This window comes from Tachysurus vachellii, chromosome 20, assembly GCF_030014155.1.
Source record: "Tachysurus vachellii isolate PV-2020 chromosome 20, HZAU_Pvac_v1, whole genome shotgun sequence".
Classification (NCBI taxonomy): domain Eukaryota; kingdom Metazoa; phylum Chordata; class Actinopteri; order Siluriformes; family Bagridae; genus Tachysurus; species Tachysurus vachellii.
Genome location: NC_083479.1, coordinates 14,683,343 through 14,958,477, shown reverse-complemented (window position 1 = coordinate 14,958,477; position 275,135 = coordinate 14,683,343). Strand labels below are relative to the sequence as shown.

The window sequence follows — 275,135 nt, the reverse complement described above, 5'->3', positions numbered from 1 at the left end:
ACTAGTAAATGTGAAAAGTGTCTCTAGTACCTTGTTATAGGGTATTTTGTGTAAATAGGAGTTCTTTGTGTTCATTCAGATGACACTGCGAAGACATGCTAAAAGTGTCTTCCTATGCCATTACTATTCCAGGCAGTTGATTTTGTTTGTTTGATCTCTAACCTGCTCAACATGGCATACACACGTCTATGAAGTGTGGGTTTTATAAATATGGATTTCCAACATTTCATGCCTCTGTAAACTGAGTGTGCAGTTAAAAAGCCAAGAGTTAATTGATACTGCATGCAAACCTGAAACCTGAAAGGACATGGAGAAAGCAGCAATTATAGGTCAGTGTTTAATGGGTAACGATCGCTGCTAACAACCCCAAAGAATTGTCCCTGGTCAAAGACAAATGTTTGCTTGAATACACAGCTTAATACTTTAAATCAATCAGATTACAGAATACAGGCTTGTGACCATTAGATCAATAGCCAATGATTAGCTTATGAACCTTCTTGTCTGGTGGCCACAATGAATGAAAACGTAACTGTCTGGATAAATTATCAGCTGTTCCAGGTACCTGTTAATTAGTGATTCGTCCACTCCTTTGTAATAATGTATACTGCACTATTACCAAAACTTGGACCTGGACTTGAAAGGGCTTTTCTAGGCTTTTCTTTGTGTGTTTACATTAAGCATTATGAATAAAATGTCAGAATGCTATTAAAAGCCTTAATTATTATTTTAAAATAAACAATGTTCCCTGATCCTAGACTTTATCAGGCTGGATACATAAACAAGAAATCCTATTGATCCTATTTCCTCTAAAAGTTGTAGATGTGCTCTGTCCACCACACCCTGTTAAATACTATTGATAGGCAGAGAGATGCAACACTACATGGAAAATCCCAACGTCCTTGACGAAGTGAAAGCAGACACTGCTGAAAGCTTTGCATCTGGAAAGCAAAAAAGAGGAGTAGAAAACAGGAAGCTGCTGCTCACAGGAATTTTAAACCACTGCCAGCATTGGATCTAGCTTCTCGGGCGTCTTGCTTTTATTGTCTGCAATTAGGTTTTCTCCAGAATTTTTATTTTCATTAAATTATTTTCATTTTATTATAAACATGATTGTGTAAGTTACACCCAATGATTAATATTTGAGCTGAAAGCCCACATGCACATAACTACTCACATATGGAGGCTGGAAACCAGAAGACAGTGCTGGTTAATACAAATGCTTTGTTGATCTGTTGAATTTAATGTTTGGCAGCTGAGCAAGGATTCCACTTTGTCACCTCTTACTGGGAAGTAGGAAGGATGTTAGCGCCCTGCTTGTTTTCCTTCTTTGTAATGGGAGGAGTGAAGAGTAGATTTGAGATGAGGGGTATCATGCGTGCTCTGTTTAGAAACAGGGACAGTAAAACCTGCAGGCTACATTTGCTTGTGTGGTCTATTTAAAACCTAAACACTAAATGACATTGCAGAAGCTGAAATATTTCTCCTTACTGTAACTATTAAAGTTGGCCTGTCCCCCTAATCACTTTGAAAAACACACACACACACACACACACACACACACACACACACACACACACACAGAAAGAGAGATTGCCACTTTCAGCTTTCACAGTTAAACATGATGGAAAACACACACGTCTTGGAAGCTGCTGGAGGTTGTCACTGTGGTGTTTTCTTTTTTTCCCTTTATCTCAGCTGGTTTGTTGTTGGGAAGTATCCTTTCTCTTAATGATTGTGAAAACACTTTATAGCTATGTGTCTTCCAAGCAGCCAGGCATCCAGCTGCCGCTCTGCTACACACATTATTTACCATGTGTACAACTTTGCCATGTGTAAAATTTTGTGTACAAAAATGCTTGGAATTAGACAACCTCAGGAGAAACAAATATACTCAAGGAAATAATGCCTTACTGTCTGTTTCTTTGTGAGCAGTTTAATGTAAGTCAATACAAGTTTAATATTGTCATGAATTCTGTATCTGTGCTTCAATTTTCATTAATGTAGAAGCATCAGGTCTATGTAGACAGAAAAGACACAGTCGAATACATTTTGGGAGGGTTTTGTCGTCTTCACTTAATCTGACAGGCTTTGAAAGAGCTCTAGTGAAGCATGCAAAGGAAGGAGACAATTGTCCCCTCTGGAGGTAAAAGCAGATGGCTCTGGATGTGAAGGCATGTTTTGGTGGCCCACCTGCTTTAAACCACTATTTAATAACTTTCCCTTTCCTGACATTTCTTAACAGATTTTGGCTTGAACAAAGATCCTGTTTATACTATTTCAGTGCTACTACTGGATAGTGTTTTCGAATGTAACTTAATTTCTTGATAAAATCAGGCAAGAGTGAATGTCAGGTTAAAAAAAAAACATAATAAAGTTACATTAATATTTGTAGGAAGAAAGATGTTCAGAGTTGGTTTACGTACCTTCAGGTCTCCTCATTCGGATCATTAAAATGACCAACAATGTAGATTAGATCATCTCTCTGTGTTTGCAAAAATATCTGGATTAAAATAACTAGACTTACAAATGAAATATTTGGTGCACAACAAGAAGGTAGCATTAAATCTGATTTTGGATCGCAATGGAACCAAGATTCATGTATGACCCAAGTTAATGCTAACAAAATAATAAGGTGCTCTTCACTATAAAATTACAGGAGAACCAAGAATGATATGAATCCCAGAATGTTCTAGGTGTGGTTAAAACTGTTTTGACAGCTGGGGTTACTTAACAATCTTGTTTCACAATACTCTCTAAAATATATATAATAAAATAAATAATAAAGACTGCTTAAAAAAATCTAAATATCTGAGTACAATTTTCTGCATTTATTTCTGGTCATTTCACCCAACAAAAGATAATGAAGGCAGGTATTACACTCATTCTGGCTATATATAGGAAGGACAATCAGTGGTTGGAAATAGGATTGAAGATAGTACACCAGAATCTTTCCCTTTTTTTTTTACAAACACGGCTCAGCTGTCCTTCCATCCTGTGCTTGTTAGAGAGATCTGCTGTGTATGGCCTCCTGTTGAAAGATACCCTGGGGACAAAAAGGGCTCCAAATTGGGTTTGGCAAAATGAAGGTTTGCTCTGAAATGAAGGCGATGATAGCAAAATTCTGGGTCACTGTCAGAAATTACAAATTAAGGCAAGGGCTTGAGTCATGCTTTATGGATTATGCTCCACTGCTCAAGTTTGGAAGTTTGATGCTGAGCCAAGCCTCACATGTATGAACACTAGAATTTTCCAGCAAGCTTTTTACAAGCTTTTTAATCTAGAATCTACAGAAGCTATTCATTTTATTAGGTTATTACCATATGTTTTCAAGTACCATCGCAGCAAGTAGATGTTATGTGCATGTTATGCTATCGTCATCACTTTTTTTTACCAGCTTTCTCTGCGACTAAACATTCACTGTATGATTATTTCCAACCCAATTAGCTTTACTATGAAGTGTGTGTTTTAAACAAAAGAATATACAAAGGAAGCCCTATTCAAATAGCAATGCAAGTTGTTTGGGGCCTTTGATATCTGTGATAATAGGATATGACAAGGCTAAATAGAAATCGTTGATAATTATTGCTCTATAAACATCTACGTTGAATGCATATCCAAAATGACTTAGTTTTTTAGTAATGTGATGCCTTTAATACTATTCATTACAATCAAACTGAATTTACAAAAAGTTGTTCAAACATTTTTGATTTCTCTTAGTGTACTCTTTTTAATAAATAATACCAAACCCAATTAGCAGAGATGGGAGACGAGTCATATGACTTGACTCGAGTCAGACTTATGTCGCAAATTTAAGACTTGAGAATTTGAGACTTGAGACCAAATAAAAAAGACTCGACTTGACTTTGACTTGACATTCATGACTTGAGACTTACTTGTGACTTGCACATGTGTGACTTAGTCCCATCTCTGCCAATTAGAAAGCCATGAATCAAATGATTTTAGCACATTTTCATCAAGATTACCTTATGCAACTATCATTACGTTTTCTGGTCCTAAGTCATGGTAAGCAAAACAGATATGCTTAATGAGAAAAAGCAGAAAAGCAACTATGCTGTGGCCAGTTGGGATAATACCTACTAACAGTGATTAGAGGCAATGTTTCAGTTCTCTGTGTCACGTTAAGAAGTGCCAATCACAGAGTCAGTCCAGTTTAAGTCTAGTTGTTCAGTTGGGACTGAGGACTGAAAAGCACAACTGTTAGTATATGAAAGTTTGCATTAATGCAGGATATTCTTAGTAATCCTGTACAGGGATAAATAATTCCATCTTTAGCTAATCTACCAGGAAAAAGTAAGCTCCAATGTGTGCCCTAGACAAAGATAAGGCTGCCTGGAAACCTAATGAAGTAGACTAAAAAGTGGTAGTTAATGTAATATTATAATAATAAACAATACGACTGTTAATGAAAGATACAACCCAGCTGTTTTTGACAGACACGGCACCAACCAACACATTAGAAAACATCACTAAGCATATTCCAAAGGTTTCAATATAAACACAGATTTGTCTGTAAAAGATAAAGATTTTTCCTTAATATGTTTTGTGTCTTACTAAAAACAACACAGTTCGATTTTACCTTCTGCCAGTAATATCAGAAAAATAATAACAGAAAAATATCCAAGTAATAACATTTGCTATCATTAACACTAAAATCATCCATTAGCACTGTTCTCTGTAGCACACGCTGGACTAGAATCACATATACACATTAAACAGACACAGCAAAGGCCAGAATTAATTACATAATGCGATCTGAGAGGATGGACATATAAAAGCATAGTTGAATCAGCACTTGAAAGAGAAATTAACAAAGCTGGCATGTGCAGCTGTGCGTCTGAATCCCAATGGGACTTCTGCTTTTAGCTCATCTGCTTAGCAGGATGAAGAAAAACATTTGGCATGCACATTCTCTATCCATTCTTTTAGAATTTTATTGCTGTGCTTTATTTTCCCCTCTTCATTAAGCAGACCAACACAATTAATCAATGCACAAAAGCATTCATTCGTTTATTTGTTTGTTTATTTTATTTTTAATTTTATGCATATTTCAAACTAATGTTTTTTTATGTTTTATGTGACCAACAGGGATTATTTAGGATTAGTGGAAATTAACAACAAAACCACAACCTACTATGGTTTTCATCCATAATCATCAATCACTACTTATTTATTCTTCAGATTTGTCTGTTTCAATTTCAATTTGTTTACATTTATAAATAATTTTCTACTAAATTAAAAGTTTAATTCAATTTAATAACAATATATAATTTATGATTAAATACATATGCATATTCCCAGCAGGCTAGCAGTAATGTATTAGCAGAGGTACACCTGGGTACTGCAGTGTTAGATGCTAAGCTAGGTTCTTAAAGTGAATTAAATAAATACCATAAATATCATTATTTATTATAGTAATAATACTGGTCAAGAGTGTCAGTTAATCAAACATCAGAGTGAAGAAAAGGTGTGATCTTTATACTTAGTGATGTTTGATGTAAATATTATCTAAAGCTCTTGACCTGTATCTGAATGATTTTTGCATTTGGCTGCTCTCACATGACTGGCTAATGATATAATGCATAACTGTGAAGAAGAAGAAGAAGAAGAAGAAGGACGTGGACAGTGATTGGAGCTAACTTTACAACTTTAAATAAGGAGGCATTCATAGTCAGCCTTGTTGTAATTTTGGCATAACACCTAATTATAATTTTCTCTGCTCTCATAAATTGGAGCGATTTTGGTCTGAAGTTGATGTCATGTGATCCTACCAGATGTATTACTTTCCAGAACTGGTTCTAACACAATTTCAACAGAAATTAAATTGATTTGCATCAGATGATTCGTCTCATCAGACTTGTAGAGTTACTGTATGTAAGTTGTCAAGAAGGTCTTACGGCTGATTCATGTAGCGTTAGAAACACCACCCAAAATATGTTTGGTACTGTACTGAGATTGCTCTAACTAATATGAAATGCGGCTGAATACATAGTGACTTCTATGCACGTGGCTGTGTCTTTAATTTCTTTTGTTTTAGTTTTGTTGAGCGTTCAGCCTTGGTTACAGACTGGGGTTCTTCCACTCTGACCTCACTTCTCATGCTGTGCTGTGAGCACAAACAAAACAACTTGTTCCTTCTCTCCATCCTGCTATTAATGTGCTCTTAAGAGTCGCCGGCATTTCTGCTACCTCTTTCTGCATCTGGAAAAGAGTACATAGTATATCCGGTGCTGTGGTATGCCACAACCGGATGTGTCTATCACAGCATAGAAAATGAGCAAAATATTTCCTCACACCATAAACAATCATTCCTTAATGTGTTTCTATACTGGTTTTCCAGAAAGCATTCTGAGCTAGATTGAGAGCCTTTATTGGTGGTTATACCATGTTGTGTTCTGGTTGCGAACATTTTGGGTGTAATTGATTTTCTTCAATAGTAGTAAAAGTGTGTTAGAGGTCCAGGCTCTCTGAATTTAGGTTGTGTGAAGCAAGGACAAACATTCTGGTCTATGACAGCCAAATAGATTCAATAAGGCTGCCAGCAGCATGCGCACACACACACACACACACACAAAACACACACACACACAGGATGAGCCACTCTGGCTGTCCTCCTCACAGCCATACTGAAGTGTCCGTGACTACATGGAGCTATTTAATAACCTTGCGTGCTATGAAAACTGTGTCCTGCCCATCCATAATGTACCCTGGCAAAGAACACAAATTCCATTCACTTCGCACTGTCACAGAAACTCAATTAAGTGCAGCCATTTTTAAGACTCCCCTACCTGTGTGCGTAAACTAAAGATACTCCTCAGATATTCTTGCAAAAAATATTTAAGATATACAGCATTCAGATGGTCATGTTTTGGCTGGTGAAACTTAAAGCCAGCAATAATTTATTTTCAATGAGCTCAACTAATACAAGTAGAGACTTGCATATATATTCACCCCATACACTTTTCAACATATTGAGTAGAACTTAAATGTCTTTAATTGCCATTCTTAATATTTGATATTTACAATACGTCTAAAATTTGCAGGTGTAAAATATTTTAATATTTTAATATAATGATAATAAAACAAAAAATCATTTGTCATAAGACATTTGTCAACTGCATATGTTTTCACCCCCAGAAGCCAATGTTCTGAAGAATCGCCTTTGGCTGCAGTTACAGCTGCAAGTGTTCAGTGTTCGTGCACACCTGGATCCTGATCTTTTTTGCCTGTTGTTCTTGGAAAAATTGCTCATGCTCTGTCAGGTTAGATGAAGACTGATAGCAAAAAGTAATTTTCAAAACATACCTCACATTGTCAATAATAAGGATTGAGGATCTGGGCCAGTATTCATATAGATTCGAAGAAAAATCAAGGATGGAAAATCTTTTAACTTAGAGATGAGGCGGGGCTAAACCTGTTATGACATATTCTATTGAAGAATGTAATTAGTCGTCTAATTAAAAGATAGGAGCGTTTTTAAAATATGGTCTTTTATAAACCTTCGCTTTGTCTCTATGTTAAGACATTGTGGCTATATCGTGTAGGATTACGCTCCTGACCGATCATTTTAGAGATGCGCTAACATCAGTATGTTATAAATGTAACAAATGTAATGTAAATGTAAAAGTAAACATCTCCATGTCATAGCTCCAAATTATATCATTTCTACCGCTATGGCATTTCGGCACTGTGTTGGAGATGTTATCTCTAATATGATTGGTCACACAAATAATCCCTACACAATCTTATCTGTAGCATTTTAATAACTCACAATCATTATTAAGTATCGTATGCAATACATTTCCTCTCCCTCTTCCATCTTTTCCTCTGTTAAAGAAACTCTTAAACCTCTTAAAATTGCTCGTCACAACTCCTAATACTTTTTGACCTTATGAGCTCTTTTAAGGGTGAATACTTCTGTATTGCATTGTGCAGCAAAAATAGCTCAGTATGTCATATTTTAAGGAAATGGTTCATTTTCATATTAAAGGAACAATTGCATCATATGTTTCATATGCAGCCCAAGACTTTTTCCATTCCTTCGGGTTAGCTTTTTTATTCTGCTTCTTCTTTTTTAGAACGTTACATTGCTCAGTCAAGACATGTCCTGTCTCGCAACAGTTCACAGAACTTTTCCATTAGAGGATGAACCATGTCACTTTGCTTTTGATCTCAACCCAAATCAGGTGAATGGTGGTATCCTTTTCTGATCCTTTGCCTTAAGAGAACAAGCAGGAGAACCATGTAATTACTTTTGATGTTAAGCTCATTTTCATCTCAGAAGCCCTCACGGATAACTATGCACGAATACCCAATGCTGACATCTGCAGTAAAGCAGAACATACTCCCAGTGTGCCTGCTTTTGTTTTTCTGTCCTGTGAGGAGGACAGATAACTGGTGAGCTTTAATTAAAGGAAAAACATGCTTGTAATGAAAATGCTGGGCAAATAAAAAAAACCTCAAGGAGTAACAGAACATGCTGAAGTATACAGCATCTTGGTAAGTGCTTGGTCGCACAATGGATAAAAGTCTTTATGTAATAAATTTTATTTTGCTGGATATCTTAAGAATTATTGAAACTATACTAAATAGCATTAAAAACCCTGTCTCATAAATGTGTTTATTTTGCCATGAGAGAATTAAATCTTAATTCCATCAAAGCAATTTTATATCCATAATGGCACAGAAACGCTTTTGTTGTTGTTTTGTTTTTGAAATAAGAGTGAAAAGCTACAGAATAAAAGAAGAAAAATCTGGAAACCAACTGTTACTTGTTTCCCCATCAGCTACTTTTTCACTGGGAGACAGATGTGATAACCTGTCTTGTTAAAACGTGTAAACCTGTCTGAACTTTGGCCGAACTGTCATGTGGTGTTGACCTCCATCTACACAGATATCCCATAATGCATCTTTAAGGATATGTGATAACAAAGAAAGATGGCTGTCATTAGGATGACAACTTAAAGCTTTGGTTATTTTAGATCCCTGCTTAAAATTATCTAAAATGTTTTATATAATGGAAGAAAACCATTGTGCAACAATTATAGTTGTATTTCTGAGCAACTGCACAATAGTCTGTACAATAATTGCTTGAATAGTAATTATACTTATCTTGCTCATGTATTCAAATTCTACATTTATATTACTACAAATGAATAAATACATAGACATGAGATGTTGCCAAATATACACAGAATTAGGTAGACTTTGTACAATCAAATAAATAAATAAAATGATTAAGTAAGCAAGCCAAAGTAAAGCGGCAGTTAACACGTTTTAATAAGGACGTTATTATTGAATTTATTACACAATAACAGTTCTAATATTATACTCCTTTAACCAATTAGGGAAATTTAGCAACCATTCATTGGCATTATATGTATGTGGTTATTTAAGAAATAAAGAAAACAAGACAGGGAGTGCTGTTATAAACAGTACCACAGCAATTTGCCAACAATTACAATTAATGCTTAATAAAGAACAATATGTCATATTTTTTTATCCATTTATACTCATAGTTTCTTTTGTGGAATGTGCATGTAACAGGTTAACACCTACACTTAGCACCTACAAAGAGTTATTTCCTGACATACTTCCGCACTTCTCTGTGCTGTTACAGAATATGGATCAATACCTTCTGACCAAAATTCAGAAAGTTTTTATCTTGATAAAAATATGAATACTTGTGCAACCCTAACTGGCCGTACAAACACAGATTAATCTTTTCATGTATTAATTTTTAATGTAACAGGATATTGTAATACAGATTATTGTGACAAAAATGAAAATGCAATCTGGAACTTTCAGGAAGTTGCCTAATGCACATTTTTCTGAAAAGCACAATTCTTGCTCAGTATGACAGTCTGCTATCTGATCACCAAATTTAGAGCAGTTGCTAGTGCTCTATTTCGCATCTCCCCCTGGGTCTGCAAAGCAGGTTACGTCTGAGGACGAACCTGGGGACTTCACCGCACTTTCATAAATCACAAACAGGACACTCATTTCTCAGGTAATCCTCAATCATATCAGATAATATCATATTTTTATTGCAACATTCCCATAAAATCACATTATTATCACAAGAGTAAAACTTTAATTACAGAATAGTAATAAAGTAGGATTTAACTTTATATAAACAACTAGCCTGTAGCTGGTAGGACTGTCAATTATGTCATGTAAAATTGTCATGTGGATCCTTACAAACTTGTAATTGTGTTTAGAGATCATTTCAGCTCTGCTATCTCTCTCTAATATTGAATTTCATTGTTGCAATAACGCTTAACGTTAATAATAATTCCACTGATCAGACTGTAGTAGGTTTCTATGGTCTGTGTTTTTGTCAGTACAGTCTCAGACACACATCTTTTAAACAAGGCTCGCTATAGACATTTCTATGTACTAAGATGCAATTATGTTTCCTCTGATGTGTGCAATGCAGGATTAAATAGCATTTTAATTAAATATATGTGAATTTAGGAAGAGTAGAGAAAGTATGCATTCTGGATCAACGCAAGTAAGTTGCCGTAGTCAGGTTTTGGGATGGTTTGTGCGAATAAAGATGACAGATATGGTCCAATTTAAGGTCTTTTCTTATAACCTATTTTAAAGTATATGCCTGTGCTGGTTAGTGTAATGAATCCACATCTCTGAGAAACCTCACAGTCTATCCTGTTTCGTGTTATATGAGTTCTTTTTTCTTCGAATCCGTGCCTACAACAAAGAGGCAGTATGCTAGTGGATGTCATGTAACCTTTGGCCATGTAATTACTTTAGCAGCTGGTTTGTTTCTTTGAGGTTTTTTCTACTATGAAATTTGTGGAACCTGATTCCTATAGCTATGTCCTGTCTATTGTTCTAAATAATGTGTGTGTTTGAACCATCAGTGGCCTTGTGTATTGATTTGCTCACACTGACCTACATTTCAGCAAAAACTCTTAGTCATGACCTTCAGAAACCATGTTTTGTACAGCGGTTAATTTCATGGTAATTGCATGGTCCATGTGCTTGAAGCAGGTTCTGCAGCTTTGACTGTTTATGTTAACTTGTTTTGTCATAACAGTGTTGTAGGTCTGAAGTGATGTGTAACACCATCCATTAGACATCAAATGGGGTTTTATGAGAAGACAAAAAAGGTCTCTAATAAGTGAGTGCGTACTTTTGGTACATCACAGGCTTGTGTAATTACAGAGTGTACACTTGGGACCAGTGTAACACTGTAGGTGTTAATTTTAACAATAGTGTCTTTGCTGTGTGGGCTGCTAATGGAGGCAGCTCAGTGGCTTGGCAGACAGAATTGTTAGACACACAGCAGTTTTATTCCAGGCATTGGTAGTGTTTGAGTGATAAGAAAACCTGATAAAACATCAATTTCATGCAGTTTGGTGGTGATCCAGCTGAGCGTGTTGGAAATACTGAAACATGGCTTTGTCATTTAGAGATGATGATTCATTACAGAAGGTAAATAAGCCCAGTGTTGGATTGTTAATGATTCTTGAAATTCCTCTTTCAGGGAAATCACAAATATGAAACTAAATGCTGGCTGTGGAAATTAAACCCAGATATTGCTTGGTGAAATTTCCCATGAGTTCAGCTGCTCCAGTTTCTGAGTTAGGAGCTGAAAACTAAACCACATGTTACACATTAATCATGTGCTTTATCATATATTAAAAATAAAAGCTCTTATCTCCTATCTTATGAAGGTTTTCATCATTTTTATGTTTTGTATGTAAAGCACACCAGGACATTGAACTTAACTGTAAAAAATGCTGTATAATATACATATATAATATAATATAATATAAATAATAATATAATATAATTTTATCTGCAGGATAAAAGAAACAGGCAGATTGAATTAAAGAATTAAATCTTAAATTCTGACTAAACTGAGATACTTTCAATAGATGATGACTGGCTCACTTGGCATGCAGCTAACGTTTTAGCAGCACAGAGTTTTTATAAATTCTCTGGAATTATATAATTCAGTTCAAGGTTTCAAGGTTTTTATGTAGAACAGAGATTTCACAAAGTGTTCTAAGGAGACTGTAAACTGTAAGAAGTCTAAAAAACCCACTCCTGTCTCTATAAATGTTTTGTATTTAAGTCACAGTAAAGACACTCATATAGCCACAAAAAAGCTATAGCTATTTTCTTTGTACTGACAGGGACAGTATAATTTGGTATTGAAGGTTATGTTAATCTCTTTTTATATCTTCACATCATTTCTTTAATATTTTTAGCACAAAGCAACTTTGCAATAAATAACCTTTAGTCATTTAGCAACCTTCAGTTCTCAATAAGAGCTTTCTGTGACCTTGGTTCCTCTTATCAGTAAGTAATTGTCTCATGTGGTTCACATTAAAAAAAAAAAAAAAAAGTCAATTCATTCATTATGCCACAAGGACATTAAAAGTCTTAGATGGCATTTTCCTTGGGACGAGGACTCATTGTGCTATTTTTGCTTCAGCATTTCAAAGACAATAATGAGGTCCACTCTATCACACACATACACACTGACAGGAGTAGATCATTGCATACTACACAACAAAGTGGTTAGTGAAATACATATTTTGCTACTAAGGAATATAATTTGAAATCTATTTTAACATGGCTATGTAGAACCTTTAAGGACTACAGATTTCATTATGTTAAAAGTATACACTGCTTAATTGCAAATATGGTCCAATAGGGCTTAGGCTCTGATTCAGTAGAAGGGCTAAATTAACTTTGGACTAGTGGCAATAATCTCTTAATTAATGAACCATTGATTTTAAATTTCTGTATTTGGTTCATTTTATTTTTATTATTGACTTTTAAACAAGGATGTCAGTTCGCTATTCTATGAAAGTCTGTGAAAACCCTCTCATCTTACTTAATGTCTCTAGCTTTAATCTGATAATAAATAATGTACATAAATAGATTTAATTGGATGAGAAACAATAGAGGATCTGTGACAGGAATGGCAATGATTCGCGTTTATAAATCTATAGTCTCTGAACTACGGCTCTTTTTTTTTTATACATTTGTCAGCTTTGCTACTTTGCTGGGTCTGTGTACAGACTATAATCCACAGGTTGACAAACCCTGAGCTAATGTTTTCTGTCTGGGTATGTCTTATATAGATATATGTCTTATATACATATCTTATAATATGTCTTAAAAGGATGGTGCTTTAATTCAGGATGAGGGTGTGGGTGTGTGTTTGTCTGTTGTGTAAGTGTTGGTGTAAATCTGTATTTCCACAGTGAGAGCTTTTGGTCCTTCCTTAATCTGTCACAGTTGGAGCGTACATTTAGAAAGTGATGCTCATATCTAGGCTGGGTTCACCAAGACTGAGTCATATTATGTGTGTACATGCAGACTAGATGTCACATTCCTTCTCCACCCAGAAATCCTGTAATCTCCTTTTTAGGCAGTGTTACTACTCCTTTGCCTATGTCTGGGGGTTTAATGTGTGTTTTGGGGGCTTTTTGTGTGGCACAAGGCTATGTGTAGGTGGGGCAGAGGGATAGAGGGCTGCCTCCAGCTCAAAGAGGGGTCTTTGTGCATGAATGTCCAGGGAGCACATTCCCCTCTCTCTAAACCAAACCCCCTCTGCCTATGACATCACTGCCCAGAGCCAGCGAAGGCAAGAAATCAGAGAGGCAGAGAGAAGAGCTGCATTGTAGAGAAGAGGGGGGAAATCAGGAGGAAACAGCACATGGAGCGTGAGTGAGGTGTGCCTCTGGTTCACATACACACTCAGGAGGAGGAGGAAAAGAGGGAAATAGAAGGAGTAGCCAGGAAAAGGCTTGTTTTGTGCTAGGCAGAGTTCTCAAAGACCAACAGAACTTTATATGAAGAACTTTATTTCAGACATGAATGCCCTGAAGTGTACGGATGTGAAACAGAAAATTTGCTCTCGAAGCTAGGAGTTTACCATTTGTCTGGAGGGAAAGTGACATTTAGTTTTAATTCCCAGTACGTTGATTGGAAACTTTAGCTAGTGAGCAACCGAAGACTAAAAGAGGAGTTTCATTATTAAAAGGTAAACTTGAGACATCAATATATCCATCTTTGAAATGTTTAGCTCATTGTGTTCATGCCAAAATGCTAAAATCTAGGCAGGGTTTATGAAATTATTGAAATTATTCTGGTTATTCTGTTGGTAGTCGCATCTCATGTTTTAGTTATTCAAAACAAGCTGTTGTTTGTAATTATCTTGGTGAGATGAGGTTTCGGTAATAAGAATAAGGAGTCGAATTTTCCTGTCAGCAACACTGTGTGATGCTCCTTGATTGTTTTCTGTGCTTTCTGTCAGCAACTCAAACCCTCAAAGCACTTGCCAAAGGCTTCTAGCATTACTAACATGCTTTCAGCAAGTATTGTTTGAGCAAGCCATTCTAACCCACTGGTTTCATAGAATCACTATGGGCTCATCAGCATCAAGGGAGGTTTAACTATGTTAATAATGTGTAATCTGCTAATCATTTCCAGATGCGTCAATGCTAATATGTCGTAAATATTAGGAGTGAAATCCATCTAAGCAGCTTCTTGTTTACTTTGCACACACATACACACACAGAAACACATGCTTTTATTAGATGAGCGAGGGCTGCGTATACTTTATTGCTTGTATTAGGCAGCAAGAGGCTCGAGAACAGCTGAACTATGTAGGGAATGTTAGAGGTGGCCCAACAGGCGTCCACATCCCCCCACTGAGAGTGAGACTTAATACAGCCTAAGCTGCCAAGAAGCTTGACCAGAACATGACGCATAAAGAAAGTGAAATAGAGAAAGGAAGCATGCAGGGGTCACAAAACTTGACAAGGCGATCACAAAGTAATAAAGTAGAGACAGGTTTGGACAGGAAACGCATGACCTACGAGCTGCCACAGACCAGTTTCCATCGATCAGACCCTTATGCTGAAATTAAAATGTCATTTACATTTGAAACTTGCAGCATGCCTTTGTTGTAATTGTTGACATATTGATAAAAGGGCCATGATATGATAGTGATGTAATTGCATCACATTGTTGTGATCTCAGTCATGTAATATTCACAAATCTTTTCAGTCTTACTAGGAATGAATCCTAATATGAATACATTACGTAGAATGACCAGATAATGTGTTCTAAAACTTTTTGAAAGCTTGTCAGAGCATCTCGTTGAGACTAGAGGTGTATATCAGGACTGGGATTCTGCAGGATGCAGCAAAAACCATAATATGAGCAGAACGTTTTACTTCAGTTAGGCAATTTTCCATTTACAGCATCCTTAGTAACTTCCTGGTCAGGGCTACAATGGTTTAAATTAGGCTACAAATTTGTTTATATTTTGGAAAAGACAACAAACTATTCCATTGTGTTTATTGAGAATATTAAGCAGATGTAGGTACAGATTAGAACAATAACAATCCCATAATGCAACAGAATAAATAATAATTCACACTGAAAATGTGTGATGGTCCTTCGAAAAATGCTGTTGCTAAGATGCATGAAAGCCCATTTTATGTCTTAACATAAGGATTTAGTTTCCACATTTGTTCTAGATTTGTATTGCAAGTGTGTTGAATTTTTATGGGTTGAGTTCTGTAAAATGACCAACTTTGAGGCAGTAGATTAATCTTTCAATGACTTGGAGGGGTTCATGTCACAGAACATTTCAATATTGACTCAGTGGTAAAGCAGAAAAGCGTATAGAGGAGATCGTCTTGTGGTACTGAACACACCCTGAGGCTCAGATGAGTGCTAGAGAACAGGGAGATTCATTGAAAACAGTATGACATGAAGACACAATAAATGTGCATGCCACATGACCCATGTCAGTGTGGTAAACAGTGCCTTGGAGACAATGAGACAACGTTTCATTAATATTAGTGTTTCTGTTAAACTGAACAACAGATTGTCTTGTGCAGATGTGTTTTAGGGTTATAAAAGCACAAAAAAATTTATGGGGGGAAGTGCAGAACTGGGAATAAAATTGGAATGAGCTCACTTATCTGGAAGTATGAGAGTTTCTTAATCCACTTGATCTCCAAGTATCTAAATTGCTATCCAAAAAATAATATAATGCATCATGTTTGCTGAAAGATATGCTTCATCATTTTTAAGAGAACTTTAAGAGACAAACATAAAGTTTTATACACTTATATTGGCCTGATTCTGCTCTGTGTGAACTTCCCTTTTTGTTTCCAGTGACACATAGTCAATAAAACACTTAAAGGCTATATGGGCTTGCTGTGAGTTGACGCTTGCTGTGGGTTGACACATACCATATAGTCCTTCTTTCACACTGCTTGTTATCTGTATGAGGTGTGTTAAACAGCACCTGTTTTGTTTACAGACCAGAGGCTGTTAACAAACACCAACAGTTAACTAATAGGGAACGATTGAAACTGGTCAGGCATGCACACCTACATGTAAAACTTAATTGCTGAGCAATTGAATTTCTGTTATTAGCTGAACCTCTTGACATTGTGCACTCATGTATGGAAAGGCAGAAATGTTCTACATTGTAAATGTCATTATAAAATTTTACATCTGTCATTCCCAATGCCAAAAATATTAGCATCTTACTTCACTATAAGCATAGGTACTTAGGAGAAATGATCGAATCAATACTATTCAATGCAAAGTGAATGTCAGCTTTTGTTCAAGTTGCTCGATACATAGCAAAATAAGCCTCAACTCAGATACCGAGTCATAAACTATTTGTGATGCTCTTTTAAAACCAGGCCTTAAAATTATATAACTTTGTTTATGTTACTTGTTGACAAACACATCCTCTTTTCTTATCTACCTCCTAGATTTTCTAATAAATCTAGGCTTTGTGGTATTATATACTGTTTAATGGAAACATTTATAATAATGACATCATAGACCGTGTAACATATCTGGTTAAAAGACAGTCATTTGAAATTGTCTTGAGTCAACTCTGTGGCATTTTCCCCTGAGGCCTGCTGAGCTTTAGGATCCTTGTGACACCCATTTATATCTCACACCTCAGAGACTCCACTTCACTTAGCTCCTCAGACAGTGTCGACCCCCTAGTAGATTATCCCCTATTAGTCCCCTGTAAAGTCTCAGCTGACTTAAAATCAATGCCTCCTCTTCAGTGAATTATTCACCATTTGGCCATTAAACAGTACCATCTGGAGCAGAAAGGGAAATGAAACAGACAGAATATTTTTGAAAGGTTCCCATTAACATCAGCTCACTTTATTGAAGATAATTCAGTTATGGACATTTCTATCTGGTAACAATGCTGACCATACAATGTTGAGTATCTGGTTAGCACCTGATTGCATACTTCACATTCACAACTGATGTATACTTCACTCTCTGTGGTATCCTATGATTCAGTTGTCATTACTGTGGATTCCAAAAGGTTTCTTCTTCAATTATTTATAACTTGGTTCAGATTGCCTGGGTCAGAGTTCAACAAACCCATTCAAACCCATTATCCTTTACATCTTATCATGTTGTATTCCTCTATTATGCATGATTATCCAATGCAATGCTTCCGTTCAGCTCTGTGCTCTGTGCTATGCGTAGCAATATACATGCACATATATATATATATATATATATATATATATATATATATATATATATATATATATATATATATATATATATATGATATACCTACGTATAAAAGAATATGCAGCCATGCAGCCAAAAGCATATGAAGCCAAAACAACTTCAACTCATTCTATGTTTCTATTTGTTTTCAGTTATCCTGCCAGCTTTCAGAGGATGACACTGAACTAAAGATTAGAAAGACCTCAGAGAAGAGCCTGAAGAGTGTCAGTTTCTTAGACCCTATCAGTGTTATTACTGGAGACAATATTGACATGGAGGTTGAGGTACAAAGCAAAAGTCAACTTAACCATGCAACAAATGGTCAGAATGGTGTGAAGCACAAAGGAGTGCTGGATGAAGGAGAAGTTGCCCAGGAAATACGTTATCTTGACGAGGTGCTTGAGGCCAACTGCTGTGACACTGGAGCTGAGATGACTTCAAATGGAACTTATTCCCCTGCGCTTCAAGCAATATATGTTGATGGAAATGGACCATCTGTTCACGTTTCTGATGTGCCGTCCTCAATAAGTCATGGGGTAGTTGTAGAAGGAAAACAACAGACCACCTATGTTGAAGAAAATCTGAACAGTTCCAAACCAAATGGTCATCCAGGAATAATCGGTGATGACTACAACAGGTCACCTGTTAATGAGGCAATCAAGAAAGAGGCCCGATTTGAGCTTCGTCCTTTCTATGAAGAGAAAAAGCCATCTAAGCTTTTTGATACACCAACAGAGAAAGAAATAAGAGTGAAAAAGGTCAGGCCTTCAGAGGAGATTGCAGAGCTGGAGAAAGAACGCTTGGAGCTCATTCGTGATCAAGCAGTCAAGAAAAATCCAGGAATTGCATCAAAGTGGTGGAACCCACCACAGGAAAAGACACTGGAGGAGGAGCTGGAACCAGAAAAATTAGAGTCACTAAGAAGATATGAAGAGAGGAAGCAGAAGAAACCTGAAGCAAACCGAGTACCACAACCATCTGCTAAACAAACTGTCTCTTTTTTCCAGCCTGAAATGGGAAATAAGGAGGACATTGTGGTTCAAGGAATTGATTTTTCTGCAGCCCGCCAACAGTTCCTTCAGATGGAGCACAGTAAGCATCAACAACAACAGCCAGCCACAAGAAGAAGTGTGTCTCCCCAGATATACTCTGCCAAACCATTCACCAGGACCTCTGATATTGATAGGTCAACCATTACAGTCACTAGCCATGGTAGAGTCACCGTGGAGGATGGCACTGAAATGAATCAGGTCAAAATTGAAAGGGTGTTTTGTAGTTCTGGAGATTCTCCCACACAAAGCAGGGACAGTATGTCTGACACTGAAGTGAAAAATGATGACTTTACCTGTGCCCGAGCAGTGATGACCATCCTCAAGGATGACGAATCTGAATTGCACCAGCGATCCATTAACACTTCCTGTCATCCAGAGGAGATAGACTCTGGATTGGATGACCTATCTCTTAGATCTCAGGATACCACTATGCTCGAGACTTTGTCCAATGACTTCAGCATGGATAACATAAGTGACAGTGGTGCCTCCAACGAGGTCATGAGCACATTCCTGGAGAACTCTCTCGGTGACTACTCTTTCCCCTCTACTCCACTGGCCACAATACCTATAAATGAGCACCTGGATGGCAGCATCAATTCACCATGTTTCTATCAAACAGACAGCTTGACAGAGGAAGAACTTGAATACCATGCAGGTATCTTGGTCCAAAATGCAATCCAGCAAGCTATCGCACATCAGACCAACAAATGGGAATCACTTCAGGCTGAACAGCAGTCCTCCCCAATCCCTGAGCGACAAAAAGAAACTTCAGAGAAAGAAACCCCTGAAGAGAAATCTCCTTACATGCCACCTGATCCAGAGCCAACCTCTGTGGAAGAGAAGGAAAGCGTAGCTCCTACAATTACTGTACAGGTGCCTACAGCTCAAGCAAGTTCAGTTATAACAGTGAATGCTTACAGGCCCCCAAGTCCTTCTCCTCCGCCTAGTGAGAAGTCAGAGTTCAGCTATTTCAGTAAGTATTCAGAGGCAGCAGAGCTTCGAAGCACAGCATCTGTCACTGCTGCACAAGGCACAGAAGTCACCTCAGGTCCTTTCAAACTACGCTCACGCAAGCAGAGGACTCTATCCATGATTGAGGAAGAGATCCGTGCTGCACAGGAACGGGAGATAGAGCTTCGTCGAGAACGACAAGCTCAGATCATGCGTCCCAGCATAAATCCCATTCACAAGCAAAAGACCAACAGCCTTCCAGCTAAATTAGTCCTTGGTGGGAAGACAGCTCCGGGTAAGCCTACTACATTCTGTTCACAGTGAATAATATTAGGGTAGTAGTTCTGCTTCTTCTGCAGTTTATGTTCACTCTGTGTACTCTGGCCTAATTCTCGTGCTAACCTATTTTATATAGCCATGTAAGGTAGATCTGCTAAAGTTATTAAATTAATTTTCATAGTACTGAGACACATGGTAAACATCTGTAAAATACCATATGAAATGACACAAGATAACCATAATAAAATGGCCTTGAGGGGAATATTAAAAGTCAGTGGTGTGGTTTGGCCCGATACCATTACCTTTAGATGAATAGCCACAAGGGACACAGGGACATGTAGAGTTTTTATAACAGGAATAAATGATCGTACCACTATGTGCACTACTTTAGGAATCCACAGAAGGTTCCACAATGTTCCAAAACATTGACCTAATTGGCACCATGGCCCAACATTTGACAGTCAATATCTACCACATCTGAGTTATATTTCTGGACTTGTTTGTAATGGGTTGAGTTTAGGAAAGTTGTACATATTTCCCATAGATCAGCAAGAATTGGAAACTACTTTAGTTGTCTGTGTTTAAAAATATTGTAGATGCTGCATATATCATTCTGGCACAAATCTGGCATAAATGACTGATTTGATTTTTTTTTTAACTTTCAGTCTTTTATTTATTTCTCAGCAAGCTTTAAAAAAGTTTCTACATTTACATTTTAAAATGTAGATGTTTTTAAATGTATTTTTTAAAGTAGGTTAATGACCAACAAGGAGAGAAGTAATAAACGAGTTTGTTTTTAAATCGCAATCAATTACTACCACCTAGTGGTGACAAAACTAATTGCACAATAGTATTGTGAATTCCTTCTTCAGTGTTATTTACTATGGCAATGGCTCAAGGTCATTATGGGTCAGGCTGACACAAAGCAGGTCTCTGTTCATCAGACCAGTATTACAGCAACTTCAGTCATATTCCTGGTCATATTACTATCTGTTATAGACAAAACAATACTTTTTAGTATTACGCTTAAATGTCAAACTACACAATGACGACTTTCTGGTTAAAGTTATATTCATAAGGATAATTAAAGACCGCTGTAGAGTGTTTGGAATATTTTGTCATTATGACATAGATCATTTTGTCAGTTACATTTTAGCATTATTTAGTAATATTTTACTTATATATTAAGAGTGCAGTCACTGTGATTATTTCGTTTTATAAACAGGGATATTTCAGCTATCTTTTCAAAGATAGGGATAGGGATAGATATATAGTATTTTAAATTTTAAGTTAATCTTTTTAAAATTAATTTAAAACTTTAATTGTATATATTAGCTTGTTTATTTTTATTCTTATTTTTTTTTCTTCTTCTTCTTCTTATTATTATTATTATTATTATTATTATTATATATTTATTTCTTTTTCTCTCCCTTCTGTTTCCCTACTTCTGTAAAGCTGCTTTGAGACAATGGGAAATTGTTAAAATCGCAATACAAATAAATAGAATTGAATTGAATTAAAGATATCCTACTGGACTAGAGATGTATATTGCAAAATATCTCAAAAAATTATCTCTTAAATTATAAGATAGAATAGTAATATGCGGTATGTACTAATATATCTTTAATATATCTATATCTGTTAAGATTTTGCTGACAAAAATGACAAAACCTGGTGTTTACTTCAACAAAGTTCTTCCATAAAAGTCCCTTCAACTGAAATGAGGAATGACAGTCAGTATGGAGCTACAAGCAAACATTCAAAATTCTCTCTCCCTGCACACTATGTCTTTCTGTGTAGCTTTCTCATTTTCTCTCCTCGGTGTTATCTGATGCTGAAATGAAACATATTGTCAATTGGAAAATATTTTTCAAAGGAAAGATGCCAGTATAGTAAGGATTCATGTGTTAGTGTGGGACGAATTCACTAGCAGGAATATAAGCAATGGTTATGTTAAGAGCTGTGATTTTGTCATCTTGTTTTCTCTCAAAATGTGCTAACTAATTATTTTCTCTATCCATCAGTAAAACAAAAAGTGCTCTCAGTCTTGAAATAAACTAATTTAGCTGAAAAAACCTAACTCAGTGGTAAACATGATACTAACCGTTGGATCCATTTGCTCCATTAGCATTACTGACCTACTCATTAACTTCTTTCACTTAACATCACCATGCTTTTTACCTTCATTTACATGCTTTTCTACTTCCATTGGCTCAGGTAAAATTGAAAAGATCCGTGTTGCCCCGCCAGTATCTCCAGCTTCTTCAGACGGGGCTCTCCCATCCCCACTTTCTGATCTCGGGAGCGATGACTCAGGTGGAAGCCAGCGGCCTAAAAACTTCATGCAGACCCTAATGGAAGATTTTGAGACACACAAAGTCAGGCGTCGGGAGAAGGCTGAGGACAACAGTGTGAGTTTCATAATAAATAGAAAAAAGTAGTTTTTTGCAATATAGCGGTTTAGTATTCTCTACAGCAAGTAATTCTTAAGTCTAGTGCTGGGCACCGAAAACACCTTATACACCTCATGAAGGGCTTGTCGATTAGAATTGCTGGATCATTGGTGTGCAGTAGGAAAAATGAAAACTCTATACAGTATAATAATCAGCAGGTCCCAGAACTAAACATGAACGAGCTGTAGGATAACAAAATATATTTAAATGTCTTTATCTCACAAGGCTATTCCTTTAAGTTATATTACCTCAGCTCATGCTGTAATAGCAATTTATTTGAAACAGGAAGTTTCACGTGTTTGATTAGCTCATGAGGGGTACTGTTGTGGAACTGGTGCTTTAAGCTTTAAATTAAATGCTCATAATGATTCTAGCCAGATTACCTCACATGAGAGTGGTGAAAGTCTGTGGCTCTGAAGGGCAATTCCCCTTTTACGTTGCAAGCAGACTGAAGGTTTTTTAGACAGGGAAATGCAAGGGACTTTCCAACTTAACACCAAAAATAAAGGAACTAAAACAGGCTTAGGCAGATGTCCTTTTTCTTATTCAATTTCAAAATTTGGTTCTGAAAAGATTGAGGTAAATTTTTACCTCAGATCAACCATGTTATTGCCATCCTGTTTTAATCTGAATTCATTATTAGATCCCCATTTGTGAAACGTCTACCAAGATTCCCCTGAACTACATTTGCTATATTCCCAATGTACTAAAATGCATTGCAACTTTTTATTCTTATTACTTATGGATCAGACGTTTGGTTCAATTATTGGAAATTATTTTTTTTTTATCTATGTGTCAGCTACTACAATTGCAGTATTCATATCTACACAAATACAAATTTTTTTATGTGTATTGATGAGAAAATGTATCTAATATAATAAATACGTTTGGAAAATGAAGAGCATTGTCCTTCATGGAAACTTTGCTTTTCTAAAGCTGCTCTCATGCAAGTCTTTTTCACTGACTAACACTTCCTCTTTCCTTCTTGTCAGTATGTGCGTCTATTGCTCTCTAAAGATGTTACATCTGAGGTACTGGTACTTTGCTTGCCTGGAAACTTGATGTGTCCATTTCATCATGTTATTGCATGTCTTTGTTTTTCTTTGGCATTTTGGCTATTCTGTTGTGTAAAACGCTTTGACATACGTGTTACCAATTCAAAAAATGAGTCATTTTGTCTGCAGTATCATTTGTGATATATAGTACTGTACATAAGTATTCACCATATATTTGATAGTTTTACAACCTGGAACTAAAATAGACTTGATTTGGATTTTACCATTTGATTTTAACAATATGTACAACATTTGAAGGTCCAATTCATTCATTCATTCATCTTCTACCGCTTATCCGAACTACCTCGGGTCACGGGGAACCTGTGCCTATCTCAGGCGTCATTGGGCATCAAGGCAGGATACACCCTGGACGGAGTGCCAACCCATCACAGGGCACACACACATTCTCATTCACTCACACAATCACACACTACGGACAATTTTCCAGAGATGCCAATCAACCTACCATGCATGTCTTTGGACCGGGGAGGAAACCGGAGTACCCGGAGGAAACCCCCGAGGCACGGGGAGAACATGCAAACTCCACTCACACAAGGCGGAGGCGGGAATCGAACCCCCAACCCTGGAGGTGTGAGGCGAACGTGCTAACCACTAAGCCACCGTGCCCCCTCTAAAAGTCCAATTATTGTGACAAAATTAATTAAACAGACTTTAAACAGATTGTCCCAAATTGTTCCACCAACCCCCCCCAAAACCCTGCCCGCAGAATTCGGCTACAACAATTTATTTATTTTATTTATTTATTACAGGGACAATGCATATTAATAAACATTTCTGTCAATATGCCAGAGTTAGCCAGATGGCTATTTTTCACCTGTAGTCCCTAGACAGATGGTAATAGTCACCTTAAAAAAAGATATAAGTAGATAAAAGTACATATTGAAATAACAATAAAGAAACTACAATACATTTAATGAAAGTACTAAGTATTAAACTCTGATGTACATTAGAAACACAACACACCAGCAATCAAACAAACATCAGACAAATTCATGAACACATACACACACGATAAACAAGAAACCATCAGGGGACAATAAGATCAGGTGTTGACAGCTAAGCTAATGTTGACAGCTCTAGTTAATAACGAACCAATAGCTGCAAGTCTTCAGGGATGTTTCTATAAACTACTCCAATGTAATTTTGGCAGTATTCTTAGGCTCATTGTCCTGTTGGGAGGTGGATCTTCACTCCACTGTCAAGTCACTTGCAGACTGGAACAAGATTCTTTTTTTATATTGGCTTATATTTGGCTTAATGCAAGTTCTCTGGTCCTTGCTGATGAAAAGCATTCCCAGAACATGATTCTAACAGAATAGTGTTCTTAGGTTGATGAGCAGTCTGAGCTTTCCAACAAACGCAGCATTCTGTGGCAAAGCCATATATTTATCTTTTGGTCTAATTAGACATTTTTCTGAGACTTGGCCTTCATGATATTTGTTGAAGTATGGTTTTTAACAAACTCTGGGGAACTATTCCAGGAACAGGTGTATTTATATTGAGACCATGTGATAATTTTATTTTACACAGGTAAATATGTGACTTCTGATGGCTACTGGTTGCATCAGAACTAATTTATTATGTTTGTCCAGGCAATCATTACCGTTATACTGTTTTGACCCTGCTTCGATATTTCATTTAATTTATTTTATTTTTTTAAATTCACACCATTCACTTCCAGGTTGTTACACTATCAATGGTTGAAAAGTTATGTAAAGCACTTTACTGTTGTGCACACCTTTTTTTTAAACGTTATGCAAAGTGTTTGCACCTTGATGTCCACCTTGCTGACACAAAGGAAAACATTATTGTCTGTTGCCTGTTCTGCCTAAATCTCCTTTCCATTAATCCCCCTTCAACATCCTCACTCCCCTCATATTCTTTGCACTCAATAATGAACAAAGATTGTCCAGTCTCATGTATCAATTTACCATTCTTCAGTATGTAACATTTCAGCAAATGCTAGAAAGGTTCAACAGGGCAGAGAACCCTGTGATTTGCGTTTTTGTTTTCGCAGTGTTAGATTTATTGCATAAGATTTATTTGTAGACAGTATAGTTTGGACTGGACATTCCAGTTCATTGGAAAATTGAAAATATACAATGACCCTTGTGATTGCAAGACCTGGTGAAAGATTGAGGCAGCCCACCTGGGGATCTGATGCAGTGTGTCTGTATGTCCTTCTGTATTGTTTGTAATCAGCCTGTACAGCTTGTGTTTACACATAATCAATTCTGTATTGTGTGCTGTGGAGTGTATTGTGTGATATGGAGTGTATTCACAGCTCCCCAACTATTATGGAAAATATTTAGCCTAAATATTAAAAAAAGAATAATCTCTGGTGTGAGGCTCCTGTTACTACCCTGAAGTTGATTATTTTCCAAAAACAGTGATATCCTCACTAAACCACTAAACAATTAAAATATTTAATGTATTAATGACCAACATGTCATGTGGAGCATCCCCAAAACAAGTTAGCTCCTCTTATAGTTTGGTACCAAATCACCATTCCCTCATTAGCTGTTCTTAAGTTAATAAGACAAAAACATGATTCATGAGAAAAAGAGAAAGCATAAAGATTTAGGTCCTGAAGACTCTACAGTGGTGGAAGACTTACTGTTATAAAGTGCTGATATTGGAGACTCCTTCCATAAATGAGTCCTTATAGAAAGCTACACCATATGACTGATTATTATAAAAGGCTTTAACGACATGTTTTTTTATTTTATTTATTATTAAACTTAGATGTGACCATATAAGTCCCTGTCACTGTTTAACACATTAAACCTGTGATTTACAACCAGAACTGTTATAGAGAACCTCATCAATATACTTTGGAAAATTCATCAACACCTTGTGACCAAGGACTTTTAAATTCAAAAGCACTGTGGTATAAAATAGATTAATGTATTGCAAAGTCATACATGTTTTAAGTTTATTTTCTCTCAGCCTTATGCACTAAGACAATCTGGCTCTGTGTGTCGTGGGGCAGGTTTTAGAGGCTACACGTGTCACCCGCAGGAAAAGTAACATGGCTCTTCGATGGGAGGCGGGAATCTATGCCAACCAGGAAGATGCTGAGGAGGAAGATGAAGAAGAGTAAATCCAGATCACTATTATGAACAACAGGAAGAGTGGAAGGAAATCAAAAGTATGTTGGAGAAAACCACAAGTATTTATGCTGAGAATATGTATATTGCAGGAACAAGTAATCATTGGATCTCCAAAACGATGACTACAAAAATTTATCCAGTGATGTGGTGGGATCTGTGGAAAGGTTTTCACTAAAAACTCAATATGAAGACAGTTTGGTATCCAAAAATATACTATTGTGCTTTCTGTCTCTCTTTTGTTTCAAGCTTTTTTTTTTCAGTTGATGTGTGCAGTACTTTGGGACATGTGCAAAGAAAATGCTTATTTGGATTTCTGGATTGTTTTCCATTTTGTATAGTTGAGCATATACAATGGCTTTGAATTGACCATGGCAAGAGATCCATGTGTGGGTTTTCAAAGTGGTTTAAGAAAGATTACGTATGAAGATTTGTGAGATGGTGATGGACCATACATTTAAAATAGAACATTTTGTATACAAATGGGAGCACTTGATTGAGATGAAACAAAAATGCTGTTTGTTGTGGTAAATGATAATTAGGATTGTTTTGGGTATTTCAGGTAGAGTGGGTTAGGCGAGTTCCAGTCCTTTTTAAGCCTCGGAAGATTTGATTTGGGACAGTCACAAATGCAGTTTATGTTATTTATATTACAGAATAGTAGCACATCATATATACTGTATAGCGCAATAGGTCAAATTTGATGTACAAATAATAAGTTCCACTGAAAAGGAAACAGTGCAGTGGGATTTTTTTTAGAGACAGAAAATGAAAGTAGGGCACAGAATGGTTTGGCTTGAAGACTTGAATAAGAACTTGTAGTAAAACAAGAGTATTATTGTCCAGGTTTATAAATGCACAATAGTATTCAGTGTCAATTGGTAAGATGACATTAATATTGAGAAATAATAAGGCTGCTTTTCTAGTAACCAGGCCAAACAGGAAACATATAAAGGAATAAGATTCAGGCTGCCACTATACCACCTAGACCACATAAAGATGTGATCTACTTATACTGATTCAGTTTTCATGTGGCTGGGCACAACAAACTTATACTATGTATGTTATCTTATGTGATAGAATGTACGTAAGATATATGGAATTAATTGAGCTGGAGTTGCCAGATTGAGATGAATAAGCCATCACCATCACAGTTTAAAACACTTCCCAACCACCTGCAGGATATTTTTTTCAAAAGTAGGACGATATTGAAAGAAATCCCAAAATCTGGCAACACAGAGTGTGTACAGTGTGCTACATAAGAGTTATGTAGGATTTTAGTTTGTTTAAATGAACAGGACATGTCAGGGCATGATATGGAAATAGCAATACAGGTGATTAGAAGTATTATCAATGAAAAATTAATTCCTTATACCAAAACACTTTAACCAATCCCTCTCTCTGGAGTTTTATAGTAAGTGAACACTTTTAGTGAGTTATATGAACTGTTTGTCTTTTATACTGTGTATTTGCCTTGGTTTAGCAGATTTGAATAGAAATGTGTAAATGCAATGCAGTGAAAATGTTATACAAATGCTTTGTAAATAATTTTATACATATAAAATTGGAAAGTGGGGGATGACTTTTCTTAACTGAAAAAGCACCAGCAATTTGAAGCAAAATTAGAAAAGCAACGTCGGACTCGACCGTCCAGTTTGACGGTGGACAAGGACACGTCATCAGTAATGAAGAATTTATTGCAGAGAACAAATCAGCAACATCTTTCGACAAATGTTCATGGGGATGCACTTCTTGATGTTTTGAGGTCTCCACCCACAAGTAATAAAGCTATGGATTTGATTCCTGAAAGGACCTATGTTACAAGAACACTAATTCACTTTCACAAAAGCTTTTTCCATTTTATATACTTATAGTAAATTACATGAAAATAGAGTATATAATACACACCTGTACTGATACAACAAATATGAGATGGTTTAATGGTGGGATCGACTGTGAGTGCAAAAAAACAGCTTTTTCTTTAAGTCTGCATCCTGTGATGTGAAGAGGAATGATGAAACAAGACAAAATTCTGTATGGAAGTTTGTTTTGCTGAACTCATCTGATAGATCCAGAGTCTTCAATCTTATCCACGGTGTAGCTGACATTTCATTCCAACCAAGTAGGGGTGAATCACACCTGATTTCACTTGTTTAATCAGCTCACTTGGAGTGCCTCCAAATTAGCTGTAATGAAAGGCTGCAGCCACACAGATAACATCCAAGATCCTTGTTATAGATTGTTCCAGTATGGATATTGCATCATGATAGTGAATTTTTGGACAGTGTTCTATAGAAGTCTGGCTGGATCTGACAGTAAGCAATGAATTAGGAATATTATATCTATTGAAATACACATTTCTTATTCAGATACTCCATTGTGCTATATGACCTGACTAGTAGGCAGGTTTTCTGAATAATACAATAGGGAAATATTTTTTATTTGTGCAGTGAACTATTTACAGTGTATCTATGAATGGGAAATAGTTTTATGGAAGCTGGCATTTTATTACCATGTATGTGCATTTCTGCCAGGTATAGCCTTTTGTGTGTGTTTGTGTGAGTGTGCTTTTGAGCATGGGTGTGTGTCTGCTAAGCAGTTTTAAAATTACCAGAAATATATGCAAAAGTCTTCAAGACTACCTGACCATTCTGAGAAGCAAAGTGTATGCTAATTGATTGCCATATATACATACGAGCAGTTTTGAATAAATTAAATAATATTCATAAAGAAGTGCTTTTCAAGCCTTCCGATGGTTTGGTTGTGTTGAAGCTTGGATTTTCCAAAGATGCGATTTCTTACAACGTCTAGAAACAAAGCAGCCTTTGCTTTTATTATGACCTGAGGCTATGTTATGTAAAAAGTGTAGTGTAATAGAAAATAGAGCAGCAGAGGAAACCTTTAAAGGGCAGACAAGCTAAATAATACATCAACTGAATAGCAATGAATTTGGAGTGCATTTGACTTTTTTCAGTGCATGATATTTATATTGGTTTGGAGGTTCTGATCGGTCAGTGGATCTAAAACATTCAGAACTGCAAGAAATTTTTGTTCGTTAAAATTGTTATATGTCCCCCTTAGTTCACAGGTACATAGTTCAGAGAGTACCTTTTTAGATTTAAAATGATTCTTAGAAATGTTATTTTTAAGAAAACATTCATAAAATGTTGCTTCTTTTGCGAATATACTCTTCAAAATTGGAAGCCACTTATTTTTGCAAGTAGCTTTTCACTTTTTTTTTTTTTTTTTTTTTTATGTACTTGTGAAGTGGCAAACTGCTTTTTTTAAGTTCTGTTAATTTGTTAACCACTTGTTGTATGTTAATATATTCTGCTTATGTTGTTTTATAGTAATTGTATGGCTTACACTTAAACGCATATATAATTATTTTCTCATTAAAAACAAAATGCATAAACATGTTTTCGTTCTCATTGTAAACTCAAACAAATCTTTTAATCTGTATTTACCTCTTGTGTTTTTATGTTGGAAGAGAAATGAGGTCATAGTGTTTCTGAAATCATCAGACTGAAAATAGTGTTATAGCATAATTAAAGGAAAGAACATTGCCTTTGTCATATCATTGGAAACTGGCAGGGTTTGGATGCACTTTTCCTTATTCACTACAAATCCATACGAATTTATTCTGATTTGTAAATTTTGAACCTAACCAAACATTTCTAACCTGATGGTAGTCACTTCCAAGATTATAAAGCCCCATGCATAGGACACGAGGGGTAACTGTATGTGATGAATATTGTTTGAAGAAAATGAGATTTACATGTTGCATCCTTTACATATATTTTAAAAGAACAGTATTTTGGTACCCCAGTATAGTGTCAGTGACTGAAGCTGTAAAAACAGCCTAACACCTTAAGAGACATTACATTGAGTTTTCCTTTCATTTTGTCATCACTCCTTTTATAGTTAAGCCAGTTAGAGCATGAGCCATTAAAGCAAATTTTGCATGGTTTCACATTTTATTACTGTTACTTTCATCATATAACAGTATGATTTATTTGTCTGGTCCATATTTTAGAAAGTCCCTAGTTGTTTTTTATAGTTAATATCAAGAAAGGTACTGATAAGAAAAGCCTCCCAGAAGGGTTGGAAGTTATATTAAAAGTAAAGGACTAAATATGTAGTCCGAGATTTAATGTTGTAACAAATATATTCAGAGGTTTAAAGCAGTAACAAAACCTGTTAAAGATTTATGCTGTTTATGTTGCATTGTATCAATGCTTTGCACTTCAGAAAAAAAATTAGGACAGGCCAGTTCTGAAAAGAAATCCCATGACCCTTCAAAGCAATCACATTTCTCCAAATAGATATAATAGGTGTTTTGTTATTTTTTTATAAGGCCAGTTCACATTCTCTCATTCTGCTCTCAAAGACTGCAGTGCATAAAGGTACATTTTTACAAGGTGGATCATGTGTCTAATAATAGGTAGATAAAATGGTAGACTTTCAAGATAGTTGTCTGAACAAGATTTGTGTAAAAAGTGATCCTGTCTTTGACTTCCTATCTGCCAATTTGGAAACTTTTCCTAAAACCTTCAACTTGACAGTGTGAGATGACAGACAAACTTGAGTGAAGCAGTAGTTGGCTTCCCAAATAAAACACTTAGGAGTCAGAGTTTAACTCTATATGTAGTCAAATAACCCAATATTATGAACTAATATTGACCATATGAATTTTTAGGTACATTTACACAGAAACAACTGCATCTGGACAAAAAAAAGTGAGAAATCTCCAAGCCTTTAGTTGCCAACCTTTTGTTATGGCAAACGTTGCTACCAGTCAGTCTTATTTAACAGGAGAAACTTTTTAAACTCTCTCAAATACACTATAATGGCCATTGGTTTGTAGACACAGAACCATTTGCTTGTTGAAAATCCAATTCCAGACCTTTCCTTTTAATACAACTCACTCCACTGTTCTGGGAAGTCATGCACTGATGTTGGGTAAGAAGTCCTAAGGTACCATCAGTGTTCCACTTCATCCCAAAGCTGTTCAACAGGGATGAGGTCATGACTCTAGCAAAACCACATCTACATAAACCTCACTTTGTGCACATGTCTTGGTCCCTTAGTTCAAGTGAAGTGAAAATAAAACAAAGGAATCGTATACAATTGTATGCTTCCAAATTTGGGGAAACTGTTCAAAACCTCAGTATTGGTTAAAAACTGTTTGGGGAAGGTTCACTTATGAGTTTGATGGTCAGACTACCATATGGTGTATGTTGTAATGATCAGGTTTTGCTTTCAGTTTTATGAAGCAAAGTGTTGCATGCACTGTTTAGTGGTGTTCTATACCATAATGAAATATTTGTTGAAGTACCACAGACCTTAAGATTGCAATTCAGTTAAACAACAGCTAAAGGAGTTGTGCTGATTTACGTCTTGGAAAGAGATCCGAGTTGATGAGCATGAAACTGAAGTCTGAGCAGAGTGCACAGATGAGATGAGAGATTAGACTAAAGGACTAAAGTACTGCTGCATCTCTCTCATTTGATAAAAGCACACCTAGGACTTATTAATAATACATATTTATACAAGTAAACTCTTCCTATAACTTTATACTTAGTGACCAAATCAACCAGTTATTTTAGTTTGCGCAACTTCCCCATGGATGAATGACGCAGTCTGCTTTCCCCATCCCACAAGCTGGGCTACACTTAAAACACGGAAATGTCATTGCACTAGATTCATTCATCAGTGAACACAGACCAGCTGCTTTAGTGTTATTTGGACGTGGTGAGTGTGAAATGCCGGTGGGAGTGACGAAATTGGCGAAGTGCAAATAAAGACGGGAGACACTCAGTATCTTTCATCGTCTCGTTTCTTAACCTGACTGACATGGCGTTCCTGCGTAGCCGCTTGGAGCCTGTGGTGTTTTGCGCACAGGTCGCCAGCTCGTTTTTCGACACCGGCCTCCAGATGATTGTAAAGCAACGTTACGAGAACAACACACACACTGCAGCCGGAGGACACAACGAACAGAAGTCCATCGCATACTTTTACATGATCTTTAACATCTTAACCAAGGTGGTGGCCATCATCCCGGCGTTCCTGCTGGCGCGAATCGGAGACAAGGGCTACAGGAAGGTTCCTGTAGTAGTGCCTCTGATCGGTTACTTCATTTCACGCGGGCTGCTCTTGTTTGTCATAGCTTTTGACTGGACAATAGAAGTGATGTACGCGAGTCCCATAGTGAACGGTCTCTGCGGCGGCTTCTCGTCCTACTGGCCCGGTGTGATCGCGCTGGTGTCCCTGAGCACGAGTGAGGAGGACCGGTCTCTGCGCATCATGTGCATAGAGCTCACGTACGGTCTAGCAGGCTTCCTGGGGAGTCTCGCATCAGGTCACCTGTTCCAGCTCTATGCGCTGGAACACAGACAAGGAGTTGTGCTTGCGTGCGCAAGCGTGGTGCTGTACTTTATGTGCCTCGGGTATGCGGCGTGTATCTTTCAAGTCAACACCCGCAGGCCGCCTGTGGAATTAGATGAGAGGCGAGAGAGTGACAGGGTCGGGATCCTGAGCTCCATTAAGTCCAACGTCGCGCTCTTGTTCGGCGCCGGGATCTTGTACGACATGGCGGTAGCGGGTGGTGTAGAGATCCTGAACGTGTACGTGCTAGTGGAGCCGTTGAGCTGGACTGCGACGCAAGTTGGCTACGGAAACGCCGCCGGCTCGGTCATTTTTATCACTAGTTTCATCGGCGTGAAGCTGTTCACACGGTGCTCTCTGAGTGACACAACCATGATCCTGATAGGCATGTTCTCCTTCCTCACAGGGATCTACTTCATGACCTTCGTTACAACCACCGCCACGTATTACATAGGTAAATGATAGTCAAGTCACTCACAAGACATCCATGGCTTTCCATTTACGCAATGTCAGAGAAGGAGTCTAGACCACAGGGTTCTAATCCTGTCCCTGCACATTAGTGCTTTCCCTGCGCCCCTAAATACACCTGATCCAACTTAGCAGCTGATTAACAGCCCTGAGCTGAAATGGTCTGGAATGGGATCACATACACCAGACTATTGTGTGTATTCACCACTCTTTTATTTTAACCATATAGCTACAGATATAGCTATTTATTCTAAAAACAATGAGACAAAAATCAATTTAATGAAATGTTTTTTAGCCTACATTTCTTTATTTGGCAAATGCCTGTATCCAAATCACTCATCTATTAGTGGTGAACACTAATAGATGAGTGATTTGGATACAGGCATTTGCCAAATAAAGAAATGTAGGCTAAATAAAATCGATAAAATTTTGTGCTATCAAATAACTCTATTCTTTCATTAACTGAAGAAGTTAAATATTCAAGTAGGAATCATTCCATTATCAAAACATGATAGTCTGTGGCTTATCATTAATCCAGTTCAACAGGATATTGCTCTTTGCAGAAAAAGTAAGTATAGTGTACAAGCTTTTTTTTCTCTTGGTGATAGATTGAGGTTCTGTGTAAAATCATTAGAATTTACAAAAGGACTACATTTGTTTTAAACAAAATGCTTAACTGAATGCAATTGGTAAATGCATTGTTATAAAATTATTGAAAGTATTTTTTGAGTGTTACTTTATAGAATACAAGCATATATTCGTTAAGAATAGATGGAGATGGAAGTTTAGACTAACTGACCAAAACCAATGGCTCAATTATTCTAGATTAAACTGGGACAGCCTGAAATAAGTGCTACTAATCATTAACAGAAAGACCAGCTACAAAGCAGTCTGCAAAACTTTTAACAGCACGGATTTTTAATTTTGCAAGGAAGACCTACTAAGACCAAACTAAGGACACGTAGATTGGTTTGGACAAGGATTAGAGCTAAGCACTTCACCAACAGGCTTGAGTAGCTGTACAAGAAGAAAAAATAAAAGCTAATGTTCCTATAAATATATTCCTGCATTTTAAGGTGAGGGAAAAATAAGTGTAGAGGTCATAAAAAAATTAATCTCTTGTATATTTCCAAATGAGGAACTGACATGGGGAAGCCAGGAGTCAGTGAAGTGTGTGTGTGTGTGTGACGTGAATAAGTTTGATGCATAAAGCAAACTGCATGAGTAACACTTTCATCTAAGGCCAAACATATCCACAAAGGGCTGGTGTGGGTGCATGTTTTCATTCCAACCAAGCAGAAGCCACACCTGATTCCACCTGTTTCATCAGTTGTTCTTGGCTTTTAGTAGACTCTGGTGTGGCTTCTGCTTGGTTGGAATGAAGACATGCACCCACACCGGTCTTTTGTGGATAAGATTGGACATGGCTGCTCTAAGGAGTCAAATTGGATCAATAACATGTTTAACACGGTGTGTTCCCAAAGCACTGAATGCAGCAGAGTAATAATAAAAAAAAATTTTCTTTGTTACAGCTCGTGCTCTCACTTTGTTTGCACTCATCCCTATGCCCATCATTCGCTCGCTGCTGTCCAAGCAGATCCGAGGATCATCGTATGGTACGTTCTATTCCACCTTTAATCTGTTGGCTTTCATATGTGACACACTGAGTCAACGGCAGTGCAGTTCAGGGCCCTGTTCGGTATAGAAAAACAGATGCCAAGAGCTTTGAGGTTCATTTGATAAGGCTGAGGGGAAAAGAAGAACTGAAAGTGCACACCAGTGCATTCGAGGGAGGGGACCCTTTGCTCGAATGCAGAGATGTTTGGTATTTCAGTGAAATGGAGCTTGCAGTGGTTTGTTTTTATCTCTGTTTGACAGTGGTTTGTTTGTTTCCTGTGAAGCCCAAAATAAATAGACATTGGCACGTGGTAAAAGGTTCTGGAAATTCATTTTTTATAAAGTAGAGGAAAGATCAGCTATAAGTATCCAATATCCTTCCACCCCTCACTTAATCTCATCATGGGTGCTGCAGTAAGAATCCTGTTAAATGACCGTACACTGACACACTCTGTTAAATGACCTAGCCTATTTAGATTCATTCAGAATAACAGAATATTGACCACCAGAGGACATGCAACACATTAGCCTAACAGCATGAATGAATCACTACTTCCTGTTTATTGTGTTTATTTGATATTACTGGGAGTCAAACTGACATAGTACTAGACAGGTAGAAGTTTTCTTCTCAATACAACTTGTGAATGGATACACAAAGGCATTATCCTAAAAGTGACTAACATTTAATGAAAGGGAGAAAATCCTGAACAAAATGTATATTAAATTATCATTAAAACGTCATCTGCTCCTATTTAATGCTGTTGGAAGTGTGCTAGCGAGAGCAGTGTCATCCTGGAACAGGTTTGGGCCTCTTAGAAGGGAGATTGTAATGCTACAGCATACTAGTGTTAATTTCGTCAGACGAGACGAGACGAAATATGTTCGTCAACAACCTTTTTTTTCATGACTAAGACGAGACGATGACAAGACTGCACCACTGTCCAAAAACACTGACTAAGACTAAATTAACATGCATTATTGTTGACGAAAAAAGACGAGACGAAAATGTTTTGTATAAAATAAAAACTAAGATAAAATCTCTCTTCATTTTCGTCTACAATTGTCTGCTTTTTCATCAGCTGTTACGCCTTTAAAATATTCACAACGAGTTCGCGGCTTCGCTGTTGCTCAAGTTACAGGTCCGCGAAGGGGATCCCGCTTATTATATTGCTACCTACCAAATAAATCGATAATTTGACACAAAATGAAGATTTAAAAAGGAGTTTATTGATTTAAAAACAATTGTATTGTTTCCGCTAAAGAAAATAGTGCGCTCCGTCTCTACGGTTAGAATCCTGTGTGTCCATGGCAACGCTCTGTTTTTCATGGAAACGGTGTGTTATAGTTCGCAGCGGTCTGTTATCAAGAAATAAAATAGTGTGTGTGTGTGTGTGTGTGTGTAGAAAGAATTCGTCCGCACGCCGCATAAATAATTAAAATAAATAAAAAATCCTGAGCACAAGTCCACCCCTGGTCTAGTCAGGCTTTTTGTGTTAAATTATATTTCCTGTCGCTGCACAGGCTCTTTTATTGTACATGACCGCTTATGTCCCGATGACCGGTCTTTGCATTACGATTAAAAGCAGTATCAATAAAGTAAAAAATGTGATGTGCGGTCAAGTTCGAGTGTATGCACTGTTTAAACTCCCCCAACCTGAAACCCCTTCCCACACCCCTGTCACAATCACATCATAATCAAAATGAATACTTAGGCTTAAAAGCAAATGTATATGTAAGGGAATCAAGTTTAACAATTACATGTAATATTGCTCCAAATATCATCAATAATGGTGTGTGCAATACATATATATATACACCTACAGTTTTGATCTTAGGCTTTTCATTAAGTTATTTATTTCCACTATAACACTTGTGTTCCTGATATTATTGCATTTAATGAGGCCTCGTTGTATTTATTCTTACAATAGATTCCAGATGTGGTCAAGCTACAATTTTTTGACTAAAACTAGACTAAAATTAAAAGACTTTTAGTCGACTAAAACTAGACTAAGATACCTTGAGTTTTCTTTTGACTAAAATGGCGGGACTTTTAGTCGACTAAAACTAAGACTAACAAAAAAGATATGTGAATGACTAAATATGACTAAAACTAACAAGGACATTTGGCACAAGACTAAGACTAAGACTAAATTAAAAATAGGTGACGAAATTAACACTACAGCATACATACATTCTGTCCAGTTCAGTGCTTCAACAGTTTGAGAAAGAACTACAAATGGCTTTGATGTCCATAAAAATTTGTCCAAGTAGTGCATGTCCATATAAATGTACAGTACATAATGTATAGTCTGGATGTCTAGATTTACTCATTGCTACAACTGAAATCAAAAGCTCATGAGTATGATTCACAAGGTCTTTGGAAATTGGAAGTAAGCAAGGGAAGTAAACTCACTGTTTCTAAAGTCTTAACTAGTCGAATCAACAGCAAGGATATTTCAAAACTAGGGTTCAAGTGCAGGGCAAAAGTTGTTCATGCACCAACACAGTGTTTATTCGGTGAATTCAGTAATTCAGGACAACCTGACTTGTATAAATCTTGATGATGACTTTATATTTCATTGTTTAACTTTTTTTATATATATATATCGTAGACACAGGATATAAAACTTTATAATTACAATTTGTTTCTTGATTTAGGCCCCAGATCTATCGCAACCCTGATGCAGAAAAATGCACGAACAAAATTCTGGTATTTATAAAAATAGAGGATAGTAGAAAATATCACACATGAAAATGCATTAAAGAAATTCAATGTGGACATTGAACATTTTTTTTTCCATTCACTTTGGAGAAGAGCATGTACTAAATCAGTGGTTCTCATGAGTTTATACTACAGACAATTCTTATAGTTATTCGTCTCATTTACTGGTTCCATGAGATGAACTCCAAACCTCAAAAACATTTAACTATGAATGAATAACCTCAACTTGGACCAGTGGAAAAGTTTAGGAATAAATAAGCTGTGACCACTGTGATTCTCCTTGACCACTGGATGGCACTGTTGTATTTTTTGTTGTATTACACTTTGTCCTTTCTATTACCCACAGGAAGGACTTTTACAGGGCTTCAGCTGTCCTTCCAATTGGCTGGTTTAGCTACATCACCTATCTTCACCAAGGTCTACCAATCCACACTACAAACCCTACCAGGATTTGTCTTCACCCTATCGAGTATCATCACGCTCCTCGCCATGATTCCCATCAGGTAAACTGAATCAACTGTTTCATGACACAATTCCATAAATATTTTTATTATTTTTTGACATAATTCCATAGATAGTTTAAATGGTCTTTCTGCACTAAAACTTCACATTTAACACATTTTTGTTCTGCAGCATTGTCGGCTGTCGTACTGCAAGACAGGAAGGCTATGAGAGACTTTAAGGGAATTTAAACTTCGTACAGGGCAAGTCCAGGGTTCAAATTACGGTATGTGCAGTTTCACCGGTGCTACCATGTTGCTCTGGGTTCTCAGGTTTACTCAAGCCGTTTAAAGACATACTAGTAGATGGAATCACTAGGATAAATTGCCCCTTGGTGTGAGCGTGCATATATGGTGCCCTATGATGGAATGGTATCATATCCTATGTATATTCGCACCTCTGAATCCATCCAACCAGGCAGAATGAAGCAGTTATTGAAGATGCATAACTAAATGATTAATAAATGAATGAACCTTTAGGCATGATACATTTCCAAACAACAGTGTTTTAATTACCAAAAATTGTTTACTGGAATTTTGTCATTATTTCACTTCACTGGTACTTTTTGGTGTGTATGTTTCTTTTATATGTTTTTGCATTTCTTAGTTGTGTGTTAGTGTTATTTTATTTGAGACTACTTTTGTATGAAAAGGCATAATAATGATCATGCCTTTGATTAGTGTGTTTTTTGTTTTTTTTTTATTGGCCATTTGCACCTTCTAGTCACTATTTTTGTATTCTGGACAAAAGACAACTCTGTAGTCCAAAAGGAGTTTGATGGTTGTTTTGTTCTTTGATAAAGTGCCTTCATTTGTTTTTTAGCATATAGCTTACATTGTGTCATTTATATTGAAAATGTTCATGCTTCAAAAAAAGTGAAACTGTTGGTTGAATGTACAGGATATACACCAAGTGTGCAACATTTCCCAATAAAAACTGAATACATAAACTGTCCAAAAAGCATTAACACAATCCTTTTTAATTGGTTCAATATTTAAAATATGTTCGGTAAAGTTATAGTTTCAAAACATCAATGTCATTTTCCTGCAATTGAAACAGTGACATTTACATTAAGTTTACAGTAAACAATTCACACAAAGAAAAAATTAGGGGAGAACTGAGGGCTACAAACCTTTTTGGTCTATAAATTATATTAATATTACAAAATATTCACCGCCATATTGAACTTCTCAGCCTCGCACAGACTTGCTGACTATCTGAAACAGAAGCCAGCTTTACAAAGCAGTTTCATTTAGACATTACAAAAAAGGCAGACTGACAAATGCTATTTACAAACACACCTCACTGCCGTCAGACTCGAACGAGAAAAGGATTCATACAATTTAAAAAAAAAACAACAATTGTTGCTAATGAAACCTGATGAACTTATTTGCCCATGTGTCCATCCAGAATGATAAAAGATCCATTCAATTGGTTCATTTACATAGACCTAAAGTATTAATCCCCCTAAAAAATTAACTTTCACAAAGTCACACAGGACTCAGTGTAGTGTAGCTGCCTTAATTATCACACAAATGCTTTGCAGAACCATTAGAGATTAAGAGAAAGCAGAAGTATTTGGTTGAGTGGAAACTGACTTTTATATTGCACCACAAAAAAACATGCACACACCAGGATGTGTCTCAGTTATTTTCACATAATGATTTCAATTCCACTGATCAAACCTTTTTGAGCATAAAGTAAAATTCCACCTTGAACAGCTTGAATATTAATCTTTTGAATAAATTTATGATCCTTGGTGGCAATTAAAATGTATTTGACATTCATTCTAATACCGCCGTCATCACAAACATAAGCCATGATTCAGCACAAGGCTTTGAGTCTAACATATTCAGTGTGTTTCAGGATGGAGTTTTCCTTTCAGAGCCCTTCATATAGCAAAGTAGTAAACAACAAGTTTATCACCCAGCAGATGGCGCCAAAGCTGCACGTTTCCATCTATCATACATTTCCCTTTTATTCATGCTTAACCTAGAAATCTGGAATATCATAAAACATTTTCAAATGTAAATGTTTGTAAATGACGTCTTACAAAAGCATGTTGACAAATGAAACAAAAAAGGTGGCATGGCTTTAAAGCACTTTCCAATGAGATGAGTGCAATTTCTTAAGACAAATTCTTAAGATTATTGTTATGATCTCAATTGCAGATTTGAATAGAATTAGTTTTCCCTTAAAAATACACACAATGGAACATGGATCTATAAGAACCTACAACAGCAAAGCCTTATTGTGGTCTGGACAACAGCAGGCCTGTTAACAGCCGAGAGTGAGAGCGAGAGCAAGAGAGAGAAAGAGAGAGAGACAGAGACAGAGAGACAGAGAGAGAGAAACACACACAGAGAGAGAGAGAGAGAGAGAGAGAGAGAAACAGACTCAGAGACAGACAGGCAGACAGGCAGACAGACAGACAGACAGTCAGTCAGACAGACCAGAGAACATGCAGCGTTCAGTGGTGTGTTGTAGCAGATGGACAAAATGACTTGTACACGGTCACCCAGAATATTGAGACTGCTGTTATAACTGTAGTGTGTATAAACTTTCTAAATCGAGCATAATTCAAACTTTAACTAATAAATCTATGTGTACATGGGGATGGTGAATGTTTTCCACAGGCTGACACTGAGAGCATACTGTTCTCTACCATTACAAACGGTGGGATTAAATGAAGTAAAGGTATCGTTTTTCAGTAACACTTTACTTGTGTTTGTAAGGCTACATGAAGAATGTATATAAATCCACTATGGCAACTGATATAAAGCAATATAAAGATTTATAAAGGCTTAAACCAATATGCATTTGCTGGCACAAGACAATGTTGTCCATTTTGATGTCCAATTGACATAAGGTTATCTTATGACAAAGGCTTTAATAAATATTGCTTTGTCCATTTGTCCAATTGGCACAAGTTTGTGTTATGACTTGCATTAGAACGGCGTGACGGATGACTTAGTACTTCGTTCCTGTGTACATGTGTTTGCCCAGGAAGTTTCATAACAGCTTTAAGTCGTTAGCCATAAAAAACTCTCTTATTGAAATGTCCCCACTGAAATAAGTTTGGTCTATGACGTGTTAGAACAGTTACAATGACAGATGTAAAGGTGTCACATAACCCTATGAACACCATCCCTAAGAAAAGTATTAAGTTCTCTTTTCGCTTCTCAGCAGCTTTTTCTACCAGAACAAACACCAAATCTTAAAGTTCCAGCCTTCAAAAGAAAAACTCCTAGATCTCAAACACCTGCTCTGAAAAGTACATAAATACAACATGTTTAAATCCCAGAGTTAATTCCTAATTAGTACTATTTAGTGTTAATACTTAATAAATGTTCAGGATTGGATTAGGATCTATTGTTCTATGTCCTTCAGAGAAATAAGATCCCTGTGGAAAGAAATTCCTCCCCGAGTGATCTGAATGCATTTCCTATTCCTAGCAGCCTTTATTAGAAAGCTACCTTTACTTTAATGCACAATAACTCGTGTGAAGCTGGGGCCAGCAATCTGGAGTGATTATGAAAAGCATCTGAGTCACGTAGAGTTGAGAAGACAAACTTCATTCAGAGTCAACAACCAAAAACATAAATCGTAAGTATAATAAAGTAGATAAGAGCTCATGCCATTTCACAGCATCAGATCCATAGTGTTCCTGAAACAACATAAAAAAAAAAAACTCTTTAAACTTTGGTGAGAGGAATATGGACGATCCTTGTCCTGCCTCGTCGTGGTCAGGATGTGCAGGACAACGGCAATGACAATGAGGCAGTGATACAAGTGAATCGTTAAGAGGGCAAGCGTAATTTATGGAAAAAGAAAATCACTGGAGAATGGCAAGTGTAGCTTGTTGTACTTCTGTTTTCTCTTTCTTCCAGGTCATTCTGTGGTTTGTCTCCCTGTGCTTCAGTAGAACACAAAATTGCATGTTCTTTGAAGGCCAGAGGGAAGGACGAGGTGCTTGGATTGGATTTCATAAATAATAATAATAATAAAAAAAAAATCCCAAATGCAACAAAATATCGTACAGCATTTTGTGAAGCCCATCTCGTTCCCCTGACCTACTGGTCCCCAAATGGCCAAAATACATGAAGACATGAGGCCATGGTCTCACACAGATCTCAGCAGGTCACAACCCTGAGAGCAGGTGAGCCACACACATGCTCAGTTCGTCTCTGCTTTGGCTTCCTGTTTGTCCTGTAAGATTGGAATGAGGGACTCCCATGCTGCAAGGCACTGCAGAGAGGACACAGAGCACAAGGAGCTGTTAACATCTGGCCATTCTACAGACTGATCTTTTTTTTAAAATAGGAAGTTTGTGGTTATGCATACAATTTTCTTTTATAATTTATGCTTCGTAAATTTAGCCTTAGCACTTTTATTGTATAAAAAAAAAGCTTCTGTTCAGAGGCAATAAATAATGGGGAAGTCAGCTGAAAGAAGTCGTCCTTAATGGTCCACAATCAAAGTAAAAATGTCCTCTTGTTGTTGATGTATATATTCAGGCTTTATATTTTTTATGCATAGCTACAGCATAAATATTTCTTTTCTTAAGACTTAAAGTGCTTCTACGTGCTTTCACGTGAACTCTGAACCTCGCTGATTTTGCCTATTAAATAATAAAGTCCTCCTGCTCAGCTTAGCGCTCTGTACTGTACTCTTTGGCAGGCGTGTTTGGAATTTTGCAGCGGCATGTCAGTGTTTGGCCCAGCTGAAGAGCTAAAAGGTGAAAGAAAGAAAGAAACGCACTACGCGAGCCGAGCCAAGCTATTTCAGGACTACAATCAGTGCAGCTGATGACTGTTCTCGAGTTGGTGTGTATACAGATGTGATAGATGTTTCCTGACAGCACAAGAAGAGCAGCGAAACAGGCAGATTCTCAATTCTTTCACTGAATCTAAAAATTTGGATATCAGCAAAAGGGATAGTTTGATCAAAATGAAATGTACACAATTTTTCTCTAAATTGAACCTAATTGTTAGTCATCGGTTAAGATAAGCTATGATTAAAAGAAGGTTATAAGTTACAGTTTTGCATCTTGCATGTGTAGAACAAAACTTGGGAAAACTGGCCTCAAAAGACATTCAGTGTCGTTTACCAATCTTTCGATTATATTGTGTGTAAAAGCGTAGTGAATGAAACAGTGCCTCTTAAATATAGTGTGTGGTAATTCTCCAGTAATGCAGCCCAGCCACTGCAGCTCTCCTTTTATTGGCTGCCTTTTCTTTTGTCCTAATTTAATTTCATTTAATACGTAGGATTGTTTAGAATCGCTTTCTCAATCATTAGTATAAAATAAAGAAGTTTCAAAACATTTCACTAAATTCTTGTGTTCAATTGGAAAAAAAAAATAAGTGACTTAAACTTGACATTTTTAGAATCTGTGTCTAAAATAATCACTCATTGTTTTTGTATGATTTGAAGCCTGTTAAGCATATTTCTTGCGCCTGCAAAATTTGTTTTTTCATCCAGCTTGATAAATGAGGCCTGTTGTTTGGTTATGTAACAGAAATGGGCTTAAAAAATAAATAAATAAATAAATAAATATTATAAAACAGAAGAATCCAATCTGTACTACATATCATAAAAATAACTTTGTGCTAAAGATTTAAAAAAAAAAAAAATTCTGGATCAGAAACTGGAGAATATTTTTCTAGAGGAATTCTAGAGGAATGTAAAGGAAACGCAAAGGATGTTCATTTGACTTACCCTTGTCGATATAGTGGTGCCATACAGTGACAAGACAAATATAAGCAAATCTCATTGAGATTACAGTCACTTTCAGTGCATAAGCTATAAGCATTCAGACACCCCTTGATTTTCCTGATCCCCTCCTTTTCTAACTTTCTCCCCATTTTCTTGTCTCTGCCACTCAGTCATGTATCTGTCCTTTACCTTTTCATAGTACTGGATGTTTTTGTCTGCCATGCCGGTCAGCAGCTGTCTGAAATCTTGTCGTTTGTTGTTCTGCCAGCGCTCCCAGTCAGCCTTCAGATCGGCATTGAAGCACTCCACCCGATCCTGGCATTTCTCCACATCTGTGGGCACCTGCATGAGGACACACAGATAACTTTCCTCCCTACAGCAAATATCAGCCTGTGTGACAATGCAGAAACCTTTTGTCACTAGATTCTTGTCATGTAGCAAAGATTTCCCATATTTCACCAGAATCCTTTTGTAAAACCTCCTCTGACGTTTTATAAAAACATTCTGATGTGAAAACATTAAAGCCAGGTGACAGATGAAGTGAATAACTTTGATTATCTCATTATAATGTAGCCTATAAAGGGGTGATCGTTAATATTTTAGAGTGAGTGACTTTGTCAAGAGCCTAAATAACCGTCCTGGAGGATCTCCAAAATCTGCCACACTGCCAATTCCACACCAGAAATGGTTTGAAGAACAGGCCAAAAGGTTCAAGCTGTTGAATTGGCTCCAATTTCCAAAGATTTCCATCTGATCATTGAGACCCCATCTCACAACTTATAGGAATTAAAGAATCTGCCCAGAATTTGTTGGTGTAATGTCACAGCACTGAAGTCTTGAAGTCACTGAAGTCTATGCCTTGACGAGTACGGTAAGTTTTTTGCTGGCACAATGGGGACTTTATGGAATTTTGAAATGTACATTAAAACAATGATGAATGATCATTGTACATACACTATTCAGGGATACTCTAATAAAAATTTTACAGCTGCTCCTAGAAATTATATATGACTACTGCACTGATATCAAAATACACATTATAAGCATCATGAAACATTTCTCAGTCTGTGTTATCAGATGCCGTTGCTTTTCTAACTTTGAACATTTTCTTTAGCTGCTGTTTCTTGTTTAACAGTTTTTCCTATTGTGGCTCTACAAGTTTGCTGGCGCTGCTAGCAAAACCTCAGCCAAACTAAATATTGTCTTATGCGGTACATATTTTGGATGTTTTCAAGCACTGCAATGTGATATTTTGCCTTATACCACAGCACTGTTTGGTCATATGGTGTTGATTAAATATCTGTAATGTGCAAAGTTATATTGCAATTGAATCATTCTAATCATTTGTATAATATGTGAGTTTTTAATATGGTGAGGTTTTCTGTAAGTAGCTTTTAATGTTTATGGATAGAGTCAGTATCAATGCTGTAAGGACAACTTTAAGTTTTCCAACACAGGAATATACTCAATATAGAGAAGGTCATATTTCTTGTGACTTCAAGAGATGGAAGGAACTAGCTGCTCTGACATATGTGATAACAGAAAATACTGTAATGTTTTTAATGGATTAAATATAAATATAAACAGATTATATTAATCTGAGTGCAACATAAACTCCGTCATCAAAAAGGCCCAGCTGAGGATGTACTTTCTACACCAATTAAGGACGTATGGTCTGCCACAGCAGCTGGTGATGCTGTTCTACACTGCAGTCATTGAATCTGTCCTGTTCACATCCATCACCATCTGGTTTGGTGCAGCAACAAAACAGGACAGGAACAGACTGCAACACACAGTAAAAACACCAAAAAAAAATTGTTGCCCCCCTGCCTACTCCACAGGACTTGTACGACACAAGAACCAGAAACCGGGCAAGAAAAATCACCACTGACCCTTCGCACTCTGGACACAACCTCTTTCAGCTCCTCCCTTCTGGCGGGTGCTAAAGAACTTTGTTTACCAAAACTGCCAGACACAGGAACAGTCTCTTTCCCCAGGCACCAGGCAATCACCCTGATTAACAACTCACCATAATTATATTCCCTGCTTCATATCTATAAGTACTGCATTATCAGAACTGTCAGTCATCACATCATCCGTATACATTACACACTCTACTGCTGCTGTATATTGTACAAAAAGCATAATATTGCACAATATTGTTATTTGCACTTCCCACACTTTATGTACATAACTGATCAGTCATATATTCTGTATTCATATTTAATACTCATAATGTCTATTGTATCACATCTGCATTGTCTTGTATAGTCTGTATTATCTTGTATAGTATAGTGTTATTTATGTCTGTACTTTTGAGAGTCACAAACAGCTGGAACCAAATTCCTTGTGTGTGTCAACACACTTGGCCAATAAACCTGATTCAGATTCTGATTAAAAATGATCACATTTAATAAAATTCAAAATTGCTAACATTAGCAAACTGCTGTGGTGTAAGTGGAATAAAGCTCTTCAGGACGTGCTGTTATTGACAAATAATCAGCTTCAGGGTTGTAATATTAACTTCACTTCAGATCATTACACACCACACCAAACTGATAACCTTCCTATAACAGCACAAGAGGTCAAGTTTTACTTCTCACACATCATCCACACCTCCTAACTATGACACTTTATTTCTATTTCATATACTCTGTACAACTGGTGTTATTTTTGCTCCAAACAGTGTCATACATGATGACAACAAATATTTATACTTACTGTTGTCCTCTTTTCCTCACGAAATGCTACAGCCTCCAGTTTAGCCTCGTACTCAGCCTGGACCTGGTCCCTCTTCTTCAAAACATTCTGCCAATTGAGAGTAACAAAGTGATCGAAACACTGTGTATAAACTTTGTAAGCAATCTGCCAAGTGTCCAAAAATTCGGTTATAAAACCAAGATGCCATTATACACTGAGTCATTGCTGTATGCAATTAGTTCACAGCCCAGCGTTTGGCATCAATGCACTTGCACACAGTGAGGCAGCTCCAATATGGAAGCTATTAAAACAGCTTTGCATAAACGCTGGCTTAAAGTATGTGCTTGGGAACTCCAGAAGAATGATAGCCCCGGAGATTGGAAAAGTTAACAACATGAAGTCAGCACCAGAGAAGCGCTGAGCCTTCTGAGCTGTTCTAATCAGACTGCTGTCAACTGAATGATATATGCATTTCCTTCCCGTTGAAGATGTTTTTACTGTTTAATTCGCTAACTGTTTTCGGTTACAAGGCAATAATTAGCTATATAATAAACCAGAATATCGAAGAGCAGTCCTACAGTAAGCCCATCCGTTTACAAAAGTTAGGATATGAGCAGTGGGGTTTTTTTCTTTGTTGCTTGCATTTTTATATCCTTCCTTCTTTAAAATCCACGCTTTCTTGTGTGGATCTTGTTATTTTTCTGAATAAAAAGCCAAGTCTGCTTCCAGTTTCATAAATAATGCCTATTATGTTATCATATTACATGCAATTACATTTTATACAAAACCACAACTTAAGGGTGAGTATGTGGCTTGTGAAAACTGCATCCTCCATGTTTTCTTGTGTAACTCTTCCTTTCTTTAAGACTGTTGCGCAAAAAGAAAGCGGAGGCGTCATCGTCTGCTGAGGTTTAGGTTTTTGTGTCTTGTATGTATGCATGTGACTGGGAGACACTCCAGAAGGTCAAGGAAGCTGAGGTGTGATAAAATATGTGCACACTTGCCAAAAGTATGACAGATCTTGGCAATGTGCAGCGCATACAATGGTAAAGCATGTGACAAGGGTTATAGCTCTGCAGCTGTACTGACATTTATTTTAATTTCACAATAGCATCTGATAACTATCTGAACCTGGTCAACCGCTTGTTTTTTTTCATGTACATGCACAAAACAGTGTCACAATTTCACCGACAGCAACAAACGACAATCTGATAGTGAGCTATCTGAATGATTAGCAATCCTATGGTCCATGTGGTCTAATAGATCTTCACTTCCCCACTCACAAATTTAGTTCCTGCTTTAGTTTTGTATGTATTTACTGTTTGACATGCAAAAATAGAAATTAGAATCATGCTTTCATCTTATTCTTTTACATATTCCCCCTCATTATGTCCATTTCTACCCCCACAGGCCACTCGGGTGCTCACAGTCCCTTGTCCACTGCCATTCAACCTCTACAACTGATCTACAATCCAGCTGCTTGTTTACAACCCACACAGTTTACATTTACATTTACAGCATTTGGCAGATGCCCTTATCCAGAGCGAATTACATTATCTCATTTTTTTATACAGCTAGGCAATTAAGGGTTAAGGGCGTTGCTCAGGGGCCCAATAGTGGCAGTTTGGTATCGGGGATCGAACCTGCAACCTTCCGATTGGTAGCCCAACACCATAACCACTAGGCTACGGCATGCCCAGTTCTCCTACACCACCCCAATGCTACACTCCCTCACAGGCTTCAGACTTCTGTTCTGTCCATGCGCCTTAAGGATCCACATGTTATGCATTCTGCGATTTTTATTTTTTGCTCAGCAGTGCTGTAAAGTATTTGAGCCTTCCTTTCAACTTGACATCCTTGGAGTCTGGGTATTCTAATCTGACCTCTGTCATCTAAGCATAGATAGTCAAGGAGACACATTTCCATTTGGATATACATTTCGTCGCTGTCGGGCGGAATCCTTGTATCTCCAAAACTATTACTTTTCAGGAAATTAAAAAAACGCCGTACCTTATCTGCAGTGCACAGGGTTTAGTCCGCGTTGCAGTGGATTGTCTTGCGCTAAATTCCTGTCCTCAGACGAGCACCAGAACAAGCGGGGGTCAAGATTTTTTTTTTCTTTGAGCCCAGTGTTTTGAAGACATTTACCTCAGAAGACGTGTTGATTCGTTGCGACTCTTATTAAGGAGAAATATGCCGCGAAACTCTCCCGCGGAGTGAGGAAGAGGTGGACAGTTGAAGTGTCCAATGGAGTTATGAGATTTGCGTTCAAGCTATTTTCAAGACTTTAGATTGGTTAATAACTTGTAAAAATAACAGACCCACGTGGGGACTGACCAATAGCATCGATTATGTGAAAAAATATGAAATTGACCAAGAAAAACAATATGTTGATCAAATATCTTGGCTCAGACCAAACCCCTAGAAAAACTCCCCGAATTAGACCCAATATTCTCCAAAACTCCCATTACTATCTGGCTGTTCCTCAAAGACAGTGAACAGCAGTCCATTAATCCTTACACATTCCGAGAATAACAACCCAAAGACTACACGTAAAAAGTCTGGCAGGCAGTCTACCTTCATGGACTCAATATAGAGGACGTATTCGCGCAAGACAGGTAGGAAGTCATCACTCATGTCCTCTGTGAGCTCCTCCAGAACATTGCAGCAGTTAGCCACGCAGCCTGCCACGCCGTCCAGTGGCTCTTGGAGCTCCTGCTCGGAAGAGGCCCATGATGAGTAGAGCGGCCCGTACTCTCTCAACTCCACCAGGTACTCTATGGAGAAACATGTAGGATAGGAACCTTACATAAACTGGGATTTATTTACAAATTTACAGCCAACTGCAGCTGGAATTAAAATGTTGTCAAAAGTTTGCTTTCTTGCAAACTTTCTCCAAATACACATTGAAAGTGCTCGTGATTTGCGGAGTCCCTTTTAAGACAAGTGGGGCAGAGCTGAGCGGCATTGTTCAAGCAGGGGTAGGAACTCATTCCTGCCATAAAAAATGTCAACAGAAGCCTGTTATCATCATATTATATATATAATTGCGTAAAGAATCTGTGAAGCACAGCTCTTCTAAGGTACCTTTGAAATTGTACGATTATTACTAGGCTAGAAAGACTTTTAGACAGTCCTAAAGCAGTCCTACTGATCTAAACAAATAACAAACAGGATGTTAAAGTCTAGCATTAAACTTCAGATGTTTAAGAGAAGCTTTGGGGTTGAGCATCAAAAATAGCATGAATACATTCGCTACTAACTCTTGCTATTAAATCAGACCACAATGAAATGCATCTTGATCTTTTGGAATGCCCGTGTTTTCATTGTCGTTTTTTTTTACCTGACTGCTCTTTGATGATCCTCTGCGCTATCCTGTCGATGGTGCCTAGTTTCTGTGTGAACATGTCCAAATATTCGCCCATCGCTGCAAACTCCGCCGGCCGTGCTCTCAGCTTGTAGCCTCCCGTCACGTACTTCACAGACTCGCCCATCTTGGACAGCAGAGCTAAGCCTAGCCTTTTATTCAAATCCTGTAACACAAACAGAAATAAGAGTAAATAAATCGCATTAATTCAACATACTTAGTGCTGTTTGACGTAAACGTTACAGAAGAGTAGACGTTTTCTTATAAATCAGGTTCTTTTCAAATGTAATATTGAGTAAGTCCATGATTCATTTAGTTCATTTAGTTGAAAGGTTTTATAAAAATGATTGCAAAATGGATATTTATCAAAGGATCTGTAAGAAAACACACATTGCTGATTTGACCAAGGCTACTAGTGGCTTTTATATGTAAATGTATAGCCACAAGCCACATAATCATAATAATAAATGTAATGAATGTAAATATTTCTTTATTTATTTATTTTCTTCTCATTATTCACGCATGCTGGTGTTCACCGCATAAATCAGCAAAAATGTCTGTTGTTCTTCAGCTACTTTGACATGTGACGTGTCTCTGTACATGTTCACTCGATAGCGTATATAATATTAGCCTCACCATCTTAGGACTGTTAATAGCATAAAATCTATGAGCATGTAAATTTAAATTAAATGTCAGTCATTAATCATCTAATGAATAATGCAGCAATGACCGATATAACCTTTGGGCCAGTAGAACATTTCTCTGCCATAAAAAATTCATTTATTCTCACTTCAAAAGCTTTGAATAAAGACGTAACCATGGTTACGTGAAGGGAATGGAAAAAGTGAGTCATTAGAGTTCTTGAGAAACTAAATCAAATTTAATGTGTTGATCAGTGATGTATAAATAGAAGTGAAAACTATCCCATCAGGTCACCAATGCAAAGGATTTTTTTTTGTTTCTCTGCCAATAAACCTGTTCACCGAACAAAGAGCTATTGTGAATTGGAACCTGAAACTGTTACTTTTTTATTTTGATAATCCGTACACAATTCACAAGTGTGTGTGTGTGTGTGTGTGTGTGTGTGTGTGTAATATGAAAACTCTTTTCTGAATCTCTTGGTAGCAACCATGGTCAGGACAGTGACACACAAACACATACTGTATGTATATATGTATATACTGTATACACACAGACACACACAGACACACACACCTTGGCAGACAGGAAAACATTGAAGTGCTCGTTGAAGGAAAGGACAGGGTGATCAGCGACCCGTTTCAGGAACTTATCCAGAGCTTTTCTTCTCGTCTCCACAAATTCCTCTGAAAAACGATCCACCACTCCTTTCATCACAAATTTCTCAGGAAGAGGCTTTGGAGACAACAACAAAAACATAACCGAGAATAAAGACAAAAGTTAGTCAGCCAAAACCTGAGATTTCGAAAGTTAAGGGCCACCAGCTTAAAATAATATCAGTTCCAAAATCACTAAAGTAAAAGTTTTGTTTGGGTAATTACTCTCTCCTGGCTGGCAGATCGATTAAATAACTGAGATTAGAGGCTCTACCTACTGGAATAAGGTGGGTTGGTTGGCTGTCCTCTAGCTTGTTCCTCAGCCAGTCAAAGTCCTGATAGCGCCGTCGCACTGAATACTCAGGGAGGTCAAACTCGGTTCTTGTAGTCTATAGATTTAAAAGAAGAACAGATCAGACCATACTTAGACGAAAGAGACTTTGAAAATTTGTCTTCTCTAATTTACAACCACAAACAGTAAGTGGACATTGACAAGAGTTTCATTCTCCTCCTCTGCTCATCCACCCAACTTTCTACCGAATTTTAGTCCCTTAATATTATTCTACATTTGCACAATCAGTACCGGATAGAACAAAAGTGCCTTAGACACATTAACCAGCGTTAATGAGTATTTCCCTTCAAAGCGGCTCTATGTAATAAATAAATAAATGAATAAACTGGTCACATTATCTTCTTCAGTAGGTTTATTGGAATAAGCTCATGTCCACCTGGAGACTGTACTGTAGATCCTATTATTGTAAGGAATGAACCATGACATGAGTATGATGTTGATGAGGAACATAAACCTGCGTTTCAATCCGAATCGATGCGATTTGCCTGTAAAATGTTGTAAAATTAAGCATATAACCATATAAATGTTATATATTGTTTTTTTATAAACGTTAAGCATATTAACCATTTAAATGGTTCTTTCTTAAATAACGTGTCACGGTCAGCGATTATAGAAATGAATCAAAAACATCTGTGGCAATTTCTACATTTTATATTATATTTTCTATATATTCTGTATCTATATCTAAAAATGACTTAAATGAATGACTTTTTAAACCTGTAATTTCAGCTTTAGGGTTAAAGCTCAACGCTGGAAATGGGGAAAGGACAATGGTGCATGAGTGAGGTATGGATTAAAATCCATTACAGGTTTGTGATACACTTAAACCAGTTTTAACAACTCTATACAAAAGCAGAACGGCTCAAGAGCTCCGAGTGTTTCTATCTTTGTCTCTTTGAATTAGGTGAGCTTTATATAAATAATCTGTAATGGAGACATAACGCAGCTTTAACCACGGCATTATTTCCGCTCCCGCTAAATATTACCGTCCCCTAGAACAGAAAGAAAGCAATCATCCAGAGAAGATGAATTCACTGCTAATAGCTTGTCACTTAAATCTATTTATTTTCATTCATTCATTCATTCATTCATCTTCTACCGCTTATCCGAACTACCTCGGGTCACGGGGAGCCTGTGCCTATCTCAGGCGTCATCGGGTATCAAGGCAGGATACACCCTGGACGGAGTGCCAACCCATCGCAGGGCACACACACACACAATCTCATTCACTCACACAATCACACACTAGGGACAATTTTCCAGAGATGCCAATCAACCTACCATGCATGTCTTTGGACCGGGGGAGGAAACCGGAGTACCCGGAGGAAACCCCCAAGGCACGGGGAGAACATGCAAACTCCACACACACACAAGGCGGAGGCGGGAATCGAACCCCGACCCTGGAGGTGTGAGGCGAACGTGCTAACCACTAAGCCACCGTGCCCCCCTCTATTTATTTTCTCTTCTTTAAATTACCAACAGGATGAAAACAGGCTTAGTTCAGAAACATCTTTTTATTTATATATTTATATGTGTGTGTGTGTGTGTGTGTGTGTGTATGTATGTATATATAATCAGATACAGATGGGTTAAGAGTTAAGAGTTTGTCTGGTTGCTGTGATATTTCATATTAAAGTTAAACTGTGATTCAATTAGCACCTGTCTGTCTGGAATGCTCATTGTGACAAAGTGAAAAAGAAGGTCAAACAAGAACCAACTGAATGAGAAAGGTGTAGAAAGCACAACCTTCCATAACACAACACTTTTACAGAACAAGACTGAATGTTGCCGCTGGTAAACAAACCAACATCGTTATATTCTTTATTCAGTTCACCATATTATAATATTTTATTTTAATTAGTGATGACCCACTCACCTTAGTAGACACCCTGTATGTGATGTACGTCTCCATGGCGGACACGTGTTTCTTGGGATCGTCCACGGTCACAAAGAGATCCCGCATCTCTCCATCCAGATCGTCATCCAGTTGCAAGCGATTTAGCAGAGAGGACGAAGAGCCCGGGCTGGACGTGTCCACTGCATTGCCATTGGGGAGACTCAAGTCCTAAAATACAGTGAAATTTGTGAATACGTGTCACATATTGATGTACTGATCAGTGCCTCCGGGATTTCACAGAATATTTTTTCTGTGATTGTTGAAGCCAAAAATTGCTTCTCTTCTGGAAAACTACTTAAATTGCAAGCACAGGTTTCTTTCTTTAAGCTGCTACCGGTGAAGGCACAATTAATACAAATATCAGCAATCATTTTAAATGAAAGCTGTCCTCATGTTCACTGCATGTCAAAGAGCGCTTTGGCTGAATTCGGTGAATTGTGACGTCACGTCTTGGACCAATCTGCAGACAGAATCAATATCGTATCGTATTTGATTTTACGAACCCATCCAGTGAACGTTGTGTTAGTCGACTTAACACAAAGAGACCGTGCACATAAAAAGGGAACACAATCAGCTTATTGACTGCATACTGGTCAGTAATGAATATCAGTATTGTATAGAATCAAACATTATTTCAACATTCATGACCAACTCTAGACAAAAATGACAAAATATATATATATATATATATATATAAAATACTGAGCTCTTCTTTAAGAACAAATAAATCACTTATTTCTGTCTAAATCGTGCTTTGGGCTGCTTTGTCAGGTTGTTTCTAGTATAACTGATAATTTGTAATGTACATCATTAACCACAAGCCTTGTGTTAATGACACCGTAGTGTAAGTGAACGAGACATGATGCAGTCAGTCTACAATCTATAACTGTGTCCGTGATGCAGTTCTACGCCATGTGCTCCTTCAAATCAACACTCGGCCAGCATCCTTAAGGAACAGACGCAGAGTACACAAGAGCTCAAGGGCTTGAAGAGCACAAAGCTTTCACGATAGCTCGCTATTTAAAGATACCGTCTCTGTATTATTACTCCCTCGGATGTGTATGGGGATAGTTACTATGTGCCCACAATGAGTTTTCAATAGCTCTGGTGTAAATCCAAGATATGATAAAACCTTTCATTTAATTTTCCATTCGGTAAAATTTATATAAGATAAAAATATTCTACGCTCGCCTTGTACAAGGGTTTCTTAAAGGTGCAAACAAAGCCCTCGTGAGCACACTTTAAAAAACCAAACTGAGAAATAAGACACCCTACAGGTCTCGTGGGGCTGAAACGAAGACTGAAAGACTGCTAATGTGCCATGAGGGACATGGGGGGGGGGGGGTGTTCACACACTCACACACAATCAGCTTGGGTTGGAGTTATCTTGATGCTCAGACACTGAAAATCTGAAGTGGAAATAAAGCACAACTAAACAAAGTGTACAATTCAGACCAAATATCCAAAACATTTCCTAGATGTACAGATAATGCTGAGTATGATTACTTGAGGCTTTAACCATAACAGGTGGAGAAAACATGAATGCTTCTCATATGAAATAAGTGTTTTAAGACATAATAAGCCAACGGATTGTATAATAAAGGATAGAGACTGTTGGTCTCTATGTTGGTCTCTACTTACTGTCTGTCTTACTGTTGGAGTAAATGTGAAGGTTTTCAGCGACACAGGAAAGTTGAGGAAAATTTAACTCGATGCAAACACCCAGGTTTCTTTAAACAAACCGCTAAGATCAGGTACGATCGAATGCATAGGTGCAAAATTCTGCCATCTATTGATGTGTAAATGAATATTCTTGAAAACGTGGATTAAAAGAAGAAAAATCCCATCCACACGACAGCCATTTTGAAATAATATCAGAAAACACAAGAAGATTTTAAAAACCAGCTCATTTTTTGTGGTCTTCATCAGTGAACATTTGAAGACTTTGGCAGGAAGGAAGTAATGTTATGTTTTAAATGAACTCAGAAATGATGCTGAACTTTTAGTTCCTCAGGAGCTCTCGGTTGCACAATTCCACTTGACGTTAAGGACATTATTTGCTGTATTTACATTATTTCCTAGTGTCTAGTGTCACCTAAATGAGGATGAGTTCCCTTCGGAGTCTGGTTCCTCTAAGGTTTCTTCCTCATATCATCTCAGGGAGTTTTTTCATACCACTGTTGCCTCAGGCTTTCTCATTAGGGATAAATGTTAGAGATGAAAAGTAACTTCATTTTAAACTTGTTTATTTTTATTTTCTGTTTCTACACTATTGTAAAGCTGCTTTGAGGCAAAGTCCATTGTTAAAAGTGTCATACAAATAAATTGAAGTGAACTGAATGAAACTGAATTACTTAGACGGTGACAATACTGCATAAACTATTATGTGAAAAGTCTCGAGAATAATGTTCAGAGCGGTGTACTGAGTGGTATAGAAGGTGAAAATGAAGGGAAAAGAAAACACACACACACACACACACACACACACACACACACACACACACATACACATACACATACACATACACACACACACAAACACAAACATGACAAAATGTCTGTTTATTCATTCACCTTCCATCCTGGAGCAGTACTGAGTCCAATTAAATTGCACAGCTTCAAATCAAGAAATAACAAACCGCAAACCAAGAACATGGCCGAGTCAGAGTCCTAGCGCATTTATAACACGGCACACAGGTGACGCAGTTAGACAAGTTGTAGCAGTGACATCGGGATTTTACAAAACATACAGTTTTGTTTTGTTTGTTTTTTCAATTCGGAGGATGTTTCAAAATGCTTCGTATTCAGTTAACATGTATAACATATAAACAGCATTTCTGTGTTAAAAGCAGAGGGGGGAAAAATGATGTTTTTGAAAAATAAGAGATAATCAGACCCCTTGTTTGTGTTTGGATAAATGCAGTGAACTGTAGTTATCTCTCTGTGTTATTACATGAGGTTAGGTGCAAGTCTCGTTCAAAACGATTTGAAAAACTCTGACTATATATTTGAACAGATCGGTACACTGCAGAGAGAATCTTCCTTTCAGTGAAGATAAACTGAGACCTGTAAAAGATTTGTGTCTTGAAGCAAAGGAAAAAAATTGCTGCAAAAACAGATTCTTCTGGCCAACATCCTCCTTTTGAATCCGGTACTTTTGGAAATGGTGACAGCATTTTCCTGACTGCATGCCCACATGCTAGAGCGCTGAAATGATTTTTTTTTCACGCTTTAACGCCGTCCAGCTGCAGATCTCTACAAGCTGCAGTGCAACAAGATGGAAGTGAAACATGTTATTAAACAAATTAAATCTAGAAGAGGGAATCTCACGTTTTTGTCTCGGACTGGAAGTCGGCTTTCAGACCTTCCTGTCTGATCTCTATATAAAAAATCTGATTCGTGTCAGAAAGAATGCTGACTTCGGCGCAACAGGCGATTTCAGATTCACTTCATGTTTCAAAACCATGTCTCAGAGTTTGTTTTGAATATTTTACACCACGGATGGGCTAAAACTTTCTGTACGGTCTTCATCAGGAAGTGAAAAAATAAAGTCAAGAATAAGATACATGGTTTACTCTTTCCTCATGCGCGAGCAAGCAGAAAATGTGCTGATAAAAGAAGAAAAAAAAAAAGCACCAGGTCAAAGTCTTTATGCTTTATGCTTCGTTTACTTTGTGTCTCTGGGATTCGACTCAGTCATCAACTAGTGATGGACCAGAACTGTACAGTGGAAGGATAACTGTCTGTGTAGGGAATACAATTCTCCAGACATGCTGGTAAAATAAAATAATGAACGTTGGTGTCATACGATGTGGCGGAGCAACAGCACATCCAGTAGTGTTTTATTCCTCTTATACAGCGGCAAGTTGCAAGTGATTTAAAAAATAATAATAAATCTGCTGACCAAACGGTCATATATTTTACCAGTTAAAGTTTGGTTTTATGTTATGGAACATCTAGAAATTAAGTGACATGACTTATTTATGTAGTTCCCTCACCAGCCTCCCATCATCCATCAGACTCCATCTTCTTCTCAAGGTCATAACGCAACTAACCGAGTTTGCTATCCAGAGATACTAAAACAACAGACAGCACAGACTGAACCACGTTTTATAGTCTTCGTAGTTCTAGCCGATTTATAATAAACAAAATCCTGGATCATGAGCTACAAATATTGTTCTAATTTTTCAATGGTAAACAATGTTGAGAGAATAATAATGACACAAAATACCAAAACATTCTCACTAGTGTTTTAGAGATCCGCAGTAGCTCGTCCACAGTGACGGGAGGATCTAAATCTTCATCTTTGTTCCCAAAGACACACAATCAACAACACGCTCTGAAAGCAGCCAATTACATGACCACGAACTGAACACAGGCCTTTTGTCACTGTTTATCCTGGATGTCAAAACAGCAATTTTATCTCTCAGTGTATTATTTCAAACTGTGGCCTGAATAAAAGCAATGTTACTTTTAGTAATACTACGCGTGCAAAGAATACGTGTGTTACTCTGTACTTTGGCATCAGATTTAAGAGGTTATTACTGTAAGAGATGTGTTTGTCAAGTCAGATTAGCTAATGAAGACCTACGCTTAGAAAAATCACAGTAAGAATAATATCATCGTCGTCTTCGTTTACGTAGCGCGTTCCGTACAAAAAGCGCTTCGACCTGGCCGTTCTTTAAAGCTCTGAAAGAATCAAATGAAAATGATACAGCCTTTAATACAAGAAACGCTTAAATGCAGATGTGGTGAACTGGTTCAATCTGAAGTCCTTAAACCCAATGTGTCACTCATCATTTAAAAGGCACCAAATTTAGAGCTTGAAACTGAGCAGCTTGCGTATGGAGGAAGACCTTATGATTAGCGGCACTGGGGAGATGCAATCACTCTGCTTTGTTCCTATAGAATATATACTGAATATACACTATATGGCAAAATCTAGCCTAATTTGTAGACTCTTGACCTTTAGAGCCACATGTGCATGTTGAACATCCCTTTCCGTTCCATTTAGTCCTCTCGTTGCTGGTATAATGACCTCCACACTTCCGGGAAGGATTTACGCTAGTTTCAGGGAAGTGTAGCTAGTTTGGATTTTATCATTCAGTCACGAGAGCATTAGTAAGATCAGGCACTGATGTCGGGTGAAGGAGTTCTTCCACACCAGATTTGATAAACTCCATGAAGCTCGCTTTGTGTACAGGTGTGTTGTCATGCTGGAAAAGGTTTGAGCCTCTTAGTTCCAGAGAAAAGAATTTGAAATGCAACATCATACAAATGACCTAGAATTACACAATTACCTGCTTCCAACTTTGCAGCAACAGTTTGGGGAAGAAGCATATATGGGTGTGATGGTCACAAACCTTTGGTCATACAGTATAAATACAAGCATGTATGGATACTTACTACACACATACTACAACCCTGCAGAAGACTTACACACCCTGATATTAAAGTATGTTTTCCTAAGTTTTATATGACTTTACATTAGTGGCTTCTGATGATCTCCTTATGTCTACTAATAAGCTAATACCTATGACAATTTCCTATTTAAGTCATCTTTAAATACTACACATCTTGCTATTTTGCTATTGAACCCAGTGAAGGATGATGATAATATTACTTAGGAGAGCAAAAATCTAATATTCGTCATATTTGGGGAAATAAAAACTATTAGTGTGGAGCAGTGCATTATATCGAAAGGTGTTATAGGAATGAGGTGGAAACTATTTCACACACACACACACAGAAACACACAAACACAGACACACACAGACACAGACACACACGCAGACATAAACAGACACACAGACACACAGAGACAGACACACACACACAGACATAAACAGACACACACAGATACACACAGACATAAACAAGACACACACACGGAGACACACACAGACGGAGACACGCACACAGATATGCACGCGCACGCGCACGCACGCACACGCACGCACGCACAGACACGCACGCACACACACGCACACACACGCACGCACACGCACGCACACGCACGCACACGCACACATGCACACATGCACACACACGCACACACACGCACACACACACACGCACACACACGCACACACACACAGACAGACATACACAGACACACAGACACGCACATGCACACAGACACACACATGCACACAGACACACACATGCACACAGACACGCACACACAATATCCAGGCAGCTGTAGTCAGTAATGCTCTACTGTGTTTGCTCTGAATACCAAACAGCAAAATTGCAATCCTTTCAAACTGAAAAACATTACATGTTTTAAAGACTGTCCTTCTTTCCATGTGAACTGGACAATTCGTGTTAAATTTGTCTGCATTCAGTTCCTGTTCTCAGGGGAAAAAAGGAAGATTGAGTATAATAATCCACCTCGCTCACGTTCACTACACTCATGACTGCATTTAACACGCATCACCTCAATCACCTCTGATCAATCGCCGGCAGCGAAGCAAGCTGAAATCAGCAGTCCAAATGGAAATCGAATCTAGGCTGCATGAATCTATAGTCTGCTAGAAAATAAATTCAGCCCCAGCCATGCTTCTTCATAACATTGTTTCTGTTCTTAGTGGTGATTATTTACTTGGTTGCAACTAATGTCAAAAATAATCCCCTTGTCTGTGTAGATGCTAAGAATAAAACCTTCTACTGCTGTCTTTTTCTCTTGAACACAAGGAGGGGATTTGCACCGGAGACAGTAAGGTCACATCTCAATCAGCTCCCTAGTTCAGTAGTCAGGGCACAGATCAGGGAGCAGGCTGAGTTTCTCATTCACAAAATCCTCTCTACATTTTACAGTGAACTGCAGGATTTCTTTAGGGAGCGAATGACCAGCGCGCTACAAAACTAGAGAGCATCGATGCTCACGATTTTCCCTAACTGGAAATCTCTATCAACTTCATCTACAAACGTTCAATCATTTAAAAAAGTCCAATTGCTAGAGCTTGTAATCCTGCTTGAAATTACCATGCCGGAAACAGACACGATTTAAGCTTATAAATTTATATTTAAACTGGAATACATTTACATTTCTGGCATTTAACAGACACCCTGATCCAGAGTGACTTACAATTTATTTCAGTTTATACATCTGAGCAAATGAGGGTTAAGGGCCTTACTCAGGGGCCCAGCAGTGGCAGCTTGGTGGACCTGGGATTCGAACTCGTGACCTTCCGGTCAGTAGCCCAACACCATAACCACTAGGCTACCACAGACCACAAATTTTATCTTTTTACAACTTTTTCTTCTTGACAGAAGAAAAAGCTGCACCAAAAATCGGATACATCATAGACCCTGGTCTGAAGTTTGTTGAAGTCTTTTCTAAGCGGTCTGAGTTCCGGTACTCACGGTACCGGGTCTCAAAGTGGCCTGTTTTTTGCCATAGACACCCATTATACATTTTAGAGGTTTATAACTCGGCAATCTTTCTACACCAAACTCAGCCGGCTTCTTTAGGGTGATACTCTGGACAAATTGGTGCACCGACTGGCCCTTCGATTTTCCCTGCAGCCCCACCCCCAAAATATGCAAAATCAAAAAACTGTCCAATACATTGACGTGTGAAGTATCAAAACACTCAGAACGATGAGGGGAACTGCGTCATGTGTGTTCGGATGACGTCACGTGGCATCACGTGTAGCCCCGGCCCCCCAGAAAATATAAAAGAATACCACAAAATGGACATATGACATATCAAAACACTCAGCACAATGAGGGGAACTCCTCACTTCCACTCACCTCCAAAAGTATTGGCACCCCAGCACACCGGCCTTTGGGAATACTTGCTCCGACAAGCCCAGCATCAAAGTTTACAAATTTAGTTTTCTGACTCTTTTTATAACGCAGTCTGATTAATGTGAGTGAACACAACAATCAACACCGTCCAGGTGAAGAGACAATGTAAACTGTCTGGTCGATTCGATCACGTATAAAAACAATAAACACTGATGAATCTCAGACACACACACAACCCCATGCAGTCTGAGCAGAACAGGGCTCTGTGTGGAGCTGCTTTACCTTGTGGCCGATGCTGCTGCTGGTGTTTGCTGCATCTGGGCTGGGTGTGAGAAGCGACTCCTCACACAGAGGGTGGCTGATGTCCTGGATAGATTTCTGCCCCGACGACGGCAGAGATTTAGGAGTGCCGGCACTCATTGTGCTAGCAAGAGAAAATACACTTTACGCGTTATCACTTTATCTGTGGCCCGTCAGGTGGTTTGAAAATCTCCGAACAGCGCATAAACACGAGCGGCGAACATCTGTCAGCTGACTGGCAACGCGCATTACCGGAAGTCCAGTACGCTCAAGCGGAAATAGTATAAAAATCAAAGCATATAAAAACATTAAACGGATTACGTAAGTGCATCAATAAACATCGTGGAGTTATTATCGATCGATCGATTGATTAATTAATAATTGCTAAAAAAAAAATTCGACGTCTGATTTACAAGCGAAAAAAATACGTTTGAAAATATTCTGTAATATGTGTTTATAGTAACGTGTGAAGCGGTCGTCAGTCCTTCTCTTTTTTTGGTTGCCAGTTTGAACAAAACCCTCATTCGTGCAATAAAACTCACTTGAATGTGACAACTTAATAGTAATGTTTATACAGTACTTTAATGTTCTAACATTTTTTGTTGTTGTTTAACATAAATGGGATCAATTTCTAAACTAGATCAGTTTTGACAAAAGGAGGAAAGCGTGCCTTATGTATGATTTTTATATCAGATCTTTCCCTATTTTCATTCCATATTTTCCTCTCCTCTTATATATTACCATCAGATTGTGGTCTGGCCTTTCACATGGACATCAGTATGAAATGCAGAGCTCTGTGCTAAGGCCAACAAGTTACATTTTGGTCTCGGCAGATTTTTTTTTTTTTGGCAGCGTGTGCTTTGTCCAGTCGAGAGCTATGGGACTTTTATTTTGAAGAGAAGAAGAGGACTTTTCTGATCGCTGTCTTTTTTCTTTAGACCTCGTGGGCCGCTCACTTTCTTGGGTTTAGTCTAGACGCCTCGTGCAATGCCGGTGCTTTTTGTTTAGGGTGGGTATTTCTTACAGATATGTATTAAAATACATGCTTTTTCAGTGTTTTACAGATTTCAATAATTGTTTAGGAGATTTATTAGAGCACGTTTTACTTTGGACAGTAATGCATTTAATACTATAAAGGTATATTGCCTGCCAATGTTAGTCATGTTTAAAAAAATATATAATCTAAAATATAAATTCCTTTTGTTTTGGTCGTTACAGCTCCTCTGGGGAGTTCATTTATGATTAATTGCTTTGTATAAAAACTGAACCATGGCCACGTGGAGGAGGCGACCACGTGCTTGGGTTAATAGTTTGTCTTGATAATGTTCTAAAAGAAGCACGTGCTTGTTAAAAGTGACTGACCCTATGATTAGACTCACTACCCATCTGACCCTGTTTATGGGAAGGATTATGTTCTGTATTATGAGGGTTCAGTCTATAAAATCACCTCAAATGTGCATAAAGATTTTCTTCCTAAATGTAACACGATTATTTATTCTTTTCTAGGAATAATCTGATGATGGAGCCTCAAGTCTTTCAAGCAGTACAAGTGTTATTGTGTGGCAGAGATTAAGGACTTAAAACACTTTTTTAGGGTTGTGTAGGTATAACTTGACTTGTTACAGTGTCTGATCTGCATTGCACTGGAAATGTGACTTGTGCCTCATGTATTTTTTTATTTATTTTGTGTTTATTTCTTCTTAAAAGTTTATATTTTTCAAGAGAAATAAAAATTGGAAGATTCCACAGCTGGCTCTGAATATTTTTTTTTAAAGATGAGATATACCTTTATTCGTCCCACAATGGGGAAATGTCTCTGTTTCAGCAGCAAAGAGTAAGAAAATGCAAATATATAAAAAAGAATATAGACATAAAACAAACTGTAGAAAAAGAGCACGAGTAGTAGTTACACTGAAAGACATATTGCACATAGATAATACTGCACGTTTTTCAAAATGTCTGTTATTGCACATGTTTAAAATACTTTGTTATTATTACAGTTAAACAGTAATCCAGTGTGTAATTATGGTGACTGGTTCACTGGGAGCAGCTTTGGTTAATTGACTAACTGTTTTGTACAAAACTATTAATTACTTTGTTTAATGTCTCGTTTAAATTAAATGCGGTTTAATGCACTTTCAGCCATTTAATTTACAGGAAAATATAGCTATTATAATATCGCAAAAAAACAAACCGGGATAATCAATCTATTCTGAAGAACAAATGACACCAGCTTCATTTCAAAACAGGGTACCATTGTCATGTCTATTATAGAGCTGCAATAGATAATTAACAAAACCATTAACTACTGTACAAAGATGGCGTTTAGGTTAATATTAGTTAATCTGGTGTTGAACCAGCCAAAATTTCCACCTGGTTTTATGTATCTTAAGTTTTAATCTATACAGTACTGTGTAAAAGTCAGAGACCATCCTTTTTGTTTTCAGTCAATTGGTAATTGTGAGTTATTTGGTATAAAGCAATAATATTGTGGGGAAACTACAGTATTAGCATAAAATTTTTTATACTGTTTTTTTTCTGTGATTACTGATGACCAATATCTAATAAGCAATATTTATATAGAATAATTACAGCCTTAAACTGTTAAAAAAAAAAAAGTAAATATTTTATTTGTAATAGGGGAACTGACCTGCATGTGTAAGTACTACATAGCTAATTTGAGTGATAATGCAATTAACGTACTGTATATTTCCACATCATTATTTATTTATTTTTTGTTACCAGAAGATTAGTTCTGCATGATCATTAGATTAAAAAACAAATGAGTGATAGCTGACCTTTGTACAGTCCTGCACATATTTTCATATTGACTTATTCATCAGTGTCTTACGTTTCAGGAAACATGTTAAACTCTTTAATTGTCAACATTTATGTAACTTCTGTGGGATAGAATCTTTTAAAACATTTGTGGTTTTTAGGTGATATTAGAACACAAAAATTCTGTGTATGTGTCTCCTTCAGCCACTCGGTAGCAGCAGAACACCATCTTTTATTTGGTTGATATTACAAACAAACAGCAGAGACACCCAAGTCTATTACAGTATTTTATCCTTGATATGTTACTATCTATTTAAAATAGATTAATTTAATTTAATATTGGAAATTAAGTCATGGGCACTATGGTTAAAAGAATCAGCAGCTCTAAAATAGCAACAAGCTACCTACTGTAGCTACACCACCAAGTGTAAGCAAAGTGCAGGTTATAATTTACTATACATTTACCTCTTTAAATCAAGTATATGTTCAGTGTTATACATTTAACCAACTAATGTGTCTGCTGATTAATCTGCCATTGTTGTTTTTGTTTTTTCTGGAATGTTGGTAATGTCTTCTGTCAACCATGCAAATCTTTCCCCAGTATGGAAATTGAAAACAAGTGCTCTGATTATAGGGGTTGGTCCAGTCAGTCTGTCCAACAAGTATCCATTAACTTTTGACTGATATAGAGCTTTTTTCTAATCAATGATTTCTGCCCAGTAAGTGATTCTGTCCAAAAAGGGTCTTCTCAAGGGACTGACCAGTGACTACAGAACAGTGGCCAAGAATGAACCATAGACCATGAACCTACCATGTTGTTTTAACCTTTCTAAAAATTAGTTGTAGAGAGCTGCACCACCAATATATTATAAAGCTGGAAAGCCAATAGGCACTTTTTTGACATCACAACCCTGGATTCTGCAATTAGCATATTTCTTTTAAAATTAGCATATTAACCTTTCAATTGAATAGGATACACCCTGGACGGAGTGCCAACCCATCACAGGGCACAGACACACACTCTCATTCACTCACACACTATGGACAATTTTCCAGAGATGATAATCAACCTACCATGCATGTCTTTGGACCGGGGGAGGAAACCGGAGTACCCGGAGGAAACCCCCGAGGCACAGGGAGAACATGCAAACTCCACACACACAAGGCGGAGGCGGGAATCAAACCACCAACCCCCCTTAAAACAACACTGATATTTGTAATTAAATAGCTTAAATGGCATTTTTAGATTCAAAAGTTTTGACATGATAATTCCTTTTTTTTTTTTTTTTTTTTTTTTTAAATGGAATTCAATATGCTATATGAACACTTGTATTGAGTTTTTTATTGAGATTTCTGCATGTTTTTTGTGACTGGACAGAGCTTTGAGTTTTCTATCCTCGGCCATTTTGATCTTCTCAGCACACATCGCTTCTTCCTTTTGAAAAATACGTACAAAGACACACATTAAAACTTTAACCCGAAGCACCATAAGACCTGATTAAACTGTGTGTGTGTGTGCTTGTGTGTGTCTGTGTGTGTGTGCGGGTTTTCTTACCCATCCTTTTACACACTTTCCAAAGTCTTCCCAGAAGAAACATCATCCTCATGTGGGATTGGCAGCAGTTCATCATCACTGAAGTATGAACATAAATTGGTCATGCAAAAATGCTGAGCTCCTGAGTTTGTATAAATGTATGTATAATTGATCGACTTCAAATAATTAAAGACAAAAATTATGGCACCCTACAAAAGGGAGCGATAATTTGCATCTATGGTAGCTGCTGAGATACAATGGCCGAACTGCATCAGTGGAAGTCTAGTCGGCTCTCTGTGAGCTTTACATTTTGTGTGGTTTTGTGGCCAATCGTGTAAGATGTAATTAAACATTTTCAGTCTTACCATCTTGATGCACTTACCTACAAGAAGGAGGTTCAAAGTCAGAAGTTTGTTTCTCCTCCTCACTCAGTTCCGGATCATGAACCTGTACCTTAGATTTGATGAAGTTCTGGATAGCGAGCAACTCGTCAATTTTCTCCTCCACCATCTTCAGGTATATCATCACGCTGGAATATCTAATTCCACTTGAATCACAGAGCATGTCTTCCAATGCCGCACGATCGCAATTGATCTTATCAAACACACGCTTCACTCCTACATTAAACACACACAAAAACATTTGTTAAAAAAACCTTACAGCATTTATATGCTAAGGATCTTGTCTTACTCAAAATCTCCATTTCTTTTTTCTTGTGCATGTAAATTAGAAATTTTAACAGAACTAAAATAACAGGACCCTGTTTTCTATACTCTACACAACTCTACACAACTCAGCATTTAGGTGTGTATCTTGCATACTCGCAGTGTGTGCTAGCTCACTTGTTTACATATTATTTAATCAACACCTCTGCGTCTCACCTGTGTAAATCTGATCCAGGGTCTCAGCGACTTGTTTGGTCCTGGACTGGTACTCCAGGGTCTGAGCTTTAGTGTCTCTCCATTGCACCTTCATCTGCTTGAGAATGTTTTGATGCTCCTGCTCCTTCTTCCGATCCTCCTCATTGATCTCCTCTATCTTCTCTTTTAACTAGATCGGAGTGCAGAAACACAGAGTGAGCTATTTTAGGGATATGTGTTTGTGATTTCACTCATTAACATAAAAACAGGCAATCACCTGAGACATGTTTGGTTTAAAACAAATAAAAAAATGTATTTTTAAAAATGAGTATGTTAATCTGTACTGTTTATTTATATTGTTATACGTTCTTATCTACATAGAGGAATTTTGGTCAATTTTCCATAAACAAAATGTACTTCTGTATGTATTTAAATTAAGCATCTCTTACTTGGGTCTGATGCCACGTTATCACAGTTTCACAATCAGTGTGCAAAATGCTAATTTGATAATTACAAACTTCTATTATTTGGTAGCTAGCTGATCTTTTGGCCGATCAAGTACATGTAGATTACGGGGAAAATAGTAAAAAAAAAAAAAATATTGAAGATTTTGACTTACCTCTGTGATTTGATGTTTCAGACCCTCAGACATTGAGTTTTGCTCATTCAGGTATTTATAGAGATTAAAGTTCCTTTCTTCACCTGCACACAATACACAATATCATACAGAAACCGGTTTAAATTAGACAAAGCCTCTATTACAGATCCAATTATTCATTCATTCATTTTCTACCGCTTATCCGAACTACCTCGGGTCACGGGGAGCCTGTGCCTATCTCAGGCGTCATCGGGCATCAAGGCAGGATACACCCTGGATGGAGTGCCAACCCATCACAGGGCACACACACACTCTCATTCACTCACGCTATCACACACTACGGACAATTTTCCAGAGATGCCAATCAACCTACCATGCATGTCTTTGGACCGGGGGAGGAAACCGGAGTACCCGGAGGAAACCCCCGAGGCACGGGGAGAACATGCAAACTCCACACACACAAGGCGGAGGCGGGAATCGAACCCCCAACCCTGGAGGTGTGAGGCGAACGTGCTAATCACTAAGCCACCGTGCCCCCCAGATCCAATTAGTCACCTTAAATTGAATTGAGATTAGACAGAACTGACTCACCCTGGAACAATTTGGTGACTAGCATATCCAAATCTTCCTCGCTGATCACCTCCTGGAGCCGCCGGAAAAGTTCCTTTAGGTCCTCCTCTGAAACCTCTGAGCTGGTCCAGCACTTCTCCTTCATTTCTGCAATAATCATCGTCATCAAATTTCCAACTATACAGTTCTTGTTATCTGTATTACGTAAGTTATGAAATCTAAAACAGTCAGCTCTAGAATTATCGCCACTCTTTGTAAAGTTAGTTAAAACCGTTATAAATGATTAATGAGCTTAAACTGTCACTTCTGCAACATTTCACTGAAATAAACAGAAGAAAAATCAAAGCCCTATAGTTCTACACATTATTACCACTTGTACAAATATTTGTAATCACTCTGTAACTCAAGCAAGGCTGTGCTATATACTTCACTCTTTTAAATGCGTATGAGTAATTAGGCAGTCATAAGAGATCAACCGTGACTTCCTGTTTCATGGGGAATAAATATAGGGTGACATATATAGGGTCCTTCAACAAGATGAAGGAGGAAGATTAGATGATTAAAGATTAAATGATGGGGAAATCCTCATAACCTTCATCATCAGGCATTAATGTAATGACATTAACTCAGCAAAAGGTGGTTGCTCACATTACTGAACAGAAGGGTGCCAATAATTGTGGGGTTTAATATTTTCTTTAGAATAATTTAGAGTTAAAGCTTAGATTTCTCTTATATTTTTCAATAGACTTAACTAGACCCTTAAATAACATTTTTTTTACCAAGTCTGCCAACATATCTGGAGCTTTCACCATGTCTGTGGCTGAGTGCATCGTCCAGTCCTGTCCACTCTCTGTACTCAGTAGCCATGAATTCATCAATGCGCTTCTTCTCCTTCATCATCATCATCATCTTCATGTGGGCCTTCTTCCTGAAGATCGTGCAAAAAACACAGAGCCTGTTCACACACTAATAACAATAATAATAATAATAATAATAATAATAATAATAATAATAATAATATGATCAATCATCTGATTAATCAAGGGATTATAATTATTCATAACTCGGTGATTTGCATATGCAGAGCCGCTCAACAGAACATTAACCTTCTAACCATTCAGGTTTGAGAATTCTACAGTGCTGTGGTGTAACACTTTTAAAACTCCATAAAGATAAAAAATTGTAGAATTCATTTTCATTAGCCAAAAGCGAACCCTGTCCACATGGTACTCATATATGGAAATAAACATAGTAAATTCAGTTCACCTTTCATTCTGAGCTGCCATTGTTATGTCGACGACATCATTAATGTCTCGCTGGATTTTCTGAAGCTCCTGTAAAACAGAAATTGTCCTGCATTAACCACAACTTGTCTTCTCATGCACGTGATTGATTTGTGACTCCAGTCACACTATGCTGACCTTGTCCAGATTGCGGCGCAATTGCTGGAATTGAACACGATCCATATGCAGTTTATCCACCTCCTTTTTCAGCTGATGTTTCTCCGCCATCTTCATGTTGATACAATTTTGAGTCTGTAGGTGGGTAAGAAAGGGAGAGGGAAAAAATAATGCAATGTGAAACAGAGATAAATATTACAACTTAAATAAAAAACAGCCAAATCCCTGCTTTACAGTCACACTTAAAGGTTGGAGTCAGTAGGGAATATTTATATCATATAATTTTACAAGGGAGATTGCTGTGATGTGGTGTGATGTACAGTTTGGGGAAAATAATCAACTGTAGATTTGTAACAGTGACTCTGTGTCATGTTTTGATTGGTTGTTTGTCATGTCTGCTGCACTTTTTTGTCATTGTTTCCCCCATGTGTATTTGACCCTGAGTATTTGCCATGTTAGTTGTCGGTTGTTATCCATAATGGCTGTTTCGTGTGCTCATGATTTCTCGTCCTGTATTGCCATCGCCCTTTGTACAATTGCATTACTAAGCTGTGGTTTTCCCCTAGTTCAGCCTCTGCTCTTGATTTACTGAGAGAGCTTGATCATTTATAAGACATTTGTAAGATGTATCGTCCACTGCAGTGTCCAGTCACAGCACAGACATTGACACCTCCGCTTGGAATTTTCAGTGTGAATACACAACACAAACTATTTATACTACTCACATGTTCCAGTTTATTTTCCAGTTTATTTCCATTGAACTCTTCAAATTCTTGAGCCTGAAACTGTAGCTTACTATCTTCCAGTTCCTTCTGAATGCACTGGATCTGTTTAAACACACACACGAACAACCTTATAAGAAAACATATAATTTTCAATCTCTTTAAAATAAGTGTTAGCATAAAATGTGTAGTCCTTCAAACACACACACTGTCTATACTATATAATATTGATGTGTGTGACATAATATTCAAAACGGGATGCTGCTGTATGAACAGCGTGTGTTTTTAGTTGTAAAACACTCAGCCACTTTGTGTGTGTGTTTGCAATTTGTGTGTGTGTGTGTGTGTGTGTGTGTTTGATGTCAGAAGTTCATCACCTCTTGCTTAAGCTTCACTTGAATGAGTCTCTCGCGCTCCATATCCTTGTCGAGCTGGTCGCAGCGCTTCAGCAGAGCCCGGAGCTGCTGACCACAGTGTCTGTCAGACTGCCTGTATGGTTGGCTCTGGGATACATTCAGTTTCTCCTGCACTTCCATGTACTGCTTACATAATACGTCTATCTCCAGCCTGAAAGGCAGCACACATGCACAGATTGAAGTGGGCACAAAATGATAAAACATTTACAACATAATAAATTCTGAATACTATGACAAATATAATGAGAATTCTGTTATCAATTATAAAACCAGATGAATCCTAGTCGTCAGGATGCTTTGTGATTATGACTGGAACAAAAACATAATGCATGCTGTACGAGTAAAAATTCAACATATTCTTCAAGAGTCAAAATCAAATGTGAGGTTTTTATAAATCCCCAGCACTTTTTCCTGGTCAGGGTGGCGGTGAAGGAAACTGCATATATACAGTAACCTGAGCACTGGATCAAACCAGAACCAAGGAGCAATGAGGCAGAGATCCCTGTAAATGTGCAGTATTAAAAAAACATGTATGTGTATCTGTCTGACTGACCACTGCTTGTGAATATACTCCTGTGTATGGATTCTGGCAGCCTCCAAATCTCCCATCAAGATACGATACTTCCTCTGCAGCCTGTTCTTCTCCTCTGTGACACATGCACACATCACATCACAGACATTTTTATGTTTCTTTCTTGTCATTTTTATTATACAGCTACATGTTCTTCACTGATACCTCATTTACACTTTACTATGCACATCAAGTCAAGTCAAGTAAAGAAGCTTTTATTGTCATTTCAACCATATATAGCTGTTGCAGTACTCAGTGAAATGAGACGTTTCTCCAGGATTGTGGTGCTATATAAAACAAAGACAGAGCTATAAGGACTTAGGAAGTTAGTCCTAGATACATAAAATGCATCTGTGCAACCTTGTGCAAACAGTGCAGGACAAGACAAAAAGACAGAAAGACAGTGCAGGACAAGACAAAAAGACAGAAATACAGTGCAAGACAAGACAAACAAGAGAGTGCAGGACAAAAGACAATACAAGACAATACACAAAAGACAATAAACAGAAACAGCGCCAACCAGTATAAATACTGTATGTTCAATCAATATTGCATGTGCAGAAATACTGGAATGAACACAGTATTATAGCAGCAGTTACCTGAGATGTTGTAAAGGATTGTGCAAAATAGCAATCGACTGAAATGTGAGACAGCATGTGCGAAGAGCAAAAACAGTGTGCAAAACAGCATGTAAACAGTTTGTTGGATATATATATTGGAAGTGTGTGTATTTGGTGTAGGTCTACGCAGTCCATACAGTTGATGTGTGTGTTGTGCTCGGTACAGTTCAGTTCAGTTATTAAGGAGTCTGATGGCTTGTGGAAAGAAGCACATACCCAGCGCATCAATGTTCCAGTCAGAGCTTATGTTTTTCGCTGTTCTTCCACGAATCATGGCAACAATGTTGAATTATAATCACTGTGAAAACATAGAGATGGTATTTTGAAAAATGAATACACAATAAAGGTGAAATTAATGACAAGAGCAGTGTGCTATCACAATCAGAATCAGTGTTCACAAACTAGTAGCAGATTTTATTCATTTACTGTTCAATATTTCAGTAAACTTTTACAGAAATAATACTCTTTTTTGAACTTGATCTATATAGATAGATAGATAGATAGATAGATTAGATAGATAGATAGATAGATAGATAGATAGATAGATAGATAGATAGATAGATAGATAGATAGATAGCATTATTTGCATTAAAAATGGTCAAACAATTAAATGTTTAATAACATATAGAGAAGTTAATAAACAACAACACAACACAAGCAGGTCATTACAACTACTACTCATTGCTAACAGGTTAGGCTAGTTAGTTACAGTGTACTAGTTAGTTAATACAGAGCGGCAGTTATCCAAAAATGATGTCAAAATACTTCCTTGCCTTCGAAAGTTAATTTAAATTGTAGCGTTGTGAAAGTGGATACCAACAACTTCGCTTCAATGTTAGTTTATAAAGAATTGCCTGAAGATTCGGTTCTGAAGATTCGGATTCAGATTGCGTTCTGATTCGTTTTCTGGCTCGAAATTAAAACAGATTTCACGTGTTATTCACCTCGCTAGTGAATTGATAATAAACCTGACGCCTCAATTCCGTGTGAGAGAATATTATAAAAGACGGGAAGAAGTCAATAAAGCTCATCGAAGACGTGACACATACAGTATACAGTACAGACATATAGAAGTGTGTGTGTGTGTGTGTGTGTGTTGCACTGTTGATGTTTTACAGTGTTTCCCTTTGATTGTTGTGAGCTTTGTTCTTCATCACTTAGAACTTATAAATGGAACTCAAAATAGATTGCTCTGTATTTTAGTACTTTTAATATTTCCCATTTATTTCCTTAGGCAGTCTTTATTTTTTGGTGTACACATAGCTAGTTCCATAAATTTCAAAAAGTTTTGTACCATTCCAATGAAGTTACATAAATATATATATATATATATATATATATATATAGATATATATATATATATATATATATATATATAGATATATAGATAGATAGATAGATAGATCGATATATTTTAAAAATATTTATAATAATATATAAAAAATATATTATTATAAATATTTTTAAAATATATCGATCTATCTAATCTATCTATCTATCTATCTATCTATCTATCTATCTATCTATATAGATAGATAGATAGATAGATAGATAGATAGATAGATAGATAGATAGATAGATATATTTTAAAAATATTTATAATAATATATAAAAAATATATAACCCTAACCCTATATATATAATAAATATTATTAAAAAATAATTATATATATAAATATATAAATATAAATAATTTTATTTTTTTAATCAAAATGTCTGGCGGCCAACACTTGTGCCTGTGGTTTTGCTCAGACTTCAGGATCTAGTCATCTGCTATTACCAGTAACATTTCTCTAATGCATGATGTGTCCTCCCTGACAATATGAAAAATAGGATTTAAAAATTTATTTGCTTGCACTAAATTATATAGAATAAAAAATAATCTTTATTGGCTACAGAATTCACAAGTCACACAATTAATTTATCATGGTTTACAGAAGGTCAGAGTATTTCATAGACACACACAGCATTTCTTGTTTTTAATGATGCATAGCTGTGATTCACTGTTTTAAATATTATTTAGTAATTAAATATTATTTATTAATTCATTATCATACAGCAATACAGTAACAATGGAACAGAATAACTGCAGTAAAATGTAGTAGTGTATCACTGGACTGCAGGTATACTGTATCTTTTCTTCATTATATTGCAAATCTGCATTTGTACTTCAGTGTACTGCAAATGTACTTCTTTGTACTGCTGTTGTACTTCAATTTATTGTATATTTCGTTAATATTTTCCGGAATGCAGACAGAAACACATATTTCAATCTGACTTCATGTGTAATACATGGACAGAATAGTTACAGAAATAATGTAAATCATGTGTGTATATATATATATATATATATATATATATATATATATATATATATATATATATATATATATATATATATATATATATATTCTTATTTACAGTGTCTGGGTTTGTGTTATCACACTGTGGGCACTAGCATTTCCCAAGACCTGAAATGGGAGTGCAACATAAACTCCATTATCAAAAAGGCCCAGCAGAGGATGTACTTTCTATGTCAATTAGACGTATGGTCTGCCACAGGAGCTGTTGACAATCATTTAATCTGTGCTGTGCACATCCATCACCATCTGGTTTGGAGCAGCAACAAAACAGGACAGAAACAGACTGCAACGAACAGTAAAAACAGCAGAAAAAATAATTAGTGCCCCCCTGCCCACTCCCCAGGATACAAGAACCAGAAACCGGGCAGGAAAAATCACTACTGACCCTTCACACCCTGGACACAACCTCTTTCAGCTCCTCCTTTCTGGCAGGTGCTACAGAACTTTGTTTAACAAAACTGCCAGACACAGGAACAGTCTCTTTCCCCAGGCACCAGGCAATCACCCTGATTAACAACTCACCATAATTATATTCCCTGCTTCATATCTATAAGTACTGCATTATCAGAACTGTCAGTCATCACATCATCCGTATACATTACACACTCTACTGCTGCTGTATATTGTACGAAAGCATAATATTGCACAATACTGTTATTTGCACTACCATGCATTCCCCTTTATGTACATAACTGATCATATATACTGTATTCCTATTTAATACTCATACTGTCTAAATTGTCTCACATCGTCTGTATTGTCTTGTATAGTCTTTTTTGTCCTGTCTTGTATAGTTCAAGCTAAATGTATAGTATAGCGTTATTTATGTCTGTATTTTTGAGTCACAAACAGCTGGAACCAAATTCCTTGTGTGTCAACTCACTTGGCCAATAAACCTGATTCGGATTTTGATTCTGATTAAACTTGGGTCATGCCTTTAACAAGCCTAGATGCATGGGTGAAGAATTCTTGAGATTCTTAAGAAATGCTTGGTTACTTAAAGCATTATGGGGCATGTGGTAGCCTAGTGGTTAAGGTGTTGGGCTACTAATCGGAAGGTTGTGAGTTCAATCTGCTGCCACTCTTGGGTCTTGGAGCAAGGCCCTTAACCCTCAATTACTCAGGTGTGTTTAAAAAAAAAAAGAGAGATAATGTAAGTTGCTCTGGATAAGGGCGCTTGCCAAATGCTGGAAATGTATTATTTTGGTGTATTTTAATTTCCCTTGAGTATTTTATCCATATGGCTGAGCACATTTATTTGCATTGAGACCTGAGGTCATTGAGGTCCTAAGTGTTATACAGTTGATAAGGTGGCTATGATTTTCACTATTTTAACAAATACACCATTGCTGCGTTCACCGGAAGTGTTTTTCTTTGGAGGCGGGACTTATTGTGCCACGTTGATGGAGACCAGTGGAGACGTGGAATTCTGTGTAACCGGGACAGCCGCTAACTCTGATCAGGGATCTCATACAAGCAAGAAAGGCAAACATTTGGTTGCCGATTACAGTTTTAAACCTATTTTGACAGCTTGAATGAGTTTGTGCATGCTCGTGAGCAGTGCTAAGAGGGAAGGTAAGCACTTTTAGTGCGATCGGTAACCTTTTGTAGCAGTGTTAGCATTACACTTCTGTGTTGCCCTGTAACAGGGTAACCTTTTTCTTCCCCACCTGTTTTTAGTTCCTGTGAATAACTTATGTTTTTGTACGGTTGTCATCAATCAAACTATCGACTGTTGTCTTATATTTGCGTATGATATCTGAAATATCTGAGCACAGATGGCTGTATTGTGTACAGCTGCAGTTGCTAGGTGGATTTTAGACGCTAATGTTATACTAGTAAGGTCCAGGATGGATCATGAATCACTTTGGGTTGTACTTTTGTGTTGTAAAAGTGATCAGTGATGTGCAGAACACTGACATTATTCGTGTAAATCTGATTCATGAAGCCAAACGAGTCGTTTAATCGAGTCGTAAAACGAACCTTAACCAGTCCACGTCACTTCTTTCCGCTTGTTGGAACGAACTCCAAGTTTAGTTTTGATTAAAAACAATCTGCAAGTCCGCTCCAGTGAGTTAGCTTGAAATTTGATTTTATTACACACGTGATTAATCGAGTTCATACAAATATAATCGAGTATCACATCAGTGTTTACTGTTTTTACTTCCTTCCTTTTATGAAGCCGTGCTCAGATTCATGCTAACTGTTTGGGAATTAGCAAGTGACGTATCGTTGAATTATGGCCCAGATAATCACACAAGAGTGTATAATTGTAACATAACGGAACGCAATAATTTCTAATATATGATTTTTTTTTTTATTAAATATTTTGGAGCAATGCTTTTGTGTAATAACCTGCATGTCTTGCTAATCTCCTAGCCGTTGCCTAGCCGTTACTAGCTAACAACGAACCGTTAGCTCTGAGAAGCATTAACGTGTTTTCTGAAATTAGTATGTGTACATAAATATTTTAGAATGTTTCTATCATGTATTAAATAAATAGTCGGCATGTGACTACGGAGAAAGTATACAAGCTACTTGAAGTTAATTATTTTACATAATTAGAAGGTAGCTAAAACTTATTAAAACTGCCAGACACAGGAACAGTTTCTTTCCCCAGGCAATCACAGTGATCAACAAACTCACCATAATTATATTCACTGCTTCATATCTATAAGTACTGCATTATCAGGACTGTCAGTCATCAAATCATCAGTATATATTACACACTATATATACACATATATTAATACTACTGCTGCTGCATATTGTACAAAAAGCAATTTGCAATTGCACAATATTGTTATTTGCACTTCCCACACTTTATGTACATAACTGATCAGTCATATTCTATATTCATATTTAATACTCATTCTGTCTATATTGTATCTCATTGTCGGCATATATATGGAGCCCCTAAAATGTTATTTGGTTTGACACATTTAGCTTAATATTAAGTATTTTTATGTTTAAGATAAAGCTGAAGGTTTTCTAATATAGTATAGCGTGGAACAGAGAAAGGTGATGGATTTGGAGTATGTCACGTCATATTGTTTACATTTTTAATTTGTTTATGCAAAATATGATGCTCCCTTCAGCACAATGGTAGTGTTTTTGTCTTGTGGCATGTAGAAGTTCCTGTGTTACGAGTTGATTCTCATAAAATCTTGGTTGAATTCTATAGATGTCAATATGAACTAAGCTTTGTATTGTGTAGGCTTGTGCATATGATGATGGTTGGCTTTATACTGTGCAAACATTTGACACAAATTTTCCAGACAAAATTTCACACCATTAAACAATTCTGTGGTTGTGAGTTGATGTAATGTATCTGAAAGCCCTAACGTAAGAAAAGCCACCAATAAGAGGACGCCGTGATTTAAGTTAAACTTAAGGCAGAGCTATAAATGTATTTGTACCAATGGCTGAAAGATGTTTCTGTTTTCTAACCCTGTTACATGACACCATGCTGATTGGTGACGTTATCAAAAATGTAGTAGTCATTACAGGTCTGTTTTTATCTGACATGGAATGCATACAATATCGTACAGTCTATTATAAAAGTCAGCCAAGATTCTTTTGCAATCAATTTTTACAGTGATAAGTTATAGCCTTAAGCTACAATTGGTCTTTTAAGCCACAATGTTCTTCTTGGTGACTTTATAACCAGGTGTTGTAGCAGTGTTAATATTTTGGTCCAAAATTTATAATAATATCCAATATTGTCTTAGGTCACAAAGGAACCAGAATCCACCACTGAATTATATAATTTAGATAAAGATCTTACTGATTTTACCTCATCCCCCCCCCCCGTCCTTTCTTCCCATGCCAGCATTATTATGAAATCCACCCTTTTAAAGCAGCCTTAAGCGTATGTTCAGCCTAACTTAGATCCAGTAGTGCCTTTTGTGATTTTGTCTACTGTATGTTTAGTAAGCGCTTTACTACAGACAAGAATATCAACATTTTTCCCAGCACTAAAAAAAAGCTACCAAAGTGTCACCCATGAAGCAAAAGTCTAAAAATAATTATTGAGAACAGTCAATAAATGTCTATGTAAAAGATTTACATTTTTCCAAGAATTTTAATTCTTTATTTAGTTAGACAGTCAAAAATTAAAGCAAAAAACATATAATACATTATTTCAGATACGGGCAAGATGTGTGTGTGTATATGTTTCGAATGGTTGTCTGGGTGTGGTTCTCATAACCACTACAACAAAACCAGTATATTGTCCCCAGCAGTCACACAGACAGGAGCTAGCAACCATGTTAAGGGTTTGCACATTATTATGTTCATATTCCTAGTGCAGGAAAATATGTTACATTTTCTGATCGAGATTGAGACAATGTGTTAAAAAATGTCAATTAAAGTTATTTAATGGTGTCTTCGTTACAGGATGAAGCTAAAAGAGATAAACCGCACCGCCATCCAGGCTTGGAGCCCAGCTCAGCACCACCCAATTTTCTTGGCTGCAGGTAAGTTTCACTCATATATATATCAGAAAGAGTATGAAGTATCTTCTCTGTATTCATAGCTGTGTCCCAAATGATGTACTGCACACTATGCACTAACACTAACGTTTCACTGAACAGAAGTATATGCTGTTTTCCAGTCGATGGCAAATGTCATGAATCACAGGTGTTGCCGTAAGATTTGGTGGAAAAGTACATTTTTAAAATGTTAAAAAATAATTCATCAACATTGACGTGTCTTGTCCACTTGAGGGTCGTCAGACATCTTAAATGTTGTGACGTTGTAAAGGAATGTTCCGTGTCAACTTCTTAGACTGTTTTTGCTGCAAATGAATAAAGAATAAAAGTGGATAAGTATGCAATGTGCCTTTCTCTGTTGTCTGTCTGGTTACAAAACAAATATTTATTTCTTGTTACTTTTTCCAAGGAACGTCTGCTCAGCAACTTGATTCTACATTTAGCACCAATGCCTCATTGGAGATTTTTGAACTGGACCTGGCCGAGCCTTCTTTGGCTATGAAGTTATGTGGTGCTTTCTCCTCACCCCACAGGTGTCTCTTTTACTTTATGCTAATGTTATTGTATGATGTTATGGGAAAATGATGACGACGTTATATATGATTATTTTTAAACAGCAGCACATTAAGATTTGATTATTTATCTTATAGCACAGAGATTTTCAAAGGTTGCAGGTTTTTGATTTATTAAAGAACAACACATTGTCAATAATTGTCCTGTTATAACTTACATTGTAGGATCTGTACACAGTTCCCACCTCAGCCATTTTTTACCCCCATCTCTCCTGTGGTGGACAACGTCCTAACAGAGAAAGTTATATAATGTTTATTACTATACTTGGATGATGTATATATTGTGCTATGAGCCCATGAATGAGCTGTTACTTTCAAAATAAAAAATGTATTAGAATGTTAATATAAACCTATGATTTTGATTACAGCCTGCACAATTATTAGAGCTATTATAGAAAATTAAAAACAACCATCAGACCAATCAGATTAGAGAATTCAGCAGCGCTGTGCCAGACTGTCAGGCCTGTTATATATACACTTGTTGAGCATCCCATTCTGGATTTAGTCCCCTTTGCTGTTGTAATAAGCTTTCCCAGAAGAGCAGACTTTTTTCTAGATTTTGATTCGTGGCTGTGGGGAATTTGGCCTGATTTAGAAAACAAGAACATTTTGGTTATCAAGTATGGCCAAGAAGCTTTTATTGTCATTTCAACCATATATAGCTGATGCAGTACACAGTGAAATGAGACAATGTTTCTCCAGGACCACGGTGCTACATAGAACAACACAGAGCTAAGGACTTAGTAAGTTAGTCCTAGCCACATAAAGTGCATCTATGTAACCTAGTGCAAACAAAAAAATACAATACACAAAAGACATTACACAAAAGCAGCGCCGACCAGAGTACATACTGTATATTCTATAGTGTGTGTGCAAAAATACTGGAATGAGTTGGCATGAAGAGGCCTGTGGAGCAATCAACATTCTATTTCATCCCAAAGGTATTTCTTGGTGTTAAGGTCAAGGCTCTGTGCAGGCCACTTGGGTTCCTCCACTCCAATCATGTCAAACCATGTCTTTATGTACCTTGTTTTGTGTCATGCAGGAACAGGTTTGGGCTGCTCAGTCCCACTGTCAAAGAACTATAATGCTAACTCATACAGGGGGAATTCTAGACCATTATCTGCTTCCAAAAGTGTGAAAACAGGGGAAGAACCTCATGAGTGTAATTGTCAAGGTGTTAACAACCTTTTTGCCATAATATATATAATATATAAATCCAGAATGCTCTCTTTCCTTTTCAGATACCACAAGCTGGTTTGGGGCCCACATGGCATTGACGATCAGGGCCAGCCTTCTGGAGTGCTCATAGCTGGAGGAGAGACTGGTAACATCATTCTCTATGATCCCTCCAAGATCATTGCTGGTGACAGTGAAGTGGTCATCGCTCAGATCGATAAACATGCAGGGCCTGTACGAGCCCTAGATGTCAATCCATTTCAGGTAATGACTGCTGAAGATACTATGTGCATGGCATTACTCTGCAGAGTTATATGTTGGTCAGAGTATGAAAATTATATTGTTTTTCTTTTGTTTTGTTTGTTTTCTCTAAAGACAAATCTGGTTGCATCTGGAGGTAATGAGTCGGAGATCTACATATGGGATTTGAACAGCTTCAGTACCCCGATGACTCCAGGACCGAAATCACAGGTGCACAAATTGTATTCACATTTCATGTGTTGTTTATTTATTAGGAGTAATTCCATTGAACAAAATAATAAACCTTAGGTAGTACATTTTTAATCACATTAGGTTCATGTGGAACAATCAGTGACATTGTACTTAATCAGTAGAAAGGATACCGCTGCGCTTCTCATGTTTTTTTTGCTGATTGTTTTGTTGCTGGTTGTTCTTGTTGCTATTGTTAGCCTCCGGAGGACATTAGCTGCATAGCATGGAACCGCCAGGTGCAGCACATCCTTGCCTCAGCCAGCCCCAGTGGCAGAGCCTCCATCTGGGACCTTAGGAAAAATGATCTCATTATCAAAGTCAGCGACCACTGCAACAGGGTGTGCGACTATTTCTTTTCTTTATGTTTGCTATTTGTTTTAAATGTTTGTATGCTTCTTAACTTTCAGAAATAACTGCTTAATTGAACATTTCAAATGATGTGTTTTAGATGCATTGCTCTGGTCTGGCATGGAATCCCGATGTTGCCACTCAGCTGGTGTTGGCTTCTGAAGATGACCGAATGCCTGTCATCCAAATGTGGGATCTGCGTTTTGCCACCTCTCCTCTCAAAGTTCTAGAGAACCACACAAGGTAGAAATAAAAGCATTTGGTATCCTGTTGTATACTTGTGATTGCAGAATGAATGTTTTAAAGCAAAGTCATGTTGACCTTGAATATTCTTATTTTTTATGTTAATGCAGTATGGAAATACTTGGAAATGGTTATTTCTTTTAACACTGACTTGGATGACTGAGAATTTTTTTTCTTAAATGTACTCTTGTGTGTTACCAGGGGTGTTCTGGCTATTGCTTGGAGTTTGGCTGACCCCGAGTTGCTGCTGAGTTGTGGGAAAGATAACCGGATCCTCTGTTGGAACCCCAACACCGCTGAAGTGAGTTATTCTCCAGATATTCTCACATCAATTAGTCCACATTCTTGTGGTTGCAATTACTATATGCTCTGAATTGTTTTCACACTGTACATAAATTAAATCAAATAAAAAATCCAAACTTGGCTGAGGGGCATTTATGTGGACACAAGGCTGAAAACATTATAAAGCTTTTTTGTTGTTGTTAATACCATTATGAAAAAAGGTAAACAAACCTACAGTTCTTGTATCACAGAAATCAGCCAGGTTTGTGTGAATAAAATAGTACAATAAAATACATTTGTACAAAAAAAATCTTTTGTTGCATATTTAGAATTTTTAATGTCCGTATTTCTCCATCTTTGGCTGATTGCGAATCTTGTGGATCTGTCAAGCAGTTTGAACATATTTGGTTTACTTTAATACATCCATTTAAGTAGTCTGATTATTTTGGTCCATACTCAAGGAAGCATACCTGTCCAAACAATCCAAAGGTGTAATGTACTAAATGTTTGATATAAATTGACTAAACATTACATATTTGAAAGCCCCACGCAGACACACTCAGTCAGCCACCATCAAACCACACCAGTCCTCTTGGGAATTTAAAATACTTGTGCTTCTATTTTTCACTGTATAATAATATATACAGCATTACAATAATAAGCAATACAATAATAAGCATTACTCTGGCTGTACTTAGTTACCAATCAGAACCTTTTTTGTAATGGCAAAGGCTAGAAAAGTCAGTTATTTTGTCTGATTGATGATTTTTGTTTGTGTCTGTTTGTTTTAACCAGGTTCTGTATGAGCTCCCAACCTCTCAGTGGTGCTTTGACATCCAGTGGTGCCCCAGGAACCCTGCTGTTCTGTCCGCTGCTTCTTTCGATGGGCGTATTAGCATGTACTCAATCATGGGAGGAAATAATGATGCAGTCAGCAATGCCCAGGCTGATCAGGTAGCTCTACTGTGACAAGAGTTTGCTGTGCATATCCTGGTTACGTTTAGCCCATGTATTACATTTTCATTTGTTTGGATTTGCAGATAAATTCCTCATTTGCCAACATGGATCCCTTTGGCACAGGCCAGACATTGCCCCCGCTGCAGCTGCCTCAACCCACCAGTGCTAACAGTACAGTCACACCACTGAAGAAACCCCCCAAATGGATCCGAAGACCAGTGGGGGCTTCCTTTGCTGTATGTTTTGTTCTAGTCCATCACAGAGCTAAATCTTATATGTATATGTTTGTAATTATTTGTGCTTATTTGGTATATGTGTATTATCTCTAACCAGTTATGTTTTTGTAATCGTCTACCAGTTTGGTGGTAAACTTGTCTCACTGGAAAACATCAAACCAACACCACAACAACAACAGCAGCAGCAGCAGCAGCCCATGGCCCACATCGTCCACATTAGCCAGGTTGTCACTGATACTGATTTTTTGAATCGCTCAAACCAACTTCAGGCCACGCTCACTTCTGGAAGCTTTGTGGGATTCTGCCAGAGGAAGATAGAAGTTGCACAGAACGAGTTTGAGAAGACTATTTGGGCTTTCTTAAAGGTAAAATACTAGCTACATGAAGTCAGATGCAGAGTGATGCTTATCAGATTATCTTCATGCTTTCAGAGCACTTGATTTGTGGTTCAGTGTGATTTCAGAGGCTTAATTAACTCGTGCGTTATTTTTAGGTTCATTTTGAAGATGATGCCCGGGGCAAATATTTGGAACTTCTGGGATACAAGAAGGAGGAACTAGCACTTAAGGTGATTCTCAAGCATACCTGAGATCTCATTAATTTATAACTTCATATAATCAATGCTGTAGTTAAAGAGCATTTACAGTTGACACCATTTCCCCATTGACACCCACAGGACCACACTCTATGTTGTATAAGTTCTGTATACGAAATATAACGTAGTGTAATTTAGTTAGTGTTGCAGCAGAATCTACTGAACCGTTTGTTACAGCCGAAACTTTCCAAGCCGTGTTGTTAGACAAAAATAATGTGGTATAAAACTCGATGCCGTGGTTTATTTATGTATTTATTTGTTTTTCTAAAATTAACTAAATTTATTGGTTAATTAAATTTGTTCCAGAGTGTCCCTTTTTGTAAGGGTTAGCCTTGTCCATTAACCTTGATTAGCTGCAAGCACTCCCTGTAGCACTCCCTGTCTATTAATATACTGTGTGTTTTCAGATTGCTTCAGCATTAGAAAAGAAAGACCTCAAATCAGATGAAGGCAATGAGGTATGGTCCTTCGTACAATGTTTTAGACTAAACTACACATGTAATTGATTACATTTTTGAAATGCTAATTCATTGATAACAGTCTAATTTTTAAATTACTCTTATGTTTGGGTATATTTGGGATATTTGTAGATCAGTGGGTTTCATTGTACCTCTTTATGAAGATGGTTAATTTGGCATTTGAGATGTGGTTTTAAAATTTAAGGCATTACTTTTGGGTTCTGGTATTATTTTGTTTTCTAATTTGTTTTTTTCAATGGTCAAAAATGAGATCATTTAAAAAACATGCATTGCATTAATGCATCTACCCCAGACAAAGGTTTAAATTTCTGACCAGTCCTCTGCATGCCTTTTTTTTTGTTTTGTTTTTTTTCTTCAAAAAATGATTCTTGTCTTTTTTTAACGTAAAGGTTGTGTCTTTAATTTGGTGGAAATCTATGATCACACCAGTTTTTGCTAATTGTACGACATTCCACAAATGCTGTGCCATCAGAAAAGGCTCAACCATCACCTGCATGCTTATGTTGAAACCTTTGTTGTATAATGATATTTATTTGCTAAACTCTTTGCCATTTCTTACACATCTTCCCTTCCCAACACCTGGTGTGGATGTGTGGAGTTCCTCTGCTTCTGTACTTGACCCTACTATTGCACCTGATTGTAATCCTTCACCTGGACTAGATATCATATCATTCCATTGCCCAAGCTTGATCCCGCTGATTGTGCCTTACTGAGACTGTCTAAAATTCGGCATGGGAAACCTGCATACCAGCCATTGGTTGAGCTTGGTGTGCAGGTTTTGAAAGAACCGTTTCTTGATCTTATTCTTGATGCCACTGTCAATCATGTTCATGACTTCAAAGCCAAACCTGAGCCTTCCTTTCCATTTGTGTCTCTGGTTGATTTCACCCCACCATCTGACCTCATCCCAACATCTGATCCTGTATCTGCTTTTGCCCCAACATATCTTGTTAAACCAATCTTTTCTGAAGACACAGCGGTTTGACCAGTATATATCTGAAGCCCAGACAGAACTGGTGCCTCTAATAGCACCTTCTGGTGCTTTACATGAACCTGAGTCTGATGTGGTTTCTCTAGATGAAGAGACTCGCTCTGTGCCTGCCCTGGCTCCACATGAGTCTGACAGATTTTCTAGTAATTGATATTGCTTCGATGATTTCCGTGCATCAGCAACAGTTCTAGACCCTGTCATTATCCACAGTCTATGCCATTATTAGGTCCTCTTGCTGGCTCAGAAGAACCAGTGTTAGTACCTCCGTTTGATCAACAACAGTCAAATTTCTCTTGCAACCTCACAGATGAGGCTGGCCTTCAGTTAGATTTTGTAACTCCAGCATTCCTCCAGCATGCATCAAGATCCTTACCTCAACTTGACCCACAGTCTGTTTCCATGTTTCCACCACATATGCCACAGCAACCTGAAATCGGTTTGACTCCAACGGAGGAGTCAGACGTTACACCCCAGACGGACACTGATCTTCCTGTTAATGGTCAGCCAGTATCTGAGCTGAATCTGAGTGCTGAACTGTTGGCTGAAGAGGAAGCCAAAGATGTGGCCCAAACTGCCAAGGAGCCAGTACTGCCAGAGGAGGTACCCTCAACCTGCCCGCCGTAGTCCAGTCCTCTGCCGTAGTATCCCTGTGTGATAGCATTATACTGCCCTCTTTTGCTAATCTTCACTAACTGCAAATTGCTAGCTGTTTGGATTAATACCTTAAGGTTATGGTTAAATGTTCTGGAACATCATTTGGGGTTTCACACAGGAATGCTGACATGTTTTGTAGTATCCTCCCAGTTATGATTTAATAAGTTATGATATAGATTTTTCTAGATTCCATTGTGCCCTAAGAGATGGTTTGATCAGTTTAAACTAGGAACAAATGAATCCTAAATATAAATGTTTTTTTTTTTTTTCCTTCTCTTTTGGACATTTTTGTATGGTTATGGAACTAATAGCAATATTTAATTTTGTTTTCCAGCATATCTAAATTGCAAAACTAAAAAATAATGCTATAAACTCTTAGGGGTAGTTTCCTGGATATGATTCGAGCCTAATCTAGGACTCCTCATGTTGGAATGTCAACAGTGATTTCCAATTGAATGTCTTTAACGTTGGTCTAGGAAAACATAGCCCTTAAAACCATAACTTACTCTGTAAACTATTATAAAATTAGTGTCTGTCCATTAAGCCTTTAATTTAAACATTTATTAAGCAGCATCTTTATTAGTTTCATTGTGCATGTTTCATTTGAAAATATCATGATTTTAGAGGAATTTGTCAGATTTTCATTTTGAGCAACTAATCAAATCTGTAAACTAAAGTCCGCATTTAAAGGCTGTTTAGATTTTACTCTGCTCTTCTTGCTCTCCCATTGTCAAAACTTTCAGCAGCATTCTAATCTGGCCAAATACTTTTTTTATAATAAAAAATGTGAATGTATTTGATGGGCAAAAATTTAGATCAACCCTGATATGTAAAGTGTGTTTTCAGCAGTCTAAGAGCGTTGAAAATACTTCATTATAAGCAATAATAAAGATATGTTTGATATTCAACATTTAAAAGTAAAGCCGAAGGAAAGCTGATTTTCTAAGTATTTAGTAACATCACTACTATATATCCAGGTGGAGGAGAATGGAGACATAACAGCAGAAGATGAAGCTGCAGAGAGCCCAGAGCTTGCAGAGATTCCTGCTGTTGAAGAGAAACCAGTTCAGCCGATCCCATCTAACACCAAAGATAAACTTGGCAAGTGTTTATCACTGAAATTGGGGACCTGTGTGTGTGTGTTTTTTTTTTATTTTTTTTATGTTAATTAGATTGATTTAAATTTCTATGAATTGTAAGATATTTAGGTTGCTAATTAAATTATTGTAATTGTCCTATTGATTTTGATTGATTTGGTGCTACAGATGTAGACGGACTGATCACCGAAGCACTCCTTATTGGGGACTTTGAGGCTGCTGTCAACCTTTGTCTCCATGACAACCGGATGGCAGATGCAATCATTCTAGCTATCGCTGGTGGACCAGAACTTCTTGAAAAAACCCAGAAAAAATACTTGACTAAAACTCGAAGCAAAATTGGGAAGGTGAGGCAAGACACTGATGTTCTTCTATACTAAGCTTTTCCACAGTTGATGTATTCATGTTAGGGCCTCCTTATTGTTGCTGACGGTTCTAACTGAGGCTCTAATGACCAGAATATGTTGATTTCCACCTAATAGTTCTGTTTAAAAATCTGTCTGCTTTTTACCTTGTAGATAATCAGTGCTGTTGTAATGAGGGACTGGTTGAATATACTTGAGACGTGTGATCTTCAGAATTGGAAGGAGGCTCTGGCCGCAGTCATGACCTATGCCAAACCTGAGGAGATTTCCTCCCTATGTGGTGAGTATAATGTTCAATATTAATGTTAGCATAGAATCTAAAGAGTAGACAAATCGAAGCACTAAGCTAATGGCCACTGTGATTGTGGCAACAGGACTGCTGGGCTCCAGGCTGGAGGCAGCTGAAGACTCTGATCTGCAGGCACAAGCTTGCCTTTGTTACATCTGTGCTGGTAGTTTAGAGCAGCTGGTGTCCTGTTGGTCCAAAGCACAAGATTCTAGCAGCCCGCTCTCACTGCAGGTAAGGCTCTAGTCTAATGAGTGCTAGTCTAATGACATTCATAAATACACTCCACATTTCTTTTCTTGTCCTACTTGTATGCCAGACATTCAAGCATCTAAAACCTTTAACCATAGGTGACTTCACAGATATGCTTTTTTTGTTTTTCTCTGTAGGACCTCGTAGAAAAAGTGATGATTCTGCGGCAGGCTGTGGAGAAGACACGAGGTGGAGCAGCCACTGCTGTAGGCACCTTGTGGGCAGAAAAGATAAGTCAGTATGCCAGCCTATTGGCCTCCCAGGGCAGCCTGCAAACTGCTATATCCTACCTGTCCACCAACACAAATGAGGCAAGCACAATGAAAATTCTTCTTTATTGCCATCTTTATTAAGGGTATACCAATCTGATTATGTTACATGCTAAAATGCAATTTTATTCTTTATCACAGTAACTCTCTTTAAGCTAAGATACTGTTAAAATATAGCAAAACAAAGTTCATATCAAATCAGTAAAGCTTTGGATATGTTGTATTTCTCACCAGTGAATGAAAGATTTAGATGGCTGTGTTTCAGCTGTACGTCTTGGTTAAAACTTTGGTTCATTCAGTTAAATGCAGTTTGCAAACAAGCCAAACCAATAGTATCAATTCAGCTCTAAATCAAAAAGTTTCATTCATTCATTCATTTTCTACCGCTTATCCGAACTACCTCGGGTCACGGGGTAGGCGTCATTGGGCATCAAGGCGTCATTGGGCATCAAGGCAGGATACACCCCGGACGGAGTGCCAACCCATCGCAGGGCAATCATAAAGTTTGAGTTATGAAAGGGATCTTAGACTGTCATTAGACATTTAATATCACCTGGATGGCTGGGATTGATCTGTTACATGATACCCTGTTTTATTTCTCCCCCCAGCTTGCAGTGCAGCAGTTGCGAGAGCGCCTGAGCAGAGCATTAGGACAGCAGGGAGTAGCGCCTGTACAGAACAGACATCCAGTGGCTCCTGCTGCTGTGCCCCAACAAGCGTACACACCAATCCAACCTCAAACTCAACCACTGCCTCCTCAGCCCACCCCTGCTCCTCCTACACAACAGTATTACCAGCAGGTACTGATCTCACACATATATACACATGCACACACACACACACCTATTATTCATACACAATAGGAGGGAAGTAGAATCCCAAATAAATATTCAGAGCTAAAAATGTGTTTATTAGACTTTTGTTAGTTAGGACTATCAATTTTCTTATTATTAAAAACCCTGAAGTCTAAGCTTGAGCTATGACCAGTAGGGTTGCAAAATTCCGGGAATTTTCAAGGCTGGAAACTTTCCATGGTAATTAACGGGAATATATGGGAATTAACGGGAATATATGGGAATTAACGGGAATATATGGGAATTAACGGGAATATATGGGAATTAACGGGAATATATGGGAATTAACGGGAATATATGGTAATTAACGGGAATATATAGGAATTAACGGGAATATATGGAAATAAACTGGGAATTAAAAAAAAAAAAATGCAGAGTTGCCTACAACAAGGAACTTAAATGTAGTTTAAATAATTTAAATACATAAATTAGTTTAAATACATAATTTTGTTTAAAACAACAAGATTTAATGCAATTTAAGTTGAATTTGTACCCTGCATTCCTCGGTCACTTGCACACAGAACACCGCTTACTGGAAGGCCATTGAGGCCAAACCCCCTGCATGTACTTGCACAGTAACACTTTATTTTAGGGTCATATAACTAGTTGTTTATTAGCATGAATATTAATAGAATATTGGCTATTTATTAGTACTTATTAAGCATTACCTTATTCTACATTCTTAATTGTACCCAATACCTAAACTTAATAACTACCTTACTAACTCTTAATAAGCAGTAAATTAGGAGTGTTGCCACATGCACAGATAATTTGATGACCCTCCCCACACATTCACCCCTGAAATTAAAAAATCCTCTATAATATCATGTTTATTACAATTAAGTTTATTATGTTTATTACAAGCATAATAATGTTATGCTTTTGTGTTACTCAATGAAATAATTAATTAAAGTTCTACTTACAATTAAATCAGTAAAGAATTTGTATTACCTTGCATGCATGTCTGCTTATGACCAAACAAAATGTTTATTTATGTTTGTATATGATATAGTTTATATAAATTTCCCTATATTACCAAATAATTCCCGTAAATTTGAGAAATGGAAAGTTTCCGGAAATTTACCGGAAACTTTCCGCCCCTTTACAACCCTAATGACCAGTAAGATGTATTGGTCAATTACTGGATAAACAGAGTAGAGCGGACTTCACACACACAAGTGCAATTTTTTATATGCATGCTGCCACCTTCTTTTTTTCTTTTTTTCTTTTTTTTTAATTAATTGGACAAGATATTAGCTGTGTAATTGATTCACTTATTTCTGAACAGTGAGTCTTACTCAGATGAGGGATTTGAGATGAGACTCAGATGAGACTGCTACCAGTCATCCATAATGTTACCATCAGTAATTCTTTATGTTAGCAACCCCCAACTCATTTTGACCTCCTTCCTTAAGCTTTCATTTGCGTCCTATCCATTCTCCTCATTCGATGGCAGCCACAGTGTGTGTGTGAGTGTGTGTGTCTCTGTTGTATTCAGGTTAGGGCTGCCTCTACTGTCACTTCCTGGAGTAACCAAACCCCAACCATTCTGCCCAGTGCCCCTCGTCCGCTAGTCCCTGCCAAAGACCCGCAGGTACAGTCGAAGCTGTGCCCGCACTACACACATGCACAACATACCATACTCTTTTTTTGGCTTTAGAAAACTGGAGTGTTATCTATATATTTTCTTGCCAGAAAGGTGTGTATGTCAGTCATTGAGAGCACTGCGTTAGACAATCTTTTTTTTTTTACTGTTTGTGCTGTATGATGATCTTCCAAGATTCTAACACTTTCCTTTCACTTATCCTTGGCTAAATTTAGAAATCTTCATTATGCAAGCTTAAAGTCTCGGTGAAGATACTGTGGTGTTTAATGTCCAGCCCAATTTGTATTTCTTAGCATCACTTTTGGACTTTTTAAGGTACTTTAACACAAGTCATTTTTAGTATTGTTCTGATTGATGGACAGAGAGTAATGCTATCCTTTTAGTTATTTAGTTAGTTATTGAAAAAGGAAAAAAATGGCAAGTGTATAGTGTGTGCTTGGTAAATCTCTAAAATCCAAATTAACATGCACTAACACAACAATCAACATCTCTCTATTCAACATCTTTCTCTTATTCTCTTTTGCTACTGAAGTGTTTAGAAAGCTATTCCGGCAGTGAAATTGTCTTTGTGCTAAGCGCAGTATTGATTTGAATTTATAGAATTGCAGTCCTTTGCACATGCTCACCCAAAGTCTCCCACAGTAAATCACAGTGCTGACTAACCCCACCACCCCAACCCCACGTCTCTTCAACCCTCAGTAGGATGCACCCAGTCCGACTGCCCATCGTGTTACACTCATGTGTCCATTATAAATCATGCATGTTGAGTCTTTTTATGTTAACATCTATCTATATTTGTGCTTTTATTCTTCAATTTTCACACTGTGCCAGGAGCAGCTGCTGATCAAGAGGCCTTCTGATCATTTTCCAAAGATTATGCTGTCCACCTGCATGTTAATTACACTTTCAGTCCTCACATTATGCCATAAGTATCTTAAGTAGCAAATTATACATGACCTGTTTATTTTATTTTATACATTTTATTTCCTGTGCCTTTTGTTTATTTTTAGCAAACTGTGGAACAAATGATACTGTTATAACAGAAGACCGCAATATCCACATAGATTGTCCGTAGGGATTTTCTTTAAAGCTTGTGGGATTATAAATAGGCATTAACTGTAACTTAAATCATGGGCATATCTATAACTGACTCATCATGGCTTCATATTGCAATTGGAATGTCTAGCCATATAATTGCATTACGTTACATTTGTTCATATTTTGCAGTAGTATCAGCCAGCAATGCATTATAACAATACAGGATATAAAAATCTTTGTAACGCAAAAAGTTATAAGTAAATTGTTATGACGCCTTTTTACATTTCCTGTCAACTATGTAGATTTTTTTGTTAATGTGAGAGAGGCTGTTTGTTATAATGCATTGCTTTACAGTACCATCTAATGCAAGGTACACATGACTTGAATTGTATTTTTGATATAAACCAGAAAGCAATCCACACATGAGGCTGATTATAATCACACGCTTAGGTTTCAGTATGATTTGATTTTGACGTGACATGACATGACATGATTGTAGGTGTTTGTGCAGGTTGAAAACTGGGCCCCATTCATGGTGACTTGATTATGAAATAATCATCATACCTCTCCTGCTTTTTCTTTTCTTCTTTCTGATATAGGCTGAGCCCAAACCTGCACCACCTTTCCCTTTGCAGGCTCCATTGAGCACAAGTCCTGCTGCAACCAGTGGGTTCATGTACTCACAGCAGTATCAGAGTAAGTATTCAGATGCACCTCAGTTTCTCAGACACATTTGCACATAGTGGTTCGCAAGCTTCTTCACTAAACTGGCAAACATTTTACAATGTTTGTGGGACTTTTTCCCATTCTGATGAGAATGGAGTTCAACTCTGCTGGAATGTGAAATGGCTAAATGTTAGAAAACATTTTGACATGGCTGTTGATAACATTATTTCTGCATGAGAACATTTTTCATAATAAATAACTGTCGTTTTCTGAACACGAACTACTATAACTAATGCTTATTACATTAGACCTTTTCATGTTTGAAATGATCTTTGCATGTTTGTCCTTTTGGAATGTTTTTGACTGCATTTGCCGACTCTCTATTTTCTGTGTAAATCTCAGACTACCCCCAGGTCCAGCAGTTCACACCTGGTGCTGGGGGACAAGCAATCTATCAACCTCTCCAGTACTCCTCCTCTACATCTACTCCTCTTCCTCCTCCACCTTCGTCTTCTGCTGCTGCTCCTTTCTACCCCTCTCAGTTTATGCCTCCTGCCAAATCTCAGGCTGTACCACACACCTTCCCCAGATCTCCTTTCTCTGCAAGCCAGCAGGCTCCCACTGCACCTCCTCTCTCTTCCACCTCCACCGCCTCCTTCTCTCCTCCTCCTTTCTCCTCTGGAGTCTCATTCCAGCACCACGGGCCGGGTTCTCCCACTGCCTTCCTCCCGCCTCCACCAACTGGAGCCTCAGGTACTCAGGCTGAGCCCAACATGATCCCAGGCTCCCAGATAACAGGTCTGCACCACAGTGCCTTCAATAAAACGCCCTCAAACGGACATCTAGCAAAGCTTGTGGCACCTCAGAGATTAGGTTAAAAAAACAACAATATTAGTTCAACAGGGATACATGGAAAATATAATGTGATATTTCACAGTATTTTGTGTAGGCTACATATACAGGGAGTGCAGAATTATTAGGGAAGTTGTATTTTTGAGGATTAATTTTATTATTGAACAACAACCATGTTCTCAATGAACCCAAAAAACTCATTAATAGCAAAGCTGAATATTTTTGGAAGTAGTTTTTAGTTTGTTTGTAGTTTTAGCTATTTTAGGAGGATATCTGTGTGTGCAGGTGACTATTACTGTGCATAATTATTAGGCAACTTAACAAAAAACAAATATATACCCATTTCAATTATTTATTTTCACCAGTGAAACCAATATTACATCTCAACATTCACTAATATACATTTCTGACATTCAAAAACAAATCAGTGACCAATATAGCCACCTTTCTTTGCAAGGACACTCAAAAGCCTGCCATCCATGGATTCTGTCAGTGTTTTGATCTGTTCACCGTCAACATTGCGTGCAGCAGCAACCACAGCCTCCCAGACACTCTTCAGAGAGGTGTACTGTTTTCCCTCCTTGTAAATCTCACATTTGATGATGGACCACAGGTTCTCTATGGGGTTCAGATCAGGTGAACAAGGAGGCCATGTCATTAGTTTTTCTTCTTTTAGACCCTTTCTTGCCAGCCACGCTGTGGAGTACTTGGACGCGTGTGATGGAGCATTGTCCTGCATGAAAATCATGTTTTTCTTGAAGGATGCAGACTTCTTCCTGTACCACTGCTTGAAGAAGGTGTCTTCCAGAAACTGGCAGTAGGACTGGGAGTTGAGCTTGACCCCATCCTCAACCCGAAAAGGCCCCACAAGCTCATCTTTGATGATACCAGCCCAAACCAGTACTCCACCTCCACCTTGCTGGCGTCTCAGTCGGACTGGAGCTCTCTGCCCTTTACCGATCCAGCCACGAGCCCATCCATCTGGCCCATCAAGACTCACTCTCATTTCATCAGTCCATAAAACCTTAGAAAAATCAGTCTTCAGATATTTCTTGGCCCAGTCTTGACGTTTCAGCTTGTGTGTCTTGTTCAGTGGTGGTCGTTTTTCAGCCTTTCTTACCTTGGCCATGTCTCTGAGTATTGCACACCTTGTGCTTTTGGGCACTCCAGTGATGTTGCAGCTCTGAAATATGGCAAAACTGGTGGCAAGTGGCATCTTGGCAGCTGCGCGCTTGACTTTTCTCAGTTCATGGGCAGTTATTTTGCGCCTTGGTTTTTCCACACGCTTCTTGCGACCCTGTTGACTATTTTGAATGAAACGCTTGATTGTTCGATGATCACGCTTCAGAAGCTTGGCAATTTTAAGAGTGCTGCATCCCTCTGCAAGATATCTCACTATTTTTGACTTTTCGGAGCCTGTCAAGTCCTTCTTTTGACCCATTTTGCCAAAGGAAAGGAAGTTGCCTAATAATTATGCACACCTGATATAGGGTGTAGATGTCATTAGACCACACCCCTTCTCATTACAGAGATGCACATCACCTAATATGCTTAATTGGTTGTAGGCTTTCGAGCCTATACAGCTTGGAGTAAGACAACATGCATAAAGAGGATGATGTGGTCAAAATACTCATTTGCCTAATAATTCTGCACTCCCTGTATTATGGTAATGAATCATTTAGTAATGTACATACATGAACAGTTGTTTCACATGCTGACCCATACGGACATGGAATATGACACTGAAGGACATTAGGAGGTGCTTCGTCTAATTTATTCTGTGTGCTGCCTCTGTAGTCCGGTCAAAAGGTCCAAAGGGTAAAAGCATTGGCTTTTCACAAGAAATAGGAGCTGAATGTAGTACAAAAAAACTGGATCTCACAGTAAAACCAGTGGATTGTATTTAATTATATCAGTCTATCCTGATTATATCTGTCTAAAATGTGAAGGTGTTTCTTATATATGCAGAACACTGTGTCCCTTCTTAGGAAACCGGTTTAATCTTTTATTAACGTGACCCTATGCTTTGATATCCTGTGAGATAATTAGACAAAGTAAATCAGGAACAACGCTTGTTTTCAGCCAAATCCGACTTTAACAAATAGTCATAGCTAATTTCTAGAAAGCACATTTTGTTATTGTCTTATCCACAGGGGGAATTACCCAAGATGACACATGGTATCTGGAAGGTGAATTTTCATATTGGTTGTAGTGATTAATATTATAAATACATGGAATCATGCTGTTCCTGCAATTATATGATCAAGTAATTATGCAAAATCAAATAAAAAATTGGCCTGCTATGGTAATTTGGGGCATATAACGCAAGCAAAAATCTGTTTATAGCTTAAATCTGTCTATTCTATACTGGAAAGGCATAGTGAACATCACAAGCTGCCCTAGATTCATAACTGAAGAGCACAGCAGTTATTAAATGCTGATCAGGCTGGTGCTTGAAGACTAATGTAGGTCAGCTATTACCCTGATGAGAACAGAGCTGTGGGTGCAGCAGCTCCATTTTTCAGCACTTTACTTTTTCTTTTAAACTTAGTGCCGTGTATCGCACATTAATTGTACTCTTTCAAATCAAAGCAATTTTCCCCACTATTTTTAGAATTATTAGCATTTAAGATGACGAAGCAGTGCCATTCTTGCACGTTTAATCCAACTGATTCTTACAAAATCAGTGATATTGTTCAACCAGCTATTTTTTTTCTTGATGATGATAATGATACATTAATGAAAATGCACATGCTACTACCAATCCTCATATAAAAGATTTAAGAATTAGACTAATCAGATTACATAAAAATGATTAATAACACTATCTGTCTTTTGAATTAGGGCCCCAGAATGGCTGGAACGATCCTCCGGCCCTCATCCGAGGATCTAAGAAAAAGAAGGTGGGTTTGATAAAGTCTAATGAAACAAAAGAAAAAAGGCCAAGCCTATTGGTTCTTATTAGGGATGCAGTGATCCTCATGCTCATTCTGTGATCCTCATTCTCAGGTCCCAGAAAATTACACTCCCCCAGCTCCAATCACAGCGCCCATCATGGCTCCCCTGGGAGAGCCGCAGCCTTCTCTTCAGCCGCAACAGCTTTCTCCGCAGTCAGCTGGTGTTCCTGCTCCCTTCAACCCTATTCAACAGCAACCAATGGCTCCTACACTCAGAAACCATGCCATACCCAGCATGCCTGTAGAGGGAGCACCAGGAGCACCCACTGGGGACGTCATACAGGTGCTAGAAAAGCAGCAAGCACTCAGTTGCACCAGACATTAAGCTATAAGTATAATTTAAGTATGGCCTTTTGTAGCATAAAATATAGACAAAAAAAAAAACAGATTTTTGTAGTTTTTGCCTGCACATGTTCCAAATCGACTCAATTTTATTATTTCTTATTTATTTTTATTTTATTTATTTGTAAATCTGCGTGTTATTTATTTTATTTTTTTTTTCAAGCCAATTCAGTCTCTCCCTACTGAGAAAATCACAAAGAAGCCCATTCCAGATGAGCACCTTATTCTCAAGACAACGTTTGAGGGCCTGATCCAGAAGTGCTTGGCTGCTGCCACAGACCCTGTTAGTACAGCCTGTTTTGCCTTCTCATAACATCCTGGTTTATGTCTAGCTGTTTTATCCTTTGTGTATCTATTCAATCACTGTCTTTCTTTTAAAAGCAAACCAAGAGGAAGTTGGATGATGCTAACAAGAGACTAGAGTCCCTTTATGACAAACTGAGAGAGCAAACTGTGAGTATTCTCTAAAATTAAATAGTAACTAAAATTCACACAAAATGTCTGACACCACGGTGGATCACCATTCAGATATATAATTAGCATTTGATCAAGTGAGGGACAGGGCAGTAGGTATAGATGGTATCACATTTGTAATCCATTTATCTTTCCTCTTAAGATATCAGACACTTTCTGGGCAGCTGCAATATTCTCTTCCATTGCCAAGTATTCACTTTAAGAGTTTACATTGTTAGTGGCCTGAATTATGAAATGGGACTAATGTGAATCTGATGGATCAACAATATATAGTGTCATGATAGTTTAGCTGCTGTCTTTAAAATCCTTATTTGTAAAACGTTATACAATGTAATGTAGAAAAAATTTTATTATCACAATATATATTCATGATGCATGTTCCTGATTATGAAGATTATCTCCATAGATTTTTACGACATACCATTCAACTTAATTTAAATTTTTAATCAATGTTTTCAGGTAAAAGGCTTCAATAATGTTAATTAAATGGCACTAACATATTTCTAACTTTAGTTCATTGCCAAAATGTCTGAAGTTTATAAATCCAAGGTCTAATTCCAGCTTTGGGCACTTGTATGGAGGAAAATCTGAGATTTCTTAACCACAGTAAAAAAAAAAAGCTTCTCATTGTGTAATCATAATTGCAAGTAATAATCAATTTTGGTAGATATTTAACATCATCTCCATTGTTTCTCTAGCTTTCTCCAACCATCGTCAGTGGCCTGCACAACATGGCTCGGAGCATCGAGTCCCGTGCCTACACAGATGGCCTCAACATCCACACACACATTGTCAGCAACAGTAACTTCAGCGAGACCTCCGCCTTCATGCCAGTCTTGAAGGTGGTGCTAACACAGGCTAACAAGCTGGGCGTCTGATGTCATGTGCGCATATACAATACTCACCAGTATTCCCCGCAACACCAACACAAGCCATCAGTCAATAAGGACCAACTTGTATTGACATGCTTCGCCAGTCTTAAATCTGGAATAGGGCATTCCAGTTTACAGGCGTTCTTTAGCTTTTCTTTTGTTTTTTTTAGTTTTTGGTTGTGTATATGTTTATGTTGCCATTATTTCATATGTGTAATTGTGGCAGAGCAGAGTGCAATGGGGGTGTTTACCCCTTTTTTCCTCTTTATTTTCAATTTTTCTTTCTTTTTTTTTTTTTTTGTTTGAGTCAGTACATGTTTTTGGGCAACTCGTGAAATCAGAGAAACTTGAGAAATCGATCACATGTCTGACTGGATTTGATAGATATTTGCTATTGTGTAATTGAGCTCTGGTTTATCATTTTAGATTTTTTGTTTCCTTCCAATTTTTGTCAGCAAGAATTTTACGCTATTGCTTTTTGTGCTAATAGAAGCCTTGCCATTTCAGTGATGTTCAATGCAATTTCCTGCAAAAAAACAAACAATGTAATTGCATTTTATCCGTTTGCCAAGATCTGCATACAGTCTTGGTGACAAGGAAATATTTTCAATAATGTTATTTATTTAAATCTTTTATGATTTGAGTTAATCAGTAACTAATCCAACATTGGCAAACCAAGGCTGCCTAGATATACGGCTGTCTAGTTTTACCTCTTTCTCTAGTAATTTGAAAACGTGATGCCACAGTTAGGTGTCTGAAATGCTTTCGGAAAGTATTGCAGCTGTCTTGGTGGAAAGAAAAGTGCTAGTACTCACCGTGGTTCTTCTTTTACACCAGGCAATGTTTTGAAAGGAAATATGTTAGCGCTCTATATCACCAACCATTCACAGTTTTTGACTTGTATGACGTACTTGCAAATGATGGCATGATTTTTTTAAAGGCACTGCTGGTTTAAGCTCTACAGCGGATATCACAGAGAAAACTAGTCAATAGTAACATCAATTTAATCATTCTCACCACTCCTGTTTAAACTCTTATTTTGTATACAAATTCTGTACCTTAGAAATTTTGTGGGGCAATCAATGCACAATGTTTTAATTGACCATTGTAAAAAAATTGGAGGAGGGTGTTGTGTTTTAATGAAGTGGTCAAATAAAGTGCTCAATATTTCTCATCTTTGGTCTTATTTCTAAACTTGAAGGAAACAATTCGCCAGTATAACATGCAGATAATTCATTGTAATTATTATTGGTATCCAAATTGTATTTTGTATTAAAACTTTATGATCAGACTTTTGTAGAAACTTCCATTGATGTTGGTCTATTTTAACCGTAGTTTCCTACATTACCCACAATTCCATTTGCCTTCCTGCTAATAGTTGTGCCATGCTCCAAAAGAAAGTAATGCAGCAGTGCTTTATTCTTTTATCTGTATGTCCAGCTATCGCACCTTCTCATCTGTACACTTTGTTCAAACCAAAAAGATTCCAAAACATAAATGCTATACTGCTATATATGCCATCATGAATGTTATCTCTCTGATCTATCTCACAATCTAATCAAGATGTCTCTGCTACCATAGAGTTTTGAGGTTCATAAACTTTCCTAGTTTGGTACCTCCAATAAAAGTGAGTGAAAAAAGCTCTTGAACTTTTGATTTAAGGGGCTAAAAGTGTGAAACCTGGACATTATTATAGATCGAGGGCGGGAGGGAGGGGTTTAATTCACATGGTCTGTTAAGGAAACTTGTAAAAGATTGAAAGATAATTCTATTATTTTTATTATAGTTGTTTATGTCTGTACTTTTGAGAGTCACAAACCGCTGGAACCAAATTCAGAATCAGTATCAGAATCAGATTTATTGGCCAAGTGTGTTGACACTTGTTGTGTGAGTCAACTCACCTGGTCATTAAACCTGATTCTGATTCTGATTCTGATAAGAATTTAAAATAGAAGCTGCTGTTCATAGCTTTGTTTATTAGTAAAAACAAAAAAACATGATTGCATTATCTGTTTACCAGGATCGACATACAGTCTTGGTAACAATTTCATTGACATTGGTCTATTTGGACTTCGGTTAACAGCTTCTTTTATTATATACAATAGCATCTGAATTCCTGTTGATTGATTGAGTTGTGCCATAACCCTAAAGTCTTTTATTTGTGTGTCCAGCTATCGCACCTCCTCATCTGTACACTCTGTTGAAATAAAGAAGATTCCAAAAACTCTGTAATCATGTTAATGCTGTCAACACCATCATGAATGTCATCTGACAGAACATGCCATTCGTCATGCTTGTCATATCTTGAATCAGCCAAGTCTCTTCCATCATAAGCTTTGAGTTTAATAAAAGTCTGCACTAAAAGTGAGCGAGAAAAAAAGCTCTTGTACTTTTGCTTTTATACAGTCTAGTTAGTTAAAAAGGGTGTAGTACATCATTTGGGATGAGGCTCCAATCTAATCTCAACGTACTTACACAATGACAATAAAATGATTCTGATTCTCATTCTGATTCGGGTTACTCCAGGTTATTCTGACACGTATGGCCTTCCATACGCACTTCACCATATAATAGGGATCTTGCGTCTCTGCTACCATCGTCACCACCTGGAGCGCTCTTTCAACATCTCCTGTCGTTATACAAGCTCGTATGGATATCAACTGATTGCTATTTGTTTGCTTTTGGTTCTCGGAGGCCTGGAAATCCACGCTATTTTTGGAGATTTGGAAATTTTAGAGATGTACGCACTTCCGGATAATGGGCGCAACGAAGTGGCTCACCGAGAGGGAGCGGATGGCGCAGAGAGCCGCGTGCCGAATGGCACCAAGCGGCAGCGCATCGTCTGGAGAAACGTTATTCTTATGGGTCTGCTTCATGCTGGTGCGCTTTACTCCGTGCTCCTCATCCCCAAAGCGCATCCCTTTACCTGGATATGGTGTAAGTCTTAGATCATTTTTGGGTTTGAATATGGTTTGAATATCTACATGAATCTATTATACCGCAATAAATGTCTTGCAATACTGAACATTTGAATGATGCCTATAGGTGCCTATATCTCTACATTTTGCCAGTAATCCATATTTTATGGAAAACACAGATGAGGGTGAATTTATTCTTGCTTGTAAACAGTGAGCCATTTTCCTCACCTTATATAAATAATTTAAAAGCATACATCTACAAACCTTAACCAAATGACATTTCGTTTACCAGATGTTATCTGAAACATCTGTGGCATTTAGAACAAATTATTATTGAATTATGAAGGATCAACATTTTGAAGGACCACGAACACACCACTAGCAGCCTGTGTCTTCATCTAAGATGGAAAACTATTTTTTTTCTTCTATTGTTGATGTGTGTGATATCCATGGTATTATATTTATGCTTTATGATCATGGATCATTTAAAAAAAACAACAACAACAACAAAAAAAAAAACAGGTAAACTGCCCTGGAAATAATACCCCGCAGCAAAATGTGGTGTATGTAGTAGATGTGTGTTTGTGTTACATGGCTGAAAAATAGCAAGAGTCCAGTTGCTATGGAAACATCTCCCAGACAAACTCATTCGCTTCACTTATTATTGCTGCATCACATGGTCTAGTCTCTTGGTTAGTCTTTATCATACATTCTAGCCTGAAAACCTTGATAGCTGTTGTCTTTTTAGTCATGTCACAGGTGTTGCTTGGCCAGTTGCCTCCTCTGCACTCGACTGACTAAAGGCTACTCAAATTACAGTTTTTGCTCTTAGGTGTCTTATTCTGACTGGAATATTTTAGATATTTAATGAGAACACTGCTGTGTTGTGCTTTTTCTTTGCAGCCTATATATGTTTCATGATCACAGCCCTTGGGATTACAGCTGGAGCCCATCGGTTATGGAGTCACAGGTCTTATAATGCCAAACTGCCACTAAGGATCTTCTTGGCTGCTGCCAACTCCATGGCCTTCCAGGTAAATAGTATTTATTGTAATGATATGCTGATCATATGTTGTTGTTTGGTGTACACAAATGGCAAATGCTGAGTAAGCAGGCCTGAAATATATATGGCACTGTACTCTATTCAAAACCATTCAGCATGAATGTTATTATGCCAACATTAATAATTCTTGATGGCTCTTTGTCTTATGAGAAAACACAAAACTGACACAGTGATCATATACAAAACATTCTTAGTCACAGATCTCAAATAATCTCTGATTATAAGAAACTATTTATAATAGGATCAGTTTACATAAATGTTTTGCCACTTATAACTCAACCATCTTTCTAAGGAAAAAACTTGTATGGGGAAACTCCACATGAATAATTTAGAATTTAAAAAATTGTGTGGTATTATAGTGTTATGGTTTTCTGAGAAAGATGTATTTAACGTTTTTGGTTTCCGAAGCGTTCACATGGCTATTTTTTTCCTATTTACCTGACTCTACATCAGCCCTTTCTTTTTGCACTTGCAAAAACCAATAATTTTTGCCTATGTTATAGCTTCATATATAGCATTGTGCTTTTTATTTGGCATTTATTTCATTGGTCTTTGTATCCACGCAAAATAAATCTACAAGCTACTCAATTGACAGGATGGCTTGTCTAAAACTTCATTCTAACTTTATTTTTTCTTTGCAGAACGATATCTATGAATGGTCCAGAGATCACAGGTCCCATCACAAATACTCTGAGACAGATGCTGACCCCCATAATGCAAAGCGAGGCTTCTTCTTCTCACATGTAGGCTGGCTGTTTGTGCAGAAACACAAAGACGTGATTGATAAAGGCAAGCGGCTGGACCTCAGTGATCTGCTGGCTGACCCTGTTGTTGTGTTTCAGAGGAAGTAGGTCCACTATGCTGTAATCCTGAAGAGAGTTTATAGTGCTTTGCATAAGTATTCACCCCCTCAGATTTTTCCACCTTTTGTATTGTTATAACCTGGAATTGAAATTTAAATTAACTAAGAATATTATATTTGATTTAAACAGTCAGTATGACGCATGTATCTATTTTTATTATGGCACAAATGATAATTAAATAAAAAGCAGACATATATTGGCTACATAAATATCCACACATACCATGGTTAATACTTGGTAAAACCTGACTGCAGTTAGAGCTGCATGTCTCTATCAGCTTTGCACATCTGGATCCTGACAATTTTGCCAGTTTTTTATTTGGATTAAGGTCCGATCTTATTTCTGGGCCAGTCAGGTTCTTGCATTTGAACCAGTGTGAATCCAGTATAGATTTGGTTGTGTGCTTAAGGTTATTGCTCTGCTGGAAGCTGAACCTCTATCCTAGGCGCCATCCTAGTCTCAACTGTCTTCCAGTCAAGAACAGTTTTTTTCCTAAGATTGCTGTTAATTTTGCTCCAGTTGCTGCTGATGAAATGCTTTTCCTACAGCAACAAGGGTAATAATTTTGCAATAATACTTATTCTGTGTTGGGTATTTTGTAGTGATTGGTGATATATAGGCCCAGTTCTTTCCATTTGAGTTCAGGTTGTATCAGAATGTGGAGAAGTTTATTGAAGGGAGAATACTTTTTCAAGGCATAAACAACAAAATAAATCTATAAAGTAAGATGAAGTAATTCATTTTAAACTGGAGATAATACTATGTGGACTATACAATATTGCATTTTGTTTGACACAGATATTACAAAATGTCAGTGCTGGTGATGTGCTTCTTCCTGCCCACTATGGTCCCGTGGTACTTCTGGGGTGAAAGCATGTGGAACTCATACTTCCTAGCCTCTATCTTACGCTACACTGTTGCTCTTAATCTCACCTGGTTAGTCAACAGCGCTGCACATATGTACGGCAACCGGCCCTACAACAAGGATATCAACCCTCGAGAAAACCGCTTTGTCACGTTTGGAGCTATTGGTACATTTATTTATTTATTTTTACTTACTTTTGTGCATGATCAGTAACAGTGGTGAAGTCTGTGAACAATATTCTGACAGTAGTTACCACTAAATAACTATAATATTACAATTAAAATAATAATAATAATCAGTGGAACAGAGAATACTAATAGTTGTTTAAGTTATTGTTATTACGTTATGTTGTGTTAATGTTTATTACTGTTGAATTTTCTGAATCTGATTGATCAGAAGGTATTTTCTATAACAGCTATGACAGTTGTTTCGGCTACAAAAAAAACACTATTTATATTAATATGCTTATTCTAATACAACATTTTTTCTGTAGTAACAACTTACACAGGGACACACCACATAATCGGATTATAAAAAATATCTCTAGTTGTTGACATGATGGAGTTTTCTGTTAGCAGTTTCAGAAGGACTCGTCAGGGTCAGCACTGTTACAGTGAGGTAAAGCTGTGACTTTTAGGATTTCTGACACAAGAAATTCTTCAGGAAGGATAACTTTACTACTCTGACTAGCAACATTTTATTGTCTTATTAACTTTAAGAGAGGAAAAAAATAGAGGCTGGTTAAGGAACTATATATAACTGCTATAACATAAGTGATAACAGAAATTTATTTGCTCAAGATGTTCCACAACATAAGTCATTAATGTATATAGATAACTAGTACAACATGGTATGCTTTAGTAAGTTAAAACTTGTTAGCATTAGCAAATTGCTGGGGTAGAGAAGGAATAAAACATCTTCTAATAGATAATTTTCCTATATAATACATATATAATTCAATAATTCTCCAATGAATCACCAATTGTCTTTTCCACTAAGAATAAAGACTAGGGTTAATTATTGTTAGAATTATATTTTAACTTGTTATTGTGGTTATAAAATGGATCTTTTTAATTATTTACCTTGGTCGTTGTGTTTCTTTATCTCTCAGGGGAAGGTTTCCACAACTTTCATCACACATTTCCTTTTGATTATGCAGCCAGTGAATTTGGCTTGCGCTACAACATCACTACATGTTTCATTGATCTCATGTGCTGGCTCGGCCTCGCTAGCAACCGGAAGAAAGCCACATCGGAGATGGTCATGGCTCGGAAGCTAAGGACAGGTGATGGGAGTGCCTGAAATGCCAAAAGCAGCACAGATCTCTCAGCACCACTTATTTATCAGAACGGCATTGTAAAAGTGGAGTGTTGTGTTCTTTCATTAAAATGTCTTTACTGCTAATCTGTCACAGAGCAAGTAATTATAAATAAGGTAACTATTGTGATGGCTTAGATTTAGCTCAACTTGTGGACATTTTTGTTTTCACAGGGGAGTAGATTTTAATGTGAAACTCTTTTTTTTTGTCGCATATCTTTCTGAATTCATTGTTTACCGGTGGTTTTGTTTTTTCTTAGCTAGACAATCCATGTAACTTTAGCATTACCCAATGAATCCACATATTTTGTAGCGTACATAAGGTAGGATACATAAATTCTATGTTTACATTTGCCTAATACTACCCTATTAAGTAATATCTTAATCTTATTTTCATTGTAATCTGCCATGTGCAGGCTTTGCCTTAAATTTGCTGCTTGTGATGGTGTAATTTCACCAAAAACAGACACTTTATAGAAGAGCCTACGACGTAGGCCCTACGTTGGTCATGCTTTTCATGAGTACAAGGCCTAATTGATCCAAATGATAAGATGATAAGTAAATTTGCACTATTCGAGCTCACATTCATGCTAGAAGGATTGCATGGCTGCTCATGTTATCATATAAAAGCTATCAGTTCCAAGATATCATGGCAGATATGCTAAATAGAAAAAAACGTGAAACCACATGTCAGTTTTCTCCTGTTGCTAATGTTAAAATAGATGTTATAGCAAAAATTTACAATGATTTTGTAGGAATGCAAGAAAAATGCATATTTTATTGTCTCACATTTTAAAATCTGGATTGCACAAATTTGCTACATGTTTCTCACATTAATGCCCTGGGTAATTAGATGATTTATAACCTATTTTTGGATAACTATTGCACAGAACACCAAAAGAATCAAATAAGTAGAAATGCCACATTCAGTTACAGCAGTTGATTTTGTAGAGTAGCAGATTATAGATTTCCTTAATTCTTAAGAGTTTTTCATGTGTCTTTGCATAAGTGCATTAATGTATGGCTGTGTAACTTGTTGCTCCGTGTACATCAATGCATGTAACTACGTTTGTCTTTAACATGCTATAAGAATTAAGTTACTTTTAGAATTTTTTTTGCAGTCAAAATATATTCTGTAGTGACTGGGCCTTGGGCTGTTCTTCAAGGCAATGAATAAAAAAATAATTAGTCATAATCTGCATATAAATAACATTACATGCATTACATGTTGGTGCTGTCAGAGATATAAACAAGAGTACTAGGTTTTAAGACACAATCTGAGTACACATTCCTAACTTTATTCATGAATTTGGGATTATTTGCTAGATTACAACTGAGAGAGAGAGAGAGAGAGAGAGAGAGAGACTAAATTCAGGAAACAAATTTATACATCTTATATTTTACATAGCTTAAAGATTTTAAAGGAAGGGCTTGACCTGAACTACATTACATGTGTGTAAAATAAAATATTTGTGATGTACTTCACAATCAATAATTTATAATAATCATAAATCAACTCAACATTATAATAAAAAAGCCCTGGATATCTAATTCTGAATTAATTTTGGTTCACAAACAACAAGAGTCTAGAAGAGCCTTTGGTTGATGATGGATAAATTTAGACAGATGATGGATTAGGCTTAGACAGACAGAGAGAGACAGAGAGACAGAAAGAGAGAGACAGACAGAAAGAGAGAGAGAGTGAGAGAGACAGACAGAAGAGAGAGAGGGACAGAGAGAGTGAGACAGACAGACAGACAGAAAAAGAGAGAGACAGGCAGACAGACAGAAAGAGCGCGAGACAGAGAGAGACAGAGAGAGTGAGCGTGAGAGAGACAGAAAAAGAGAGACGGCAGACAGAAAGAGAAATAGTTAGAGAGACAGAGACAGACAGAAAGAGCGAGAGTGAGAGAGAACGAGACAGACAGACAGACAGAAAGAGAGAGAGAGACAGACAGGCAGACAGAAAGCGAGAGAGAAAGAGTTAGAGAGAGAGAGCGAGACAGACAGACAGAAAGCGAGAGAGAAAGAGAGCGAGACAGACAGACAGACAGAGAGAGAGAGACAGACAGGCAGACCTGTCAGAGAGCAGACGAGAGAATGGATTGTACAAAACATCCGCCTCTCTGTCTGTAGGTGTTTTTACGCACTCTAACAATCTTCCTGTAAACTGCCCCGGTTTGTATGTTCTGTAATGTAAAAGCCAGCGTGATACATTCACACATACTGCCTCCATCCAGCCGGACCACGAGACAGGAGCCGGTCGTCATCAAATGAAGAGAAGACGAGGATTACATCCGAACAAAAGTGCACTTATCACAAGGTACACTTTTCAGCATAACACTCCAGGAAGAAGCCTCTGAATATACAAGACGCAGCGCACTTCTGTAGTTTAGCCTCCATTTTATGAGCCGTGTGGCAGACAGACAGAGACTTGCATTCAGTATAGTATTAAGCATAATTCATTATGTCTGGCTTTGTACAATACTTATTACCGCTGCTTTACAGTTTTTGTTTTATTGTAGCCTCAGTATAAGAGCTAAATCTATCTTATCACGACGTGTTATTAAGAAGCAAGCTGTTTTTGTTTTATTCTGTTTTATTACTGTTATTTGTCCTGAGTCATTGGACATGAGTTGAGGAACTGCAGTGTCTGGACCAGAAACATGTTATCCAGCTCCAAATTAGACATCACAGATTAACTGGAAAAATAGCTCGAAAAATAGATAACTAGGAAGAGATATTACACACCCCTTAACTAGGGACCATATCTGTGCAGGAAAAACATTTACCTTATATTACCTTGATCCTTTCATGAAATGTATTTATCCTTTAGGCTTAAACATTTGGCAGCCTATGAACTCCTGTTTTTGTAATTAATTGGTAAGTCATTATTTAAGAGACCATTTTTTAAGATATATTATTCATTTAGCTTCAGTGACCACTAAAGGATGGGACACCAATCCATCACAAGTCACTATACACACACACACACACACACACACACACACACACACACACACAAGCATGCAGTTCACATGTGGGCAAATTAAGAGCTGGCTATTCACCTACTAACATGTTTTTTAAAGGTGAGAGGAAACTCTTATGGACTCAGGGAGAACTCATCGAGACAGAAAGAGTTTTATTTTAGAGATTCAAGAACATCGCTAGAGTTCAAATGAAACAAATAAGTAGCTAAATAAACTGTACAAATACAAAACAGATATTGGTGATAGAAGGACCGGTGATATTAATATTGTGCATATTACTGTAAATAGACAAGTTTGCATGGCGAATTGCATTGCATTGCATTGTGGCTCACCAATTAAACACGTACCAGACAACGAACTAGATATAAATCAAGGAAATCATCTTGAAAAACCTGTTTAGCACCAATTCTGCAATGACACTGCAAATAGATAAGTAGTTAATTACTGCTGGTTACTGGATAATTCATTTACAGTCGCAAGAAAAAGTATGTACTGTAAAACCCTTGGAATAAACTGGTTTTCTGAAGTAATTTGCCATTAAACATGACCTGAACCTCATCTAATTCACAACAATAGACAAAAACAATGTGCTTAAGACAACAACACACAAACAATTTGAATTTTTTATGACTTTTTTTGAACACACAGATTAAACATTCACAGTGGAGGAAAAAGTATGTGAACCCTTGGAGTTAATAGCGGGTCGAAACTCCTTTGGCAGCAAGGACTTCACGCAAATTTTTGACCAAAAGATTTACAAAACCGCTTTATCTCAGACACATTTGTAGGATGTCTTGTGTGAACAGCTGTCTTGAGGTCATTCCACAGCATCTCTATGGTGCAAGGAGACAGCACAGACTGGTTTCAGAAAAACAAAATACGCCTTTTTGGAATGGTAAGAGCCTCACTTAACCCCATCATTACGGCTGGATTTATATAGCAACGCTGTAGTCTGGTGGGATTACCTTTCCTGAATTTGTCTTTACAAGCTTTCTAATTTGTGCTGTGGTTAAAAAAAAGCAAACGTTTCCGAAAGAAAGTCACCAATGCAACCACATCACTGCAACAATACTGTAGCTTCATAACAAATGCATTAACAATGACTCACCATCCTCCCAATTTGTTTTCTCGTATCATACTGGTCCTACTCTAAACGAAAGACGGCTTTGGCTCTTCAAGGCTCAACATATGCATTAAGAATGTTCAAGGGGTTTTTATTCAACCACAGTTTTATCTAAGTTGTAGTTTTATTGAACTATTTTCTTTCAGGTCGAGCTTGATTAAGAGCCATGAGGAAGTGTAGCCCTTGGACATTTCTTCCTGTTATGTTTTCATTCTTCACAGCAGCAGGCTTGTGGGTTGTGTGAGTATTAAAACCAGTATGTTCTCTGTCTGTAGTGTTACATACAATGCACTGCCATTCGATTTAAGGATACTGAAGTTGATTGTGTATGATTACCGACTGCTTGTCTGTGTTAATGGACTGAAAAGACCTGACTAAAGATTTGAGAGAATGATGAAGGTAAATCTTTCTTATATATTGAAAACAGCTATTTTATAGCAGTGGAGGATGACAAAATCATACCACTAAGCTCTGAATATAAGTAAGTTTAATGTTCTTTTGTATCTGGAATCAAAATATCTTAGTCATATTACAGATATATACATCTGCAAATAAATTTCAAATAAATTTGTTTTTCCACAGGAAATCAGTTTCAAAGTCTCCTCCATATATAAGGTATAACTGAATGGTATTCTCACAAGAATAGGTTTTTATCTGCTTCTTATTGGAATCTTGCTTTACTACCTTTCATATCTTTTAGCATTGCAGGCGATGCTCCACCAGCCAGCTGTGTTTTTAGCCAAGTCACAAACATGGCAGCCTTTGTGGGTAAGAGTAATGTTTTTTTGTTTGTTTTTTATATTATAATTTATATTGAATGAACACCGGATAAGCAGTAGAAAATGAATGAATGAATTGAATGAACACTAGCATCTTGTTAAAAAATACATAAATACTATGAATAAGTGCTATGAATATGTTTATACTAGTTGAATATTATTCCCTCACCTACTAGATAAATAAGGATCTAATCGCTGATTTCTGGCAAATTTTATTTTATTAAATAGGAAAATATATTAGAAACACCATCTACTATATATCAAAAAGTATGTGAATGCCTGAAAATGACACACATATGTGGGCCTTATTGCCTCGAATGTTTTTATATGCTGTAGCTTTAACATTTTCATTCAGTGGAAATAAAGGGTCCAAACCTGTTAGATCATTATTCCTCAGTGCACAAAGTGAGGTCCATAAATACATGGTTTGCCATGTTTTGATGAGGAAGAACTGGGGTTGCCCGAGCCATGATCTCCAGTCCACTGAACACCTTTAAAATAACCTGTAACCTTCACTGTGTACTACGCCTTCTCACCCGAGATCAGTTCCCGACCTCAATAAGTGGTCAAATGGGCATAGTTCAATGCAGCCACTGTTTAAATTCAAGTGCAAAACCTTCTTAGAATAGTAGAGAAGGCTATAACAGAAATGGTGTGGACTAAACGTGTGGTAATGCCTGTGGTTTTGGAATGGGCAAATATGGGTGTGATGGATGTGTCCACATTCTTTTGGCCATACAGTGTACATATAGAATTTTTTTTTACATATTTAATTTGTGTTAATAATGAAGCATGTATGCTAAATAAACTAGAACAATTTCAATTTGAGCAACTAATATTTGAATGTAGGTACTCACACCTTTGCCTTCCCACCATCATCTTCCAACTTCTACAGAGAATTGTGGGCTGTTGCAAGGTTCAGCAGGGTTATACCAGTTCACTGAAAATCCTGTAAAAACGTAAATGCATGCTGCATTTCTTAGTATTTAGAATATATTTCATGAGAGAGCAGTCTTCTGAAGCTGAGAAGTTGCTTTCCTCAACTGTTAGCTTAGTTTTAATATAACCATTTTATATTGCCAGGCTTCATCCTCGGGGTCCTCAGATACTTGCAATTGAAGCCACGGGTACACAAACCCTGGCTCAACATCATCAGTTTGGTAGCTCTGTCATTGGCCTGCTTTGGTATGACCTTAGTTGGGAATTTCCAGGTATGGTATGGGTTATCGGTCTTATCAGTTTTATCTTGGTGACTATTTTGTCTGTGTCTATATGTTCATATTATTTAAATCAAGTTAAATATTTATGCATATAATGCAGTGGCTTTATTACCGTGTAGTATTAATATATTTAAATAAGTGATCAATTTTCTTCTCTGTTTGTTATCTAGTTGTCAAATGATGAGGAGCTCCATAATATTGGCACATCCATGACATTTGGCCTGGGCACATTGTTTTGTTGGGTCCAGTCATTCATGACTCTGAAGGTCAACTTGAGGAACGAAGGGAGACGTGCTGGCATACCCCGCTTCCTGTTGTCTGGAGCAATCACTTTATGCATGCTGCTTTGTATCCTTCAGTCAAGTAAAATCTGAGTATTTAAAAATTAATCTTTGAATCAAGTTGTCGATCCATTTTTTATAACAGCTGTGCAAGTCATAGGTTTATATTAATGCGCTTATTCTAGTACTATTTTTAACCATGTGTGAGTCATTAGGAGATGTTACGCAGTGTGTTAGTTAGCTGCAAATTTTTATTCTATGAACTTCACAATAAAGTTAAAAGAAAGGCTTGTAAGGGAAGACTCTCTTCAAAGAATTAATAAAATAGTCCTTGTCATTCCAATATTTTTGCTGGGACTGTAAGTAGTAAAAAAGCATGTCTGTTTAATTTAAGTTCAAATATTAGTTATTAGCAAATTGCTGTACTAAAACTAACTACTAAAACAGTTTGGGATGTGCTGTTATACTGATAACAGTTTAGATCACTTTACCCATGTTATGATCTTGACACTTTATCAGACTTTGCTTTAATGGCCCAGCGTCTGCACATGCATGCTGCCCGGGCACAGTGGGCACTGGTCATGTTCCTCTTGGCATTCCTGGGCACGTTTGCTATCGAGTTCCGTCATTATCACTTCGAGATCGTGTGCAGTGATGATCAGGAGCCTCCAATGAGCCTGTCAGAGAGCTTCTCTGAGGCTTCAGAGTACCAATCAGACCAGCTATAAGACTCTTCCGGTTCTGTTTCTATAGCAGAATTACTACAACTTCCATTATTTATTAGTTTCAATAATAATGCATGTCTGTTGAATGTAATCTCTCTGGAGTAATCTGTGAAGGAATATGTTTCTTTCTCACAGGTAGACTACAAAAAAAAAGATTATGAGAAGCACAAAGAGCAGTTGTGCTGCAAGTGTTTTACATGGAAAATCCGTGTATAGATATTGTAGGTACATATTAGGCTACGTTCACACTGCAGGTAAAAGTGGCCCAAATCTGATTTTTTTTGGGGTCAAGTGACCAGGTCAGACTTCTTCAGGAGTAGTGTGAACACTCAAATCTAGCCCAGATCTGATTTTTTCAAATCAGATTCAGACCACTTCCATATGTGGTCCTGAATCAGACCCAAATCTGATTTTTTTTTTTAATGTGGCCGCAGTGTGAACAACCAAGGCGGATTTGATGCGACTTTTACGTCAATCTACATCGACCTTCGTCACAATTATGCGCCAGCGAGTACGCACACAAACGTGACTACGCCTACAGAATGGATCAAATAATCAAAAGTTGCCCTCGACATCCGAAAATTTTCAAAACACTGCGTGTCTGTGCTGCCATTACATAAACATTTAGAAAGAAAAGCGAAAATGCTTACTTCCTCCATAACCTCGCCTACTTTAGCGCAACGGCGTGCTGCGTGTGACGTCATTGTTATTGTTCGTTTGCGCATGCGGGTCAGTTCGAAACAGCAAACAGTTCACACTGTTATCTGATATAGGCCACATTTTAAAAGGTAATGTGAACAGCCAAACAAAAAAATCAGATCTGAGCAAAATATCCGAATTGAGCATTAAGACTTGCAGTGTGAACGTGGCCTTATTAGACATGTGACTAGACAACATTTGTATTACTTGGAAAGGACATTAGATCAACTACAAGAGAATAAGTCTAAATGTAAAAGTAGGTCCATGTCTGAAAATGGGTTTTAAGTATGCAGTTTTAAATAACAATAGTTGTTTTCACATTTTATAATCAACTTATCAACAAAATAAACAAAGTAATAATTGAAAGTGTGGCACATCTTTGACATTAATCCTTAAAACAGTATGTTTTTTAATCATACTGTAATGATATTCTACCAGAGCTTGACATTGATGTTTTCTTCAAAGGTGTTGAAATTGCAGCTCTCATACATTAGAAATAAACAATTGAATCTATTGACAGTTACTGTTGACCTTTAGTTTGTTTAGTTTATACAGAACCTTAACTGCTGAACTACCAGTACTTCAGCTATTGTAGTAATATTAAAAACACTGGCAAAGCACTGTTATCATTTTTGTAGACTGGTCATATCAGTATCTTTGAAAATGAGATGCATTCATGAGATTTTACTAATTGCTTCAATTTTCTGTAGTGATGCATGTAATTTTGAAAACACATACTTGGCAATATAGCAAGTTTCCAGTTTGAGTTTAGAAATCCTATTTTTTAAGGGTTGTTTCTTTATAAATTGTCTACTATCTATAGTTCTTATATGAAACCATTGAGGTATACATAAATGTTGCATTTCCAAGTCACACAAGCGCACTTTGCAATGACAGATTTACATAAAGATATTTGAAATAACATTTAAGAGTTAATGCACGTTTACTAGATGGAGGAAGAGGTACAATTACAGTGGAAATGAATGAATAATTAATAACTTAATTTACACTTGCACATCAATACCGTTTCATAGCATTGTAAACATTCAAACTGAACAACAATATTTTAAACCAACTCCATTGTGTTTTGTTTAAAAATAAAATTAAAAAAACAAAACAAAAAAAACAAACAAACAAACAAAAAAAAAAAACATATGCAAGCACCTGGAGTTTAATTAGGTACAATTACAATGCACTTGGCACTTGCTGCATCACATCCCCTCCCCAGCCCCACAAGTAACAAGCTACAAATTTGTGATCCAGTGTCAGCCTACATTTACTAAAGTCCACTTGAGGAATGCTGACACTGTTCTGTCCTTATCTGTTAAGCGTTTTTGCTGAGTTCCAGCTGGCTAAATGTTGTGATGGTTCTATAATGGTTCCTCTCCTCTTCAGTCAACTCCATGTTACCTGGTCGTACAACCAGGGCCACATTCAGCCCAGCATCCTCTGCTGCTTTTGCTTCTGCAAGGTGAGAAGACGGAGTGTTGACTTAATCTTCTCACATAAGTGCTCAACGTAATAGCTGCTACGTTCAGGCTCTCATATGTAGGGTTGGGAACAGAGAACCGGTTCTTATTCAGAACCGGTTCAGTTTTTTCAAGTTTCGGTTCCAAACACGGTTCCGATGCGATGACGGGCAAAGCGCTTTGAGTGGTCACTTTAAATAGCCATTTCTTACCTCATGTATATTCATTGTTTACACTGTTTATAGTCACGCAACCAAATTAACGCAGCTTATCACATAAATCAGTCACTCATTCTGCTGTGCTGAGGTACGCTTTGTGTTAAACATGTCTAAAAAAAATATATAAAGTGTGGATTCATTTCCAAAGCTACAACAATGAAGCAAATCTACCCCCTCTGAGAGGGTTTTCTCCACAGCTGGAGATACAATAAGCCAGGAAAGGTCTCGTCTTCTCCCAGAGAAAGCAGACGTTAATTTTTCTTCAGAAAAATTTATAAATGTTTTGCTAAGTTGTAATTCTGGATGTTAAATTTGATGTTGGATTTATTTAAATTTAAATTGATATGAATTGAAATGCTCTGTTTAAAATATTTAAAGAGTGATTAATAAACACAAATGGAATTGTTTCAGTATTGTGCATTATTTTTCACATTTCTTTTATTATGGAATCGGAATCAGAACCGGGAATCGTAAGGGAGAACTGGAACCGGAATCGGAACCGGAAAATTTCTTTTGATACCCAACCCTACTCATATGATACAGTACATTACGCAGAGCTAAAGTACTCTGAAAGTATTGGAATGGTAGGGCCAATTCTGGTATGACCATGAGCTGACCAACTCGAATTTCAGGATTCATTTCCTGATATTTACAACTAGTTCTAAGCAACTTAGACTATGGCATACGTTGTTTGGACACACTCACTTTTCAATCGATCAAAAGATTAGATTGACTGTTTAAACAGTTACTAGTTCTGAATATCTACTCTTGTTTTGAGCTCTGGGTTTCACCTGTGAACACTACATTTGTTGTTAAAAAGGATTAACCAACAGAAAGCTGTTTATGGGAAACCAGAGAGCTGTCTACAGGAGAAAAGCAAGCCCTTCTGAGCCGAGACAAACTAAAGCATCTTGGTGGAAAAAAAAAAGAAAAAGAAACCACTGATTTATTAAAAACCAGGCATAGATCACAAAAACAACAACCTCCAAAGGGCAGGGGTGAAGGCATCACAAGCAACGGTTGAAAAAGACTTTGAGGGCAGAAATAAAGAGGCCGAACTACAAGATGCATCTATCGTCTTTCGATCTTAAGCCCAAATGTCTACTGCGTATAGCAAAAACAGAATGTTGGCCTTGTCGTTCCAATACTTTCAGAGCGGACTGTATATTAATTATGTATTATCTATGTATGCATCATGCTCTATATTGTTGGCTAAAAGGACAACTCCCAATATATACATATGCAACAGAAACATTTTCATTTAGGAAATATTGCAATACTGTGTGTTAATATTGGGCTATTTTAAAGCTAATCCTGATTCAGAAGTCATTAATCTAAAGTTCTACAGACCATCCTATTTAAATTTCCACTTTACATTTTTTAGGTTATTGTTTTTTCAGAAGAGTGCCGTACTGGTCAAAATAATCTGAACACCTTTTTATTACAAACATGAAACTGGAGCACAAAAAATGATCTGAACTCTAGCTGGTAAGTGGGATACCATCATTAGTACTTAAAAAAAAAAGCTTGGTAAATTGAATGTGCATAATAAGAAGTTAAAATGGCCATCCAATGAGTGAGTAACTTAACTGCCTTTATAATAATTTGGTCTTTGTTTCCACGTGAATGACTTGGCTCATGTTAAGCTGTTGTAAACTGTATGACTGGCCAAAGATTTGGTTACTATCAGAGAGTCTTAACTTCTGAATGACATTCATTATCATTTTTAAATGCACTCTGGATGTGGGGTTTATCCAAACTTATTAGGAAATGAGAAGAAAGCAGCCTTCTGAGTATTTTGCACCCACCTCGTGTGACATCTGTTAAGAACATAATTTCTTCTGGGGAGCAGCCGATCCTCTGTGCAATCTTTTCATAGCTTTTACTCTCCACTTTAGCACCAATGTTGGTGTCAAAGTGACCAGCAAATAGCTGCACGAGACATTTAGAAAGATGTTAATATACAAAAACCTACCATAAAAAGTTATCACCACATATTATATGAAAGCAGCCAAAATTTAACTTACATCTAATAGGTCTCCTTCAACTGAAAAGCCAAAGAGTAGCTTCTGGGCTTCTATGCTTCCAGAAGAATAAATGTAGACTTTTATACCATATTGCCTCCATCTTCTTATAGCAGGAACCACATCCTGATAAACTCTGTGTCAGAACACAAACACATATGTCCAGAAGAGGTAACTGTACCCGCTTATATGTTATATGCATGCAAAAATATGTTCTTAGGTAATTAAAATAATATAAAATTATAATATTACTTTAATAGTAATAGTAAATAAAACAATACTTTTTATTGGTTCACCTCATTCATTTATGTAAAAGGTGCTTCAAAGAATTTAAAGCTTCTCCATACTTACTCGCCTTTAATCTTCCCTGAAGCATAAGCTGATCTCCACATGTGGCCTTGCAGCTGCTTGAGAGCGGTGGTCTTTCTGTCTGCGGCCATCTGCCACAGAACGCTATCCACCACCTCCCGGATTGCCTTCTCTTCATCCGTATGGACCGTCTGGTCTACGGCGTGAACCGCGCATGCTCTATTCTGCTTTAAGTCTTCCTCGGTCTGAAAAAAAAATCATGTTCCAATAAAATATGGCTGAATCAGGTGACAAACTGCAACATTACAGCCTACTATTATTGCTTCCTAATACTAACTTGAAGCTATAGTCCATGCATTTCTTAATGGGAGAGAACATGATTACTGAGAACGGGGACAATAAAATACTCAAACAATAACATTAAAAAAATCAATCTGATGTTCCTGAGCTGCTCAGAGTCATTCTCATAATCCTGTAGTAGTAATTTACAGTCAGCTATGTGAGGTCAGAATTGTCTGGAAATTTGTGAGTTATTAAGCATTATCAAATGATCATGCTAATGTTAAGCACAATAAGAAATCCAGCTAAACTGTGACAAACTAGAGTCAGCAACCAATCAGGGAAGGGAATAAGAGAGATACAAAGTGAGATTGCAAATTAATCAATATGTTGAAAAAAAGGATTCTGGAGTAGAAGATTTTTAGATTTTGAACTTACTAAACTTGTAAGGCATTTATTTTATTTGTTATTGGAGCAAAACTAGTGAGAAATTTTCATCTGCTTTATACTTTTTGTGGAATTTGTATAATTTTAACCAGTTTCCAAACTGTTTTAGCTAAATTACATTTTTAAATGTATTTTTGAAACTCAACCTTGGTTATATCCCCGTATGTCTGTGTGTATGTACTTTATGTATGTATATATTAATCTTTAATCTGTGTCTTTTAACCTCAAGATTAGAAAACTGGATTCTACTCTTTAGTGTAGCTTTGAGATGCCTGCAGCTTTGGAAAAAAAAAGCTTTAACATGATGTCATGATCGGAGCTAACCAGCTGACCTTTTCTAAAAGATACCCCGGGGTTCAAAGTAGAAGTTTTTGGTCTTTTACCTAAAGATTTTAACTCTGGGAGAAAAAAGATAGAGAGAACCATCTCTTCTACAAAGGGAGAAAATCCAACATCCTAAGCTGTAAAAATGTTCTCTTCAATATTTAAGCTATTAAAGAAAAACATTACAAACAACATGCAAACTCTAAGATCTAAGAGTTGCCTACGCAGCAACAGATACGTGCTGGATACATCCATGTGGGTGCACATGTTATGTTTGGCTATGCACCTTTACCTCAAAGAACAACAGCTGGCCAGATTTATTATTTGGCTGTTGGATCATGTTCAGTTACTCTGCCATGCCAGTGTGTGTGTGGTGTTGGTATGTGTGTTAAGATGGTTTATCACTGTACCATCACAGTGGCCTTATGAGATTATTACGTCACACTTTACAAGATGATACCAATCAGATGAATTATATATTGCACTCTGTGATAATGCTCTCCATATCGGCTTATACAATAAAGATCACATAATGATAGAGTGGATTTTCAGACAAGTGTTCACTCACACTCTGAGCTTCCGATCAATAATTTCTGATCCTGTCAGAACTTTATTGTTTCCCGTCTTTGGCCGCAACGGCACAAAACCAGCCTCGGATGACCATGCGGATGTGCTAGCCTAGTGGTTAAGGTGTTGGACTACCAATGGGAAGGTTGTGAGTTCGATTCCTATGTCCACCAAGCTGCCACTGCTGGGCCCCTGTGCAAGGCCCTTAACCCTCAACTGCTCAGTTGTATAAAAAAAAAAAAAAAAAAAAAAGATAAAAATGTTGCTCTGGATAAGGGTGTCTGCTGAATGCTGTAAATGTACAATGTACATTTCGTCCCGTGTATATGTTTTCTTGTGTATTTTGAATGCGCAATTTATTATTTATCCTTTATTCTGTAATCCTACATAAATGTCTGCTTGCTGGATGGTTATTTTTGGTTTGTGAACAGGTTTTAAAACACAACTTGAACGTAAGGGTGGTTAAAATGTCTGTATGAACTCAGCATGCACTATGTCAATATCATGTCAGAGCAAACACCACCAACTAAATCCAAACTACAGTTTCATTGATTGACAAGAACAACCTAATGTGCTGCATTGAGTAATCCCACCTTAATTAAACATGGTGGGTTTATCTGCTACTAGGACCAATAAAATGAATGTAGAACTATTCAGTAGAGAAGCATGTGAATGTAAATCAACGCTGCAGTACATGACCTGTTTCTTTAGGAGCTGTACATCCTGCTTGCACTCATCCTCCTCCCAGTGCGCACCCAGATACTCTTCCAAGTGATCTTTTATATATGAAAATAAAATATCCTGCATGGAAAATAAACGTTAGTCAAAACATATCCGTGCGGTTATATTATACTGCTGTTGATCAAAAGGACACCCAAACCTTCTTACCTTTACAAACGTTATAGGAGTCGTGGTTCCTTCAATGTCCAGCAGAAAGACGCTAACGTTCTCAGGAACTGTAATCGTTGCCATTTTTCTTTTTTAAACGGACGACAGTCTCGTCACTGCAGTTTACAGTAAAGAAAATAAGTATATTAAACCTGGGGTTAAAGAAAACAGATCACTGCATGACAGACAAGCAAAAACGGTTGATAATGAATAACACACTAACCAGCTAGCTATGTGCTAACACATGGCTCAGTCAACGGGTTGCCAGGTCACTACAACTACAATCCCCTTTATTATTATTATTGTTATTATTATTAATAATAACAATAATAATAAATATATTCTCATTCATTTAAATGATTATATTATAAATGATACAATAATTACCTTATAGTATTAATTGCAACCAGCATTGACATATCAATGTAATTTATTGAAAACAAATTTTGAGCAATAGTAATAATATCAGTAGATAAGTTTACACACCACCCAAAAGATATGTAAACATAAGGTCAAAGGATCTTAATTTGAATGACATTCATTTAGAAACCTATTACATTTAACTTAATAATCAATTGTTTTTAGCTTGAAGTATATTTTAAACCATCTCTAATGTTTTTCAGTAAACACTTCATTAGGTCACCTGCTGTATACCTGCTGTTTCTAGTTACATTTAATTCGATATTTTTTAATACTAACATAACGTGTATTTACATGTCTTCCTTTGCATATACATACTGCTCAATTCTACAAAGATGGATTTTAAGCCTTACTATAGAAAATCTGGCAACTCTGAGCTAAGGCGGCCTTCAAGGGCGCAACTGGTTTAGGATCCAGATCCAACGATTTAAATATCATTCACGCGAACTACTTCCGGGAAGAAATAGTTTGAAGATCAGTTAATTTCTGTTTCCGCAACGGTCACCGCATGTACATGCTAGATGTGAAGTTGTTTGGCACTTTAAGGCTTCCGTAAAACGTCAGATAGTCACTTGTGTATAAGAATCTTAATTAAAGCCAACCACGTGAAATAAATAAATCTAATATATATGTAAGAAGTATAGTTAATCAACAATATGTGTGTAATTTAATAACAGTGCTATTTGAATGATTGATTAAAGAATTTAAATGATACTAATACATAGAGAAATACGTATGTGTGTTTGCGTTTGATTGTGTGTGTTTGTCGCTCCTCCTTTTCTCTGGACGCCCCTCCCATTTCTACTGACGCCCCGCCCCTTTCTCCCGCCTTCTGTGATTGCGTCATTGCGTCACTGTCCGCCATTTTATCAAACGGGTCAGGGTGTTTGTGTTTGCCGTTGTCTTTTTTTTTAAACACTCACTGATCCACACAGGTTTCTGTACCGGATCTTAGTTCAAAATGCAGGCAGAACTCGAGCAGACCGACTTCAGCACAGATGAGTGTCCAGAGGGATCCAAAATAAACGCAAGCAAAAATCAGCAGGATGATGGGTGAGTGGCGCCTCTAGGCCCGGGCACAGGCCCAAGAGCGCTCCGGTGTAGCTTAGCATCGCTAAGCCGAGCTCTTAACGTTTTGTTGTGTTCAGCTTATTTTAGCTGGTGTGGGATTTTAAAATTGTAATATTGATCACATCGTGTTTAACTGAGAAGTGCATTTCTACTAGTGCACAGCTGAATATGCGTAAATAAATTCTCTGCAGTTGTTTTTTTGTGCAGCTAAGCTAATGGTTACAGAAAATTAAAACGTGGCGTGCGTGTTAACGCGCTAGCTGGATGGAGTACAACACGTTTTCATTAGCTTACTAACGGTTTTATGTCTTTGGTGTTCACATTCCGTCTGTTGACCAAGTTACTCGTGTGCTTTTACGTCGGTGATGTTAATGTGGATAAACTTTACGATTTTCGTCAAGCTCTGCTTCATGGCATCCTCCATTAATTCAGCATGCATAATAAACCCCTGATGGAGCTGGGGGCTTAGGTCGAACTTTCAGAATCAGTGTGTAATTAAAATATATATATATATATATATATATATATATATATATATATATATATACACACTTATTACAATTTGTGTATATATAAATATCTTTATTCTATTTATTTATCTATATTTTTTTTATTTTTTTTATCTATTTTTTTTTGTATTTTATATATGTATTTATTTACATATAATAAATCATTTATAATTATTTTTGCAAATCAACTAAGACAATAATGGATGAGCTTTTTTTTATTATTTTATAGGAAAATGTTTATCGGTGGGCTGAGCTGGGACACCAGCAAGCAAGACCTTAAAGACTACCTGTCTAAATTCGGAGAGGTCTTGGATTGCACCATCAAAACAGACCCGATGACTGGCAGATCCAGAGGTTTTGGGTTTGTGCTGTTCAAAGATGCTGACAGTGTCGACAGAGTGAGTGCAGTTATTTAAAAGACGGTCTGATATTTATTACTGTTTGTTTTTACATCACTGAAAATTTCAGATTAAATGCACTTTTTTTTTATTACTTTAGGAAAAAATGTGTTAATCACATGACTTGGTTTTCAGGTTCTAGAGCTGAAGGAGCACAAACTCGATGGTAAACTGATTGATCCAAAGCGAGCCAAAGCTATGAAGGGGAAGGAGCCTCCCAAAAAAGTCTTTGTTGGAGGTCTTCGTCCAGAAACATCAGAGGAGCAAATTCGGGAATATTTTGGATCCTTTGGGGATGTAAGTCATATGATTTATTTTGTGATCAATGTCACATGCATTGTTACGTGCGGAACTTTACCAGACATGTATTGTTCTTACAAATACTAACCATTACCCCATCTCGATTTAGATTGAAAATATTGAACTTCCCGTGGATAGCAACACAAATGAGAGGCGAGGGTTCTGTTTTGTAACATATGTGGATGAAGAACCTGTTAAGAAGCTTTTGGAGAATAGATACCACAATGTGGGAGCAGGAAAGGTACGTTTAGTACAGGTTGTTTTTTTTTTTGTTTTGTTTTGACAAAAAAAATTGGCATCCGGCATGTTTTTAACCTTTTCCCCATTGTTTCTTGATGTAGTGTGAAATAAAAGTTGCCCAGCCTAAAGAGGTCTACAGACAGCAACAGAACAGAAGTGACCGGGGGGGAAGAGGAGGATTCAGAGGTCGTGGAAGAGGAGGTATTTATATGTTTGGTTAAAAAATAAAACCAATAAATGTGGTTCTGTTTTTCCTATTCGATTTCCTTTGCAAATGCACAATTTTGTTGTCTCATTCTAACTCTTTGTGAAGGACCAAGTCAGGGGTACAACCAGGGCTATGGCGGCTACTACGGACAGAACTATGGAGGCTATGGCAATGGCTACAGCCAGGGCTATAATGATTACTCTGGGTATGACTATTCTGGCTACAACTATCAAAATTATGGATATGGACAAGGCTATGATGATTACAATGGTAAGTCAACTTATATCCATGTTTAAAATACTGACAATTTTAGCAAGTTTCATTCTAATGTTTTTCTTTGATATTTTATTTAAAAAAGGTCAACAGAGCAACTATGGGAAGGTTCCACGGGAAGGTGGAAATCATCAGAACAACTACCAGCCATATTGATGGAATGACTTGACCTACCAGAATTTATGGTAAGATTAAAAATTCAAGCCTTTCATTTGGCATTATCTACAAACTTTAAAGATCAATAGACAATGCTGACTATCCTAAAACAGATTGGTATGCATTTTCATGCACCACATTTTGCTTGAAAGTTTAAGGATATGTCTATAGATCTTTAATTGCTAATGCTTGTATACTGGTGTCTTTTTTAAAAGTAAATAAATGAAAAAATCTCTCCAGAAAAATGTAAGCGTTTTTCTGCAGATTTTCCCGCTTTTCTCCCTGCTTTTTAACAGGTGATCATATGGAAATAACATAAACTTGATAGCAATTCTAACAGGTAAAGTACTGCTAAAGGGTACAGAGTAAGGGCAGCTCTCCTGATTTTCCGTTCTTTTCCTAATTCTGATTATTATACCTTGTTTGTACCTGCCAGCGGGGACTTCATTGCAGGCCGTGTGTCACCTGACCACGAAATTCTCTGGGCGTCGCACATAGCGGGCAGAGAGCACGGCATGCACGAGAAAACGCTGTCCTGTGGTATGGTCTCTTCAAATTTCCTGTACCAGCGTTAAAGAGCAAACGTTAAGCAGGAGATCTCTCGTTTTCCCTTAAGTTTTCAAGGTTTTGTTTAACAGTGTAAAATGAATTTTTTACAGGTATTTAACAGTGAACACTAAAGTGATTGTTAACCCTGCTGTTTGTATTCTCCTTTTTAATTTAGTGTTCTTGTATTTCAGTTCTGGAGCTTCAGTGTAATTTTTTTGTTTGTTTTTGCAAATCTTTTTGGTTTGGTTATGTTTTGTCTAAAATGGTTCCCACCCCATAAATTGCATAAAACTCATAATGCTTGCTTTTTTTTTTTTAGAGTCCATAGAGAACTTCAAATGGTACACATCAGACCTTTTCCTTAAGACCTAGATGATAAAGATCATATGTAAATCTCTTACTGAACCCATAAAAAGTTAACAGGCAAGCCTTCAAGGTGTCATTTGCTGTTACCTTAAATTTACAATGACCTTAAATTTGAAGACACACATGGTATACTCCTTTTTGGTGAGATTGACCACCAGCTCAGTGGAGCTAAAGGTTTCACTGGCTATAGACATGTTTTTAGTAACATTTAAGTACATATGATCTTTAGTCTTTAATGGTGATTTTAATAGCTTAAAGTCAACAGCTCACGAAGTTAAACTGAATCATGGAGGTGGTCTTTTTCAGTGAGATTCTTGCCTTGTCAAAATGGCTAATTTCTCATCTCGTCTCTCTTTTTTTAGGTGGGCCGACTGAGCGTTCGTACCCTGGAGGCAGCTCAAGGATACCCTGTTCTTCTTAATCAAAGAGCATCTTGATTTTAAAATACTTTTGTTTCATTGTCCTCTGGTGAAGACATTCACAGCAGGACCTTGTAAATATTGTTTCCAAGTTTCTTATCCTGTGCTTTGTTGAAGTAGTTCCTGAAAGTTTTGTGCTGATGTGTACTTAGATTCTGATTTGGAAAGTGTCCTTTTTGTCTTAATTTTTTCAGTTTTGGATAAATGGAAATTAAAATTGGGGTACAAAAACATGTGGGTTTTGTGTGTGTGTGTGTGTGTGTGTGTGTTTGTATATATTGTATAACTAAAGGATTATGGATGTCCTGGCTATAGAATCGGATTCAGAATCGTTTATTGGCCAAGGAATTTTGTTCCAGTTTGTTGCTGAATTAGATGACTCAATACCTCTTAAAGAAGATCATTAAATGGATCAGTAGACAGACGGTACCTGGAAGTTGAAAATAAGGATACAAGTTGACTGTATTTGCCTTAATGTAAACTCTTACAGGTAAGTTACACACCTTCTCTAGGAAAAAGATGTTCTCAGCATTCCACCCAGTCAAAAAAAATAGTAAATAAAACTTGCATTCAATACCTGTCAAACCTGGCTGAATATTTAGCTTTATTTTTTTTGTTTAAATAAAGGTAAAATAAAGGCTGCATGAATGAGGCGCTGTTTTGACGTTCTAGTTCAAAAGCGCTTCATGAACTCTTGCTCCCTTTGCCTCCATTTTGTTCCTGAACATTGAGCTTCAGCAACAAAAGTGCAGTCTAAGGTCGAAAATAAGTTCTCCTTGTAGTCTGGATCTAAATACTTTACTTTAAAAACTGCGCTGGGATTTTTTAAAATAATTTTTCCGAAACTGAAAGTGGTGCCTTTTGCGCCCTTTGGGAATTTTGACGCTGGACATCAGGCATCAGTCAGAGGAAACTCGTTAGCATCAACTCCGACTCAGAGGGGGAAAAAATGGAGGAGCAGTTCATTGGAGAAGATCCTACTATGAAGATGGAGGAAGACGAAGAGGCGAGTGTGGAAGGACAGATACAGGTTGTCAGTGATGGAGGCCACGGAGAAAGCGAGGGATCGAAGATTGATGCGAGTAAAAACGAGGAAGATGAAGGGTAAATGAGATACACTATGAAGAAACGCCGAATGGTTAGCTAGAAACCTAGCCAAATTAGCAAAGTATCTTAGCTGATTGACTATATGTTACCTAGGCGCTTGTGGCAATCAGAATGATTTATCTCTTTCTTTCAGCTTCCTTAAGAATAATATATATATATATATATATATTTTTTCCGTATCCACAGCAGCAATATAATGTTGCTAGGTATCTTTTCAATGTTGGCAGGCTTTCATTTGAATCAAACTGATGACGTTTCTTGCTAACCTAGCTGGCTAGCCTAGCTGCTAACCTAGCTTGCTAACCTAGCCACCGGCAACACAAGCCGGCTAGTTAACGCAATTAATTTTATATTAACTTTACGACCAGCGTTCACTACTTTTTGTTTTGGGAATCTTAGTTTTTTTATTTTTAATTATTCGATTTTCCCCAAGATATCTCAGACCTTTCGTATCGTTTGTTAAAATACAGAATACTACCCTAATTTTGATGATACATCACATCAGTACAATAAAGTAGCACTTAATAAATTAGCTAGCACGCCTATAAACCAAGGTTTTTGTGTCTGGTTATAAACAAGTTCAAATGAATTGATATACAGCTCAAATTCTCACAAGCAGAACTTAATTAAAAACATACAGAAGTAAGAATTTCTATCCCCTTCCATTTCTTTCTTATTTAGAGGCAAGATGTCAGTGGTTTTATGCAAACATGGGACGTCTAAACAAAATTTCCTAAAGCATTATTTGAATGCAGTTGTCTGAAAGGAGAATAACCTCAGTATAATGACCTCCACAAATTAACATGAAACTTTCTGTCCTACAGGAAAATGTTTGTTGGAGGCCTCAGCTGGGACACAACAAAAAAGGACTTGAAAGATTACTTCGCCAAGTTTGGGGAGGTTGTAGACTGCACTTTAAAGCTGGATCCTATGACTGGTCGATCCAGAGGCTTTGGCTTCGTACTGTTTAAAGATGCTGAAAGTGTAGAAAAGGTAGTGATCTTTACTATGGTGCTTTTTTTCCCTGCTCAGCTCCTGGAAAGCCACTGCATGGCAAACCCATAATATATAAAGAATAAAAAACAACAGACGGTGCTGTTATATGGAAAAATACTAACTGACGTATAGAAGACGACTGTTAACAGCTTGCCCCAAAAGGTTTATTCCTCTTATGCCACATCTGTTTCCATTTATTCTAATTTTTTAATTATTAATGAACACATTTAATTAATAGCAGTTAACGTTGTGGATTAGCCAACAGATAAGTCAGGTTTTGACTAACACTTACATTATAGCAGCTGTAAACTGTTAAAACTTTTAGCCTCTATTTGTTTTCTGTCACTTGAAGTTAATAAACCAACAAAACACAGCGTTGCATGTTACAGTGAACTGGAAAGCACAAAGTCTGTTTTCCTGAAGATTTCCTATGGCAGAAAACTCTGACCATTACTGACACCAGACATTTGTTTAGGTAATGTTAAATATGTCCTTACAAAACACTTCACAGTAGCAAGAATTAGATGTTATTCTTCATTAAATAACAAAGATAAGAACGACAGCATAAAAGTCTATCTGAATGAGTTGGTGCGATTGAAATTCTAATGTATTAGAATGAGTACATTAAAATAAACCTGTGACAGCACTGTTGTTAGAGTCACATCTACAGAGAAAATAATTCAACAACTTCTGACCAGTCATTTTAGAGAATTAAGTAAAGAACTCTATTTGACACTGATTAAACTCAGCAGCGTTGTGGCATTTCCAGTAGTTCAGGGCATTAACACTTCCGATTATAAACACTTCCTATTATTTTGGTTGTTATTTTTCACTTTGTTCTTATTTACAGATGAACCTGTTTTCTCTTCATGTAATAAAGTATTCAGTAAGTAGTAATGATGCTATGTCACTTATTGTTTGCAGGTTATTCAGCAAAAAGAACACAAACTTAATGGAAAAGTGATTGACCCAAAAAAAGCAAAAGCCATGAAGTCCAAGGAACCTGTGAAGAAGATCTTTGTTGGCGGAATTTCACCAGACACTCCTGAAGAGAAGATTAGAGAGTACTTTCATGCTTTTGGAGAGGTGTGTATAGATCTTCAAATGTAGTGAACAAAATGTAGTTTTGGTCTCTTCAACTTGCGTTACATATAAGATAATAATTTTTATAAATGAAAAATATTTAACTGGATGTTATAATTATATTTCTTTTTAACTGATGGCACCGCTTAATATTGTCTGTTGTCAGGTGGAGTCCATCGAGTTGCCAATGGAAAACAAAACAAATAAAAGGCGAGGATTCTGTTTCATCACCTTCAAAGAGGAAGATCCAGTGAAGAAAATCATGGAAAAGAAGTACCATAACATTGGCCTAAGCAAGGTATAGCATGAAGGCAACTTGGTAACATTGATATGAACTGCATACATTTTTGAATTACATAATTTATAGTTCTGTTTGATAACCCAGTCGATTTCTTTAACTTTAATGATTTTGAAATGCCTTTGCATGTGTTGTGGCTGTTAAAAAAGAATGAAAATCACCACTAATGAGATCAACAAGTGTTATGAAGTCTTTAATGCAAATGTTAATGCTTGTATGCGTTTGCTTTTACATAGTGTGAAGTCAAAGTGGCCATGTCAAAGGAGCAGTACCAGCAGCAGCAGTGGGGTGGAAGAGGTGGTTTTTCCTCCCGAGGTCGTGGGAGAGGAGGTGAGTGCAATTGTAGACACAATTTTATTAGCATCTTTTGGCACAGTTTGCTAACAGTACTCACATGCCGAATTTGACATTGGCGTCTAAAAGAAGTAAAACAAAAAGTGTGCTGTGAGAACCTGACACAGATTGTGGTGAATAACTTGACCAGTCTTGACTTGGGAGGGCAAAGACTATCAAATAAAATGAGTCTGCTTAGATACTTTAAAATGTCATATATATATATATATATATATGTATATATATATATATATATATATATATATATATATATATATATATATACATACATATATATATATATATATATATATATGTCAATGAATAAATAAAGAGCAGTATATAGAATCATTGCGATACGATTTGGCATATTGTAAAGTTAATAATAAAAATAATGCAATCTGGCAGACTTCACACACTCTTCGCTTGTCTGTGCCCTTGGCAAATTTCAAGCAAGAAATAATTCTACTGAATATTGAATGATTAAAAAAAACATCTGCTGTGGCAGTCTCATCCATCTATATTGCTATGTAATAGACATAAAATCAATAATATTAAAAATTAATTTTCATTATTAAAAGGTTTGCTTCTAAACCTGGCTGGAGACACACATGCCTCTTGGACATTGCAGGGTTCCCACGCGTCCTGGAAAACCTGGAAATCCTGGAAAATTAATGACCAATGTTCCAGTCCTGGAAAACACATGGAAAATGAGAGAAAACATAAATTGTCCTGGAAAAAATCTTGTTGTCCTGGAAAATTATTATTTTTAAATGTTCTTGATCTTTTAAAGATCCGTTTACGACCGGTCGAAACAATTAACGTTAGTAACAGAAAGCGATCTGTTCAGGGACGCTGAGTTTTGACGGGTTTTTTGTTTTGCTGTTTAATCTCGCTGTGACGGATGACGCTGTCTCGTGTTGGCGGTTTCAGGCGCTAGGAACGGTTTAAGTGCTCGAATGTTTTCAGCAAATGGTGACGGGTAAGCAGGTTATATTAACCTTGTTAATCTGAATATCATGTGCAAGGGGAATGCACAGCAAACTAAAGCATGCATGACGGCATTGGCCTGAGAAAGGAAAGGGTATTAATATGTGCGGCCTTTTTATTTTATACTGTAAATGTTGACATTTCATTCACATGACAAATTGTCTTTAAAAGTATAGTTAAGTAATAGACATAAAGTGTATGTTGTTTTTAAGACTTCTGGAGAGAAGAACATATTACTTTAGGCCGTGAATCTGTGAGCCTTGTCTTTTTTTGCTAAATTTGAAATGTCCTGGAAAATGATCTCTGAAAAAGAGTGGGAACCCTGCATTGTGTGCATCAGGTGGGGAGTTGAAGTCCAACCACAACAGCTACAAGTTGATTTTTAACGTTAAAGCACAACTGTACTACTCAAGACTGCAGAATTTATTAACATAACAATGTTTTTTTTTTTTTTATAATTATTATTGTATTTTAAGTATCTGTGTGATTTGTTGACATTTTGTGGTTCTCCGTTTTAGGGCCAAATCAAAATTGGAACCAGGGGTACGGAAACTACTGGAATCAAGGATATGGAAATTATGGAAACTATGGCTACAACAATCAAGGCTATGGTGGATACGGGGGCTATGATTACACGGGTTACAACTACTACGGATATGGTGACTACAGCAGTATGTAATGCTGTTTGTGAAAACGCTGCAAAAACTCTAAGAAAATAATGTATGAAAGTTTTTTGATACTGATATAATGACAACTGTACACTAAATTACTTAAGCTTTAAGCATAGCTGTTTAGACCATTCGTGTTTTTGTTTTTGTCTGTCTTTTTGCTTTAACCTAAGATAAAATGTAGATATTTATTGTATGAGATGTGGTGCTATGTGGAATGGGAAAGGGATGTCTTACCTTCACAACTCATTTGTCACAAGTGCCTTGAGAGCCTTCAACAAGAGTTTAAAAATGTACATCTGTAGGTCAGTGGGGAAATGACCACCAACCAATGGCCACTTTTAGAAAAAATAAACTATTTTTAAAAATTCATCCAGTTTACTCCAAAAATTATTTTGTCTCCTCCAATATTTGCAGAAAATGTTATATTTGAAATACAGTGTAACGTAAGTATCGAATGCAATTAACATATTACTTACAAGTTATTTTCTAAATAATTGGCTAATCTAAACTGGATTAATAAAGTACAGTTCAGATGGTATGTGGATCTACATATATATTTGAAGTAGAATGTTTAACGTTTTGGCTGTAAGCTATTATTATCCTGCCATGTTCCTATACATTTAATAGCCACTGTTTTCTTCCTCCTGTGTTCTCTGCTCAACCTGCAGACCAGCAGAGTGGTTACGGCAAATCTCCAAGGCGAGGTGGCCATCTAAACAGTTACAAGCCTTACTAGCATACTACAAGCATAAACTTCAAAACATACACACAGGTATGCAGTTGCATTACTTAACCCAAGCCATCCTTAGCCATTAACTTATGCTACATTAACCATCATATGTAATGTATTTTGCTTAATTTTTGTTTTTCTTTAAAGTTTTTCACAGCACCCTGGAGTGCTTTACTGTAGTGGTTAACATAGAGACTTCAGTCTTTTGGCAATAATGTAACAGCTGGCTTTTGGCTGTTTCTTGCCTTTATGTAACAGTAAAAAAAGTTAACAGGTACAGTACTGCTAAATGGGTACGAGAAAATAAGGATTTGCAACGAAAACACACAAAGAAGAATGTTGTCTCCTAACTCTGACCTTGTTTGTACCTGCCAGCGGGGACTTCCTTGCAGGCCATGAGCTGACTTCCCGATTCTCTCAGGCCCGCTCAATGCGGACAGGGTACGAGAGGCGTACGCTCTCGAATGCTCCCATTTGGTATGGTCTTCCAACATCCTGTATATGAATTGTCAAAAAAAAAACAAAAAAACAAACCAGAAAACACATAACGGATACATCAAGCTTTTATCCTTGCCTTTTTACATTTTGTTTAAAATTCATGGCATTTGTTTTATGTAATACAACACATTTCTGTAATTTCGTAATGTCATTTTTTACAGGTAATGGTTAAATACAACACTGAAAAAAATAACTGTTTACTTTTCAAAGGATACAGCCTTCTCTGGATTTTCCAGTGTTAATATATGCACTTTTAATTCTACCTGTAATGCTTGCTTTTCTTTATTTATAGCTCGTGTAGCAGTAATAGCCAGTAGTCCATGAGCTAAAACCTGGTTTGTACTTGGACGCCACTACGTGGGAGAATTGCTTAATTTTCATACTTGTATTGTGTGTTTTAATGACAGCGGTGGAAGAAGTTTGTTAATTTCATCTAACAAATTCTCTTTTTTAATCTTTTCAAACCTGAGAAATTTGCCTGAAATGTTATTGTGATTTTTCAATAATTAAAGGCTTCATATATGTGTCTGGGCTTAAATATATTACTTAAGTTTAATGTATTTGAGGATTTTTATATCATAAAATTTTTTACCAGTATTTCTAGATTATTGCATTTTAAAATTAATTACATTTTTTTTTCTCGAGAAACAAGATACCTACTATTTTTTGTTTATGAAATGAATTAAAATGTTTATTTTCTGTCTTTCAGGTGGAGTTTTTGTGGAAGATTACATCTGACGCAAACATCTTTGAGTCAAGGGAGATGTTTATTAAGGAGTGTTAATGAAAAACGTTTTGTTCTCTTTAATTACAGCTACTGGCCATGTACAGTATGCTTTGTCTTTATAAGCTACCTGATAAAGGATATTCTGAAGAACATTTAACATCAGACTCAGTATAACAGGCTTTCTCTAGTCAATATAATTTCTTGTTTTGTGTTGATATAGTAGTTTGTTAGTCCATTGTTTGCAAACATTGTGCTCCTGGGTCATTATTTCAGTTCTAAATTTCAGTAGTATTTATTAGTTACAATTGATGAGTAGAAGTGACAGTAAGTTTATATATATTTTTTTAGGCTTAGGAGTGTTTTGCTACAAAATCATTTAAATCGTTTAAATCATCCAGTGATACTATGAACGAAATAAAATGTATAAATTCTGAATTACATGCATGCCACAGAGTCTCTTTATTATGCAGGCTGATTTGTACAGTGTTCAGTATTTACATGCTAATTAGCACATCATGTGAGATCATCAAGATTATACAGTTCATTTTCTGTAGAAAGTTCAGTGTTAGATGCAGAAACGAAGATCTAAATAATTAACAGAATACTATGAAATATAAAACAATACCATTACAATTAACAAAGAATTACCATAAAAGAAAAAAGGTTGGACCATAAATGGGATACATGGAGTCCAAAATACTAAACACAATCATAAACATACTTCCGCCTCTATCTTTACCCTTCAGAAAAATGTATTCATTTTGTTATATAAACTACAACCACTATATGGTTTCAAAGTCCAGAGGAAGCTTGATTTAAACTAGTGATATTCAGTCTTGTAAACTCTAAGAATTAAATGTTCATTTATAATCTCAAGCTAATCAACCTTAGTGGTTCAGTTTACTATAGATCTGATAATGTACATTTTTACACAGTAAACATTTTCCATTCTATTTACATGACATTTTTCTGAATGTGTTGTCTCCCAAAGTACAGATAACAGACAAAAACAGCATAAATACAGGTGATAACCCAACTTCCACTTAATTACATTTGATACAGGAAAGAAGTGTATGTTGTTTATTATGAGGGAATGACTCCAGTTGCCAAAAGAATGATAAGCAAAACAACGAAGAACAAAATCACTCCGATTATAATCATCATTTTGATATTTTTCCACCAATACTTTCTGGAAACACGTGCAGATGTCCTTTGAAATGAGTCAGCCTGAGTGAGAGTGTATACATTTAAGAAAATGAAGTAAGTGAATATAAAGGTAATGTAGTAATGGAGAGTTATTGAAGATTCATTAAAGATTCTTACTTATTCAAATTCATTAAAGACATTATTTAATTCTTGCTATTTTGTCAGGATCAATGAATAAATCATAATTAATAACTTACAGTTGCCTGCAGATCATCTGTTTTCCCAATTAGGTCATCTAGCTTCTCTCCCCTCTCCAACACTTTGTTTATGTTGTCTTTGAGGATAACTTTGACATCATTGACCTGCTCCTGTACTTGATTCATCTTACTGGAGCCTTGTGGTTGTGCACTGTGCTCAGCCTATAATTGGACAAATATTTTGCACAAGATATATTCAGATTTTATTTATTTTAACATAAATTAGTACTAGTGCATAGCCTGTATTTTATAAATTGCTAATCACAAGCAGATAATTTAACATTAGTTTACAAATGCTAAAGACTGTAACAGAACAGATGCTGAATCCCCTACAGTTTGCCTACCGAGCAAACAGATAACAGTCAACATTGGGCTGCACTACTTTCTGCAACACCTGGACTGCCCAGGGATATATGCCCGGATTCTGTTTGTCGACTTCAGTTCGGCATTTTAATACAATAATTCCAGAAATTCTCCACTCCAAATTCCTAAAGCTCACTATACCCACTGCCATCTATCAGTGGATCAACAGCGTCCTGACAGGCAGGAAACAACAGGTGAGACAGGGAGGCATTACCTCCAGTATTCGGACAATCAGCACTGGCGCTCCTTCGGGGATGTGTCCTCTCCCCACTGTTATTCTCCCTTTATACCAATGACTGCACTTCAAATGATCCAACTGTTAAACACCTGAAAATTGCAGATGATACTACGCTCATCGGTTTCATCCAAGTGGCTGGTGCTATGGCGCACTCAGAACAGACTAGAGATAAACACTCTCAAAACTCTGGAGATGATAGTGCACTTTACTAAACACCACTCAAAACTACTCCCCCTCACAATATCCAACAGCCCTGTGTCATCTGTGGAGTCCTTCAAGTTTCTGGGCACTACCATTTCCCAAGACTTGAAATGGGTGTGCAACATAAATGCCATTATCAAAAAGGCCCAGCAGAGGATGTACTTTCTATGTCAATTAAGGAAGTATGGTCTGCCACAGGAGCTGTTGATGTAGTTCTACACTGCAGTCATTGAATCTGTCCTGTGCACATCCATCAACATCTGGCTTGGAGCACCAACAAAACAGGACAGGAACAGATTCCCCAGGACTTGTACCATCCAAGAACCAGAAACCTGGCAGGAAAAAACACTACTGACCCTTCACACCATGGACACAACCTCTTTCAGCTCCTTCCTTCTGGCAGGTGCTACAGAACTTTGTTTACCAAAACTGACAGACACAGGAACAGTTCCTTTCCCCAGGCACCAGGCAATCACCCTGATTAACAACTCACCATAATTATATTCCCTGCTTCATATCTATAAGTGCTGCATTATCAGAGCTGTCAGTCATCACATCATCCGTATATGTTACACACACTACTGCTGCTGCATATTATATACATAACTGATCAGAATCAGAATCAGAATCAGGTTTATTGGCCAAGGAATTTGGTTCCAGCTGTTTGTGACTCTTAAAGGTACAGACATAAATAACACTATACTATACAAGACAAGATAATACAGACTATACAAGACAATGCAGATGTGATACAATAGACAAACAAAAAAAGTCTGTTTTGGCTTGTCCTGTATAGTCCAAGCTAAATGTGTAATATAGTGTTATTTATGTCTGTACTTTTGAGAGTCACAAACAGCTGGAACCAAATTCATTGTGTGTGTCAACACACTTGGCCAATAAACCTGATTCTGATTCTGGTTCTGACACAGTACTTATTAAAGACAATGAGTTCTCAACATAATAATAATAATAAAATTATTATTATTATTATTATTATTATTAATAATAATAATAATATGCCTCAGAGCTCTCCGCAAAATGTCGATTTTTGCAAGCTGTGACATTCCTTTGCTGACATTTTGCCTTCTCTTCCCTCCTGAGCAGGCCATGAATTTCCTCTATTTGTTAAATGAGTAATAACATAGACTTTAGTATATTTTTTTACTAATTTTTACATTCCCAGTGTAACTTCATTTTGTAACCTTTTTATCGTATATTATCTCTATTTTTAAGGATATGTTCCATCAACAGAGCTACTAGGTTGGTTTTAACCTTAAGCAAATAAGTACACAATCACAAGGCAAACAAAATGAGGAAACAAATTCACTTACCATATTCGTACTTCTCAGATGACAATTCAAACTTTCTGTAATTGAAAGGTCTTACCTCCACAAATGTTGTTTTATAACAAACTCTTTAACATTGCTTAACAGATACAGGATATAATTTGTATACCAGGCTATTGAGAGTTACAGCACAAGTCTGAGCAAACAGGCAGGAAGGATTCAGACCTCATTTGCACACAAGGCCACCCCTCCCAGTCTGCGTGTACATTAACAACTACCAGATAAATGCAGACTGCCTACTGGCCATGAGTCAGTCAATCATTCAGAGCAGATTTAGCATATTCTGTTCAAGCACCTGATGCAGTATACGTACTGTACTCATATGACTGGGCAAAGGCCGCTGTCCTTATCAGAGAACTATTAACATAAGGCAATAAAGAAGTGGAAAGTAATAAAAGAGCAAGGTCTTTCATTCTGCCACTTGTAAAAGAGTATTAAATTGAACAATATGGAGCAACATTGCAAAATAATCCACGCAAAGGATCCTTTCACCAGTAATAAAAATCTTATGGGTAGTAAACACGGTCATATTTATCATAGTTACAAAAGTGTGCCTTTAAATAATTAAATACTTACTTGGGCAAATCTATTTTCATTCTAGAATATGGGGTGTTACACAACATTTAGTGACAAGGCAACAAATTAAAGTCCATGGTGTTATGAAAGCTATCTTAAATATTTATTGGGGTTACAGTACTGTTTTAAAGGAATGTTCATTATGAACATATTGGAAATTACAGTCCAAGAATATAGGCTTTATAATGGAGCAATACATTGGTAACAGGTTGCCATCAGGTTGTTCACTGCTTCCTGGTTTGATCCTGAGCTCAGGTTACTGTATGTGCTTTTTTGCATGTTTTCCTCATGTATGCTAGGTTTCCTCCGTGTTCCCAGGTTTTATGCTTAACTCCCAAAAATGTGGACTAGCTATGCTTAACTGCTCATAAGTGTATCTTATCTAGATCCAGTACAACACTGATTAGTATAAAGCAGTTACTGATGAACAAAAGAATAAACCAATGAATGAATGAATGGATGAATGAAGGAATGAAGGATTTTTTTATTATAACATCTGCAGTTCTTAGGTAAGTCTTCAGTGTCCAGGTGGGACAAATATTATAGATTTGTTTTTGGCATGAACCGGTCTTTTTATTATTGTTTTCTTTTCAGTCTAGAGATTTTCAAAGCACGTTTTATATCATCTGATGAAGAAACGGTGGTTCGTGTAATTTGTCAAGTGCTGACACTGCAAAATCGGTGGGCCTGGACGCGGGGCAAACTTATCTCGAGGCAGAACAAACCACGCCCACCAGAGATAGACTTGAATTAAGTCTTGGTGCAGTTCTTTACTTGTTTTCCTGCGGTTAAAAAGTACTGGTATCTGATTTTTGGAGTCCATTACTTTCATAATGAATTATACAGGGTATAGCAAGCCAGGAAAAACTTTCCTTTTTACATCGGAATCTGTGGGTGCAGGTCACGCTGGTGAGACACTGTTTTTGTTATAAATATAAGACAGAAATGACTATTGTAATATGCATACCTGCAAACTAGTCGCTTTTCGGCGAAATTCGCCGTTTTTAATTAAAATATGTCATTTGTGTGAATCGTGTAGATCCGAAGAGTTTTTAGTTTTTTTTGTTTTTTTTTTTTGGGGGGGGGGGGGGACCGCTTACTTCCATCCAATAATAAGGCGAAGTAGTGCTTAGGCGGCGGTTTTGGACGCAGCGTGGTATAACATCTATCAAGCTGATGCCTCGTGTCTTTACTTCTAATGACTTTTTATGGCGGATGGCAAACCAACTTTTGGTGCATTCACCGCCAACAACTGGACTGGAGTGTGAAGCACTAGTAAGCAGATGACGCCTCACGTCTCAATCATCGTCGCGTCTTATATATTTCATTCATTCATTCATTCATTCATTTTCTACCGCTTATCCGAACTACCTCGGGTCACGGGGATCTCAGGCGTCATCGGGCATCAAGGCAGGATACACCCTGGACGGAGTGCCAACCCATCGCAGGGCACACACACACTCTCATTCACTCACACAATCACACACTATGGACAATTTTCCAGAGATGCCAATCAACCTACCATGCATGTCTTTGGACCGGGGGAGGAAACCGGAGTACCCGGAGGAAACCCCCGAGGCACGGGGAGAACATGCAAACTCCACACACACAAGGTGGAGGCGGGAATCGAACCCTGACCCTGGAGGTGTGAGGCGAACATGCTAACCCCTAAGCCACCGTGCCACCGCCCCTGGTTCCAAGGCACTCAAATTGTACAGAGAAAAAATATTTCCAAGAAATTTTGCTAAAAGTGCTTTTTTGTTGTGCAAATGTTGTCTTTTCCCTTTATGTTCTTGTCAGAGCGCTTCATTTTAAGTTCTCAATTTTTCTTTTTGAAAAATTGGGGGGGGGGGGGTAATATTTCGAACCTTGTCACCTTTTTCACCTCTTGTGAGTTTGCAGGTATGAATATGCAAGATATTATCCATTACACATGCTCAAACCGTCCTTTCCAGATTATTTTTACGGTAATTACAAATTATTAATTTATCAATTGTAGTTCATTTTGAAATATTAAAGTTTATCCAGACGTCATCCTCATAAACATAAACTTTGCCATAATCATTTAAAAATATCTAGAGTTAGCCATGAATTTAATAGTTAATTGATTATATAAAATATATTATATAGAAAATAGAAACATACTGAAAAAATGTGTCCTCTTATTCACCCACAGATAAAATGTGTGACCAAATAAGTGATGCTGTTTTGGACGCCTATCTTTTCCAAGACCCTGACTCCAGAGTTGCATGTGGTATAAACATTGAATATTCTTCCATTAATTCAATTAATTTATCGAATTTAGTTCATGAATGTCATTGATCAAGTTTTATATTACATATTATATTACATTTATATATTACATGTCTATAATCAGTGAGCACTTAATTAGAAAAACTATACTAATATTGGGTAGGTCCTCCCTTTATTATCCCAAGGATTCAACAAGATGCTGGAAACAATCCTTTGTATTTCTGGTGCATTTTGACATGATTGTATATGGCAGATTCTGCAGATTCTACAGGCACCTGTTTGTTCTACAAATCCTCAGTTAGACCTGTGAACCACATCCCAGCCTCTGAAGAACATTGAATATCGAAGAACAGTGAAATTGTCATGTTCATGAAACCTTTGTGAGACTTTTGCTTTGTGACATGGTGAATTCATGCTGTTCCACCTATGTAATGGTAAGGGGTGTAAGTACACCCCTTCATGGCAATGGTATTCAATAATGGTCCACAATTGCTGTGGCCTCTTTCAGCACAATAACACGCCTTGCGACACTGAATATTCCCAAGATCTTGGTGTCAGATACCACTGCACTCATGCATAGGCTTTGTGGAGTCCATGCCTTGTCAGTTCTGAGCTGTTTTGGTGGCATATTGGGGACCTACACAATATTACAGAGTAGGATGTTATTATTAGACTTCAGTAGAGTTTTTTGTTATTGTTTGATTAAGGAACAATGTTCCTTTTTTTTTTTTTAAAACAGAATGTGTGGCTAAGACAGGCATGATTTTGCTTTGCGGAGAGGTGACTTCAAAGGCAGTAGTTGATCTTCAGAAAGTGGTCAGAGACACTGTGAAGGGTATTGGGTATGATGACTCATCCAAAGGTAGGATAATAAAATTGATATCCCAAAGGGAAAAAATTGAAACACCTTTGTTTTTATATTCAATGCAGATGGTGATCACAACTTGCATCCCCGTTATCTCTGTCTGAATCCTTTGCCTGTTTGCCCTTTGTATGTGTGGGATTCTTCTGGGTACTTACACCTCCCAAGAGCATCCCATCAAATAGATTGGAAAAACTAAAATGTCCATATTTGTGAATGGTGTGAATGCGTGTGCATGGTGCCCTGTTGATGGACCCACTTTTGGGTCATTCTTACTTCATGTTTGGTTTTCCTAGGATTCAAACTGATCTTAACGAATATAAAGCAGTTACTGAAGATGGACAAAGTGTCATGAAATAACTGGTGGCACAGAAACAAGCATAATGATTTCTCTATCACTAGGTTTTGACTACAAGACCTGCAATGTGCTTGTGGCCTTGGAGCCACAGTGTACTGAGATTAGTGACTGTGTGTTTGAAGGTCGTGATGAGGAGGACATTGGTGCTGGTGATCAGGTTAGATTTAGTTTATACAAATACATTTTGCAATTTTAGATGGTTTCATGTGTATTTCATAAAATCATTATATAAAAATCAAACATTCACATAGCCACAATGCTATTTTATAGCTTTCAAATATTATTGTATTTGCTTTTGTATTTTTTATGTATCTTTTGTTTTACCAGCAGTTCCCTTTTTATTAATGCTGACTTTTCGTTTTTATTTTTTTTTTATTTTTGCCTTTTTTAATAATCTTCAATCATGTTTGATGAAATGCTTGGTAATTCTTCTTCTTCTTCTTCTTCTTCTTCTTCTTCTTCTTCTTCTTCTTCTTCTTCTTGTATTTATTATTATTATTATTATTATTATTATTATTATTATTATCATTACAGGGTTTAATGTTTGGTTATGCAACAGACGAGACAGAGGAATGCATGCCATTGACCATTCTCTTGGCTCATAAACTCAATTCTAAGATGAAAGAGCTGTCACTGAATGGAGAGTGTTCCTGGATATTACCTGACTGTAAATCACAGGTAAAATGAAGGGAAGAAAACTTCACAGTACAGTACAATAACATAAGTAGCTATAAAACAATGTGACATGATCTTGACAGGTTACAGTGGAATATTGTGATAATAAGGGGGCTATGGTGCCAAATCGAGTTCACACAGTGGTCATCTCAGTCCAGCATAAACCCAACATTACGTTAGCTGAAATCCGACAGAATCTGATGGAAAAAGTGGTCAAAGCAGTTATCCCAGCCAAGTACCTGGATGACAGAACTATATATCACCTGCTGCCAAGTGGAAAATTCCTAATGGGTGGTCCGCAAGTGAGTAAAATTTTTCATTGCCAGTACACCAGCTTTAAGTTCTAAATGGAAGCTTCTGAAGATATATGTTGATATATGTTTGATATATGTTGTGTTAATTTGACTTCACGTTCATGCATCTGAAATTTTCATTTAATAATCAGGGAGATGCAGGTCTTACAGGCAGAAAGATCATCGTTGACACATATGGTGGCTGGGGTGGTCATGGTGGTGGTGCTTTCTCTGGGAAGGATTGCAGCAAAGTGGATCGTTCTGGAGCTTATGCTGCTCGCTGGGTTGCCAAATCACTTGTAAAAGCCGGGCTATGCAGAAGGGCACTGGTACAGGTAAGGAATGCCATTATGCTTTCGATTGTCTGACACTGATTCAGTATAATTGTTTACAAAAAGCAGTTTTGGCGGTTTTTAATATTAATGGTCTGGCTAGATGCCAGTATAAAGAAGCTTATCAGTTACTAGTTTATTTACTAGTGAGGAGAGGTGAATAACATTGTATATTTTGTACTTTTATCACAGCTGCTCTGTTTACTGATTTTGTTCATAGATCTCATATTCCATTGGCATAAGCCATCCGTTGTCTATCTCAGTTTTCCATTATGGGACATCCACCAGAGATGAAGATGAGCTTCTGGAAATTGTTCAGAAGAATTTTGACTTAAGACCTGGGGTAATCGTCAAGTAAGTAGAATTTAGACAAACATAAGTGCAGACGTTAAAATAGTACAGCATAAAATGCTCATGAGGATGATTTCTGTACATATTCTTTTACAGAGAGCTTGGTCTGAAAAAACCCATTTTTCAGAAAACTGCCAGCTTTGGACATTTTGGAAGAGAGGAATTTCCATGGGAGAAGGCAAAGAAATTGGCATTTTAGTGTTTCATTTATAACCAAGAAAAAATATTTGCAGCAATCTAAAAATGGCTGTTTTCAAGTGAAGTAGTTTTCAGTTAGGATGGGAACCCTTCTTTGTCTACATTTCACAGGCATTTAATGATTGTTTTTTACAGCTGTTATCAAGGTAATTTTGGAGGAAAATGCGAAATTGTTAAACCATATGACAAATGGCACCACTTTTGTTTTATTATGCATGTTTCTATCGACATTCTCTATCTTTCCCTATTGTTCAGATTTAATGGAATTATGTGCTAATTATACAATATGTAATAATATGCTGAAATTGCACAGATTTTTTCAAAAAAATCATCTTATATAGTTAAAAATGCTATAGCCTAAAATGAATTCAAAATATAATGATGCTAAAAAGCATGCATATTCAAAAACAACTAAATTTTTGAGAAAACAAATATTTATATTAGATTTTTCTTAAAACCAATAATATAAAATTGTTTGAATATTGAGTTACAATTTTCTATTTAATTGCCTAATTCAAAAAGACCACAATGCCATGTAACTTAACTCAGGTATTATTGTATACTTTAGTATACCACCCAATTGGCTTCCAGTAGCTGCACACATCGGATTCAAAACACTGATGCTTGCTTACATCAGTGTAAAAAGCACTGCTCAACTAGTCCCACCATCTTTCAGGGTAAGAGATAGGTATACATCAAGACTCTTTTCTGTTCTGAAGCCGAGGTGGTGGAATGAACTTCCCCACGATGTCTGAACTGAAGCTGAGTCACTGGCAATCAAAAGTCCTATTTCTTTCTGAAACACTTAAAACTAGGGCTTAGTTTTCCTTGTTTGTTTTATACAGTTATGTGTAAAAATTGATATAATTTCTCCCAACAGAGTTTTAGGCTGATGGTATTCAGTCTGTAACCTAGTGAACCAGGAGTCATGTTTTCATTGATATAGTCTTCAAAGCACGTTTTTATGCCATAACTGTAGATGTAGAAGTACCAGTGTTTTCATGGATTTTTCTGTTAATTCCATGCTTGACCACTGAGTGACAGTAAAGATTGGATTATGTCACAGTTTCAACTCTGATGTCAAAATGCAAAAATAAGATAAATAAGAAAATAAATTAATTTTTATAGATGCATCAAATCTATCTATCTATCTATCTATCTATCTATCTATCTATCTATCTATCTATCTATCTATCTATTTTTATGATCAGCTCTTGTAATCAGTGCTGTCCCTCTGGATATGCCGTAAACGTAATGGTTAGGAAGTTGGACTCTGAACACAAAAACCCAAGTTCTATTCCCACAGCGGGAAATGAGAAAATGATTTTAGGCTAGTAAGAGGGAAAAAAGAAACAAAGATCAAAATAAACTTAATAGCCAACTACTAAAGAAGTGAACTCCTGGTGTAATGGTTAGGTCATTGAAAAAAATGCCATTAAGGACAAAAGCTTAGGCTGTGCCACAGGGGCCTTTTGTGCACTACCCCACCTTTTCAAAAAACATATTTCTAAAGGTCATAATGACTATAATGTTATATTAAATTGATAATGTTATATTTGGTATATGCCCATTGAAAAAGAACACATTTTAGTACAATGCCTAGAAGATATGACTAGTTGGCTGGTCTTCTTCAAGGAGGAAAAGAAGTCCTCTTCCTCAGATGATTGGAAGCCCTCACTGATGTGATTCTCGGCCTGACAGTCCAACTGACGTGGCCTAATGGTTTGAGATTTTAACTCCTAACCCTAAGGTTGTGGGTTCTGCAGAGCAAAAGTGTCAGGAAGAAACTGTGTAAGGTTGTGTTGTTGCAGGGATACTAAACACTTAGTTTTAAAAATGGTTAACTCAGCTGACAGTCCTGGAAGGATGTCACCAGTTAGCTTGGCAGTGTAACACACAAGTTCAGCCTCAGAGTCAAACCTCAGAGTTTTGTTTTTTTTTTGGTTTATGAGACTTTAGTACATACTTATTTAATGTGGCAAAAGTGTGATTTGTATCATATTTAATAAACCAATACAATTTAAATGTTTAAATGAACATGTATAGTCACACCATTGTAGCAGTGCTGCATGCAGTAGGCTATAAGGTAAGTAGTGATTGTTCATTTGAAGTTTACTCAAGTGGAAGAATGTGAGTAATAAACTTACACCTGTTAGCACTATGCATTATATTGTGAAAAAGTATTATCTTAATATCAAAACCTAAAATTTTCTCTGGAGTTAATGATAAATATATGTCTGACCGTTAGAACGAACCAAAGAAACTAGAAAATCGCATTCATGACAATTTATGGTGATTTTATTTCCGTTAGAACAAGGGGTCCCCTGTTCCAAGATGGCGGCTCTATTGACGCATTCGTTCCAATGAACTGCCGTAGCCAAGGCGACATCTAGGTGTAGATATCTATGATTCCTGTCCGGTTCCATAGAGACAGCGGTGCGGACAGATACATTTTGGGCGCTGCGGCATATTAAATATATGATAAATAGTAAGTTTCTGCGTGAGAAATACATTGTGTGGCGGGAAAGCGTGATAAACGACCCGAATGAGTCACTGTTACTCTTAATGCGTGATACTTGAGACCTCTGTAGTGAGATTTTCATACTTACACTTGAAAGATTGCTGGTTAAACTACAAGTTTGCTGACTACTGTTACTTCATTCATACTAAAAGTCATCAACAGCAACTAAATAGAACTCCCATATGTTAGCAGATGAGATAGAAAGACAACTAACATATGTGTGTGGCCAGTGTGTGGTGTAGCTGAACACAGCTAGATAGTAGTTATACACCCTGCTTCTGACTTATTATACTATCATTTACATATATAAATGCAATTATTTCTACATTTAATCACATAACCTTTTTCTCCACCGTGTGAATATGTAAATTCTGGGGTGAAGCATGCAAGATATGAGAATCACCCCAGACCGTAACAGTCATTAATGCTCCAATACAACAGGTGGCGCTGTGGTCTGGGAACGGTGAAGTCATTTTCAGGCCAGAGGGAGACCAGAAAGATGGGGACACGTTTAAAGGTTAGGGATCCTGTCTTAAAAATGAATCATACCTTTCATCTCCTTATGCATAAAGTGTTTGTTTATTTAAATGGACTGTGCAATTTATGTTTCAATCCCTGTGGAAACGCTCGAGACTGTATCTCTTAAGGAGTGATATTTGTTATGGAACATTCAGAGTTGTAGGCAATAACAAAAGTATTTATTTAAAAGTGTGTATGTATGTATTTATTTATTTAATTTATTTTTACAGGTGCTTCGAACATTTAAAGCTCTACATCGAACACGGATGATTGTGTTTAAAGACGATGAAAGGGCTTTGGCAGGTAGATAAAATGTAAACAGTACACTAGTTTTTATACCTTGGTCTTGAATAGCACTTTAAGCCATTAGATCATCCTCCATGCTTTTGTTGATAAGGTCAAAGTGGGTATTTGGGTTATGGGTCAGGATGTTGGCTGATTTTATTTTCAGTGTTGTTCTTTCATGGTTCAGCAGTACAGGGGAAGTCACACATTGCCCCATATTCTCATTACATACTAAATGGCTTCTAAAGAGTGAGTTATGAAATCTTGTCATTTTAAGTTTTGGTACAAAGGAATGAAATCGATAAAAATAAGAGAAAATTCTACATTTGATCAGCGCTGTTTTTGTGTCATGTAACTTGCCTGTATGCTTCTGCTCAAAGGCAAATTGATGATGGAAGAACAGCCAGTTAAACAGAGCATTACATTTCTTTGTACTTATAAATACAGTTTGAGTCAGTATTTTATTTGAATACAGCTTTTGTATGTCTCGCTGATATCCTGTTTCTAATTATTATAGCTGATATTTTGTGTAATTCTATTGTTTTACATTTTTGCAGAGGCTTATGTCAAAAACCCACTCATTATTTTTTTTTAAAAAGTACGTTAGTTAATCGGAGAGGATTCTGAGGAATAATTAGTAACTGATAGTATAGTCAGAATAAGTAGAAGAATTAGTATGAGAATTAATGTTCTAATTATCAAGGCAAATGGAGTACTGTCAATTTTACTTGTTAATTTTCTTTTTCGAACCACAGCTGCAAGATTAAAGATCAATGAAGAATTTAAGAAAAACAAAAATGACACGTCAGAGGAAAATATACAACAGGTATGGCTCTAACATATGGTACAAATAAATGACTAGACATTGTAATTTATTTTGCAAACTTTCATTCTGTCTGTGATTGCTAATTATCTTATTATTTGTAGATTTTTGTTCTACGTCTGGTTTCACCCCAGTTGTAAGAACAATTTCAGGTCACTTTAGATGTAGTTATGATTCTCTCATGATCTTTTTCTTCAGATGATCAAGATGAGCAATGCTGTTGAGACAATCCTGCGGGAAAATGTCTTACAAGCAGAGCATGTTGGCCAAAATAAGCTTGGTAATATCTGTATGCAGAATACTGTGGTTATTCAATAGTTATATGGTAATAGTGATCAGTACTTATTATAAACCAACTGTCTTTTTGTTTGTGTGCAGTTCTGCGACCCCGAGAGAGTCTTCTTTCAGAAAACGTACCTTACAGTGACACACCTAGAAAAAAAGCATAACTTGTATGGATTCATATATCCCTTCTTCATTGCTGGAGTAATAGTTTTCTCCACAAATCATTTAAAAACATACAAAACACAGAAAATACCTTCCATGAATTTTTAAGAACAAGCTTCTGTAGTTTAAAGTAAAATTATAATTTTTATGAAAATTGCATCTGTGAATTGCATTCTGTGCTTCAGGCCTCTAAGCATGACTTATTGTTACTTTAAAATAAGATGTTAATTACTTTTCAAATGTATTTAAATATATGAAAACATACAAAACTTGCAAAACACATCATTGTGTCTTCTTACAATTCAGTATGCAACCCATTTCTGACAATATTCAGTAATGATTGACAGACCAAATTATGCTGATATTTATATTATTTGACAATATGAATTTATATGCAGATAGTTCTCTAATATAAAATGGAAATTTTATCATCGTTCACAAAAACAATCTGTTAGCAAACATCTGTAAACATGTTATGTTTGGAGTACACTTTTTATTTAACAGAATATGTGAAAATATAATGAGTATATACTTCATAGACTGACTGCTTAATGTTTATTTGTACATATGTATTGTCTTCTCTTCTTATAATAAATGTGTTGTGTTTGAAATTTATGTCTGGTGTAAAAGAGATTTTCCACTATCACCAGTGCTCATGTCTGAAACACTGTTGTCCTCTTCCATGTGCTATATAAAACTGAAACATGTTTGTGTGTTTGTTGGTTGATTTAAAGTGAGATTTAATCAGTTTTTCCTTTAATTAATAAACAACGTACGATGGTATACAATAAAGATGTTCAGTGAGTAAATGTGCAATGAATGTTATGTCCTTGCTCTGACTAATTGTTCTCGAGTTGGGATCCAGAGACTCCAGTGTTCATTGACACATAGCTGATTTATTATTATTTTTATTATTATTATTTTCTTACAGTTGTCCCACGTTATCTAACTTATTATTCTATGGCTCTAATATATTATTTGAATAAGGTTAAAAATTCTTACTGAGGTTAAAGGGTTTATTTTACAGAAAATTGGCTACAAAATGTTTGAGAAGCTGTGATCTGTAGTCGGCGCTGTATTCACACCTTTGATTAACGGCACACCTCCTTAGCGTTGATGGGAGTGTTTATCCATAGCGGCTCCTTTCTCTTTTAACCGGGTGCAGTCATTTATTGCTGAATTCGGTCGTGACAAGACGGGCACTGATCCCTGATTTTTTTGTCCCCGTGTCCTCGTGCTGCCCGGTGTCGGGGCGGGTGTAAAAAAAATAAATAAATAAATCAGTGCACGCTGTATAGAACATCACAGGTGAAATCTCTGTGCCTGTGTGCAGAACAAACAGGGACGACCATCGTGCGCTCGAGGAAACGTCCGAATAGGTAAGGAACCGGTTTAATTGATCGTCTTTCCTGGAAGCAGCCTGGAAATGTCAGTGCAGGAGGATGTGCGTGATTCAAAGATGCTCATTTCTGTGTTTGGTTAACCTTTTAATTCTAAGCACCAGGTCCTTTGTCAGTCGTGTTTTTCACGAACATTTTGGTATAGATTTTTTTTAAGGATTGTTATGCCATACCATTTAAAGAACAATTAGGCTGTTCTTGCACCTGATGATTTATTTCTTCTTTAAAGATGAATTTTATGTAACGTTTGGAAATCCAATGTAGGCCTTCTGCTTTGCAGTCGAGACATGTACATGCTTTGTGCCATTACTAATAATAGCAATATGAGAAAACGCAACGAGATATAAAAATGACTCCATCATAAACAGTAATTCAATTAAAAATACTCTGTTTTGACACGAATTAGATAGACACGTGTGAGTGAATACAATATTAGGTCCAGGTTAGTTGGCACATCCTGTCAGGCAGCATCTGGGCTGGTAATTAATTCACCTGCTCTGATTCTGAGATGTATGTATATTTACATGATGGCTGTATGAGAAATTGTCACACTCTGACACGGTATCTGTAACTAATCAAAATGGAAAAACTACTAATAATGTATGTTTTCTGCAACCAACTGAAGCACACCATTGAGCCCAGAAGTCATTGTCTGTAATACAGTGAAATTACGTAAGAGGTTTAGTCTTACTTGAACATTTGCACATTTCTTAAATCACCAATAGGGAAGACAATAGATACCTAATAATCCTGTCATAGATGGTTATTTTATGTCTTTTATTTTAAAGCATACGTACCTGTTCAAATGTATGGTACATTTTCTGCTACAAAGATTAAGTGACTAAATTATCAAAATAATGAAATTCTATCAATGACACTTGTTAATGTTAGTTGAGGAAAGAAAAAAGTAATTTATACATTATAAGTGGACATGATGGATGATGTTTATTTACTCATCCAGCATTTATCTTTAATAACTGCTTTATACTGGCCAGGCTTGCAGTGAATTCAGGACCCATCCTGGAAATGCTGGGTATGAATTGGGACAACACCCTCGACAGTCCATGGGCAGGCACCATAAACACACGTTGACACTTTTTCTCCATCTGTTTCACCTGAATGGTTTATTCATAAAACATGGTTGATCCTTTATTATTTCTATGTCTTCAGAGCCCATGATGAATCGAGATCCAGCTTGTTTTCTGTAGGCCCATTGAGTCATTTTTGTGTTGGATGGAAAATCCAACGTCTAGAAGTGTCCAAGCCGTACAGAATTTTTCTTCTCAGAAGTGTACTTTCAAAGCACCTTCTGTACTCCATGCCGTTTTATTACATGGGGTAAATGTGGAAAAACATCATAGTACAATATCTGGCAAAATTATTTTAGCAATTTTTACTATATTACACTATTTGTATATAACTTAGAAAACAAATTAAATATGACGTTTTATATGTTGGTCTAACACATTGAAAGTACATGATACGTTACTTTCCTTTTCTAGCTTATCTATACCAGTATACCATGATGGAAAGAGGACAACAATCTCAGGTTTTCTCCCATAGTATACCTTCATTTCCTACTTCCATAAATATTTAATTAGGTTCCTTGGTCTTTTATAAAAACATGCACAGCTTTCCTAATTTATAAAATGTCTTGACAAACAGTATGGACTGGCCCATCTACATTAGTCACAAAATATGCCCTTTGTATTTGAATAGTGTTAGGTGCTAGCATAAACAAATGGTCACCTTCAACCTAGAACCAATTTGGGATTTCTTAATTCATCAGATCAGTGCAAATTTAGAGGAATTTGAAACTTAGGTTAAGCAATGGTCATGTTGCTTGATTAAAAAGTGAACTCTTGTCTTGCATTTGATAACTAACCAGTTATCACCATGTTTCCTTAACTGAGTGAGGCCAAAATTATTAGCCATGCTGCAGGGTGCCTCTAAGAAACACATGAGAAGCTCTCTAATCTTATTTTTTTACATGACCATAGTGATGCAGGTAAGCACATTCATACACATGACTAATGTTATGTTGTTAAGCACTGGGTTTTACTAAAACCTGCAGGGCTCTCTGAAACCCTGTAATCTAATTTAGACCCCATGTGTTTCCCTTTAAGAGATCTTTCCATGTTTAAGACATCTATGTTCAGTCAGAGATTCAGCATGTAAATGTATCTTGGAACTTGTCCCCTACTTTGTGGCACTGCAGTTTTCCTTTCATTTTGGCAGCCTAAGTTCATGCAAAGCATATGTTTACAATTTAAGCTTCATCAGAAACTAGGAGACATTTCTGAATAAAAATTGAATTTTTTTCCGCAAACAAAAGTCTACCTGATGCAACCAGGCAACACCCAGTCTGTACTCAAGAAATGAACACAACTAAGTGTCAATAAGCAGAGCTTCATAATCTATGTACTCTAATGTCCTAATTATAGCAGAGAAGCATACATTTAATGCTCCACTTGATGTGCTTTCAGTAACTTAAATAGAAAAAAATAAATAAAATAAAATAAAAAAAGTGCTGTACTTTCCCAAGACTATTCATTACAAACTGAGTGTGATGTGTGTTTTATATCACTACCTTGAGACTGAGAGAACGGGCTTATGAGGAAGTGGTTTAAACTCTAAATCCTCACATCTGGAAAGCCGCACTTGTCATCTTGGGCTGGAAAAACAACCAAAGAATTACGTATTCACACCCTGTCCATCAACTGAGTCAAAACTCTGACCTCAGTCCTGCTGGGATCTGTACACTGTAACATAATTGAACTTTATATAAAGAGCCATATAATCTATAATATATATAATTGGTGGCAGCTCACACAGTCCATGGTGGTTCACTGCCAATTATCCATTTTAAGTGCAGGTTTTGGTTAACATGAAGTGGAATTGGTGAAATAGAGATTCTTAATCCATTTAGTTGGAACTGGAATAAACAGAATGAAGTGGTTGTTCCAGGTAGACTCCCAAAAGACAAAAACATGTACTTATGTGTTTCTGCTTTCTGTCATGGTTCATAATAAGGAATTGGGTCAAACTTTGTGGTTGTAAAATGTTTCATGAAATGCTTACTTTATTAAAAAGGCACAGTAGTCACTTCCATTTACTGAGCTTAACAGCATGTAACGCATCACTTACTTGCAACATTCTGTTATGACTGCAATTGTAACAACTGTTATGTTGCATTCCTCATGTAATGAAAATTTGCTTGTCAGGTCAGGCTAGCTGAATCTGCAGATAGTTGGAATACCTCTTTTTAATGAAATTGCATTGGGAAATATGCTTTGCTACATTTTTAATCCAGTCTCTTATTAACATGGTACTCTGCTGCCTACACCTACAAAGATGTGTATTCTGCTTTGTAGAACAGTGCCCAAACTCTTATCTACTGCCATTCCCAGTTTGGTGATTTCAGTGCTCAAACATGCCCGAACCTGGCCATTAACTGCAACGGATCTAATGTGTTGGAACATAAACCTCAATAAATGTTGTATCCCCAACACTGATGATATAGTTCTTATTAGTAAAGTTGAAATGTATTTATGGGACTTTGGACATATGTACGTTTTCTGTACATACTTACAGAAAACGTACATAGCCTTTGGCTATTTGTTAGCTACCATCAGGATTATTTTGTTGAGAAGTGCGGCAATTAAAAATTGGTATAATGTGTCATTATGAAATCAGGAAAAATTATATAATCATTGTGATAAATTCAACCAGGCAATCAACAGTGTATTTGCCCAGTTAGTGTTTTGCTTGCCTATTCACTTGTGCTAACATTTCAGCTAACATAATGTTACAACATATGCTGACTTGTTAAGTGCTTTGATGCAGATTAAAAGTGAATGAATAAGTATAATTATTATCCTCTTCTAAAAAAATTCTAATTAAGCACAACATGTTTGCACCTTCAAGAAAAACTCTTAAGGTTGGCAACTGTAGTGCAAGCAGGCAGCAGGATTGAGAAGCTTTTAGTGTAGTTATAGCATCAAGTAGTGCCACACTGCTCTAAAGCATGTTCATTTACCTAACTTTTTGTCCCGTCCCGTCCCCGTCCCCCCCTTTTTTTTTTTGGTATTGAACCTTAGGTATTAGTCCAGTGTACTAAATTGTGAACCACAAAAACCCTATTGATTTAATAAATGTCTTACTTGCACCTGGTGCCCACTTCCGCATTTTGTAGAAGATAATTTCTTAAAAATCCAGTAATTTCAATTTGGAAGCATCTGTAGAAATCATGCATCCATTCAGTTCAGTTCAATTGTCTTTGTATAGCACTTGAAAGAGCAGACATTGTCAAAAATCAGCTTTACAGAAATATTTTAATTCCAGAAAAAAGTTTGCATTCCAAGACAGAGTTGAAGGTGTCAAGGAAAAAAATCCCTGAGATGGTATTAGGAAGAAGCCTTGAAAGGAACAGGACAAATTGACTAATTAGCTATTAGAAAAGAGTTCTACCTCAGTTAGCTCGGCTTGACAGAGGGCAGAGGTTTCCTAGGAAAATATTACAGTAATTGTAAGATATTTTATTTCAGATTATATTTTCATACTATCTTTTGAGTATATTTGTAACCTACTTGCTATATGCTGCTTTAGAGTGTATGATAATAGCAATGTATGTAAATAACTAACCAGAACATTCTGCCACTGATGGCATTTGATAGGGGAAAATACCTAACAACACTATTGCATGCTACAAAAGTGCAAATCTGTCTTTGGTGGTATTTGTGGCAAAAGCATTGCCCCATGCAAGCTCCAGGGTTGAAAAAATGCATGAAGCAGTTTCTGTTTTATTTTGCAGCTTAAAGGTTGAGATATCTTTCTTTAGTGTTTTCAGAACCTCTCTGAGCCAGGCACTGTTTCATCATTTATCACGGTAATATCCATAGTACATCAAGATAATATTCAAACTTGCATTTATAAGGACTTTGTTTTTTGAGAATAAGACTATAATCTTAGAATATTATACCAATATGATAGTAGACTATTGTAGTATAGCCTAATACTGCTTTTTTTTAACTCCTTCTTATTACATGTGGCAAAGATGTGGAGTTTATAACTGTGAGAGGAAATGTAGGTCAGAGAGAGCGGTAGGTTCATGGCATGTTTTTTTTCTTTTAGTCAGAGTACATCAGGTTTTAAGTGACTTCGTAGACCACATTCACTTTCATCTTTCAAAGGCAGTGAAGTCCCATAATGAAGTCCCATAATGAAAGGAAATTGTGCTTTGCTAAAAATCCTACTGGCTGTTCTTTCTTCATGAATATACTGTATTTGTAATATCATAAGATTAACTTTTCATAAACATGTAAATAAACATATGATTAGTATATCTGTCCATTCTATAAAAAACAAACACTGATATCTTAAATAACAAGCATAATAAAGGACACTTTAGAGGAATTATGCAAGATATCTGAGCATAGGTTGCTTTTGTAAAACCCATATAACCCTTCTTTAACAAATGACTAAACATCTAGTGCCTTATACCACTGTTGTGCTCAAAGTCAGGAGTTATCCTTACCACACACCGTTTTCTTCAGGTTTTGTAGAGTCCATCCAAGCTGCTTACTAGCAAACTACAGCTAGCATTGAGTGTATTCAAATATCCTATAGTTATTATTGAAAAATAATATTATTATTTAACTGAAAATCAGCCTCTGTTTCTTTTTGTGAATAAGCAAACAGCTAAGCAATATTGTGACAATGAAGACGTATAAGTACAGTTTTGGGTCATGTTTATTGCATTCAGTAGCCTTTTTGAACCTTGTGTTTTGGTGTGTTTAATATCTGTATATAAGATGGCTTCTAAGTTTCAGTGAATCCTGTACATAATTTTTTATCATAATGCCTTGAGACGTGCTACATAAAGTCATCACTTTGGTTATAGTTATTTGCATGGGGTTTTATATACCCTGTGACTCCATGGTCTTGTGATTGTACTCCCAAACATTAGCAGCTTGTCTTGAGTGGTGCTGCTAACCCAAAGAAGTATGACATCACCATAGTGGCCCCTAGCATGACAAGTATAGAGATTTTGGATGCGTCCCAGCTGCTTTCCTGCTATATAACACACAAATGTGGCAGTCTTAGCGTGACGTCTGGAATAGCTCAGCTGCAACGTGATGTGGGTTTTCTTGTAACAATAAACAAAAAGTTAACCGATATGTTTCATCTTGTAGCCTTGTATTTAAGGGGAACTGTGCCTTTATTCCATTATTTTCATGTGCTACTTCCCTGTCTGGCTCAAACAGATAGCTCAAACTCAGCAGCTGACTGTCTTGAGGCAGCTGAGGGTAAGTTACACAAGGAGACTGCAGGATTTGTGCTGTATGTACATATTAAATTAATGTTTAATAATTAATTTTTCAGTTAACCTGGCAAAAGACGTAAATAAGTCTGTCATTACAAACTTTATTTACTGAGAGGTTTGCCTTCTACTATTTCTCTCCATATATCTTATGTTCTTTTCTTCCTTATTTGTTTCTTTTGTTCTCTTTGGTGTTCTGTGTGCCATTTAACACTCTTCCTACAATATGAATGTAATCTAACCCTTTGATTATGACTTATTTGGGGATCGGTTAAGCGATTAGGCTTTAAATTAATCCAGATATTTGTGGTTTATAGGGCAACTACAGTACATGGTAATGTCAGGGAAAATGAGGGAAAAGATTTCTAAAATGCACCCATGCAATATACAGGGTAATAAAAAATGTATGAGTAATGGGAAAACAAGGAAAATTTTGAGTGAAGCAGCATGGCAGATTCGGATACGAAAAGAACATAGATGAAGAGTTCAGTTCAGTACTCTGCCAGGCTCAGTCCATGGAAAGAGCTCTGCGGACACCACAGATGGTCAGGCTTCTTTTGCGTAATGGGTTCTGTACTGTTATACTGCCCCTTCCTGTGTGGCTGAATGTCAGCATCTTTGCCAGATGCAGTGGTGTACATAGAGAGATTCATGACTATTTAAGAATGACTTTCCTTTAAGTGAGAATTCACATTGTGCTTGTGCATTTAGACTAATGCTTAGTAAATCAGAATTTCAGCAGAAAATTGTTGACCGCTGTCTGAAAGTAATTAGAATCAAGAAGGGGAGGAAAGGACACTAATGCGTAGCATAGCAGAACTTCAGCAGAAAACTTGAACTGAACATTGGATTGAACTGCACAGCTTTTGCAAAAAAATTTGAAGAGTTTCAATGTTTCGCTGCTTTCAGGAAATGTGACAATTTATAAAGGACTATGTAATGAGTAAAACAGGAATTATGGAAGTATAGACACATTTAAAATGAAAGGTTTTGATTCTTAGTTCTTATGGTGTGTAATTGTTTTTCTGTAATCCAGGGTTTTAGTACATCATAAATTACTCAGTCTATGCTTTATAACTCCTTAAATCCATGGTTATTATCTGTTGCGTAACCAGCTGATGCAAGAAGTTAATCTTGTGAAAGATTAGAGATGTTACGCCAGTGCCATATGGTCATCATAAGCTCCCAACAGTGCTCCATGTGCAAAGTGCTGTATCTGCAATAAAGCTGCTATCAAGGTTTGAAGATCATAATAGACTCTTGTATGAATAATGATAAAGCTATTCCAAACTATTTCAAGAAACAGTGTGTGCAATGATGATTAGGCCCTAAAAAGGAGTTGTTTTAGCAAGCATTTAACTGCAACATTAAAGAGACAGGTCCTGAGAAAATGGCTATTCTCTAATCTCTAATGGTGGAGCTCAATCTTTGTCGTACCAGAATTAAAACATTTTGAGCTCAAAATCCACGTAGGAATGTTAGTTATTGTAGGAATCTTCTTCTGTGAGGTTGCAGCCTGCTTTTTGAGTATGCTTCTTTTTAGTATTACTAACCCTCCACACTAATCATGCTATTTTCACTAAAATTGAGGGTTTCACCTCAAGTAGATGAACCAAGTCTACAAGCTTCTATGTACTTACAAAAAATTATCATTCAGTAAGTAACTTGGACTTGTCACCTGTTCTTTATTGTTTCAAAACCATCTTGTTCTTTCTGTATAGTTTAGTAACTTTTACAAAGTTAATTGGTGAAGTCTCCTTCATGAAATCTTATAGCAGTCACAATGTGTGAGTCATTTGTATGGAAATTGTGAGTTGAGCCCACTGTTAAACACATTTAAAGAGGCAGACAGGGAGTGTGAGACAGAAGGAGGGAGATTTGGGAATGGGGGTCTATTGTGATCTCTTACAATCATACAAACCCCCTTCCTCAGTGGTTAGTGGCTGCTGTGGCAACAAGACCTCGGATAGAAGAATTGAGGGCTGTCCTCCAGCAACAAGGCGGCCAATTGTTACAGGAAAAGAGGCTGGCAAAATGAGTATCAGGGTTTGCTCTCTTTGAACAAAAAACATTTGTGATGGTGTCTGATCAGGTACTTCTGTGTTGTGATTTTCACAGTGTATCGTTCACAGTGTATCGGTTTGGCTAATGCTTCACCAGAACAGCATGGCTTTTAATGTATAGTTTTTCTTCTTTATTAAAACTCTGTGTATTGCTTGAATTCAGCAAGGGACGGATGTACTGTAAAGTTTTTAATAAAAGTTTAATCAAAAATCACTTTATTTGCTGTTAAGAAAAGAATTTTAAGCTGAAATGAGCTTATATGATGCTGTATTATAAAGAATGAAGTTTTGCTGTTATTTGTGTGTTCCCAGAATTGATGTTCCTGGCACATTAAATTGAAGTTTAAATACAATAATGCTTATATACACATAGGTAGTATCATGGTTACATGAAATTTAGTGTTCCGTGGAATAAGGGAAAGGGGTGGGGCTGGAGGCAGGGCTTAGTTCAGGAGCATGCAGAATCTTTTTGTGGAAGGGTTTGGTGATGGAGTTAGTGAATGCCACTTGGCCACTGATCCGTAACTGAGTGAGGGACAAAGGCCTCCTGCAGAGTGAAGTGCACTCGGAGCCCGTCACTTCATAGCGCTCTCTCGCACAACCTGCTGTGCTACACTCACATTTCAGTAGTGGAGGGTGAGTAATGATTGCATTGTTTTGCATCTGTTACGTTCTGCAGCATATATATATATATATATATATATATATATATATATATATACTCATAATATTTTTGGGCGTTAAGCGGTCAGTTTATGGAGTTACAAACAATACAGTTTTTTGGGGTTTATCATTTAATGATGAGCATCATTCAGTTTTAATGTGCAGGTCCTATGGTAGAGGCAGTGCAGGTTTAGTCCTGGAGTTTATGCATGCTTTTTTTTTTCACATTTTGAGTCTCACTTAGTGATGCTGGTTTTGCTCAGCAGTTTTTCTTGCTTGGCTGGCTCTCTCTTATGGAAAATCTTATCACCCAATCTGTTCACTATGGTTGACCACTAAAGCGTTTTTCTCTGTGGACATCTCTGATGCTTCTGTTCTGACATCCAGGCCAGGCAAACTGTCCCCTCTCCTCCTCCAACAGGGTCAAGTAAGCACCAGAAGTAACGGCTGTATCAGTCCGTCATTCATACTAAGAGCGACAAACTCTGCCTCTCCTCTTCCATTCCTACATGTCTAATGAATTCTTTCTTGGGCGTCTTTTGTGAAAGTGACTCTGTAAGCAGTGCTTAGAGTAATGGATCTTTTTGTCGATCGTATCCTTTGTTTATTCCTGAGCATCTGCTTGTAGTAAGGTACCTAAACCTTTGATAAGAATTTAGACTTGGTTTTTTATGTTGTTTTGCTGGGTTTTGTGGGATTAACTTAAAAAAAAACTTGACTCATTATAATAAGTGGTTCATGTAGTGCACATAGCACTTGATCATTATGTATGTACTCAGTGTATGCTGGGATGTATGTACTCATGTGCTGGAAACCCAGTAGCTTGTTTGTCTTAATCCTCATTTAGGATTAAAACCTCATTTGTAAAAGCTAATTTTTACCAGCATGGCAATACAGGTAGACTACACATTACCTGTGGTTATTTCTACTGGTCATTTTATAGAAGGTAAAATATGGATTAATCTTTCAAGTGCTTGCAGAAAAATGGTTGACAGAAAGAATTCAGACTTCAAATCTTATAAATTCTCCCATAATAATATCAATACCCCACCTCTCCATGTAATAGTAGTGCATTCCAAATAGCTTAAGCTAGTATGTTTGTTTAATCCTTTAATCAGCAGTTAGTGTTTTGTTTGATTAGCTATTTGCTGGGGCTCTTGAAGACATCTTTCAGTTGGCTCTGATAATCCAAACCTTCATTAGATGCTCGTGTTGGTTTAGAGTTTAGAGTAAGCACAGCATTTTGGTTACCCAGTCCTTCTTTCATACTTATCCAAAGCTTTAATTTCTGAACTGCAGGCATATTTTTGTAGATGATTCCAGGATGAAGGCTACAGTAGAGAGGGGTAACAGACACAGGCACATCAGTGAAGGAATCAAAGGAGCCCGGAAAAGAACAGATAATTTTAGCATAAGAAGATGGAGGTCGTGCAGCTTCAGAACTCATTTACATACATATTTGGCCCACATGTCTCAGGCTGAGCTCTGTCACAAAGCTTCTCTTCTAAGGCCAGGATGTGAGATTTGACTGCACAGGGTGTTCTTTAAGTAGAATGAATGGTACATTTGACTCTTGTATTCATGAAATTACTTGATTTCAGTTAACCAATCTTTTGAATAAAGTATCTTTAAATGTAGCACGTGTATGATAGATAAATCGTTATTGAGTTGTCATATCATAATCTAGTTATTTTTAACTGATCTATATCAAAGTTAGTAGAGCAGTTACTGTACAGAGAGTAGGAATGACTTGACTTACTGTCACTCCATAAATTTCAACGGCTACATTGCTAATTTTCGGTTGATTTGGTAGAATATTTAGTTACAATACACTGCTGTTCTTCAAAAACTCCTTAGACTTGCGTTTTTGTGGTAAATCTTAAAGCTTGTAAACTCAGTGATGATTCATGCTACTTTCCTCTCTCTTAAGTAATAATTCCCATGTGGCAGCTTGTCACTTGAGAACTCTATTTAAGTTCATCAGTCAAATCCTTTCCACGTTGCTTACATCTTGTAAGCGGCACGCCCAGAAACATGTCACCGGGATGTCTCTCGGCGTTCACAGCAGTCGAGCACTTATTGGAATAGTGACTACATTCACTGGGACAAGCACTGAGACCCATTTACAGAGAGACAGAAATAAATGACATCTCCACATTCAAACTCAGCAGAACAGAATTGTTCATTTATTTATTCATCTTCAGTAAACACTTTATCCTGGTCAAAGACAGTATCCAGAGTCTATCCCAAGAACACTATGTGTAAGGTGGAAATACACCTTAGATGGGACGTCACTCCACTGCAGGGCACTTATGCACATTCATTCATACACTCATTCACACTCTTGAAAGTTTACTGTAACCACTTCAGCATGGCATACTTTTGGAAGGAAAACTGCAGAACCTGGGAAATCCATTTAGACCTGGGGAAAACATGTAAAACTTTTTTTCATATGGGGCAGGTGAGCAACAAACATGCTTTTGGTTTAAAAAATCCCAGTGCTTGGCTACAGGACATTTTAATGAGGTTGGTTGAAGGTTTCAGCTCTTGAGTGGATGTGTATTGCAGTAATAAAAATCTAACACTGACTTTTGCTCAGAATGCAGGGTTAATGGCTAGAACCCAGCACTCTAAGCAGTAATAACCACATACCAAATGAGATTTTTTTGAGTGGATAGCAGGGTTCTGCTATATACTCCTCTCATTTGTAGCCTGTGTGGGAGTGTACTGTAGGAGTAAAAAGGCCTTATGTAGTGGGTTTGTCCATTCTTATCTCTGGCCTGCACACGTCAAAGAAAGGCTGACTGTCAGCTCCAGTGACAGCTTAGTTATATTTTCTCAGTGCAAAAACTACTGACTTTCAGTAAGAGAAAATGAGGCAGCCTGAAAGAAGAACTGGATAGTAGAGATGCACTTTTTGGTGACAGTGTACTGCCATATTACCAGAGGTCAGTACTTGCTTTTGGTTGTGTAGTTAATATGTTTTTACCATTTCAGAATTATTAAATCATAAGGTTTGGATGTTAAATTTTTTAACACTCTTGACTTGATTCAAAATGTGTGAATTAATTTCTATAAAGGCATAAATCTTACAGTAGTCTTGGTGGTAAGGTAAATGATAGGATTATATTAAAGCTCTCATTCTAATGCATTATTGTTTCTAGTAACTCACTCAGTTTTCTGCTAGTCTTCTGGACTTTGTCTTTACTGGTTTCTCAGTGACAAGCTAAGACGCTGACAAACAAACTTGGATTCTTGGATGTTTTAAAACATTCAATTTATCTATATGAGGTTTAAATATGCAATATTACAAAATTGTAACCATTTGCAAATAGCTGTGGTATATATATCATAGTCCATAGAAGTCACTGATGTAATTAAGATTCCCTGCGTTGACAATCTTTGGTATACCAGTGTAAAGCAAAGGTATAGAAACACTTTGTATTTTCTATGCACATTGACTTATTTAATTGAGACAGACTTAGGGATTGACCTGCAGTAGCTATAGTTGTGACAAGATTCAAACTAATGACATTTTGATCTGTAGGCCAAACCCTTAACCACAGAACCACCATTTACCCACAAATCTTCAATGATGCAAAATTTCCATCCTTTTCCATTCATGGAAAAGGGCCAGATATTGTTTGTATGATGAATCATTCCTCACACTAACATACTGTAGTGATGACATGTAAGAGTGTTCAATGCTTGATCTACTGTACTTGTCTTATCCTCAGAAACTGACCACTGTTGTATGTGTATGTCATGTATGTCATTAAGACTTTAATTTATTTATTTGAATCTAATAGTCCTGGCATCCGCATCATTTATCATGACCTATAGTCAGTGAGGAAATGAAATAGGCGATAATCCTTTGTCTTTTTAAAGATTTTTAAAGCTGGTTCAGTCGGCTTGATGCAGAGTCTGTGCTTAGTGCATGTATCAGTTATGGCTTACATCCAGCTAGTTCTAAATGGCCCGCTGTTGGCGGTGAATAGGCTTCTGTTTTCCAGTAGACCAGCCTCTTGGTGTTCATGTGAACATGCATATTAGTATAATTGCACACTAAAGGACAACAACACTAATTAATTTCCCCTTGAAGCAGGAGACATAACAAGTTACTACAGTAATTAACGCTGGTGGTGTGACAAAGTGAAACCAGAAGTTAGCATTGTCTGTTCATACACATGTGCTATCACAACAGTCTGTGCAGTTTTCTGTTACGTTTCCTGTTTTTTTTTTCTCATCTATATACAGTAAGCACATGTGTGCACATCTGTGTCAGCCTGTAAGTCTATAAAATATTCATGTTTCCCTTTTTTGTGTTGCAGGTCTGAGATTGCCCATGAAAGCACAGCAAAGAGGGCCTCTGTCTGTGGCTGTGTGTATGTGTTTCTCTCAGAGCTGATTTGTCTGAGAAAATCATTTACATCCAGCACCTTCAACTAAGAAACATCAAGGTCCACTGTGCCAGGCCTGCTGAGCCCGGCGTGCTCTTTTCCGTCTCTTCCCTTGGCCCCTTCACACCCTCTGCAAACGCTGGCACGGCAGCACTTTAGGACTGCTAATCATGAGCGAATTCTGGTTGTGCTTCAATTGCTGTATTGCTGAGCAGCCACAGCCGGTAAGCCACTCGTGCCTTGTCTCCAGAGATGCATTCATACCACAGAAAACAGGAAGTGCTTGCTGGTTATTGAGCAGCACCTGTGCAGATCTAGCACAAGGTTTCTTTTCACGAAACGATACATAAGAATAAGGCGTGTGTGTGTGTACAGCTACTGTTGTTTACACTGCTGAAGGAAGTATGTGCGGGTGTCAGAGTGACCAAGTGTATTTTTTTTTCTTTTCCTTTTTTTTCTTTGCATCATTGTAGTTTTATTCAGGCTAAGCTCTTAGCTTAGTCTGTAAAGCTATTCCATCACCTCATAGGAGCTTGAGACTTCAGGCACCAATTTGTCTACACTTGCCTCCATATTGATAAGATGCATATAAATAGCCTTGCATACTTCTACATTCAGAGCACATCTAAAAATAACTGAACAAGATTAACTAGTTCTCCTAATGAGAGCTTTGTTTTTCAATTTTCAGTTTTCCTCAGTTTTTCTATACATTTTGAGAAAGATAGGTTTGATTTGGATTTGACTGTGAGCAGTGTTTCTGTCATTAAGTATTCTTGCTCTGCGGTTTACATATTTGTGACAGTCTGTCATGTTAAACCTGGATTGACATGACTATCAGAGGATGAATGTAGTCTACACTGCATTTGGTATGGAACATATTTAAAAGAACAATATTTCGGTTTCTGAACAAAGGTCAATGTGGTTTTGTGTTACTGTTTAAAATGAATTCAATTTCTTTACTATTTTAAAATGGGTAAACTAATTTATATCATAAAATAATATCAATTAGATAAATGGGACAATATTAGATAATGCCAAGTGTTTTTCCAATGTTCATAGTCTGAAGTGTTCTAGGTCTAGGCGGTGTGTATCTCCATGTTACTCCTCCTGTCTGGTGCTCTGCAGTTACAGGGAGGAGATGAGTTATGTCACTCAAGGCCTTTTATGGCCAAAACATGTAAGGAATCTGAAGTGTTCACTGGCTTTCACTATAATCAGCACAGATGAGCAAAAATCTTGGCAGCCCTACATTGAAAACCCAGTTCATATGACTTTAAAACTTCTGCTGGTCTATTGTATAGCACGAATAATGAGCATACAAAGCCCTTTGTTTGTTAAATTTGCAGAGTGATGCAGTAGGATTAGCCAACATAAACTGGTGATATTGACATGATGTTGAACAGACGCATTTACCTCCCACTTATTGTGTAGCCAAGCAAAATGTATCCAAATATTGGTGAAATGTTTAACTTGTGGTGAAGTATTAACAATGGTGGTATCTTTGGTCATAATCTTTTGTGGAAAAGGTACTTTTTTAGTATGACAGAGCTTAAATGAATATCTCAATCGAATACAGTGACTAAGAATGGAATTTATAATGATTTGGAAATTTCCGGCACTGTGATGTTTTTGCATATTTTGATCAATTTCCTTATACAGTACTTCTTATGAGTTTTTAGCATCATGTCAAAAATCAAAAATAACAAGTTTGTTATTACTTAACAACTTAACGCATGATTCATAAATCCTGTATTCAGCATGATTCATGGTTATAAGCTTACATTATATGTTATCTACTTTAGCATGTGAGGTAAATGGAAATGTATTTTTTTTTGACTTCTAACTTTTCTGACTTGAATGCCACAGACAGTTTCACATAATCATATAGACAGGATAGTATGACTTTAATACAGTTTAAAGCATAGGCTATATTTTATACTAACTAGCTAGTGAAAGCTTCCAAAAAAAACCCTACAGTCTTAAGTAACATCCTTGGGTTGTACCTGCTTTACTTAGGTAATCATCATTGGAAGTGGAATTCCCCCAGTGCCTAGTAGTCTTCCAATGCCTAATGTCACAGTTGAATACAATAGCTGTAATATAGAGGACAATGTGCTCCAGGAAGCTGGGCTATTAAAAACACAGTTATTAATGCAAATCAGTGTCTCACATACCAGCTGTGAGTTTTCCTCTTTTCTTAATTTTCTGTGTTATTTTCGAATATGGTGATCATTAATTTAGGTCACAGTTTGCCTCAAGAGATGTGTGTGTGTGTGTGTGTGTGTCCGTCCTAGATAGACCTGTCATCTTCTGTTGGATAAGAACTGACATTGAGACCTAAATGAAACATCATGGTACAAAGATCACCTACAAGATGTGCTGAGAGGAATTTCATGCTTTCTATTTGGAATCTAAATGTAGCAGCTCATATTTCAGAAATTTTTTGAATTTTCTGGGAAAGAAAGGCATAAACATCAAGCTGAGATCTGTTTTTAATCATTGTATTCTGGAGACACACCTTCAAAAAAACTGAAAGTCCATTATAAATCATAAACCCATGGTTATGTCTGTTTAAATGCTTTACATTTTTTATAACAATAGTAAACAGAAGTGACACTTTTTAAATGTTACATCCTGCAATTAATAATAAATGGAGTTTTATAAGATAATAAATAATTTTAATTTTATGGTTAAACTTGGGGCAGAAAGAGAACCTTATTGGCTATTAGCAGTCAGGTGATGAAGCTGGCATATTTAACATTTGTCAGGTTGGAATGTAAACTGACCATGACCTAGAATTTCTTTTAAAATTCGTTTACTTTATAATGGCCCAAAGGAGACCTTATGGCTAAAGCAATTTAGACAGATGGTTTGCACTAGCATTATAGTACCATTGTGTCTTGGAACTCAATTTATGAGCTCACTTTAACCTTTTGCTCATAAAGTAACAGCACTTTTTTAGGTTGTTGTAATTTCTACTGAAGTGTCATTGAACTGAAACAGCCAAATGCATTGCTTTGTGTGTTTGGGCTGCACCTGCATTCAGTCATAAGCATGCACCAGAATGCAGTAAGAGTGTGACAGACCTCCGTCTGGATCATTTCCTCTGCGGTGGTTGACCACAGACATGTAGATGATCAGGCAGTAATACGACACGTTCTCTGCCCTCCTGTAAGTTGCCTCATTCTTTACTGCAGTAAAAGGCCTGTTCAGGATACTCAGTGCACATAAATTGCAGTTGTTTTGTAATCAAGATTTACTCAAAGCTATTTTCCACTCCACCCATTTTTTCACAGTTTTAAAAGTGCCTTAGTGGTTTATTTGTAAGCGTTCAAATCTAGTCAATTGGGTTGAGCTTTAAAATAAGCAGAGGACATAAAAATTTAAATGTCCATTAACCGTGTACAAATATTATTCAATTTTCATGTCATGATAATGACCCCAATATATCATGATATTGATTGTAAAACATAAAGAGGTGATAGGATCTTTGCAGAACAGGAATCCACAGGACAGATGTTGTTTAAGTGGAAGGCTGAGGCGCTGATGGGATGCAGTGCATGTAATGAGGCAGCATTGTATCTGGTTACATTCTCTTGAGTGGGTCAAAGGAGCCAGAATCTGGTTTGTTCACTGGCCAGGCCTGTAGGCCTCTGTCCGAAGATTGTACATGATGTTTGATATTGTAGCTTTTAAGCATGATTAAAGATCATTCTGGTTGAAACAACAGACAAATATTCAATGTATACAGAGTCTCGAGACCTGTAAGACTGGCCAGAAGGATTTAAGGTCAGCAACTTTGCACTGGCATGCAGTTATAAGGGTTAGATTTTTTCATGGGAGTAAAAAAAAAAAGGTTTCCAACACAAATCTGTTGCAGCAAACCATGAAGGTTGACGCCAGCATCCTTGGCCAAAAAGTAATGGAACATTTTTTTTACCACCAAAACAATAAGTATAAAAGTGTATTAAAATATAAAGTTATGAAAAAGATATCTGGCAACGAGTATATGACAAGAGCTGAGTTGGACTTGTGTTGTGTTGTATTTTTTTACTAGAGATGTCAGAAGGGTTCTGCAAATGTCAATGCCTTTGCGAACTGATTCATTGTACAGTTGTGTGCCACATACATACAAAAGTTAATTGGATAAAATTCACCAAGGACAAGGACTGTGTTGTTGGGGGATGTAACAAGCTCACAATGGCTGTGCTGGTTTAGACTTGTTTCCTCTAAAGTTCCCGTTTTAGAGCTGTTTGAATTCCTGCCATTGTATAAGTGAATCAGCTTCCTCATAGATGAGGTAGCCATGTAAGAGTCACAGTCACATTACAGGGTGTGCTTTAGTCTTAAATGTTTTCTTCATCATTTCTTGTAGAGTTTGAGAATTTAGTCTTGGTATTGCAAAAGGTTTAAAAATGTGATGTCTTGTGTAGGTGTGAGTAAGTGTGTCATGTGCTCTCACATGCTAATATGTCATTGATGATTCTGGGTCAGTTCTTCTTTGGTTGTGTGTGGTTTTCCTTTGCATGTGTCCTAATTAATGAATCAGCAAATTCTCAGTGACCAGCAGAACCAATTTCCCAGTTACACGTTGACATTTATGGTCCATTGCTCATCCCTTGGTGGAATGATTTGTTTTCTCTGCCTTTCTCAAAAACTGGGTTAATGATGCATTGAACATTTTCAATCATCATACAGTGTTGGTCAGTATAAAAATGCTTCATTGAGTGGAGAAAGGTGTTCTTTTAACCTGTCCTTAACCCCAGCAGCAGGCCAAATTGGCACATTGCAAGTTAGTCCTTATAGTTAAATCCTTAGTTGGAGGCCTGTACATTAACTAAAAACAGATTTGGCATTGTTTTATAAAAATCTGTTTTTATTAAAGGGAAGTCAGGGGGTTGTGTAGTTATTAAGCGAACAAGGCCAGCTTTGGAGAATACCCTTAGGTGCTTTCTATTTTCACATGCCTTTAGTGATGGATGAAAACAAATAAAGAGCTGTTTGTACGTTCTAGTTTAGCACTAGTGCTGTGCATGGCTTATTCAGTTTTGACTACTTGATGTAGAACATCTTTAAAAAGCAAGAAATCATAATTACACAGGTAATGCTAATGAAATTTCCAGCTAAATGATGTGGCATAAATAGCTGTCACAATATTTGATAAAACTTCTACAACAGGCGATATGCAACACAATAAATATATACATATCATAAATAAATATGTAGTAATGCTAAGTTCAACAATATTTTTTTATAGACAAAAATATATTTATTACTGAAAATAAATATTTATTATTCTGCATATTGTCATATTAGCCTTTCCTAATGTATATAACAGGTTTGTTATAACAGGCTACAGGTTTGAGTGGCACGCTGTTGTTCAATTGCATTTAGAACTCAAAAAGACTATATTGCTTGTTGGAAGATGCAGCTGCAGGTTTTGCCATTTCTGGTCTAGTGAAGTGTAAAATGCCATTGCTTCACTATGTTGGGTCGTCATAGCAACTGGGTAAATGGGTTGTAGATAGCAGCTGACTGGTGATTGAGCAGGAAAAAAAAGAGGTTCTGATGCTAAAAGTAGTGCTCATTCACATCAAGCTACAAGTGATGACTTTTAACCTGCTGATCTCTCAGAGGCCAAGCCAACAGTGAATGACTCTCCACTGTCCATAAGTTATAAAGAGATGTGATATTTAAACTCATAGCTGTGCATTACATAAGTGTGATTTTACAAGCTTGATTGTGCAAGGCTCCTATATCGTCATCTAGAAGCCTCTGCATTAATTGTACCCATTGCCCTATTAAAGTAAAGGATAAGAATCACATTGCCCAATTTTCTGATTTGCTAACAATTTGTCTCTTATGGGAAAGTCTGTAATGTTTTTAAATCGTTTCCATGTGTAATATTTGTTTTTTTTAGATTAAGATAACTAAATTTATCCAGCAGGTTGTGCTAAGGCACGATTACAGATCAGAAACAGAAACACAGCTGAAGATTTGGCTAAAGAGTGGTTGCTTATCATTTTGATGCCATGCGTTCTATTTCCTCTGCAGAAACGGCGGAGGCGCATTGACAGGAGTATGATTGGTGAGCCCACAAACTTTGTCCACACAGCCCATGTGGGATCTGGAGATTTGTTCAGCGGCATGGACTCTGTAAGATAATTTACATTGATCTGATTTACTTTGTTTCACCAATAATCAAAACAGTAACAATAATCTGTTACTTAGATTGTCACTATACCTTTAGTTAACCAGAATAAAATGGATTTTTTTTTTTAAGAAATATAAACACGTACAAAAAAAAGTATAGTTCAATGAATAACTTTAGATTTAGAATTACATTGATATGTTCATAAATGTTAAATTACAACAAGCATTTTCACAGTGAGGATTATTTACATTTAGTTATGCACAAAACAGAAGGCAAAGCTCAGTAAGCTGGAATGGCTAAAATGACAACTTAACACTGAAAGAGTGCAAAATCTTCTAATAACTCAGCTCCTGCAGTCAACACACACTAACCGTTCTTCTTTCTAGATTGATCGGCTAGTCCTAATTTATGGATTTATTTTGCATTGCTTTCTCAAAAGTAATTAGTATGAAATTGAGATAAATAAGATTTTTATATAATACAGTGTAATTGTTATGTAAAATTGCAGTAATATGGTTTAGTTTTCTATTTACTTGAGTGAGTTCCCATATTTACGTAAATTTACAAACAATTTGGATTCTCCAATTTCTTCATAAATATCATTTCTTGTGTAATTGTTTCTGTCAATGATTTAGATGTTCAAATCTAGTTTGCTAAATGAGGCTCATTTTACGTAAGTAGCTATAAAATAGTTTAGTAGTTCATTTTTCATGTACTAATTATTTGCCTTTTGAATAGGTGAACTCAATTCAAAACCAAATGCAGTCAAAGGGGGGATATGGGGGCGAGACCATGCCCATTAATGTGCAGATGCAACTGGTAGACACAAAAGCAGGATAATCCCTAACTTGAGGAGGTGAGTAAATTTTGATTTTAAATGCTGATTTATGATTAGGTTATGAAAAATACCCTAATCATAGGACACAAAAGCTTTAATTGCTTTTTTTGGGTAAATGCTGACAACCTTTCACAGAGACTGCTCTTTATTTCTTTTCCACTAGGATTCTACTGCATCAGTGTATCCATTCTGACGCTTTCCATAGTCTCCCAGCATTCCCCTGTTCTCACCAGGCAAACACATGGACTATCATGCACTTCATGAGAATGAGGATGCCCTGTCCATGGCTGTCAGTATCCTCGCCACCCTCATAACGGACGCATGCATGCCCTGTCATCGAACGCCTAGCAGTGCATGGTGTAACCTGGCCTATTTGTCTGTGATTTGAACAGCTCATTTTCTCAACACTCACACATGAAGGTCTGGAACCTCCAAGTACAAACTTTGTAGTTTTGTTTTATTTACTTTTTTTTCTTAACAGACTTTTTTGAGTCTTAAACATGGCGCCAAATTCGCCAACGATGTTCATATAAAATGTTGATAGTTCTGGCCATGCAATGTCAGAATGCTTGTTTTAATGAAATGATGACTCACTTCGGAGCAGAAGTACCATTTTTCTGACTGAGGCTCAAATGAATGTTGTTTTGTAAGAAGTGTGATTGTTCCTTTGCTGTTTATGCCATTTCAGATCACGTTCATTGTATCTGTTTTTCTTTGTGGTAAAATATGATTAGAGCAACAATAACTGATGCTGAAATGCACAACTGACATTTCTCTCACCACACTGCTGTAAATGTTTTATCATAAACTTGATATGAAGATGCTCAAGCTATAGTTGTTTGCTGTACAGTCAATGTGGAAAAACTATATTGTCAATGCCCTTATGCTTTAAGCTGATTTGGCAACATTATTTATGATTGTGGAAGATATTGAAATGGGGCCAATTTGCTCTCACCGTTGTACTTGCAGTCTTTTGGGAAATATAACGTAACCTCTTAGATAATGCTTTAGCGGTTTTGCTTGCTTTTGAACAAATGCCCAAAATCTGACATTTATAGTTTAAACTATTACTCTCTATGGGTTTAGGGACTGATGTTTTTAAATAGTTATAAAACAAAACTATGTTGTATTAAATTGCACTAAATTTTCAAATGCATAATGAACATGAAGAAATCTGGAAAATGGGAAGTGCAGCATGATAAATAAATAAATCATGCTGCTCAGGTTTCTCTGATAAATTGCTTCCAAAATACTAAGTAATCAATTTAAAATGAGTTTTTGCTAACAATATTCAAGTTCCATTATTTATGAATTTGTAAATCAAAACCTCAGTTGGGACAGATCTGTATCAATGCCAGGCCAAGTGAAGTTAAATGAGATAAAAGGCCATACAGTATAATGTGTGATCTCACAGCTGAATGTCCAATTGTTGTTCTCTCAAGTGCTCTCTGTTTGTATATACTGTGTATTTTGTGTGCCACAACCTAAACTATGCTAATTTATTTTTCTGTATTCCTTCTGTGTGTCCCCAAATCCCTGTGTCCTAATGTCATGTCTTAAAAAATGATCTCATTATGTTGTCAAGATGAAGAATTTTTGCAAGGTTTGTAAGTTTAGAGCTGGACAAAGTGAAATGTTTTCTTGGTGCTCTATATGAAGGTGTGGTTAAAGGATCATGTAATGCGATGTATACAGGGGTGCCAACATCTATAGTTTAGCCTGGTTTGCTATTTTTTGGCCAACTTAAAACACGCTTTTCTGCTTTTTGATAAAAAGCAGCTATAAAACCAAAAATATCACCGTGGGTACGGGGCAGTTGGTTGGTGGCTGGGGTATCTGGGACATGAGAGGCTAAATATCACACAGATTTTTTATATCTTATGTGAATTTGTGTACCAGTAGGAAAAAAAAACAGGTTTTTTTTTTTAACTCTCTACTAGGATTTTCTTGTTTTCAGTGTTGGCACCTCTGTATAAAAACTTTAAACAGTGAAGGCATTAATGATCGGATTTACACAAAATATTGAGCTTTTTGCTTCAGTGGTGTAACTGGCATGCATTAGAATTGCAATGATCCTCAGCCTCTGTTCACCTCAGATGGATTTCATCTCATCAGGGATTTCAAAAAATTAGTTTTAGATGCCGGAGCACATTTTTATACATTGACCGCTTTTTATTTTGCATTCTATGTTGGCTTGTACATTACCAAATGTGTTCACTTGAAATAAATATTTTTTCCATGTTACATGACTATGTATTATTGCACATTCATTAAGATTCTTGAATTATTGAAATTATTATTTATGATAGCTGATTGTTTTATTTTGGAATGAATATTATTTATGATCGCTGATTGTTTTATTTTCTTCTTTAACTAATATTTGCCATTTTTGAGGACCATCAAATGGATTTGTGCCATTTTTGAGGTCAAATATATTGTAAGCAGTGGAAGCAAACACAAAAACACACCATCACCAGGGTCACACCCACACAATTAACATTTTCGATGGAATGCCTAGCTCACGAACACGTAGATTTATTTGGAAGTACTGAATAGGCCCTGGAGCGCTGCACAAGGCAACACGCCTTCATGAAGTCCTTGATCATTTACATTTTGCAAAGCCATCAGCTGGTGTGCTATTCTGTTGCTAGGCAACCAGTTAGGTAGCAAATGAAGAGGTTTCCTCAATGACGTCAATCCCTATGACTCCATATGACATTCAACTGGAAAGAAAGTGCAAAGAATTTATGAACAAAATCAGTTTGTATGATTTGTATGTAAGCCAATTTATCAATGTACATTATTCACACATTTTTTAATTATTATGTATAGAAAGGAGCCACCTAGAAACCAAGGGATAAGGATAAATATAAATGTTCCAGTCTTCCACCTGGACTGTTCCACCTGGTTTAGTACACCCACACCCTGTCACTCGTCATTTCACGAACGCCTGTGCAAATATGTAAGGAAACTTTCGGCAGAAGGAAAAAAACAAAATAAGAATGAACTTAACATTTTAAACAATGAAGCTTCCCACTTGTGGCCCAACTTACTAGGAATCTATGTTAGATATTATTTTATCTTTATACTTTATATAAAGATATACCTGTCTGTAATTTCTCAGCTACTTTGACAATATAGGTCATTTTTGTGGGTACACAATTATTGACAAATAGAAGACAGCGACAGACCATTTATAAAGAACAATTTACACATAGGTATAGTCTTCACTTGTACATTTGCAGGGTAGACTAACAAAGTGCTTAATAAAGGATTTAATAAGTTTTAAAGAAAAAATTTCAGTGGTGATCATATTGTTGAAAAGCAGAGAACGTTGTAAGCAGCAATAGATAGGCGATTTGTACACCTGTAAAGTGCTCTATGTGGATAGGTGTTCCTGATTAATGGCCACTGTGCATACATATGCCCTAGAAAATAAATATGTATACAATATATAATATTATCAAATATAATAGAATAATCAGTGTTGTTATATATGCTCTCATAGTTTGATTTCATGTTTTCATGTCCTGTTTTCATACGTGCTTCTGAAAATGACCATATATGTGATGTTTTTGTTCTTCGTTCCAAGAAATAAGGAAGTGAAAGAATATTGGTCATGTTGTATTTGCTAGAATTATTGTGATGCTATTTGGTTCACAGTTTATGGGAACCATGTAGCCTTATTTTAACCCAATTATGGTTGCCTTTATGGTCAGTGTCTTATGTAGGCCATCAACGTGCAACTCTTGTTCATGACAACATAAACATTAATTTGATGTTGTCTTAACGTTATTACTATTTTCCAGTGTTAAACCTCAGAAATTACCTCTGTGCAGTAAGTCTGTGTTTCCAAAGCAGACACCCTCCATTTAGGCAAAGTTGACATTGGCATACTAGATCGTCAGTCATTGGCATACTAGAAAGTCTAATTATTTAACACAGGCCTGGACATGTCTCTACAATAATATAATATGTGCAAGAGGACACACCTCTGCCACAAGAGGTTAATAACTTTTGTGGTAAATTGGTGTTAGCATGCTTGCAAATATTGTACCTGTTAATCTCCTTGATTAAATAAAACAATCTTTTTTTATGCATAGAATGGCTTAATGTCTATACGTTAAAATGTAACCTTCAATTAAAGTTTGTTGTCTACAGTACTACAGATCAGTGGTTTTCAGTACTACAGATCAGTGGTTTTCAATTTTCAGGTTCATGTCTAGCCCAGGATGTGAAGCAGTGTAGAACAGCGCCCCCTGCTGGTCAATAAACACATTAAATGGACTAAAACGACAGAATAACAAATAAATAAAGAGAGACACGCAACTTCGAGCATATTTTGACATGAATATTCAGGTTTTGATTTTATAATTCACATTTTAATCCAATGCTTCAATATGCATGTGCAAGGGGATTTAAAAAATGCTACCATTATTTGTATAATTTGTATTAATCTTGCATTATTATATCAAATAATATAATTTTATAGATAAAAAAACAATAAAGATAAGGGGTATTTCATTCAAAAATGATCTTATATTACACTTCAATCTAGAGTAAGTTCTCCACCCAGGATTACACCTAATAAACTGAGCCATAGATCTGATCTGACACATGTAACATTTGGAATATACAATGTGATGCACTAATGAAAATGCTTCTAATTTGCTTTCTTTTCTAAATGAAAACATTTTTTTTTTCATTTTAAATTATACTTATAGACTAATTGATTAATTTGAGTGAAACTGGAATATTTTACATATTATACAGTTTTATAGTATTGAGTAGTTCCTCTATTTTGCTTTAAAGTCATTGTGCACAAATCCATCAGAATGCCATCTGAACACATGCTTCAATGAAAGAAATAAGGAATGTGGAAATTATTTCCTTTTTCTACAAAGCAGTCAACCTGGTCAATATGGGATCGATATGGGGTCAGTATGGGGTCAACAGGGATTTTAAACATTTACTTTCTTTGTTATACATATTTATAAATGTCAAAACCTTATGCCAATTGTTTCAGATTTCAAATGTGGTCTTAGACCTTGGGACCTTTGGACCTCACCGGAGTAACATTACTATGCAAAGGATGTTTGACTAATTTTCCCAAAACCAGAAAGAAACTGACTTAAAAAATATGCAAAAGCCACACTTAGTACTTATAGTCTTGATTTTGGCCTTCTTTTCTCTCATTTGAATTCATTTTCCATTTTGAGAGTTTTCTCTTTCGCAAAAAGAATAGTTATTAAAAAAAATAATAAAAGGAATATAAAAGGAGTAAATGGCAAAGGGAAATATCAAACACATGATTGAAAATGATAAGTTTGTATAGCTTTACACTGATAGAAACATTACACAGAAAAATATGTCATTTGTACCTGTATAGGTATTATGCACAGAAAATCCATACAGTGAGTAATTGGAAATCAAGAACCAAATTTTATATGCAAGGACGCCTTTTATGTTTTCTTAATCTTTCTTTATTTTCTTTAAAATTTAAATTTAAGTAAAAAACAAACAAACAAACAAACAAACAAAACAGTATTTTCTTTATTACTTCAATTCCACAAGGATCCACAAGGGGGCGCAGGTACATTGTAGACAAAATGACGTATACTGCTTGGTCAGGTGGCACTGATTACCAAGATGGCGGCGGGGCAACAGTGGGTGTTAGTTGAGATGGTTCAAGCTTTTTACGAGGTTAGTGCAAATTTTCTTGTGATAGAATTTGTAAAAATATAAATAAATAACGTATTGTTTTGTTGTGTTCGTTCCACTGAAATTGTCTCGGATTGGTATCTCTTTTTGAGTCGTAAATTGTAAGCTAGTTTGTTGTCTAGCTAATACAGGAAGTAAAACCTGGTTGCCAAATAGGTGGCGGTTTCATCCTGAATTACCCCCTATTTCACATCTAGCGCCCTACATATAGGGTGTAGAATTAATTCTAAGTGCACTAATGTAGGGAACAAGCAGCCGTTTAGGGTTAAGACTTTAATCCCATTTATTAGCTGTTTACATTCATATCAACAACCAAATCCAAGTGAATTTTAACATTTTAGTAAACAGTTTTTAATCCTCTTGCTTTTAACTAGTGATTTGCAATTTAAAGTCCTAAAATTCAACAAATGTAAGTTTTATGTTTTTATGAGCTTTTAAATCATACACTTAACGGTTTTACACCACAAACGTACAGACTATTATTTTTCTAACATCTTTTTTTCTGGGTTGTTATCAGAATCAGAATCAGGTTTATTGGCCAAGTGTGTTTACACACACAAGGAATTTGGTTCCAGCTGTTTGTGACTCTCAAAAGTACAGACATAAATAACACTATACTATACAAGACAAGATAATACAGACTATACAAGAAGCATGTTACTGTAACTGTGTATTATATTCATTGATTATTACAAAATAAAAGTTTTTCTCATGTTACTGTACATGAAATGAAATTCATGTTGAAAAGTCAGGTATGATCAATCACACCGTTTTCCTTTCTCCTAGGCACCAGCTTATCATCTGATCTTAGAAGGAATCCTGATATTGTGGATAATCAGACTGTTGTTCTCAAAAACATATAAGCTGCAAGAGAGGTCTGACCTCACTGAAAAGGTAATGAAATCCTAAAACAAGAAGGGTCTGTGGAAGCCTTGTGTTTAAGGTGTTGGGCTACCAATCAGAAGGTTGTGGGTTCGAATCCCACGTCCACCAAACCGCCACTGTTGGGCCCCTGAGCAAGGCCCTTAACCCTCAATTGCTCAGATGTATAAATGAGAGAATGTAAGTCACACTGGATAAGAGGGTGTCTGCCAAATGATGTAAATGTAAAACATGTATCATATCTTTTTACTGTTGATCTTATAAGTATCATGAATGAGCATTATTTACAAGGTTGATTTAAATAAAAATAAAAAGGAACAGTTTATTTTTGGCTTGTTGTTTTTAATATGGTTAAAAAAAACAACTTTAAACTGAAAGTCATGGGTCAGGCTTTTATGGTAGAACTCAAAAGACAGTACGATCTTTAGAAATCTCATTTCTTCAGTAAGGTTAAAGATCTTCATTTGCACTGCAGTCAGTGTATTTCTTAAAACAAGATATCTGCATTGTCAGTTATTTAAACATGGATTAAATTAACTGTATAATGCCATATTATGGCAATTGTATATCAGTTGTAGAGCATAATATCATAGGCTATTTCAACATGCATTGTTGTGCTTTTCTTCTTAACTATTCATATTTTTGCTAGTAATTAATTTATGCTCATTGGCATGTTGTATAATGTTAGGTTACTTAACGTTCCTGTTCATCCAGGTTTATGAATAAAACACTATAATAAGAATTATAATAATATTTTTCAAAGGATTGGTAAACTCAAAATAGGAAAATACCCAGTGATATCAAAGGATAATCCATTACTGATATTTAGTAAGTCGTTTAGACCAAATGGCAGATAAAAACTTTATATAGCTGTAGTTAACAGTTGCAATTAATGAAAATTAATCCAGCCCTTTAAGGCAAATGACAGGTGATGATAAAATATTTTTTAATGTGATATTTAGTCCTGTGTGAAATGGTCATGTCAATAAAAATTATTTTAGGAGTTTTCATAATGTTTCCTAAAATCACTCCAGTAAATATATTTTTTTGTATAATCTCCTACCCAATGAAATATTAGCCAGATAAATTGCTGAATAATAAAGTATAAACAATGTCCAAATTCATGAGGTTATCTAATTAGCCAATCATGTGTCAGAAGTGCAATATATAAAACCATGTGGATATGGGCCAGCAGCTTCAGGTAATCTCCAACCATTAGAATGGTGGGAAAATGTGATCTCAGTGACTTTGACTGTGGTATGAGTATTGGTGCTACATGGGCTGATTTGCATATTTCTCTAACAGCTGATTTTTTGGAATGTAGTAGAATAGGGGACTTGCAGTATATAAGTGCACCTTAAAAAAATCTGAAGAATCTGTGTGATGTGAACTTGTCAACATGGACCAGAATCTCAAAGGAATATTTCTAAAGTCAGAGCAAGGGGAGCACACTATACTATTGTGTTTCAGATCAATTGTTCAGTAATTATAAAGGTGTTGCCCATTCCATATTAATTCCTTCTTTGCTGTTCTAATAACTTTCTTCCTTCTGAGAAGACTTTCACATAATAACACTGTGAGTTCAGACACTGATATTGGGCAAAGAGGCCTGTGGTGCACTCTGTGTTCCAGTTCATCCCAAACGTTTTCAGTAGGGGTTAGAAGTTCTCTTTGGAGGCCACTTAAGCTCTTCCGCATCAATGCTGTCCAAACCATACCTTTTTGGCAAATTCTACACAATTCTGTGCTTCTAGCTTTATGGCAACCGTTTGGGGGAAGGCCCACATATAGGTGTGAACTTCAGATGTACACAAACATTTGGCCATATAGTACGTGTCTGCAGAACCTAAACTGCTTTAAAGGCTTTTAATGCAGATGATTGAACACTGACATTTCTCTGTTTTCTGTGAATATTTTAGGAAAAAGAAGAGTTAATTGAAGAATGGCAGCCAGAGCCTCTGGTTCCTCCTGTCATGAAAAATCAGTCATCTCTAAATTATGACGTTGTGACTGGGTAAGCTGGCCTGGAACACCTTCCATTTGGGTTCACTGGATCTACATTATTAGCTCTGACATGACTAATTATAGCCGCACTGTGGACTCCAAGCTGAAAGAATAATTCATATGTGCTGCGCTACTACTTACTGCTAATAACAGTGTTTTTATTTTACAGCTCTCCAAGCCACAAAATGATTGTTAATGGGAAAGAGTGCATTAACTTTGCCTCGTTTAACTTCTTGGGCCTGCTCGATAATGCACGCGTTAAGGTTTGTACCCTTGTGAATGCAGATGTTAGTCTAATTGCTTTTCCATGCTTCTTAAAATTCAGATTGTATCCAACTCTGATTGCAGAGCGGTGTTCAGCGGCAGCTGTTTTATTGCTTAGTGTATTTTAACGGCATTAAATGAATTTCATGGCAGAACATGATCATCTTGACAGCGCACTTATTTATAACTAGATGATAAAATAGTGTCTCGAAAGGATTTCAGTACTTACGATAAGATTATAAAAAAAATAGAATTGGTGTGACTAATTATTCACACATTAGGATGTAATTTGTAAATAATAATTTGTAAGTTAGTTATTTGTTTTAAAACTTTTCTATTTCAGCAAAAGGCACTTGCATCTATTAGAAAGTATGGCGTGGGTACTTGTGGCCCAAGAGGATTCTATGGAACATTTGGTGGGTGATATTTCTTTCCATAAGCTTATAAACAGTTAAACTCTATTTAAGGCATTCCTTCTTTTAATACATGCCAAAATCCCTTCTTTTAGATGTACACCTGGAGTTAGAAGAGCGCTTGGCTAAGTTTATGAGAACAGAGGAGGCCATCATCTACTCCTATGGCTTTGCAACCATAGCCAGCGCCATTCCTGCCTACTCCAAGAGAGGCGATATTGTGTTTGTGTGAGTGTTTGTATATCGTATGCTTCTCTTTTCTCAGCCAGAGGGCCGTATGTTGCAACTATAATGTTTCTCTTGAATGTTTCTGTTTGTTGATGACATTCTCTTTCTGTTATTCTCCAGATGCACCAGTCTTTGCGTACACAAGTATAAAACGTATTATTGTGCGCTGTGTGTCTTGTTTTTGCAGGGATGAAGCAGCATGTTTTGCAATCCAGAAGGGCCTGCAGGCTTCCCGGAGCTTCATTAAATACTTCAAGCACAACGACATGGAGGATCTGGAGCGACTGCTAAAGGAGCAGGAGCTGGAAGACCAGAAGGTGGGGAAAGAGTCATGCACATACTGCACATGCATACTGTGGGAGGAAATGTAGTGCTTTCAGGACAAATATGTGTAAGATACAAAACTGCAGTTACAACAGAATAAGAGCCATGAACAATTCTAAGGTTTTGTGTGGCCATATGTCATGTTTAGGCAGATGGAATTTACCTCGCTCCTTTACACTCCTTTACAGTTTAATCTTTGCAGAAAGGTAACTTTAGACAAGGTTTACAATGACAAAAACACTGAATTTTAGTGCCATATATTCAGATTCTGCAAGTTGATGTATCAAAATATGCTATAAGCTCTATTTTGGACAAAAGCCAATATTTCATCTTTTCTTCAGCCATCCAATAGGTTTTTTCCAGAGCTCTGAATGTATATGCAAAATTATTCAATCCTTTCTCTGATTAGTATTTTCTGCTGTGTATTTTCTCAGAATCCACGCAAGGCTAGAGTCACTAGAAAATTCATTGTTGTGGAAGGCCTGTATCTGAACACGGCAGACATCTGCCCTCTACCACAGCTGGTGAGAAAACACTGTCCTTACGCTCTCCTGAGTCCAGTGTTTACATTGTTAGACTTAAATTCAGAGGGTGATTTTAATCTTCTTGAATTGCATTTTTTATTTTATTTTTTGTAATTACTAAACAGTGACTGAAAATGTTGAATGTTTATTTCCAGGTGAAGCTAAAGTACAAGTATAAAGTACGCATCTTTTTGGAAGAAGGCATGTCTTTCGGTGTGCTGGGAGAACATGGCCGAGGCGTCACCGAACACTTTGGAGTTAGTGTAAGTATCACGTGTTCGATTGTGTTGTGTTCCACAGTCATGTGAATAATGGACAGTTCCCCTTGAAATCCCCTTGAAGTCATTCCTAGAAATGAATGAAGGACAGTCGGAAATTGGCAGCTTGTTGAAAATATCAGTATTGTTTTTAACGTGATTAAACAAGACAAAACAGTCATTGGTTTACAATAACACAGTGTTGCATTGAGAGTTGTGCAAACATCAACAAAAGCAAGAGGGAGGTCTCTGTGATTAAGAAGTATTTATGAATCAACTATGACCACATAATTTTGATTGTGTGCAGTAAAACATAACAGCTGCTAGTCTTTTAAAATTCATACTTCACACCAAATAAAGACAAAGAGTCCATTAGAAGAGAGAAAAGGTTTTGGTCCTCTGTCACATGAAATTGATTTGGAGTGATGTGAATAGTTTTAATAGGTTATTAAATGATTTAATCTTTTGCTTTGTTTGAACTTTGTTTATTTCATTGGATTGATTGTGATGGTTCAAAAGAACCTCTGTGTGATTCATTTTGTACACAGTTTATAAAAGAAACATGGCTGTCTTTGCCCTAATGTGTACTGTCAGTGGAATGTGCAGGTATAAAAAGCTCTTTTCAGTAAATAGTCAAATTATTATTCTACATATTAATATTTGAAAAACTGTTCTAAAATGGTCTGGTATTTAATGTACACTGAAAAAGGTCTGTGGCTACAAAATATGAGACCACCTTCTTTCAGCTGTACAACCCATCCCTATATGTCACTTATTTTGGTCAATGTTAGACACTTAAGTATTTAATAATTTTTCTAATGTGTCTTATAATCTAATACTGTGACTTTTCCTGTATCCAGATGGATGACATTGACCTTATAAGTGCCAACATGGAGAACGCAGTGGCTTCCATAGGTGGATTCTGCTGTGGCCGATCATTTTTAATTGATCATCAGGTATCTGAGACTCTTTCAGTGCTTGATATTCCTCTCTCTTCAAATCATCTGTCTAAATTATTGGTGTAGTTGATGTTGATTTCGTATCTGTGCGTGATCTGAATCAGTTTCTGCAGTAAATCTGTAAATTTGGAAGTATGGCCTTTGCATCATCATTCGAATGATCAAAAGCAATGGATATAACTGGATACATGTGTGCTTTGAAATGTAAACCAAGCTAAATTCACAATGACCCATCTATGATGTATCTGTTATATGCAGTCCAGATTTTTGGCAGAAAGCACCACTTGATCACCGTGAATGTTGGACACACTATTTGAGCAACATTTTCTGGATTTAAATTGAAATCATTCTTGGAAACCTTGAGGCAAAATCCCTTATTTGGACATTGAAAAAGTAACAGGACATTTGTCATATCACTGAGCGGTCATTCTTGTGTGTGTTAGCGTCTGTCTGGACAAGGCTACTGTTTCTCAGCCTCGCTTCCACCCATGTTGGCTACTGCTGCTATTGAGGCCCTCAACATCATGGAGGAGGACCCAGGTAAAAGACACACACACACACACACACACACACACACAGCTCTAGTGTTCAGTCCCCCTGCCTATATTTTATCTTTCTTTATTTAACAAAGAACACAAAAGCTGTTAATATGTACAATAATTTCAAAAGGGAGGAGCAGTAGATTAATGAGAGTTTTTGTTAGCCATCAGATTACCGGGTCCATTCCACTACACAATTTTCAACTGGAAAGACTTCAGACACAAAGAAAGACTGATATCTTCCTGATTTAGACCATATGTTGAGGCCCATATGAAAGCTACAAAAATATTTTTGACCTTTTGAGCACTGAAAAGGGGCGACTCAACAGACTGTAGACCTAACTCTGGATTTAATAGAGACATACCTTCTGAAACTATTCTTGATTTTATCTAGATTTCTCTATTATGAAAGATGCAGCAATAGATCCGTATTTAAAGTTCTAATCTGACTGTAAGGTTGTTCAAAGTAAAGGAATCTGAGAGTCAGTGGGCTCCTGAGCATGACCCCAAAACCTTCTTCTGTCTCATGCAAATTCAGTTGCAGGATACTGCTAAAGAAAACTACTCTCATATTATACTGTATAATTAGCAGATACATTTTTATTAAGCAATTGTATTAATTAGTGAGGATTCATTCATAATTTCATTGAGTCTTTAGTTTAAAATATTTTCATTGAGGTTTTCACTTTGGTGAATACAAACAATGCCGTTCAACCACATGCTGATCGTGGCACCAGTGAGATTTAGCTATTGCTTTCTCTTGTCATAAACAGAGCCATGCAGCAGCTCTTTCTTCTTTATATCTTTTCCTCCTCATCTGACCTGTAAAATAGGTCAACTTCCATAGCTCCATTTTTTTATTTTATCAGCACCATCATGCTTACCTTCTCATAGACTGCTAATAGTCAGGCAGAATATGTCATAACTCATCGCAAATATGGTGCATTGAATACCTGGAATTATAAGTCCAATGTTTGCAGTCTCCATTACTTCTATATTGGATTTCTCATTAAAAGGATGTTGCTAGAAAATAGTCATGAGAAAAGAAGTTTTGTTTTTCAGAGTATCAGAAACCAGCATAAGCACCAGAATTACTTAACACTTAATATTTCAGAAGGAACGTGCTTCAGGGTTTGAACTTTCCTGTATGTACTGAATGTTGTCACAAAACACAAAAAAGCCAAACGTGTACAGGCCTTATTAAAATAACTTATACATGAATAGAGTTAATTGTACTAGTTATAAATAAACTCTTGACTAAAGCAGATTTTTCTTATTTGCTTTTCCAGACATTTTTGCTATCCTGAGAGGAAAGTGTAAATATGTCCACAAGGCATTACAAGGGTAAGTCATTTTAACTCCTGGCAAATTGAACACGAATATTGGACCGAAAGATTTGCTAAAAGATCTCCAAATCAATGCATCCTTCTGTAATTACATTTAATAACAAGTATGTTGCTCTGTAGTTAATGGAAAGATTTGCGAGCATTAATCATTAGGGGTCGGTAAGCGAATACTGGTGTGCTTTTGATTGGGACGGTCTGGCACACTCCAGGATGTATGATACAGGTCAAACAGCTTTCTTTATATATATATATATATGTGTGTGTGTGTGTGTGTGTGGGGGGGTGTGTGTGTGTGTGTGTGTGTGTGTGTGTGTATATATATATATATCATTTACATATACACACATTACAGAAAATGTGAGTAGCCTTTAAAACACGATGTTGCTGAGGCTGATTCCCTGATCCTCACATATGCATTATCCTCTGTTGGTAACACTTTATACCAGCTATTTTATTGTTAAGAGCTAAAACTGAAATCATTATAAACTATTCCTTCTAAAGTCATGTCTTTTGCTTGTGTATTGTAGAATTCCAGGTTTGAAGGTTATTGGGGTTGAGTTAGCTCCAGCACTCCATCTCCAGCTTGTGAACAGCACCGGATCCAGAGAGAGTGATGTCGGGACACTACGCTCCATTATTGATTATGTAAGACACATCTAATTACATGTCTTACTCATTACATGTCACAGTGAGGATCATTTTAATATTTTCACAATGGTTGAGCTTCAGGATTTTACATAAAGCACATAAATTGATTTGGCATTTATTAATTTCCACATGTAAAACAACAGATGTATATGAACCGTAAATGTTAAAGCTAATGCAAAGTAGGTCCTTGACTGTAGCAGTAACCATGTACATTTTTAGATTAAACTGCATTTATTCAATTCTACTGTACTTTACTATTTGCATGCATGCAGTGTTTGGACAGACAAATAGCTTTGACTCTGGCTCGCTACCTAGACAAAGAAGAGCGTTTCCTTCCATCACCAAGGTGAGCGCATAAATCTTTAAAGTTAAAATAAAGTAAAATGCTGTATAACAATTGTCTGTTTTTAAGCCATTATAGACTTTTAAGCGTTACATGCATGGCTTTTTTTCCACCCCTTAATCTTATTTGCTTCTTTGTGCCTGACATGAATATCTTCTGCATGAATTTTCTGCCCTCTCTTTAGCATCAGAGTGGTGGTTACTGTTGAGCAGACTGAAGAGGAAATTGAGAAAGCAGCATCCTGTATTCGAGAGGCAGCTCTTGTGACACTTAAGTAGTTGCAAATTCTTCCAGCATGGTGACAGACACTAAAATCAACAATAACATGTGTTTCAAGCTGAACACTGTCTCCCATTCTGCTCATGATGGTGCTTTAGCCATGGCTACACTGTCAGAACTGCAGACCTCAGTCCACCATGGGACATTCAATGTGTCATGCATCATGAGAACTGAATGAATAGTTGCAGCTTTTCGACTCTTTATAAATATTATATTTAAAACATTGATCTGTTTTGTGTTGCAGTTTCACATTGAAATGAATGTAGAAGTTCCATTGACCAAATATATTTATGTTTCATCTGATGCCTTGAATGAAAGTTGCAACGGTTGATTAAACTGCAGTTAATACTAAAAATGGAGAGTTAGAACATATTATATTCAAGTTCCTTTTATACACTGTTTGGGTTTAACCCCTTAACATTTCCATAAAAAAAACATTTCACTTGCTTTTTTTTAATGAAAAGTACATTTGGGGATTTTTGTGTGTGTATATATATTTTTTTTTTTATGAGAATTTTTTTTCAATCCAGGAAAAATTATTTTTTACATGATTTATTCTTTTTTCATATATTGCATGATACTGTCAGCTTATTTTGACAGCATGAATGCACATAGCTTTATGGACACATTTTACATTTACTTTTATAAATACTGATACATAATTGAAAGCAACATTTAAGAGTTCTTGGGTTTATCAGAACCCTACAATAGAGAGAGGGTCCCTTTCTGAACTTGTTCAATGTTGAACCCTGTAAGAAGATTTTTTTTTTCTATTAAAAAAAGTTATTAAATGATATTAAAGGATCTTTGGTTCTCATGCAGGGGGAAGCATTAAAAGTTCTATGAAGAATGTCAAAACTAGGTTTCTTTTTAGAAAATTTCCAAAAAAGAGCCCTTAAAGAAAAGCTTGAACCATTACCATCCAAAGAACTCGATGTGTTTTTTTTTCCCCTAAGATTGCATATCTTGTATTGCTGCTAACTGTGTGGGGTTTTCTTTAATAAAATCAATTTGTAAATTTGTTGTTGTGGTGTTTTCTGTAATTTTGCTCTGTCTTAGAAAGTAAAAGTCAAAAATGTTTATGAAAGATCTTTGACTTGTCTGACTCACTAAAGAAAGTTTTCTCCAGGTTTCTTTAATAAGCTAAAAGGAAAATTCCACACTGAAACTCATAAAATGTGTTTGTTTATATTGAAATATTTGATGTGCTTAGTGATTCTGGTGCTAATTTGAGTTTAACTAAGAAATTTGTCTAGTTAATGGTCTATGAGAGCGGGATGACGTTGACATCAGTATTAGTAAAAAAATCAGGGGGCCAGTGGTGGCTCATGTGGTTAAGGCTCTGGGTTGTTAATCGGCGGCTTGGGGTTCAAGGCCCAGCAGACCCAAGCTGCCACTGCTGGGCCCTTGAACAAGGCCCTCAACCCTCCCTGCTCCAGGGGTGCTGTATCATAGCTGCCCCTGCACTCTGACCCCGTTCTATTCTATCTTAGGAGCCTTATCTAACCATAGAGTACAGATAAGGAGATGAGACATCTTAACAAACAAGGATTAAAGCACTGCTGCATTGAGCTCTACAGGTAGAGATTATTCTTCAGCAGGCAGCTGAATGGCATTGTGGGTAATTTCAAAATCTTGCCCCAAACTCAAAATAGACCAATAGGTCGATGTTAAAAGTTAAAAAAAACAAAACAAAACCGTATAGTCAGGTTTTCCTGACAAAATAAATCTCTAAGACCATGCGTTACTAATAAAAGTGGGTGGGTGTTTATTTTTATTTCAGTAAGACCTTAATGTTATAATACTCCTTAAATTGACCACGCTTGTTCATTTCATTGTCCCCTGGCTGTTTTACGCAGTTAAATATAGTTTATCACCCGTAGGTGGCGCGTTTAATTCATGCCAGGAACCCGGATCCACGTTATCCCGCTTCCCTCCCTTAGGACTGATCCATGCTACGTCAAAGAAACACCTCCGTTTCTCTCAACTCACTTTTTCAGCTTTGAGAAGCGCAAACGCGGTGTTCAGCTCGTCCCGGAATGAAACGCGCACTTCTTTTGGAAAGCAGCCATTACCAACAAGAGCTTTATTCACAGCGCACCTGTTATATTTCAACCAAAACTTGGCCTGTTTTCCCAGACTTTTAAATCAATCTTGGAGGAGTTTGTTCCTCCTAACAGACCGAATTGACTGTTCATACCTGTGCTGGATGCCTGATGCCCTGCGTATAGATTTTTCCTCATCCAACTGGCAGAGTTTATTCCCTGGAAGGATGGATATTTCAAGGATTAATCGTTTTGCTTTGCGTAATTGTTTGAAAACTTTTCTTCTTGCGTTGTCCGTCTTGACTTCTGCGAGAGTCTCAGGTAAGGGTTTTGTTTTTTTTTTTCTTCCTAAGTAACCAGAGAAAACCTCTTAGGTAGGAAAAAAAAGTGGTACAAACAAAAATACAACTTTTGGATTGCAATGCATTGCTAAACAGGATGAGAGTTTAAAGTTTTAAGTGCCGGAGGCTGTGCGTAATTGTTTCAAGTGAATTTTCCATCTCTGTATAAGTGTGAGCTGTGTGCATATCTAATACCCATAGCCAGTACAAGCTGAGATCCAGTTCCTCGACATATTCTCGAGATTTCCTGACCAATCAATAAGATTATTTGAAAGTGATCTCCTTCCTTTGTTGAAGTCACTAATTCATTTAGTTCCCTGCAGGGGTGGGGGTGACAGATGTCCATGTTTCCTGTTTTGAGCTTGCCCTCTTGGGTCTTGTTGTTCCATTTGGTTAAGGAGTTTGGGGGCAGATGTTGAGACCTGGATGGTGTCTTCTAACTCTTTTATCACCCTTTCCAGCAGTGCAGATTCTTTACTCTCTCACCTGAAAAGTGTTTACATCATAAGGAAAACAGTTTGGCTGGTTAAAGATGAAGCCTGGGATTAAGCACTGTTAGTACAAATAAATCGGATTTTATCAGTGAATAAATGAATGTGTGAATAGTCACATCACTGCTTTGAGTTAAAGGCCAATGGGGGGCGTTTGTGCCTAACCACAGGAGGGTGAGCTCTTTTGGCCAGCACCACTCACCCCCCATGAACAAGGTGTGGGGATATTCAACAAGGTCATTGACATGCTAATTGTTCACTTGCTAAGAAGAGTCCTTGAACCCAGATGCAATTGTCTTGGAGCCAAACAAAGGAGGACTTTTGGTTTTAAATAAAAAAAAAAAAAAAAAAAAGAAGAAGGATGCATTTTTTTTAACCATGAATGTTTATTTTGCCTATTGTCCTCCCTTATTTAATGGGATATATGTAATCCTATTTGTGGTGAGTCTGTTTAGTTTGGGCTATGGCTTTTATGAAAACTAATTTGACTATTAAACCGGGGTCACTTAAGGGCTTGAAATTAAGACTTGTTAACTTTGTCATCAAATCCTTTTTGAGTCAGTGAGGTTGGTGTTCTGGGCATACAACCATGACATTCCAATTTTCCATCATGCCCAAGACTAATCCAGCAAGGCAAATGTGAACAATAACAGCCAGTCAGAATGATTGATGTTGAGTTTCCCGCTGTGCAGCTTATTTGAGTCCTACTTCCAGAGAGGTCCTCACTGACGCTAAATTAGTTTAGGACTTTTTAATAACAGATCTACCCGGTTTGGAAGGAGCACATCTGGGGTATATTTACAGTACTTATAGAAATCTCTCCTCACTGATGTATAAAAATGGGTTCTGCCAACAGAGACAAACACTTTGGCCTTATTCATGAAGGGCTAAGTTGTTACAGGACTTTTGGAATGATAAAATCATGAAGAAAAGTGCAAGATTTTCAAAAAAGTTTATTTATTTATTTATTTTATTTTATTTTTTTTTTTACATTTTTTAAATTTTTTTAAACAACACCTTCCTTCCCCCATTCTCTGCCTTGATTCAGAGCTGTGAAATTAACCAGAGCAAGAAGGGGTGGACACAGTTGAGGAGTTCAGTGTGTTAATCCTGTGTTAACCAGGGCAAGAGTGTAAATCTAAAGAGCCTAACACCCTGAGCCACAACAGAGGATTTGGAAGTGGAAATCCATGAAAAGGATAGATGATCCTTTAGGGTTTTTGGATATAGTGAGTATCTTCATCAATAGTCTGCCAGCTCCTTAAACTGATATGCATGAACAAGATTTATCCAAGGATTAGACATCAAAGTACTTCTGCTCAACCAATGAGAGCATTTGGGTCAGTGAAAATGAGAATTAAATACACTTTGTACTTCATTTAAAGGCAATTACAATGTATGGATCTGTCCTGAAGTTCATCTGAACACAGTGTGATTTGAGCACTTCTTGAGTTGTGGTCAAAAATGAGACAGTAGGGTGCATTAATCAGCTTACAGACTGTTTGCTAATAAAGTTGCTTGCACTGCTTCTGGAAAGACCTGTCATGATGATGAAAGGCATCCCTTGATTTCCAACAAGCAAAAGGCTGCATTTAAGAGTGCCTTGGTCAGCAGGCTGGGTATAAAATGGAAATGTTTTTCAAATGCTTTTAAGCTTTGAGTCTTTGCTTTCAGAGAATCTAAATTCCAAACAACCGTAACTTGCATTTTTATTCCCCTCAGTGCAGTGATGTTCCAGGGAAGACACCAAATGTGGCAAAATCACCCTCCATAAATTGGGACATGCTTTGAAGGATGGCTGTGGTTTGTGTAATGCAGAAGTCCATGGATATGAGATCACAGCAGCATGTCATTGGATATTCTTCTGCCTGTAAGGCATTCAGAAAGAAGCTTTAATGAGGAGATAAGGGGTCGAAAAGAGTGGTGTAGGGCCGTAGAAATACAATGAATTAGAAGTGATCCGGGTTATTACAGGCTTAATAAAAAAATCTGGTCTGATTTTTAAAAAAATAATATCTGGTCTTGATTATTCTGAATAAACCAAAAAAAGCTGTACTGAAGATTTATATGCACTTTCCTGGAACGTTTTAGCAAAACCAGACTCTCCGCTCATTGAATTGCTTTAAAACTATAGATATCTGCTTCTGTCACTGTTGTTTATGAGCCTTTACATTTTTATGTAAGGCATTTAGTGAATCGCCTGACTGACAGTCATGTTCTAGTGTTTAAACTGTTCGATTCACTTCTTTGTTACTGTTGGTGGATGACCTAAGTCTGTGGAATTTCTACTGTCTCCAGCTCCTAAGATTTCATCTGACAGTTTAAGGACCCCAATTCATCCAGACTCCATGTTAAGCTCATAAAGCGACATTTTTCCAAGGGCCACCCAGCTTTAGCTTGCGAATAAACTCACTAAGCCTAGTGGAGCCAGGGATCAGTCTGAATCAACAGTGAGCGTATTTTTATTATTAATAGAAAAATTTCCTCCCCTTATAAACCTCTCAACCTTTACCTCCAGCAAGGACTCTTTTTAAATGTTCTAGAAAACTTTTATAGGTTAGGATGTTTTCTGACTGTAGTGCTTGAGAAACATTTAGTGTTATTTATGTTATTTTACTTGTAATCATTTAAAAGAAGCTTTTATTTTAAGCGGGTCTGAGCATAATTAACGCACATTGACATAGCTAAGAATGACTTTTGGTGGAATGAGTGTAAAATGCAAAATAAAATCATTGCATAATGTGTCAACGTGTGTTTTGGGTGGATGCCAGACAGTAGTAGAAAAAGCAGCAGCTGTGGCGGTGTTCAGAATTGATCATTAAAAGAAAATAACAGAAATGACAGTTTCACAGATGTGTAAAACATGATGCTAGTAATAATGGAGGAAATGACATCTTGCATTATAAAACCAGATTGACCCTTTTTTCCTCCTACAATAAACCTTTAGTTAGACTTCATTTCTATATATCTCTATGCTTAGCGTATAGTTAACTGGCTATTAGATTTTGAATGGTGGGAAACTGGAATGAACGCAACTGATTAGTTCTGTTTCTCCTCATAAAGTATGCTTAAACACTAAAATATATGTTTGTTTGTAGATGTTGTGGATAAATATAGAGTAGTAACTTTATTGAACATTTATGAACATCATTATAGTGTAGTCAATGGACAAAGTTATGTTATTTGAGATATAATAATGAATAAGTAATCTGTGGTGCTGCATGTTATATTAAACAGTGAAGAATAAGCTTTTGAAGCTGTTGTAAAATATCTATACCTCTGACCAATTAAGATGCTGTTAAATGCTAAAAGTTAAATAATTAAAGTGCTGCAAGAAGATAAAACAAAAACTCATAACCGGTAACAACCGATATATACTGAACAAAATTATAAACGCAACACTTTTGTTTTTGCCCCCATTTTTCATGAGCTGAACTCAAAGATCTAATTGTCAAAGATTTTAAGTTTTTGTGTATTTCAACAATACATTATTCAGGATTTCATAGTTTGAGTTCATTTGTACTTCGTCTGTCCCGAATTCTGACATAACGGATGAAAAAGTGCATACTGCAGCTTCTGAGTCGATGATAGTACCTGACTTTTACAATAAAGTAAGTTGTTTTCTTAATCCTGAACATATAATGGGTCTTATGACAGCACGTACATGCTACTCTCCGTCTGCTCTGCCAGGCGATGATCCTCTGACATAAGCCAGATTTTCATATCTTCTTACCTAAACATTGACACATCATTAGCTTGTCTAATGCGTGCTTCCTAGAGGCTATGTGGAAGACTAATGTTGTACTTTCATTTGTACTGAAATAGCACAAACAGTATGTCAAATCAAGACTCAAGACTGGCTGATTATTTTCCATATGAAGCACCAGTAGCTTTTCAGGAGTCACAATGACTTATTGTAGAGCTGACATGGCAGTTTTTGACACAAAGACTCATCAGCATTGGAGCACGTTCAGCCCCTGTAGAGAAATATTAATGCGGTTGCCTTCTGTTGGAAAATTGGATCAAGTCTTAACCCATGGTGAAATACTGATGTGAATTCTTTATCTGGTAATTTGCAGGAAGCTCTGTATGTTAAACACGTTTAAAGCCATTTTTAAAGGTCTTGTATTTGTTCTTGGTTTGTCTGGAGAGATTGCCCGGAATAATGTAATATATCACTAAGGAAGAAGCGTAGTTTCTTCTAGACTTTAGACAGTAGTGGTGTGCTTTCTGTTATGAACTATATTGAAGCAATGCAGTTCACTCCTTAGTCATTACTATGTGGGTGAAATGGAAAAAAACGTATCATTATTTATTATTTTTCCAATACGTTAGCAAAAAATCTCACATTTGTTTTTGAACCTTACCATCATTTTTGGCCTCATTTTCTTTGTTAATGATGGTGAAATATGCTGCAAGATTGCTCACAGGCCTCAAGCATAATCACTGTAGTCCAAAACTGTTGTTTTCTTTCTTGGCTGTTAAGCAACATCACTGGATTTGGAATATGATTTGCGGCTGTAAGAAGTTTAACATTTTAAACTTAGTTAACGTATTTTTAAATCAGACGTGTTTACCTCTATGTACGTAGCATGGCTCAAAGAACTAATTACAAAGTTCTAAGTGTGTAAAATGTAACAGCAAATTCCCTGCTGGGAAAAAGACCCCAAATCAAGTACAGCTTGTCCATAAATACCATGAGGTGTTTGTTTTATTTTTATTTTTTTCAGAGGAAATGACCGATTATTTGGCTCGTGTGTTATCGGAGTTTTTAAATAAAATATGTTTTTAGCCCAGTGCCTTGATGCTAATCAAAAGCACTGTTGATGTAATGACATTGAGGTTTGGTTAGACTGCGTGCGTGTGGAGGAGCTGCTAATCTTTTCCAAGCTGAGGGATAAAGATTGGTATGCTCAAGAACTGGTTTATGGGTACAACTTGCAAATATGGATAAAAGGAAGCATTTTCAATCTGAGTAACATCAAAAAGATTTGACAAGCCACAAATGTCTAGTCAGATTGTTATGCACATGGAAAGGGAGGTGCAAGTGCCAGATTGACGACTTTGAAGTAGAGATACGGTTTACGAGGGCTTTTTTGGCTGCAGTTTACTTGTTAATAGATTTAGCAATATGAAAACCGGTGTTATTGCTCCCTCAGTCACAATTGCGTTCTTCATTACACATCCATAAAGCATATATATGCAAAAGGGGAGAGAACTAGCTGTTCCGTAATGAGAACTCAAAAGTTTTGTTGTGATTTTCATTCTAAAAGTTATTGCCATGAGGTCCCATTTTCAAGATATTTCATTATCTCGCATTTACTTTGATTTGCAAGTCAAGTTTTATTGGCTTTTCTTCTTTCCTTCCTCAAAGTTTTGACATGAATTAATTTTCTCGTCAAATGTACATTTTTACAGCTTACACTTGTAGATGATCCACATCTAGGCCAGACACGAACGGTCAGAAAACCTCCTTCTTCTTAGTTCCTCCCCTTCAGTATAACACACCCCTCCAGTTTGGCCTGTCCAGATAACATCTGTTACTACCCTGCCCACCCCCTCCAAATGAATTCACCAGGGATGTGTAGAAGATCATCTGTTAAAGACCTGAAACAGATTATAAAAGTCATCCAGATGACGATGGAGCACAGACAGTCTTTTATTAGTGTCCATCATATATCTGTCCTCACTGATTTGAAGTCCCCCAGCTGTTTGTTCTAGAGATCTGGCATTTCATCAGGTGGCACCACAGCTTGGCACTGAAGTAGACAGGGGAACCTGAAAGTGAAAAGACAGAAGAAAGGGGGAAAAAAAAGAAAGTGATGAGTGAAAATTGCATTTTTGTAGTCAATGCACAGAACAAGGAATGTACTTGAAATGTCCTTCAATTATGTGCTGCACTGACAGACCGAAGAGGATGAAATACCTTTTAACATTTGAGATACTGGTGTTAGGCACTGCAATGGATACAGACTGTTTCTAGTGAACTTGAAATGAACTTTATAAATACTCTTTAGACGTATCAAGACCATTGGGTGAAACTTTGTTTAGAAAAGTACTGGGAACTGGAATGATGACATCACATACAAATAAATCAAGATAAAAACCTGTATGAAGAATGAGGCACCATTTCAACTTGCACTAAAAGGTTTTCCCTCATTTGTATTGAGCATGTTACACAGAAAATATGTTTTTATTTTAACTAGTGTTTAAAAGAGCTCCAGCTTTTTAAATATTTCCAGCATTCATGGATGATGGATACTTCGGAAGTCTTTTAAAAGTTAGTCGCTGTGGTTTACATCTCTGACATTGTCTCTTACTGAACCTGTTAGAAACAAAAAATTAAGCAAACCAAAGCATGTGGTCTCACATGCTGATGATTATAATTGGCCTTTATGACAGCTACATCTGGTTAAAAACTCATACTTTTTATTTGCCATTCTGCAATGATTGCAGTTTTCTATAAATAAACACATGATAGAAATGATCGTCTTGCTGTGTCACGCAAACCTCCAAGGAGCCTTATAGAAACTTGCCTGTGCCGTGCTTATTTATCCAGATGCAAGAGTTTTATTATAGAACAGACATTTTCATCTTGGATGTCACCCTGAGAAATTCACATTCTCAAAAAAAATAAACCGAATTTAAAGAACATGTGGATTAAATTCTGCTACAAGATATAAAGAATAAAACACAAACAGTGTGCTGGGATAGGAAAATAAAGTTATTAGTATGATCCTGAAGTTGATTAGACCTTAACATTAATCAGTGCCTTCTGAATCAAGAACAAAACAAAACAATTTTTTCTAAATGGTTGGATTTGTGAGCTCAGCACCTCCTGCATGTTTTGCAGTAATGCTTCGGTGATGTAGAACGTTGTCATTGTTGTTTACATTATATAAATGTTTGTATTGAAAGAGAAAGTGATATTACTGTATCTGCAAATAGTTTAGTCTGTGTATTCTGACTTTATACTCTGTTAAACTTCAGGTAAGAGACATTCTTTTCATCTATCTTTGAATTATCCAATCAGAAGTGGGAAATTCTTTGGTTTAAGAAATATGAGGAAATGTCTTAAGCAGCTGAGATTTTGCTTTTCCATAATCAATAATTTGAACATACACCTGTTTTGAATGAACCACCAACATGGAGGAAAACACGGCAGACTGGTACACTCTGTTAAATAAAACCAATAAAGGTTTCTCTATGATTTTTAGATTGGTAATGGGTTTAGCTCTTAAAGAGGTTTTTTTTCCCCTAAAAATGTAGACTAAAACATGTACCGTAGCGCTAAAGACTGTATTATTCTTTAATAATTGAACCAGGAAATTGTCCATATCATCCTTGTGCAAACTATTTGCAACTAAATGTGCTTTTCAGCATCTGTGACTGTTTTTATGTTGTTTCTAAGGAATTGAAAACTGATTTTAAAAGTGCCATACTTTCCCGATGCACCCACTCTTGGCTTTTAATAGGTTACTATTGTTTGTATTTTTATTCAGTTTCCATTTGATAGGAATGGACATTTCCATCCTTTTTTCCACATGTGCTGTGGAGACTTTTAGAGGCAGCATTAAGCAGTTTCGTCCTCTAACGAGTCATTTTTTTTTAGCGTTCAGCCGTCTGTTGTTAATTTAGCCTGTAAACACACACACACACACACTCAGGACACTGTCTTACTGTGGGTTGTGCATACTTGTTAAAGTGTGTAACTGTATGTCATAGAGTTTGTGAGGTTATATCAATTTCTTTTGTTATTCTGGACTCTGTGGCTCTCCCCTGCTGCTATCTACTTAATTAGCACAAATGGGTCTGAATCCAAACATCCATTTTTTTTGCTGCTCCTTTTCTTGATGGTTTTTGTGTGAGAAATTACTGTGTACTTAATTACAGAGTGCTTTAATAGCATGACCATGAATTGAAGTTCTAATGAATATGATTTTGTACTGTGGTTGACTCGAACACAAACCCCTGTGATATAGGCATTTCTAGTGTTTTATTTTGAAGTGTAGTGATGATACTATACCAGGAAATGACATATGAGTAGCAGAAGTTTAACAAGCTGTTAGACAAAGTCGACTGCTCTTTACACTCAAACACTTTGCTAATCATAGTTTGGTGATGGAGGCCAGAGAGAATTGTACAGCTAGCAGCAGCATGCAATGTTTTTAGTATTTTTAATACTCAACCCTGAACACATCTGAATGATTTTTATTTAAATCCAAGAACCAACTAAAGCTCCTAAGCTGTTTACTCCATTAGAACTTCCATTCCCTACCCCTGTTTTAACTTTTTATTTTTTTTGCTTTACTTCAAGAGAAGTTCCTGTATTTACGAGATGGAGACTGTTGTTTTAACCCAGGCATTGGGATGAAATTACCCTCCGTAAGCCACCTTAACGATGAGGGTTATCCCTTCTGCTGGTTGGAGATAACATCTGGGGTTTTTTGCGATTGGTGAAAATACCATTAGCGTGCAGACGGTGATAAAATCTCCCAGCCGACAAAAAGCTTTGTTGTAGCCGAACTGCTCGGCTATCACCAATATACCATTGCTGTAATGACAGAAATGGATCTGCTGATGGCTGTGTTCGATCAACAACATATGCAGTTCACGTCCAACAGCGTTGACAGAGCTGATCAAACAACACTATGCGGCTACTGAGAAAAACCACTTAAGTGTTGGCATGGTGTTGATGCTGTATGTTCATGTGCATAAGGGTATGCTCTTGCATGTTTCATCAACAATCATTGTCTATGAGACAGAAATTTAGGATGAGCAGGTTTCTGTATGGCTAACATGATGTCACAGAGAAAAGGTGTGATTCCAAAAAAAATTAAAATGACTGAATTTTAAAGGCAAAACATCTGTGTTGACTTGGAAGGAATTTACAGTTTGACTAATCACGCCTGACCCGTTTTGACAAGTCTGCAGCCTGTTTTGGGATAAGTATTGTATTTTTTCAATCATTGAATTGCCTGCTTTTTTTTCTCAAGGTTAGTAATGGATACAAAGGCACTGATTGTGAAAGTTAGAAAATATTAATCATTTTGTTGGGGGGGTACAAAGCATTAGAATCTGGGAGGGTAACTGTTTAGTGGCATCTGCTTTTAATTACACTGCTTTCATTTGTAGCTTATGCTTAGAGCTCCCTCACCCTCTCAGGCTTCTCTCTCTCTCTCTCTGCCTCGTTCACATATGGGCACATCTGATGTCATGACGTTTAGGACAAACTGGCTCACTCGCACAAGCACACACACTTAGATTTTTCCATATTTTCCTGACAGATTCCCAGGCTGGAATTGCAGCTTGGGACCACATCTCACTGGTCAGCAGTCAGAAGTGACTTGTTCTGTTTTGCTAGACAACTCGCACACATCCCGTCTTCCAGCTCGGATTTCACTGAACACACACTCACACACACACTCTCTCTCTCTCTCTCTCTCTCTCTCTCTCTCACTCACACACACACACACACACTCACTCACTCTGTAGGCACTCCTAAACTTAGCCAATTAATAGAAGCCAGATGATGAAGTCTGTGCTTGCAGCAGCTTAAAGAGGATTTCTGACCAACTATTTCCCCAGTTTTTTCCCCTATGTTTTATTCCTCAAATCAGTATGATCTGTCAAGCAGCATATTTTCATGCTCGTCTTTTATCTGTATTCCCAAACAGTTTGTTGAAGTTTATTTCAGAGTGTATACATGTTTTTTTTATCCTTGGCTTTTGTGTTTGTTTAGGTTAGTTAATACTTTCATCCCATAATCTCAAGGAGGTTTTAAAATTTTAACCTGCAGAGGGAACTGCTGTGTTACTAAGAATTTATATGTAGTTTGAGGAAAAATGGGCCACTCATCCGCTTATCATTTTGTGTATGTTAATTATACAGTATTTATGGAATAAAATGCCACATCTTTTATATGAGAATAATCAACAGCACGTTGGTCAGATGTGAATGGAGGCAAAATGGAGTTAATGTTACTACCCAAAAGTTGTTTATTTCCCAGTAACAACATGTCCTAAAGTGTTTTTTTACAATTATAGTATCACACAAAGTTACTATGCTAACAGTGCTAACAATTTCTTATTGATTAAAGAATACGTTTTCCCTTTTAACTGTTTGGTTAGATTTAATGTTGAGGAACATTCACAGAACAAGTTAACTCCTGTTATCTCTCAGCTCTAAAGAGTTTGTTCCCTCACCAGCTTTTCTTCTTTCCTCTTTCTCCAAGTTAATCCCATAAAAAAAGGCAGCTTTTCCTGCTACTTTCCTGCTACTGAGAAAGCTCTCGGCCCTGTGAACTTTCCCTTGTATGAACAGACTTGTACAGCTGTTACTAAACAATGGCACTGGAAACTTCTTCCCATAATGTTAAATAATTGTCTCTTTACAAAAGTTTTTTTTCATTTTTTTATCATTTCAAATGATAAAATCATATTTTTTAATATAAAAAAGAATGTGTTATGTGGAGTAACATGCAAGTCCTTGTGAAGTAGCTGTTACTATAGAAACAATAAATATTAGAACAAGCATGTTAATATAAACCTGTGATTTAGCTTTCAGCTTGCTGTCAGAGCTGCTGGTATAGAAAATTCTTCTTACCTGTCAGAATTTGCACAGTATTGTTATTCTAACCATTCTAAATAATGTCACTCCAACTAAAAGAATTGCTTCCAAATGATGGTTCACTTAAAATTTTGATTAGCAGTCACATGTTAATAGTGTTCATACATAGATCCAGAAATTTCAGTCTCATTTTAATCTAATGTGATAGAAGTCTTGCGTTAACTAGCTAGCTATTTTGGCCCTCTTGCTGCTTATTGCTGCTTGATAATCTGAGTTGGTAAGTGAACATTTAGTAGATTGAAATGGAATTTAAATTATTTCTGCAAGCAAATTTAGTTAGCTAATATAACATGATCCAACATGCATCACTAGTTAGCTAGCTGGGTTTTCTCTTGGTACAGAATTTAGCCTTAGGTTATTTAAAAGACTGTAATTTTATTGTCAAATGTACGTATGTAACTCCTGAACAATTATAATGAATGCCAGGTTTGCATTTGTTGTGTACTGTAGTGCAAACAGGAAAGCATAATTAGCATTGCTGTATGTTTTTCGTTTGGTAAATGGCCTTCTCCACCGGTAAAAAATGAATGAGATTACTTTGGCATTGGAAGCATTACTCACATAAGCCAATAGTAGCTGCCTTTTACTACAAAACAATTCAAAGCAGGTTTGCCCTTAGGGGCTTTTGTTTTGGATAGTCTGTTTTTGTACACCTGCATTAGCGTATAATCATTTCATTCAGCAGAGGACAATAGTTTTATATAAGTCCATACTGAAACCTTTGGTAGTATTTCAGGATTTCTCTCTGTTGTGGGAGACAGTAACTCAGTGTAACAAATTACATGTTTGCCTCAGTGCCAGTGTATAGTCTGACTTCCCTTCTGTTATTTAGTGAAAACATGATGGTAAAGTTTGTGCTGAAGAAACGTCTAGACAGACAGGCTCATTAATTTCTCATTCTTTGCTCATTCTTTGCACGTGTGGCTCAAGCTTGATTTTGTAATTATTGCCATCACAATTTCCTCATTCCTTATCCACCTGTCCAGACTGTGTTTTGGAGGAGGATGTATGTTTCTAGGAAAAAAATCTGCTAAGAGTGATTGAGTCAACATGAGAAGACTGAGGCCTAGCTGATTGTCATTCCATGGGTGTCGGGTTGTCTAGATATAAGCTGTAAATGTCCGTGGGATATGATCCTTACCCAGGATGTGCTTGAGCCCCTCAATTAAACTGACAGTGGTCATGACATTCCAGTTCTGAGCGGCATTAGTGCTTGGAATAGCAATCAGGATGCAACGATTATGGAATTCTGTCTGCTTTTCCACTTAACCGGCTTGGTCTTAGTTTTCTCTCTGTAAGAATGGATTATGAGGCTTTTTTTACCGTAAGGATTTTATATGATTATCTCTAAGGAATGATTTCCATTACAATTTTAAATAATATTTACTGGTTTTGAAAACTACCTCTAGCTTTTAGTTTGATTAATTTCAGGTAAGTATCATTAGTTCAAAGTAAAATGAATATATAAGTGCAAATACTCTACATTTATGAAGCATTTGAAGTGGCTCATTCAGTAAAGTAAGACGACACTTGACCCTCCACAGAGACAGTGCCAGGGGGATTTTTAAATGCATTCGGACGCTTAAAAAAAATCCCTTTGTTCTGTAATCTGGGACAGAGCTGTTGACTGAAGAGCCCCATTATCAGCATGGCCACCTAGATCATTCCTCATTCGCTCTCCTTGCTAACAGAGATACTCAATCCTTCTCTATTGTGTGCACCAAGTGGCTCCTGTTGTGTTTTCTTTGCCTCAGTTGGTTCACCGTTTCCCTCCAAGGGGCTTTGCTTTCATTCAGTTTAGTCAGTGTGTGGTGTCGCCATTTTGTTCCTGCTTGTATTGTGTGATTTGTTAAATGTGGTGTTTATACTGTAGAATGACTGCTGAGGAGTAGGTATCTCTTTTATTGTTAGTTCCCACTGCACTTGGTGTTTATAGGATAAGATAAATGTATCCACCCTAAATCACATGCACATTCATTTTTATAATTATCATGTTCGTCATTGACGCACACTACTTATTTTGAAGCAAAGCTAGCTTTCTTTAACATTAAATTTCATATTCTACATATTAGTCTATTTTCCCATTGGACAATAGTTCCTTTTATTACCCAGAATGGCATTTTACAACCAGCTGATAGTGGTACCAGTGGAATGTATTCTGTCCTGCTCTCTCATCCCCTCATCAGTGCATGCTGCTCAAGCCAGCTAGCATCCAAAACTTGTCATATTTTAGATTGCTACGGTTTCTTTAATAGTAATTATACTACTGCTTACAGTTAAGTGCAAATTTGCTGTTGCTTGCGCATGTTTTCTTTCTCAACATAGAAAACACGTGAGTAGGAATAAAGATATTCTGGAGCTTTTGTGAACAAGAATAGGAAAGGTTTCATTGGATAAAACAAAAATATTAATAGACATTTGACAATGGTTGGAAATTTACCAAGTTGTAACCAAATGTTTCAAGCTGTAGAGAATTTCCATCAGGATTGTGCAAGGATCGTTCAGCTTTTGCCAGGTCTAAAATGACTCCCATACACACCAGTACTGCTCATCAATGTCTTGATGATTTGCATCTGCAGCAGCAATCTGGTGCTACAACACTGCATAGAGGGCTGACTATATAGGTAAGGGGATTGGTCTGTAATTATTAAGATTTATGGAACAAATGTGCTGTTGGAGGATGAGCTTTTGCAACTTAAAATGTGCAAAGTCAATTTGATTATGAAAACAGGTGGATTCTGATTATAGACCAGCTCTAACACATTTGTCAAATATGTACAGACCCTAAAGCAATCTAGATATGCTAGCTAACCCATTTTTTTCCTCACAACATTAGCAATGTTAGCATGCTAGATTACATTCAGTATTTGACAAATCTCAGTTTAGCAAGTAAACAAATTACTGTTTAAGACAAACTGAATTTACAGTAGTACAAATAAAATAAGGCCAACATGTATTACAAATGGGAAGATTTTTTATTTTATTTCATTTTTTTTTTTAAATTTCATTTATTTTGTGTGAACCATAATTAACATTATACATTGAAATTTTATCAAGAGAAAAAATACAAAATTCAGTCAGGTGTTTCAAAAACATGATGGTTATACAAATATAGAAACTAATAATACCTGCAAGAACTATATTGCCATAATTCGTCCTGTTCTTATGTTTTGTATTTGTATACTTGTGATTGATCATCTGCACAAATTCAGCTTCAGCAAAACGATTCATCTTTTCCTGTTACAGATATATGTTGTTACTGAAGAGAGGCCAATACAAAGATGAAATTGCATACATATTTGCCTGTGAATGATACAAAATTCAATACAGAGCTGAATCTTTGTAATTTAAGGATCCTAGGAACTTTCACTTGAACCACAGTTTCAACTTATTCATACCTTCATTGAAATACAGTTTATGGTTTATAATAAGAGGTTTATTTAAGTACATAAAAACTATTAGTGTAGGTATCGGAACATGAAATTTTATTCAAGCATTTATTATCGCATCAGTTCTCCATATTTTCTCCCTGTTGAAATTTTCTTAGCCAATCACATTATCTTGAATGGCAGTAGCATTAATTCATTTTGCATGCTATTTTATTACTATCTGTTATGCCTGCTTTGAATGCCAGAAGCAGACACTCCTGAAGTTGGGTACCAGGTCAATCCCTTAATAAGAACTGAATAATTAAACCTTATTCACGAATGTAATGTTTTATGTTCTACTGGGAACATGGTTTTCCTATTAAACTGCAGAACAATACCAGAGCTGGCTGTTCCTGTCAGTTCTGTTGTGTGTCCAAGTTTAATATCCCCAGGATGTTAGCGTTGGAATCGTGTCAGCATGCCGGATGCACATCATAACATCTCATAAATCTAAAGAAACAATTTAAACACTTTAAGAACCCATCAAATCTTTTAAGGTAAGAAAATGCTTGGCTGTCTGTGTTTGATGTGATTATGTATTTTTATTTATTTTTTTGTTCCATGCGCATCTTAAGGAACAGTTTAAAAATTTTCCTCTTGATGTTCAGATACACTGGCGTACTTTAAACTGACTACTCAGAAGTAATACATTTCTGGAAACCAGAAGCTCTGAGCCTTTGTTTGAGATGCACCAAGTTTATTTTGTCACACTGTTGAAGTGGTAAGACTTGTCACTAATTCTTAGTGTTGTAACAGTTGAAATATACTATTTATAATTATATAATTTATTGGAATTTTATGATGGTCATAGACTACATGCCTCTACATTTTTTGAGCATACCAAAGATACATTTGAACTTTTCTCTCTAGAAAATCTTGAGGGCTATCCCTGGTTCATATCCAACCTTAACTGTCTACAGAGAAACCTATATAAACCACTCACTCACTCATTTTCTACCGCTTATCCGAACTACCTCGGGTCACGGGGAGCCTGTGCCTATCTCAGGCGGCATCAAGGCAGGATACACCCTGGACGGAGTGCCAACCCATCGCAGGGCACACACACTCTCTCACGCAATCATTCATTCATTCATTCATCTTCTACCGCTTATCCGAACTACCTCGGGTCACGGGGAGCCTGTGCCTATCTCAGGCGGCATCAAGGCAGGATACACCCTGGACGGAGTGCCAACCCATCGCAGGGCACACACACTCTCTCACGCAATCACACACTACAATTTTCCAGAGATGCCAATCAACCTACCATGCATGTCTTTGGACCGGGGGAGGAAACCGGAGTACCCGGAGGAAACCCCCGAGGCATGGGGAGAACATGCAAACTCCACACACACAAGGCGGAGGCGGGAATCGAACCCCCAACCCTGGAGGTGTGAGGCGAACGTGCTAACCACTAAGCCACCGTTATAAGCCCCACTATATAAACCAGTTCAAGTCAATTATAAGACGGTTTAAACCAGTCAGTGGTTTAAAGTCAGTGAATATGCATAACAATTGTCAATTTCTTTTGTGGCAATTATTTCTTTCTTTCTTTCTTTTTTATTTGTAAATGTCTGTTTGGCACTGACCGCAAAACGGACTTGTGGTTTTGCTCCTTGTGCTTGGAGTGTGCTGTGGGTTTTGGGACAGACTTAGCAAGCCTTTTGGAGTCCTTGAGGTCTCCTGAGAGAGCTAAATAGAGTTTACATAAACACTTCTTTAAATAAGTCATATTTCCTTTTTTGCACTTATACAGTTGGCATAAAGCTTTCGTTGCATGAGGTGCAGATTTCTGGGTCAGTTGGCTAGAAGAAAATACCTACATTTTTATAAATAGAATTTAAAGCCCCTAAATGTAAAACTGCTATAAACTCATCACAGTGTGGAAACGCAAAAATACAAAGCATGTGTCACAGCATGGCAAAAGAGAGCACACCTGTACATATACCTACCTGCACACAGTAAAATACTGATATTATCATTACTATAGCAACAACGTATTTTGGGGAATTATAAAGCATCTTTTTTACTTGTTACATGTTATAGTTCTTATAAATGAAAGTATTCATCGATATTGTGAAACATTGAAAGGGACATTTAGCTCACATTTCTAGATGAAGTGTGCAATGGCTTTGCATCAGTCACACCACAAGAGAGTCTCATGAACTTCAGTTATTAATGTTGCAAAGCTTTACAAAGCCGTTACATTTAACATTTTTTTTTTTTTGTAAAAATTTAATGTTGTGAAACATCCACGAAACAAATTCCTGTTCTTAGTAAAAATTATATCAGTTATAAGTAGACACTGATTCACCAGTTTCTTTTTTCTCCTTTTTATTGAAATAAACAAGACGAACAAATATAATTTTACTTTACTGAGAAATGACAGTTCTCTGTCCTGAATACTCTTCTGTGATGTTGCAGATTACATCTACAAATTTTAAATAAATTCTTATTTAAAAAAATTCTTATTACATTCAAGAGAAAGCAGAAAAACAAACTGGTGAGCCAGTGACTATTTATAGCTGATAAAATTTAACTGAGAACAGGAATTTGTTTTGTGGATCTTTCATGACATTAAATGTAATTATAAACAATTATAATTTGTAATCATTGGCAAATTTCTCTAGTAGAACATAAAAAGGATTACAAAAGGATTATGTCATATTGGAATGTGCTGTTATAGGAAAATCACCTCTGGGGTGGTAATGGTTTTATGCTGATTACGTAATGGTAGTATCAATGTTTTTGTAGAATGACTAGATTGCTGAGGACATTTTGTTATCTTGAGTTCCAACTGTACAACTTGTTGACAAATGGCTATTATAACTAATTACGTTCCAGTTTTATGGTCCAAGTAAACACTTGGACAAAGAAAGGTTTGCCGCAAGAAGGGCAATTTGTAATTTTGATGCGCTGATGAGTTATATTATTTAAGCAGATTGTTTGGCAAAGTAGTCCACCATATATAATGATGTTGGATTCTAGTGTGCAAACATTTTAAAATATGGAGTGAATGATAATGATTAGGATGCTAAGCCTTGTGTTAAAGCTCCAGACTGAAGGAGAAAGCATGTCTCACATGCCTGCCAACAGATGTCAGATATTATAGAGAGATAAAGCTCTCAGAATTCTGCCAGCCCAACATTTTGGTTCCAAGTTTTGTCAGGATGTGTTCCAATTATGTTACTCTTTTTCCCTCCCTGCTAATATGTTTGAGTAACACCTGGAAGACCTTCTTTTCTCTTGCTATTGGCTGCCTCCACTGTGAGGTAAACTTAAAGCAGCTGTGGTCTTGGCTTAACCTTCTGGCTTGTGGATGATTGTGCAAATATGACCGCCAGGACCCCTCATATTAGACATTTAAGCACCTTATTTCCTAAAAACCTTAGCCAACACTAGGCCTACGTGTGCCAATGCTTGGTTTAACCCAACAGAAAGAACAAGCTCAAGGAAGGGAACAAGAATATAGACTGTACATTTAAACAAGTGAGATGTAAATAACTATTTTGTGTAATTTCAATATGTTAAAAAATTTTTTAATCAGCTCTTTTTTGCTGAAGGCCCAAATCTCAGGAACTTCAACCTGCCAACCACTGTTTAGATTTTGAGCAAATGCTTGATTTGCTTCACTGGTGCTGTGCACTGGCCAATTTAGTGCTCTGATTCCAGCTTCCCTACAAAGTTAGAATATGTGAAAAGACCATTTTCCATGCTCGATATTTAAGTCATAAAGAAGGAAGATGCAAAGCCATCCAGTACAAGGATGGTGGTAGAAGGTAGAAAACACACCGCTGACTGCATTACTATTGCTTTGTTACCCAGAGGTAGTAAATCGACTATCAGAGCAGACTAAGCATCACACCTTCTCTGGCCTTGACTGCCAGTCAGAGCGTAAGAACATCCTGGCAATTTTTTTACAGTGTCTGCTGAAGCACTTAGCAAGGTGGACCACAACCTAATTCTTTTACCTGTGTTTTGATGGTGTAGAGGTCAAGCTTGAAGGCTTTAACCACTGACAGGCCCATGTGAATCTCCTCACCAGGTGGCCATAAACCAGACCACACTAAATCATCAAGCCCCCTGCATACCTGCACTTAGGTCTCTATGGTGAATTACTCTTAGCTGATGGAGTATGTAGGCTCAATCCACCTTTAATTATGAGTTTCCTGCTTTCTTCTTAGAATGTAAGATTGGTACAGAACCCTGCTGTTTTCCCAGTGGGAACCATAGTCTGTCTGACTTAAGCAGCCTTGTAAATAACAAGGGGAAGTCATCTGTCTTTGTGATTGAAGGCTGCCTTGGGATTTCTGAGCTGGCTTAAAATGTGCCCCAAGCAGACAGCTTACATGGGCTCTTAAGTTTATTAGGAAAATATGGGGTAGACCCATGGGGAGCAGTTCTGATGTTTAATGTGATCTAATGTTTAATGTTTCATCAATGGAGAGAATGCAGGTGTTCTAAGCTCTTTCTAAATCTATTTGATCAAACAATTTTAGAAAGAGCTTGAATAGAAGTTGTTGAAACTCATAAACTTTCATAGAACATTTACAAAAAGTCAGACACAATGAATCATGAATCAACTGTCAAGAACATTAAAGAACATCAGTTTTGTGTAGATATCACTCGCATGTGAGTCTGAGATGATAGCAAAAAGAAACTATTATGAATATTAGTTCTAGGACTCAAGTCTTTTTTTTTTTTTCTTGGAGCACCTATTAACAGAGGGTTTACCTTCCACAAAAGGTTCTTATAAGAACCTGTTAAGAAAGATGGAGCCATTCAGTGTCCAAATGCATTTCTTAGGAACACTTTGTTTCAATGACTCCTTTGGAAATCGGCACAAAGAGAAGCCACTGCCCAACATTTTTTTGCTTTATGTAAGTATGATAGCCACTTAAGTCTTCCTTAGTGTTAAGAAATGTTTCCAGATTTTATTTATTTCCTTTTTGCTAAAGAAAATCTAAATAGCAAAAGCTGATAACATTTTTAAACATCGAAACAGCATCATGATGTAGAGCTGAGTCAGGACCTCGACAGCTTGCAACCATTGAGAAATCCGGAAATTCTGCAGGAGAATGTGAGGCGTCTGTCTGTGATCTAAAGCTCAACAGAGGTCCAGGAATTCAACATGACTGATCCAAAACACAGGACTTAATCCTTAGCAGAGGTCCAGGAATTCAACATAACAGTGGTGGAAAGCGCAGTGCTTAATCAACAGCACATCAGTTTAGACAGAGGAAATGCATTCCTCTTCAGTAAATGCCTTATTTCTGTCAGGTGAATCTGTCTATCCTGGAAACACTGAGTGCGAGGCAGGAATACACCACACAATAGGATGCCAAACTGTTTCTTTTCCAGTAAAAATACAGTACTATATTTCTCTTTTTAAAGATTCCTCCCAGGTTCTTCTGTCATATACCAGTTCCCACACCAGGTGAAGAGTAGCATGTGCATCTGAGACATTGTGTTTTTAAACTGCTGCTCATGCTACATCCCAGGAAACACATGCGGGGGATCTTAACTGCCCTCTTCCACATACATGATCTCAGAATGATTGGTTAGTGACTGGTTAGTTAATGAGACAAAATATTTTCTTCTTCTTCTTCTTCTTCCTCTTCTTCTTCCTCTTCCTCTTCCACCGTTCAGCCACTTTTGTTGTTTTTTTTGTGCTCTTTGTCAATGATTTTTGTAGCGTCATCTGGATTCAAACTTGCAATTTCCTGGCAATAAGCTGAGCACTTTTCTAGGCTCTTTATAACTATTTTTATGTTGTCTTATGACTTCCAGAGAATTCCAAAGTCTTTACAAACCTTTTTCCCAGCACTAGACCTAAATAAACCTGTTAAGCCAAACCATCATTTTGAGTAGGAAGTAATTACTGTCTAGTTTAGCATCTTTACTCAAGGAGGATATTTTAACCTTCCTCTCCTTTTGAGGGAGTCTAATTGCTTAATAAGCTCAGATCTAGGATTAGCAAGTTGTTAGTTCTCAGCCCGAACATCTCGGCAGTGTTATGACAAGCGCTCATCAAATAAACGCCTACTTTTATGAGATGACCTTTGGAATTGCGTAGTGGACATCTGATTAATGTTGCAATTAAGAAGCAGTTTGCAAAGGTAGCAATGGCATCCAGATGTTGTGAAAAGAAAACAGATCTGAGTTTTGGTTGAACATGTGGCTTACGTTCCATTGTATTTGGCTGCCAGTTGCCAGCTTGTCCTTTTGGACTATATCTGTCATTTCCCTTTATCTGTAATATACTGATTCTGTTTTGTTGTTTTTAATAGTTGCACCCTGTTTTCATTTAGTCATGCTTTTGTTGTTTTCCAGAACTGAAATTAGTTTAAGATTTAAGACGCCTTTAGAAGAAAAGAGAAATTATACCAAACAAAATGTGCAGCCTTCTCCTTTAAAGTTGCCCTTGTTGAAGTCTTTCTGCATATCACTTATGATGTGGTTTAGCTCTATTTTTAACAGGATGAAGATCAAACCCAGCAAACAGGCAACATCAGTCCAGCCATCATGCACGGTTGCTTGGGAGAACCGAAATCTTATTCTTTTCACACTTACCTTGTGGCCCTGCTTTCGAATCACGGAATATGCTATGGTTTTGTGACCTTCGTTTTGTCACCCACACAGTTAATCCCTTGCTGATATCTCAGGCTAGTTTGAGCTCATTAATTAGTGGCGTGGAGCCACGGCACAGTTGGTGCTCTGGGCTCTCACTTGGTACCCGCCCACTGACCTTGGTCAGAATTGGCTGAATTGTGAAAGAGGTTTTCTGACAGTCCACGGGTCGTGTTTGGACTTTGCAGGTGGTTGAGATTCTCTAAATCCCTGGCATAGTGACCCAATCCTGTCATGTCTACGTGAACACGGTGCCCCTCAGAGATTTGAAGAGACTGTAAACTCACACGCATTGTGTGAGGTGCTGAAAGATACACAAGTGAAGGCCTCTAAGCTTGAAGAGGCATACACTATGAAAACAACCGATCCAAGCACTGGCCAGCCACAGTGCTCTGTGTATATATGGAAACTGAAATAATTACAATATTACACACAAAACCAGGGGGATGTTGAACTGTTTGTTCCAGTTCTGGGTTTTATCATGAGGGGCCTGCCAGAAAGAAGACTAGCAGTTAGCAGTGATGAATTCTTTGCACTGGTGTGTGGTCCTCTTGGAAAGGATATATAAGCTGCTTGAAGCCCTGCATGATGATCACTACTGTTTTTTTAATTATTTGCAAAGTGATCAACTTAGAGATTTATGGATGTTGGTATGAGGTTAATTTTTTTCTGTTATTATATCATTAAGCTAGTTTGTTTAGGACAAAAGGTGCTAGCTGCTGGGTCGAAAGTTAAATGGTGGGCAGGGACTAGGCCATTAAGAGTCTCAGTGTGACCAGCGATGGAAATCAACAAAGAACAAAGAGTCCAAAAGAGAGGGAATGTGGGGGGAGCAGGAGAAAAAACACCTATTTAAAAGGAGTTTGAACTGAGAGAGGTAGAGCAGAGGGATGAGGCTTACCAGACGACCCTGTCTTGTGCCCCTGTAGATGGAGGGGTCTGGTTCTCCATTTCTCAATGGATGTATTCATGGTCTGGTCAGTTGGCTGGAGGAATGCAACTAGAGCAGATATTGCCTTGCACTGGCCTAATGGCTATATCTTGCTATAAGCATGAGGAATTTATGTACAAGCAATATTATTAGCCTTTTGTTGGAATATTGTAAAGCTAAAATTGTTACCCCCAAAAAGAATTCTGAAAGAGAGGTAACATTTTACAAAACTGTGGATTTGGGTTCCAGACATTTTCATTTCAGCAGTATGTAGACCATTCAACTGACCTCTTGTTATGTCTTGCCTTATTTCTTATGTTTATTGAAAGTAGAAGATGTGGGTGGGAGCAGAGATGTGCTGCTGTTAGTGGGCTCAGACCCTTTTAAGTTTAATTGCAGTTGTTCACAGACAGTAAAGACTTCCTCTGGTGACTTCTAGACCATAAATGCTTTCCTCTAACTTTAGCTTTGTGATGTTTTTTTCTCCTATTTTGTAATTCAGTAACTACATGTTCAAATGTGGTCAGCTCACTTGGGAGCAAATTGAAGGAAATAGGTCTTATCAGACTTGGTGTTATTAAATGTGGAAGGGGCAAACAAAGCTCTTATAATCATTTATTCCAGTGTAGAATTGGTAATGTTATTTTAATCAGCAACGCAAGCCTTTTTGATATAATGGATATTTTTGGCTCAGCAATGGATCGAGGGAAAATGGATCGAGATTCTAATGTACTTAATTGTGGTTGGACCTACACCATAGATGTTTACTGAACAAGTCTCCAGTGCTGACTCTGTTCATTCCTTCATCTGGATAGAATGATAAAATGGCTCCTGTCAAGAAAAAGAGGGAATGTTTAACGCTGTTATAACACAGGTTTTGGACAGATTGTGTATAATGTATAATAATTTACTTGGATAGCTTATATATTTTAGAGGTTTGTACTTTATATAGGTTCTTTCTATCTAAAGGTTTCTTGGAATGACTCCTTCCACCTCATCCAAAATGGGAAAGAGTACCATTTCCCCTGACAGGTCCTAGTTTGTATTGGTCTGCATGGACATGTCTTCACAAGCATCTGTTTGTTTAGCATTAAACTTCCTCTAAACTGCTTAGTGCAATGTTTGCTAAAACTTTCTGCCTCATTCGACATGGTCCTTAAGTGAATTAAGTGGATTTATCATGAAAAGAGTATTCAGTGCCAGCAAATAGGCACCGATTCAAATACTATCCAGGTAACTAACCCTTAATTTGAACATGACAACATTTACATGCACATGAATCATAATTAAAGCCAGGCAGCCGTATTTCTACTATGTAAATTGGCATCACAGTATAATTAAAGAGGATTCGGGTCATAGTTCAGATATTGTCAGGCAAAACCACTAAAACAAATGGGGGGCTTGGGATAAAACAAGAAAGTACAAGGCTTTGTTTCTCCACACATCTGCTGAGCACATGGCAGTGCCAGGCAAGAGCAAGTGGGAGATTGGAGTGCTGTATATCCCTGGGACTGATTACAGCTCAAGAGGAGCCAAAGATTAAATCTTGAATGACTTTGTCTTGATTTCATACTGTGAATAAGAACTTAAATGTATGAAGATACGTGGCTGTAGGAATAACTGTGATGAAATCAGAATCTTGCGCCAATCACACATCCACTTTGTACTAATGTATTGAATATCCTAAATTTCATACACAAGTTTTTACTCAAGCTTTCAACTCCTGCATCAGTGTGAGAATTCTAAGCATTATTTTGACAACCTAAATTTTCACAATGCAAAACATGCTGGCTTGCTGCTCTGTTTTTACCCATGATTGACCCTTCTGGCTTCTTCCTGGCCACACATTTCTGGTTTGGTTTAGTTTGCTTGAGTCCACTCACTTTGCCCTGGTCTTGGCTTCATTTAAACTTGAACAGACAGTCCCACACACAGAAGCCCTAAGCACAGAGACTTTGATCATTTCTTTCTCCTCTAAGGCCTTTGGATCCTGTTTGATGTTGCCCTCGCTGATATGTTTCCCATCAGTGAGCTGGGTTTGCAGTACAGCACATGTGCATCATTGAGGGAGGAGGGGGGGGGGACCTCAGTGCAGAAGTTGTTAAAAGTAGAAAAACACTTGTTGGTCTGAAACTACTCATGGAGAAGTCTGCACAGTTAGCCTTTGTTTTCTCAAATGGGGGCTGAGCAGTGACATTTCTCACTGGTTTTGACTTCAAAATTGGGACCTTGAGTGAGACCCTAAATCAACTGTGACACGCTTGGATTGGATTCTGCCTTGTTGCTGCGTCTTTGTGGATAAAAGCATCTGCCAAATTATGTTTATATCATGTGCAAGAAACATCGTTCCGAAATTAAGTCGAAAAAATTCTATATGTTAAACAAAGCTAAAAAGACAAAAACTAAAGGCTCTTTAATTATTTATGATGCATATCTTTAGCCTGATATGATCCCATTGGCCATTAGTTTGTGTGAGCTGAGATGGTATTTCTAATTTGGGCTGCAAATTGTCTGAAGATTCCATTCATGGCTAACCAACTATCCAACAGTCACCAAGATATTTTCTAACATTTTCAGACTGGTGGTGGTGCGTAATTCAGAGGGTTACATTGCTGCCTCACAGCTCCACAGGAGAGTTTGGGATTTTGTCTGTGTGAAGATTTATGTGGTCTCCCCATGTGTGTGTCAGTTTTGTCTGGGTCCTCCGGTGTTTGCACCAGTATGTGGATTGGTGAATCTACATTTTTTTTGTCAATTTCATGGAGTGTGTGAATCCTCATAGTCAGCTTCTGGATTAATTCTAACTCTGACCAGTATAAAGTATTATACCAAGTGAATCATTATATTGAATTTATATGATTAGTTCAGAATACATGGTTATTAAAATGTGATATAATATTAAAACCCTTTATATTGCATTTTCCGTTTGGCATGGAACATGTTTTATTTTGAATTGTTTGAACAACCTCCCCTAAGCTAGTCAGTGGATCATTGTCAGGCAAACAGACGGCTGAACTGTCTTCGGTAACTTCAGCCTTGCCATCTTTTTCCTTGGTGCTCTCCACAGGTTTTACTGGGATTCCTCTGTATTTCCATTCGTGGGTGAGAACAAGGTTATGGTTAACTTGGAATAAAACCTTAATAGTAGAATCTTACAGCCAGTACCCAAAAACTCTCCTTTTGTTTTTCTTATATCCTCTGTATAGCCCTGGTATCTTCTAGAGTTACTGTAAATGGTGGAGTTTTCACTTCCCTGTGGTCAGAGGGATCTTGTGTTTGCTATGCTCCAGTGTGTTTGGATATGTGGTGCTTGAGGTCTGTTTACAGATGGTTTTATTCATGTTAATTTTGGTTTACAACATCTTAACCGTTATTTGAACATTTGCAGAGCTTACACTGTTAGAGTTGCACCACCCTGTGTGGCACTGAGACAAACAAGATTGGCACGTGCAGAACTGATGGGTAAACATTTCAAGTTTTATTCTACACCAATCATTCGGTGAAATTCTCAAATGAAGTTGAAATGGTTAAGTACTGAATACGTATTGTATTTGATTGAGATCCCAAAAAAAGAATGTTTTTCTTCAATTTCAATGTTTGACTCTGAAAGGTTTCTGGCACCAGAGCCCAAGAGTTTTTTTAAACACCAATTCCTCCAAGGACTTTTCTGGCCTCTGCACTGACCAGCATTAAATTGGTCGTTTGGAAATAACTTGTAACCATTAGAAAGAACCAAAGAATGATCAAACAATACATAAGTACTACTTTGCTCACATCTGAGACTTTATTCACGAACATAAATAAACTGTTGTTTTGACTCACATCTTTGACATTTTTGAAACCACTTCATGGTGGAACATGTACCATGTGTCCGGTGTGGCCTTCCATTCCCCCGAGGAAGCTTGCACTTTGGAACTTGAAGAGAAGTGAATCAAAAGGAACCACATTACAAAATATAAGGGTATTTTTGTCATTTTCATGAGTACCTGCCAAATCCCAAAGGCATACAGGACACCATAAAAGACCCATTTCCTGTCAAGAAAATGGATAACCACACTTACATGTTTTGACCCACACTTACCTAAAGTTCAACATATCTAAACGTGATGTGGATTTTGGTTAAATGACCCATGCTGAATATCTCTCAGTTAGAGACATTGTCTCTCCATCAAAACAAATGAGCTCCTCAGAGTCTTCTTTAAGTATTCTGTAGTCATAAGGACATTTCTGAATGGCTTGAAGATTAGGGGGGTTTGTGTAGTTTGCTGTCAGGGTCTGAACACCCAACAATAATGGGTTTTTCAAATATGTTGTTCATCTTTGTCCTTCAAATTCGCAATTCTGGAATTCTGAATTTTAGACGCTGTGGCACTGGGTGCTCTGACCAACAGGGCCAGAGTGGTGGTCAGAGTGGTGGTTCTAAAAAGGACCACCAGTAGACCCACAACAGGAAACAATAATGCATTTTCATTTTAACACTGGTGCTGTATTGTAAATGATATCATCATCCCACAATCTCTAGAGAACTTTTATTTTCAATGGTGCCATTATGTGCTGGGATACAGAAAACAGACACTAAGCCACAGCACAGATTGTTCAGGATTCATAAGCACACTGTGCTATACTGCGTCTTCCAATGGAGAAGTAGACTTAATGTCAGTTGGGGTGTAAATGTGTCAGAGCTCATACACGTAAAGAGGACAAGACCATGCAGTGCTTGGCAGCTGTGTAACTGACAGAGAACAAATGTAATGTGAGCTGAACAGAGAAGTTAGAAGTACGTGGAGTTTATTAAAGTTTTTCTAAGTTAGATCACTGAAAAGAGAATTGCAAAGAATGCAACAAGGTTTTGGTGTCTTTGGGACCAAAGGTATAAATAGTATAAATTTGGACATATTGGCAAAGTTTGAGAAAAGCAATTCCAATACATGACATAATATTAGATTAGGTATAAGTATAGGGCAGAGCAAAAATGTGCATATTAAATGTCACAAAGCCTAATAAGAGCCAGCTTTCCTTAATTTTAAGACTCTCAAAATCACTGGGCCTGTATACTGTGGGAGATGTGGTAGTTTGGTGGTTAAGGTGTCGGACTACCGATCAGAAGGTTTTGAGCTCCAATCACAGGTCCACTAAGCTGTCATCACTGGGTCCATAAGCAAGGCCCTGCTTGTAGAATATGAGATAAAATGTAAGTCGCTCTGGATAAGGGCGACTGCCAAATGCTGTAAATGAATAACATGGTTTCTTTGCGGAAAACTGTAAATTTAGTGGGGCATGCAGAGGCAAAAATATCATTCCTCAGTGAGGAAAAATGTAACAAACAGAGCAAAAACACTAATCTCTAAATTAGTAATTCATTTTAAATTCAAAGCACTGGAGTAGAAAGATGAAAGAAAGAAAAATGTAGTTTAAATACTTCCTGAGTGCCCGATATGCCATGCTTCCTCTCATGCACTCAGACATTGCTGATATAGCAGCATAGTAATGTGAAAACACAGTACAGCACCATATAATACATTCTAAATTCATCAGCTATGTATGTAATCGATGTATGACATCAATGTATATCGAAGTACATACTCATAGATTTTGTGATGATATTTGCACGATATAGAATAAAATACTTCGATGTAAAGGTTTGTTATTACTGTTATTTACATCTGATCCACTCAGTAAGGATGAAAAGATAGTACATACTAACTCAACTTCCATAATCTGCCCTGATAAACAAATGATCCAGGAATCCATGTAATCAAAGTGTAAAATGTAATAACTGTGTAAAATTTGTGTGAATTGAGGCTGTTGATCTTTACAGAGAAATCTTTGTTATTCCAGAGCCCTTAAAGCCTAGTTTTGCCCAAGGCGCTAAAACAAATTTCAGTGAATCATATGTTGTTTATATGTGCTTGAACCTTAAAAAAGAAAATTGCATTTAGTGTGCATTTATTAACTGATTATTAATGTAAGTTACAGAGTCACGTTTACACAAGGAAAGACTCAAATCTATAACAATATCATCATCATGGCTCTTTTATTTAAAATGAATGGACTGGCAGTTAAATTGTTTGATAATTGCTTTTCAATGTCAGATGAAGTCATAGAGAATAGCAATATATTGTCGAATTTTATTATGTTTAATATCGAATTATTCTGCTACCCTTTCACTGCTTTTTTGTATTTTGACCTATAACCATATTTGAAGCTGGTGGAATTTTCACATGAAAGACATAGCATGGGGAAAAGGGACAAACATTTACAATACACAATCAACAGACCATCTGAAATGCCTTACTGTTTGTCTATATACTCCTGTCTAATGCATGAAAAACATGGGCCCTCCATTTATCTTTAGAGTCACAGAACGAGGTGAACCATGCAAAGCTACACACTACTAGCCCCAAGGTCTTCCTCTTTGTTTAGTTTTCTGGCCTCCCTCATTTATTTCCCCATTCTTTGAAATTGGCTATGATTGGTAAGCAAATTGCACAATTTCATTTGCACAAATTTCTGAAAATTAGTAGCATTGTATTGTGTTAATTGTTCTGATGTAGAACTAAATATATAATCACAAATAAATTTTTTTTTTGGCATAATTACATAATATACATGCATTTATTTGTATGAAAAGAATAAACGCTTAATACACAGCATGATGGTACCCAGTTGAGGCCTTGCTTAAAAAAAGAACATCTTTTTTAATACATCTTTGTAGTCGCTAATACATATTCGTAACTGCTTTACTTTTGCGTCCTCTTTCAACTTGTTTCAGAGTAAACCTTGAACATGCTATGTTCAGCATGAGCAAGAGTGAGGACTGTAACATCTGCACAGCATGGGTTTGGGTTTTCCACTTCAAGTGTTGAAAACCAGCTTTTTGTACTATTCCGAATAAGTGTAAACCTGCTCTAGCAAGTTTACTGCTGCAAGGAGAAACATTTGCAGTTATGAACAGGTGTCAGTCTTCTTTAGACAAGCCAAATACCAATCTCTCTTCAGTCCCTACAAGGCAACCAGCATTATATATTTACACAGTTCTCTAGCACCTCTTAGTTCTGTCAGATTGTGTTCTGGGAGTATGTTTGACTGTAAGGATGGCACACAGATGTGTACGACCTGGCAGAGTCCGTCTCATGTAAACAAAGTTTGTCTCTTCACTGTTTGTAACAGCACAGTTTGTAAAATAAACTTGCTTGCAAGGAAAAAATTTTTTTTACAACACAGCGGAGTCTGTAAATTCTCATAGATGAACTGCTCTGCCAGCCAGCCATCCCTGCCCCTTTTTCATCCACAAACATATGCCTGAATGCCTTACTCCAAACATCACATCAGTCACCCTGTTACAGAGCACCAAAGTGGTTCTCGCTGGTGGGAGGTTTAAGTTCAGCCTCTGCCAGTGGGAATAATGTGAACCGCAGAGATGTGCTAGAGCTCAGTGTTTGGTTAATGTGTACTTTGTCAACTTTCCAGTAGGAGAATTAAATACGGGAGGAGCCACAGTCTGTACCTTCCAAGACCAGCTGGTAGTGTGCTTAAAATAAGACATTGTTTCTGGCATTGCTGTTTTCAATGCCCGTGCTCAACAGACTTGCTTCCTAAAAGAGGAAGCTAAAGCAAAAAGTGATTTAATGTGCAGTAGTTAATGTTTAACTCCATGAATTAAAGCATGGTTAGGGTGTTTAAGGGAAGATTCAAACCCTCTGTGGTCTGACAGTACTATAATAATGATATTACCTCTTCCAATACCATTTATAGCGATTGTCTTCATGATAATATACAGTTGTTTGGCTAGTATTTTTCGTTAAGTACTCTATTAAATTCTGTTTTGGTTCAGCAGATCATAAAATACTTAAAGCTACTACTTAGAAACTATGTAAAGGAAGTAGAAGCCTTCAGTGATGAATGATGTAAGTGCTTCTCCATGTCCTGTAGTTGGTCTCGACTGAATAAGGAAATGGCCTTTTGGCTTTGTAAGATCTGCCAATGTCTAAAAAATGGATGGAAAATAAAATAGTCATGGCTCATGATAAAATGCTAACCATAAATTACAGAGAACCTTTGTACCTCATTGAGATCGGTATCTCCAAGTAAAGCTTTGTGTTACTGTGTAAGGAAAACTGAACCGCCTGCTGTGCATAGAATGTTGGAGAATTGAAGTACAAGTGGTCAAATTGTGAGGAAAAAAAAAATCATGGGTGATATGAGGTCAAATAATGGAGTAAAGGGTGGGGAGGACAATCACAAACGTCTCAAATTAAGCTCAGTTAAAAAACTACTCTTCTAGGGTTTTCTCTCATCATAGACTTTTGACTGTTAGTGTCCCATAATGCTCTATGAATGTGGTCCAGATGGGATATTGCAGGCATTTCTCGAATGACTGAAGGTAGACCAAGAGTTTTGATAAATCTACAAAAAAACTATAGACCATTATAGATTTTGCTTTAAACAACTTCCCACTTATTCTGAGCTATAATTAGTGTCATTTTTATTGAATTGTGCAGGCACAAGGTGTTACAAATAACGGTAACTGATGAAAAATGAAATTTAATATTTGTAATCTAGCATATCTTGTCAAATTATTTTGATTTTACTGAAATTAGGATGTAAGAGAAGACTAATTGGCTTATGTAGAATAGACACAATTAATAAAAGCATTAATCCCTTATGCACACAGACACAATTTTCAATTCTGAGCATCCACCTGGGGTCTCATCATGTTTATTTATCCAACATGTGCAAAGTAGAGGAAAGGAGATGACTAAATGAGTCTCTTGTTTCTGGCTCTTCAGGCAAAAGAATAGCATTGTGTAAACCTAGCACTTTTAACTCCATGTGCAATCCGATTAACCATTTTTATATACAGTCATACACATGCATCAGTGAAAAGTTCAGTTAAGCAAAATGCACATCACACCTCATAAACTGCTACCAAAAAATAACAGCATTGTCAATCTCTAATGACCCGTTCACATCTCCAGTAGACCCTGTCAAAAAAGTCAAAGTCAAAAGCCAAGAATAACTAGCGTGTGTGCTACTTTGGTCTCTCACTTCAACTTTTGCTTCAAATCAGGCCAAAACTGCATAAAATGGTTAGCCGTAATGCTTAAAGTGTGAACTGGTGGCCTTGAAAATGAATTAAAATTCACAATAATACTTGTTTAATACTAACCATATGGTCAGAAGTATGTGGACACCTGACACCCATGCATGGGTTTCAATAACTTCCAGATTTATTCTCCCTTTTGCTAATATGATAACCTTCATTCCTCTGGAAAGTCTTTCCACTATATTTTGGAGTGCTACAAGAGCAGTAGTGAGATCAAGCACCGACGAGGAGGAATAGAGTGCAGTTTGTGTTCTAGGTCTTCCAAAAAAATTGTTCAACGGAGTTCACTTGTGTTCTCTGCAACATTGGCCCACTGCTTTTTTGTACCCCATTTTGCACACATGCACATTGTCATGCTGGAACACTGAGCTAGAACTTTTACTTCCAGTGAAAGGGAATTGTAAGACTACAGCTTAGAGACATTCTATACAAGTCTGTGCTTCCAACTTACGACTGTGGCATGTTTACGGAAGACCTTTGTATGGTGCGACTGTCAGTTGTACACATAATTTTGGCCATAAAATGTATAAGTTTATAGCACAACACTGGTGGTCGGATCTCTAAGCTACTTGTCTGTGTAATAGATCTTGGCCTGGAGGATGAGGATAGATTTTTTTTTTTAAATGTTTTTCCACTGTGACCTTATATGGACAGAAGAAGAGACTGTTGAAGGTCCAAAGCCATTCAATCCACAGTATCATTCCTATGGGATGCTATTATACATGTTTGCATAATTCTATGGATAAACATTAGGGGTTGTATGGACAATTACAGTCAAATGTAAAAACTGCATTCCAGCATTTTAGCTACATCCACAAATCCCCAACCAGCGTAATCTTTGACCTACTGACTGAATTACATTTTTGTTAAAATGTGAGTCATGTTTAGCTGTGAAGTTCTTGCTGTTAACTTTGGTAATTGTTCATATATGCAGTAATGTTGCTTCTTAGAGGAGAGGATCCAGTTATAAAATACCCCATGTTCATTAAAAAGAAATGGGGTTGGGAAGAAAAGACTTTTTGATCTTGTGCTGTTTCGCCTCACAGATACACAAGGCATGCCACAACTGTAATCTCTGGCATGTACTCTTAGTTCCTCACTCTTTGAAGCTCTAGAACTGAAATTTTGATTAATTGCAAATACATATCACATGAATAGTTTGGAAAATGTTTTTTTTTTGGTGATGAATTTTAAACTCATCACCCACATCATAAGTCACAATGCTTGAATATGTTTTCCGACAAGCTGTGGGACTAAAACATAAATCATCAATGTTTGATTAATGATAATGACCATAATCTGAGCAAATGGCTGAAAAATTGTTTATGCTGGCATTGTGAAAATAAGCATTGCTATCCAACTAACCACCTGTGCTTATCATTATAAAAATGTGGACTTTCTGAAGAATGTTTCTTTGTAGTTACATTGTCCATAAGGCTGTAATACACAACATTAAGCATTAAGTCGTACAATGCCTGCATCTGCAAAACATACTAGCAAAAGTCCAACGTTAACAAGCCAAATTCTACTCAACCTTATAAATCCTGGCATGCACCTAAAAAATAGGTATTCCATGAGCAATATAAACTGTCAATTTAGGGATTTATGAAGGTGTAAGTACTATACAATTAAATGTTTCCTGTTGTCCTCTGTATTAGCTCATTAAGAGCATACAGGGATTTAATGTGTGTTTGTCCTGTTTGCTAAGATGTGGTATCCTAAACTGTGTAGCAGAGCCTGGCAGCTATGTTGCTCCAAAACAAGTGGGGAAACTTACTCAGGCCCTTTAACTTTTGAAAAGTAATTACGCCATGTAACTTTATTCTCATTTGCATAGTACTGGCAGGAAAGCAATTTGATTACTTGGTTATGTGTTGGCTGACAGTTGTGCTATAATTTAAAAATGAGATAATATTTGAGGAAATTAGATGGTATCTTTTTAACTTGGATCAAATCACAATTTTGCAAAAGGTTAAACAAAAGACTTGACTGACCAGATATTTTCTCTTTTTCACAAAGATGCCTTGTGGTCAGGATTTTAAAAAGAACAAAAAATAAAACTGATAAGGTTTCATGCAAAATCATGCACATTCAGGTTAAGAGATTTGGTTATTGTTCACATCAGAAATCAGAATGAGCAAAAAGTGAACATAGTGACTTGTCTGTTGGTGGTAAATGGGCAAGTTTGAGTATTTCTAAATCTTGTGGTCTCATGGGATTTTCGTGCATAACTGTCTTTTGGATTTATATGTTGTAGAAAACAAAATTCATCCAGTGAATAGCAGGTTTGTGGGATGAAATGCCTAAATGAGAGGTATCAGAGGGCTAGACTGGTTTTGGGCTGACGAGAAGCTTATAAAGTCAACCACTTTTCATAACCTTGGTAAACAGAAAAGTATCTCAAAATGTACAACACATGGAGACTTGAAATGGATGAAACAGTGGAAGACCACATCAGGTTGCACTCCTCTTGTCAGCTAAGACAGGAACCTAAAGCTATGATTGGCACTGGCTCATTGACACCGGATTGTTGAAGAACGGACAAAAATCAACTGGCCTTTTTCCTGCTTGTTGCCGGGGTGATCCTTGGACAAGGCAGCATTTGCTAACTTTTACTTAAGTTAGAGTTCATTTACTTGCGTGAGTATGTGTTGGTGCATGCTGCCCAGCAATGAATTGTTCTTATTCAAATAACTGGTATTGGTGCTTATATGCTTTTTTTGGATGGACACCAGTTAATCTTTGACCCCAGTTTAATTGCTGGTATTACAAGTGTTGAAAAAAATGGCATATGTGCAGTCAGAAACCTAATAAGTCAATTAGCTAAAATTACTAGAGTGGTTATTATTAATTTTCAGCAGTGGTAGGTGTGTGTTGACTTGTTACACATTTTTCTCATATTTACTGAGGAAGTGCGCATGTGTGTGTGCGCGCATGTGTGTGTGTAGAGCAGTTGACTTACATTCAGTACTTTTGACATAAAATGTTCAGAGCCATGAAACCCCATTAATTCTTTGGGGTAGAAATTATTGCTCTCTGTTTTTCTTGGTGCTCAACGAGTGATATGTGATATGATTTATGCCAGGGGTCCGAGCAGCATGTGGTTGAATCTATAGCTCCACTGGCACAGCATGCAGCCAGCCTAATTACAGTATAAGGTATAGGGGGCTGGCAGCACACATGTACCTGATATTGCAGTGCAGCCTCCATTTTGTTCACTTTTATATTTAGCGGCCTTGTTATGACTACCAGAATTCCTGTCGATAAACACAGAGCTTGGCAAGTTGTATGGAGTGCAGTTTATGTCTGTGGAGAGAGCTCGAAGAGCTGTTATTATCCCATCATTTGTGCAGAGGATCTGAGGAGCAGAGCTAGAGTGCTGCCATGTAATTACATTCTGGTTTTTTTAAAAAAAAACTTTAGTAAAATCAGATCTTCCTTAAGTCCCTCATTCCTTCTCCTCTGTGTGTATGTGTCTTTCTTGCTGTATTTTTAGCAAGTTGGCCACAGTGTTACATGTTGTACACTTCCGGATCTCCTACAGTGACAAGAGTTCAACTACTACTCTACCCAGTCATTGGCTCTCTTTGAGGGTTTTTCTGCTTACACGTGCAATGTAGACGTCACTGTTAAAATGACATCAGCTTTGCTCCTCACTGTTACCAAGTTAGCCACTCCAATAACAGTGAAGAAATTCCTTTCAGAATTGTAAAAACCTTATAATTACAAGGCGTACATAACAGGGATTTTGTTTATTGTTGTTGAGAGCCTTTGGTTTTGCCAACATAAAGGGTTTTCCTGAGGGTCCTCATTTACTAGATCTAAGCCTGAACCCCGTCACAGTTGGAAAAACAAGGATGAAAAAGCATGGAAATCTATAAATTCATAATGTCTAAAACTCAAAGCATTATTTCCTGTCACTATACATTTTGGGGACTTTATCCAAAGTTCAAATCTTTACAAAAACTAGGCTATAGAACTGGACTAAATTAGGCACAGCTTTGCTTAAGGTGCATTGGGTAGACTTTGGTCTGGCAGTAGCACGGCGAAGAAAAAAATAATAAAACACACATTCAGTCCATGCTGATGTGTATATATTACCCTATTTTCCAGACACTGTGATGGCTAGTTTGGTAGCTTGACAGCTAGCTTTGCCAATTTCTTTTTTTTATTCCGGTTTAACATGACTAGGAAGAGAACAGGTTTAAAATGTTATGGTCCCAAAAAGTGTAAACTTATTTAAATTTGTTAAATTAAAATGAATGATCCAGTTCCCTTTCTTGGAGAAATGTCGCTAATTCAGCTAATTTGACTTCCATCTTCATGCTATTCACAGTCAGCATGATTAAGCCGTCTTGGAGAAGCAGCATATAGCTTTGTTCTATCTTTTTTCCTGCTGGCCTAACTACAGTTTTTTGCAGTAGATCATGTTCTTCTGAATTCTTTCTTATGATCTGGCCTCATCCCTCAGCAAAGAGTGCTAAACTTTATCTTGTGTCTTGGTTTCCCTCTGCAGTTTGGTTTGTTTGGATTTATGATGTGCTCATTGATGTGGTGGATAAATGCTGTACAATGATGTTTCCTGTAATTCCAGCACCTGTAAGTATTAGTGAGTAAAAAAGGAGGCTTAGTAAATGAACATGCTTTTGCCAGGTGTCTACTTTTGCATTTTACATGTTTTGCTGTATAACATTATGCAATTTGCACATGTTTGCATCTCATGGTAAGAATTTGGCTTTACTATAGTTATTACATAGTGATGAAAACTTGTAGGAACACCTCATTGGGTACCCTCTTAGTTGAACAATAGAGGTTTTGTGGTGATACCATTTCTCCCTCCAGCTAGAAACTACAGCTATGCACTTGAGCCTCACTGCCTCTGTCTCTTGGGGATGGACACTGGTATTATGTCAACCGAGTGTCACAAAAATAACAGACTTTAAATGTTGCCATGAAATTACATCACCTCAGTCATCACAAGGTTCTTGCATGGTGGTAAATTAAGTGTGTAATTCAAACCTCAGGAAATATAGTGAGTTTAGTGTGACATTCTTGGTGAAAGGCCATTTCCAATTAGTAGGCTGGTTTAATGCCAGGCTCCAGAAGGCCACAGAGGATGTGGTCATCTGAATATTTTTTTTTTTTTTTTTTTTTTTTTTTTGTGCAATGTACAGTAGGAAAAGAAAAATGGTTTGGAATGGAATGGTGATAATTGTAATGCAGAACTAACATACTACTGATGTATTACTGTGCAATTGGCTCATAGCCATCTAAACTCAGCATCCTCCCTAACATGCAGTAAAACCACAAGATTGGCTTTCGAGACCTGAAAGTACAGGAGTTGATTCCAGTGACAGGGTCATGAGAGACTCATTGACCGGGTTCTTATTTCTTTTTGGCCCGACTTACAAACCTGAAAGGAAATGGACTATGGTGTTCAGGTACTTCCCACCATTCCTCTTCCAGGTTGTCAGATATGTGGGCCAGCGGATATCAGGCACCTCCAAGGGGCTGTTTTTCATAAATGTCATTCTGGGCTAAGAGCATCTACAGAGATACTACACCTTGGGGGTTCCTTCTGTACTCCAAGCGTGAGTCACATGATTTCTGCCTGATTCCAGTTTATGCATACCAATGCATGTTGTGTTCAGTATGTCTTTGGTGTTTGGCAAGGAGAAAAGTTCCTGGCAAATCACACCAGAACTCAGAGCTAATCGATCTATAGCAGATAGAAAAAGTTGACAGTTTTGGAAATTTTCTTAACAGGAAGCTATACGACTTATCTGCAGCTCTGCATGACTTATTATTTTTATGTGTTTTTTTTCCAGAAAGCAGCCAGCTACAGTAAAGTGACTGCTCGTCAGGTTTTTTCACATTTCCCTCATTTTATTTTATGACTCTGGCACCCATCTCATGACAGAACGACCCACTGGAGGGCAAAATAGAGTGTTAACAAGCTCCTGCATTTTCAACCTGGCCAAGATTGCACCCCTGCCTCCCCTTTCCTCATCCCAGTGCCTGGCCATGCCCAATAGGGAGTTTGAGAAATGGGTTGGGGGCTTTTCAGCCTCTGAGCTCTTCGCTGTCACCTCTTTATGAGTGCTCCAGAGCGGCCTGCTGACCGACGGTTGCCAGGCACAGTGTACACTGAAAAAGGAGAATGGGCTGTGAAAGGCGACGATTCAGGGCCCCGAGCACACAGGCATGCTGAGCCAAAATAATCAGATCAGCCTCTTGACCGAGACTTTCACACTGGCCCTTTTGTTTTTTTTTGTCCACCCTCCTTTCTACAATGTAGGCACCCCAAACTCAGGTCTGCTTTTAAAGCGGTAGAGGGGAACTGGTTATTTACAAGAATTTTGTTTGTATGTGAATTAAATTTATTGGATTGGGAATGATTTAGGCCAAGGAAAGTTGCACATGACATTTTCAAGTAATATATAAGACTATGTCAATTTTAGTATAGTCTTGGCCTGAGATAAGGAAAGTCAGGATACCTTTTGTACACTTTGCTGGTCAGAATCAAAAAACATATATATGGCATGTATAGTATATCAGAGACTATTTTAGCTGTATAATGGAGAAAACAAAAAGAGACTAGTTAATCTTGTCAAGCCTATTCATACCATTTATCATTATGGATTTCTCCTTTCCAATGGCAAGATACATTAACAACAATGGACATAATACACCTAGGTTTGCATTGCTAGTTGTTATGGCAGCAATTTGTGAGAAATGTAAGGAAAAAGAGCTTATCTACATTTTTGGAACTCCATGGAATGAATCTCAAAGGTATTACATCATCAGCTATTTTAAATAAATCTGGTTTGACTTCCTTCAGCTTTAGAAGCACCTCAGTAACACTGTGGCTTATGGAGCATTCTCTAAAATGTAAAGTTTCTCTTTACACATAACAAACTAAACTGCTATTGATTGTGACATTTTTTAATGTTCTACTCTAAGACTTCACATTTTCAAACGGTTGTTAGCTCAAAGCCATGTGATGCAAGAGCTGATTTTGAGCAAGATGACAGCCATAGCTATGCAGCTGATGTTAGCACTCAAACAATTAACGTCCCTGTCTTCATTCGTCAACCTGTGTGAGCTTAATTCGCTTTGGTTCCCAGCCAAAAAACAGAGTTACTCATTCATCATAGTTCACTCCCTCAGGACACGGCAAAGCAGCATGGCAAGGTTAGCCTGCACATTCTCTCCTTTTTTTTCCCTTTAAGGGTGCTGCAAAATCTTTTCTACATTTTCAGAGGTTAGAAACTTGTTAAATGTTATTTTATCTCTTTTTTTTTAGATGGAGAAACGTCATTTCATATTTCTTGTTTTTAACTTGCACTAAAGACCATAAAGGTTCACAGAACAATTCCCAGTGATGTAAGCTAAACTTTGTAGGAACTGCTTATTTCCAGCTTTCTTTGGATTTGTGTGAAGTTGTTACTTATCCTCCTACCTCACAACGTGCGGATAAGTCGCATCCTCCCTCGGTACATCCCTGCGGACACAAACATTCGTAACGGTTCAGCTCATCCAGCCTGGTAGGCTGAGTTCTCCATCCAGCAATAACATTCCTAACTGCTTGTAGTCTGATTTTATTAGCGAGATCTGCTCTGCGAATCACAAGCTGCAAGAGGTCTTGTTTTGTCAGTCAACGTATTGGTCTCATAAAATCCGCCTTGGCTTTCAGCATATCATTCAGCTGTGCTGGAAGGAAAAGAAGCTTTCTAGGGGCAATGATAAGATACATTTTCAGAAAAAAGGGTGTTAAACCGTTTGTTTCCATGATCACCCAAGCATAAACCTATTGTACATTCAGTATGTGTGTTTTTGAAAATTGTAACTTTGAATTTTTTTTTTTACTCAAAACGGAAATTACAGCTCAATTATGTACCTTAAATCTTTTTAAAGTTATACTACCTCCACATTTCCAGGTGAAAGATATGTACTAAAGCTTTAAATAACCACTTCAAAAGGGCACTTACCCAGCAACAAGGAACGCTTCAGTTTATTACCCTTTATTATCTGAGAGTGTGTATTCTGTGGCCTTTTATCCTGCACATAGCATTTTTAACGAAAATGGATTATTTGAACATTTTTTTTTAAATGACCTGTTTTTAATGTCTGTAAAATATGTTTAAAAAAATTTCCTTTTAATGATTTCTATAATAAATGAATGTGTTACTTGTTCCAGTCACACAGCTATTATAATCTACTACTACTATAAATTAGTAGAAATTTAATGTATTTTGAAAGGTACGGGTCAGATCACTGCGATAAATTCAATAAAACATGTAATCTGCTATATATACTAAAGATACCTTTAAATTCCGTTTGTTCACAGAATAATTGTTCCAAACTTTGGTAACCCCTGCAGATGTTTTTAAACATCTTTTCTCAGCATGTTGTACAACCAGCGAGTGTAGAATTAGACGAGACATTCCTGATTAGACTTCATTACCCTTTGTTCATTAATGCTAATAGCCAGGGCAGCCGGCAGTGCATTTTTGAACACTCCATGCTAATAGAGTGCTGTGTAATTATGTGGGCGATTCCAGCACGGACCAGCTGCTTACTGCATGCCAAATGTGGTTTCCTACTCACAGACTCCTAAAGCGATTATATACGAGACAGTCATAAAGATTAGCAGAACGAAGTATAACAGTTGCATAAATCTTGCCTCCTGAGTGCTAACCCGTTTTGATGTCTCGCTGTATCAGACGAGAGGGAACAAGAAAAGCAGAGGGATATGTTTTAGTGTGAGTGTTTTCAGAAATAACATGTTATTAGGACTTTTAACCCCTCGGCACAAAATAACTCCCTGCCTTGTACAAATATAATGGTTCTTACATATTATTTATTTCCAGAAGGAAACCATTCTTCAGTCAAACAAGATTGTAATTAGGCTGTGATTATTTAAGGATGAAAATCTCCCGAAACCTCAGATGAGCTACAATTCAAGTGTTAGATGCCTTATACGCTGCTTAGTCTTTTTCAGGTGTTTGCTGTTTTTGGACAGAAAGCCTCATTCCTCTTTGGCGTGTCATAGGCATCAGTGCTTAGGCATCTCTTATTTCTGTTTTATATTTGCATGTGTTTTGCATTACATCAGAGCCACTCTAATCTCCCATGCTATGCTTTGTGATTAATTGAGTTTTCCTTTAGGTACCATTGCAGGGATGAACTCATCCGTTACTAAATCCCAACCTGGCAATGTTCTCTCTCATCAGCATCACAGTAATCGGGTACTTTATTGCTAAAGATCTACCCACATACCTACGTAATGCGTGTTCAGGTTTCAGCATGAAATTTGTGTTTCTGTGAGGTTCACGCCTCTTGAATCCGAGTCGATTTTCTCCCGCAGCTAAACATTTTCTATGATTTGCTTCTCTGCTTATTGAATCTTTATAGAGTGGCTATAATACTTAAATTTATTTCAACAGCATGCAGAAATAATGTTGGCGCATCCTGTAGTGGGATTTGACTTAAGTGCTCTTAACGGATAGCTTGTGTTATTTCTTGCTGAGTGACTTTCGTTGTGCGTGTCTGTCTGCTGTTAAAAAGGAAGAATTGAGGTGAAAATGCAGGAATTTTATTTCCATCGGAATCAAATTTGCTTGCCAAAACATGGAGCATTAGTTTCAGTTTAGGCAAACATGAAGAGATTTTTAATCATTAAATCTTTCAACACTTCCAAATAATTTGAAAACACAAAGTCCAGCTTGTGTCCAAGATTATGTCAGTGAGAATCCACTAACTCTTTCCCTCTCTGTGTTTTCTTCAGCAGCCAGCGTGAACCTGTCAGAGTCTGGAGAGATTGAGCCATTGGCCGAAGCCCAGAGCGGAGGCTTGCCAACATCCGAAGGTATACTCAACTCTGAACTTCTATACATAGCCCCTTTACATTTTAAAACACAGGTCTTTAGGCCACTAGTAAAAAGCCTCTAGCCTTTTCTCAGTCTTGGCCCATTTTTAGTTTTAATTTGTTTCAAACTGCTCTTGTTTCCTCAGCTGCTAGAACTAATCCTTTAGAAACTTTTTAGAAAGTGATATCAAGCTTTTTTTTTTTTTTTTATTTACCCAACCAAGCAGGTTACAGTTCAGCATCAAGAAAGAAAAACTAACTTGAAGTTTCCTGAAGAAAGAACTGAGCTGTCAGTATGCCTGATTTTGATATCGCAGATACAAATTTCATTGGAAAATTCTTGGTTAAATCGATCGTCTTTTTAGATGCTTATTTTGTTGTTGTCTGTATTTCCTGAACTTCGCTCTCTCTTTCTTATGTGCACACTGAGAATTGCAGTTCCTGATTCTCAACCAATGCTAATCCTTATTTAAAGTTCAGGCTCATGACATGCTTGACTAATTCTCCATGATTGCAAGTCCCGGAAGTCATTATCCTTAAATTAAGCATAAGGTCATAGAGGTCACCTTTTGGCCTTTTTTTTTTTTTTTGACTTATTTCTGTTTATGCCACTATCTTTGACCTGGATTCAAAACGTGACATCTGCCCCTCCTAAAAAAGCAGTGACAACTAACAGCCCCTCAGACCCCATTCTGCAAGGACATTATGACTTTAGGAGCATTTACAATGCTCTGGTTCATCACATGGATGTCAGCTGCATAGGAAGGCTCCTTGTGAAGATTTGGATCTTGATGTACGGCTTCATGTGGTCGTGCCTTTACTCAAGCCTTCAATCCACATAAATCAAGTAGAAAGGAAAATGAACCACTTGGTCCTGCCAGGCCTGTTTAAGAGCAGCTGAAGAAAAGGGAATGTTGCACCATGGAGAATTGCTATATTTGTTTTGGCCATGATGTGAAGGCTTTGGAAATTAAGATCAGTTTTTGAAAATGAGCACAAGACAAAGTGATGAGGAACATGTTTCAAAAGCATACTTTTTATAACAAATGGCAGTGTGAAGTAAAATGTAAAGCTATTAACATGAGGTTTGACCCTTGCTAAGGGCTGTTTGAGATCTGGATTATGTTTGGAGTTGTTAATTTTGAATCCTAGAAAGCAAAGTTGATACCCTGGAGTCTGTTTAAATTTCACTTTATTTGCATTTTTACACACTCTAGCCAATGCGAGAGGGAAAGGAATAAGTCGAACTCTAAGGAGTGAGGTCAGGAGTAAAAAACAGAGTAGCGTTTCAAATCCAACTGATTACAAATGAAACCATATAATAATAATAATAATAATAATCTAGTCTGTTGCTTTTCTGAGCAAGTGCTCATCTGTCATCACTTTGTATTGCGTGGGTCTGATTCATTGATGCTCAGGCCGACCTTTGGACTTGTTAAGTGTATCTCCGTGACAGTTTTGGCTATGCTGTTCATTTTCATTACACATTCTGGATGGCCATGTACACAGATGTGTTGGCTTGATGGAAGAGGTGGCAATACCTCAAAGAGGAAGGAGTCTTGTCGTTCTCATTTATACCTTTCAAAATTCAGAATCACTGAACTGCTTTCTCCTTTCTTTCAGAGAATTTGACATTTGTCCAGTATTGACAATGGATTGCACCCAAATCAGGTCCTTTCTAGGCATGCAGATTCTTAGAAGCCTCTTGAAAATGTCTTTTATTTCAATGCCTCAAGCTCAGTAAAGTAGCTGTAGGCTTTATTGTTGTGTTTTAAAAGCCTTTGCCACTGATTAACGGAAACGCTATATTTTCAGGTTGTCGGTTTGTCCGAGATGCTCGTTAGTGTTTTTCAAGAACAAATGGCTGAGCCTTTGTAGGATTTATATCTCCTGTAGTGTCCGTCCTGTTTAAAGTATATTTTATGGTCTTACTTGCATATAAATTAGCAGCAAGAAGAACTAGACATGTGGTGGAAGAATTCCCTGTTCAATTTGATTTCCTCATCTACCAAGCTGAATGGATGAAGGATAGAACATGCTTCCTCTAAGACACCTGAAAATCACTGCATCTGTTCAAGTTGCTGCTCATGCTGCATTACAGGGCAGTGTAACACACACTTGAAGGAAAGCAATGTCTTCCCTCTTCCACATACCCGAGGCCACAGAAACTCACAATTAGCTAGTGTTGCTCTAATTGTCAGAGGAGAAAGAGAGAAAGTTACACATTCATTGATTGCTTTTATGATGTACTACTTGGGAGCTAACAATGACGCGCTTTAGATTTTTGTAGTTTGTCTCTCCACCTTGGGTGAACTGGTATTGGTTTTTAATCAAGAGGTCAGTGTCAAGTGGCCTTTAGCTGGTATGGTGGTTGGGTCAGGGAGGGCTATAGTGGCTTGTCAGCAGCCCCTACATTGTTTAGCACTTCAGTCATGGCCAGCCACAAGCAAGCAAACTTGTGCTAACCAGTGTGCCAGCTCCTCTGGCCTAGACACAACAGCAAGTACACTGAGTAGCTGAATAGGTTTAAATAAAGACTAAAGAAACAGGGATCTTTTCAGAGGATAAGGGGGAAACTAGCAAAAGGGGACAGCAGAATGGTGAAATAGACAGGCTAATAACAGTGGGCTAGGAAACATTAATTAAACATGGTGGTGACATCATGGTTGAGTGCACTTTTGTGGTGATGGGCACTGTTAGCAGAGTTTCCATTGCGTCAGGTCTAACGCTGCCTCGAGCTCCTGCTGTACAGCCATTTTAAGCACCCTCTCGTGTAGCTGGTGGCCTGGCTGCGTGATCTGTGCACATTCCTGTGCTGATTCAGTTGACTGTAATTTGCATTGGAGCAACTGAGGTGAAAGTGAAGTTAAATCTGTCTGTGGTGGAATTCTTCAAATGGGTCATAAAAGTAAGCGCTGCCATTGGCGAATGCACCGTCCATGTACAACACAAATTTGCAGTATCATGGTTAGTGTGGTTTCTTAAAAATGCTTGAAGAAGCGTGCCAAATCTTTCGTTACTTGTGAGGTTGTTTTTGCCAATTCAGTTTAATCATGCACTCTTTCACCAAAAATACAATTATCAGATTTGAAGAAATTTCTAAGCTTTTTATTATTTAATATTTAAGCTGCTTCTTTTTTTACTCATCACGAATGGCACTTACACATCTATTTTAACTATGTTTCACTTAACACTAACGGCATCAGAGATGATGCCTGATTTTGGTGCAGCTTGTTTTAAAATTTGCAATGCGGCATGCAGAGATTTTTAATTACTTGCTATTATACCTGTACTCATGTTTGATGCATGAGAATTAAAAGGGCTTTGGCTGAATGTGCATTGTGACATCAAACGATGCATCCCGGCCCAAATCTACAAAAAATATACAGTAATTTTTAAAAATATTGCAACCGAGTTGTGCTTGATTTTAAATTTCTGCAAACGCAGAATGCATTCACTAATGTTTTTTTAACCTTAATGCCTGTTAACATTAACAAACATTCAAGCAAATTAATTGATAAGCTGAATATAAACCTAAGAAAGTCTAATAAAACTGAAGTGCCCTGTTGCTCTTTCTCAACACCTGGTCTTTACACAACCCATCTGGTGTAAATTTAAGATTAGACTGAAGGAGCCATGAAAATGTTCTAGAAAAAGATCCAGGTTTTGCTCTTGGATGTACATTATAAGTGTGTTATAAGTTAATAGATTCCTTAGTATAAGGAAATAATTATATGTTTATCATTATTTGTGCTAACTGCCTGCTAAACTGGCTTAGAGAGCTAAGAATATTAACTTGACAAATTGAGTTATAACTGTTCTTACCATATTAGAACACCTCAACCACTAGAAAGCACCAAATCGCCCATTTGAAACAGTCTAGCAGTACCGCCAGCAAAGGTTCTTCCTTCTTGGCAAAAAGATTAGTGCTGTGCCACCTTTTAAGGGTACATATCATGCCATCCTCCAGCTGTAATGCTGCTTGTCAGAGCTTGCCCTTGTCCTGTTCTAGGCAGAGGAAAGCAGACAGCATATGCTCTCATGTATGTGGCTGTGAACTGGCAAGCTTTATCGAAATATGTGTAAAAACAGCAACAGGTGTGCATTCTGTAAATCAATATTCAGCATAAAATCCACATCATTGTCAGCTAAATTTCCCCATGTAAGAATGATATAATTGCTGTTACAAAGCAAAATGTTAAACTCATTCAAATAGATGTTTCATGTCCCCACTCACCCTTTAGAAAGATGTTGTTTATTTATGCTTGTTCCAATCAGCAGATGGGCATCGTCCAACAGACCTGTTGCCTGTGGGAGGGGGAAAAAACAAAGCAAATCATTCCACATTTGGAATTAGACTCTGATCTGCCCGTGCCTTCGCCTGTTTACTAACTGCATAAGTTTTTCCTTTACTTTACCCCATTCAAAACCCAATTATGTCTTGACAAACGGGAATAAGCAATCTGACTGAGTTGCCAAGTACATAGCGCCCCTCTTTTCTGTGTTTGTGGCTCAGTTTTTGGCCTTTAAGTGATATATCCCCCATAATCCAGGTTCCTGAATTTAACTGGACGAGAACATGACCGTAGTTTTCCTACATAAAGCACTATTACTTGGTGTATCAGTCCCACATTTAAAGTCTTATCAGTACTGTCCATCACTCAGGCACATCATAGCTCTAAATAAGCGTGCCCAGAACAGACAGTTTGCAAATCATTTGCACCCACACCGATGAGAGATTGCTAAGAACTTGTAAGAACCTGCCTGTTGCAAAATGAGTCACTTACACTTTCTTTTTCAATATCTATTGTGCTTTCTCAGTTTTTCGGTGCTCTGTTTTGGACAGGATGTATTACTAAAGTGTCTCCCCCACGTCTTTTCTTTTTTCACCTCCTTTCTGCTGGTATGAATATCCTTCTCTGGATTATCCTGAGGCATGTCTTGTCAACACTACACTTTTTGTCAAGCCTAGTGGTTTCTGAAGCTTTTGTAGAACTTCCCATTAAAGGATTTAAGCTTTGCTGTGTTTGAGCTTCTGTTTATAGTCTTTTGTCACATGTGTGATCGTAAATAGGGTAAAGTTACATTTGCATTGAAATTTAAATGAACGTGATTGAAATATATGATTATAAATTGCCTGGGTGTGTTCCAAACTTTAGTATAACCCAAGCATATGCTTACTTAACTAGGCTGGTGGTTGGGCAGAAGACTACCATATATGGTTGTTCTTTTTGTCAGCCTTGTGCTTGGCCTTGTGGGTAAGGCAGGCCAGGACTGGGCCAGAGAGACATAACCTCGGCTAGGTTTGGGAAGGACAAAGAGATGGTGAGAGCACACTGATTGGCAGAGTGGGTCCTAATGTCTAGGTGATAACATGGAGGTCTGTTGCTCCCTTCTCTTAGTGTTTATTTGAGCTTCGTCTGGCTCCTCACATGATCTGAGGTCATACCCTTCACACACTGAGGCTGACCAGAGCCCCCTCCTTCCCTCCCTTTTTCTGCCCCTGCTTATCCCTTTTTTCCCCTCTCTTTGTTTGAATCCGATCATGATTTGGAAAATCGCTTTAAAAATCCTGTTATTCGTTTATTTCTTATATCCTCTTTTTATGACCTTTTACGCGCAAAGTTGTGCTGTATTTTTATATGATTTGCTAACAAAAAAGAATCGATCAAAATATTTATTAAAAGTGTTTGGAAAGTGTGTTGAAGTAGCATGGGAAGTGCATTCTGAGCTACATATTACTGTAGTGTGGGTTCGGTCTGTTGTAATTTAGGCATTGTGTGTTGTAATGTGTTGTAGTTTGCCAGGGTGTTTATGGTTTACAGTTTATTGTAGTTTGGGCCATGTGTTATTGATTATGTATGTACAGTGTGTTGTAATTTGGAATTATGTAGTTCATTTTAATTTACTTAACAGATGAAACAGCTGATTAAATATACTTGCAAAAAATCCAGGATCTTCCCTCTTATGGTGATGATATTTTGAACAATACATAATACCTGTGAGTTCTTGTCAAGCTAGTTGTGTCAGAATGTCTGGATACTGAGAAGATTTGGAAACTAGACAGCTTTGTACCATCTAAGCCTTTTCTCATTTATTGGTGTTATTAGTGTAAGACGCTCAGTGTCGGCGTTTAAGCCACTATTTTGTTCAGAGTTAAGAATGTCCGTTTATCGGCTCAGTCTGGCTTGGATTTCTTGTTCTGTACCCGGTTTTTGGCAAATGTGAGGGATGATCCACCAATATGGGTAGAAAAAAACAGGCGAGTTTTTATTCCTGTAAAGAATTTCTTTCTTCGTTTTTTTCTTTCTGCAGTCACGTATCCTAACGTCACCTCTGCACTAATGTGTCATCTCTCACTCCTGTGTGAGGCTCTGACCTGTGCTCACTCTTGCTTGCTGAAATTGAAACCTGCTGGATTCCGTGGATGCGCTTGGTAAACCGCAGTTAGTCTCTGTCACATGTGAAGAGTAAAAACAGATTCCAGTCACTCTGTGCATGCAGTGAAAAACATTCAATACCGTCATCCTCTCGTCTTACTTCCTTTTGTTGGTTTAGAATAGGACTAACGACTCACAATTAGCAACTGAGTAACTGAAATGATATTTCACACCAGTGCGCATAGTTATTATAGGTAATAATTTTTCAGAGGTTATTTATTTTTTCTCATGGTGTGTGCAGTTGTCAAAATGCTCATAGTGTATACATGATGACATGATGATGATGATGATGATGATAAATATGACATTTGTGTGTCTTTCAATGGAAAAAATCCCCTGTTGCAGATCCGCCAAACAAAACACAAGCTTTCCTGATGCTCCATGTTCACCCTGCAGCTATCAAGCTGGAGCTGCTTAGAACAGTATGTTTGTTTCATGGGCTGAAAAAAAACTGCAGTTACTTAATCCAGATGTGGCAGATCACGCTCTCTGGAATTTTGTGCCTTGTGAAAGATCAGACCTTCAAAAGCAGGGTCGCTGGCCTGTAACGGCTAAATCTGATCTGCCACATTTCTGGCATGTGAAGGACAGAGATGCAGATGTGCACATAAAGACACACATCTCGCAAATGGTTCAAGAATATTGGGTGAGTGCGTTGGTGTTTCGGTTGTGCTATAGTTTGGGACCGTGTGATGTAATCAGGGTTATATGTTGGGTAGTATGTTTTGGTAGTGTATTGCAGCTCAGACCATGTGTGGTCTGAGCAGTGTGTAATTGTCATTATCTTGTTGTCTGGTGTGTTGTAGGATTGACAGTGTGTTGCAATTTGGGGCTCTTGTTGTAGTATGTATAGTGTGGTGTTGTTTTGGCTGTGTTGTAGTTTGGGGCAGTGTCTTGTTTGGGAAGTATGTTATAGTTTAAGCCATGAATGTCATATTGGTCACGTGTTGTAATAAGACTGTAATTAATACCCTAGTTTTCTAAATGCCTGCACTGATTTCAACCTTTGCACTTTTCCTCAATTTTCATCACTAGGGTACTTCCTGGAATTTGTGGAGCCCCCAAACAACATGACTATTATGCAGGGTCAGACGGCTACGCTGCACTGCAAAGTGGCAGGTAACCCACGGGCCACCATCAAATGGTTGAAGAATGACGCACCCGTGGTGCCCGAGCAAGGCCGTGTCTCAATCCGCAAAACAGAGTCTGGCTCAAAACTTCGTATCCAGGATCTGGACACTACTGACACTGGATACTATCAATGTGTAGCCTCCAATGGCCTCAAGGCTATCTCGGCCACCGGTGTTCTCTATGTGCGCCTAGGTAAGACCTTTTTTGTTTTCTAATAGTAAGTGGGTAGTTTTTTTTTTGGTGATGTTGAAGGTTGGTATCTATTTGAATGCATCCACAAACTTGGAGAAAATCAGCAATGAATGATGATACTGTCAAACAACATGCCTGTGGTTAGTATCCAAAAACAAAGTTCTCTCTGATTTTGCTATGCAGGTATAATGTCCTTTTACTTCATTGCATTTCTGAGAAGAAAAGACCATTAACCATCATAATAACCATATTCTCTGCAACTAAATTTCTACATCATAGGGGCAGTGTTTTTTCCCCGTCTGCTTAATTTAGGTTATTATATGAAGTGCATGTTGGTTTGCAGCTTGAACTAAAGCAGCTCTGTTAAGAACCATATGCACAAAATCTGTGCTGCATATCAGAGAATTCAAGGTTTGTAGCACAGCACTGGTATAAATCTGAGTCACACTAGTAAGACTCCACTTTGGAAACAACTTCCCACTGTTTTGACTGAAATTTGTCCTTTAACAAGGCAACATCTCAATTGTGTTTATATAGGATATTATCTACTAGAAGTAAAACTAAGCGGGTCTTCCTGGCTCAGATCAGTGTTGTATTACTGCACTCTCATGACGAAAGTGTGCATAAACAGAATGTTGTAGATCTGGCATGCAAATTTAGGTAGTGGACCTCACCTACGTCACTTCGAAGTGATTAGTGGTTACTTTAGACATAGAGCTTTATATTAGTTGATCTAATGAATTTAGCCTGATTTACACTATGGAATTACAGCTGTTTATTATTGCTTCATTTTAAATGGCTGATTTGTGCTTATCATTGACCAAGAGCATAAACAGAAACATTCTGCTAAGTGGGCTTAACACTCACAACATTTTTCTTTAGCTTTCTGGCCACAGTTGCACTAAATCAACCAGAATAAATCAGTTGTTACCAAATGACATTGTGTGTTCTTAGGCTGACAATCTTAATTCAAGGTCCAGGTTGTGCAATTTTCTGTCTGTGACAACTAAATTAGTCCAGAAACCACACAGTGTAAAACTGATTTTAGTTACTTCACAGTTTATTTTAATGTTAAATCCTCTTTTTTAATCTTTACAGGCCAGTCACCTACCCCTGGTTCAAATGATGGGTAAGTCTCGTGTGTGTGTTTGTGTGCGTGTGTGTGTGTGCGCGTGTGTGTTTCTGACTTTTTCATAAGTTCCCTGGTTTGTTTACATGACATTTGACATCACTCTTTCAGAACAATTCCCCGCAGCCTTCATCATCTTTTTTTTACATTTGAATGGAGACAATCCTACAGTAAATTAGTCATAAAGCAGCGCTCAGTCATTACCAGAGTGATAATGAGAGGCGAATGCTTGCTGGGGTTAGTGTGCTTTAAACAACTGAGTCACCGGAGTTCCAGTCAGAGATAGCCAGTCATCTGGGTGTAACTCGTTTCTGACAGCTCATCTCTGCTAAAGCCAAAACAAATCTTTAACAAGTTTCTTAAGCAGTGGTTTCTATGTCTTAAAGAGCATTCAGTATGAGCAGGATAGGTGAAGGGAAAGCTAGTGGCAACTCCATCACTCCTTTGTACCCCTATATTTTATGCGTGTGAAGTTAAAACACATAACAGCTGAGTCATGGGTAGGACAATTATTCAGACTTTATGATATCATGATATTATTCTTTTCTTTTCTTCTCTGTGCTGATATTTATGACCAAGAGGAGCTTAGTGTACCAAAAGTTTTCATGCTCCTTTGAAGTACTTTATATTCCACCATCTTGGTGATGAAACAGAAGCCGGTACAGGGAACTTTTTTTAAGAACTTGTTTCCACCGATTTAAGAAGTTGGAGTTTCCTAAACTGAAAAATAAAAATTGTAATAAAAATGACTTAAAAGTGGAAGGTTTTGCAAGTTTTACCTCATCAAGAACATTTTTTACATATTTTTTTAAGAAAGCCTTATGAGTCCTCCGAGCACACAAATATTGTCACAGGAAACCAGGAAGGGTTTAATGTCATGTCCCAGGGTCCATATGGCGTTGCCGAATAGCAGGCACATAGATTTATTATTTGGCTACACTGGTTATTGCAAAGCACCTTTAAAAGAGAGCTTATATTTTTTTATATTTTTAGCTAATTTTACTCATCTCAATTTTACTCAACTGAATGTTTATAATCCAAACCTCAGTAACAAACAGCCAGCTTGGGTTGATGGCAAGTTCAGGAATAAAGACAACTATTGCTCTATGGCTATTATAAATATATACACACACAATAAAAATAATGTTTATTAAATAATTGAATTGAGTTCGGTCCTCAGATTTTTTTTAAACAATTCAAAGGGTCTGTGGCTAGAAAAAACTACTGTTTTTAATGACAGAATGAAATTCTCATTAAATATGGGAGTTCTTAATACACAGCACAGAAATAATAATTGTGGAGTGTTTTGCAAATTATACCTCTGAAGTTGAATCCTGAAGCACCCTAATATATCTTCACAGCTAATCTGTACGTAGAAAAAAGGCAGGCACAAGGCTGAATCACATTTGGCTAATTATGTTGAAATTGTAGCTACTTAAAGCAACTTTAGCGCTAGCAAAGAAGCTCCTGTTTTGTTTGTTGTAATGCTGTTAATGATGTTGCTGATTGTTGATTTTTTTCCCCCCAGTGGTTATCTTTTTTTAAATAAATAAATAAACCCTCAAGGTGACAAAACTTTGCTGCAGTTAATTGTTGTCCTGGTCCTGAAACCCTGACGTCACTGGGTTTTTATAGCGGCAAATTGCTTCTAGATTCTGCTCCTGCTCCTTTTTTGTTGGTGGAAAAGGAGACACCGTTCCCAAGTTTCTCACCTCTCATCTCCCTCCTCCATTATTCCATACTCCATCTCTCCTTGTGCTCTGCCAGCCGTGCCGCAGCACTGCATTTCTTGTTTGATTTGGCCATAAAACCCTCTGAGAGAGACTAAAACGTGTTAGCCCTGGAGCACTCTCCATAGATGCTGTGTGTACAGGGACTGTGGCTGGAGTCGGTGCTGCATAAGCAACAAAGAGCCTTTCTCACTCAGAGCAAGTTTTGGCTAAATTTCCCTTAGAACCGGGGAGCTGGTGGTCACCATGGCCTGAGGGAAGAAAGCACAGCGTGAGGGCCAAATTGATCCTTTTCCAAATTTTAAATAAAGGGTATAATGTCTGAAGGGACATTCAGTGACAACTATGCTGACATTCAGAGTTGTTTTTAAACAAATTGTGGTCTTTGAGGCTTTCTAGTTACTATGCTCTTGGAAATAAATCTCTAAGATGGTCGTTGATGCAGGTTTTTTCATTATATTTTACTTCAGTAGCTAACTTTTTTTATTATACACCTTCACTGCTTTCTAAAGTTAAAAAATACATACTAATGGTATACAACATGCACCTTCACAATAGCTTTCCAGCAGCAGAAATAAGTACAGATTATTGCCTTTAATTTTGAGAGTTTATTAGGTAGAATTATGAAGTGCAAGGGTTCTTCCACTGCCTGCTAGTTTCCTGTTTAATGTTTTCCTAATAGGCTATGTAGGGGCTGTGAGGGGCTCAGCTGGTCCTTGGGTGTGTTGTAGGTGCGTAGTGGAGCTTTCCCTTGTTCTGACTTGCTGATGAGTGTCTGAAGTTTGATAAATGTCCTGAAGAAGAAAAGAAAGCTACTATTCTCTGATAGAGATCTTCTGTAATGGAAAATGGGTTGATGGATTCAGTATATACACTCATAGTTACTGAAGCACAAACCACATCAGGGTGTGAGAGCGAGAGAGGCGGCGAGCGAGAGAGATGGCGAGCGAGAGAGATGGCGAGCGAGAGAGACGGCGAGCGAGAGAGACGGAGAGTGAGAGAGACTGAGGGAGGGAGGGTGGAAGGGAGAGAGGGAGATAAGTGTTATTTCCATGATGCCAGAGCAGGCCCAGTGCTTACTCACAGGTCACACAGACTGATTAGGACCGTGTTGTAAATTCCATTGTGCAGGAATGCTTTTGTCTGTCTTGCTGCTCCTCCATCTATTGCCTTTTCTCTGAAACACTGCTGCAAAACACTACCTGTTCCTTAAAGTGTGTGTGTGTGTAAGTGTGTGTGTGTCTCTGTTTGTGTGTCTGTTTGTGTGTGTGTGTGTGTTAGTGTGTATGTCTGTGTGTGTGTGTGTTTGCTGATTATAGGAATATGTAACGTAAAACAATCTGATTCCGCCACCTTTTTGCAGTACAAATCTAAGTAAGGATGTCGTTGGCTCTTTCACTCTGACTCCAAGCTCCAAGGCAATGTCTAAACCTTATCCCAGGTGTGGGGTGATATGAAGAAAATATCATAAGATTCCCAACAATGTTTATGTGATACCTCATTAACATTATTATTATTATTATTATTATTATTATTATTATAAAACATTTAAATATTAACAATGAAAAGTGGAAAAAAGTTTTAACATATTAAAATTTGAAATATTTACTTCAAAATAATATTTTCTAATCTGATCAGTTTGTAATTATAAATAATAATGATGATGATGATGATGATAATAATAAAGGGATCGGTCAAGATCCATAATATCTTAAAACAATATTGTGTCATTATATAGATAGCAAGCTCTTCTTTCCCAACCCTTCCAGTTAGGTAATGTTTTGGAGCCTTGTGTTAGTCAGCACTTATTTTGGGGGTATTTATTGCCATCTTGTGGTGTTATAGATGCTGTACAAAGATTTGGGATGAATTCTCTATGACGCTCTGTCCCTGGAGCACCATCATGTCCTGAATCCTCTATAAAGTGCAGCATTTTATCACTATGTGTTCTTTACAGAGATTCCCAGTCATTACCGTGTTTGTTTGGGAGAAATTTAAAGGCTCTCTTCCAATTAGTTGCTTCCTCCACTCAGTGCTCCAAATTTGAAAAGTTCTCAGCAGTATTTTGTTAAGTATTCCCAGATTACCCCTGGCTCTGTTTACAGAATGCTCTCTTTTCTTGGCACAGGTCTTGTTTGTTTGCTTGTATCCTTGCATTTGCTCTCAGCATTGCTGGATGGAGATTTTCTTTAAGCTGTCCAGTTGGATGTCCACTCTTGCACGGCTGCCACTCGGTGTGTAGTAGTGTTTAAATTAGCTCCAGGAAACATGGTCCTCAGGTACCGTGGATCAGACATTAGCTGGCATCAGTATTCCCATCTGGTCTTTGTCAAAGCCTGACTAGGCTGCTTGCCTGCTGGGATCAATCAGGCACATGTTTGTTTTCAGCTTTGCTCTTTTTTTTCCTTCCATCCCATTTTGATCTGCGTATCATTTATTTTTCATTTCAGAAAGAAAATGGGGGAAAAAAAGGAAATAGATCTTACACTTAATACACTTAATTTGGAAATGAATCTTTTTTTTTTTTTTTTTTCATTTTTAAAATAATTTAGTAATTTACTTGTAACTTGTTGCTCCTTACAGAGTCTAGAATCAAATTTTCATAAATTTTATATTGTAAAATAGGCTTATCTATTTGATTTTTTACTTTTCATCTGGCTAAGACATAAATAATAATAAGACCTTACTCTGTGTGTGTGTGTGTGTGTGTGTGTGTGTGTGTGTGAGAGAGAGAGAGAGTGAAAGAGAGAGAGAGGATATGTAGAAATAAAGGTTGTGTGAAATATTAAAGTATTTTTAAATAGCTTTTTTTCTGATTTAATTATATTAATATATTACACAGTTATCTTGTGTAATTATTTAGCAGCACAGCAAGCACTAATGACATTCTTGCCAAAACACATCTAGGTCATTCAAGTTCTTTTTTTTTTTTTTTTTTTTTAACATACAGCACAGACCTTCTTTGTTATCATTAACTTGATTACTTTGGCCAAACAATGCTCCAACCTAACAAGGCCCTTTGAGCAGAAACCGTGTTTTTGTTGCTGAGCTGGCGAAGATTCTGTCAGCTTTTTTGAATGAGGACATTGTGCCTGATTTGCAGCAGTGGGAGGGAGCTGATGAGTGTCGGCCCTCAGCAGGTAGTGGCTCTGGTTTGCAGGGTGCTTGTAGGTTCCACACAACACCTCCTCTGTTCCTCTAACTTCCTTTAAGACCAGACCCGAAGTGTGAAGACCGGTTCTTCACGGAACGTTTCTGCCGACGACGTGACATCGTTCAGGTCTCCGTATCAAATCTCTTCCCCATGTTCTCTGGCGTAATCCTGAACTAATGTTGATTTAGCTCCTAAAACTATGATACGACAGAAAATTATTATTTTTAATTAATTTTTTTATAATTATGAAAAATTCCTAAAAGCAACCAGCATGTGATATCCTCCAAAACATGATCTAAACGTGTTTATTTGTATTTGTTTATGTGGAGTAAAAAAGCGACTTTGTCCTTTGAAGCAGAACCATTTTGCATAAATATAGGGTCTGGAATAATTATATTACTTTCAGTGGGGAGAGTAATTGGTGATTTGTTTAAGGATCAAATGCACGAAATTTGAGAGATGAGACTATTGAAAATGACCCCATTAAGGATTTTTTTATTAAGTTCAGTATATTTTACTGGAGTAAACAACTGCACTTTTTACAACAGACAGACAAAAATGAACAGAATACATGGTAATAAGTGTTAAAAATCAACAGCTAAGGTATAACTAGAAAAACTTTTCCAGTTCTTCAGTCCATTTTCTATTTATGCAGGTATCTTTAAGCCCAGTGTATTTTTTTTTTTTAACTGAAAGAAGTAGGAAGTAAACTCTAAATCTTGGTAAGCTGACGTCTTCAGACATTTTTTGGAGAGACAAAATTCCTTCCAGTCACTTTAGTCTGCAGTAAAATTGTAACCATATGTGATATTGATGTGAACAGGACCAGGCGTTTTCTGGACATTAACAGCTCCTTTGTCATTACAGCATCCTGAGACTTGAGCAAAATTTGATGTGAATTGTGCAAGACACGTTTGGAAGAAACGTGCGTTAAAAAAAATTTATTGTCGCTTTGAAATAGAAAATGGGAGGATGTGCCAATCTTCAAGTTTGAAAAAATTTTTTTCACACACGCTTCCCTCGTCACGTCTGACAAGTCCAGCATGTGTTGGAGATCACGTTGCCTCCTGGATTTCAGAAAATCCCTGCGGGATTGCCAGGTTGCTTCCAAATCTTTAGTTTAACGAGCAAAAATGATGCTGTACAGAACCAGTTGCATCAAAAACATAGGAATGTGAAGTCTGTCGTATCTGCCTCTTTTAATTATAATACCTCAGTAACTTTCGCACGCTGTTGATGTACGGCCTTTTATATTAATACGTGCAGTTCTGGAATTCATTACAGGTCTTTGTATGTTTATTCTACATTCTACTTAAATGAAATTCATGATATGACACTACCAGTTGGGTTCTTGTCAAGCCTGCTTAAGTGTTATACCAGACAATTTGTATATGCTTCTGTAAATTACATCTAGTTTCAGATGCTATTCATGTCCATCAATGCAGATCGATTTCATCCAAGTATAATAAAACATCTAAGCCCAAATGCAGTACGGTGAGCAACTGATGTCAAGGGGAACAAGGTCATTACAGGTGAAGACACTGAACGCATCACCGTAGCTGATTTGCTAAAACTCCCAGGTGTACACAAATAAAGGATTGCGGTGTTCCTCCATGTCAGGTCAGATGTTTTACAAAAGACTGAAAAAACTAACTAACACAAACGGCTAAATGCTTATCAGATGCAGCTTTGTAGCATTTATTATTCTTCACATGCAATGAGCGATGCCACAAAAATGCTGATGGTGATCAATTAAATGTTTTCTAATCATCTAACTGCCATTGAAATCTAATTTAGTCAAACAGCTCTGAATATAACTTGCGTCATTGCTCAATCCACTCCTTAATGTGCCAGAAAATTGGTTAATTATGAAAAAGAAAAGAAAAACACTCAACTGGCTATTACTGCATGATGCCATTACCACCTCAGAGTTTTCCCACAGCTGGACATCACAAACATTTTTATTTCTGTCAGACTACAGCAAGTTGGCATTGATCGCAGTTATATATTTATTGAAAAGAACATTCAGAAGTATTTCTTAACCATTTATAGTTATACAGTACAGTATTATTAAACATATGCCAAACAAGGTTCCTATAAACGGTACTTCCTTTTTTTTTCACACTCCCTTGAATTCAGTTAGATGAAAATATACAGTTTGTTGCTGATAAACTGCTCTGCAGAGTTTTCTGTCCTGAACACTTTCATTGCAGAAGACTTTAATAAATGTTGACAGGGTCGAATACTGTGTAGAGAGAAGGTGATGCATTGAGATAAATACATTTTTATTTAATCATATGGACCATATGCCTTACGATAACATAGATAATGAGGTCTTTCATTTAAACCTTTTAGAAAATTTGAATCAGATTTGAGGACTTAATGATGCTGTTGTATGAGATTAATATAGGAGAGAATGTACTTTTGTGTGTACACACTTGTGGGCATGTGTTCCTGCCCCATGTGGAAAGGCGTTTTGTGTTTTCCACTGCAAGCACTGAATTTGTCGTTACTATACCAGGGTGTGGCAATTGTTTCGCATAACAAAGCCGTTGTATTCCATGTCAGAACGCTGTAGTGAGTCATTCAGACATGCCAGTGAAATGGTTTTATTCTAATTAGGGAAACACAGGATGTTGTAGGTTGGCAACATAAAGTTTAGCTCCAGGAGAATACTGGGAAATATTTAGCTTGTCACCAAATGCTTGGTGTTTTTCGACAATTTCTGCGATCAAACTAACAGCAAAGGAAGAATGCTAATTCTGTACTTTCATAAGTTACTAGAACTGGGATTTGTTCCTATTCTGTTAACGTCTGAACTAAAAAGTCAGCGGAACTATATATCTCTTGCTGAGGTCTAAATCCCCAGCTTTGGATGTAGTAGTTTGTGTCTTGCTCTGCAGGGCTATTCATGTCTAAATGGGCTGATGCTGATAATCAATTTTTGCATGTCTGTATTTGCTGCTGGCAATAACGATACTGATGTTTTGGTTTTGTTACAATTAAGCATAACTGTGGTCAGTTTTGGGATTCTGTGTAGAGCCCACAAGCAAGGCTGATCATCTGGAACATATTACGATTTATATGTCATACTGCCAAGAAATATGAGACGTAATACCGAACCGATACTAATATTTAGATGTTAAGCTTTTGTTCACAGATATGATTAGAAAGTTTTTCTGTTCTATAGTACAGCAATCTGATTACTGTACATATCTAGTCATGTAAAGAATACAAACTATTAACATCATAATTTAAGATGTTATCATTGAGATATACTTGAATATCACCTTGTTGATTAAAAAGGGGATCTTGTTTTATGTGTTGCAGGACCCACGAGAAGGGCTTCTGTCAGCCGTATCGAGGCATCGCATGTGCTCGATTTATCGGGAACAGAAGCATCTATGTGGAGTCTCTACAAATGCAAGGAGAAAGTGAGAACCGCATCACGGGTAAGTGAAAATCATTTTAGGCAAAGAGCCTTTTATTTTCACATCACTTCTTACTGTTCTTGTTTTATTCGCCAGCTGGAAGTTGTTGCTCTCTCCTTATCTCACATCATGTTCAAAGCAGTTCTTAATTTAGGTCCTTTTAGGTGACTCACAGAAACATTGTCAGTTCTAGGCAAGTCATTTTGTCTGACATTTTAGATAAACGTCCCAGTTGTTCCTTCCCTCAGGAATTGCTGCCATGTTAGCCTTTTTACACTGTGAGTTTTTCCCATATCCAGCATGTCTAACCTTAGTTACTCTCATGCAGAGACATATGGAATGTATTACATGCAGGAGTTTGTATATACGGTATTTATTTAAAAGTAAATGTATTTAAAAAACAGCAAACACTGAGTAGGAACATGTTGCAGCTTTATAAAGTTTCTGAACCGCCATGTTAAACATGGTTTGTGTAAAAATCCTATTTGTTTAAAAATCATTTTTATTCAGTTCAGAGTCCCAGAAACATTCATTCATTCATTCATTCATCTTCTACCGCTTATCCGAACTACCTCGGGTCACCTGTGCCTATCTCAGGCGTCATCGGGCATCAAGGCAGGATACACCCTGGACGGAGTGCCAACCCATCGCAGGGCACACACACTCTCTCTCATTCACTCACACACTACAGACAATATTCCAGAGATGCCAATCAACCTATCATGCATGTCTTTGGACCGGGGAGGAAACCGGAGTACCCCGAGGCACGGGGAGAACATGCAAACTCCACACACACAAGGTGGAGGCGGGAATCGAACCCCGACCCTGGAGGTGGGAGGTGAACGTGCTAACCACTAAGCCACCGTGCCTCCCTCCCAGAAACATCTACAACCTAACTATTACGTTTCAAAATATATTAATGTAAAAAAATTGTAGTTTCTATCTATTATGCATTATCATAAGTTCCAGTTTGAGGTTCAGTATTGATTAAAGTCACATACTGGGATAGTGGTTGTTGGAATCTGTCATAAAGAGTTACGTGTTTGGTGACTACTAACTGTGCCTTCACATTTAACACCACCCAGTACTGTCAGTTTCTTAAATATTCAGTGATGTATTTATCTGTGTCTTTGCCTCACCTCTCTCCTTCCATTTTCTTATTTCTAGCTGCATTTACCATGATTGGCACCTCCACCCAGCTGTCAGATCAGTGTTCGCAGTTTGCCATCCCCTCATTTTGCCACTATGTCTTCCCCCTGTGCGAGGAAGGCACAAGGGGCCCACGGCAGCGCCAGCTCTGCAGGGATGAATGCGAGGCAATTGAGAATGACCTGTGCCATGCCGAGTACACCATCGCCCGATCCAACCCACTCATCCTCATGCAGCTGGAGCTGCCCAAATGCCAGATGCTTCCTCATCCAGGCTCACCAGATGCTGCCAGTTGCATGCGCATCGGCGTACCCACCAACCGTCTGGAGACATGTAGGTGGACCAGCCGTAATTTATGGGCGCTGTCTTGTAGCCTGGTGTTGACAAAAAGCTCTTTGTAGTGCATGCCATAATTAAATGCCTGTGCAATGAAGCAAACATTTCCAAAGCAGTCCTAGTACATTTGGAGTCAGTTTGCGTTTTTGTTCTGTTTCACATTTCAGTGTGACTAAGACATGTATAACTCAAGTTACCTGGATTACTTGGGTTGGGTATAGAAGCAGAAGAAATATGTGAGATTTCTTGGAATTTCCAAAAGTAAATCACTGCATATTGTTTGACTGTATGACCAAATTGTTTGAGGTTTGCTAAACCCTTAGTGTTCGACAAACCTGACATGATATATGCAAGGAGAGTGATTTATTGTAATGAGTATGATAAAGAATCTGATGGAAGCATGAAGCAAGAGGGCCCTCTAGTGGTCTTTGGGGAGGTTCTTGGGTCTTTTGTTGTTTGTTTTACTTTGATTATTTTAGTGTGAAATGTTGTCCATTTCTGCTCCCTAATTTTAAAACCTTGTGAAAGATTCTCCCCCAGATCACAGCTGTTACAATGACAGTGGTGCCAATTACAGAGGCACTGTCCGTACAACAAAGTCAGGCCACCAGTGTCAGCCCTGGACTACTCAGTACCCCCACAGCCATCATATGACACCGACAGACTATCCAGAGCTTAGAGGGGGGCATAACTTCTGCAGGAACCCGGGAGGGCAAATGGAGGCTCCGTGGTGTTTCACTCTAGATCCTCATGTGAGGGTCGAACTTTGTGATGTCCGTCCATGCAGTAAGTAGAACCTCCCAACCTGTTAAATACACAATAAAACCATAATCTATCTGCATATTAAAGCTTTCGCTAAAGCTGTGTGACCACTACTCAACGTATTTTGTGTTAATTGTTTTCAACTCCAGAGCCCCCTGAAAACATGAAGAAGGAGATATTGTATATCCTCATCCCCAGTATCGCTATACCATTGGTCATCGCCTGCTTGTTCTTCTTGGTATGCATGTGCCGTAACAAGCAGAAGGAGTCTGTTGACACTCCCCCCCGTCGGCAACTTACTGCCTCCCCCAGTCAGGACATGGAGATGCCACTCCTCAACCAGCACAAGCATCAGGTATTACTCTCATCGGTCTAACCATAGCCTTAGTCTCACCTTAAGCTAAGTGTGATTTTGTTATTCTAAAACTGAACATACTCTAAATTGGGTCAACATCAGATTAGATGATATTCTAATGGTTGGCTACTTTAGGCTAATCAGTTAAGAGCATGTTAACCAGTTATGAATGCAGTATAATGGATTAAAAAGTCACCCATAACAATTCAAGACTACACTGTCGATATGATAAAGAACCATACAGCTTTGTATCCATTTTATTATAACAACTTTATATACTAATAATATGTATGATCTTTTTCTATCAGGCAAAACCCAGAGAAATCAACTTATCAGCTGTACGCTTCATGGAGGAGCTTGGGGATGACCGTTTTGGGAAGGTCTACAAAGGCCACCTTTATGGCACAGCCCCAGGAGAGCAGAACCAGGTGGTGGCTATTAGGACTATCAAAGACAAAGATGAAGGAACACTGCAGGAAGAGTTCCGTCATGAGGCTACACTCCGTTCTCGACTCCAGCACCCAAATATTGTGTGTCTCTTGGGTGTGGTGACCAAAGACCAGCCCATGAGCATGATCTTCAGCTTCTCAGGCCATGGCGACCTCCATGAGTTCCTGGTTATGCGTTCACCTCACTCTGATGTAGGAAGCTCTGATGATGACAAAACAGTCAAGTCAGCTCTTGAGCAGGCTGACTTCTTGCACATTGTCACTCAAGTGGCAGCTGGGATGGAGTACCTGTCCAGTCATCATGTTGTCCACAAAGATCTGGCCGCTCGAAACATTCTGGTTTGCGACAAACTCAACGTAAAAATTCTTGACCTTGGACTGTTCCGTGAGGTCTACTCTGCTGACTACTACAAGCTGATGGGCAACAGTCCCTTCCCTATCCGCTGGATGTCCCCAGAGGCCTTAATATATGGCAAGTTTTCCACTGACTCCGACATCTGGTCCTATGGTGTGGTGTTGTGGGAAATCTTCAGCTATGGCCTGCAGCCCTACTGTGGTTACTCCAACCAAGATGTAATTGAGATGGTACGTAACAGACAAGTCCTGTCCTGCCCCGATGACTGCCCTTCCTGGATCTACACTCTTATGCTGGAGTGCTGGAATGAATTCCCTGCACGCCGGCCACGCTTCAAGGACATCCATGCACGTTTACGCACATGGGAAAGCTTGTCTAACTATAACAGCTCCGCGCAAACTTCTGGGGCAAGCAACACCACCCAGACCAGCTCTCTAAGCACAAGCCCTGTCAGCAATATCAGTGCTGCCCGCTATGTCACCCCAAAGAAGACCTCTCCTTTCCCACAACCCCAGTTTATGTCTATGAAGGGCCAGATGAGGCCAATGGTACCACCCCAGCTTTACATCCCTGTCAATGGTTACCAGCCTGTGCCTGCCTATCCATACCTCCAGAACTTCTACCCCATGCAGATCCCTATGCAGATGCCCACACAGCAGATGCACCCACAGATGGTGCCTAAGGCAGGATCACACCACAGCGGCAGTGGCTCCACCAGCACAGGTTACGTCACCACAGCACCATCCAATGCATCTGGCACAGAGAAGACCGGCCTGCTGAGTGAGGACGCTAAGGCAGCCGAGGACAACATGGCTGATGGAGCGTCTCAGAATGGTCTGCACAACGATGATACGTCTGTCCCCGAAACAGAGCTTCTAGGGGACAATGACAGCCCACAGATTGATGACAGTGAGATGCATTCAGAGGCATAGGCAGTTTTTTGGGACCTAATGACAGCCAAGAGCTGTTCTCTGAAGTGTGACTTTGTAGCTTCTGCCAGCTTAACCACACAGTGAAGGGAAATCATTGATTGAGACAAATACTGAATGTTATTTATGAGTTATTTGGCAGTCACTTAAACAACTATTCTACTATTGGAGGCTATACCTCTAGTTCTAGTGACAGCTGCACCCTTATGCTGCTTTTCAGCTGCAATGAAGAGTCTAACTTGTCTCCTTTTGACAGTAGGTGAGATGTTGATGTGACACACTGACAGTGTTTTTTTTTTTTTGTTTTTTTTTAATCAGATTTGTTGCAAAGCCATTCAGAAGAATTTGAGTTCTTACTGTTGCTGTGCAACATGGACCATTGTATCTTTATATGTATTTCTATAGTTGCTATCAATTCATTTGATTAACATTCTGGCATTTTGTGGATTGGGGAACTTAAAACAATTACATAGGAATTTATAAGGCATGCTTTAGCAATCCAAGTGCCTTATGTTTATCTAATTCTCAGAAATAATGAGTATAAGACTACAGTGAAACTTACATTTATGTCCCACTGAAACTGAATGTGGCAAAAGGGCTAATGAAAAGAAGCATCTATTTGAACTGAGACACAAAACTATGCAACATTCAGTGCTAAACTGCATTACATATTAGCAAGACTTTATGAAAATATGAGCTGGCCCTAAAATATTTTTAATACTTGTTTTTAAGGTTGAAACTCTGTTGTAAAGATTTGTAATTTATAGCATTGATTCTCTTAAAGAAATTTTAATTGTTTCCTTGTCTCTTTTGTTTAGCCAATGATATTACTTAAATTTAGTTTAAAACCAGATATTTGCTTCTTTTATTTTTTAAACCAAACTGTTATAACAACTTAATCATATATTGTGTATGTGCAGGAAGACGAAGTGACAAATAAAGCGATAGGTGAAATATTGTATCGTGTTCTTTTTTCAGCTCTACAATGAATATGGCCTTTAATTGACTGAACATTGAATGATTTTTTTGATACACTACCTTGAACTACCCTTGAACTCAGAAATGGAGTCCAAATGAATAGATTGATACGTTGTTAGTTCATTTTATGCTGATTTTCTTATTAGCATTGTGTTTTAATTGTAATTAATATATACAGAGCAGCTGTATGAGATTGAATGAGACATGGTGAGAACATGAAAGTCCTTAAGGAGTGCAACCGGGGGAAAAGCTTGATGTTCACACAACCTGTTTGATAACTCTTTATCATACTGCCAGATATGTCCTTGTTTACAGCCAACTAAACGGACAAATATTGTCGTTCCAGTAATAAACTAGGAGATAGGAGCTAATGATCTATGAAGGTAAACGTTTAGTCTGTACAGTGGGCGGTTTTTTTTATTGTGCGGGTCCGAAAGAGGTGTGACTAACCTGCTTTTCATCGCATCGGTACATCAGATGAAGTGATCAGATGCACGTGCTCCGTTTCTGCCACCATGTCATCCAGCACTTCTTGTTCTACACGGGATGCAAACACCTACGAGTGCCACTGGAACTGCGATCATGGATTTAAATGCGATTTTAGCGTGAAGGCAAATGTCCCAACACGTCGGAAGAGAGAGTTTACGCCAGACGAGCTGAAAGACGACAACTACTGGATGAAGCGCAGTCGCAACAACGAGGCGGCCAAGAGGTCGCGTGAGCGCCGGCGCATGGAAGAGCGGCTCCTGGAAGAGCGCACGCTTCATCTTCTGCGGGAAAACGAGAAACTTAAAGCGGCGCTTTCGGCCGTTAGTTATCGTTGTGTTGGCAAAGAAACTTCGTACGATACTTTTATGGACTATGCACCTGTCCGAGAGCTGTCACAAGACTCTTACCTAAGGACCCTGGTGGATTTCCCAGGAGCAAACTGTACACCCCACTACGCGCTTTCTAGTCGGTGCGACTTCAGTTCTGCCTACGACTCGGTGCCTCTCCTGAGAATGCAAAGCTTCCCGGCTGCTTCATTCCCTGCAGTAGATAATACGCACCAGAGAGACAGACACCTGGGATTCAATGCGCTTAGTAATGGAAACGTTCCGTCTAGAGCGTTCAGCAACCTCCCATATGCAATTACTCAGAGAAAATGGGGTGAAGGTCATGCAGATAATACGATGAACATGTACCCAAACTCTGCACCTTTCTCTCTAAATGAAACGGGTTACCAGTGTCCAGCAAGATCCACGCCTAGCTGCACCACTCATGCACGCATGAATGACACACACGTGGAGCAACGTTCATTCGTGACAGAGCCAAAGAAAATTGGCAAAGAAATGAAAATAGTAAAAGAGGCAGAGCGTGTCTCGACTTCTCCACTTTTGCCGCACAAACTGCGCTACAAGGTTAAAGCGCGCTACGGTGGAGATTGCGCGCTCCCCTCACCAGGGATTTCTCATTATCTCCAGGAATAATTGTGTAGATCACATGCGCTACATGATCTGCATCAGACATGATCGCATTCTCAGTAGGAAAGATGTTGTGTAAAGAAAGATTAAGTATGTTACACATTTTGGTATGTACGGATTTATTCACAAATAAAGATTTTGACATGATTACAGCTTCTCACTTGTTTTCATATTGTCTTCTGATTAGATACACTTAATCCCAATCTGATGCAAAAATGCACAGACCACCTTATGACAGACATATGAACTACTAGAAAGTGTGCAATAACATGTTGAATGTTTCTTAAAGCCATTGAGATTTTTCTAATTCCTTAAATTTCCACAGACAGACAATATTGGGTCTGTATTGGATATTAGACATTAATTATAGGCCTGTTGATTGGAGTGATGACTGTTTGGATGAAATCTATTTAATTTAATATTTAAAAAAATTTTGACTTGGTAAAAATTTAATTTGCTAAGGTGTAAAAATCATTAGTATACACTATAATACATGCTATAACTATGTAGTAATGCACAACTATTGCTGGACAGTGAGCTTGCGATGTGACCCACTGACCTGTTCACAGTTTTATTTAACCCTTGTGTGGTGTTCCGCTCTGTTATGTTCTACTCTGTTATGTTCTGCTCTGTTGTGTTCTGCTCTGTTATGTTCTACTCTGTTATGTTCTGCTCTGTTGTGTTCTGCTCTGTTGTGTTCTGCTCTGTTATGTTCTGCTCTGTTATGTTCTACTCTGTTATGTTCTGCTCTGTTGTGTACTGCTCTGTTGTGTTCTGCTCTGTTCTGTTCTACTCTGTAATGTTCTGTTCTGTTCTGCTCTGTCATATGTTTATTAAAAGTCGTTTTCATTTGTTTTATCAAAGTGAATCATCCACATTTGAAGATGGATTTCAGAGAGCTGTATTTCAGAGACAGTGACTGCAATAATCTTTTGTTTCTCTTGCTTCTTTTGTTCATCACCTATTTGATCAAATATTCGATCAGTTCAAACTAATAAACATTACATCCTACAGCTTACATCACATTACAGTGTGGATCAATCATTAGCCTGAGTGAGTGTGTAAGCGATAAGAGATACAGTGACGAATGGTCTCTTACCTAATTAAGTTTTAATTGAGATATGAAGTTACTGAGACGATTTTAATGTACTCCATGTGACTTATTATTCCTGTTCACCTTTTTTGTGTTACTAAACAGCAGTAGACACACCGGACAAGATTGGGAATAAAAAGTGATAATGTATTTCCGCGCTGTATTTCCAGGACACAAGAGGGCGCCATTACTGTGTCTGTAAAAACTGCAGTAGGATTAAAATGACATTAAAGTGCTATTTAGTGTGACATTAAAACGCGTTGACTTAAGAATGTATGCTTATAGTAAAGTGTTGTTTTTTTTTTATCAACACGATCATTTTGTGTTTTGTACCATGCAGGAGTGAGTTCTAGTTTGACTTTGAGTTGCATCATTAGAATAAAAACCACGTGACCATGATGTAATAATACATCTCACTTTTTTGCTAATTGTTACATTACGCGGCCACATGTTGACATTTTTCTTTTTCTATTGACATTATTTTGTAAATATGTTCTTTAAATCCCTATGTTATCCAATGTCGTTTTTTATCATTATTACTATTATTATTATTATTATTATTATTATAATTATTATTATTATTATTATTATAACTGCAGCCCTTCATCGGCTCAATACCAACATACAGTAAAGCCCCAAGTAGAACTCATTCATTTGCATTAGATTCCCGATATATCCATGAGAAAGGCGGGGCATTGGTTCAAATAGGACAATGCCGTATTCCGATTGGATGAAATTCCTGTCAGTCACAGCACGCTGCCAATACACTTCTTCACTGACCTACTAACACAGATCCATGAGGCAGCCGTCACTTCAGGAGGAAAACGCAAAGGAGGAACAGGGAAACATTACCTCACCCTTAACGGATTTTAGCGCTGCTTATGAAACAATTATTATTCTCCAGACGCTTTTTTTTGTCTACGGACTACATAAAATAGCTGTGCTATTTAAAGGTAGGGGATTTTTTCTTTCTTTACATGTTTCTCTCTTAGCCATGTGGGCACTTTGGGTTGCATGGGTTGGTCTGTTACATGGTAACTGTTATACTTCCACTACAGTTTCTAAATTGTGTCTGGTTTAGGACTATATTTAGGAGTATATTTGCATGTAGTGGATACATGGAGATTTAAATCCTATAATTCTGCATGGGATTTGGTTTATATTCTGCGTGTTGTATCCAAACCCGACCTGATTTGATGCATTCTAACTATTTGCACCCGAACTTCACCTCCTGACTCCTAAGCATTTGAACCATGTAGGTTTGGAAATGAGACCACAACAGTGTGAATGGCACAGTGACCCATAATACATGAGGGTGTGTGTGTGTGTGTGTGTGTGTGTGTGTGTGTATACACCATATTTACACCATTTGTTTGCTGCTCCACTTCTGTGTGCTTATTTCCTCGTAGGCGTTACATTACTAGGTTACTTACATTCAAATATGTAATAGTTTACTAGTTTTGTTTTAAAACAAACAAACCAAACCAAAAATAAGAACAAGGTCAGTCTCTAAAAGCCTTGGAACTGCATTTCAACGTAATCATAATGCAGTCTATAGGATATTTACTATTTATATCCCATCTATTTGAAGTGACTCGTGTGTTATTAAGCTTGTAAGTGACGCGTAATGAATGCGTAATGTGCTTTTTATAATCTGTAGAAATGCAGGATAAAGGAATCCGGTTCTTAACTAGGTAGTGAATGGAGACTTGGTGTTGTTTACATAGACTTCATTTTCTAATAAATGCGTTTCATGACTTTTATTAAACAGGATTTTTTTTTTGGTTATAGCTGGTTGATCTTTAACAGCACGAAATGTCCCGTAGCCTGTTACCAAACTCTGAAACGGGCGGCATGTGACTCGGATTATGGAGCATTTGTTCGGAGCGGCCTGTCAAAAAGCATCAACGTGCTGCATTGTTTAAACACTCGTTTTAAGACTGCGTGTTAATCACTCCGATTTGAGTAATGGACCGTCGATAATCACGTCGATCGTGATGTAAACGAGCAATGTGACTGGGTTACAAAAGCTCAAAACGCACACCTGAAACGTAAGCACACGTCTAGCCAAAACAAGATGATTCATCTCAGACAAAGCTTCTTCTCTGTTACACTGCTGGATAATCTTCCTGTTGCATGTTTCGGGCGATTCCCATTTGTTTTTATTGTTTCGGGTCTGTTCAGCCACGTGTGATGATGGTGACCACGATGATGATGATGATGGCTGCTCGCATTCCTTTGTTCTGCGCCCTGATTGCAGGAGGCGCACAGATCCGAACCTAAAAATGACAAATATTTGCCACATATGCCCTCATAGGTGAGGTTGTTGGGGATTTGTGTGTGAGTGTGTCATATTTTTGTACGTTTTGGAAGACACCGTATCATCTCAGTCGCTACCACGTTGCAGGTATGGACACTACTGTTACTGTTGCCCTGCTTGGAGACCTTTAGCCAAAACGCTCGGTTTGCCGGGAACGACACGTTGAAGGTCACTGCCACAAACTCACATATCTGTCTAAACCGTTTATGAATCATTATCAGATAGGTTCAAAATGCAGATCTAAGCTATTTCAGTTCTTATTCTAGTGGTTAGATAATGTTTAATGTGCCAAATAAAGAGAGCCGATTCAATGTTACTCTTTTGCGTAACCGACCTCCAGCGATGACGTCATGTGAGCGCTTTAGTGGCGCTCTGCGCTGCGACGTTGCATAATTTGTCCATAAAGTGGGGCACAACAAAACATTTTCTTACAAAATGAACTCTTATGTTTATTTATTTATTTATTTATTTATTTTACAGGGTTAAATCAACAACTTACATTTAAAAATCTATAATTTAATAAATCTATAATTTAATAATTTAGACACTGAAATTTAATTAATTTCAGTGTCTAATCAGGTGAGCTGCTGTTTTTGTAGTAGTCACTCTGTACTAAGTTCCCTACATAAGATACAGAAGCGTCGATCACTTTATAAAATAAAAGGATTTTGTATGTCAAATACTAACGAAATGAGGATATCATATACAGCTAATTATTTAAACAAGATTTAATTATTTAATCCTTGGTGTTACCTCTTCCATTGATATATTTTTTATGCTTTGTTTACATTTTGATTCAAGTGTGACTACTTTGAGAAAGATACAGAAACAAATTGCATTCTTTTACCCCTGGCATAAGAATGTTTAAAGAAATTTATCCAACACCTTCAAATCCTTCCAAAACATATGGTTACATTTCTTCCACCCACCCAATTACACTTCCGAGAAAGCATATACATTTGTTATATGGAACGAATATCAGACTGTCAAGGCATGTAATTTAGTTGCGCTATGCAAAAAGAGAGCAATCCACATCGTGGTAGAATAGGAATTCATAGGAAAAGGTTGCTGTCTGATCATGAGTAGTAGGGTATCAGCAACTCAGCAATTTGCATACTGTTACTTTATCAGCTGACAAATTTTCAGAATGTCAATGAGCCAGCGGCAGGAGCAAGCCTGTCTCAGACTCCGAGATGTCATGCCTCAGAAACACTGAGGAATTCAAAGACAGAAAGCACAATGTGCTGCTGTTCTTAGTGTACTGCTGGAATTAGCCTCCGAACCTGACTCACAAATACCCATATACAGTATAACACTCACTGAACATAAACTTTTAAAATAAACATATAGAAATTCAGATTGCAGTTTGCTATGGTTATTCTCATGTGGTGGATTTAATTTGCTCATTGTTTACAAATAATAATAATAAATAATAAACAGTGAACTTCTAAAACTTTATAGTGATTTCAGGTAAAATCTGGTCTTTCAGCTATTACCAATTACTTTTATTAAAGCTTTATGAAGGCTGTTCACTTTCTTTTGGGTGGAATTATGTTGTACTCAGAGACAAATAGTGTTAGTCATAAACCACTGTAGGGTGTTTGAGTGTTTCATTGTACCTGACAAACACTGTCTGTAATAAGTCCCATGTAATTAAGAATGAATTATGATCGATGACTCATGCTTTTCTTATGGGAAGCAGAGATTCTTGTTTGGAATATCTGATGTCAGCTTTTATCAAAGTCAAACCAGTTTTGCATAACATATTATTAATCCAGTATGTGAATGTTTTCTTTTTTGTCGTTTCAACAGGTCCATCCAGGAATCATTATCTGGCACCCATGATATCTGTAGCACTTAGTTTACGATGATGATTTGTCTCCTCAACACAAGTGAGAACTAATGAGCTTATGCAATCTGGATCACACCCTTGAGTATTATGCAGGCCATTAAGAAAGAGACGTCCTACAGTGGAGACGATGACCTGGTCTTAGCCATGGCTCTGCAAGGCACAGACAGAGACTTGGTCAATCAAAAGCTTTCCAACATGCCCTTCAAGGCCAAACCAAACACGTGCCGCAGAAAGCGCGAGTTTATCCCGGACGAGAAGAAGGACACGTTGTACTGGGAGCGCAGACGCAAGAACAACGAGGCTGCAAAGCGTTCAAGGGAGAAAAGGCGGATCAATGACATGGTGTTAGAGAACAAGCTGATGGTGTTGGGTGAGGAGAATGCGTCACTCAAAGCTGAGCTTCTGTCCCTCAAGCTGAAATTTGGCCTGTTGAGCTCTGCTGCCTATGCTCAGGAGGTGCAGAAGATCACCACCTCTACTAATGCCTTGTACCAGGAATTTGTGCACCCTAATGATGTCAAAGGCTCTTACTCCAGAGAGCCTGAGCCATCATGCCTAAACAGTAGCTGCATATCAGTGATCAAGCACTCACCTCACAGCACCTTATCAGATGGATCTGACTCGAGTACTATGAATGCATGCAGGACACCGGAAACCATCAAGCAAGAGCCATTGGAGAATGTCAACTACTCAAGAGACCGAGCCAGTCCGTATGAACTGTACAGAAATTACCTGAATAGTCCTTTCCCTGGAGGCTACTCCCAGCCAAATCCATTCCTGCCGCTCACCAGGTCATCAAGTAACTCTCCCCGGACCTCTGATGGTGATGATGGGACTGTGAGCAAGTCATCAGATGGGGAAGATGAACAGCAGGTCCCCAAAGGTCTGGCACCATCCACTGTTGACCAAAAAAGTGTGATAGTCTCCGCTGTAAAAGTTCCAGATACCAATGCTTCAGCGCTGCCCCACAAGCTGCGCATCAAAGCCCGGGCCATCCAGATCAAAGTAGAGGCTATCGATCCTGACTATGACTCAACTGGAAAGTTCCCTTCCCCCATTGACATGTCTGCACGGGCATGCTACCAGATGGCTCAGGGATCTCCACTTGAATACACCCAGTCATCACTTAGCCCACTCTCCCTGCAGGTGAACAACGTCCAGGACTGGATCCAACAACCAGAGTATTGGCACAAAGACCAAACAGAGGCTCCGCCAAACGCCTTCAAGAACAGACTTTGCCCTGACTCACCTGGGCCTATGACTAACAAACTCGTTGTAGACCTTAAGGATGGCTGCTATGCTATCTCAGAGTCTGAGAACTTGTACTTGAAAAAAGGCATTGCCGACTTGTCCGCAGAAGTGGCCTCCCTGAAAAAGTTCATCACAACACGACAGGGTTCTGTCATCGAGTCCACCAAAAGCACTACTGAACATGACTTGGTGTCTAAAGGATGTTATTCAAACTGAGGCTTCTCTGTTTGCACAACACCTGTTTTCCACTGTGTCTGCTACTGCACCATTCCACTGAAATGGTGTCTAAAAGCTGCAGTTCATCGAGATGAATAGTGGTTTTGTGCACTTACTGTTGTAGATTGGCGTGTCCTCCCAGTGACTCCTTCTGGTAGCCCAGAAGCCAAAATGTTAGGCTACTACATGCAAAGTTAATGCTGTCTTCTTCAAAATTTGTTGTACATTATCGTATGTTCTTTTTTTTTGTTTGTTTACAATAAATATATGTAAGCACTGAAGCACCATTTTGGTTTTTTTTTCACCTACACAGGATGTATTGAAAACCGCATTGTACCATGAATTGTCTAAAGATTTTAAAGGAACTGTGGATCTAGACTGTCAGTGCCTCCTTAATACTTTGTTTTTACTGTGCCATTTCTATGGAGGTACACCATTTTTACCCTGTGTTCTCTTTAAGGAACAATAGGTAGCATTTTTCATGTTGATAAACTGTCAATAAAATTTCACAAAGCACATTACTGTATGGACTGTAATACTGTACATAAAGTCTGTGTATATAAACAGTTATGCTCAGTTATGCTAAACTACAGAACCTGATGAATGCGTGTTCGCACGACCCAGAAGATTTACACCAAAAACGTTTAAGTCTTTCTCAATTCAGCCATCATGAATGGATAACCTTTTTTTTCATCATTTAATACAAACATGATCTATTTTAAAGCAATTGAGTGCCAGTTGAGACCATAATTTTATTATCACTTTATACTTGGAACATTACATATATAGACAGGTAACAAATTAACATGAAAAAAATGCCATAAACTGCTTTCAGGGCATCTCACCGTAGATTCTGCAAGTCTCTGGTGCTGTGCTGGAAAAATGATCAGCCTTTGTTTGGTGGAAAATGCTGTCTGATACTGTACGTTGTTCCGAGGTCTCCGACTTTATCTTTGCATACTCATGAGATTCTTCAGTGAGCCCCCATGTCCTGTGGTTGGGGTGATTTCATCCTAGAAGAGACCACACCCATCAGTATTGAAATGTTTCATTATAGAATAAAGTGGATCAGTCGTTTTACATTTGAATGGGATTTTCTGTAATATTCCACCTAATGGTAGACCCAGAGCACCAGTACTCACAACAGCTTTACAGAGCCACTAGACCCCATTCACTGTAAAGTTCAAGTCTTCAGTTCTGTATTGCTCTTTTGGTGGATGTCATATATGCACAGTTGAGAATATGTTGAAGGACGCCTCAATTAACCAATGCCTTGTTTTCCTCTCATTTCTCTGACCAGTGCCTATAATTCTCAAATGTGCATTTATCCTTGTAATCAGGGGTCTATGCACTGCAGCCTCTTTTTACTTTAATGTTCTAAATCTAAACAAAGATGTGATTTTTGGCACTTTTCCTACTGAAACACCAGCTGTTTTTTTATGCCTGACTCTCTTGCCATTTGTGCCCTAACAACGAAATTACTGGCATCTTATTCTTTTTCAGTCTTCCTCTAAAATCAAGCAGAGCTTTCTCTGATCAGCATTTTTTTCACATTGCCAAAGAACACGGTAGAACGTCCTTTGCTTAATTATATCATGAACTGGTTAAGTTTCTCAAAGGATTTATTCCGGGTTTTACTCTAATTTGTTACCTGTCTATATGCATGTGTGCATGTTATAATAGGATCAAAATATAATATACATTTTTTGGTGTCTTACTCTCAAGGGCACATTTGTTGTCATTTTTTTCAGTATCCATCATATGGTAACGTAAGCATAGTGTACAATTTTTATAACTTTTTATATCATTTAATGTATATAACTGAGTCTTTCTAGATAAAAGACACACAATAAGGTAGAAAAACTTTATCCTTTTAAAGGTACTACAGTAACAAGGAAAGATACAGGTTAATACCTTTTTTTTTCTAAGAGTGTAAAGGATTATATTACAACATTTAAACGGGTTCCTGACGCAATTTCCTGTGAATATTATGGTTTAGCTATAATATTCACAGGAAGTTGCGTCATTAAGATAAACACATAAACAGAGGAGCTTGAATTTGAAATGACAAAAGAAATGAACTACTAGGAATCAGAAACAGCACTGTATTAAGTGCACTCACTATGTAGTGCGTTAATATAAAGGTTTTTACGCCCTAACCAGTGCACTCGTCTCCCACAGTGGACGTGTTTGGGATAGTTCTCTGTTTTGGATGCGTCAAGGAGGTGGGGAAATCCACGCGGACTCGTGTCACGTGACTAGTAAAGACGTCACTGGTGGTTCAAAGTTGAAAGTCAATACACGCACGTACACTGCAACGAAGCGGTATGGCGCTTCTCGTGGGGTCTAGAGTCGTTTTTCAGACGTTCCGACCCCAAACATCGATGACTATTCACTCATTTTGCACGTTTCAAGATGTTATGCATCGTGCTGCAGCCGGAACTGGTGGACGCGCGTGCCGGGCATCCAGTGGCGGCTTGCGGAAGTTTAGCTCCGATGCTAATGACCTGAGCGTTAGGTTTTTGGACGGAGATGACTCAGGTAGACGTCAAAACACGGCGTTAAGGGTGGAAACACGGCGTTAAGGGTCGGTTAAATGTCGGTGCGTTAGGCAAAAGACAGTTGTGCAGTTTTGAGCTTTAAAACGTGTAAATGTGCGACAACCTTCAGGTTGTTATGGTGACGCATTGCCCATCTCATTGAGGGTCACTGGAGAGTTTGGTTGACCTGCTGTTTACTGTTCTCACAAGACATTTACTAAATTCTGAATAAATATACAAATAAACACAATAATACCAAAGTACTTACCATTGGAGATGAACAATAATATAAAAAGTTTTTTTGTTTTGTTTTTTGAGGCTTTACTCTTGTAAAGGTCTGTTTTTAAGTGTCTTCATTCATGCGTTGATTTGTTCATTAAGGAACTGCTTTATCTTGGTGAGGGTTGCAGTGGATCCAGAGTCTGTCCCAGTTAACTGCAGGGGATCTTACACACTTATACACACCTTGGGTTGATTTTGTATAGCCAGTCCACTTATTGCCATGTTTTGGGACTGGAGAACCCAGAGGAAACCCACATGAACTTTGGGAGTAATCCAAACTCAGGAGCTGTGAGCGATGACCGCTTTACCTGCTGCACCACTGAGCTGCTACAGCGGTCATGCATGACCAAAATGCATGTAACCAAAAGTCAGTTTAAATCTGAGAGCTGCCATGTTTGCTTGTGGTACCAGTGGTGCTCTATGTCTACTGACTCTAACTTTGGACCCTCTTCTACTGTTTCTATTAGCTATTTCTCTCATGGTTTGTTCCTGTAACAAAGGGTTTTCCTATCAGAACAGTTCCAAGTGCTTTAACACCCTTTAGCCATAAAAAGAATTCCTTAGAAACCCTTTCTTCTTTACTTCTGTTGTGTATGAAGGAGGAGAATCAGGATGCACCAAGTGAAAAAATTCTATTTAGGAATAAATTTGAAATAAAGTCTTATTAAAAAGTAAAGCCTCAGAATTCATGAGTTGTCTTAGAAATGCTAAACTTTATAATACCCCAAAAGCTACGTGCCTTTGATTGCTTGAAATACAAGCATTCATTTTGCTCATTCAGGTCTTCTGTATTTTAGGGATCGTCGTCTTCGGCCTTAATCGAGCGAAAGCTAAAAATGCTATCAGTAAAAATCTTGTTAAGGAGGTAGGTCTATTATATGTTTACTTTTTGTATCACTTGTTGCTCTTGTTAGTCAATGAGATTGAATTGCATGTGATGTGCTCCATTAGATGTCCGAAGCTGTTGAATCTGTGAAAAAGAACAATAAGGTGCGTTCTGTCATCTTGTGCAGCATGGTGCCTGGAGTCTTCTGTGCAGGTATTTTAATTTTGGTTTATTACAGTTTTTATTAGTTCAGGAATGGCACCTCATATTTATTTTCAGCTCTGATTAAAGGTTGACTCTGTCGATTAGTTTACTATAGTGCTTAGTTTATTATTAGTGCAGTAACTGTAACTCTTCCAATGCTAATGGCTTCATGCTTTTCCTTGAACAGGTGCTGACTTGAAAGAACGAGCAAAAATGCATCAGAGTGAAGTTGGGCCTTTTGTCTCTAAAGCCAGGACTCTTATTACAGAATTAGGTAAGTAAATTATGCTGAAGTCACCGAGTACTGTTCCTTGAATGTATAATATGTATTATGTCAATTTCCAACTGTTAACCCTGTTCTAATATTAGTAAAGAGAGTTTTTGTGTTTACACATGTATCATGTTAATTTGCTATTTTTCATTTATCTACGTGCGTGTGTAAACATAACTACCAAACAATATCTCCATCTGTACACTAGAAATGTGTGTCATTTACAACCATAAACCCACTTTTATTGAACAATAAAATACAAGGAATATAATAATAAAATTAGAACAATAAAATACATTGATGTGTGCTAGTGCAAAGCTGTTACTATTCAGCCTGAAGTTGATAATTAGCCAATCACTTTACACCATGAATTGTTTTATTCTTCTTATAAACAAGGTACAACTTCCAGCTTGACTTTTGACAGGTACCAAGCAAAAAAAGGCCATACAATAACACCATATCAAAAATGATGTCCATTTATGTTAAGATATTATAATACCTGATACTATTTAGCTGTTGTTACATAAAATGAATCAATTCAATCGCAGTTGTCAATTTAACAGTTTTCTGGTGTAAAATGAAATGATGTATGAGTTTTATTAGCATAACTTCTCACCTTTTAGTAAAACGGTTTGATGATTTAAAAACGATGCAGGGTTACAGTCTTGCTAGTGTAAAATATTCACTTTTACTGACTCTATTATGATATGCCTATGAAGGCCCAGAGGTTGTCTATTATGGCAAAAAGTAATGCTTGTAACTTGATTTATTTTTTTTTAAACCAAAAATCAATTGTTTTGCTTTCACATTTTTCCATTTGTTTGTTTACCATGAACGTAGTTTATATTCAGCAACTTGGTAAGAGCACTTTCCTGTCTTGGGACACTCTATAAGTGTTTAATGTGGGTATAAATCTAGAGGCAGTTTGTCTCCAGTTTAATGCTTTATTTATTTATTTATTTATTTATTTATTTATTTTCAATATAGGATTCTCAAAATATCTGCTTCTGCTTTAAATTCCTACAACATTCCTGTAATAGCTCAATCAGCCCATGCACAAAAAGAGCTTAACTTCAAAGCTATGTTACATTACTATTAATCTAAGCAAGGTCGAGTAGAATCATGTTTAATCGCATCACTTGACATCCTGTGAAATTGGAAAGGGTGTACAGCGCATTGCTTCACTAAGACAAACTGTTTCGTAGATCTTTTATCCTAGAGTGATGAATGACAGACCGCTCAGATGTTGTGCAGGTTTTATTTATTGCTCCAGGAAATGGCTTGGAAGCACATGTCTCTTTATTCTGCTTGTTAGGAGACATCTGCCAGAGTGTGGACCAGGTGTAGCTCTTCTTTACCTGCCAACAGTCATAAATGTGTTCATGGCTTCATGAGAACAATATTTATATATGATTTCGAGAGGAACAATCATAGCTGCGGAGGTTATTTTATATTTTACCTGGGAAACAAGTACAATAAACAGTGATGGGATGGTGTGATTATTTTCTGATAAGAATATATAGCAGTGTACAACTGACTAGTTGTACAGTTACTCATACTTACTATTTATTTATTTATTTATTTATTTATTTGATAGTTTAATGTTGTGGATTGTCTGCTTGTTAGTTCCTGTTATCACGTAAAATATAGCAGCTTTAAAGTTGTTTCATAACCAGCTGTTTTTTTTTCCTTTCTTTCTTGATGTCAACAAATGAATGCAGATGAAACCACAGATAATGAATTTTAAAAAAGTATTGACACGGGAAATTCCTTTCATAAAATGTGAAATAAATTTATCGCAGAAAATTTTCCCAGTTATAACTCACGTAAACCATTTATCTAGAGTTTCCAGCGTACAGTTAACTGTATAAGGTGTCACAATAGAAATAATAAAGGTTTAGACAAGCACATTAGTGTAAACCTTGCAGCAGGAACTATTGTCAGAGATGATTAAAAATTAATCAACACCTTTTGACCAGACAGGATTGAGCATTCAACAGTGTTGTAGTGTGATCTGCTCTATTAAATGCTGAATGAACTGTGGAGGATTAACTAACCTTTATTTTATTCTTAGCTAGAGTATTATTAAGTTGCCAGTGTTTGAGAGGCTTTTGCTAAATGAGATTAAGTCAAACAGTGGTTCTTGACATCAACATAGAGTTAAAAAGAAGATAAACAGAATTATATCAATATTGAGAGTGAAATTTATAATCCCTAGCTGAACCACACAACAGGGTTTCCATCCTACGGTATCATACAGACTGTGTCATAACTCTAGTATGAAAGTGAACTGAATTGCCATTTTGTCTGTTTAACAATCTGGACTTTAAGTAGTGTTTTGCTTTCTTACTCCTTAGACAGTTGACACTTGTGTACTAATGTTGGCTTAAATGTCAGCCGTAGGAATTGTGAGAGTGCACTGAATAACTACCATGCCATTCTGCCTAGTGTAGGATTACATTTCTAATACAATAAATGTAATGCTATAAATAATACTCCTCCGTCTGGGTTTAGGTAATCTCCCCATGCCGACAATTGCAGCTATAGATGGAGCAGCGCTGGGAGGAGGACTTGAGATGGCTCTGGCCTGTGATATAAGAATAGCAGGTAATACACATCCACTGATGATTGAATATAAAAGCATTATTGACGATTGTGAATATATTTCCAAGTAGAGCAACACAGAGATTTCCACACAAAAGCAGAGCAACTTTACACCATATATTCTCTCATCCTTCTGAATATTACATACAGACAGGTGAAAAACTGAAGGAAAAACCTGGGGCTGTATTGCCATAGATGGCATTTATTTTTGCTGATGGGTGTAGTCTCTCTCTAGATGGTCCTGTTACTGTGCACAGGGTACGAGGCCTTACCGAATGGTTTGATGAGGATGAAAATAATGTGTTATATGCTGTAAATTTGACAGTCAGCCGATCTCAAGCAAATTGAGCAATCATGGGAGGTTTTAAAATGACATGTTAGATAGTGCTCTCCAAAAACATCATGCAAACCGCGACAGGGAATATCTTTTGTATGAATGGTGATCATTGTACAGCTTACAAGTATGTTAGACGTGTAGAATCTGTGTCAGGATGGTGTGTGATGGTGTTGCTGGTGGCTGGTGGTAGCCCAACACCTTAAGGTACGTTTTGTTGGTTTTGCTTTTAATTTGTCATCTGTCTGTGTGTTAGAATCCAAAATAGCACAGATAGTAAAGGTGCCACTTTGGCTTTCTGTGTGAGTAAGTGTGTGTGTGTGTGTGTGTGTGTGTGTGTGTGTGTGTGTGTGTGTGTGTGTGTTTGTGTGAGAGAGAGAGTTAACACCCACATATTGCACTGACAGTGAGCAGATGTCTTGCTTTCTCATCTCACACACCCAAGTTTGGGCTTGGAAATCTGCTTATGATGCCTTAGCACATATCCCACTTAACAGAAATGACACACCATATGTGTTCACACTCATCAGTGATGCTCCTTAAAGCACATGTTAATTTCTTTAGTGTTATAAATATATCTATTTTAGAGTTCATTCTTGTTCATCACCAGCGTATTGCTATTTCTAAATAATCCTGGGCAGAATTAAATTTCATGTAATGTAGTACGTGTCTATGAATACTTTTTGGAGAGGCCAAATATGGGATTATGGAGGTGCTGAATATAGATTTTTTTCCTTTTCAATTTCTGTGTAGCTACTTCTGCTAAAATGGGACTGGTTGAAACAAAACTAGCCATCATTCCAGGTGCAGGTAAGAAGCAGTATTCTCAGTATTCTCTGTTTCAGTATTCATTTTTTTTTTTTTTTTTTACAAATTAAGTCAATTAAAGTGTTTAAGTCAAGTAAATATTTGGCTTTTGGCATGTTATTATAAACTGTTATGCATCAAAATGGAAAAATAATGCTTTTTTATTGGGCATGGTTTATGTATTGAACAGGGCTTTACATAATGAAGATACAGGTCAAGAGCTTCAGTTAATGTTCACAGCAAACACACGAAAGGGGGAAAATGTGATCACAGTAACTTTTGACAATAACACGTATTTTGGACTGAGTCAGGCTTTTCCCCAGTCATCCTGCTGTCCAGTTTTGTGAGCTTGTGCTCACAATACCTGTTCTTTACTAACAGCTACTCCCCCTGATGTGGCCTTCTGCTGTTCTGCTGCTTACTCTAGGTTGAATATGTTGTGTATTCTGAGAGATGATTTTCTGCACACCATGTTTGCAGTGAGTGATTATTCGTGTTACACTATGTGGCTTTTTACACCGGGCCACTTCATGCGTTTTCTGTGATCCGATAGCTATCCGATGGTAAAAAGACCAGGTCTAAATGCCCTCCGAACCTTTTTCGAGACGGATATAAATCCAATCGTTCAAACCACTTCAGGAGGTGGTCTGAGACGCATTTCAGATGAAACTGGACAGGTGTAAATGAATGTGGTTGTTTAAGCCACATACGTCAGCGCTGTACTCCTCCCAAACGGAAGTACGTCACTCGCAGGTGATCTTTTACCCAGGTGTCTCGTTGGGTCTTAAAATGCACTGCTGCCGCCAGCGACAATGCAGCAAACAGTAAATGCTGTTTTTTGTAGCATAACCGTCGTAATATTTTTTTAGTCTTCTTTTTGATTGCATTCTCAAAACTGCATACACAAAAGTGTGTTCCTTTTCAGTTACCCCGGAAATGAGGTAAAATATATTAGCATTTTGGGCGGGAGTAGAAAGATCGGATTGATATCCGATTCGCCGAGACGCATTTATGTGGCCTAATGTCAATGGAACAGTTTTAACAAATTAGATAGCTATCGGATCAGAGAAAACACATGAAGTGACCAGGTGTAAAAAGGCCCTATACTGTAGATATGAAGACAACAAATTAATCAAACCTACATTATCTTTTTAAACATCCTGTTCCAGATTTAGTTTCCCCTTTGGCTGTTTTAATATCTTTCACGTATTGTGCAAGCTTTCCATCAGATATTAAAATGCATCTATGGGGATTTCCCATTCTGTCACAAATACATTAGTGATGTCATACATTGATATAACTTGAGAAGGCCTGGCATGCAGTCAGTAGGCAAGTGTCTGTCCAATTTTCACTGTTCTATTATCATCAGCATGTAAACATGAAGATTAAAAGAAATTTGAGCTGTTGTACAAGTTTTCATCCAATGAACAACGTACAATGATGACATCCTAGAAAAACCCAAGTAATTTCTTTTTGCTTTATCAAGGTGTTTCCATTCATACAAATCCTGTTCAAAATCCTTTTTTTGCCTCCTTTGTAAACTATGGACTGTTTTGCATGGAAATCTCAGGAGATCAGTAGTTTTTAAAATTCTCCACCCAGCACCAGGCCAAAGTCACTGAGATTGATTCCATTCATATGTGGGTTAAGAAGATTAACTACAGGACCATGTACAGGTGTAACTAGGTGTAGCAGTTAATAGCGGTGGTTAATGTGTGGTCAGTATAGCATAGTGGTTAGTGTTTATTTATATAAAATGTAGCGTATCATTTTTCGATGTTACTGAAAACAGAATGCTAAAATGGATCGTATTAACCTGCAGAGTCCCTTCACGAAAATGATCTTCGCTCCACAGTCTGTGTGTAACCTCGCTGTCATTGTTTGCTGAACTGTCAGAAGTTTACAGCAGCAAACCAAACACTGGTACCATAAGGTCATGGTGGGTTTGGAGGGAATGGGTCAGTCAATGTCTGCTGCTAAGCATTATCTAAGGAATTTTTTAGTAAAACAAGATTACTGCTTCTGTCAATAAAAATATAACAAGCCAACAGACAGAGAGCTATCTGTTTCTGGCATCAAGACTAGGAAAAAGAGGACAAAGAAAACAAAAATTATTCACAGCCACATGTTGCGCGGTCATAATTATGAGGTGTGATTTACTCCTTTTGTGCTTAGGGTCCCTGAGAACACACTTTTGTAACGCGATTACATGGAGATGACATTCAACAGTATGAGACTTTTAATGGATTTAGGCTGAACATGGGGCCCCTGCCTTGTGTTTATTAGAGTGAAAAGGCCAGTGATCCTCAGAGGCTGCTTTCTAGAGTGATGATGTTAATGTCAGGGAAGGTGTCATGTTTTAATTAGGCTTATGGCGATACACGTTCCATTGAAGTGGGTTCCGTCTAAATGTAGATCCAGGTGCCCTTTGTTTTTCTATGTGTTTCGCCTGGGGGATCAGGCTTGTGACATTTCAGCTCTAACTTTTTGCGAACACTTCCCCAGGGAATTTATATTAAGTGGTGCCATAATATATAGCATTTTCCAAGAACAGGTTGATGTAGCATTTTAATTATTCATCCTGAAAAAAGCTTGGCTTGGAAGCACTGTAGAATTTAACCGTAGAGAGCTTCATTCTTTTTCTTCATTCATTCGACTTCCTTTAGCACTTCCTGGTAGTGGTGGCAGCAGGCTGAATAGACCAGCTCAGACATTTCTATCCCTGGCTATAGATTCCAGATCCTTCTGGGAAATCCCCAGATATTCTCTAGCCAACTGTGAGATATAATCACTCCAGCAGGTCCTTCCTTCTTTTTAGCCACCTGTACAGGCAGCGTTTTTCTTTAAGCTGCTTCCCACAGCTTGTGACCATAGGTGAGGATATTACCTTGTTTTTTTTATTTTTTTATTTTTTTACAGTTTGGTCATTTTGCTAAATCTCACCCACTAATGTGCTAACATCAAGGGACACTGAAGTGTAGCATCTCCAAGACATTTGAAGCCAGATAACCAACCTTCTGCTCATGCATCACAGGGCATCTGAACAGCACTGACTACACCATTATTTCTGCCATTCAGCCAATTTTGCTTTCTTTGACCCTTCGCCACTCTGTAGCATCTTTAGGCTTCAAGCGCTCGATCACTTAATGATAAGGTGATCACGTTTCCATCGTGAGACTCGAGAGCTTTAGTTTAACTCTCTCTTTCTCTGTTGCCATGAAACAGCTAATTCTTCCAGAGCTAAACTTGTGATCTTGTATACACACTCACTAAATAAACATCAGAACATAGATCTAGTTGCTATGGGTTGCACTAGACACACTGAAATATTACTGTCCATTTTTAGTTCACAAAGCCAGTGAAGCCGCCCATTGCCCCAGAGTTTCTCTCTTGGATGTAACTGGGTCACCAGGGACTTGGCACAGCTTCAGTCTTTTGCATCTTATTCAACATGCTCTGGGTCTCTCGAAATAGAGCGAGACCAAGATATTAGTAGAAAACCTTTTTCCTTTGGCAGATGAGCAGTTTTGTTCCCTGGAATGAATTTGTTCACTGACCTGTTATTAAGCACAATCCTCTAAAAGTGAAAACTGGCAAGTATCTCTCAGTCAGCTTCATTTCTCTCTTTTCTGTCCTCCTTCTCTTTTGTTCATTTCTGTCTTCTCCTTGACCTCATCCCACAGCTGTTATTAACCAAAGAAGGGTCTTGTCTCCCACCAACAACCAGTAGGTCTTTTTGCCACCTATTTACTGCTGCTGGATTTTCCTCTCAGCAGGAAAGTCTCCGTAAAGTTCCATTTAGACTCATATGAGTGATCTAATAAGTTGAGTTAATAAAAGAATTCAGTCATTGTTTTTCCTACCAAGGGCAAAGAATTACATTGCTCACTTCCCGCTAATGCAATCCTGGCTTCACTGGATACTTATCAGCTTTGTGTGAGTAAAAGTCTAGAGTCACTGATCTTGAATGACGTTTTTGGGGAAAAATGCCCTAGTTTCATACCCGGAAACTAACAGTGTGTGTGTTACTGCGAATAGAAAGTGTTTTAATCACAGTATATTCTTTTCACAAAGGGGTCTAAAGTGTAATTCTTTGGTTAATAAGGTGCTAGAGCATTTTCAGTGTTGTTTTTAGTTTTATTTCTTTAGAGTTGGAACTCTTGAATGAGCTATACAAGGTTCAAAATGAGCCAAGCGCACTCATGGTTGTGTGCTGTGTGTCAGATGCCTCAAGATATATTTAAAATAGTCTGTGCATTCTCAAAGCTGTTTTTAATTTTTTTATGTTTGTTAAAAAAAAAAAAAAAGAGTTCACCAATTAGGGACCTTGGTATAAAAATCCCTAGTATTAAAACTAACTAAATAATAGCATGCAGCTCTAACAGATACCTGAATGCGGTATACTTGTGGTTTATTTAGCAAAGAATGATCAAGTTTTCCCTTAAACGTTCCACCTGCTGGTTCCAACTGACACTCTGTGCAGTGATGCAAACAACCAGTTGCAGACAGAGGAAGGTTGGAGAACAAAGGACAAGGTGGTTAGTTATGTTTGGAAAATTGCGCACACTGTGGTGAACAAACTGAAAAAAACCGTCTCTGTCTTGCACAAAAAAGCCATATTTGAGTTATGTCTTTTTTTCTTTCTTTCTTTTTTTTTAAAGTATAACACCAACTCATTAACAAAAAAGTCCTGTACTTTGATATGCACTAAATGAGAACACCGTTAAAAGGAATTTATTATTAGCTTCCGAAGTACACTTATGACTGAGCAGCTTGTTGTAATGTTTCCATTGCCTGGTGTGGTATTTTGTCTAGTGTGGGTATATCTGTTATATCTGTTAGCAATTGAGGGCCTTCATGACTTTAACATGGTGTCACTGCTGCTCTTGCCAGCATCTTGCCAAAACAAGCCTCTTTCCCAGAAGATTGGCATTCATACTAAGGTCCAAGTATGGCTGGCATGATGAGAGTAGGTTCAGACCATGGGCTTGGCCATCATTTGCTAGCATGCCAGGAGCAGATGAGTTTGTGGCATGTACATTGCAATCTAGAATTATTGCCACTCTTCTTAATATTATATATAAAAGAATATCACATATAACAAGAAACATTTTGTGATCTCTTTTCTGGAAAGAATGACAACAGCAAATCTGTTATTTGGCATGATGCACTTCGTCCATTCATCCTTGCAACACTCCTTTATATACTTAGGTACAGGTGGACTTCCATCTTCAAATCAAACTGCTGGCTTACAGGGAAGGGTATTGCAAAACAATGATTCTGAACCATTTTTGTGTTCATTGGGAAGTATGTTTGGATCAACTTGTTTAAAGCGTTATCCATGGCTGATAATCTATCTATTATCTAAGTCTGAACCTTCTTGCAGAGGCAGCAAGGATTCTTTTTTTTTGGGAAATGGTCCTAAATCCGAAAAGCACCACAGATTGACCTGCATATTTTACAGTAGATCACATCCTTTTTCTTGGTCTTAACTGATCACAACACACAATTTCTATTACAGATTATCTCACAATACGCTTTTCTTACAATGCTGTTTAACAGTTGAATAAGATACTTTAAAATTGATTACGTTCCCTTCACCATCCTCCTCACTGTGTTGGGAAATTTGTAACTGTCTCAGATTCAAGAAACATCTTGTTATGGCCTTGATTTTGTCTGTTTTTTTATATCCATTACCTGATTTGTGCGTGTCAACAACCATCGGACTGTTTTGTCTTTTTTTAAAACCTCTTTCTGCCATAGTAATGGGTGATTTTATTTAAGAGAAATCCGTATTTCTAAACTCCAGCTAATGTTTAATGGCTACAACAGAGTTGCTGTGAGAAGAGAGCAAATAAAAAATATCTTTTTTCATGACAATTTTGTTTGACTTGTGTAAATATATCCCTGGTGGATAAATAGTATTAAATCCTACACAGTGTTTATGAGCATATGTCCCAGTGAACCAGCATCAGGATGTATGTATTTACATAGTATTTAAAGCACTTCTAAGTTTTGTAAATATAATTCTGGAAATATAAATCTTTTTTGCACTTTTTTGAGAGAAAATTCTATTATTTGAAAAATAGTATTCGTTCTAATAAATTTGTTTTAGTTGTACCAAAGATCAACCGTTTTCCTGTAGTTAGAGTGGAACGTGAATTTGTGCTTGCTTTTTTTTTTTTTTTTTTTTTTTTAAGAAGGGTGCCATTACTTCTGGAAGATATTGTATGTGCTGTAGAGCAGATGAGGTTTTAAACCATGTTTTAAATAACAACAATGTTGAAAGTAAACCTGAGAGTAGAGGAGTGTCTGTTTGGCTAATACTAGAGAATGGAGGTCTTCTAGTGAAGATATGACTTGTTTTTTATGGACCATAAACAGAGTTTTATTGTCATTACCATATAAGCAATCACCAGGGTACGTCATGTTCTACTATTTCCTTGTCGGGCATTGCTTATGTGCTCTAGGTTCTTTTTTTTTTTCTCAAACTCACTCCCTGCCTTCCTCTGACCTTGAATATAGTAACCAAGAAGCATTTCTTTGAATGAGACTAATTATACTTGAGTTTGTATCAATATACTTGGAGCAGCATAATCCGTGTCTGGATTTAAAAAAAAAAACGGAGCTATAAAGATTAAGATAAATGATTGCAAAATTCATTTTTCAGGTTTTCTTCTAAAATAAAAAACAAGGGTGTCAAAGCTGCTCTCTGCTTGGGAAAGACTGTCTTCCCGATAGTCATCCATCTGATGTATTTTGAAATGTTATTTCTGCTACCCAGTGCTTTCGATGAACTGACTCACACACTTCTGAGGAATAGTGTGCAAGTTCTGAATTGTTGGAGCTGATAAGATAATATATGTGAAACTGCAAATGTGAACCCATTTCCTCATCTGTGCTGTGTGTACAGTAGCTGAACAGATAGCTGCATTAATCAGTGATTATCTCTCTCTCTCTCTCTCTCTCTCTCTCTCTCTCTCTCTTTCTTTCTAAAGTCTAATGCTGTATCAGAATGTGCAAGACCTCTATTTGCAAACCCACTCTCTGAGTTCTGAAAGAATTCCTTGTTATCCTTGTGACTAGGAGAGAAATAGAAATGTTCCTTTATTAGGCTTTACATATTTCTGTGGTCACACTTCTGCAATCGCGCACACATTCGTGGAAATGAAACTCTCTTATTTTTGAGATGATTTTATTTATAATGCTCAGTCAGTTTGAAACTGTTCAGACTGAAGTCTTAGCTTACTGGACAGCCAATGGGGAAACCTCTGAGCATTTGTCTTAATTGACTTTTTATATATAATTTTTACCACCACAAATCCTATAATGATTTAAATTCACCTGGTCAGTGAGTGCACTTTTGATGACAAATATTCATGGACCTTCTGGCTTTCTGTTGTTTCAGTGTAGTTTCATGATGACCTTCCCTTTTAGGTGTGTAATAGACAAAGCATGTCCATTATTTTTGGTGTGCTTTTCTGGCCACAGGCTTCAGGATCATCAGGATTTTTGTACCTCATTGTATATGTAGTTTCAGGTTATAGTCTTTGTATAGTCACAGGACTGGAAAAAAAAAATTAGTTTTATTCAAGATTTAAAAAGCACAGATGCAGAATAAAGTGTTTGGGTGTGAGTGGAAGCTCAGTGGTTAAGGCATTGGCCTACTGATTTTAATGTTGTGAGTTTAAATGAGTTAATGTCTGGTTCACCAAGCTGCCACTGCTGAACCCTGGTACAAAGCCCTTAACCCCTTAACTGCTCAGTATAAATGAAATAAATGTAAGTTGCTCTGGATAAGGGCATCTGCCAAATGCAGTAAATGTGTGGTTATATGGAAAGGTCTATGTTTGGCTGCCATTTCAGTCTGTGAATGCAGGCAGTTTTAGTCACATTTAGGCGGTTTTCACACCGTATAATTATGAGTTTGATGTTTAAATTCATGGGAAACGTGGCACAGTTCCAGTGCAAATGAACTATGAAAACTGTGCTCTGTTTCAGACTAAGCTGCCAGTGTGAAAACCTCTTTCCTGACATAACTTACCAGACTCACCAGTGAAGCTTTATGTCTGACTTGCAAGACTGCAGGTAAAATGCTATATATTATGGCACCACTCAATATAAATTCCCTGGGGAAGTGTTCACGCACAGGAAGAGCTGAAATGTCACAAGCCTGATCCTCCAGGCAAAACACAAAGGGCACCTGGATCTACATTTAGACGGCACCCACTTCAATTGAACGTGCATCGCCATGACACAAGTCATATCTAACACCCAGCTTGACTATTCTAAGGAAAACAGCGATAGTACTTTTTTGTTTAGTGACCAAACTCATTTTTTCTTGCTTTGTCACACTAAGCCAGCAGATTATTAGATTGCTAGGACACAGTAGTTCATTTATGAAGAACTGAGCCAAGCTTTTCCACATAATTGAGGTAAACATTTCAAGGTTGTACACTGATTTGTCACAGAAACATGACACCAATCCACTGACCTACTTCTTGTTTCTTCCCACACCACTGGTCATCTGGCCCAGATCCTCAGCAGGGCTACAAACAGTGGCTCACAAACAGTTTGTTTTTTCTCTTTCAGTAAGTAGCCTTTTCTTAATGGATACTCTCATCCTGAACACAATACCAGCTGTTACAAACTGCAGCTGACTGGAACAGACCTAGGTAGTTTTATTTTAAGCCTAAGGGAACGCCAGACCTGTGACTTTACCTCACAACATGGCAATTAAGGCTATACTTGGCTATTAAGCAGTTGTTTTAAATTTAGTCACAATCTGACTGGTGAAAGCTAATAATAGATATCGACTCTTTCTTAGTACGCTTCAGCTAGTTGAGACTGTAGCTCCGTTCTTTCAAGGAATAGGACCTCAGAACTCATAACCAGTGTGATATTCAATCTACATGGACTGCCATTTTAAGATCTACACTGAATACAAAATCCTGAAAGGTTTAAAAGTAGGTGTCTTACTGATCTCCTAAAGCAGTATACTCCATCCTGAGCACCTCAAGCAGCCCTACTGTTAGTCCCAATGATCACTCAGCTCAGCCATTGGAAGACGTTTTTCATACATTATTCCCTTTCCAATCTGGAATATTGTTCCAGAGAAACCTTTTTTTTTTATTTAAATAAACATAGACATACATAAATATACTTGATTGGGTCTTCTATTTTGTTAATTAATTCCTAATGCAAGCTAGTGGTCACTCTTTTTACTTAGGCCATCCTTAAAAATACATCCTTGTTTGCTGTAACCCGACCAACCCTGTCAATTTAGGACCGACTCAAATTTTATTTTTTTTTTGCTTTAAGTCCGACCGACTTGCCGGTTGTAAATTTACGTTAAGACCGACCAATTTTTTTTTTTTTTACTCTTCAAACAACTAATACAAAAGCAATAAAATAATATTAATTATATTTTAGTAAATATTGTAAATATATAAATTGCCTAGGCCTACATACAAACGAAGGCTACGTTCTTTCTTTTAAATAAAAACCCGTGACGTCATCTATGTTTACACTATTGGTTAACGGATGTCACACTATGGCCTGTGCGTTCGCTTCGTCTCATCCTCTCATTCACTGTCAGAGTCAACGGTTCGCGCTTGGTAATGATGGCTGCGGCTGCAGTAAACAAAATGTTCGTGGTCACCGTTCAGACAAATTTGTTTGTGGTCTATATAGCCTGCATCAAAATGAGGTTTGCAATGATGCCCCCGAAGGCACGCGGTTGAAGACCCAGTCAGTGACGTCACGATATGCTAATTTGTTTAAATTCATACCTACGTAATCACCGTCACCAAAATTGTACTTTTTTTTTTACATTGAAACTTGAAAGAAAAAAAAAATAATAGACCTACCTAGCGACCCTTTTTTTTATTTTTTATTTTTTATATATATATACTGTTACTGCAAACCAAAATATTTTTAAGGATGGCCTTACGGGAAGCTCTGAATCTCCTCTTTTGTTTTATTCATATAATATTAAATTAAATATTGAAGATTTTGTTTTGAAACATTACTAGCCGTCACATAAGTCTGAGAATCTGAGAAATGCTGCATTCATGCTGCCTAAAAATAAAAAAATTGAAAATAGAAATTTCCCTGTTCATCACCATCTGCTTCACCAACACTGTCTCAATTCATGCACCTATTTGCTATTCTGGATCATTATTGTTTACTTACACTAACCGGGTTTTTATTTAAAAACATATCATGTTTGATATTTAAAAACCTCTCATGTAGTCTTCATGAGACCCTTTTGCATACCAGCCTTTTGGATTTTTCCAGATTAGTTCATTCTTTTGAGTTTATATCAGAAATTTGGATTTGAGGTGGAGCCCGGGACAATAATCTGGAGACCAGCAGACGTTTTAAGAAAAAAAGGTCTTGGCAGTAAGTTTAACGCCACTCTGCATAAAATTGCAAAACACCTCAGAAACTTAATAGAAAGGGTAGTTTGGCTCGGATCTGCCATCTAATAAATGTTGCTTCGAAATCTTCTGGATATACATAAGATACGCAGACTGTAGTAGTATATAAGCACTGCTGACATGCACACAAAATCATCTGCACATCAGATCATGGATCGGGGATTCTCCATATTCTCATGTGGATTCTCTATATAATGTCATAACACTTCCTAAAATGATACAGTAGTGCTAAATGATAAAGATGGAATTTAAAATCAACATACAGTGGCCAGTGTTTGGGGATGTGAAAGAATTCATAATGTTCAAAGGTTGTTTTTTTTTTGACTTTATATTTTTCATCATCATCATCATCAGTAGTAGTAGTATTAATATCTCCATCAAGTCTTGTAGGTTTTTATGTATTCTTATATACATTAAGCACATTAGAAAAACCCTCATCAAAATTTCTGGCACAAAATGTAACACGGCTTATTGAACAAAAAAACTTAACAAGAAAATGTAATTAATAAATTGGACAAATTGACTGAATACTGCAAACAGCTTAGTTACAAGAGAGAGGATAGAGGCTAGAAGAAGAAAAGGAAACAAGTACTGGTTAAAGTAAGCCCAAAAATAGATCTATGTGTTTGGGTGGCGATGACAACGTGTTAAAATTGGGCTGATTTCAATTGACACAGCATAAAAACACTGTTTAACTTTGCTTTTCTGCTGTCAATGTGATAAGTAGTGGGAGAAAATCTTAAATGAACTCCAGCACTGTTTCTGATGTTTAATGTGCCATTGGGTATTTTATATTCTCCCATAAAGATGGTATGATACAACTACGGAACATTACTTTAAGGAACGGTTG

At 37.3% G+C, this 275,135-nt stretch overlaps 18 protein-coding genes and 1 long non-coding RNA gene across 48 annotated transcripts in view; 15 read left to right on the top strand and 4 right to left on the bottom strand.

Moving 5' to 3' along the window:
- Window positions 1-29,919, top strand: part of LOC132863722 (A-kinase anchor protein 2) — a 75,059-nt gene extending 45,140 nt beyond the window's left edge. For 3 of the 4 annotated variants that reach the window (XM_060896681.1, XM_060896678.1, XM_060896679.1), the window contains 3 exons: window positions 17,736-19,881; window positions 22,083-22,276; window positions 26,387-29,919. In XM_060896681.1, the coding sequence (XP_060752664.1) occupies window positions 17,736-19,881; window positions 22,083-22,276; window positions 26,387-26,497 (2,451 nt within the window). In that variant the 3' untranslated portion in view covers window positions 26,498-29,919. The remainder of the gene's footprint in view (window positions 1-17,735; window positions 19,882-22,082; window positions 22,277-26,386) is intronic. The other variant, XM_060896680.1, reaches the window with a different exon arrangement.
- A 2,378-nt stretch (window positions 29,920-32,297) lies between these two features.
- Window positions 32,298-39,049, top strand: LOC132863729 (solute carrier family 46 member 2). Its single transcript, XM_060896687.1, has 4 exons — window positions 32,298-33,345; window positions 34,892-34,975; window positions 38,045-38,201; window positions 38,332-39,049. The coding sequence occupies exons 1-4, from the start codon at window positions 32,361-32,363 to the stop codon at window positions 38,378-38,380; spliced, it is 1,275 nt and encodes a 424-aa protein (XP_060752670.1). The 5' UTR covers window positions 32,298-32,360; the 3' UTR covers window positions 38,381-39,049.
- A 108-nt stretch (window positions 39,050-39,157) lies between these two features.
- Window positions 39,158-61,842, bottom strand: snx30 (sorting nexin family member 30). The gene is made up of 9 exons (XM_060896682.1): window positions 61,566-61,842; window positions 53,508-53,696; window positions 51,558-51,668; window positions 51,200-51,358; window positions 49,961-50,150; window positions 49,195-49,394; window positions 46,639-46,725; window positions 44,107-44,259; window positions 39,158-42,447 (listed from the first exon to the last, which is right to left on the bottom strand). The coding sequence occupies exons 1-9, from the start codon at window positions 61,701-61,703 to the stop codon at window positions 42,376-42,378; spliced, it is 1,299 nt and encodes a 432-aa protein (XP_060752665.1). The 5' UTR covers window positions 61,704-61,842; the 3' UTR covers window positions 39,158-42,375.
- Window positions 61,843-62,522: 680 nt separating this feature from the next.
- Window positions 62,523-63,329, top strand: LOC132863731 (uncharacterized). The gene is made up of 2 exons (XR_009650135.1): window positions 62,523-62,592; window positions 63,090-63,329. It is a non-coding gene; the product is annotated as an uncharacterized LOC132863731 (long non-coding RNA).
- A 2,595-nt stretch (window positions 63,330-65,924) lies between these two features.
- On the bottom strand, window positions 65,925-71,926 carry LOC132863701 (outer dynein arm-docking complex subunit 1-like). Its single transcript, XM_060896654.1, has 12 exons — window positions 71,869-71,926; window positions 71,015-71,108; window positions 70,423-70,612; window positions 70,049-70,150; window positions 69,345-69,458; window positions 69,190-69,257; window positions 68,733-68,851; window positions 67,945-68,070; window positions 67,375-67,457; window positions 66,777-66,945; window positions 66,278-66,512; window positions 65,925-65,994 (listed from the first exon to the last, which is right to left on the bottom strand). The coding sequence occupies exons 1-12, from the start codon at window positions 71,924-71,926 to the stop codon at window positions 65,925-65,927; spliced, it is 1,428 nt and encodes a 475-aa protein (XP_060752637.1).
- Window positions 71,927-75,401: 3,475 nt separating this feature from the next.
- Window positions 75,402-98,640, top strand: sec31a (SEC31 homolog A, COPII coat complex component). Of its 9 annotated transcripts, none has more exons than XM_060895954.1 (29): window positions 75,402-75,590; window positions 78,414-78,493; window positions 78,918-79,041; window positions 80,325-80,523; window positions 80,635-80,730; window positions 80,949-81,089; window positions 81,200-81,342; window positions 81,544-81,643; window positions 82,420-82,578; window positions 82,665-82,817; window positions 82,940-83,182; window positions 83,311-83,385; window positions 83,820-83,870; window positions 85,306-85,482; window positions 86,514-86,637; window positions 86,802-86,980; window positions 87,152-87,278; window positions 87,373-87,518; window positions 87,674-87,847; window positions 88,414-88,605; window positions 90,158-90,253; window positions 91,903-91,999; window positions 92,372-92,722; window positions 94,975-95,010; window positions 95,666-95,724; window positions 95,831-96,061; window positions 96,284-96,403; window positions 96,502-96,573; window positions 97,293-98,640. In XM_060895954.1, exons 2-29 carry the CDS (start codon window positions 78,415-78,417, stop codon window positions 97,470-97,472), a joined length of 3,924 nt encoding a protein of 1,307 aa, XP_060751937.1. In that variant the 5' UTR covers window positions 75,402-75,590; window position 78,414; the 3' UTR covers window positions 97,473-98,640. The 9 variants fall into 9 exon arrangements, with proteins under 9 accessions (XP_060751937.1, XP_060751935.1, XP_060751941.1 ...); XM_060895952.1 differs by having other exon boundaries at window positions 92,372-92,767; XM_060895958.1 differs by having other exon boundaries at window positions 92,372-92,767; window positions 96,284-96,351; window positions 96,505-96,573; window positions 97,293-97,434.
- On the top strand, window positions 97,704-105,687 carry LOC132863700 (stearoyl-CoA desaturase 5-like). The gene is made up of 8 exons (XM_060896653.1): window positions 97,704-97,709; window positions 98,275-98,415; window positions 99,638-99,656; window positions 99,915-100,403; window positions 101,288-101,418; window positions 102,089-102,294; window positions 103,109-103,341; window positions 104,287-105,687. Exons 1-8 carry the CDS (start codon window positions 97,704-97,706, stop codon window positions 104,475-104,477), a joined length of 1,416 nt encoding a protein of 471 aa, XP_060752636.1. The 3' UTR covers window positions 104,478-105,687.
- An 828-nt stretch (window positions 105,688-106,515) lies between these two features.
- tmem150c (transmembrane protein 150C) lies at window positions 106,516-112,675 on the top strand. The gene is made up of 8 exons (XM_060896686.1): window positions 106,516-106,815; window positions 108,752-108,845; window positions 109,033-109,086; window positions 109,188-109,220; window positions 109,306-109,373; window positions 110,468-110,595; window positions 110,775-110,952; window positions 111,405-112,675. The coding sequence occupies exons 2-8, from the start codon at window positions 108,772-108,774 to the stop codon at window positions 111,611-111,613; spliced, it is 744 nt and encodes a 247-aa protein (XP_060752669.1). The 5' UTR covers window positions 106,516-106,815; window positions 108,752-108,771; the 3' UTR covers window positions 111,614-112,675.
- Window positions 112,676-113,233: 558 nt separating this feature from the next.
- enoph1 (enolase-phosphatase 1) lies at window positions 113,234-119,095 on the bottom strand. Its single transcript, XM_060896684.1, has 7 exons — window positions 119,058-119,095; window positions 118,835-118,950; window positions 118,646-118,747; window positions 116,372-116,574; window positions 116,024-116,156; window positions 115,805-115,928; window positions 113,234-113,773 (listed from the first exon to the last, which is right to left on the bottom strand). Exons 2-7 carry the CDS (start codon window positions 118,916-118,918, stop codon window positions 113,634-113,636), a joined length of 786 nt encoding a protein of 261 aa, XP_060752667.1. The 5' UTR covers window positions 118,919-118,950; window positions 119,058-119,095; the 3' UTR covers window positions 113,234-113,633.
- Window positions 119,096-120,101: 1,006 nt separating this feature from the next.
- Window positions 120,102-123,976, top strand: hnrnpdl (heterogeneous nuclear ribonucleoprotein D-like). Of its 2 annotated transcripts, none has more exons than XM_060895558.1 (8): window positions 120,102-120,307; window positions 121,064-121,232; window positions 121,368-121,529; window positions 121,642-121,773; window positions 121,874-121,973; window positions 122,086-122,250; window positions 122,339-122,438; window positions 123,687-123,976. In XM_060895558.1, the coding sequence occupies exons 1-7, from the start codon at window positions 120,216-120,218 to the stop codon at window positions 122,407-122,409; spliced, it is 891 nt and encodes a 296-aa protein (XP_060751541.1). In that variant the 5' UTR covers window positions 120,102-120,215; the 3' UTR covers window positions 122,410-122,438; window positions 123,687-123,976. The 2 variants fall into 2 exon arrangements, with proteins under 2 accessions (XP_060751541.1, XP_060751542.1); XM_060895559.1 differs by having other exon boundaries at window positions 122,846-123,976.
- A 470-nt stretch (window positions 123,977-124,446) lies between these two features.
- hnrnpd (heterogeneous nuclear ribonucleoprotein D) lies at window positions 124,447-131,616 on the top strand. 8 transcript variants are annotated; one of them, XR_009650087.1, is made up of 8 exons: window positions 124,447-124,847; window positions 125,675-125,843; window positions 126,771-126,932; window positions 127,096-127,227; window positions 127,464-127,557; window positions 129,069-129,270; window positions 129,890-129,993; window positions 130,327-131,070. XR_009650087.1 is itself a non-coding variant. In XM_060895556.1 (8 exons), exons 1-7 carry the CDS (start codon window positions 124,693-124,695, stop codon window positions 129,955-129,957), a joined length of 921 nt encoding a protein of 306 aa, XP_060751539.1. In that variant the 5' UTR covers window positions 124,447-124,692; the 3' UTR covers window positions 129,958-129,993; window positions 131,159-131,616. The 8 variants fall into 8 exon arrangements, 7 of the variants coding, with proteins under 7 accessions (XP_060751539.1, XP_060751536.1, XP_060751538.1 ...); XM_060895556.1 differs by lacking the exon at window positions 130,327-131,070 and adding an exon at window positions 131,159-131,616 and having other exon boundaries at window positions 129,069-129,209; XM_060895553.1 differs by lacking the exon at window positions 130,327-131,070 and adding an exon at window positions 131,159-131,616 and having other exon boundaries at window positions 129,069-129,221.
- Window positions 127,405-134,985, bottom strand: si:ch73-234b20.5 (uncharacterized protein LOC449923 homolog). Of its 4 annotated transcripts, none has more exons than XM_060895562.1 (4): window positions 132,580-132,720; window positions 130,309-130,446; window positions 128,156-128,252; window positions 127,405-127,643 (listed from the first exon to the last, which is right to left on the bottom strand). In XM_060895562.1, the coding sequence occupies exons 1-4, from the start codon at window positions 132,594-132,596 to the stop codon at window positions 127,608-127,610; spliced, it is 288 nt and encodes a 95-aa protein (XP_060751545.1). In that variant the 5' UTR covers window positions 132,597-132,720; the 3' UTR covers window positions 127,405-127,607. The 4 variants fall into 4 exon arrangements, with proteins under 4 accessions (XP_060751545.1, XP_060751546.1, XP_060751547.1 ...); XM_060895563.1 differs by having other exon boundaries at window positions 128,176-128,252; XM_060895564.1 differs by lacking the exons at window positions 127,405-127,643; window positions 128,156-128,252 and adding an exon at window positions 134,713-134,985 and having other exon boundaries at window positions 132,580-132,741.
- A 1,072-nt stretch (window positions 134,986-136,057) lies between these two features.
- On the top strand, window positions 136,058-141,690 carry mat2al (methionine adenosyltransferase II, alpha-like). Of its 3 annotated transcripts, XM_060896222.1 has the most exons (10): window positions 136,144-136,212; window positions 137,206-137,270; window positions 137,480-137,557; window positions 138,296-138,418; window positions 138,821-138,933; window positions 139,311-139,454; window positions 139,535-139,753; window positions 139,897-140,079; window positions 140,297-140,430; window positions 140,524-141,690. In XM_060896222.1, the coding sequence occupies exons 2-10, from the start codon at window positions 137,237-137,239 to the stop codon at window positions 140,624-140,626; spliced, it is 1,131 nt and encodes a 376-aa protein (XP_060752205.1). In that variant the 5' UTR covers window positions 136,144-136,212; window positions 137,206-137,236; the 3' UTR covers window positions 140,627-141,690. The 3 variants fall into 3 exon arrangements, with proteins under 3 accessions (XP_060752204.1, XP_060752206.1, XP_060752205.1); XM_060896221.1 differs by lacking the exon at window positions 137,206-137,270 and having other exon boundaries at window positions 136,058-136,212; XM_060896223.1 differs by lacking the exons at window positions 137,206-137,270; window positions 140,524-141,690 and having other exon boundaries at window positions 136,058-136,212; window positions 140,297-140,434.
- Window positions 141,691-143,523: 1,833 nt separating this feature from the next.
- lyrm7 (LYR motif containing 7) lies at window positions 143,524-145,927 on the top strand. The gene is made up of 5 exons (XM_060896224.1): window positions 143,524-143,663; window positions 143,896-143,968; window positions 144,706-144,776; window positions 144,972-145,053; window positions 145,152-145,927. The coding sequence occupies exons 1-5, from the start codon at window positions 143,571-143,573 to the stop codon at window positions 145,220-145,222; spliced, it is 390 nt and encodes a 129-aa protein (XP_060752207.1). The 5' UTR covers window positions 143,524-143,570; the 3' UTR covers window positions 145,223-145,927.
- A 464-nt stretch (window positions 145,928-146,391) lies between these two features.
- Window positions 146,392-169,304, top strand: cdc42se2 (CDC42 small effector 2). Of its 3 annotated transcripts, none has more exons than XM_060896688.1 (5): window positions 146,392-146,599; window positions 160,000-160,292; window positions 166,123-166,224; window positions 166,961-167,078; window positions 167,224-169,304. In XM_060896688.1, exons 2-4 carry the CDS (start codon window positions 160,239-160,241, stop codon window positions 167,060-167,062), a joined length of 258 nt encoding a protein of 85 aa, XP_060752671.1. In that variant the 5' UTR covers window positions 146,392-146,599; window positions 160,000-160,238; the 3' UTR covers window positions 167,063-167,078; window positions 167,224-169,304. The 3 variants fall into 3 exon arrangements, with proteins under 3 accessions (XP_060752671.1, XP_060752673.1, XP_060752672.1); XM_060896690.1 differs by lacking the exon at window positions 146,392-146,599 and adding an exon at window positions 152,840-152,928; XM_060896689.1 differs by lacking the exon at window positions 146,392-146,599 and adding an exon at window positions 158,456-158,616.
- Window positions 169,305-172,697: 3,393 nt separating this feature from the next.
- On the top strand, window positions 172,698-182,809 carry sptlc1 (serine palmitoyltransferase, long chain base subunit 1). 2 transcript variants are annotated; one of them, XM_060896140.1, is made up of 15 exons: window positions 172,698-172,763; window positions 173,568-173,675; window positions 175,583-175,677; window positions 175,837-175,930; window positions 176,275-176,347; window positions 176,440-176,572; window positions 176,760-176,889; window positions 177,331-177,420; window positions 177,576-177,683; window positions 178,538-178,633; window positions 179,080-179,176; window positions 180,465-180,519; window positions 181,049-181,166; window positions 181,442-181,515; window positions 181,697-182,809. In XM_060896140.1, exons 1-15 carry the CDS (start codon window positions 172,710-172,712, stop codon window positions 181,788-181,790), a joined length of 1,419 nt encoding a protein of 472 aa, XP_060752123.1. In that variant the 5' UTR covers window positions 172,698-172,709; the 3' UTR covers window positions 181,791-182,809. The 2 variants fall into 2 exon arrangements, with proteins under 2 accessions (XP_060752123.1, XP_060752124.1); XM_060896141.1 differs by lacking the exons at window positions 179,080-179,176; window positions 180,465-180,519; window positions 181,049-181,166; window positions 181,442-181,515; window positions 181,697-182,809 and adding an exon at window positions 178,895-179,073.
- Window positions 182,810-183,705: 896 nt separating this feature from the next.
- Window positions 183,706-247,756, top strand: ror2 (receptor tyrosine kinase-like orphan receptor 2). Of its 3 annotated transcripts, none has more exons than XM_060896023.1 (9): window positions 183,706-184,157; window positions 225,183-225,260; window positions 232,736-233,023; window positions 234,122-234,152; window positions 242,367-242,488; window positions 243,635-243,949; window positions 244,481-244,738; window positions 244,864-245,069; window positions 245,378-247,756. In XM_060896023.1, the coding sequence occupies exons 1-9, from the start codon at window positions 184,001-184,003 to the stop codon at window positions 246,803-246,805; spliced, it is 2,883 nt and encodes a 960-aa protein (XP_060752006.1). In that variant the 5' UTR covers window positions 183,706-184,000; the 3' UTR covers window positions 246,806-247,756. The 3 variants fall into 3 exon arrangements, with proteins under 3 accessions (XP_060752006.1, XP_060752007.1, XP_060752004.1); XM_060896024.1 differs by having other exon boundaries at window positions 225,180-225,260; window positions 244,493-244,738; XM_060896021.1 differs by having other exon boundaries at window positions 225,180-225,260.
- Window positions 247,757-251,125: 3,369 nt separating this feature from the next.
- On the top strand, window positions 251,126-256,493 carry nfil3 (nuclear factor, interleukin 3 regulated). Its single transcript, XM_060895909.1, has 2 exons — window positions 251,126-251,289; window positions 254,469-256,493. The coding sequence occupies exon 2, from the start codon at window positions 254,596-254,598 to the stop codon at window positions 255,973-255,975; it is 1,380 nt and encodes a 459-aa protein (XP_060751892.1). The 5' UTR covers window positions 251,126-251,289; window positions 254,469-254,595; the 3' UTR covers window positions 255,976-256,493.
- A 1,757-nt stretch (window positions 256,494-258,250) lies between these two features.
- The window catches only part of auh (AU RNA binding protein/enoyl-CoA hydratase), a 26,303-nt gene continuing 9,418 nt past the window's right edge, over window positions 258,251-275,135 (top strand). The window contains exons 1-6 of the mRNA XM_060895914.1: window positions 258,251-258,516; window positions 259,595-259,662; window positions 259,749-259,836; window positions 260,015-260,101; window positions 262,613-262,705; window positions 263,790-263,846. Of these exons, the coding sequence (XP_060751897.1) occupies window positions 258,303-258,516; window positions 259,595-259,662; window positions 259,749-259,836; window positions 260,015-260,101; window positions 262,613-262,705; window positions 263,790-263,846 (607 nt within the window). The 5' untranslated portion in view covers window positions 258,251-258,302. The remainder of the gene's footprint in view (window positions 258,517-259,594; window positions 259,663-259,748; window positions 259,837-260,014; window positions 260,102-262,612; window positions 262,706-263,789; window positions 263,847-275,135) is intronic.

Excerpts from the sequence above, each read along its gene's own strand:
- sptlc1 (XM_060896140.1), top strand. The coding sequence starts at position 172,710 with ATGGCGGCGGGGCAACAGTGGGTGTTAGTTGAGATGGTTCAAGCTTTT. Across the intron at positions 173,676-175,582 it reads GGTCTGACCTCACTGAAAAG|GAAAAAGAAGAGTTAATTGA; the intron begins GTAATGAAATCC and ends TGAATATTTTAG. Across the intron at positions 176,573-176,759 it reads AGAGGCGATATTGTGTTTGT|GGATGAAGCAGCATGTTTTG; the intron begins GTGAGTGTTTGT and ends TTGTTTTTGCAG.
- sec31a (XM_060895952.1), top strand. The coding sequence starts at position 78,415 with ATGAAGCTAAAAGAGATAAACCGCACCGCCATCCAGGCTTGGAGCCCA. Across the intron at positions 79,042-80,324 it reads GCTTTCTCCTCACCCCACAG|ATACCACAAGCTGGTTTGGG; the intron begins GTGTCTCTTTTA and ends TTTCCTTTTCAG. Across the intron at positions 82,579-82,664 it reads GCAATGCCCAGGCTGATCAG|ATAAATTCCTCATTTGCCAA; the intron begins GTAGCTCTACTG and ends TTGGATTTGCAG.
- mat2al (XM_060896221.1), top strand. The coding sequence starts at position 136,137 with ATGAATTATACAGGGTATAGCAAGCCAGGAAAAACTTTCCTTTTTACA. Across the intron at positions 137,558-138,295 it reads TGACTCCAGAGTTGCATGTG|AATGTGTGGCTAAGACAGGC; the intron begins GTATAAACATTG and ends TTTTTAAAACAG. Across the intron at positions 140,080-140,296 it reads GCAGAAGGGCACTGGTACAG|ATCTCATATTCCATTGGCAT; the intron begins GTAAGGAATGCC and ends TTTTGTTCATAG.
- si:ch73-234b20.5 (XM_060895560.1), bottom strand. Across the intron at positions 132,404-132,579 it reads CAGATGATCTGCAGGCAACT|GCTGACTCATTTCAAAGGAC; the intron begins GTAAGTTATTAA and ends ACTCTCACTCAG.
- snx30 (XM_060896682.1), bottom strand. The coding sequence starts at position 61,703 with ATGAGTGCCGGCACTCCTAAATCTCTGCCGTCGTCGGGGCAGAAATCT. Across the intron at positions 51,359-51,557 it reads AACCAACCCACCTTATTCCA|CCTCTTCCTGAGAAATTTGT; the intron begins GTAGGTAGAGCC and ends TTGTCTCCAAAG. Across the intron at positions 46,726-49,194 it reads TCTATATTGAGTCCATGAAG|AATGTTTTGAAGAAGAGGGA; the intron begins GTAGACTGCCTG and ends CTCAATTGGCAG.
- ror2 (XM_060896021.1), top strand. The coding sequence starts at position 184,001 with ATGCCTGATGCCCTGCGTATAGATTTTTCCTCATCCAACTGGCAGAGT. Across the intron at positions 234,153-242,366 it reads ACCCCTGGTTCAAATGATGG|GACCCACGAGAAGGGCTTCT; the intron begins GTAAGTCTCGTG and ends TATGTGTTGCAG. Across the intron at positions 244,739-244,863 it reads TTGTGATGTCCGTCCATGCA|AGCCCCCTGAAAACATGAAG; the intron begins GTAAGTAGAACC and ends TTTCAACTCCAG.
- enoph1 (XM_060896684.1), bottom strand. The coding sequence starts at position 118,918 with ATGGCAACGATTACAGTTCCTGAGAACGTTAGCGTCTTTCTGCTGGAC. Across the intron at positions 116,575-118,645 it reads TACAGCTCCTAAAGAAACAG|ACCGAGGAAGACTTAAAGCA; the intron begins GTCATGTACTGC and ends TTTTTTTTTCAG. Across the intron at positions 116,157-116,371 it reads TCAGGGAAGATTAAAGGCGA|AGTTTATCAGGATGTGGTTC; the intron begins GTAAGTATGGAG and ends GTTCTGACACAG.
- tmem150c (XM_060896686.1), top strand. The coding sequence starts at position 108,772 with ATGAGGAAGTGTAGCCCTTGGACATTTCTTCCTGTTATGTTTTCATTC. Across the intron at positions 109,374-110,467 it reads AAACATGGCAGCCTTTGTGG|GCTTCATCCTCGGGGTCCTC; the intron begins GTAAGAGTAATG and ends TTATATTGCCAG. Across the intron at positions 110,953-111,404 it reads CACTTTATGCATGCTGCTTT|ACTTTGCTTTAATGGCCCAG; the intron begins GTATCCTTCAGT and ends ACACTTTATCAG.
- LOC132863700 (XM_060896653.1), top strand. Across the intron at positions 101,419-102,088 it reads CCAACTCCATGGCCTTCCAG|AACGATATCTATGAATGGTC; the intron begins GTAAATAGTATT and ends TTTTCTTTGCAG. Across the intron at positions 102,295-103,108 it reads GTTGTTGTGTTTCAGAGGAA|ATATTACAAAATGTCAGTGC; the intron begins GTAGGTCCACTA and ends TGTTTGACACAG.
- hnrnpd (XM_060895553.1), top strand. The coding sequence starts at position 124,693 with ATGGAGGAGCAGTTCATTGGAGAAGATCCTACTATGAAGATGGAGGAA. Across the intron at positions 124,848-125,674 it reads AAAAACGAGGAAGATGAAGG|GAAAATGTTTGTTGGAGGCC; the intron begins GTAAATGAGATA and ends TCTGTCCTACAG. Across the intron at positions 127,228-127,463 it reads ATAACATTGGCCTAAGCAAG|TGTGAAGTCAAAGTGGCCAT; the intron begins GTATAGCATGAA and ends GCTTTTACATAG.
- LOC132863701 (XM_060896654.1), bottom strand. The coding sequence starts at position 71,926 with ATGATTCGTGGAAGAACAGCGAAAAACATAAGCTCTGACTGGAACATT. Across the intron at positions 70,613-71,014 it reads GAGTATATTCACAAGCAGTG|GCTGGAGATAGACGTATTAT; the intron begins GTCAGTCAGACA and ends GCTGCCTTTCAG. Across the intron at positions 69,258-69,344 it reads TGCGCCGCAATCTGGACAAG|GAGCTTCAGAAAATCCAGCG; the intron begins GTCAGCATAGTG and ends TCTGTTTTACAG.
- nfil3 (XM_060895909.1), top strand. The coding sequence starts at position 254,596 with ATGCAGGCCATTAAGAAAGAGACGTCCTACAGTGGAGACGATGACCTG.
- lyrm7 (XM_060896224.1), top strand. The coding sequence starts at position 143,571 with ATGCTCCAATACAACAGGTGGCGCTGTGGTCTGGGAACGGTGAAGTCA. Across the intron at positions 143,664-143,895 it reads AGATGGGGACACGTTTAAAG|GTGCTTCGAACATTTAAAGC; the intron begins GTTAGGGATCCT and ends TTATTTTTACAG. Across the intron at positions 145,054-145,151 it reads TGTTGGCCAAAATAAGCTTG|TTCTGCGACCCCGAGAGAGT; the intron begins GTAATATCTGTA and ends GTTTGTGTGCAG.
- LOC132863729 (XM_060896687.1), top strand. The coding sequence starts at position 32,361 with ATGGCGTTCCTGCGTAGCCGCTTGGAGCCTGTGGTGTTTTGCGCACAG. Across the intron at positions 33,346-34,891 it reads CACCGCCACGTATTACATAG|CTCGTGCTCTCACTTTGTTT; the intron begins GTAAATGATAGT and ends TCTTTGTTACAG. Across the intron at positions 34,976-38,044 it reads GATCCGAGGATCATCGTATG|GAAGGACTTTTACAGGGCTT; the intron begins GTACGTTCTATT and ends TATTACCCACAG.
- hnrnpdl (XM_060895558.1), top strand. The coding sequence starts at position 120,216 with ATGCAGGCAGAACTCGAGCAGACCGACTTCAGCACAGATGAGTGTCCA. Across the intron at positions 120,308-121,063 it reads AAAAATCAGCAGGATGATGG|GAAAATGTTTATCGGTGGGC; the intron begins GTGAGTGGCGCC and ends ATTATTTTATAG. Across the intron at positions 121,974-122,085 it reads CAGAGGTCGTGGAAGAGGAG|GACCAAGTCAGGGGTACAAC; the intron begins GTATTTATATGT and ends CTCTTTGTGAAG.
- cdc42se2 (XM_060896688.1), top strand. The coding sequence starts at position 160,239 with ATGAGCGAATTCTGGTTGTGCTTCAATTGCTGTATTGCTGAGCAGCCA. Across the intron at positions 160,293-166,122 it reads TTGCTGAGCAGCCACAGCCG|AAACGGCGGAGGCGCATTGA; the intron begins GTAAGCCACTCG and ends TTTCCTCTGCAG. Across the intron at positions 166,225-166,960 it reads TGTTCAGCGGCATGGACTCT|GTGAACTCAATTCAAAACCA; the intron begins GTAAGATAATTT and ends CCTTTTGAATAG.